This window comes from Delphinapterus leucas, chromosome X (assembly GCF_059928025.1).
Source record: "Delphinapterus leucas isolate spDelLeu-1000000601 "Yukka" chromosome X, BTC_Dleu_Yukka2, whole genome shotgun sequence".
Taxonomy (NCBI): domain Eukaryota; kingdom Metazoa; phylum Chordata; class Mammalia; order Artiodactyla; family Monodontidae; genus Delphinapterus; species Delphinapterus leucas.
In genome coordinates, this window is record NC_143150.1 from 30,409,478 (window position 1) to 30,658,688 (window position 249,211).

General features: G+C 43.4%; 3 protein-coding genes, 1 long non-coding RNA gene and 1 pseudogene across 9 annotated transcripts; 2 read left to right on the forward strand and 3 right to left on the reverse strand.

The window, feature by feature from the left end:
* Nucleotides 1-338: 338 nt before the first annotated feature.
* KIAA1210 (KIAA1210 ortholog) lies at nt 339-34,389 on the forward strand (the record flags this gene model as incomplete). The annotated part of the gene is given in 10 exon segments (XM_089904895.1): nt 339-402; nt 6,277-6,445; nt 13,192-13,318; nt 13,633-13,758; nt 17,102-17,257; nt 24,460-24,739; nt 26,712-29,368; nt 30,315-30,665; nt 32,120-32,222; nt 33,672-34,389. Coding segments are annotated over 10 exon segments (4,215 nt in total), but the record flags the coding sequence as incomplete, so codon positions are not given.
* A 44,216-nt stretch (nt 34,390-78,605) lies between these two features.
* LONRF3 (LON peptidase N-terminal domain and ring finger 3) lies at nt 78,606-116,681 on the reverse strand. Of its 5 annotated transcripts, XM_022562940.2 has the most exons (13): nt 115,594-116,580; nt 112,834-112,952; nt 109,605-109,727; nt 105,588-105,743; nt 103,327-103,588; nt 102,539-102,629; nt 94,480-94,594; nt 92,203-92,324; nt 89,941-90,099; nt 89,171-89,351; nt 88,009-88,158; nt 84,738-84,892; nt 78,606-78,831 (listed from the first exon to the last, which is right to left on the reverse strand). In XM_022562940.2, coding segments are annotated over exons 1-13 (2,451 nt in total). In that variant the 5' UTR covers nt 116,411-116,580; the 3' UTR covers nt 78,606-78,830. The 5 variants fall into 5 exon arrangements, with proteins under 5 accessions (XP_022418648.1, XP_022418650.1, XP_022418652.1 ...); XM_022562942.2 differs by lacking the exon at nt 78,606-78,831 and having other exon boundaries at nt 79,661-84,892; nt 89,171-89,333; nt 115,594-116,578; XM_089904141.1 differs by lacking the exons at nt 78,606-78,831; nt 84,738-84,892 and adding an exon at nt 84,899-86,842 and having other exon boundaries at nt 115,594-116,681.
* A 93-nt stretch (nt 116,682-116,774) lies between these two features.
* On the forward strand, nt 116,775-125,987 carry LOC149744196 (uncharacterized; annotated as a pseudogene). Its single transcript, XR_016391283.1, has 2 exons — nt 116,775-118,799; nt 119,218-125,987. The product of XR_016391283.1 is annotated as an uncharacterized LOC149744196 (transcript).
* Nucleotides 125,988-142,559: 16,572 nt separating this feature from the next.
* Nucleotides 142,560-208,043, reverse strand: LOC111169046 (uncharacterized). Its single transcript, XR_002643139.2, has 7 exons — nt 207,765-208,043; nt 201,776-201,909; nt 198,283-198,358; nt 192,092-192,191; nt 180,881-180,934; nt 172,142-172,215; nt 142,560-150,220 (listed from the first exon to the last, which is right to left on the reverse strand). It is a non-coding gene; the product is annotated as an uncharacterized LOC111169046 (long non-coding RNA).
* An 11,295-nt stretch (nt 208,044-219,338) lies between these two features.
* Nucleotides 219,339-221,164, reverse strand: ZCCHC12 (zinc finger CCHC-type containing 12). Its single transcript, XM_089903845.1, has one exon. The coding sequence runs from the start codon at nt 221,059-221,061 to the stop codon at nt 219,850-219,852; it is 1,212 nt and encodes a 403-aa protein (XP_089759971.1). The 5' UTR covers nt 221,062-221,164; the 3' UTR covers nt 219,339-219,849.
* Between the last annotated feature and the right edge of the window lie 28,047 nt (nt 221,165-249,211).

The following is a 249,211-nucleotide window of genomic DNA, read 5'->3' on the forward strand; positions in this document are numbered from 1 at the left end:
TCTCCCGTTGCGGAGCACAGGCTCCGGACGCGCAGGCCCAGCGGCCATGGCTCACTGGCCCAGCCGCTCTGCGGCGTGTGGGATCTTCCCGGACCGGGGCACGAACCTGCGTCCCCTGCATCGGCAGGCGGACTCCCAACCACTGCGCCACCAGGGAAGCCCCATTATCTTTTTTAAGGAAGAATAATTCTCTCTAATGGCAATTCCCTTTGTATACCTTTTCTTGCATGGTTTAAGAATCTAACTGGAGGATAAGGAGTAGGGTAAAATGATTGTATTATATCCTAGATAGTAAATGATTTTTTGTTTTTTCCTCTATATTTTATTTTAGTGATTGAACTATAGCTGAATCACTAAGTGAAATTTCTGGCAGTATGGAAGTTCTGGAGGCCAGTGATGAGGGTAAGTAACCCAATAAAATCTTGGTAACTAGAACTAGATTTGTTTAATGTGTTTAACCCCTAGAAAAAGAATCAAGTTACAGAAAACAAGTTCATATCAAATTTCTCATGACACTAGACTCAATCCATATTTAGTTTTCCATCTTCTAATCTCTTCTCTTTCATCTCAAACTCTGATAGTCAAAAGAGTTTTGTCTAGGCCCTGCAGTCTTCTCTGGGGATGGTTAGCAGGTTCCATTTACTAAGGCATGAGAAGAATTTCTGCTTAATCAGAAAAAAAAAAATCAGAGCAGGCCAGGATCTGAGAGATTCAACTGAGGTTTTGCTGTAGATAGGAATCCAGACTTAACCAACAGATAAATTTGTGATTTGAGGAGTCAAGGGGGGATAGTAACAAAGAAGCCACCATAGGCTTCTGTTAAATGGGAATCAATTTACAAAAATTTCTTTTGCAAAACCTATCCATTGCATAAATTATGGTGCCACCTGTGAATGATAGGAGACCATGAGTGGGGTAATAGAGAGGCAAAGGTCACTAAACAATGATACGCTTTATTGACACTGGAAAAAGGTGGGGGGAAGGGGAGGAACCATAAGACATAAGATGAGCCATTGCATTTAAAGGCAGAACTGAATTTAACAGTTCACTGGGTTGTTCTTCAATGTTTGCTGAGTTTTCTTAGTGTGGTGCAGAAGACTTGGTCTGGAAGGACAGAGAGAGGGGAACCTTCTTGTGGCTTCCTGGAGGCTCTTCATCTCTGTGTCACCATTGTTCAGTATTGGGTCTCAGAGAGAGTGATTAGACACTCAAAAGTTTGTAGTGAATGAATGAATAAATAAATGAATGATAGGCCTCCTCACCAAGGCAACCCCAACTGCCAAATGAACTGATCTATCTTTCTGGATATGAGCTAGACAGGTGCCTAGAGAAAAAGGTGTCAATGCGCTGCATCTTGATAAAGGGTGGAGGTAAGGAAATGCCCTTTCTCTGTTCCCAAGATGTTTTTCTTACAGAGACCAAGCATTTGGGTACATGTTTAGTATTAGTCATTGCCAGCCAGAGAATAAGCTGCTGTTGGGAGGTTGAAGGGAAGAAAGGCTGGTTAGAAGAGTCTTCTTTCCAAGCAGCAACACAAGAGAACAAGGTCACCATTATGCGCGATGCATTTTGAAAGCTCAAGTGCAACCCAGAAGGGCTGCCTGTGTGCATGGTAAATAAGCAAATATACAACCCAAAGCAATGATCTCTTCATTGGATTTAAGCGTGTTCTTGTCTGGGGGAACGGGAGAGGACTGCTTCCATGGGCTGTTTTCTGGTATGTGATGCACTGCAGGCCCCCGGTGGATGAGGATGTTGAAAGCTACTGCCTGTTTGGGGATATGTAGTCCTTGGGCTTGGACAGGGAAGTCAATGGCTTTGTTACAGAAGTCCAAACAGCTGTCAGCTCACTGACCACCACTGCTGTGCCTTGTGGTGGCATAAGTTACCCAGTGTATAGGTGACCTCCATAGACATTGCTGGATACAAATGTGGGTTTTGACCCAAACCTGCTGTCTAGGTCTATCTACCCTTTACACTTTCAGCAACTTTGGAAACCAGCCCACACAGGGCTCAGCTGCTGGCAATATATTTTTAAAAATAAATTTATTTATTTATTTACCTATCTATTTATTTTTGGCTGTGTTGGGTCTTCGCTGCTGCACGCGGTCTTTCTCTAGTTGCGGCGAGCGGGGGCTACTCTTCGTTGTGGTGCGCAGGCTTCTCATGGCGGTGGCTTCTCTTGTTGCGGAGCACGGGCTCTAGGCGCACGAGCTTCAGTAGTTGTGGCTCGTGGGCTCTAAAGCGCAGGCTCAGTAGTTGTGGCACACGGGCTTAGTTGCACGTGGGATCTTCCCGGACCAGGGATCGAACCCGTGTCCCCTGCATTGGCAGGCGGACTCTCAACCACTGCGCCACCAGGGAAGCCCCAGCTGCTGGCAATTTAAAGGCACCCCTTTGCAAAAGAAAGTTTGAAAGGCCAATTTACACCAGTGAATATATGGCAAGTGTCTCGGATTCCATTAGGGTTTCGAAAGTAACATAGCACGTGGACGGTTCCCAGATTTGTATCTCACTCCCAGGGTCTCCATACACGGGGTCTGATGCTGTCGGGGATGGAGAGCTCTCCTAAGCCAGAGCAGGCTGAAGACTTGGACTCTTGCAGCTGAGCTGGATGTCTGGCAATGGGTTGCTTAGTAAGGCTATGTCCAATTTTCAAGTCACGGCCCCAGATCAATGGGCAGCCCACCCCACCTCTTGGTGTCTCCCCAACTCCCTACCATCGAAGCTATACCACCACTATACCCAGAGCTACCCCCGAGGGAGGAAAGGAAACATTCTTTGCCTCCTAGTGGCCAAGGTTGAAAGAAACATGCATTGCTTAAGGTATTTTAAATCCTCGTGGGAAAATAAGTTGTTTCTGCCGAGCAAAAAACGGAAGACTGGGGAAACATTGGAATATACGCATACTTAATTTTTAACACCTTTTACAGTTCTATAGTCACTAGTCATTTGGTTAATTTAGGAACATAAAAATGTGTTAATGCATAATTTGGTTTGCTCATACAATGACTATGTTTGGTACATTCAGTTTTACAACCTGAAAAGTTTATTAGAAGTGTTTTTATTCAGTTCTTGAGTGTTTGTAGATTGTGTCACCTACTGATTCTGTCCCCTCTGTCTTTGCTGGTTTGTGAGAAGCAGGTTTGCAACTCCAAATCGTCTAGCTTTGCCCTCCTCCCTTCCATTCTGGGATGTTCTCGTTTCAGAAGGCCAGAAGGAGATCCGTCTGTCAAGAATCAATAAACGTCATTCCTTCTGTTTGAAAAATGGCAGTGCCTGCAAAGGCTCCTTCCCGTTTGTGAGGGGACACTGCCCAGTTCATCCTCACTGGGCAGGAGTTATTTAGTGGTGTGTTGGAGCTACCTTACACTGGCTTGGGAGACTGTGCACATCTCTCCCTAAATGTCATGTTAGTAGCTTGAAATTGACCGTGATGGGAGGATTTACACCACAGAAGTAGGCAGATACTACAAATAAGGGCATTTTCCCCAGAGATCCAGTTGGTAAATACATCTCAGCAAAAAAACTGATTATAGTAATTAGTATAGTAATCAGGACTTTACATAAAAATCTCACTATTTCATGGATTTTAGAAACCCTTTGGGGGTGGGAAGATTAAGAAGGAAGGCTGGAGAGCAAAATATAGATTACTTTAGAGCCAGCCTACTCCATCCTGTACACTTTTCAGCACTTTCACGTTGAATCCTCACAGTGGTTCTATGAGGTCGAATATCATTTTAAATAATTTATTATCATAGAAATTAGTTTAATTTTGTCCTTAAAAAGTTGAAGAAGGAAGCTTGGGAAAACATGTTTCCTATTGTACCTTTGCTCTTTATTCTGTCTATCTCAAGATAGAATTGCCAAGTTTATCCTAACCATGACCCTATCTATATAGGTACATCCTAGTAGATGAGAAATTCCTCAAATCATTCAAAACTGAAGTTACTTAAGCAACGATTACCAAGCACACAGGCCTACCATCTTCTTGTATTGCCCCAAGCCGTGCTGGCTTCTGCTTCTAATCATGTATATTTTAGAGTTCACTATTGAGTTCTAGATATGGGGTTCTTCCCCTTATCGCTAGATAGATAGAGTAGATGGATAGAATTGATAGATCAATTCTACAGATAGAATTGAACCTGGTCTTAATAGACAATTATTGATTCCCTAATTTTATCTCACATTTATTAGCATTTACTACATGCCAGATCTTATGCCAGGCTCTTTACCACATTATTTATCATTTATATCAACCCCAATAAGGGCCAGTGTATAAATTATGGGATGCTTAAGGATGGCTCTGCTCAGTGTTCTCGATTTAAGGGAAGTGACAAGCTGTGTTGGTCCTCTGCACCCCTCAATGGACTCAGTTGTCTCTCGAGTGTCACAGCGTGCTTTGCACTGTGCTAGTTGCTAAAGAGGATGCTAAAGAGGCCCCGCCTACAGCCTAGATGTGGGGGACAGTAGCTAAGACGTAGAACCGTATCTTATTCCTTTCTCACTGATACCCAAAACATAGTAAGTGCTTGACCTTAATAAACGTTCATTGAATAGATGAATGAATGAATGAATGCGCAGACTAGAGAACATTCAGATGCAAAACTTGTGGTGCCGACAGTCAAGTTTTAGGTGTACAGAGAGGAGCATGAATTGTAGTGATGGTGGGAAACTGGACTTAAGGCAGGCCTTGAAGTTTAGAAACCTTTCGAATAGGCAGGGCTAGGATTAATCAGCACACAAACTGGCCATAGCATTCAGCGCTAGAAGGAGCGCTACTTCAGCATTTCCCAAAGTGTGTTTTGCCAGACATTCTGCATACATGCGTTGGAGAGACAACACCGTTACCCCGTTTCTTGGCGCTTTACCATACACATAGGCATGCTGAAGTTTCAGAAGAGTCTTGTTGCAAAGCACACCCTTAAACTCTGTTTAATCAGCATTTCCCAGATTGACGAGACTGCAGACCCCCTTTTCATGCAACAGACCTATGAGTATCCCTCTGAACGTACTCTGGGAGATGCTGATCAGCGCGATCCCCTCATTTTCCAGCTGAGCCCCAGAGAGGTTGAGTGACTTACCTGAGGTCACAGAGCTAATCGATAGCAGAGCCAAGCCCGGGATTCCAGAGTTTTCTGACTCTTCGGTGGTGCGTTCCGTCACACCACTAAGTCTTTCTAATGGCAGCCTTGTCGGCAATTCCCTTGGCTGGGCCCTTCACTGCCACTGCAGCATTGCTGTGCTGACAAGAGCCCTTCCAGAGACCAGGCTGTTGGAAATTGGAATGAGACACCTGAGTTGGTAAATTATTGCATGCGAAGCGGTAAGAGTTGGTTCCTTGCCTCTGAAGAATGCAGTGCAAACTCCCCTGCCTTTTCCCCTCTTCTACTGAGCCCTGATAAAGATATATGTGTTTACTAGGAAGCTCAAGAAAGCCCAAACAAAGCCTGAGGAGCATTTAAAGCTCACATTCCTCACTGCTGCAGAGGGTACCAGCACTGTAGATAATCTGAACCAATCAGTAATAATTGAAGAACATACACAATGCACATAATACACACACACACACACACACACACACACACACACACACTCACACACATCCTCCCTTGCAAAACTCTTTGGTAGGTGATTTTGTCATGTCCTTTGCACAGGGAGCTTCTTTGCCCAGCAGCCCTTTCTTCCCCATTCCCAGCCCTCTCCCTTGCTCATAAATCCTTTCCTTGAGGACATCTACCCTGACTGCACCAACCCCACTGCACTCACTCCTTGGGTCTGCATCCTTTCAGCACACAGGTTGGGCAGTACCAACTCCCACAGGGATTTCCAAGGGTCCTGAAGAGTTTGTCACATGTGGAAGCTTCGCCCCCCAACTGGATCACCATGACTCCAGCGACCGGGGTACCAAGTGCTTATGTTGGCTCAAGAATTGCTGCATGTGAATGAACTTCTTAGGGCCAGGAAAGAGGTGTGTGTTAATAGTTGAAATTGAGTGGCAAGTGAACGCATGGTGAGTTGAGCCAGAATAGAGGCTGCCCAGAGGCCACAAGCTGGGATCTGAGCTTCTGCTTTCACCAGAAACTCAGCTACTTTGTTAGTGAGTTACTAAGAAGAGAACAAACCGGATGAATGGTGCTGTGGGCACTGGGGATGAGGACTGAGACCTGGAGGGCCTCTGGGATCATACTCCTCATTCCTGCAATGAAGGCCGTTTCCTCTCCTGTCTTCCCTTCCACCATCAAACTCTGCCTCACTTTCAATTCTAACTTCCAGGAAAGGAGAAATCCAAATTTAAAGGCTTCAAGAGACTTTTTGGGAAGAAGAAGAAAAAAGAGCCTGAAGATGCCCAGGGAAAGAGGATGCTCAAACCAAACTTGTCCAGTGATAGTACTAACATCTCTTCTGTGAAGCCAGTTTGGGAAGGTCGACAAACCAAGCCTAGGTAAGCTCAGGTGGGGCGGGGGGTGGGGGCGGGGCAAGGGGCAGGTAGCTAGATCCAGGTCCCCCTTTGGCAGCCAAGTCTCCAATGGGCCTTTGGTCCCAGGGACTCTTGGCCTCCCTGCCTGTGGGAGCTGGGCCTGGAGGCCTTTCCCTGTACGCGTGTGTATATATATATATATATATATATATATATATATATATATATATATACATATATATATATATATATATATACATGTTTGCCGTCTGGGCTGCACAGCTCAGTGGGTTGCATGGAGTATGACAAATGCATACCCCCTCCCCCAAGAGTGCTGCGTGAGAGGGTGCGGGTAGATCAGGGCAACCTGCGCAGTCACAGCTACAATGAGATGTAGGGGCCTACCATTAGTTAGGAGCCAGAGGACTCTGTTTCATAAGGTAAGGATGGCCTCCGTCGTTTAGGAAGCTTGAGCTGGTTTGCTTGCCCAGCCCTCAGACCCCAGATCTCCTAATGTGTGATTAAAGTCTTAGATAGTGAAGCCATCTAGCTGGGTTGGGGCATAAGGATGAAATCACTGTGTTAATGTAAAAACAAAAAAGCAAGCAAGCAAAGAACCCAAATTCATTTCTCCCTCCATCCCAGGAGACTGGGGTAAATGCTGTAACTGGTCACAGAAGGTATGGGGAAGACTGTTTCTCAGCCAACATTGCCACTCCTATTCAAATTTTCATCTTTGAAGCCTCAACTTCCACATCTTATTGTGGAAAATCTGGACACCCAGTACCTGCAGCTGTTCCTGGGTCAATTGGATTCCTGTCTATGGAGTTCCACTTGGGTCTGTTCCCCTGGCCTTAAATTCCAGGCTTATCTGGACTCCCTACAGAGCTCACGTGTACTGCTACCCATTCCCTCAAGGCTTTACTTGGAGGTAATGGGATAGTTAGCGGACATGTTATACTGCCCACTCACAGCACGTAGGTCTCCTTAAAAAGGACCTTAATGAGTGCATTGAATGTGAGGTATTTCAGATAGCTTTACTAGCAAGGGAGATGGTTTTGCAAAGGGGCTTGCCTCATACCTCACAAATCATACCATTATAGACCATTGCATTAGAGGTCTAAGGAAAACTGAGACTAGCCCTAAAAAAAACCCAGAGGGTGAGGTGGGAGAGGGAAGTTTGGGTTTATTCTGATTTGTCTCTACAAATTGGCAAGGGCTGTCTCTACTGAAGTTCTACCTTGCCCCTTTTTACCTGTGCCTCTCCCTCCAAAATGGTCCACTTAGTCTGATGTATTCTCCAGACTAAGAAGGTGTGTGCATGTGCGCCTCTGGGGCGGGGAAGGGAGGAAGGGAGAGTGAGAGGGAGTGGGTATAAGTGCATGAACTAGTTCATACGTGAGGAAGGGTGTTTTTCTAAGGACCTGAGATTGGTCTTTTTTTTTTTTTTTGCAAGGAGCGTAAATTAATTAAGAATATACCTTAGGAGGCCTGAAGTTCACCCCTGACCCGAACCTCTTGCTTAATTGCTAGGGGAGAAACCCTGGAGAATATCACTCGGGAGTTAGGGAGATCAGCTTGAAGCGATCCGTTGAAGCGATCCATTGAAGCGATCAATCATAACAAAACTTATGGCCAGCCCTCTCCTGTGCTGTACAATAGGTCCAGTATCTATTTCCAAGCATGTTTTAAGCTGTATCTGATAGAACGGACAAATCCCATTCCTCTATTTGATTCTTTCGTGGGTGCTAGTGTACTACACTTTATTGCCTTTAATTAAGACCAAGATTTTATTTAGATTTGGGATGTGTTTTCTTTGCCTCCAGGGAGTGGACAGGAGGTTTGGTTTCCGACAGACCTGACCACAGCTGGTGCTAATGTAATCCTTTGATCAGGGAGGGCTTGACACTAGAGAGCCAGTGCAATGGTTATACTCTGGCTGACGCACGGCATGGAAATGACAGAGTTTCTAAGCCCACTTATGGCCTAAGATTTCCTTGCAGTTTTTCTGCACAAAGCAGGGGAGGTGGAGTAGTCACAGATCCTACACTGGTCTCAAGCCTGATTTGAGCCAGCAGGTCATAGAGAAGCAGTGAATGGAAGTGTGTATGTGTGCATAATGAGCGAACGTGTAGAGATGCTCTCCCAGTGCTGCATCAGAAACAACTCCATTGTGTTCCTCTAGAGTCACGTTAATTTTCTGCTATTTTCATAAAGCAGAGAACCTTGCCTTCACCACCAGGGCCAGCTGGGCAGGAGAGTTTTAGGGAAAATGTGGGTAGGACTTTACTACAAAGTGGCAGACATCTGCCTCCTCTCCTCCCTGCTGGCCCACAAGCCACCTTAGCGTGGGTGCCATTTTAATCCCTAGAACACCACATTGTCCTCGGAGTGTGTCACAATCAAATATCCCATGTGCTCATCCCTCAGCCAGGCAGGCTAACAATGACAAGGTGGGTGCTAGCCCTACACTGCCTGAGCTGCTACTCTAGTTACCATTTACAGATTCTTTTTAAAAATGCCAACCTACATGTATAATTTGGTAAGAAAGGTAATAAATGGAAAAAAAGTATTTGAAGTATTAAAAATTACTTTAACAACATTTTCATCCCTCCCTAAAAGAACCCCTGTACCCATTAGCAGTCAATCTCCATTCCTGCCTAACCCCAGTCCAATCATAGGTGGCCACTTATCTACTTTCTGCCTCTGTAAATTTGCTTATTCTGGATATTTCATATATATGGAATCATACAATATATGGTCTTTTGTGACTGGCTTGATTCCCTCAGCGTGTCTTCAAGAGTCATCCATGTTGTAACATGTATCAGTACTTTATTCCTTTAAAAATTGAATTGTATTCCACTGCCTGGATATATTACACTTTATGCACTCATCAATTGACATATATTGGGTTATTTCCACCTTTTGGCTATTATGAAGCATGCTGCTGTGGAGATTTGTGTCTAAGTTTTTGGATAGATATATTGTTATTTCTCTTGGGTCTATACCTAGGAGTGAGGTTGCTGGGTCACATGGTAAGTTAATGTTTAATTTTTCAAGGAACCACCAGACTGTTTTCCAAAGTGCCTGAATTCTTTTACATTCCCACCAGCAGTGTATGGGGTTTCCAATTTCTCTACAACCTTGCCAATACTTGTTATCTTAGTTTTGTTTCTAGCCATCCTAGTGGGTATGACGTGGCATTTCATTATAGTTGGAATTTGTATTTCCCTGCTGACTAATGATGTTGAGCATCTTTTCATGGGTTTGTTAGCTATTTGTATGCCTTCTTTGGAGGAATGTTTATTGAGATGCTTTGTCCATTTTTAATTAGGTTATCTGTATTTTTATTTTTTGAATGAAAGATTCTTTAAATTCTATTGTGCTTTACAATTTTCAAAAGTTTCACACACATGATTTCATATAATCCCATAGTAATCCTTTTCCCCCCTTACCCCTGTATTGCCCTTCCATCTTCCCTCTTCCCACTGGTAACAACTAGCTTGTTCTCTATATCTGTGAGTCTCCTTCTTTTTTGTTTTATTCACTAGTTTGTTGTAGTTTCTAGATTCCACATATAAGTGCTATCATACAGTACTTGTCTTTTTCTGTCTGACTTATTTCACTTAGCATAATGTCCTCCAAGTCCATTCATGTTGCTGCAAATGACAAAATTTCATTCTTTTTTATTTTTATTATTGAATTGTAAGAGTTTCTTGTATATTATAGATACAAGTCCCTTATCAGGTATACAGTTTTTCTCCCATTATGTGGGTTGTCTTTTGAAGTACAAAAGGTTGTAATTTTGATGAAATCTATTTATCTGTTTTTTTTCCTTTTGTTGCTTAAGTTTTTGGTGTCATGTCTAAGAATCCATTGCCAAATCCAGGTTATGAAGATATACCCCTATGATTTCTTCTAAGAGTTCTGGCTTTTATATTTCAGTCTTTGACCCATTTGGAGTTAATTTTTATATATGGTATGAAATAAGGGTCTAACTTCATTCTCTTGCATGCAGCTATCCAGTTGTCCCAGCACCATTTATTAAAAAAACTATTCTTTCCCAATTGAATGGCCTTGGCAGCCTTCTCGCAAATCAGTTAACCATAGATTAATGGGTTCATTTCTGGAATCTCCCTTCTATTTCATTGATCTGTATGTCTATCATGCCAGTACTACACTGTCTTGATTACTGTTGCTTTGTAGTAAGTTTAAAATTGGCAAGTGTGAGTCCTCCAACTTTATGCATCGTTTTCAAGATTGTTTTGGCTATTTGTGGTCCCTAGCACTTCGCTTTGAATTTTAAGATCAGCTTGTCCATTACTGCAAAAAAAAATTTAAGGCAGCTGAAATTTCTAAAGAGATTGCATTAAATCTGTAGATCAATTTGTGGAGTATTGCCCTCTTGACAAGATTGTCTTCCAATTTGTGAACATAGGTTGTCTTTCCATTTATTTAGGTCTTCTTTAATTTCTTTCATCAGTGTTTTATAGTTTTCAGAGTATAAGTTTTACACAGCTTTTGTTAAATTTATTCCTATTTTATTCTTTTTTATAAAAAATTTTAAATTGAAGTATAGTTGACACACAATATTATGTTAGTTTCAGCTGTGCAACATACTGAGTCGATCAAATACATTATGAAAGGATCACCATGAGAAGTTTAGTAGCCATCTGTCACCACACAAAATTATTACAGTATTATTGACTATATTCCTTATGTTGCATAGTACATCCCCGTGACATTTATTTTATACCTGGGAGTTTGTATCTCTTAATCCCCTTCACCTATTTAGCCCAGCCCCCCACCTCCCCTCCTCTCTGGCAACCACTAGTTTGCTCTCTGTTTCTATAAGTCTGTTTCTGTTTTGTCTTGTTTTGTTTTATAGATTCCACGTATAAGTGAGATCATAGGGTATTTGTCTTTCTCTGTCTGATTTATTTCACTTAGCATAATAATCTCTAGGTCCATCCATATTTTATTCTTTTTGGTGGTATTGTAAGTGGAAGTGTTTTCTAAATTTCACTTTTGGATTGTTCATTGCAAGTATATAGAAATATAATCAATTTTTGTATATTGGTCTTGTATCTTGCAACCTTGCTGAACTCATTGATTAGTTCTAGTAGTTTTTAATGGGTTCCTTAGGAGTTTTATACACAAGATTATGTCATCCGTGATTAGAGATAATTTCACTTCTCCCTGTCCAGTACGGATGCCTTTTATTTCATTTTCTTACCTAATTTCCCTGGCTAGAACCCAGTACAATGCAGACTAGAAGTGGTGAGAGCAGACATCCTTGTCTTGTTCTTGATCTGAGGGAGAAAGCATCCAGTCTTTCATCATTATAATATTAGCTGTATGTTTCTCACAGATGTTCTCTGTCAAGGTTGAGTGTATTTTTCATGAAAAAATGTTGGATTCTACAAATGCTTTTTCTGCATCTATTGAAGTGACCATGTACGTGGTTTCTTCTTTTTATTCTTTTGATATTGTATATTACATTAATTGGTTTTCATATATTAAAGTAACCTTGCATTCCTTGCAAGTCCTACTTGGTCATAGTGTATAATTCTTTTTATATGTTGCTGGATTCAGATGGCTAGTATTTTATTGACGATTTTTGCATCTATATTCATAAGATATATTGGTTTGTAGTTTTCTTTTCTTGTGATGTCTTTGGTTGAAAAACTTAAAAGGTGAAATATATTCCCACATCCCCAAAGGAGTGTCTTGTGCCTTTAGCCTTTCATTTGCTTCTAACTTTCCCCTGATTTGTCCTAACGTAATTCTTATCAACCTGGTTCCATTCCCAATTAGAAGGTGTTTCCATCTGGGTTTAGCAAGCTGGAGGTGGGTAGGGTGGGTGCATAAGATGACTTTGAAAATAGGACAAATATATTGCAGAACCCTTGTGTGAAAGAGGAAAAGACCTGGTGAATGAAAGTATCCAGCATCTGGGCACATATGTGATACATATATATATATATATTTTTTTTTTTTTTTGCGGTACGCGGGCCTCTCACTGTTGAGGCCTCTCCCGTTGCGGAGCACAGGCTCCGGACGCGCAGGCTCAGCGGCCATGGCTCACGGGCCCAGCCACTCCACGGCATGTGGGATCTTCCCGGACCGGGGCACGAACCCGTGTCCCCTGCATCGGCAGGCGGACTCTCAACCACTGCGCCACCAGGGAAGCCCACATATGTGATATTTTTCATCAAAACAAAAACACTAGAGACAAATTGGGTGTGAAAGATCTTTTATAACTCTCATCTTAATAATAGCAAGATTCAGGGTCTTCCCTCCCCTTCCTCAGTGCTGCCACTACTGAACTGTATACTTTCAATGGTGAATTGTATGATAGGTAAACTATATCTCAGTAAAAGTAAAGCTATTATATAAAAAAGATACATGTTGATCATTTAAAAAAATCAAAATTATGCAGAAGTACATAGAGTATAAAATGAAAATACCCCTCCTGTTCCTAGTGCCATTCCTCAGAGGGAACCACCACTAACAATATGGTGGATATCCTTCCAGGCTTTTCTCTATGAACACAAACTACATATGTATGTAATATATGTATATGTATTAAATAGGACCCTACTATTCTTTATTTTGTTCACTCTATATCTCACGGACAACTTTCTGTGTCAGCACATATGCTTCTGAGGTGTCTATGGTAGGCCATATTATAGACATATCGATACATGTGTCTTTGGTTCCTTTGGTTCCCTTGGCTGCTTTCATAAGACTTTTTCCTTCCTGTCCAGGGCCAAGAGCAGCATGGGGAACAAAGCCCTGTCCCACGACAGCATCTTCATGTTGAAGTCTGAGTCTGAAAGATCAGGAAGCAGAATACGCCGCTCTCCAAAGGTCCAGAGAGGCAGACTGCTTCAGGTAACAGTGAACTCGAGCATCAGTGCCTAATTGGACAACTCATCTTCCATTCCCGACTCCCCTCCTGTCAAAAAACAAGGAGGGAGGAATTTGGACCTGCTTCTCAGCTGATTCTACCCCACTGTTGTAAACATTGATGAGAGAACAAATAAATACATGATGTGCTTACCTAGTGCCCAACACACAGTGTTGGCTGGTATCACCATATTCACTTCTCTTTACACACCCCAAGAATGCTTTAAGTATTATGACAGTGACATTCCACTGTTAATGTGCAGACATTCCAACCCCCATGTTTTTTCTTTCTTCCACAGAGATCTCATATTTTTAGAACTCTGCCTAGAGCTTCGACTGGTAGTGTGCATGGAGCTGTGTTTGGAGCTATGCCGCAATCTGTGCCCAGAAGTGGAGTCGGGGTTGCAGGCACCAAGATCACTGAGGTAATAGAAGAGAATTGTTCAAAGTCGGACGATCACTGAGGTAATAGAAGAGAATTGTTCAAAGTCGGACAGATAGACCTACACTTGAATCCTTGCTCTGCTACTTATTGGCTCTGAGACTTTGGGCTGATTGCTTAACCTCTCTAAGCCTTCCTTTCCTCATCTACATTGGGTATAATATTAATATCTACCTCAAAGGGTTGCTCGTGAGGATTGAATAAAGATTCAGAGAGATTAAAGAAATTGCTCAAGCTGACCCATATAGTTAGTGGTAGACCTGGAACTCTGACCCAGATGTGTTGACCTCCAAACCCATAGTCTTTCCCTTACACCAGTCTTTAAGATGTTGAGCTTCTCTGGCCCTGCCTCCACAGGAAGGAGGGTACATCTTTCGTCTCTGTAAAATGCAACACAAACGTAGAACAGTCTCTTACCTTCAGTTACCCCTACCCATTGCTCAGTCAGACTCTTCTCCACTAGAGAGCTGATTATTTTGCATTTGGCAAGAGGTAACTGGGGCTTATTTCCGACATGTCTGCTTAAGACCCCCTATCTCTCGCTCTGGTTTTCATACTGTGTGTGGAAGTTCTGCTGGGTACATTAGCCATGAAGGGTGGAGAAGCAAACACTGAGATGGTCACCAGTAGCGCTGATCTTATGGTTGTAAAGCAGCCCCTAGGTCAGCAGACTGTTGGCCTCTCGCACTACAGCAGGAAAAGTCACTTCCATGAACTTTCCAGTCTTCAGTTTTAAACATCAACACCAGCTTTCACTTGTCTCCACAGCTATACTCCCTTGGCATCCAGTGGCAAAAATCGGCAAAAATCCAGGTACACACGAGCAAATGCCACGGGGTTATTTCTTACATTCAGAAAGGGGAACATTGTTTCCTGGACTCCTCCCTCTCTCCCTCCTCTCAGTCCCGGAAACAAAGAGACTCTTACAGAAGAGATAGTCCATTAAAATAAAAAAAGATAAGAAAAAGATTCTAGGGGCATTTCTTCCCACAATGAAGGGGGCAGGGAAAACCACAGTAGCCCAAAAACAAGTTTTCTTAAATGTCTGGTTTGGGCCCACACCTCATACTTTTGGTTTGCTCCCTTAGTCCCTCCCCTGGGAAACAGAGCTGAAGGTGGAGTAGGGTGTTAACAGAAGCTGAGTCATCAACAACCAGATTGATGCTTGCGTGGGAAACTTCCCTTAAGTGCCAAGGTGACATTCCTAAATGACGGGGTGGTTGATAGCATTAAGTCAAGGGTCCTGACACGCAGTGTTGCATAGAAGCTGGGGTAAATACGGACTTGGCCAATGGTTGGGTCCCTTGAAGGAGCAGGATTCTTAATGGATTAAGTGACATTCAGAGCAAGTGGGAGATTGCGGGAGAGGAAATCCAGGCATACAGTTTTGTTAGAAATACCAAGACCGAGCCAATTTTTTGTTTTGATCTGATAAATGCATGCATCCCCCACCCCCCGAGAGGGGGTGTCAGCGCCCATCGACATGTATTAGCTCTAGAATTACCACAGTTATCTAAGTAGGAGAGGAGTGAACGGCCAAAGGAACCATAAGTGATTTCGTGAGCCATTCGGAGTTTCACCGCCCCAGCTGTGCGTACTTAGACATACATGGATTCATCTCTGACAAGCATATGCTACTGGCAGATTTTCACCTGATGTCCTATCTGAAGTGTTAGGAATGTGGGTGCCTAGATTACTCTTCAAGATGTTTCATGTTCTTTTTATTTGAGGACAAAGTGACAAGAAGAGGTAATAGCAGATTATTAGCATCTTCTTATTGTTGAATCAAACTGAATTCAGTCATTTAAGAAACTGAGAGCACAAAGCAGCTTTTCTTATTGCTCACAGACCCGACTCTCCCTCTGCAGCCCTTCTTAAGGAAGCAGGCACACCGCCTCTTCTGGCTGTTGCCTTTAAACTTCCTGAACTTGAGTATGGGACATCCCCTTCCTGGCCCTCGTAGTTAGGAGACAGGAGTGCGGATTGGTTAAGAACGTAGGCTTAAAGACAAGCAGACCTTTTCAGATGCTTGCTCTGCCACTGTGAGAGTTAGGGGCAGTCATGTAATTTCTCAGACCTGGTTTCCCCCATCGGTAATATGGAGACCACAAGAGCAAACGCTTTCAAAGAATTGTAAGGTTTGAATGAAATACATCTATGGAGAGCACTCCCTGCCTAGCAGGGAGAAAAATCTCAAATCAATAACCTAACTCTCCAGATTAAGGAACTAGAAAGAGTAAAGCAAGCTAAACCCAAATCTAGCAAGGGGAAGGAAATAATAAAGATTAAAGCAGAGTAAAGCCTTCAGTAAAAGTTAGCTGCCATTAGTATAGTGATTATTATCGCAGTTGGGCTTGGGGATGGTTAATCCCCAAGGTCTCTCCTCAAGAGCCCCCAGTGGGACCTGGTAGTAATAAGAGGGCACCTTAGACATTGGCTGGGAGTACCCCACAGGCAGAAACTCATTGTGGCCCCTTTTCTTTGGCTTTGAGAGTTTGACTGCCGTCTGTCCTGAACAGGAGCAGAGCCCATGTTCAAGCATGTCAGCTCCATGACAACAAGGATTTTGTTTTGTTTATTGCTGTAGACTCACTGCCTAGAATGGGTATGGTACACTGCACATGCTTAGCCAGTACTTGTTAAAGATAAAATCAGGTGTTCTGATCCACATCAAGAGGACCGTGGCAGGGACCGGTGCCTCAAATTCAAGTGTACCATGAACTTCAAACTGGAATCAACTAAATCAGTCTGCTGAAGCTCAAGGTAAACCCAAACGATCAACTTTATCCACTTCAGAAAACTAGTAAAAACCAGTTCTAACCAGGACTAGTTCTGTAGATTTTCTAAAAATCCCAGAAAATCAATCTTGACAGGCTTAAGACAAGCAACCAACACGGTCAAGATTTGATCCAGACAATTCCTGGACTGATAGAATGATAGAAAGCCCAGGTCATAACTCAAAGACTCACCTTCACAAGATCTGGACTTCCAAAGACAGGGCCAAGTTCAAAACAAAGATCAGACTCAAACAAGATTTATAGTTGGCATCAGTAGGAGGTAACACCAGGATTCTGGTTTGGATCAAACAAGCAATTTGAAGTTTCAGTCTTTGGGGATTGGCAAAAGGGTGCAGCAACCCAGAGAGTGAACCAAGGCTATCCGTCTTTGGTTTGAGTACGTACTGGAAGGGAAGACAAGGAGGTAGGAGATTCTTTCCTTTGCTTGTTTTCACTTTGGGTTCTTAGCCCTTCAATCATTAAGCAACAAGTAATTTGGAGGAAGGCACACAAGTTTTAACTTTTTCCTTCTATCCTCCTCCTTGACAGATCCCACCATGGCGCCCACGCCAACCCAGCATCAGCTCACCTTTTATTCAATCTGACACAGTCTCTAAGGATTTTGAAGAAATCTCTGTTGATGATGAGTCACTGAAGAGCCCACGGAAGAAGGGTTCATCACACACGATCTTGACATTGAAGAAGGCAAGTGTTAGCCCCATCCTAAGTCACAGGTTGTGGGGGACGCTTTTATTCCTGCTGTAGCTCAATACTAGGGGGATGTCTGGGGAAGGAGCTGCCATTCTTGCTTTTGGTTTGCCTGGTGGTTTACATTTTCCGTCCAATTCTACAAACCAAATAATCAGCACTGTAATTTATAAGCAATGGAAGACAGTATTTCTGAAAAAAAGTTTGTGGATGTTTTCAGTTATTTCACGAAGAAAACAATAGAGATTTTTATGGAAGTAAAGCCTCTACAGATTCCAATGCCCAAATCTCAAAGGTTAGGGCGTGTAGTATTGTTTGACAGACACGTATTCGTATGAAAAGTCATTTGACACGAGAGGGCAGGTATGTGTATTTCATATGTCTAGCTTTGCCAACCAAAAAATACCCATCAACAATTGGAAAATCAGCAGATTTTGCTCATATCAACACTTCCATTCTCGTACTACTGTGTGGTTAATTTGATTGGTTGTTTTTGAGCTTGAGAGGGCTTTTAGAGTGAAGTAGAGTTTAGAACAATTAACCTTGGGGACTAAAAAGTATACAGAAAGGTAATTTATGATGAAGATAACTGTCCAGTCAGCGCAAAACTCCTCTGTTTTGATGTTAAAAGATTCTATGGAGAGAAGCAGCCTTCAGTTAGACGTGGCAACAAAAAAACAATTTGGTTAGGACCAAAGTTAAAGCACAGGCTTTAACATTCCTTGTTGTCATGGAGCTGACATGCTTGCTTCTGTCATAGGCTCTGCTCAGGACAGATGGCCGTCAAACTCTCAAAGCCAAATTAGGATGCTCACTGATTTGTGAATTTAGGCTACGACAATAGCACTAAGTCAGACAAATTGGAACAGTCCGAACTGGTGGAAGGATTGAATTAGATAACATTTTTTATCATGGTAAAATACACATAACATAAGATTCATCATGTTGAAGTGTACAACTCAGTGGCGTTAAGTACATTCACAGTGTCGTGCAACCATCACCGCTCTCCAGTTCCAGAACAGCTTTGGTTCCTGCATAAGGAAGCCCCAGGCCCACTAATCACTCATCACTCCTCCTCCCTCTCAGCCCCTGGTAACTACTAATCTGTTTTCTGTCTCTGGATTTGCCCACTCTGGATACTTCATGTAAATGTAATCACACAATATATGGCCTTCTGTGTCTGGCTTCTTTCACTTAGCATAATGTTTCTGAGGTCCACGTCGTAGCACAGATCAGTACTTCAGTCATTTTTATGGCTGAATAATACTCCATTGTATGGATGTCCCATGTTTAGTTTAGCTGTTCATCCATTGATGAACATTTGGGTCCTATCCACCATTGGCTATTGCTGCTGTGAACATTCATACACAAGTCTTTGTTTGAACACCTGTTTTTAATTCATTTAGGTATATACCTAGAAGTGGAACTGCTGGGTCATATGGTAATTCTATACTTAACTTTTTGAGGACCCACCCAATTGTTTTCCCCAGCAGCTACACCACTTTACATTCCCACCAACTATATATGAGGGTTCCAATATCTCTACATCCTGGCTAACACTTGTTATTTTCCTTTTTTTATATACAATGTTCCTAGTGGGTGTGAAGTATCTCACTGCGGTTTTGATTTGCATTTCCCTAGTGACTAATGACGTGAAGCATCATTTCATATGCTTATTGGCCATTTGTATTATTTTCTTAGGAGAAATGTCTATTCAAGTTCTTTGCCCATTTTTAAATTGGGCTGTTTGTTTTTTTGTTGTTGAGTTGTAAAAGGTTTTTTATATATTCTGGATACTACACCTTTATCAGATATACGATTTGCAAAAAAAATTCTCCCATTCTGTGAGTTGTTTTTTAACTTTATCAAGAGAACAAAATTGGATAAAATTTTTAAATTTTTGTTGAAGTCCAATTTATTGATATTTTTCTTTTGGTACTTGTGCTTTTGGTGTCATATTTAAGAAACCATTGCCAAATCTAAGATCATGAAGATTTACCCCTATGTTTTCTTCTAAGAGTTTTAGCTCTTATATTTAGACCTTTGATCCAGTTTGAGTTTATTTTTACATATTGTGTGAGATAAGGGTCTAACTTCATTCTTTTGCATGTGGCTGTCCAGTTGTCGCAGCACCATTTGTTGAAAAGACTATTCTTTTCTCCATTGAATGGTCTTGTCACCCTTCTGCAAATCACTTAACTGTAGATGAATGGGCTTATTTCTGGACTCTCAATTCTATTCCATTGACCTATATGTCTATGCTTATGCCAGTACTACACTGTCCTGATTACTGTAGCTTTGTAGTAAGGTTTGAAATCAAGAAGTGTGAGTCCTCCAATTCTATTCTTCCTTTTCAAGATCGTTTAGGCTATTCAAGATCCCTTGAAATTCTGTATGAATTTTACAATCAGTTTTTCCATATCTTCAAAAAGACACATTGGGATTTTGATAAGGATGGCACTGAATTTGTAGATCACTTTCGGGAGTATCACCATCTTAACATTAGGTTTTCCAATCCATGAACATGAGATGTCTTTTCAATTTTTTAGTGCTTTAATTTCTTTCAGCAATATTTTGTAGTTTACAGTGTGCAAGTCTTGAACCCCTTGGTTAAATTTATTTCCAATTAGTTCATTCTTTTTGATGCTATTGTAAATGGAAGTGTTTTCTTAATTACCTTTTTTGGGTTGTTCATTCTGAGTGTATAGAGATACAACTAGATTTTGTGTGTTGATTTTGTATCTTTCAACTATGATTGATTCATTTATTAGCTCTAACAGATTAATGGGGATTTTTCAGAATTTTCTTTTTTTTTAATTTGTTAATCTTTTAATTTCTTTTCTTTATAGTATGTCATTTATATTGACTTCTCTATACAAATTTATTTGGTATTTTCTTCTGCTTTCATGAGTATGCAAAATCTATCTGGGAATTTTTTCCCCAGACATTGTAATTTTCATATGTTCTGGGAATTTCTATTTGGCTCCTTTTAAAAATAGTTTCCATTTCTCTTTGAAATTCCACATCTGATCATTCATTATAAGTATAATGACTATATCTATATACAGAATTTTCTGTACATAAGATTATGTCATTTGTAAAGAGGGATAGTTTTACTTCCTTTCCAATTTGTAGGCATTTTCTTTCTTTTCCTTGCCTGATTGCTCTGGTTAGAACTTCCAGTAGACTGCTGAATAAAAGTGGCAAAAGCAGACATCTTTGTCTTGTTCCTCATCTTAGGGGAAAAGCTTTCACCATTAAGTATGGTGTTAGCTATGGGTTTTTCATATATGCTTTTTATCCCTAGTTTGTTAGGTGCTTTTAGCATAAAGGGTATTGGATTTTGTAAAATGCTTTTTTTACATCAATTGTGATGATATTATTTTTTCTTTCTTTCTATTAATATGGTATATTACATTTGATTTTCATAATATATTACATAATTATTTTCATATGTTGAACGTCCTTGCAATTCTGGGATAAATCCCAGTTGCTCATAAAGTATAATTGCCCTTAATATGCTGTTGGATTTGGTTTGCTGGTATTTTGCACATGTATTCATGAGGGATGTAGGTTTATAGCATTCTTTTCTTGTGATGCCTTTATCTGGCTTTGGAATCATGGTAATGTTTGCCTCATAGAATCAGGAAGTGTTCCCTCATATTTTTTTTGAAATATTTGTGAAGGATTGGCATTATCCTTTAAAAGTTTGGTAGAATTCACCAGTAAAGCCATCTGGTCCTGGGTTTCTCTTTGTTGGGAGGTTTTGATTACTGATTCAATCTCTTTACTTGTTATAGGCATATTCAGATTTTCTATTTCTTTTTGATTCAATTCTGGTAATTTGGATGTGTCTAGGAATTTATCCATTTCATCTAGGCTATCTATACAGTTATTCATAGTACTGTCTTATAATCTTTTTTATTTCTATAAGGTCAGTAGTAATTGTTCCCTTTCATTCTTATTTTAGTAATTTGTATCTTGTCTCTTTTTTTCTTAATCAATCTAGCCAAAGATTTGTCAGTTTTGTTTTACTTTTCAAGGAACCAACTTTTGGTTTCATTGATTTTCCGTATTGTTTTTCTGTTCCCTATTTCATTACCTCTGCTTTAATCTTTGTTATTTCCTTCCTTTTGCTAGCTTTGGGTTTAGTTTTATCTTTCTAGTTCCTTAAGGTGGAGAGTTAGGTTATTGATTTGAGAACTTTCTTCTTTTTTAACAAGCATATACAGCTATAAATTTCTAAGGACTGCTTTTGCTGTATCACATAAGTTTTGTTATGTTGTGTTTTAGCATTAATTCATGTCAAAGTATTTTCTAACTTTCCTTTTGATTTCTTCTTTGACCCATTTGTTGCTTAAGGGTGTGTTGTTTAATTTCTACCTATTTGTGAATTTTCCAGTCTTCCTTCTGTTATTGATTTCTAGTTTTGTTCTGTTGTGGTCAGAGAAGAGACTTTGCATGATTTCAATCTTTTAACATTTATTAAGATTTATTTTGTGGCCTAGCATATGGTCTATACAGGAGAATGTTCCCTGTGTATTTCAGAAGAATATGTATTATGCTCTCGTTGAATGGAATGTTCTGTATATATCTGTTAGGCTTACTTGGTTTATAGTATTGTTTCAAGTCCTCTATTTCCTTATTGCTCTTCTGTCTAACTATTTATTCATTATTGAAAGTGGGATACTGAAGTCTCTATTATTGTATAACTGTCCATTTCTCCCTTCAATTCTGTCAATTTCTGCTTCATGTATTTAGGAGTGGGTCAGTTGTTTGGTGTGTATACATTTATGATTGTTCTATCTTCCTGATGGATTGACCCTTTTATCAACGTATAATGTCCATCTTTGTCTCCTATAACAATTTTGACCTGAAGTCTGTTTTGTTTGATGTTAGTGTAGCCACCTGACCTCTCTCTTGGCTACCATTTGCTTGGAAGCCCTTTAATCATCCGTTCACTTTCAACTTATTTGTGTCTTTGGATCTAAAGCGAGTCTCTTGTAGATAGCATGTAAATGGATCATGTTTTTAAAATTCATCTTGCCAATTTCTGCCTTTTAATTGGAGAGTTTAATTCATTTACATTCATAGCAATTACTGATAAGGAAGGACTTCTTCTGTTTTGCTCTTTTTTCCCCTATATATCTTACATCTTTTTTGTACCTCAGTTCTTCCATTACTACCTTATTTTGGATTTAATTAATTTTTTTCAGTGTACTGTTTTCATTCCCTTCTCTATATATTTTTAAATTACTTTCTTAGTGGTTACCTTGGGGATTACAATTAAGAAAATTAACATTTTAAGACATGTAATTTTCTCTTTCTATTAATTTGAGTAAGCTAACTATGTATTTTATAGGTTAATGAATAGAGTTAAATTATTTATAGTCAATATTTCCTAACATCAATCTAAACATTTGTCCTGCTTTAATGTCATAAACTCTCTATTAGTAAATTGAAGAATTGAGTCAGGTTGTTATAGGTTAAATCTTGGGCTTGCAGGCAGAAAGTCTAATCTTTGGTGGTGCAGTTAAACCCTTACCATCCCTAGGCATGAGAGTTTCTCAGCTATTTCTGCCATCCTCCCTCGTTTATTAATTCACTAGGGTGACTACAAGGGGGGCAGGTGGCAGCAACAGTAGCAGGACCACACTGTATCCAGTGTAATAGGTCATGTTCATTATTCATCCAAATCATCAAGAAAAGTTGGACTGTATTCCCTGATCCCTATTTAGGAAGATAGGGAAGGAATGCCTTTGAAAAAGATGTTTACTAAAAGCTAAGAATTAAAAGATGTTGGTATTTTAAAGGATGTGTCAGTTAGCTGGAAGATTCACTTTGGTGAACCTTTAGTCTCAGTAACTCTGGACTATAAGTAAAGGGCTGTAAATCAGAGCTGGAAAAGATGAAAAGATTTCATAGTTAAAAGCATTTTACAGGTAAGGACAGTAAAGTACAAATAGATGCCCAGGGTCAAACACTCTGGTAGTGGCAGAGCTAAGACCAGAACCCAGTCTTTTGACTTCCAGCCCAGTACCCTTTTCACCCCATCATGTTGCCCCTAGCTTAAACATTACAGTTTAGCTTTAAAAGGAAAACAAAGTATAAGTTGAAAGAACAGTTGGTAGGGTGGCCAGCCTAGGAGGGCGTTCTGGTGGCCCTGAGAGAATCTCCTTGGTTTGGTGTCAAGCAGAGGCTGATCAATTACTCTGCACTAAATCCTGTATGTGCATGATCACCTGGAAACCTCACCACAAACCTGGAAGACAGGGAATGTTGGCTAAGGGAAACTTAGTGTGACTCTTCTTTCTGACTTTCTTCCTTCTGCCTAATTGAGGAAAGGCCTGGGTAGCGCTCTCTAACAAGGCCAGGACATCTACTTCTTCCTCGTGACTCTCTCCCTGACACATGGATGAATACAAAAGAGTCCAGGAACATTTATGACACAGAGGCTGCTGCCACTGGCTCCCTGCTTTGGAATCTCTTAGGTCTGCAAGTCCCACAGGAGGTTTCCCCTTATCCTTAATTTATAGATGCGGACAGAGATTTAGAAAATAATTTGCCCAAGTTCACACAGAGAGTAAATGATGGAGCAAAGATCTGAATCCAGGTCTATCTGACCTCATTCACTCAAAAGTAAATAATTTTGAGCTGTGTCTGTTTACATAGGCACTTCGAGTAGGAGCATAAAGAGTTGTATGTTTGCCTTTAGATGTATATCACAAAGGCTTACACAAAGCTAATTTCAGACACTGTTCAGTGCAGTGCAACTCTGACATTTCCAAAGCTACACTGTCATTATCTGAAAACCTTGATTATACTAAACCAGTTTCACCCCCTTCAGTGTGAGGGCTGAGCCCTTCGTCTTTTTCTCTCTTCCTTCCTAACCAAACCCCAATCCTTTTTCTTCTTTTGAGTTAGAAAGATATAATTCATGCTTTCACTAAATCCCCTGAAAAGAAGCCAAACGGGACTTGAATGTGGCTCCCAGGTCTGGTGAAGCAAGTTTAAGAATTCCAGTGTTGCCAAGAGTATGATTGTTGTCAGGCCCAGCAACCCCATTTTAAGATTTATGGCCTTGCAGTGTGGGTCAGTGGTTTCTGGGGTGTTTTCTAGAGTTCCCTGCAGCATATCACTCAGAGATCAGAAACCTCAAATCTAGGTGAACCACTTCTAATAGGTAAAATGATCACCAGGTTATGGACGCCATTGGAAATAATTTCCATTGTGAATTGTATTATTATGCTTCCAACAGAGCCATTTGGATAGTAAGGACTTTTTTCCTGATGCTTTTTTCTTCAGCAACCATTCAGGGGTGGGTTCAGAGCACTTAAGTTTGATTCAAGCTCTTTCTTTCCCTCTTTTAGGCAAAACCAAAGCAGGCGAAGCCACGCCTTCCACTGGCTTCTGAAGGAGAGAAAAGCACAACCGAATGGAAAGAAGCTGACCAAAAGAAGCCGAAAAAAGACAGTACAGGTTGGCACATCTTCACCCTCACCCAGAAACATGTCCTCAAGCTTAATGGCATGGTGCTATGTGACAGGAACCCAGGCCTGCTGTTGTGGTCCTCAGAGAGCTTTCAGTTTAAGATGCATACTAATGTGGTCCAAGTTTATCCATCTAAACTGCCCAATTAATACAGTTGCCACTTGTGTGAGATTTAGGTAAAGGGCCATACCTGGATTCCTATTGTACCTAAATGAATTTCCAACCAGAGAGGTGTTTTATGTTTGTTTGTAAGTGTGTTTAATTCTATGTCTAATGTACATGCTGAGTTCCTCAGTGAGCCCAGATATCTGAGGGCAGCCAGTGATTTCCCCTTCAGCATTCCCCCTCAGCAACAGAACCAGACAGTAATAACAGAACTGGTGAAAAAGACCCTGGTTTTTTAAAGTTGCTTTTCTCTTCCAGTAGAGAGAAAAGGTCTTGTGTTAACGGTGAGACCAGTTCCCATATCCATGGGCAAAGAGGGCTTGGGAAGCTGCAGACAGATGTCCTTGGCAGCCAACACCCATCAAATCCCCAAACAACAAATACCACTGGAATGAAAATCTGTGTGTGTGTCTGTGTGTGTGTGTGTGTGTGTGTGTGTGTGTGTGTGTGTATGTTAGCTCCAGCTGATGGCAATCTAATTTCAAGCAATACTTGATAAACCAAAATTCCTGTTCCACAAATTAAGTCAAACAGCTCTTTCATATTTTTTCCACAAAGGATTTCACATGTGGGTTCATAGGCAGGATATCCCTAAATACGTTTCCCCATGAAAAGTAACAAAACCACAAAACTCTTCTGCATAACAACAACAAAACAAGAAATTAAATGAGTAATTTACTTTCTTTTTATCCTCTTTTCATATTTATTTATTTATTCATTCATTTATTTAATTTATTTATTTTTGCAGTATGCTGGCCTCTCACTGTTGTGGCCTCTCCCGTTGCAGAGCACAGGCTCCGGACGCCCAGGTTCAGCGGCCATGGCTCACAGGCCCAGCAGCTCCGCGGCATGTGGGATCTTCCCGGACCGGGCCACGAACCCGCATCCCCTGCATCGGCAGGCGGACTCTCAACAACTGCGCCACCAGGGAAGCCTTCATATTTATTTTTAATAGCTGTCACTTTTACACACAGAGGATAATACTTATTCAGTGTCCATGGGGGCAGATACTTTGGTTTTCCATGTCATGGGAGTGGTTTGGGGTACAGCACCCCATGCTCAACACTGTATGCTGGATGTGAAACCACTAGATGGAGCTAGGGACCAGTGGGTGATGAGGGAGGTGAGGCCCCCGAGGGCCCTCCCACCTGGGGATTAAAATAAGTTCCTTATAAAGGTACTAGAGAGGAGAGGAGCAGTCTGTAGAACTGCTGCCTTGTGCTCGACCTGAAGCCTGTGGACCGATGCAGTTGTTAAGGCTTTCCAAGAGTGGCTTTGCATGTATATTACATCAGATTATTTTAATAAAGAGAGTTGAAAGAAGAAATGGGGGGCCATAATCCTACCTTCCAGATAACCCCTGTTGACACCTTTCTAAAAAATAAAGCAATACCTGCACATTATATAAAAATTAAGTAGAAAATAGAAATACTAAGTAGGAAGTAGAATTTCCCTTCACCCTGCCCCAGTCAGTTTCCTAAAAGGTAATCGTTGTTACAAGTTCAAAAATTGCCTTTTGCTGTGTCTCACATCTAATGGTGGAACAGAGTATTGATATAATGGTGATGTGCCAACCTTGGAATCAGTTCATAAAACCGGATTTCACTTTGATTTAAAAATTTCCCACCACAGAAGGCTAATAGTGACCAAGTTGTTCTCTGTGTTCTGAATAGCTACTTCTCCATGCTAGGGAATTCAATAGCAAATAGGTACCCATTGGGCCAGGGAGGAGTATTCTTATCTTACAGAATCAAAAGTACACATCTTTCTTTTTCCTTACTTCTATTTGGTACAGGTGCCTCAGGCTGGAAACAGAGAAACAAAACTGGGATTTATGAACAGAAGACAAGAGATCAGGCTGCAAACAGAGATGCCGCTGAGAGCCAGGGCTACCCATTTCCAGCGGCATACAGAAGACAGTGTGGAAGGAGAGGCTCAAGTACTTCAGAAACAAGTGAGCATGAATCCAAAGGAAGAAGCTTTAAAGCATCCAGTCGAGCACTTGGCCTAGGTAATGGAGCTTGGTTCCCACCTGCCAGTAAGACTGCCAGGGATTTCCGTTCCTGGAACCTGCTCTTGGAGAAGCAAGTCATGGGGCAGTCCCCGACGGCACGAACAGAAAGCGCTACTCCTCAGGAGCTGCTTTCAGATAAAGATGACATGAAAAGGAGAAATGCCGGTATAGATTTTGAACGCAGAAAAGCACCAGCATCACAGCCCATACCTGAAGACATGGAAGAGTCCATGGTTAGTGGTCTGTCACCATCCCGTGAAGATGGGGCTTCTGGAGCCGAGAAGACAGAAGCCGGAGCCGCTCTTTTACCCGTGGTGGGAAGCCCTTCTACAACCCGAGATATTTTCTCAGTGGCACTGGAGGGTCAGGTGTTTATGGATCCTTCTGATAGCCAGTCAGAAGAGGAAGAAGCGTCCAGCTTTGATTTGAAAAATGTCCAATTTAAAATGAAGTCAGCTCAAGATACCTACAAAGAAAAGTCTCCTGGAAGCGTTCTCCAGGCCTTTACCGCTTCAGCAAGCACTTCAGATAGCTTGCTGAGAGCTTTGGTAGAGGGAGGTATTTCTGCAGAGAGGCTGCCTCCCAGAAGCCTTTCCCCATCCTCGTGGGAGCTGAAAGCTGAAGCCATTGCCTCAGAGGGTACTTCAGAGTCTGACAGTGGTTCTGAGCAGCAACTGGCTCTTGGATATCTTTTCCAGCCCTCCAAGAAGCACAAAAATGAACAAGAAGTCTTCCCAGAATCAGAAAGTTCAGCTGCGGAAGTGAGCGGTCCTGAGCAGCAGCAGGCTCCTAGGCGGTGGGCTCCTAGATATTCTTCCCGTGCCTTGGGGAAGCCAGAAGTGGAAGCCGTCTTTTCGTGTTACGAGAGTGCTTCCAAAGAGGGGAGTGGCTTTGGGCAGCAGCGGGCTCCCAGGCACTCTCTCCAGCCTTTGAGGAAGTCCAAAGATGGCCAAGAAGTCTTTGCAGAATCCGGTTTTGTTGTGCAAATGACCGGTTCTGACGAGCAGCTGGCTCCCAGATGCGCTTCCCAGACTTCGGGGAGGCCCAAAGACCAAAAAGAAGTCTCCTGGGCTTCAAAGAACGTACCTGGGGTGTGGGGTGCTTCTGTGCAGCAGGTGCCTCCCAGGCACCCTTTCCAGTCCTGGGTGGGCCCTACATCCGAGCAACAAGCCTCTGCAGGTCCAGAGAGCACTGCTGCGGAGTGGGGCATTTCCATGGAGCCGCGGCCTCCCAGAGTGACTTCTCAGGCCCGGAGGAGACCAGTAGTGAAACAACCAATCTCTGCAGGTCCAGAGAGTGTCGACATTGAAGGGGATGCTTCTACCAAGCTGCTGCCTTCCAAACATTCCCGGGCCACTGTGAGACCTAAACTCCAGCAAATGTCGAGTTATGAGGGTGCTGCTGTTGAGGTGGGCATTCCTGGGAGGTCACTGCCTCCCAAATATCCTGCCCAGTGGGTTAACAAGTTTAAAGTTGAGGAAATGTCCTCACGTCTAGAGAGCATGGCAGTTGAAGAAGGCATATCTAAGGAATCGGTGCTTCCCAATCGTCTTTTCCAGTTGTTCATGAAGTTTATGGTACAGCATATCTTTTCAGAGCTCCCTTCTACTGAGGAGGGAATCCACGTGGATCCTCTGTCTTCAAATCAACCTTCCAAATCCTTGTCGAGGCCTAAAGTCGAGCACCAAGTTTTCTCAGGCTACGAGGGGACCGATACTGAGGGAGGCATTTTTTTGAAGCAGCTGCCTGCGAAAAGCCCTTCACCGTGCTTGGGGAGGCCTGAAGGCCTGCAGGAAGTCTTCTCACATTCAGAGAGCACTCCTGTAAAGTGCAGTAGTTCTAAAGAGCAGCTGCCTTGCAGACACCCTGGCCAAGCCGAAGATGAGGCTGAATTTCAGCCACAGACTTTCTCAACAGGCCCAGTGAGTGCAACTGTGGAGTGGAGAGGCTCGGAGGAGCACCTGCCTCCCAGACACCCTTTTCAGTCTCCTGCAGCCCCTGAACACCAGCAACAGGTTTTTTCAAGTCCCATGAGAGCTGCTGCTGAGGGAAGCATGTTGGAGAGCGATCCTAGCTGCTGGTCCCTACCGAGAGACCCAGCTTCTGCAAACAAAACCAAGAAACACAGCCAAGGCTCTGAAGACCTCAGTAAGAACGTCCCGATTCCTGCTACCAAAACTGTGAAGTTCACCGATGCTCCCGTCTGGCAAACATCCACTTCTTGGGGCACCTACTCTAAGGAGGAAGTTCTTGAGAGTGGTGATCAAGGTAACAGACATTCAAATTTATACACCAATCGGGCTGTTGTTGAAAACATTTTTGGAGTCCAACTGAGAAAAACCTCTTCCTCACAGAAGTATAAGGGTGAGAAAAGAGATTTTACCAAGCTTCCTTCTGTTTCCCAAAGGGGTCCCCTCTGGACATTTGTCCACATTCTGTAATGGACACATAACCATCTCCCCAGCCCCCTTTCCCCGTGCACCTTACATGTAGATGGGAGTTTATGCTTTTCTCAAAATACCGTTACGTGGATGGCCTCCTCAGCACCATGTAGATTTTGAAAGCCGGCTCATTAACAGAGCACTATGTTCAGACCCTCAGCTTGAAATCTTAATTTAGTGTAAATGTTTGTGCTTCCACAGCTTCTTAACTCACCTGAAATGTCTAAGAATCCAGAGCTAGGTGATTTTTTGAGCATTTATGGCTCTCAAAGCCCTTGTACCTTCAGACTCATCATCACACAGTCTTGTACGTGCCTATAACCGTATCCATTTAACCACACATTTGCATTAGAGACCACGAAGTAACAAATGCAATAAGATTTTCCTTGGAGTTAGAGAAATGACATCAGTGACCTAAGCGTCTGGCCTCCTAGGAATTTTCCCAGCCCACCTGGCAACCATCGTCCTGCCCTGAAATGGGGATAGGAAGAGGGATGGACAAGGGAGGCAAAGGGACCAGTAAGAGGATGGTTTGCAAACTTTGAAGTACAGCTTCTTATCTACTCAAGGAACTCCTGCCTTGCCAAGTTGTGGGGAGGGCACAAAAGAAGGGGACCCTTCTCTATATGTTATCTTTTTATTTTCATTTGGCAGTTAACAAGGATCCCCATTTGGGACATTATTGTGGGTAGGTCCCAGCCAGTCTCAAGACCCTGCCTGCCTCACTTTATTTATTTATTTTAAAAATAAATTTATTTATTTAATTTATTTATTTTTGGCTGCGTTGGGGGGTCCTCGTTGCGGTGCGCGGGCTTATCACTGCGGTGGCTTCTCTTGTTGCGGAGCACGGGCTCTAGGCGCATGGGCTTCAGTAGTTGTGGTTCGCGGGCTCTAGAGCACAGACTTCAGTAGTTGTGGCACGTGGGCTTCAGTTGTTGTGGCTCACGAGCTCTGGAGCACAGGCTCAGTAGTTGTGGCGCATGGGCTTAGTTGCTCCGCGGCATGTGGGATCTTCCCAGACCAGGGCTCAAACCCGTGTCCCCTGCATTGGCAGGCGGATTCTCAACCACTGCGCCACCAGGGAAGCCCCTGCCTCACTTTAGTTCTAACTTCTTTCATTCCTTTCTCAGGAAAAGCCCCTGGTCGACAGTCAGATCATGCCACCTCAGAGCCAGCTTGGATAACCATGATAAACCAGAGGCAGGGGAGTCTCCAGGCCAACATTCCTGTGAAAGAGCCAGAAACCAAGAATAGAGCTGGAGCCAAGGCTGAGACTAAGGAGCCTAGATATGGGGTAGGACCTGGAACAGCCCACAAAACACTCCAAAAGGGTGCTGGAGCCAACTGATTAAGCTTACATTGGGAACTTTCCCAGACGTGCAGCTCCCCAGCTCTTTGGATGTATTAGGCAAGGGAAGGGAACTCTTTGGGGGAAAAGACTTGCTTTGTACTCATAGAAATGTGCTCCACTTTATGTTCTTAAAGCATTTGTGAAAAGTAATGAATACGATAAGATTCTGTAAATCAAATCCTGTCCTAAATATTCTAGAGCAGGATTCCATGAAATTGGTTGAGAAATAAGTAGTTATTAAAAATCCCCAAAGGTCACCACTGGGGTGAGAGTTGAGTAACTATTCTTACAGATATTTTAGGCCTATAAATATGTATATGTATTTAAGAAAATATAAATGGAATTAAACTATACATATTATTTTTCACTTATTTTATTTCTGGGCACCTTTCCATATCAGTACATAATGATTTAACTTCATGTAAATAAAGGTAGTGTTTGGTGTTTGGGTTTCCATATATTGATTTGGTTTGGTCTGGCATCTCCCTGTAGGTTAAAAGAGGAGTTATGTGATGAACTAGGCTAATGGTACCACACGTGGATCAGGCATGCTGGGATGATGTCTTGCTTCCAATGTCCCATTTTCAATGTCTTTGGAAGTTTTAGAATGAGAACCCCTCTTGTCAAAACTACATAAAACTGACTCAAGAAAACTCAATGAAATTTACATATCGAGATGTCTAAGTTCCTATACTTTTTTAGGTGCTTACTGAATTTGTTGTGGGATCATGTGAAAATCTGTTTAACTCTTTGCTTTAAAGATCTTTTCATTTCATTATTAGTATTTTTAAGGGAGCAGGGTCATACAGGGGGCAAAGTCCACCTTGGTTAAAGCTTTGTCAGAGGGAAATACACTAGGGTATATGAACTAATTAATTTAGACCAGTTGTGGAGAGGTTAATTTGAAAAGCTTAAACTGTACAATTTTGAAAAGACCTATTGTTATATCACTTTGTAATGCAAGGAGCGCACATCAGATGTAAATAGGTTTTGTTCCATAGAAATCTATGGAACTCAAGTCAGTTAACTGATAAGATTTGTTTGTGACCACTGCACTTCTGTTAGCTTTCTGTTAAGTGCTGGTAAAGTCCTAGAGAAAACGTTGTTGTCAAGTTACATAATTCTCTTGTTAACCTGTTTACACTGTTTGTATGATTAGACAGCCTTTTCTCCCAGCTCAGAAAGGTGATAAAGTTGAGCCAGCTTAGATTTTGTGAACCTAAATTCTGAACCAAGGTGCTTTCTGTGCTGTTTCTTTCCTTATCTCTCTCTTTCCTTTTGATTAATGTTGAACTTATAATACCCAGGTCAGGACTTGCACCTTGTGATCTGAATAAGTAATTTGCTGTTTTCATGTCAGGACTTACAAGCTTTCTGTTTTCATTTTTGTATTAAAGAGAACTGGCCTTGCAGATGAAAACCAACAGAGGAGGGTTTTCACTTCTGATGTCAACAGACAGGAGAAGATGGCACCGAAGCCACCGAAGTCTACCAAAGCAGGTAAAAAACACACCCCAGCCCCCCACTCCCAAAATAGCCCTGGCAGAGGTTGTGAAACTTTTGCAATTTCAGACAATACATGTCTCTTCCCCCAAATCAGCTTATGATTCTCTCATGCTTCTTCCATTAGATACAGATATTAGCTTGTTTTAGGAAAATCCAATTATTATGACTACTATAAGTCAGTCCAATGTATAATTTTCAGAGGGTCTTCCAGTCTTTTACCCCATCGAGGAAGCTGTATCGGAACAAAATTGTGATCACTCACTAGAACTTTCCTGTGGCTGGTATTCAAGAGGAAGGAACCAAGCCACTTTCTAGTCCATAGCAAAACGGTATTTTCTCACCTTCTACATTCCCAGGGAAACTGTGGAAAGTAATCCACTATAAATGCCCAATGGTATTGAATTGTTCTTTAACTATTTAAAAGGCTTGTTTCAGCCCCTCTGTATTCTGAGCAGAGGTATGAGAGGCGGGGAAATGTTGAAAGCTGAAACAAACACTGTGCTGTGATAGAATAGAATGGGGTCTCATCAGTAGAGTCATGTGCCGGGGGATTTTTTTTTCAGAAGGAGCAGGGGGAGGGGAGGACAGATTTATATTGAGTCATCTTTGTTCTCTGCCTCAGTCCGCCTCATGAAGAAATTAAACTAGGAGTTAGGAACCCACCATCTGGCCATGATACAGCAGCACTTGACCTGCTTATAGCTGTGAATAGTCTCATGGGCACAGTAATCCAACTCTCACTGTGCATTAGGATCACCTGATGTACTTTTTAAAAATTACAGATGGCCCTGGATCCATTGCTAGAGATTCTAATTCAATTAGTTCAGGAAGTAGCATGTGCATTTGTATTTTTAAAAAGAGCCCTAGGGGGTTCTAATGTGTGGCCAGGGTTGAGAACCACTGGTTGAGTCTAAGCCACTAAGTCAATCAACCGTAAAGCAGGATGAGGGAAGGAGTAGAACTGGGGAATAGTGAAGTAGGCTGCTAGGTAGGAGTAGTTGATATAATGTTATTTAGCATATAGACTTTTACTGGGTGTATCTACTGAGTCATCAACAATCATTTCATACAGCATAGTGGATTGGCAAAACAAAAACAATATCACCTAATATGAAATTTTAAAAACTGAACAGATACCATACAACATGTTTCCTCTCTGATCTCAGTTCAAAGGTGTAAGACGATCCAATAATAACCACCCAGAGATTGGCATTTATAGCTGTAGGCATTTTCTCTCAGGCCTTCCCATGTCAGGCCCCTGTGGCTCTAGCCATATTGATGTTACCCTTTTCACATACCACCCTATGGCATTGCCCATGCACTGACTTTTAGAAGCCAGAGGAAACCTGAAAGGAGGAAAATTTTTACTGCATCCCATAAACATACTTCAGTATCTCTGGGGCTTCTTAACTGCTTGTGTGTTATTTGCTATGGTTCCAGTAGGATTTGAAGATGAGAAGATATTTCAAGTACCTTCTACGGAAAAAGAAACCAGAAGGTCTTCAACTCTCCCAGCCACGCTACAACAGCCGGCTGAGCCGGCTGAGCCAGCTGAGCCAGTCTGGTTCTCCCTGGCCAAGAAGAAAGCCAAAGCATGGAGCCGTGTAGCAAAAACCATGCAATAAATAGCTCCTGGGTGGAGTATCAGCATTTTAAATGATAATTGCCAATAGCTGTATTAATGTCACGTAGTGAATTATTTACTGTAACCATTTTTATTACACATAAGAGCCTTAAAAGGGGAATTAAAGCTAATAATTATTTGAATGAAACAGATGCCATGAATGCCTAACCTTCAGTACAGTCACTGCCAGCATCTGAAAACCCAGCTTTTCCTCTATAAAAACTATGTAAAATGTAAAACAGAAAGATAGATCAATGGAACAGGATAGAAAGCCCAGAGATAAACCCAAGCACATATGGTCACCTCATCTTTGATAAAGGAGCCAGGAATGCACAGTGGAGAAAGGACAGCCTCTTCAATAAGTGGTGCTGGGAAAACTGGACAGGTACATGTAAAAGTATGAGATTAGAACAATCCCTAACACCATACACAAAAATAAGCTCAAAATGGATTAAAGACCTAAATGTAAGGCCAGAAACTATCAAACTCTTAGAGGAAAACATAGGCAGAACACTCTATGACATAAATCACAGCAAGATCCTTTTTGACCCACCTCCTAGGGAAATGGAAATAAAAACAAAAATAAACAAATGGGACCTAATGAAACTTCAAAGCTTTTGCACAGCGAAGGAAACCATAAACAAGACCAAAAGACAACCCTCAGAATGGGAGAAAATATTTGCAAATGAAGCCACTGACAAAGGATTAATCTCCAAAATTTATAAGCAGCTCATGCAGCTCAATAACAACAACAAAAAAACAACCCAATCCAAAAATGGGCAGAAGACCTAAATAGACATTTCTCCAAAGAAGATATACAGATTGCCAACAAACACGTGAAAGAATGCTCAACATCATTAATCATTAGGGAAATGCAAATCAAAACTACAATGAGATATCATCTCACACCAGTCAGAATGGCCATCATCAAAAAATCTAGAAACAATAAATGCTGGAGAGGGTGTGGAGAAAAGGGAACACTCTTGCACTGTTGGTGGGAATGTAAATTGATACAGCCACTATGGAGAACAGTATGGAGGTTCCTAAACAACTACAAATAGAAGTACCATATGACCCAGCAATCCCACTCCTGGGCATATACCCTGAGAAAACCATAATACAAAAAGAGTCATGTACCAAAATGTTCATTGCAGCTGTATTTACAATAGCCCGGAGATGGAAACAACCTAAGTGTCCATCATCGGATGAATGGATAAAGAAGATGTGGCACATATATACAATGGAATATTACTCAGCCATAAAAAGAAACGAAATTGAGCTATTTGTAATGAGGTGGATGGACCTAGAGTCTGTCATACAGAGTGAAGTAAGTCAGAAAGAGAAAGACAAATACCGTATGCTAAGACATATATATGGGATCTAAAAAAAAAAAAAAAGGTTCTGAAGAACTTAGGGGCAGGGCAGGAATAAAGATACAGACGTAGAGAATGGACTTGAGGACACGGGGAGGGGGAAGGGTAAGTTGGGACAAAGTGAGAGAGTGGCATGGACATATATACACTACCAAACGTAAAATAGATAGCTAGTGGGAAGCAGCTGCATAGCACAGGGAGATCAGCTCAGTGCTTTGTGACCACCTAGAGGGGTGGGATAGGGAGGGAGGGTGGGAGGGAGGGAGACGCAAGAGGGAAGAGATATGGGAACATATGTATAACTGATTCACTTTGCTATAAAGCAGAAACTAACACACCATTGTAAAGCAATTATACTCCAATAAAGATGTAAAAAAAAAAAACTATGTAACATGTTTGCACTGCTGTCAAACTGAGAAAACTTTAACTTTGAACAATGTGCTTTAGAAGGGAGAAAGCTAAAACATTTTGTTGTAGCAACTAAGAGGTGGTCATTTCCTTTGATCAAATAAATTCATTCTAATGGAAATGTCCAGATGATTTGGTGCAAGGACTGGCTTTTAGGCTTTATGAGCCTAGTTAAATGCTTCAGTTCTTTGGTTACTGCTCCAAACTTTGCAAAGCCCCCTAAGAAGAGGTGGTAGAAGTGAAAATTCTGGGTCTCCAAGAAAAATGTTGCACAGCCACTCCCCCAATCAGCCCACTGCCCTTTGAAACACCTTCTTTGTATCCCTGAGGGTTCCCAACACCTGCAACTTATACAGAGCTCTCTTTCCACGTGCCCCATGTCAACGTGTCACAAGTCTGGCAGCAGTGAGCACCTTCCTATGGGGCATAACATTCCTTGGGGATTATCATACTTCTCTGGATCGTTAGCCCATCAGTGTTTGACCTTTTGCCCCAGTGCCACTGTGACCCTCTCTAGTTGCTCAGAAGTGTACTGCACTTCATACATATCCTATTTTTAAAGCACTTAAGATCCTGTTGAAATTCAAAATTCTGCAGATTCCAAAAGCTGTGCTTTCAATGGGGCAGATGGGAAGCCTTCCACAAGGAAGTCTGGGGCCACTAGAGAGCTTTCTTATGCCCTGGCTCCAACCTTAAGGTGGAAACCTCCGAGTAGCCCAGTTTCTTGTCCGTTTCCCTCAGCAGTCTCTGTTTCAGAAGATTTTAACCTAAGACAGGACTGCACCCTCAAAGCCACAGAACAACTGACTTTCTGCTAACGGGAAGCCTGAAGTGATTGAAGCAGCCTTTCCCTGCCCTCATTCCTAGAGGCACACACACCTCAACAGTCACTAGGCTGGACAGCCCCCACTTCCCCAGTGAACCACTCCCCCCCAAGTCCTTCCCCTCTGTTCCAGCCCCAAACACACTAAACACTAATGGAGAGCTTCCTTTGGATGCCTGGACAGTACCTAGCTCATTTTCTCAGGAAACCCAGAAGTGTCTTAGTATACCTTTCACTGTGTCTGCCTCTGTCACCTTGGGGCTACTTTGCTTAAACAGAAATGCAGACCTAGACATAACTGTGCCTTTAAATCCCAAGTAGGTTGCTGCCTCATGCAAAAAACAAATTCAGAGAGGCTGTGAGGTGCCAGAGCTAATTTAAACCCTTGGTGCTTGGTTTTCCTGATGATGGTATAATGTGATATTGTACAATCATATGCTGGTTTTGCGTTTTCTCTGTAAAACATCTATTTTTCCTCATACTATATCTTTGCCTTTTTGATAATGCTAGGTTTTTTGGGGTTTGTTTTTTTTTTTGCGGTACACGGGCCTCTCACTGTTGTGGCCTCTCCCGTTGTGGAGCACAGGCTCCGGACGCGCAGGCTCAGCGGCCATGGCTCACGGGCCCAGCCGCTCCGCGGCATGTGGGATCCTCCCAGACCGGGGCACAAACCCGTGTCCCCTGCATCGGCAGGCGGTCTCTCAACCACTGCGCCACCAGGGAAGCCCCACACGTATTTTTTAACACCGTCGGTTGTAACACATCTTAGCAGATTCCACGTCAGGTTATACTAAGTGTTTTTTCAACTTCTTCAAAAATATTTGACCCAGAGTAGTTCCATGCAGACTGTTCATAGCTACTAATTCGTCAGTCATTTTAAACTCAGCAGTCACCCACCTCAGTCCTAGTCTGCTCAATACTGTTACTGCCAAATTCCTAGGATGACAAGTATGAAAATTTTGACATGTTTGTTAGACAGTGCAAGTACTACCAGGAAAATCTCAGGCAGGTCTTGGAACTCAAATCTCTCCCAAAGTAAATAAAAATGCTAATTGACTATCTGACTATACCTCTCATATCTGTTCAAGAAGTCCCATAGCTCTGCCACTTGGCACCCCAAGGACGAGCTCATTAGGAAGCTGCCAATGAAAAACAGCTATGAAATGACCAAGATTACTGTGACTAATCATTTCAGAGCTGAGTCCTAATTCACACATAAAGAACAGTAGTACCGGTATAGGATATGATGCTAAAACAGTGCTTCTGTCCATACGATGAAAGGTGATCTTTCATTTGGAGTTCAAGCTACCTTCAAGCCCCTTATTGCTCACCCCAATTTAACAAAAAGTTGCTACATAGCTTAACACCATCAGAGTCAAGTCTCTGTGACACTCAATATGAAGTAGACACAGCAGCTAAATCAAAAACATTCAAGGAATTCAGACAAACCATTGTCAAAATACTTGGTAATAACTGTCCACTGGTAGAAAAGCATGAGGGGCATGTGGGCCTTTGTATAGTGGTTTCTACAATTTCTCTTTGTGATATTTTACTATCGATAAGTCTAGCTGGCAAAGATAAATATTTCATTCATGAATGAGCACACTGCTTCACCACTTCCAGTTCATCAGAAAGTTTCTCTACCTCTTATGATCAGAGACAAGAAGGCCGGCAATAGTTCTATGGACTCGTTAGGAAAAATCCAGTCCAATGCGGTCTGCCCTTCATAAAACTCATATATGAAGAGAGTCCCAGAAAAACAATGTAAAAACAACAATTCAGCATTGACTCCTTAAATAAGCAGCAACAGCCTAGCAATATTAATACCGTCTGTTGACCCATGAAGTTATAGGACATACACTACAGATCCTAGCCATTCAATCATTCACCAGGCAAGTACTGAGTACCCACCTATATACCCAGGGTTGTGTTAGAGAGGCCTCACTCACAGATGTCTAAGTCTCATGACTTGCTCTAGTTCATGGTCTAGAGGCAGACAGTTGGACAATGATGACACAGGTGTCAAGTGCTAAAACAGGGATGAACACAAAGTGCTATGGGAGTATGGGAGAGAGAACGATTAACTGGGACAGGGGAAGGAAGGGAGTGGGCTGGTGCCTGAGAAGGTACTCAAGGGGAGGCATTTCACCTGGACCTTGAAGGATCACTGGGAGTTTATCTAGCAGTGAAGGATGGCAGGGAAAGGGTAAGGAGGTCTCTGCATGGAGAGAAAACAGCCTGCATAGTAGAAGAGATGTGTGTGTATGTGTACCTGTCCAGGGAATGAAATGGCTCCAGCATGGGCAGCGTGGCAGATGGGCCTGGAAAGCAAATTGAGGCCATAATTATTACTACGAATAATTATTACTACTAAAATTATTACTAAGAAAGTCTTCTACCTCCTATATAAGCACATATTCCTGTTTGTGCCACCAATCCCTTCCTCTCTTGCCTAGCTCAGTGCCCTCCCATCCTTTTCACCTCCTACCCAAACCTATCAGTTTTATTCATTAAATCATGCATTTACACATCTACCAAATTTATTGGGTAACTTTCAATGTACCAATGCCACTCGCCATTGGAACTGTCGTTTGCATCTGTTCTTGTTTGACACATGAAACTCAAAGATGGCAGAACTGTCCACAGTCCCCATCTTACTGTCTCCCCCACCATCATTCCTGGGCCCTTCTTGGAGGGGTTGGCTGAGACCTCTGGAAGCTGGGCCCTCCCAGCTGCACACAGTGTTGGTGTTTCGATACATTTGCCAAGATTCTATTGATATTTATACTCAATCACATCCTCTCCAGTTGTCTCCTCTACTTCTCAGCAGGGCCGAAACACAACATGATGTCTGCTGTCAATCATGAAGTCTCTGGTAACAAAGTGTGCACCTAGAGCCTCTTCTTTGTGAAGGGAGGTGGGACTGGGCACTGGGCTTGCCATGGAGAAAGCTATTGTCATGGAGCAAGGTGTTGCCAATGAAAAACTATAGCTATGAAATGACAGGAGTGAAGAGGACCCTGGAGGAGATGGTGCTTTTGCAGCGGCAGCAAGCTATCTCCCTAGGAGGTTGGAGTTGGGTCCAAGTCCCTGGGAGTGAGAACTAATTGGCACCAGCAAACAAAGAAGACAAGAAAATGCTGAGCGAGTGTGCCTTCGGGAAATACCTAAAGCAAAACGGAGGGAGAGTCTCCTCCCAGCTCTCATATTGGGACTCTCTTCATGGCAAGTACGTAGCCCAGAAGTCCATGGGTCAGTCTCCAGGGCCTCAGTCATCTGCCTGAGCCCGCCCAGGGGTGCAAACCCACCCAGGACGTCCCACTCCCTATCACTGGTGTTCAGTTGCTGCCTGCCGTCCGTCTCCAGCCATCCACCCATAACTTCTGATCTTCTCCAAGTCAGGAAGTTGGCACAATCCAGGATTTCAAATTTCCTTAAGGAAAGGTGCTCTCTTTCCCCACCCTATCCCTTGTTAGTCAACAGAAGTGACCACGTCTTTTCCCTTTGCAGATCCATCATCAGGGTCAGGGGGGACAGGGGAGGGACCCAAGGCCACAACAGCTGGAAGAGGTTTTCACTTCCTGCCGGGCATGGCAGGGCACACTCCCTGAAGACCAGTCCAGAGCTCTCCTTTACAGCCCGGCCCCCAGCTCACCGCCTCCGGGAAGCCTTCTCTTCTGCATCTGCTGCCCCTGCTCCCCCCACAGGCTCTCCTGGTTGCACTGAGATGTGTGGACATTGTTTGGCTCCCCTAGAAAAGCACAGGCCCTTCAGGGGGACGGTCCAGATCTTCTTCAAGTTTGTGACCCCCATGGTGTCTGCACAGGTAGGTGTTTGTTGACTGAATCACGAGGGCTTTGGAATGCCTCTTCTCACCATCAGTGGCGCTTCTCTTCTACCTGCCCAGGGCCTGTCTACAGAGGGCCTCCCCATCCTCTTCCTGTCTCTTTGGCTCCTCTGCAGGGCCTCCCGGGAGGTTTCCACTCCCACGGCCGCCTGTGATGCTGTGGTGCTGTGATGGCGGACACAAGGAGGGACTGCGCCGCCCCACCCCCGGTGAGGCCTCGCCCCCCCCCACACACACACAGGGAGTGACTCATCCTGTCCCTGGCCTCCTAGACCGCCGTGTCACAGCCAGACCGGGCTTTGGGTGCTCACCAAAGAGAAGCACCCACACAGGGGTGCCATCTGCCTACAGGAGCCAAAGCCCTGGGGTGAAGAGCACAGGGTCCTCAGGCCCAGCCCCTCCTGCTGTTCGTGGAAGCCACGGGAGGGGCAGGGGACCGGCAGGAGTGCCGGGGTCTCAGGACTTGACCTTGCTTGCACATCCCAAGGGGGTCACTGCACAGGCCTGTGACCCGGAGCCCAGCCCCTGGGCGTGGCGTGGAGTATCAGGGCTCCATCCCTCCTGTTGGGCAGGAGCTGCAGCCCTGCCGGATCCTGGTCCCGGCTGAGCTGGCACCGACAAAGGCCCCTTTTCACTCACAGGCTCCCCTAGCTTGTGGGGTTTATATTTTTTCCTCAAGGCTCAGCTGTCCTCCCCAATCTGAAGCCCATTCATCATTCTTGGTGACTTTAACATCCACTTGGATCACCCATCCCACACCCTAGACTTTCACTTCCATTACTTCTTTTTTATGAGTGTGGGGTGAAGGCAAGTACAGCATTTATTGCAAGGTACCAAGAAAAGAAGGGTAAGGGTTGGCTAATGCTCAAAAGACCTGAACTCCCTGATGGCTTTCAGGGAAGGGGTTTTAAATGCAAGGTGAGGGAGAGGGTCACTGGGAATGTGATCAGCTCGTGCACAGTTCTCTGATTGGTGGGTGGTGAGGTAACAAGGTGAGGCTACAGGGGTTAACATACCAGTCTTCAGGCCCCAGCCCATCTGGGGACTGTGTGCTCACTGCTCAGCACCCTCCGTCTGGGTGGGGTCTGGTTTCTGCAAAACAACTCCGAAATGCGTCAGCTGCTCCTTGGTCTCTGAGGTGCGTTCTTTAATTTGTAATTCTACAACTCTGCTGATCTTTGAGAGTGTCCTGGAGAGGCAGGAAACAACTGCAGTTCACCCTGGGAACACAGACACTGGTGACAGCCATTCCCGGGAGCTCCATCCACTGTGTGGACACCAGTGCCAGCAAGCACCATCGTGAATCCGCCCTCTAGCTCATCAAGATCCCATGACTGCTTTTTGTTTTTATTATTGGAGTATAGTTACTTTACAATGTTGTGTTAGTTTCTACTGAACGGCGAAGTGAATCAGCCATACGTATACATATATCCCCTCTTTATTGGATTTCCTTCCCGTTTAGGTCACCACAGAGCACTGAGTAGAGTTCCCTGTGCTATACAGTAGGTTCTCATTAGTTACCTATTTTATACATAATAGTGTATGTATCTCAATCCCAATCTCCCAGTTCACCCCACCCCCGTATGGTGTCCATACGTTTGTTCTCTGCATATGTGTCTCTATTTCTGCTTTGCAAATAAGATCATCTGTACCATTTTTCTAGATTCCACACATATGCATGAATATATGACACTTGCTTTTCTCTTTCTGACTTACTTTACACTGTATGACAGTCTCTAGGTCCATCCATGTCTCTGCAAAGGACACAGTTTCATTCCTTTTTATGGCAGAGTAATATTCCACTGTATATATGTGCCACATCTTCTTTATCCATTCATCTGTTGATGGACACTTAGGTTGCTTCCATGTCCTGGCTATTGTAAACAGTGCTGTAATGAATATTACATTGGGATACATGTGTCTCTTTGAATTATGGTTTTCTCTGGGTATATGCCCAGTAGTGGGATTGCTGGGTCATATGGTAGCCATGACTGCTTTAGCTGGTCTTTTCTACAACTTTACATCAGATACTCACCTCTGTGATATGATCCTACACGAGCCTTTTTCATCACCAGAAACTGCTCCATTTTGAAAATTTCTACTCTAGTGCTACAGTTCTTCAATCCCTTCAGATTACTTCTCCAATTCATTGATTCCACCACTTTTTTACTCTTCATCTGCCCATCGTTTTCTCCATTTGCTTCCTTTACCCGGTGTAGAGTCCGTCCATTAACATTGTTATAATCACTCTGTAGTAGGGAGAATGATGATCCACCCCTCCGCCAAGGATGTCCACAACCTAATCCCTGAAATCCTGTGAATACTTTAGGTTATATGGCAAAGGGAAAATAAGGTTAAAATGGAATTAGCATTGCTAATCAGCTGACCTTAGGATAAGGAGATTATCCTGGTTTATGCCGACAAGCCCAGAGCAATCACAAGGTTCCCTAAAAGTGGAAGAGGGCATTAGAAGAGAAAACTGGAGAGATGGCAGCATGAGAAAGACTCAGCCCAACGTTGCTTGCTTTTAAGATGGAGGACGGGGCTATAAGCAAACGAATGCAGGGAGCCTCTAGAAGCTAGAAAAGGTTCTCCCCCAGAGTCTCCTGAAGGAATGCAGATCTGCTGACACCTTGATTTTAGCCCTGTAAAACACATTTTGGACTTCTGACCTTCAAAAGTGTAGGATAATAAACCTGTATTGTTTTAAGCCACTAAGTTTGTGATAATTTATTACAGCAGCAATAGGAAACCAATACACACTCCCTTGTTAAAGTCAGTCCACTTCCTTTCTCCTCTTAGCTGCCTATCATATCCACTAGGCAAAACCCCAAGCCTACTTGAACCACATGGTTCTTTGTCTATACTGAAGCAGCTGAAAATATTAAAAATTGCCTGACTGGTTGGGCCACAAATTTGTGATCACAAGCACACTCAAGACTGCCTGGCAACCTCACTACGCTTCCTCTCCATCTCAAATCCTTGACAACTTCACCATTCAACACCCAAGCCTCTCTGTTCTTAGCTTCCTCATTTCCAGTGATTTGTCATCTACTCCCAGTGCCACGCCCAGGGTCCCAGGCCTTTCTTAATGAAAATCGACATTACTTCCAAAAATCTCAACTTCAAGCATCCCACACTCTTATTTTTCCAGTCTGGTCCTCTTGTTCTTATTATGATCCTCAATGACCACCATATGGTCAAAGTCATGGATCACTTTTCTAATTCTTATCTTTCTTGATCCTTCAGCCACAGCTGTCCACACAATTCTTGAAATAGTCGCCTTTTGGCACAAGTCTCCTGGGGTTTTTTTTTTCCCCACTTTGGTCACTGTCTACCTGATTCCCTCAAACTGGAGTTTCTCTGGGTTCTGTTCTGAGACTTACCTCTTTGCATTTTCTTTCCCTAAGTGACTTGATCCTTTTTCATGGCCTGAAAAATAGCCCAAATGATGATAATTTCCAAATTGATATATCTGACCCAAATTTCTCCTCTGAGCTACAGTGTCATAACAAACTCTACTTGACATCTCCACTTGACTATCTTACACATATATCTTTAACCTGAAATGGCTAAAATGGAATTCTTTTTTAAAAATTGAGGTATAATTGACACATAACATTATATTAGTTTCAGGTGTACAACATAATGATTTGTGTATATTGTGAAATGATCACCACAATAAGTCTAGTTAACATTAATCACCATACATAGTTACAGATTTTTTTTTCTTGTGATGAGAACTTTTAAGATTACCTCTTAGCAACTGTCACATATGCAATACAGTATTATTAACTATAGTCGCCGTACTGTACATTACATCCCCGTGACTTATTTATTTTATAACTGGAAGTTTGCACCTTTTAACCTGTTTCACTCATTTCACCCACCTACCATTCCCCTGCCCCTGGCAACCACCAATCTCTTCTCTGTATCTATGAGCTTGTTTTATTTTAAATTTGGATTCCACATATCAGTGAGATCGTATGGCATTTGTCTTTCTCAGTCTTACTTATTTCACTTAGCAAAGTGCCCTCAGGGTCCATTAATGTTGTTGCAAATGGCAAGATTTCATTTTTTATGGTTGAGTAATATTCCATTACATGTATATACCACTCTTCTTCTTTTTTTTTTTTTTTAATTTGGCTGCACCAGGTCTTAGTTGCGGCAGGCAGGCTCCTTAGTTGTGGCATGAGAACTCTTAGTTGTAGTATGCATGTGGGATCTAGTTCTCTGACCAGGGATTGAACCCAGGCCCTCTGCATTGGGAGCATGGAGTCTTATCCACTGCTCCACCAGGGAAGTCCCGATACCACATCTTCTTTATCCGTTCATCCATCAATGGACATTTAGGTTGTTTCCGTATCTTGGCTATTGTAACAAAATGGAATTCTTGGTTTGCTCCTTCTCCCAATTTGTGCTTCCTCCTGTCTTCTCCATCCTAGGAAACAGCACTTCTTCCCACCCAGTGGCTCTAGTCAAAATCCTGCTATCCTTCATTAATTCCTTTACACAACTTACATCCAAAATATCTCTTAAATCTGTCCATTTCTCACCTCTTCAACTGCTACTGTCCTAATCCAAACCATCACCATCTCTGATCTGACTACTCAATAACCTCCTATCCCTGGAACTCTATGAATATGTTAGGTTGCATGGCAAAGGGGAATTAAGGTGAGAGGTGGAATTTGGGGTGCTAATACTGGAGGGGTCTTGCCCCTCCAGTAGATCCTCTGCACAGCAACCAGATCGATTTTCTTAAAATATAACTCAGATTCTTTCACTCCTTCTACTTAAAAACCTTCACTACTCATGGATTAAATAACATACAAACTCCTTATTCTACCTTATAAGAACCTGTGTGATCTGGCCTCTGCCTGCCACTGGTCTCATAGTTTCTAGAACACATGAAGTTCTTTCCTGCACATGCAGTTCCATCTGCTTGAAGTTAGCCATGGGAAGAGTTGAAGCTGGGTCCTCACTCCCCACTCCCATCTAAGCCTGTGCGTGTTGTTCTCTACACAAGGGTACCCAGCTGAGGTGTAGAGTGAGCTGAAACCTAGCCCACAATCTACTGTCCAAGCTGTACGCCATGGTGTGGGACTGTAACTCCCTAGAGAAAGTGCTTTATCTCTTGACCTCAAAGTGACAGTGAGCACTTAGCACAAGTCAGCAGGGCTATGTGTGTTCAGAGAAGAGTTAATTTTTCTTTTGGAACAAAGGCACTCTATGGGCTGGCAGAAGCCCTGCTTCAACTCTTCCTATAGTTGACTTCTTTTTTGTTAACTAAAGTATAGTTGATTTACAATATTATATTATTTCAGGTGCACAACAAAGTGATTCAATATTTTTATAGATTATACTCCATTTAAATTTATTACACAATAATGGCTATATTTTCTTGTGCTGTACAATATATCCTTGTCTCTTATTTATTTTATACATAGTATTTTGTATCTCTTAATCTCCTACCCCTATCTTGCCCGTCCCCACTTCCCTCACTATTTTGTTTTCTATATCTGAGTCTGTTTTTGTTTTGTTATATACATTTGTTTATTTTCAGATTCTACATATAAGCAATAACAGTATTTATCTTTCTCTGTCTGATTTATTTCACTAAGCATAATACTCTCTAGGTCCACCTATGTTGTTGCAAATGGCAGAATTTCATTCCTTTTCATGGCTGAGTAATATTCCATTGTATATATATACCACATCTTCTTTATCCTTTCATCTGTTATTGGGTACTTAGGTTGCTTCCATATCTTGGCTATTGTAAATAAGGCTGCTATGAACATTGGGGTGCATGTATCTTTTCAAATTAGAGTTTTCGTCTTTTCCGGGTACACACCCAGGAGTGGGATTACTGGATCATATAGTAGCTCTATTTTCAGATTTTGAGAAACCCCCATACTGTTTTCCACAGTGGCTGCACCAATTTACACTCCCACTAACAGTGTACGAGGGTTCCCTTTTCTCCATATGCTTGACAACATTTGTTATTTGTGTTCTTTTGGTGATGGCCATTCTGACAGGTGTGAGGTAAGATCACATTGTGGTTTTGATTGTCATTTCTCTAATAATTAGTGATGTTGAGCATCTTTTCATGTGCCTGCTAGCCATCTGTATGTCTTCTTTGGAAAAATGTCCATTCAGGTCTTCTGCCTATTTTTTGTTGTTTTTTTAATTGAAATATAGTTGATTTACAATATTTTGTTAGTTTCAGGTGTACAGCAAGGTGAATAATTTATATATATATATTTTTCCATTATGGGTTATTACAAGGTATTGAATATAGTTCCCTGTGCTATACATTAAATCCTTGTTCCCTATGTATTTTATGTATAGTAGCTTGTATTTATTATTCCCATATTCCTAATTTATCCCTCCCCTCCTTTCCCCTTTGGTAACCGTAAGTTTGTTTTCTATGTCTGTGAGTCTGTTTCTGTTTTGTATACAGATTAATTTGTATTATGTTTTATATTCCACATGTAAGCGATATAATATTTGCCTATGACTTACTTCACTTGGTATGATATTCTCTAGGTCCATCCATGTCGCTGCAAAAGTTCTGTCCATTTTTTAAATCAGGTTGTTTGCTTTTTTGATAATAAGTTGTATGAGCTGTTTATATATTTTGGATGTTAACCCCTTATCAGTCATATCATTTGCAAATATTTTCTCCTATGCAGTAAGTTGTCTCTTCATTTTGTTGATGGTTTCCTTTGCTTTGCAAAAGCTTTTAAGTTTAATTAGGTCCCATTTGTTTATTTTTGCTTTTGTTTCCTTTGCCTTATGAGACAGATTCAAAAGAATATTGTTATGATTTATGTCAAAGAGAGTTCTGCCTATGTTATCTTTTGGGAGTTTTATGGTTTCAGGTCTTGCATTTAAATCTTTAAGCCATTTTGAGTTTATTTCTGTATGTGGTGTGAAGAAATGTTCTAATTTCATTTTTTTACATGTAGCTGTCCAGTTTTCCCAGAATCACTTGTTGAAGAGACTATTTTTTCTCCACTGTGTATTCTTGTCTCCTTTGTTGTAGATTATTGACCATAAGTGTGTGGGTTTATTTCTGGGCTCTCTATCCTGTTCCATTGATCTATGTGTCTGTTTTTGTGCCAGTACCATGCTGTTTTGATTACTGTAACTTTGTAGTATAGTCTGAAGTCAGGGAGCATGACACCTCTAGCTTTGTTCTTTTTTCTCAAGATTGCTTTGGCTATTCAGGGTATAACTGACTTCTTATTCTCCAAGTCTCAGTTCAATATCACTTCCTCGAAGGAGTCTTCTCTCACCTCAGTCATTTTCCATCTCAACACCATGTCCATTTCCTTCATAGAACTTATCACCATCTGTAAGTACAGATTTGCTTGTCTTCCTCACTGTAAGCTCCATGAGACAGAGGCCTTGTTTGTCTTGTGCAGTGCCGTATTCCCAGCACCTAATACACAATCCCTTACTGAGAAATGGCAATTGATGAGAAAGAGTGAAACTCCTGGGGAGAGAATGTAAAAAACAAAGCGACGACCTAGGTTAGCACCTTGCCCAGGTTAGCACCTTGCTCAGGTGCTGCCTGCCATCCTGATTGGCACCAGAAAAAGTCTCTGTGTCAGGGGAAAATGCACATTTGGCCAGCCATTCTCAAATACAGCAGCACATTAGAATCCCTTGAGGGTTAAAAGATAATAACATGGCCACTCCTCCCTGACATGTCGAGGTACTGATGCAGTCTGGGTAGCTCTGGCAGACATTCTCAGTGCACTACCTCAAGACTGCCACCGGATGGAGCGGTGGGACTGTGTTTCGGAGTAGAGGTTGGGCTTTGCTATAGGTAGAGAGAAGACAAATTAAAAGTTTTTGTGGGTTTTTGTTTTGGGTGTTTGTTTGTTTGTTGGCAACTCTTACCTCAGACCTTATTCCAGGAGGCTTGGCTAGGCAGTGCCTCCAGGAAAATTCTAGTCCTGGATTCTTTTCCTTGTCCTTCCAGGTTCACAATAAAAAAAAAAAAAACTACCTAAACCTTCCCTCACCTCTCCTAACCCACCTCCACAAAGCTCCACCACTATTCTCTCACTATGGCCCTCCACTTTCCTTTTTTTCCTCCAGCTTTATTGAGATACAATTGACACATAACATTGCATAAATTTAAGGTGTTCAACATGATGATTTGACACATGTATATGCTGTGAAATGATTAGTACGATAAAGTTAGTTAACACCTTCATCACATCACATAACTATCACTTTCTCTCAGAACATTTAAGATCTATTCTCTTAGCAACCTTCAAGTATATAATACAATATTGTTAACAACAGTCACCATGGCTTACCTTAGATAGCCAGAATTTACTCGTCTTATAATGGAAAGTTTGTAGGCTTTGACTAACATCTCCCCATTTCCCCCAGTCCCCAGTCCCTGGCAACCACCATTCTACTCTCTGTTTCTATGAGTTTGGCTTTTTTAGATTCTACATATAAGTGAGATCATACAGTATTTGCCTTTCACTATCTGATTTATTTCACTTAGCATAATGCCCTCAAGGTCCATTCATATTGTCATAAATGGAAGGATTTCCTTCTTTTTATGGCTAAATAATATTCGTGTGTGCATGTGTGTGTGTATCACATTTTCTTTGTCCATTCATCTGTCAATGGACACTTAGGTGGTTTTCATGTCTTGGTTATTTTGAATAATGCTGCAATGAACATGGGGGTGCAGAAATCTCTTCCAGATAGTGATTTCACTTTCTTCAAATATATATCCAGAGGTAGGATTGCTGAATCATATAGCAGTTATATTTTTAATTTTTTGAGGAATCTCCATACTGTCTTCCATAGTAGCTGTATCAATTTACAACCCCACCAACAGTGCAAGAGGGTTCCTTACTCCACATCCTCAAATAACACTTGTTATTTGTTGTCTTTTTGGTGATCCCATTCTAACATGTGTGAAGTGATATCTTTGTTTTTGACTTGCATTTCCCTGATTATGAGTGATGTTGAGCATCTTTTCATGTACCTGTTAGCAATTTGGATGAGTTCCCTAGAAAAAAATGTCTACTCAGGTCCATTGCCCATTTTTTAATTGGATTATTTGTGTTTTTGCTATTGAGTTGTATGAGTTCCTTATATATTTTGGATATTAGCTCCTTATCAGATATATGGTTTTCAAATATTTTCTCCCATTATGTAGTCTGAAATGCCTTTTCATTTATTGTTTCTTTTGCTGCTCAGAAGCACTAAAAAGTTTGACATCGTCCTAGTTGTTGATTTTGGCTTTTGTTGCTTGTGCTTTTGGTGTTTTATCCAAAAAATCATTGCGAAGACCAATGTGAAGGAGATTTTGCCTTATGTTTTCTTCTTGGAGTTTTACAGTTTCAGGTCTTACATTTAAGCCTTTAATCCATTTTGAGTTAATTTCTGTGAGTTGTGTAAGATAGGGGTCTACTTTTATTCTTTTGCATGTGGATATCCAGTTTTCCCAACACCTTTTATTGAAGAAAACATCCTTTCCCCATTGAGTATTGTTGGCTCCCTTGTCAAATATTAGTTGACCATATATGGGTTGGTTTATTTCTAGGCTCTATTTCTATTCCATTGACCTATGTGTCTGTTTTATGCCAGTGCCATGTTATTTTGATTACTATAGCTTTGTAATATAGTTTGAGATCAGGATATGTGATGCCTCCTACTTGGTTCTTCTTTCTCAGGGTTGCTTTGGTTATCTGAGGTCTTCTGTGGTTCCATATGATTGAATTGTTTGTTCTATTTCTGTGAAAAATGCCACTGGAATTTTAATAGGGGTTGCATTGAATCTGTAGCTCTACTTTTCTTTCTTTTCTTTTTTACCTTTTTATCTTGTCTTCCTCTTTTCTTTTTAGGAACCGCTCTGTGCTGTGGTTTCCTTACCTGTAAAATGAGGATAAGGGTAGCATTGTTGTGAAAGTCTAAGGAGATACCACATGCCAAATTGCATTGATCTATCTTCATAAACCCTCACAATGCTATCCTAATCCACGTAGTAGTGGTAGCTCTTCTGTTTAAGCCAACAGTTTTATTAATGTCGATTTTCAAGAACATGTATTGATATTATGTAGAGTGAGTTATACCTGAGAAGTATTTGGGGAGAAAATCTCCACACACCACTACCCTGCCTTTTGTTATCCATCATTAACCAGCCTATTAGTGAACTGGATGGAGAAGGGGCAGGGGAGGTAGCAGAAGAGCTAATAAGAGATGTTTTGTTTTCACCTGAAAAATGGAGATAATAATAGTGCTTTATAGATTTGTTGTATTAAATAAGTTAGCACATGTAAAAACTTAGAACAGAGCCTGGGACATAAAAAACATGAAGTCTCTTGGGCTTCCCTGGTGGCGCAGTGGTTGGGAGTCCGCCTGCCGATGCAGGGGACGCAGGTTCATGCTCTGGTCTGGGAGGATACCACATGCCGCGGAGCGGCTGGGCCCGTGAGCCATGGCCGCTGGGCCTGTGCGTCCGGAGCCTGTGCTCCACGGCAGGAGAGGCCACAGTAGTGGGAGGCCTGCGTACCGCAAAAACAATAACAACAAAAAACAAACATGAATTCTCAGCATATGATCCCTGCCCTCAAGTAGCTTAGGGTTCATTTGGAGAGAAAGGACTCATGCAGTAGAAGGCAATTAACAGTGCTTGTTACCTCTTATCACTACATACATAGATTGCATGTAGTGTTAGGCCCTAAAAGTGCCAATAAAATAGAGAAAACTATAAAAGCACCAAGATCAGAGCAGCAAGAAAGTCCTTTGGAGTGGAGTGATCAGAAATGGCTTCATGGAAGATGTAGGACTTGGGGTAGGCCCCAGAAATATGCCAGGGGATGAGTAGGTGGAGCTAGAGCAATGCAGTGGGGGCAAAAGAATGTGGGCTTAGACACAGAAATGCCTGTGGGGTGGAGGGGGAGGTCAGGCCTCTTTGAAATGCATTTAAGGAAGCCCCCTTGCACATGGCCTACTGGTAAAGCACCAAACTAAAAAGAAAAAAGCATTTCCTAACATCCAGGAGCTAGCCTGGTACTATCGGCTAGCCTTGGTGTTGCTAGGTGCTGGCCTGGCACTAGTAACAACACCAAACTAGAGCTTGGTGTTCTGTTGAACCCAAACAATTTCACAGGACATCAATATCGGACAAGGAAGCTCTGTGACTATGATGGATAGTCACAGACAAAATATGAACATTGTCCAAGCCACAGAAATGACCGAATATTTCTCCTTCCTGCCTAATATGAGTGACCACTGCTTCTTTACCAATTACAGTGTCAGCCTCACTCTAGTCTGCCCCCAACTCCAGATAAAATTTATTGAGATACTCATCACTGAACTGCTCTGCTTTCTGACAGCACCCAACCTACAGTGAACCACAGCTTCCTTTGACCCTCCCCCAAGTCACCCAACCAAAGCTCAAATCCTATAAGTTTCTTTAGCACCCTTTTCTTGAGATGCCTCACAGTTCTCCATGGTGTACATTCTCTCTCACTGCAGCAAGTGACAAACCCAGCTTGATCACTACATGTGTGTTCCTGGGAGTCTTTGGCTAGAGGACATTGATATTACCACTAAAATGACTGAGGGCTATGGTTGCAGACCTGCCACTCAGTTTCATTTCAAGAATCCCCACACACAATCCAAGAAATGTCTGAAACATTCACAGTACAACACAGCATGATAAATGAAATGACAGAGGCAATCTTAGGCACTGTGGAGACAGAGGAAGACTTCTTTTAGTAACAAATCACAATCCCACAATCCAGTGTGCATCATACTTCCTTTTGTCCTGATCACGCTCCAGTTAGGGAGATGACTCAGCTCCTCTCTGCTATTGTTCCAACACCTGGACAGTGCCTTTTCACTTCCCAACAAGTCTTGCAGCCATGGCTGGTTTTTCCCTGTAATCTATGTATAAAAGTCCGCGCACCACAATGAAGAGCAGCCCCCCCTCGCCGCAACTAGAGAAAGCCCGCCCGCAGCAACAAAGACCCATCGCAGCCAAAAATAAACAAATTAATTAATTACTTTTAAAAAAGATAAGTATTTGAACTACAGTTCAAAGCAAGTTAACTCTGATTACAGCTACTGAACATATCTTCTTTTAAAAAATGTTCTCTTAACATTTTGATGCATCATCTTTTCAATTAATAATATGCTGACAACATTTTTCTAAAACTGAGTATAGTATTTCCTTAGTTATGAATAAATCACAGACCCAAAATAACAAATTCAAATTAAAATTCATACTTCTGTACCAATTATCTCTGAAACTTTAAATTTAGATCCCTACTTGCACAGGAGCAACCCACTCACTGCAACAATGTGGAGAAGGTCTGTGTGCCATGATTTTGGAAACTTTTGACATATGTGAAGTATCCTTACTAAAATGTTCAATCCTATTATCTTTATCTCATTGTTGAGCCGTTAACAGAAATCCAGTTCTGAAGGACCCCAGTCTCTCGTTATTCAACCTTTTCAGTTGCCTCACATCATTTCCCATATTTTTCCCCCATAGACTTGTCTCTTGATGAGTTTCTCTGGGTGACACAATATAGGTAGGAAAGGTGTCACCTGGCGATGTGCATCTATTCCTATTGCATTAAATCCAAACTTTCTTTCCAAACCGAAGCGTGGAGCAATAGAGATCTGATTGCCCTAGAAGTACTTGAAAGCCTGTTAAGATTACTAACACTGAAACACTCAGCAAGTGTTTCTGAATTTGCCTGGCTAAGTTCGAAATGGTAACATATACAGCATTGTATTGAAGCTAAAACTGGAAGCAAGCAAGGTGTCTTTCAATAGATAAATGGATAAACAAATTGTGCTCTGTCCATACAATGGAATTCAATGATACAAGTAAAAAACTACTAATTCAGGCAACAATATGGATGGATGGATTTTAGATGCATTTTGCTAAGTGAAAGAAGTCAGATCAAAAATGCTACATAATGTATAATTCCATTCGTATTACATTCTGGGAAAGGCAAACTAGAGAGATGGAAAATGGATTAATGGTTGCTAGCGGTTTGGAGAGGAGGAGAGTTTGACTAGTGGAAGCACAGGAGATTTTTTTAGCGTGATAGAAGTAATCAGTATGCTACTCTAGTGGTAGACACATGACACTATGCATTTGTCAAAACTCTTAGAACTCTACAGCACAAAAAATAAACCTTAATATATGAAAAAATAATAATTTCTAACCAACCAGGAGGTTGGAGGACCCCAGTATGAGATGCAGACTAATGAATCTAGCTGTATTACAAACATATGACATAACCTCCCTGAAGGGAGTGTGGAAAATGATGCTTACCTAAGTAACTTTGCAAATGGTATTTTGACTGGCTAATGTAAAGCTAAAGATAAGAGAGTACATAAACATTCTACTTGGTAAAGGTGTTTCTCATGGAGGTACAGGTGCAATTCTAAAATTGATGTACATGCATACATTGGCCAATTAAGTAAATGGATGGCAGATGGTGGGAACCAGATTCCGACCTGTAGTGGGAGGTTGTAGTGGGAGGCTACAGATAAGCAAGGGGACAAAGCCAGAATGACACATGTGATAACCAATTAGAGATATCAGTTTGAACTCATGTCCATCTTAACACAGATACAGATGAAGACATAGAGAAATAATTCTTGATATGCAAGTATACATGGGTTAGTATGTATGCATATATCTCCTAGCTCTGTCACAGAGGGGCCTAGAAGCAACAGCACTCCAGTAGCAATGAGCACACCCAGTCCCCTGATATTGGTTTCTAATGCTATTCTCGGATAAAGAGAAACAGGTCTCCTTGGAGAAAACGCTGATTCCAGGACTGGAGCAGGGAATACATAAGATGAGTCTGGAGCATCTTGTAGTGACAGAGAATAAGAACGTGCTAAAAACAAAATCCCCAAATGATGAGGGTATATCAAAGAGACACAGGAACCGATGTGAAAGAGTTTCCAGTGAACAAAGCTGAAATAAGCTGAGTCAAAAAAATACATAATGAGAATATTGGATTATAACCCAAAGTAAAAAATAAATATCCATGTGTCCATACTGATATTAAATAAATAATTAATAAATAAATAAATGGGGGAGAAGAGACAAAGCTCCTGTGCTGAAGAATTCCAAATAATTTATGTAGATACTCTGCCTTCAAGGAGGTGGAGTGTGACCCCGCACTCTTTAAGTGTGGGCTGGGCATAGTGACCTCCTTCTGAAGAGTGCAGTATGTAAAGGGGGTGGGCTGGGAAGAGTAACGTTACAGTGGAGAAAGCTGACAGACAGTACCTCCAGCCAGGTGACTAAACTCAACATCAATAATGACAAGTTGGGCTTCCCTGGTGGCACAGTGGTTGAGAGTCCGCCTGCCGATGCAGGGGACACGGGTTTGTGCCCTGGTCTGGGAGGATCACACATGCCGCGGAGCGGCTGGGCCCGTGGGCCATGGCCGCTGAGCCTGCGCATCCGGAGCCTGTGCTATGCGGTGGGAGAGGCCACAGCGGTGAGAGTCCCGCGCACCGCAAAAATAATAATAATGACAAGTTACATTGCTAGCATGTACCCTTGATATGATGTGATGAGAAAGGCACTTGACCTCTGTGGTTTTCCTCCCTCAAAACCCATAACCTCGTGTTAAAAGCATCAGGAGACCCCTAACACGGTAAGTCAAGCAAAATGAGAAGACAAAGAAACACACAGCAGATGAAGGACCAAGGTAAAAACCCACCAGACCTAACAAATGAAGAGGAAGTAGGCAGTCTACCTGAAAAAGAATTCAGAAAAATGATAGTAAAGATGATCCAAAATCTTGGAAATAGAATGGAGAAAATACAAGAAACAGTTAACAAGGACCTAGAAGAACTACAGAGAAAAGAAAAAATCACGAACAACACAATAAATGAGCTTAAAAATTCTCTAGAAGGGATCAATAGCAGAATAACTGAGGCAGAAGAACGGATAAGTGACCTTGAAAATAAAATAGTGGAAATAACTACTGCAGAGCAGAATAAAGAAAAAAGAAAGAAAAGAATTGAGGACAGTCTCAGAGACCTCTGGGACAATATTAAACACACCAACATTCAAAGTATAGGGGTCCCAGAAGAAGAAGAGAAAAAGAAAGGCACTGAGAAAATATTTGAAGAGATTATAGTTGAAAACTTCCATAATATGGGTAAGGAAATAGTTAATCAAACGCAGGAAGCACAGAGAGTCCCATACAGGATAAATACAAGAAGAAACCTGCCAAGACACATACTAATCACACTATCAAAAAATAAGTGCAAAGAAAACATATTAAAAGCAGCAAGGGAAAAACAACAAATAACACACAAGGGAATCCCCATATGGTTCACAGCTGATCTTTCAGCAGAAACTCTGCAAGCCAGAAGGGAGTGGCAGGACATATTTAAAGTGATGAAAGGGAAAAAACTAAAACGAAGATTACTCTATCCAGCAAGGATCTCATTCAGATTTCACAGAGAAATTAAAACCTTTACAGATAAGCAAAAGCTAAGAGAATTCAGCACCAACAAACCAGCTCTACAACAAATGCTAAAGGAACTTCTCTAGACAGGAAACACAAGACAAGAAAAGGACCTACAATAACAAACCCAGAACAATTAAGAAAACGGTCATAGGAACATACATATCGATAATTACCTTAACTGTGAATGGATTAAATGCTCCAACGAAAAGACATAGACTGGCTGAATGGATACAAAAACAAGACCTGTATATATGCTGTCTACAAGAGACCCACTTCAGACCTAGGGACACATACACACTGAAAGTGAGGGGATGGAAAAAGATATTCCATGCAAATGGAAACCAAAAGAAAGCTGGAGTAGCAATTCTCATATCACACAAAATGGACTTTAAAACAAAGACTATTACAAGAGACAAAGAAGGACACTACATAATGATCAAGGGATCAATCCAAGAAGAAGATATAACAATTGTAAATATTTAAGCACCCAACATAGGAGCACCTTAATACATAAGGCAAATACTAACGGCCAAAAATGGGGAAATTGACAGTAACACAATCACAGTATGGGACTTTCACAGCCCACTTTCACCAATGGACCGATCATCCAAAATGAAAATAAATAAGGAAACACAAGCTTTAAATGATACATTAAACAAGATGGACTTAATTGATATTTATAGGACATTCCATCCAAAAACAATAGAATAAACTTTCTTCTCAAGTGCTCATGGAACATTCTCCAGGATAGATCATATCTTGGGTCACAAGTCAAGCCTTGGTAAATTTAAGAAAATTGAAATCATATCAAGTATCTTTTCTGACCACGATGCTATGAAACTAGCTATCAATTACAGGAAAAATTCTGTAAAAAAAATACAAACCCATGGAGGCTGAACAATACACTGCTTAATAACCAAAAGATTACTGAAGAAATCAAAGAGGAAATCAAAAAATATCTGGAAACAAATGACAATGAAAACACGATGACCCAAAACCTATGTGATGCAGCAAAAGCAGTTCTAAGAGGGAAGTTTATAGCAATACAATCCTACCTTAAGAAACAAGAAACATCTCAAATAAACAACCTAACTTTACACCTAAAGCAATTAGAGAAAGAAGAACAAAAAAACCCCAAAGTTAGCAGAAGGAAAGAAATCATAAAGATCAGATCAGAAATAAATGAAAAAGAAATGAAGGAAATGATAGCAAAGATGAATAAAACTAAAAGCTGGTTCTTTGAGAAGATAAACAAAATTGATAAACCATTAGCCAGACTCTTCAAGAAAATAAGGGAGAAGACTCAAATCAATAGAATTAGAAATGAAAAAGGGGAAGTAACAACTGACACTGCAGAAATACAAAGGATCATGAGAGATTACTATAAGCAACTCTATGCCAATAAAATGGACAACCTGGAAAAAATGGAAAAATTCTTAGAAATGCACAGCCTTCCGAGACTGAAACAGGAAGAAATAGAAAATATGAACAGACCAATCACAATCACTGAAATTGAAACTGTGATTAAAAACCTTCCAACAAACAAAAGACCAGGACCAGATGGCTTCACAGGGGAATTCTATCAAACATTTACAGAAGAGCTAACACCTATTCTTCTCAAACTCTTCCAAAATATAGCAGGGGGAGGAACACTCCCAAACTCATTCTACGAGGCAACCATCATCCTGATACCAAAACCAGACAAGGATGTCACAAAAAAAAGAAAATTAGAGACCGGTATCACTGATGAACATAGGTGCAAAAATCCTCAACAAAATACTAGCAAACAGAATCCAACAGCACATTAAAAGGATCATAAACCATGATCAAGTGGGGTTTATTCCAGGAAGGCAAGGATTCTTCAATATATGCAAATCAATCAATGTGATACACCATATTAACAAACTGAAGGAGAAAATCCATATGATCATCTCAATAGATGCAGAGAAAGCTTTCGACAAAATTCAACACCCATTTATGAAAAAACCCTCCAGAAAGCAGGCATAGAGGGAACTTTCCTCAACATAATAAAGGCCATATATGACAAACCCACAGCCAACATCATCCTCAATGGTGAAAAACTGAAACCATTTCCACTAAGATCAGGAACAAGACAAGGTTGCCCACTCTCACCACTCTTATTCAACATAGTTTTGGAAGTTTTAGCCACAGCAATCAGAGAAAAAAATAAAGAAATAAAAGGAATCCAAATCAGAAAGAAGAAGTAAAGCTGTCGCTGTTTGCAGATGACATGATACTATACATAGAGAATCCTAAAGATGTTACTTTAGGATTACTAGAAAACTACTAGAGCTAATCAGTGAATTTGGTAAAGTAGCAGGATACAAAATTAATGCACAGAAATCTCTGGCATTCTTATACACTAATGATGAAAAATCTGAAAGTGAAATTAAGAAGACACTCCCATTTACTATTGCAACAAAAAGAATAAAATACCTAGGAATAAACCTACCTAAGGAGAGAAAAGACCTGTATGTAGAAAACTATAAGACACTGATGAAAGAAATTAAAGATGATACAAATAGATGGAGAGATATACCATGTTCTTGGATTGGAAGAATCAACATTGTGAAAATGACTCTACTACCCAAAGCAATCTACAGATTCAATGCAATCCCTATCAAACTACCACTGGCATTTTTCACAGAACTAGAACAAAGAATTTCACAATTTGTATGAAAACACAAAAGACCCCGAATAACCAAAGCAATCTTGAGAAAGAAAAACGGAGCTGGAGGAATCAGGCTCCCAGACTTCAGACGATACTACAAAGCTACAGTAATCCAAACAGTATGGTACTGGCACAAAAACAGAAATATAGATCAATGGAACAGGATAGAAAGCCCAGAGGTAAACCCACACACATATGGTCACCTTATCTTTGATAAAGGAGGCAAGAATATATAATGGAGAAAAGACAGCCTCTTCAATAACTGGTGCTGGGAAAACTGGACAGCTACATGTAAAAGTAGGAAATTAGAACACTCCCTAACACCATACACAAAAATAAACTCAAAATGGATTAAAGACCTAAATGTAAGGCCAGACACTATCAAACTCTTAGAGGCAAACATAGGCAGAACACTCTGTGACACAAATCACAGCAAGATCCTTTTTGACCCGCCTCCTAGAGAAATGGAAATAAAAACAAAACAAAAAAAACCAAATGGTACCTAATGAGCTAAAAGCTTTTGCACAGCAAAGGAAGCCATAAACAAGACAAAAAGACAACCCTCAGAATGGGAGAAAATATTTGCAAATGAAGCAACTGACAAAGGATTAATCTCCAAAATTTACAAGCAGCTCATGCAGCTCAATATCAAAAAAAACAAACAACCCAATCCAAAAATGGGCAGAAGACCTAAATAGACATTTCTCCAAAGAAGATATACAGATTGCCAGCAAACACATGAAAAAATGCTCAACATCATTAATCATTAGAGAAATGCAAATCAAAACTACAATGTGATATCATCTCACAGTGGTCAGAAAGGCCCTCATCAAAAAATCTACAAACAATAAATGCTGGAGAGGGTGTGGAGAAAAGAGAACCCTCTTGCACTGTTGGTGGTAATGTAAATTGATACAGCCACTATGGAGAACAGTATGGAGGTTACTTGAAAAACTAATAATAGAATTACCATATGACCCAGCAATCCCACTACTGGGCATTTACCCTGAGGAAACCATAATTCAAAAAGAGTCATGTACCAAAATGTTCACTGCAGGTCTATTGACAATAGCCAGGACATGGAAGCAACCTAAGTGTCCATCGACAGATGAATGGATAAAGAAGATGTGGCACATATATACAATGGAATATTACTCAGCCATAAAAAGAAATGAAATTGAGTTATTTGTAGTGAGGTGGATGGACCTAGAGTCTGTCATACAGAGTGAAGTAAGTCAGAAAGAGAAAAACAAATACCATATGCCAACACATATATATGGAATCTAAAAAACAAACAAAAAATGGTGATGAAGAACCTAGGGGCACGACGGGAATAAAGATGCAGACCTACTAGAGAATGGACTTGAGGACATGGGGAGGGGGAAGGGTAAGCTGTGACAAAGCGAGAGAGTGGTATGGACATATATACACTACCAAACGTAAAACAGATAGCTGGGGGGGCAGCAGCCGCATAGCACAGGGAGATCAGCTCGGTGCTTTGTGACCAGCTAGGAGGGTGGGATTAGGAGGGTGGGAGGTAGGGAGACACAAGAGGGAAGAGATATGGGGATATATGTATATGTGTAACTGATTCACTTTGTTATAAAGCAGAAACTAACACACCATTGTAAAGCAATTATGCTCCAATAAAAACGTTAAAAAACAAAAAGCATCAGATATATCCCAGTGAGGGACAGTTTATGAAATACCTGACTAGTAGGCCTCAGAACTATCAAGGTCATCAAAAACAAGGAAACTCTGAGAAACTGTCACAGGCAAAAGGAGTCTAAGGAGACGTGACAGCGAAATGTAATGCAGTGTCCTTGATGGGATCCTAGAACAGAAAAAGGACAGTAGGTAAAAACTATGGACATCTGAATAAAGTATGGACTGCAGGTAATATTAATGTATTCAATACCAATATTGATTCTCTAATTGTAACAAATACATCATACTAGTGTAAGATGTTAGCAATAGGAGAAACTGTGTGTGAAGTATACAGGAACTCTGTATTCTCTTTACAACTACTTTCTTAAAGGATTCTAAAATAAAAAGTTTATTTAAATAGTAATTGCATGTTTAGTACATGTTTTGTTTTTAGTGTGGTTTAGGCACTGGGAGGAACATAGTAATGAATAAAATGACAAAAAAATCCCTGGCTCATGGATCTGACATTTTAGTGAGGGTGGAACAGGCAATGAACAAAATTGCGTAATATGTTAGATGATGACTAACAAAAATAAACTCAAAATGGATTAAAGAACAAAATGTAAGGCCAGACACTATAAAACACTTAGAGGAAAAAATAGGCAGAACACTCAATGACATAAATCACAGCAAGACCCTTTTTCACCCATCTCTTAGAGAAATGGAAATAAAACAAAAATAAACAAAAGGGACCTAATGAGACTTAAAAGCTTTGCGCAGCAAAGGAAACCATAAATAAGATGAAAAGACAGCCCTCGGAATGCGAGAAAATATTTGCAAATGAAGCAACTGACAACGGATTAATCTCCAAAATATACAAACAGCTCATGCAGCTCAATATCAAAAAAACAAACAACCCAATCCAAAAATGGGCAGAAGACCTAAATAGACATTTCTCCAAAGAAGATATACAGATTGCCAACAAACACGTGAAAGGATGCTCAACATCACTAATCAGAGAAATGCAAATCAAAATAACAATGAGGTATCACCTCACACAGGTCAGAATGGCCATCATCAAAAAATCTAGAAACAATAAATGCTGGAGAGGGTGTGGAGAAAAGGGAACCCTCCTGCACTGTTGGTGGGAATGTAAATTGATACAGCCACTCGGGAGGACAGTATGGAGGCTCCTTAAAAAACTAAAAATAGAACTACCATACAACCCAGCAATCCCACTACTGGGCATATACCCTGAGAAAACCATAATTCAAAAAGAGTCATGTAGCACAATGTTCATTGCAGCTCTATTTACAATAGCCAGGACATGGAAGCAACCTAGGTGTCCATCGACAGATGAGTGGATAAAGAAGATGTGGCACATATATACAATGGAATATTACTCAGCCATAAAAAGAAACGAAACTGAGTTATTTGTAGTGAGGTGGATGGATCTAGAGACTGTCATACAGAGTGAAGTAAGTCAGAGAGAGAAAAACAAATACCATATGCTAACACATATGTATGGAATCTAAAAAAAAAAAATGGTTCTGAAGAATCTAGGGGCAGGACCGGAATAAAGATGCAGACGTAGAGAATGGACCTGAGGACACAGGAAGGGGGAAGGGTAATCTGGGATGAAGTGAGAGAGTGGCATGTACTTATATATACTACCAAATGTAAAATAGATAGCTAGTGGGAAGCAACTACATAGCACAGGGAGATCAGCTTGGTGCTTTGTGGCCACCTGAGAGGTGGGATAAGGAGGGTGGGAGGGAGACGCAAGAGGGAGGAGATATGGAGATATATGTATATGTATAGCTGATTCACTTTGTTATAAAGCAGAAACTAACACACCATTGTGAAGCAATTATACTCCAATAAAGATGTTATAAAAAATTAAAAAGAAAAGAAAAAAAGAAATTAAAATAAGAAAAATAGAGGAAAGAGGTATAGGAAACGTAGAGGTGAGATTTTTAAACAGGAGGTCCAAGGACAACCTCGCTGAGAAGAGCACCAATATTAGGACAAGGGCAGGAAATTTTGTAAGGGTCAAAACATAGTAAATTATGCATTCTATCTAACCCTCCGTTAATCAGAATACAGATCCCTCAGGCATTTTTGTGGTTGGTTTCCCTGCGCTGTGTTTTTTTACTGATGTTCCTAGAACATCTTTTATCCATTTAGACCCCCTTTCTCAAACATTTTTGTTAGTGCCAAATAAAGCAAAAGAGAATTGCAAGAATATAAGGAAAGTTGTGATTATCAAGCTATTTTAGGATTTTTAAACTTTTATTTATGGTAAATTTAGGAAAGTAAGTAAATATGACTTCAGTAGAAGTAAATAGTGGATAAGTCCTGAATTAGGAAATCCATGTTTTTGTCCCCTTTATTTCTAAGAACATCTGTGGCCTATATTCAAGTATAAATTTCACCCCCTGTTGGTGAAAACATTCTTAAGCCTGATCAGATGAAGCCACTGATGATAAAATGGGCATTTTCTATTTCTGTATATTATTATATTTCTGCATAACTTGATCAGATGGCTAGAGATCATGTCTCCTAAATTAGGAAATCACAGGGTTCAATACTAGTATTCAATTTTTAGAAAAGGGACAACAGAAAGTCTAAAATAAGTCAGTAAACAAAACTAATCTGTATAAGAGCAAGTTAATACATAATAAAGTGCAAACTATTTTAATTGTGGTGATGCCCAATTTATCTATTTTTTCTTTGGCTGCTTGTGCATTTGGTGTCATACCTAGGAAACCATTGTCTAACCAAGGTCACAAAGATTTACATCTATATTTTCTTCTAAGAGTTTTAGCTCTTACATTTAGGTCTTGGACTCTTTGGAGCCAAGTTTTATGTATAGTACGTGGTAAGGATCTAACTTCGTTTTTCTGCATGTGGATATCTAGTTGTCCCAGCACCATTTATTGAAGAGAGTATTCTTTCTACATTGAATTGTCTTGGTACCTTTGTGGAAAATCAATTAACCATTGACGTATGGGCTCCTTTCTGGACTCTCAATTCTATTCCATTGGCCTATATGTCTATCCTTATGCTAGAACCACATTGTCTAGATTACTGTAGCTTTGTAGTAAGCTTTGAAATTGGAAGTGAAAAGTCCTTCAACTTTGTTCTTCTTTTAAAAGATTGCCTTGGCTATTCAGGGTCCCTTGCATTTCCATGTGAATTTTAGAATCAGATTGTCCATTTTGTCTAAAAAATACAGCTGTGATTTTGAGATGGATTGCCTTGAATCTGTAGATCAATTTGGGAAGTATGCCATTGAACAATAGTAAGTCTTCCAATCCATGAATATAGGATGTCTTTCCATTTATTTGAATCTACTTTAATTTCTTTCAACAGTGTTTTGCAGTTTTCAATGTACAAGTCTTACTTCCTTGGTTAAATTTACTCCTAAGTATTTTATGATTTTTATGCTATTGTAATTAGAATTGTTTACTTAATTTCATTTTTGGAATGTTCATTGCTAGTACAGATAAATACAACTGATTTTTGTATATTAATTTTATTTCTGCCATGGAAAGCTTTTGCCCAGGGGAATGACTTCTTAATGCTTAATTCGGGAAGCATCATATCAGAGCTTAGTTTGGATAATCCCTGGGTTTTTCTAAACCCTGTGCTTTTAGGGCTAATGAGGTCTTGAAATAAGAACAGTTGAAATGGAGAGAAAGAAGTGTTTATGAGAGAACTTTGTTTTATTTTTAAGAGATTTTCCTTGTCTATCTCCTCCTCGTCTCCCTCAATACCACTACCTCAATCCAGGCCCTTATGGTCTTTCTCCCGAAATTCCGGTAACAGTGATTTTCTAACTGGAATCTCCCGGTTTCCAGTCTTGCCACCATCTCCCATCCACTCAAATGCCTTCTCCGTGCTGACACTAGAGTGATCTTTTACACCATAAATCTGATATATTGCCAAACCTAGCGGTCATTTCTTCTCCCCTCTTCCATTACCTTTTAGAAACACTTAACACATTTGCTCACACTCTCCTTCGTGAAACACTCTCCTTTCTTCACTTCTGGGAAAGTGCTCTTCTGATTTTCTTCATACCTCACCAACTCCTTATTTTATATTTCCTTTTTTGGATCCTACTGGTCTGCTAAATCTCTAAGTGTTGGGCCCTGTCCTGGGACTCTTTTTTCCCATACACTCTCTCTAGCAATCTCAGCCAGTCCCATGGCTTTAAACACTGTCAATACTGATGACTCTCAAAAGTTTATCTCCAGGACTGACTTTTTCCATGAACCCCAGACATGTGTATCCAGCTTCCCACTTGTATGGCATCTCAAACTTAATATGTCCAAAACTGTACTCTTGATTTCCCCCCACCTCCAGTTACAGTGTTTCCCACTTCAGTACCAAGTTGCTCAAGCCCAACACCTAAAAGTCATCTTTGATTCCTTCCATCCTTTTACCTCTCACCTGAAATCTCTTATCAAGTCCTATTTCCTCTACCTTCAAAACATATTCCAAATCCATCCACTTATCTCCATCTCAACTACCACCACGTTAAGCTAAGCCACTATTATTTCGTTCCCAGATGACTACAATGGCCTCCAACCTGGTCTTTCTGCTTTAATTCTTCACACACACACACACTCCAGTCTCCATACCAGAGTTATCTTTTAAAAACATAAATCAGATCATGGTCTCAGGGCAGCCAATAGTGTAATTGCAGTCTGAAGGCCAAAGGCTTGAGACCCAGGAAGAGCTAACGTTTCAATTGAATCTAAAAGCAGGGAAAAGCTGATGTCTATGCTTGCAGGCAGTCAGGCAGGAGAAATTCTCTCTTACTTAGGGAAGGGTCAGCCTTTTTGGTCTATTCAGGCCTTCAGCTGATTGGATGAGGCCCACCCACACTGGGTGGAGCAATCTGCTTTCCTCAGTCTACCAATTCAAATGTTAATCTCATCCAGAACCACTTTCACAGACACACTCAGAATAATGTTTGTCCAAATATCTGGGCACCATATGGCCTGGTCAAGTTGACACATAAAATTAACCATCACAAGTGATAATTTGCATTTGCATAACCTGTAACTTTTCAAGAACATTCGCATATTTCTTCTCGTTGACTTAATAGCCACTCTGTATGTCGGAAAGGTAGGTATTAAATAGCCTAGGGGAAACTGAGCCTCTGAAAGGATAACTGAGACTAAAGTCCAACTCTCCAGATTACCAACTCCATCTACCAGCTCAAACTCTACTTCCAAGGGACAGTAAAATGTTTAGACAATGTCATGGAAATAATAGGGACCCAAGTGATTTGAATGGAAACTGAAAGAGGTATTCACTAAATAATCAGATAGGTCCTCATAACCTGTACATCCTAGCATGGTTTCTCTTGCGGGTTTTTTGCCCATATGAGGGATTAAATGAGTTGCTTCAAAGTGTTGCTTTATGGTTTATCTGGGTGCTGTAGAGGGTACCTAGTGCTCAGTTGCAGAGGAGAAGGAAGGTGGGAAGTGTGTATGAAGACATTTTGTGGGGGGAAAAAACCAAATAGGTACAAACACAGAGGATAGATCCATTACCTCAAGTGGCTTTTACTCAAGTGGCTTTATTCTACCAAAATTCAGTGGGAGGAGATTTATGAATAATTGGAAAAGACAAATAGAATAAATGGATTTATCCTTTCCAAACATCCCAGGATACCTATTCAATCAATATTTTAATTCTTCAATTTTTGCCTTCCCCCTCTTAATTCCAACCTGTGCACATTTGCAAGGGCTTATCACAGTGGTGAATGTCAATGAGAGCATTCAGAAGGGAAGAGAACCTCCTAGAAATAGCTTTGTAAATGTTAATGCAGGAAATCATCTTCTCAGGATACAAATTAACAAATGTACAAATCAATTCTGACATTCTGCCTTATAGAGTCTGGTCAACATAAATATCCCCTCTAGTCTGAGTACTCGTCTCCTTGGATTGGATTAGTTAGTTTAGTAAATTAAATATTAAGAGAGTTGTATGGTGTGATGTGTAACCTTGGCTCAGTTACTTGACCTTTCTAAGCCTCCATCTCTTTGTCTATAAAAGTGGGGAAAATATAAGTCCCTACTTCTTAGAGTTGTTTTGGGGATTGAAACCGATAATGTGCTTAACACAATTCCTGGCACGTAGAGAGTGGTCAAAGAATATTAGCTGTTATTATCTAAGGTAAAACAAATGCCAATGCAGTGGAAAGTACATGTTGTCCCAGAAAGAGCACCGAACTGGATTCTAGCTCTGATTCTGCTACTAAATTGCCATAATGGCCTTGGGTAAATGACAAAAATCTCTCTGGACTTTATTCACTTGTGAAAAATGAAGACCTTGGACTAGATGGTTTCTAAGGACCTGCCCAATTTTAAGTATCATTCCACAATAATTCCGTAAGTCCCCTATGACAGAAAAGTCCACTCTCTCTGCTCCCTACTAGCCCAAAGGTAAGAAAAACTAAAATGCGTCAATTACTGGATTTAAGAATATATCCATGAGACGATCAGAGGCAAAGTTGCAGAGGCTCCTCAGCGGCACTGCAGACCTTTTCTGCCCATGGCTGTAGTCTGTCGTGAGGGATGGATGACAGCGGGAGCCCTGCAGGAACCTGCAGGAGAAGGTTGGCACAGTCCAGGGGTGCGTCATGAGCACACCGAACGAGGCTGAGGAACCCGCGCCTTATCATCGACATTTATGTGCCTCTACCCTTCGCATGTGGAACACATGGGGGTGCTTCAGAGGCACCCCCATGATAGTTCTTTGATGACTGCGTCTGGAACAATTAAAACATCGCACTGATCTAGCCTTTGGCCTTGTGCGTATGAACCATTACCGAAAATTTGTTCCTGAAAAAAAAAAGCTCTCTCCAGAGCCTGGAAGCCTGTCGATTTCTCATGACTACAATCCGGAATTGAAAGGCTGTGTGGAAAATTGGTCCTTATTGATTTGGGGGGAGGATATTAAAAGCACACCCAGTCCTGAAATTGTCTCTCTGCACCTGTTGTAGAAAAGACTAAGCGACATTTCATAGAAGCTCACTTGCAGACTTCCCTTTCTCTGGAGGAAAAAAATAAAGAAAAAAAAAGGTAAATGTAGAAGTTTAGAGGTAAACATCTCAATTACCGTAATGTGCTGTTTCCAGAGAAAGAAACTAGCAAAATAGCCTTCAGTTCGAGGGTTGGTCAGTTCCATTGGTTGAGTGTGATGTCAGGGCACCCAAGGGATACCTATAAGGGATGTCAAGTGTGCAGGGAACCCAGAGGGGACCCAGGGGGCACCCAGGTGGCCAAAGGACAGGTTCTACCGACAGTGAGGAAAGGCATCATGTTTCTATGTGGCTTGGACAAACCATTCCATTAGCATAAACATGGAGAAACCTGGGACACCACTTGCCCTCACAGAAGTGTAACAAGCGGGAGGTAGTTACTGCATAATCCACTCCTTATCGTGTACAAGAGAGGTACAGGGAGAAGCCCATGTGATGTTTCATGCACAACTTTGTGGGGTATGTGCCCTTTGATGTGGTCAACACATGCTTAGGGTCAGCCCTTCGCTTGAGAAGTTAGATTGGATCACTGCCTCTTCCTCCAGGGTGATGAGGTTTTGAGGAAATGATTCTCAATAACCAAGCTCATAATAGAGAAACTTCCAAAAATATTTCCAAAATGATTTGGGGGAATGACTTAATAATGACTCACACTCATTCAGTACTTATGTGTGACAGGGACTCTGAAAATTTCTTTATATGATTGATCTTGTTTAAACTTCACAGTAATCCTCTGATATACACCATGAGGTACTATTTTCCCCCCATATTGTAGCCAAGGAAATTAAGCCTCAGACAGAGGAAGTCATCTATAGGTAGTAAATGACAGATCTCTGTGACTCTAAAGCCATCATGACTTCTGTCATAATAGTAATAGAAGACACAGCCCCTTCGTCGAAGAAGAACTAGGAAGAATATGGGGCGGGGATAAGGAACAAGGCTTATAAGAAGCACGCACACCCTCTCTCCTTGTGTCTGTGACTCAGCTGCAGCTGTGACTCACAGAAGACTGAAGGTCACTCAGCAACTTGGAAATGACCTGGACTTCAGTATTAGAGCCAACACATGAGTGCTGTGGCACTGGTTGTTATCCCAAACTGACCTCCCTCACCACCACTCCCACGGAATTAAACATTCTTCCGTCTCCCACGCCTGCCTTCTCTCAGACAAATGTGATCAAAGACACAAATAAGGTGCCTGATTGTGCTGTTTGGGGGGGTGGGGAGGGCAGAGGTGGGTTCTGAGACACAAGGGAGGTTGACACAGAAGCAATTTCCAAGGTCCAAGAATTGGGCAGCCCCCCAGACCGGTCTCTCAACATTCACGTAGCTGGTGAGAATGGGGACTTTGGCCCCTCTGGTGGGGCTGGTGTTGATCAGGTGACAGACTTTCCTCCCACAGGATGCTGAGAAAATAGAATGCATCTCCTTCTCTCTCTCCTTCATCGTATTACCCAGACTGGGAACAAATTTCTCTAAGTCAAACACCATTCTCATCCACAGGTGCAAAATAAAGTAGCTGCCTTATATGAGGCTCTGCAATTCCCCACATTTAGCGAAAGTGGGTTGATTCATCTATTTACATCTGGTTTGCAGAGGTGTGGCTGAGATAAAAGAAACTAATGGCGGGTATTCATTTCCAGCAGTCTCTATACTTATCATCAATTTTCTACCTGAGCATAAATGGGAATTTCCGGTTGTTGTCATAGGTTTGGGATGGGGGAGGCTGAGGGCTGCGCGGGACGTGTCTCCTGGGCAATCTAGCCCTTTTAGCCTTGGTAAATCCTCAGGTTCCCAGGCCTAGGTTTTTTGTTGTTTTTTATTTGTTTTTTTGGTACCCGCCAGCATGCAATCCTGGTCTTCCTGTGTTTTCTTGCCCACACATCACTTTACTCTCAAGTACATCTGGCTTGTACTCATCTCCACCCACCCTTCCCCCCCCAAAAGGAGGCCTGCCCATTCTTGCCAGGGAACCAGACCAGCAGGGATTACCTAGTCTGAGTAGCACCAAGCTTTTCAGAATGAAGCCTTAGGCTTTCTGTTTTCTCAGGTTTTGTCCTCCCACTCTTTAGGGCACTCCCCACCCCCGCCCCCATTCCTGAAGACATGTACACAACATATATACTCCCAACCCCCAATCCCCATCCCAGGTTGAAGGCCTTCCTGACAATAGGGCCATATTACACAGCCTCAGGCTCCTCCTTGATAAATGGGCTGAAACCGTCACTCATTCCAGTTATATAACCATTGGTCAGCCAATTCCCACAAGGCCCATCTCAGACTTAGTTGCACCTCGTAATTTAATGATTTCATAGGTTACAAGAGGTGTGGCTGCCAGGTTGCTATAGAAACTTTTGCTCCACTGACCTTTTTTTTTCCCCCCTAATAAAATGTTAAAACAAAGTTAAATCAACTATCCAATAAGGAATTGGGTATATTTTAAGTATAATGTGCTCTTCCACACCGCTGAATGCTTGAAAGCCTTTTACCTCAGACAATTTGTCTCCTGGGTTTTTTGTTTTGTTTTGTGTTTTTACATTTTCAATCAAATAATCCTACTGAGTTCCCCCAAAGGAGAAATAATAACCTGAAAATTACCCTTAATTGTGTATGCTCTTGCCAAAGGACTGTCTTCAATGTCATGCCTAGACTCCATAGGCTGGAATGGAGAAGGAAAGACCAGGGCATTTATAAGATATGGCAAAGAAGAGTTGGAGGTATCGAAGTCTGGCGAGCCTGAGGTCACACCGCAAAACGATCAGCTAAAACTATGTTCTAGGCCCAAGGGATTAGGCCACAAAAGCCCTGAGTCCTGTGCCTGGGAGACCAATGAGCAGAGGTAGGGGCCCAGGCAACCGGAAGTCAGGCCCCAGGCAGGTGGCTGAGGAACAGTGTAAGTCCCTAAGAGCAAAAATGAACTCGGGGCTGGATAACTGCCTTCTGATATAATGTTGGGGACCATAGATGCCTCCTGTCCAGGAGTGGTGGCACCAACTAGTAGCTTGGGACCCCCTCATATCCGTCTCCCAAAGTTAGACCCCCTCATATCCGTCTCCCAAAGTTACCCTCAAATAAAAATATTAAAAGCCTTCTTTGATGAGGACAACCTATATTTTAAAATATTGGGTAAAAGTTCCAAAGGACCATATTTGGAGACTTCTGGTTTTCCTACTCCCCCACCTAAATAGAAGTAGTGTGCTAGTTATATAAACTCAGCTTCAAGCCAGCCCCCGGCCACACGGAGTGCCCCTGCTTCTTGGCCCAACTCCCCACCTCCCACTAGTAACTATTTGTTGCCCTTAATAGATATATAGATATTCTTTCTTTATAGATATTTTAGAGCTACCGCTTGGTCTCAGGATGACCCTTGGTTTCCAAGTAATAGAGAATCAAAGGTTACACAAAAATAATGTCGCATTTTCCTTATTTACCAGCCTTCATGGCTGAGTCCAAGAAGGGCTGGGATAGGGCAGAGGGGGACGCATTCTAAGGCAGCTTTCATTCCCAAGACAGCCCAGACTAAGCAGGGCTCACAGCTTCCTTCTCCCAAGGGCCCCACTTAGGACTGAATGAAAAGGAAGGAACAAAAGGAAGTGGGAAAGAGAAAAGAAAGGAGCACCTCAGGTCAGGTGTTCCTCTTGAGAGCACCTCCGATGGCTGGAGCACTGCTCAAAATTACCTCAATCCTGGGAACTCTGAGGCCATCACCCATCCAACCTTGAATGTGCCTGACACCTAGAAACTTCTGCAGTTGAATTACTCTCAGGTTACAGATGCAGACCTGAATCATAGCGGTCAGTGGTCTTAATCATAAGCCACAGAAGCCGTCTCTAACTGATATAGGGAGAAAATGTGTTTATTTAAAGGTTCTTGGTAGCTCACAGAATCCCTGGGAGAGCTGGGGAGCAAGCTAGCTGTAGAGCTAGCCCACCCAGGACATTCCTACAGTTGCCTTCAATGGGCACTAGACACGGCAGCCTGACCTATTAATGCTCTCAACGTTGAATTCCATCTTGATGCAACCATTGCTGCTGCTAGAGAGGCTCTGCCTCCCCCAATATTCATCAGTGGGGACTTCCTCAAATATTGGAAGGGGGTTTAGAGTCTGGGAAGTTCAAAAGAAAGGGGGTGGAATTCATTCACTAAGGCTGCCATAACAAAATAACACAGATTGGTGGCTTAAACAACAGAAATTTATTCTCTCACAGTTCTGGAGGCTAGAAGTCCAAGATCAAGTGCCGACAGGTCTGGTTCTCCTGAGGCTTCTCTCCTTGGCTTGCAGATGGCCACCTTCTCACTGTATTCTCATGTGCCCCTTCCTTTACTTACAAGGACACTGGTCAGATGGGACTGGGACCCATCCTAGTGGCCTAATTTTAACTTATTTAACTCTTTAAAGGCAGTATTTCCAAATACAGTCACATTCTGAGGTACTGGGCGGGGGTGGGGTTGGGTTATGGCTTCAACATATGAATTTTGCAGGGGACACAGTTCAGCCCACAACAGGGACAAATGTTTATTTCCCCAAGTTTGCCACCCTGCACTATTACTCTGGGAGGACTCACTGCTCCATCCCCTTGACCCTTCTGGGGGCAAACCAGGTTGTCTTCCCCTCCCGCAATCTTATCTAATACCAGCTACTTTTCCTTCTCTACCAGTCCTCTATTGAGGTCCCAGCAAGTTTTGTGGCTGCACTTACCCAAATTAATACATCTGGAGTTCTTAAATCTCCTGATCTGATATTCTTCTAGATGAACCATTGAACTTCAAACTCCTTCCTCTAACAGCAGTTGGTTCCTATATAAGGTATCAACTCATGTCCCAAGGACCAGATGGGTGGGGATATCCAGGAAGATATGACTATCATGTTCCTCAAGATAAGCTCTGAAGAAAATGATTTAGAATGTGGTCCCACTGCCCTTAGAGGGATCACAGTGTATGTGCACCACTGTTAACCTAAAAAAAGTTAGGTACAGGGGCAATGTTTTCATTATCAGAAATACACTATCTTCTTTTTGCAATGCACTTCTAGGTCAACGAGGAGTGTTAACCCAAGAGTTTGTCTATCTAGTGCTCATTTTGAAAAATTCCATAATCCCATTTTGTAAATTGGTAGTCATTCATTTTCCCCAATGGATGGCTATTATTAGAAGTGACCTAGCTAAAATTCTGTTTGAAAAGAGTAAAATGAGCTGGTTTTATTTGTGAGCCCCACATATACATCTCTGGACTCGATGTGATGACCACTTTTCTTTAGCCATACAGACAGAATGTTCTACCATTTAGCTCCACAGCTAAGGGATGGGAGGGGTGGGGAGAGGTGTAAGGCTACTCCTGGAAAAGGAGGGTTTTTGAATGGTGGAAGCCAGTAGAGGATAGAAGGAGAGTCAGAATGAGACTTTTAAAAATTATATAACATGGCTTCCTGAGGTGTGGGTTTTGTTTCTCTTTTGGCAAAGCCAAAATCTATGGGGACCATAATCAAAACGCAAAGGTATATTGGGAAGCCATAAGGAAGCTCTTCAGGAGAATAAGGCAAAGCCTGTTTGTGGGAGATGCTGGGAACCATGAGCTGGGCCAGGCAGAGGATGACGAGGCACGCGGTGTTCGGAGGCTAATGGGGAAAAAGGGACGCTGAGACCAAAAGGCCAGAATGGTGTAATGTGAGCCTCAGAAAATAAGGGCTAAAGGTGTAAAGGAGGGAAACCGGGTGGAAATATAACTATGGATCCAAGATGGGAGAGCTCAGGTGTGGTGGGGCAAGGACAGAGACTACCAGACGAATAAAACAGGGGGGAAACCAGGAGGTGAACGTCCAATTGGCTTTAGCTTAGACCCCAGAGTCAGAGAAAGACTATTTCAAGAAGGGCCCGGGTCAGAAGGCAGAGAGTAAATAGAGCTGCCTATGGTCCTCTAGGCAGGATGGTCCATAAATGCATGTCAGGGGGCTCTAAGAGGCCCCAAATATCTGTACCTATGTATATGGCTTTCAGCAGATTCTCAAAGGCAGAACGACTTATATACATTTTCTATTTACACAGAATGGCCCCAGAGAGATTCAGTGAGTATTTACATTTGCTTGTTTTCTGGGTCAATTCTAGGCTGTAGCCAAATGGTCAGCATGCTGGGGAGACCAAGTCAGAGGGAGGTGTGGGGTGCAGTCCTCAAACTGGTCAAGACTGGGAAAGTTGGTAGTTTGGGTCCTCATACTGGTCAGACTGGGAAAGTTGGGAGTTTGGGTCAAGTTCAAATTTAGCATGTGGTCCTGATATGCTGAACCACCACCAAATCACTGGTATATTATGGGGCTCTTATGTTAACCTTGGTGACCTCAAACAATTATGGCTTAGAACTTCCTATTAAAGAGTGTGGACTTTACATTCACACTCATAGTGAAAGCCAGGCCTATCCCTAAATCTTCAGGGTCCAGAGCAAGCGTACCAACAGAAGTATGTGTATCATGTTTATACATATTGAAAAGTTGCAGATAAAGCTAACAAAACGTTAAATAAAATAATATTCTCCTACCTTGACAACTATTCCTTTATATTGATAAAATCAAAACATTATAACTATGGTTTTCACATGTGGAAAATTAGTAAAATGCCAAAAACTAAAAAAAAAAAAAAAAAAAAAAAAAAAAAGAGCGTGGACTTTAGTGTGTAGAAAGTTCTTAGACAGAGAGCACATGAATGGGCTTCATTGATTCCGAGGAGGTCTGTAAACTGTATATATGCAAAGTGTATTCAAAATAGTGTGTATGCCTTTTTCTAGAGAGCAGATACATAAAGTTCTGCATTTGTGTGTGACACAATAAAGGTGATAACTAGCAAGATACAGCAATATAAAGAATGATGAAACAACAAGGTCCTACTGTATAGCACAGGAAACTATATTCAACGACTTGTCGTAAACTACAATGAAAAAGAAAAAAAATATATATATATAGCTGAATCACTTTGCTGTACACCAGAAACTAACACAATACTGTAAATCAACTATACGTTAATTTTTAAAAGTTACAACAAAAGAATGACGAAATAAGGTTAAACGATCTGCTTGAATGACCAAAAAAGTCGGGACAAGGTTGTTTCAGCCTGGAAGGGTTTTCAAGCTCGTGCAGTCCCTCTGGAAACTACAGTGCGGGTCAGAGCTGTGAAACCGAGGATGAAATTGACAGTACTTGTGAGAGGCCCTCTGCTGCCAGAAGCCTTATGTCAGGTCAGGGCAAAACATGGCCGGGGCAGCTAGGAAAGTCATTTGATCAAGGCCTTACATTCACGACCGACTTCAGGGTTCGAGGTTATCTCACAACGAGGCTATTTTTCATACATTCACAGAGTTTCACTGATAGGTCTGGACAAAGACACCATTCGTCATACGACTTAAAGCTTGTGTCCCATTTTCAGACGACACTACATATAGTGCAACACAAATTAATTTTTATATAAATACTGGATTTATCTTGTGAACAGTAAAGTCATGCTGTATTAAACTGCTCTGTAATTAAATATGTGAATGTGTTACCACAAATTTTGTAACCTTATCTTTGGCATTTCCTCATATTTTTGTTTGTTTTAATACATTGGAAGGATCATAAAATGGAAGTGGTCTGGGACTTTCTCAGCTTCTGTGATTTTCTCACTTAATGGTCAAGTTCAGCCATACATCTAAGCCCCTAGGTGTGCCATCCTGTAGTGGGCAGGGAGAGAGAATAAGCTGGTCAGAGAGAGGAGAGGATGAGTCCCAGCCAAGCCAGGGGAGGAGCCATGAGGACACCTTTGATGGGAGAAATCTCCCTGCCATGGTGAGAAAGCAGCACTCTGGAAGCAGACTGCCTGGATTCCTATCTCCCTCCACAGCTTGATTGCTCTGTGCCTTTGAGCAGGTTCCTTAACCTCTCTGAGCCTCAGTTTCCTCTTCTATAAAATGGGGATGGTAATGGTATTTGCCTTCCAGAACTCTTGTGAGCACTAAAGTGCACTGCCTGGTACATAGTAAGCACTCAATATATATTACCTGCTTCTGCTACTGTTATTATTATTTACCCTTGTGTAGTGGTGGTAAAAGTGAATCTCTCTAGCTGGGATCTCCTGGGCTGAGGACCTGTCAGTCCATTTTGTCATGACCTTAGTGGGATGAATGATGAGGATTCAGCTGCTTAATTCCACAGAAATCCTAGGCCGGGGGAATAGTTTCAGGCTTGTGGTTTGAAGGGGGTGAGTGTGGAGGGATGACCTCAAACAAAAGCATAGAGGGGATTGTTGTCTATTACGTCCATTTCAACAGCCGCTGAAAAGGTTGGTCTGAAAATGTCTTGTCGATCACACCATCTTGGCGTCCCCAGAAGACTCTGTTAAAGCACGAATAAATTATCTAAGAGCCCAAACCAGAAATCTGGACTCCTAGAACTTTGCATGTCCACATGAATTAGTTTTCAGGATTGCATTTTCCTGAAAACAGCTATTGGCATTGGGGGTGAGCTGAGAGTTGGAGAAAGGAAAAAGACCCAGAGCCGGTGCTGTGCTGGTAAAAATGTAGCAAACGGCTCCCTGGGAGAGGGCCCCTAATTTCCAGTGTGCTACCGTCACTGATGAGAATGAAAAGTAGTACAATTAGGAAGTGATAAACTTTGAGTATCCATTACTTTGTTTTTAACGTAATGTATTTAATTGTAAGTTTATACGACTCGTTTTAAAATAATGGCCGTGTTTAACAACCGCCTTGTAAAATTTCTGAAATCTTAACAGTTGGCTTTTGTGAGCCAGCTCCAGCGGCCCACAGCCAGGGCCCTGGCTTATGTTTGGTTGATCAAGGTGAAGAGATTCATCTGGGCCCATTGTCCCAAAGCCTTCAGGTCTTATAAATCACAACCCTCCACTCCAGCCCTGCCAACTCCTTTCTTTCCCCACTCCACCCTGGCCTCCCCACTTCTGAAGGTTCCAATCACTCCGCAAAGCATGTCCAACCCACAAACCCTCACTTCTCTTTCTCTCGTCCAAACCCTAATGGGGCTCCTGGGCTCAGCAGCAGGAGTCAGGCTGTGCCGAGAGGACTCCCGTGGCGGTTACCCCACAAACCCTGACTTGGCTGGCAGGCTGGGCTCTCACACGCTAGCCCTGCAAGAGAGCAGCTCGTGGTTTCAATCAGGATAAAACACAAGTGTGAGGCACTGGGCCCTGCTTCCCTGTCAGGAACCACCGTGCCTTGAACCCTGTGCTCTGCCGGGCTGAACTGCTCACAATATTCCACACGATTGGCTGATGGACCACTAGACTTTTTCATGTGTTTCTTCCGCCTGGAATGTTCTTCAACCCCTCCACCCTTTCATCTGGAAAATTTCTCGTCCTTCAGGATTCAGCTTCTGCACCATCTCCTCCAGGAAGCCTTCCCTGAATACCTCCCCAAGCAAGATTAGGTGACTTTCCTTTGAGGAAAGTAATGCTCTGTATGATGCTCTGTGTTTTCTTCCCTAGGCTGTGAGCCTCTCAAGGAAACAGACATGTTGTGTTCTTCTCTGTAGCCCAGTGCCTAGCATATAATGTGTCCTGTAAATACTTGTTCCATTAACAAGTGAATGAGTTGGAGGTGCTACGCCCTTCAGGGCCTGGACTAGGAATTACCACTGTCGCTGAGCCTCTATTTTGCTGCCAGTTCCTATAGGCAGAAAGGCCTCTGGTGAACACCCTCCCATCTGAACTTTGAAGTAGAGGTGAGCATCAGAAGACCCCCCTTTTCCACTTATTTTTGAACACACGTCAAAGATTTTATTTAATTCATAATTAATGAGGGAACCAGTAAGATGTCACAACCTGTTCTAGGGAGAATTCAAAGTACCTTATTCTACTTTAAAAACCCCTTCATCTGTGGATTTATAGCCCTGTATTGCTGATGGCCAACAAACCCCCCTGCTTCAGGCATCTGGCCCCCAGTGGGAAAGATTAGGTAGACAGCCTTCTTTTCTTTGTGAAGCTGTTTCATTAATAATGAGGCTTTAAAATCATTCAGGAAAGATGGAAGTGGACCAGTCACTCGATGGGATTACTGGACCTACGAACCAACCTTGAAATCTCTTGCTTCTGGTCTTCCTGTTCAGGTAGATAAATGTCTGTTGGTGGGGGTGGGGAGGCAGTGGTGGGAATACAGCAAACCCAAGGCCCGAGAAGTGAGAGTGGTGGGCTTCATGAGACGCAGTCTAACGACTGTGGAGTGAGACAGCCTGGATCCCAAGCCCAGCCTCCCTGCCTCCCAGCTGCGTGGCCTTCAACAAGTTGCTTTATTTTTCCGAACCGCATCCTCCTCCTCTGTAAATGATGGGTGATAACAGCACCTACCTCAGGACCAACAAGATAATGTGAAGCACAGCACCCAGCACATTGCTCACATTTGGTAAGTGGGAACTGCTCTTTTGCTGTCCCCCTTACTGCAGGTTCCCCAACCGAGTATCCACCAGCTGAGTTGTTCTCCTGGGTCCGTAGCACCGCATGGTGGGCAGCTCATAATACTGGTTAAGGGTGTGGGCTCTGGAATCACACTGCCCAGGTTTTAGTCTGTATGACCCTAGGTAAGTAATGTGCTGCAGTTTACTCCCCTATAACATGGAACTAGAGATCTACTTCCTAGGTCATAGGGAGGATCCCACAAGAAGCTAAATATTTAAAAACCTAGAAAAGAGCGTGGCATGCAGGAGACACCCAGTGCATCTTAGCAGGGTCTTTGAAAGCCTAAGGGTTTAAGAACGTGACAGTCATTGCTTCCTGAAGACATGACTGCAGTCTTGGTTTGGACATAAGTGGCATCCCCAATCAGGATGGAAGATCAAATCCAGTCACCATGAGAAGAGGATGCCTGAAGTTCTGTCTAGAAGGCGGTGAAAAGGAAGTCACTTCATTTGTCATGATTAACCATTTCCACACCCTTCTTTCCCTCCCTCCTTCCCTCCCACCAGTTGGAACTCATCCCTGTAGACTGCCGGAACTGAAGAGCTTAACTCCATTTGTGCACTTCATGCTTCCCTAGCCCTCCTCCCTGGTCCTCTTACGAAAGTGCTCACGGGCTTGCAGGAGGAGTACGTGGTCCTGAGAATGTAGTTGCACGCCAGGTGTGGCAATGGGCGTCCTGATGGGTCAAAGGGGGCAGTGATCTCCCCTGTTCCCGAGACCGTGCTGAGTATTTCCGTAACGCACCTCTAATATCCAAGAGAAGCAAGATTTTTATAGCGAAACTGGACTTCTGTTAAGTAAGCTATTTGGGGACTTAATTTCATTGCCCTTGTGGTATCCAGAAATTGTTGATATTGCCTTACTGGGAGGTAGGTGGTGTTCTGCAGGAGGGCTAGAGGGCAACACTTCAATAAGCAGAGGAAAGGGTTTTTCAGGGCTTTCTAATGCAACAATGACACTGGCTAATACATGTGTATAAGTGGACAGTAAACATGGGTGGCCAGTCAATGGGAGGATCAGTTGAAATGGGGAAATCGGCAGAAAACTACGAAGGGTGGGAGAGGTGGGCTCCGAGATCCAGAAGCAGGGCTCCTTGGGGCCTCCGCTCTTCTGCCTTGACCAAGGCATGGCTCTGCACGGGGCTGACCATGGACAAGTCTGGCTGGGAAGCTTCTGCATTGCCTGGAAGAAGCCAATATGGAAAGTATTGACACCATCCCCTTCCCATCATCCCACCTCAGCCCCTCCTGGAGTTAAGAACTCATAAAACATAAGAGGGGAAGGAAATGTTTAAACATCTGAGAGCCTGTGGATTTAGGGCATTTGTCCTTCCCTTCTCTTGCTCCTATCTTATTTTGAGACTGGGAGTTCCTTCTAGGGAGGCATCTTTGGCCCTGGAGAACTCAAAGGGTGGATCCCAGAGGAGAGGAAGCAGCAAGTGTTGGCTTTGGCTTTGCTCAAACAAGACCTTCTTTTTCAATGATCCAATCCAGTTCTCCAGAAAGGATTAGGCAGGCATTCTGGGCAGAAGAACTGCCTCGGAGGGAAGATTGTGCCTTTGGCCAGCGTGTGCTCTATCTCATGAGAACCAGACGGTAGCAGACGAGGCACAGAAGGGCGAAGTCCAACAGAGCCAAGCATCCCCTCTGGGCCCTGGTTGGCAGGAGCTCTGATTTTTCTCAACTACCCGAAAGATCCTGTTACAAAGAACAAGGTCAGGCCCAAGTGGAGTGTTCTATCATTTTGTTTTTTTTAAAAATTGTTTTACTCCTATGTCTTTTTTTCTTCAGTGGTAAAATAGAACCTGTGTAAAGTCCTCAATGGCACGAGACTAACATCTGTACTGTAAAGGAGGTGAGATGTTGCTGAAGCTCTCGTGTCACAGTCAGCTCAGTCGACATTGCTCATTGCCCTAGTCAATTTTACCAATTTTCCTGTCAAAGGGTTCATGCTGTGGGCCTTAGCTTTAGCCTATTGTTGAGAAACCATTTAATTGAAATAAAACGTGTAATTTGCTTTCATGAACATTTTATCATGCCAAAGAAAACAGAGTAGGTAGTGCGCTCTGCTTTAAGCAAACTCAATATATGAATGGATTGACAAATAAAGTAGGGGCAGATTATTAGCAAAAAGGTTCAATATAATTAGTAACAACAAGCTTTTCTGGTGCATTTTTAAACAATTAGTTTAATCAGTTCACACCTGCCTCACTGTCACATACATAAGAGCTTGCTTTCTGAGTGCAGGTCTATTTCCTTGGAAGATCTCCTGGTCAAATGTATTACAACCAATAGGAACAAGAACAAAATAGATGTTCTGATCCCTTTCCTTTCTATTCAGCTTCCATCAAAAAGATACTGGGCTTCCCTGGTGGCACAGTGGTTGAGACTCTGCCTGCCGATGCAGGGGACACGGGTTCGTGTCCCGGTCCGGGAAGATCCCACATGCCGCGGAGCGGCTGGGCCCGTGAGCCATGGCCGCTGAGCCTGCGCGTCCGGAGCCTGTGCTCCGCAACGGGAGAGGCCACAGCAGTGAGAGGCCCACGTAAAAAAAAAAAAAAAAACTGAAGTTATTTGGGCAATTCTTGCCCTAAAGTATGGGTAGAGTTGTGTTAGATACAAAGTGAGACAACAGGAAACATTTTTTAATGAACAACAAGCTTTCACAGAGACTGTCTATATCACATTGTTATTACAACATAGATGAGCTGAAACTTCTTTTGTACAGATTTAGAGTAAAGAAGACCCTAAAGAGACATCAAGCATATAGAGGTAGTTGAATAGCAATATGGGAAGAAAAAAAAAGCATTATCTTAATTCCCCTTTCAGCTCATTACAGTGCAAGAGTAAAATGGCTGCTTAACAAACAACTGGAATTACAAACACAAAGACACATTTGCCACTGTTTAAATGGCTTGCTGGATATTTTAATCCTGGCATTACTGAGAGCTGCATAAAATGACGGAACTAGTTTATCTAATAAGCTTACGATGCCACATTGAACTATTTGCTCTCCTTTGATTTTGTTGTTGTTTATTATTTTTGCTTTGACTATAGATAAATGTCAAGCAAGTTTTAAAATGATGCATAAGCTACAGTGTTGCTTTGTAAACTTTAAATGGCTAACACAGTCACGAAGCAAAAGCTTGAAAATGACACCAGGAACAGAGATTACAGGCACTTCTCTCTCAAGGTTAATTTAGCTCATTTGAAAATACCCATTTGTAAAGGAAAATGTCTTCATTTCACCTCTGGATGTGCATAATCCAGATTATTAAATAGTCGGAACAGCGGGAGCTATCATTCTAAGAGGAACCAAACGTGTACATTTTACTTGGCTCCTTTTCCTTCTTTCTGCACTCAGGAAAGGCCACAAATTGCAGCCCATGCAGCTGGCTGCTTCTCAGAACTGTCTTCTATCAAATCAAAACCTCATTCCTCAAGCCCAAGAATGGGCTGAAAATCTGTCCTTTTCCCTTATTTGGGCTGCCTTCTATTTGCATCTCGATTACATATCTCTGCTATGATTCTGCCTTACGAAACAGAAATGGATGCAAAGTCAACATGTTGGGAACTCAAGGAATGAGTCCCTGAATAAAACTCCCATCTTGGAAATGGAGTTGGTGAGGGGAAACACAGCCCCCAGCGGGTTCCAGTCTATCAACAGTATGCGATCTATTGACAGTAAGAGACTTCTGAGTGCTGTGAACCAGCCTCAGAGCTCCACTGCTCCAACAGCCAGCCACAGGGGACTATCTGAGCCCAGTCCGGCTCCACAGGCAGAACTGGAAGGGCCACATGTGCAGTGATTCCATGAGTCCCAGCATGCTGCAGCAGCAAGGGGCTAGAAGCAGTCGGCCTTCAGAAAAGGCAAACTGTTGACACAGTCAGTTCTCTACCCCACTGAGTAAGGAGCAAGCACTCTTTTCTCCAAGTTGTCTACAGAAAATTAGTTTTATCATTTTTCATTTTCTACATTTTGCTGGTTATTAGCTAGCAGCAATAGTACAGTACGAAGCAGAAAGGCATAATGTCTGCTTGGTACCTAATATATATACACACATGTACATATATACACAAACACTCATATATATATATATATATATATATATACACACACACACACATCTATATACATACACACACACACACCTATATACACACACACACACACACACACACACACACACACAGAAAATAACCTACTAGGAAAAGACTAGGTAAATCACAATAAACAGGAAAATTAGCTGAATAAATGGCACTAACTACCAAGGGGGAAGTCTTGTCCTTCTGGCCTACATTTAACTTTATGTTTTTCCTGTATATACTCTTTATTCCCAAGCTTTGCAGCAAAATAAATTTACAAGCAGTGAAATAGTCATGTCCAATTGATTACCCCATTCAAGTACATATCAAAGAAAGCCAAGGCTTAGCCTTGTACTTTGCCTCCCACCACTACTGAAACAAAAGCTTGCTGTAAAACATGTAAAACAGTCCAAATGTGTATCCAGGCTACTGAGAGAAAAGTGCAATTCTGCCTAGCCAAGCTACATTTGCTGGAGTTAGGTCCTCTCTTATCAACGTGAAATATTCTATGATGTAGAATTTTATACATTTTGGAGAGCAGGAAGTGATGAGATGGTTATTCTAATGGAGCTAGAACTTAAGGCTTTCGTTATATCAGAAATTCTAGACCTCCAAACAACACTAATTTTTAGCCCTCTTGAAAGAGGAAAAATTTGCTGGTATGGGATTCTCCCTTATCTCTGACCCTAATTTGTTTTCCAGTCTTTTCATTTTCCCAAACAGACTTGACCCCCAAAGGCATTACATGTAAATATTTCATCAAGTTATGGTCTGAAAATCAGAGGTGTGGATTCCCCCAACCAAGGTTAAAGGAATTGGAAATGGGTATTGTGTGTAAAGGCAGGGTTTTACGCCAATGTAGTCCCCGATGATATTCTGTAACTATGAATAATCTAATCATAGCTACTATTTGTTGAATGACTCCTATGTGCTAGGCACTATGCTAAGTGATGTATATATATTACCTCATGTAATGTTATAAGAACCCTACATGCAGTATTTATCCCCACCACTTGCTAGTTGACAAACTGGTGCTCAGAAAAAGTGAAATCACAAAAGTAACACATCTAGCAATCCAAGACACTTATGACCCTTTTCTTTCTTGCATTTACACTAGACAGTAGGAAATTACTGTCCTAGGACTGTGTTATGACCACATGGTTGGGCACCAGGTGGGAGAGGGAGCCTTTCATTTCCTCCTACCTGAGCCTTGTAGAGTTTGCTTAGGCAGTAACCACGCCTATGCTTCCATTCTTTACCAGCCCAGTTGGGCTCCAAACATCAAACCTGGTAACATAATGTTCTGACAACACGGTGTTCATTAAGAAAGTGCAGAAAAGGTTATTTGGTTTCTGCTTACATGAATCTCTTTTTTGTTGCCTGGATCATCTCATTCTCCCTTTTCTGTTTCTGGCCACAGGTGGTGATGGAAGAAGTCAGACTGATTACTTGAGGCATTAACCTCTAGCGGGAACAGAGTGGATGGGCTGTGTGTGAGTCTCGCACTGCAGCTGTCCAGAGTCACATGGGGGGAGAATAATTTGCGTGAAGGTAGGAACAACACGATTCACTTCTTCGCTGTCCTAATCTTTTCACTCTGTCATTATAACACTCCTGTTTTCAGGTTGTCCTGGCACTAAAGAAATCAAACTGGCACTAAGCAAGCTAAACAAGACCTCACTCTTACCCCCTTTACCACTATTCTTCCCCTGTATTGAAATCTTTGGCCCATCTCAGTGAGGAGGAAAGACCGTGTTTAGATAAAATCATGGATTAATTGCTTCCTTTGAAAAGATTTAAAAGCCAAAAAGATAGTTTGAGGGTTTCTTAAAGGGTTCTACCCTCTTTCCTGGCTTCTTTACACTTTTAATAATGAACCGTCCTTCATCAAGTGTTTGCACACACGCTAGCCAGGCCCTGATCCTCAGAACCCTGGGAAGAGGTGAGGTATGGAGGCTAGCTGGGCATGGCTGTGACACGCCAGACTGAAAACCATTACCTCTGAAGGGTTAAATATTATCCTGCCTGAAAGTCCCATTACTAACTGCCCTGGGGAGAAATTAAGATGTAATTAGATTGCTGAAATAAATGCCTACAAGAGATTGTAATAGAAGACACTCCTCTAATTCCTCTCTTGATTCCAGGAAAATAATTCCTTCATCCTGGCTCTGTATGACACATAGAAAATGGATTACTTTTATTGTACCCTGGCTTATTCCACAACCTATGCCAAATCCCTTAAGTATTTTATATTGTTGGATTCAAACTGAAAGCAGAATAGAATCTGTAAGGATAGATGATCTTGGCATGATTCTGAACTTCTTTTAAGCATCCAATGGGATAGATACAAAGATGGTTCAAGAACTGGGATCAAATGTAGCAAAAACCGTTAAAGCAGAAATTGCACATTTCTAGTATTGTTACTTCCCCCTAGGTACATGGTAAACCACATCAATAAATAAAGCAGTAGTTTTCAGTGATGCCCACTTGAATCGTTACAAACATACATGTAGCAAAGAAGGACACGGTAGCGCAGAAAATAAATTATTAACACAGAAGAAAGTATGAACGCTATTTTACACACTGCTATATAAAGTATGAACCATTTGGAATGACACCTCAAAAGTCAGTGAAATAATGCAGCAACATGATTAGTAACTGGGCATCACATTTCAACCACACAGTCATTCGTCTATGAAAGACAGAAAATTAACACAAGATCACTTTAAACTTTGAGAAAATTTTTTTTCTTCTGGGCTCGTAGACACAACCTCTGCTGTGCATGTAGCTGTGCAGCATGTCAAGAAGCATCTTAAGAAAGAAAGTTTCAAACAGGTCACATTCTTTTGGTCTTTCCACTTAATTTCCTTCTGATCAATAGCAGGCTAATGCCTCTGTTTGATACTCCCTTCTAAGATGTTATTGCGATTAGGTATATTTACAAGATGACTCCCCCACGGTGGGGAGGGGAGCATGGGAGCTCCTTCTCAGCAATCCACTCACTAGTTTTGGTTTCGGGATATAAAGGCCAGGACTCGCCGAATACCGTTCAGTCTATCCTTTAGGGACCTCATGGCTAGGAACGGGAGCTGAGCTCGGCTTTCCAACGGAAGAACCGCTAATGTCCACCAGCACCAGGCCGGGCCATTGGGGTTGATCTGCAAGAGAAATGCAATGGGTTCGTCTTATTCCTGTGCAAGTGATCCTAGCCTGTAGGCTTCCAAAGTTGCCAGGAAACATCCCAGGTGGAAAACTGCTTCCGTGTGTGGCAGGGACTGCTAATTACCCCCCATCTCTATTTCCCTTTATCTTAGCTGGGCATACAGCCACCCAGGGGGTGGGGGTGGGAAGGCTACGTTTCTCAGCCTCCCTTGCAGCTAGGTGAGGCCATAAGACAAAGTCCTGGCTAAGGAGATGTAAAAGGCAGTGATAAGTGTAACTTCTAGGCCATGCTCTGGGAAGGGGGCATGCGCCCTCACTTTCCTCTTTCTCTCCCCTTCCCCTAGCTAGAACACAGACATGCTGATGATCAGCCTTTTTCAATCAGGAGGATGAGGGCAACACTCAAAGGGCTTTGTCAGGAAGGAGCCTGGGTCCGAATGATCTCACGGAACAGGGATGCCCCAGCCCTCCATCTCTATGACTTACACTCTCTATCTAGTTTAAGCTACAGTTATTTTGGGTAGTGGTTAAAGCAAACACATCAATTTCCTAACAAATACACCACGCCTTCTAGCCAGTGTGATTTTACAAGCTGAACTGTCTACTACAGTCGGCCCTCCATATCCATGGATTCAACCAACTACGGATCAAAACTGGTTGGTTGAATCTGTAGATGTGAAACCTGTAGATGCAGAGGGCTGACCGTACTCATTGCACTACATAATTTTATAGAAGGGGTTTTGGTATCCATGGGGCCTCCTAGAACCAAACCCCCACGGATACTGAGAGACAGCTACTCAGCCTCTTCCACCTCTTAGATTCTGTTTAGGCCCTTTGGCCTGAGGCATAGAGCATATGGGTCTTCAGTTCTCATGACCCCTTAGGCTTTGCATGTCTCTTACCTCCATTTCCCTGTTTCTGGCTGAAGGCAACAGAGTCCACATATGCCAGCTCACTAAACGGGGCCACGGCTAGCTTCTCCCCTAAAACCAGAGCCTATGATTCACAGCCCCAAAGCACAGCAATCCCACTTCGCAAAAATTCCAATTGGAAAACACAGTCACATAGAAATATATTCCATCCCAGGTTTCCTCTAATAAAGAGCTTTCCTATCCTACAGTGATCCTGCACCAAAATTCTGTTTGTCAGCAGCGTCCCAGGTACACATTGCAGACATTGGTGACTTAATTTCCTACTAAGCCCCAAATGAGCTTTCTGCCCACACCCTTCAGAAGGTTGGCTTTAGGACTGCAGAGAACCACATTCTACACGCGGGATTGTTTGCTTCCAAACTGGTCACCTGATTCTCCCACAACCTTCACTGCCTCTTTGCTTCTCTGTGCCTCTAGCTGCATTTGGATTCTTTTTGTCCCTCACCGCAGTCTGTAACGTGTTATCCCTCCTATGATGAGTTCTGAACGTTAGATTGCCATATCCTGAACTGTATTTCCCAGGATCGTTAACAAAGATGTTTAAGCTGATGTGAATACACGTGGTGGTTCCTAAGAAACCTCCTGCGGAGGCTTAGAACATTCTTATTAATGGGACCACTGGGGCTACAGCATTGACTCGATCAAACTGGATGGGTTTTATTTTTTCTGCTGCTGCTGCCGCCAAAGCAACAGTCCTAATAAGAAGTGAAATGAAACCCAAGATTTCGGCTTTCTGTGTCACCGAGCCCTTATGAATCACACGGTGGCACCTGTGTTTTGTCTTGTGGAAGATGCTGTTACCATTGCTGATCGCTATCTTCTGCCTGACTAGGGGAGAATGCTTTCCAGAAGGTGAAGGGGAACATTCAGCTTGACCATGAGGTTTCTCAGAGCTCTGCCGTAGTCCTGAGTCACAGTGGCCCAGAGCCAGGAGCTGGATCATCTGGAAGCAATGGCCTTTCTCCCTCCAACATTCACGATGCCTTTGAATGGGGGTGGGAAAAGGAGCCACCTCTGTGGCCCGGAGAAAACAAGACAGTGCAGTGCATTAGGGAACAGACTGGTGTTTTACAGCCTCGGAACGCAAGAGGAAGAAGGGACTTTAGAGACCTCCTTGTCTACCTCCCTCATTTCAGAAATGGGCGAAAAAGTCAGAAAGGGGAAAGGACTTAGCCGAGGTCACACAGCTAGAGAGGTAAGTAGGACCAGTTTTTTGGCATGGAAGTCAGAATATACATATTCTATTTTACTATTGTGATAAAGTCAGGAATGAGTACAGGGAAAGAATCAAGGAAGTTATGGAGGCGATTATGTAGGAACCAGGTCAGAATGTGGAAAGGTGATGGTGGGAAAATATTTGACTAAGATATCTCCAGCCTTGTCCTAGAGAGAGTATTCCCCGATGTACACCAGGCAAACAAAGCTTGGTGAAACTTAACTACCTCCACTTTCCTGGAGAGCTTCAGATCTGCAGCTTGATCTCTCAAATGGACCTGTCCCTCCGGGAAATAGACTGATCCAGTAGAATCTAATGAACTCTTTTCTAGTATAACTCAGCCAAGGGTAAATTTAAGGATTGGGTCAGTTGTCTCAGGAAAACTTGTTCATCCCTGATGAGGACAATGGCAGGGGTCTGGACCTGCAGGGCTAAGCGTGGAGGGACCTGGGGGTGAAAGGTTTCTGTGATCCTGCAGTTGGAAGCCTGTAAGGCGGCTGGCCCTAGCTCCTCACTCCTTGCTCCTGCAGCAATCAGGGAGAGAGTTATGAAGCCTCCAGGAAGTGGCAGCCTTTGGTCTCAGCTCCCTAGGTACCCTTCTCTTAAGCCTGGCCTTTTGTGAATCCTGTCACCCTAACACATCATCATGGTGGGAATCTGGACTCACAATTAAAGGTTCTTCTGTTGATGGTGCCTGTGTTCCCATCCTCTCACTTAACTAATCTCTTAAAACCTATCTTGGATCCAAGTTCCTACTGCTTTACTTTAGTTCCTCCAGTTCTGATTTGGGGTCCTTTTGTTCTTACCCATGATGCCTACTGCCCGGCCAAACAAGACCGATTCGGATCCATCTTCCTCTCTACGCTAAATTTGCTGGGTGGAAACCACACATGCATCTAATCACAAACCCTAGGCTCTCTCATCTGGTGGGGGTGACTGATTACAAAGAGACATTTTTATATACCTGGGGATCAGCATCTTTCTCTGGCATTGGACCAAAATGATTGAGTATCCGATTCTTCAGAGATGATTTGAGTGAATGAAACCATGATGACGCTTGCTCATAGACACAGTTATGTAATCCCATGAGCTCAGCACAATCCTCTCCTTGAACCTGAAAGTATCAAAGTGGAAGTGAAGCATTCTGTACCTTCTCCCTCATGCCTAGAGCCCCTTTTGACACCTGCCTATTTGAGCATCCATCCTGTCATCCTACGGGAAGACCTGCCCTTCTTGGCTTTCTCCTGTGTAGTACGTGAAAGGCTCCTCAACCAGAGGATGGACTGTGTGTAAATATTGCTGAGGGTGGAGGACACAGAAAGGTTCAGCTGGGCAAATGAGCTGAAACAGCCAGACATATAGAAAACCAGTGATGCTAACTGGCCTGAGTGGAGGCGTGCTGTTAAACTAGGTTGTGTTTGTTCACGCCTCTCTCCTTTTCATTTTTTAAACATCTGCTTTCCCGCTGCTCCCGGGAAGAGGGAGCAGTGTCTGTGTCTCCGTATGTAACTTTATCTTCCAAGTCAAATACATTTATTCGTTGAGCAAATGTTTATTAATCTTGTACTATGCAGTGAATGTAAATATAAACGCTTATGGGATCATTTACCTCTCCTTCTACCCGTTAGTTCAGAAAGCCAAGGATTAACTGGACATGTCATCTTTCTGCCTTATGGGATGATGCATTATTGGGAAGGGCTCTTGGCCAGGCTGCACATTTAAAAACAGACATGTGCATGTGAATCTACAATTATCTCAAAAGAAAAAGGTTTAAAATATAAATAAAGCAAAAAATAAAATACGTATGTATAGATCCAGCTCCAGATCTTGGCATCCCTGGCAGAGACCTAACTCCTATGCTGAATGGGCCCCAGGGTTGGCCTGGCTTGGCATCTCTTATGCATGAATATAAATCAGCAACTAAGCAGGGAAAGCCCAGACAAGGGGCGCAATCACTGCCATTCCACAATCGAACAGCAACCTGGCAGCACTCAATGTGGCAGCAGCAAATCGGTGAGAAATCCCAGGGCCCCCATCCATGCCCAGAAATCCTTTTGCAATCATCTTGGTCTGCCAAGCTACAGGGCTAGCTTGGCTTCAGGATTCGTGGCACTGGCCACCCTCACCTTTTGGTCTTCAATGTATTCGATGTCAGCTGTGTTGTAACCATCCCGCTGGCCCTGATGGAGGACCTTGAAGCGCCTCTTGCCTATGCTGTCGACCACTGAGCGGCCATCAGCAAAGAATTGAACATTTCTGATCTCTAGGATGCAGCCATATTCCGCAAACCTGTTTATGGGGAATGGACTCAAGAAAGTAAATTCTTGATGAGCTGTTTCCCTGGCCTGCGCACCTCCCCCCATTTTTATAACCCCATGCTGGGCCTTGAGGGACTTCCGCCTTCTTGCCTGTCCCAGGGTCTATAGCTGCAATAACACCACAGGCAGTGCCTGTATGAGAAAAAATTTTAATGTGTAACTGCTACCATTTATTGTACTGTGCTCAGTACTTTATGTGCATTATTAACTCACCAATCCTCCCAACAAACCCAACGAGGTAGGCACTATTATTGTACCCACTTTACAGATAAGGAAACTGAGTCACCCGAGGTTCAGTAACTTGCCCGAAGTCAAACTTGCTCCAAGGATGGAGCCAGAATATGAACCCAGGCAGTTTGACTCCAGGGACCACACTCCTATAAAACACGTTTTAGACTATATACCACCTGTTTAACAAAAGGTTGATCCTGGGGTTCCTTTAAACAGGCAGCCTCTCACACGGTAAACTAGGGGCCAGAGGGACCCTGATCCTTACAAATGCTCCTGGGAGGGCCCCAAAGTAAAACAAAAAACCCTTTCCACCCAACCTCCCTTTACTTGCATAGCTCCTCACTTACCTTTTGACAGGATCTCCAAGGCACATGCCAAACTGTCGTGTGCCTGTCTCAATGCATCTACGAATCATCAGACGGTAACAAGGCTCAAAGATGTGCAGGGGACAAGGAACCGTGGGATATGCCATGGTACACACGAAAATAGGCACGTTCTTATTTAAGCTGTCAGGAAGAGCAAAGGACATGCATCTCACAGCATTGAAGCAGAACACAGAAAGGTTGGTCAAATTTCACCATGTGGTTCCCCCGCAGGAAGGCAAGGAGACATCAAGTTGAGGCTGATAAAAAATACTAAAATGCATCTGGTGCTGTGGGCTGAATCCCATTATCTGGTGCACAGGTTAGCCTAAGGGCTACGATTAAAATTGACCTTCTACACATTCTAATTTGGGTAATGAAGTTCTCTAGTACCTTAACATTGTCAGTGATAGTTATACCTCACACTTTTCTTTCTTTCTTTCATGCTCTCCACTCCAAACAATCTCTCCAGGTGTCTTGCTGGCAGTATGGGGAAGGGTGGTAAAAGTGGACCCAGCTCTCCAAAGGAATGGTAGGAAAATCTCTGCAAGACCCCCGTGAACATCTCACATATTTGCAAAGCCCCCAGAGGATCTGCATGGCAGGCCCAGCTGGGAGGAGGAGGGAGCAGTGGAGAGGCAAGAGTAATCTAGCCCAGTGATGTTCAAACACTCCTGTGTGTGCATCAGAATCACCGGAGGCCCTTAAACACAGACAACAGGCCACTGCACCCCCCCCAGAGACACTGGTGCAGTAGCTCTGAAATCGACACCTACGAGTCTGCCTCTCAACATGTGCCCACGAAGACTCAGACACATGGCCTGATGGGGAACCACCAACCGGGCCAGCTCCTGCTGGATCACTGTTATTTTATTTGTCTAGTAAATCCAATACAGGGACATCTGAACATAAACTTACCAATAGATATACAGGATCATTTGCCCAAATCTCAAAAGGATTAAATTTAGGATTCCTTTTAAGAGAAATCCACCTAGTATATTCCAGTGTTTGTCAATCAGACATTAAATGGTATTTGAGAAGAGGGCCCAGAGAGACTCAAGGTGAACTTAAGAATCAGAAATAAAGATAAAGATGCCTTGAGTAGATCTAATATGTTAATGAGCAAAGAACGATTTCATTTCTGGCTCCCCAGCACAGCGTGTTATTCAAAGTGAGAGGCACAAACAAGCCGGTGGCAGTTTAGAAATGTTCTCTACAGGGTGAGCACAAAACCAGAACAGCTTTTGCCATCGGGAACTCTGCCCCCAGAATGCTGTGAGAATTCCACCAGGGATGGGGAGATGGGGGGTCAGCAGTATGAGAGACAGAAATTAGTGATTTCCTTCCTGCTTTTTCTGCTAGGTGAGTTGTTCTTCCAGCCAGGCAGAGAGCCTGGAGCCTTGCTTCTTTCTCCACCCCCACTCTCTACCTCTCACAATACCTGTGATGGAAGAGGAAGCATAATAACAAGCAGCATTCCTACTATTGCTTTTATTAAGTGCTTACTACACACTAGCTCATCTGACCTTCGTAACAAGTCTATTATTATCCCCAAGTTACAGATGAGGAGACTGAGGCCCAGAGACGTTAAGTGACCTGCCTAGGGTCATGAAGTGTACACACTTTGTGGCAAAACTGCATCATAAGCCCAGGTCTGGCTGATATCAAAGTTCTTAACCTCATAGAACCTCCTTATGTACCTGAAAACCGTCTTCTGGATACAGCTGACCCTTGAACAACACGGGGGTTAGGGGTGCCAACCCTCTGCCCAGTTGAAAATCAGCATATAACTTAAGAGTCGCCCTCGGTATCCGAAGTTCCTCTGTATCCGCGGTTCTGCATTCGTGGATTCAACCAACCACGGATCGGATAGTGTAGGACTATAATATTTACTACTGAAAAAGATCCACGTATACGTGGAACCGCGCAGTTCAAATCCATGTTGTTTAAGGGTCAACTGCACCTCATTAAGCCCCCCTGATTAAATTGTTCCAGTAATTTGGTATCCGTGATACCCAGTTACTAGTGCCAATATGTGACCTGGTCAGTGGTTCGGCTTAGGCTTCTTCAGTGGGTGCTGGTAAATGAACAACTGGCTTTCTGGGGATGGAGCGGGTAAGCCCTTGTTACAGCATTTGCCAATTTCTGCGGTGTAAATACTCTCACTGTGGCCAATTTCAAGCTACCAACATGGTATCACTAAATGAGGAGTTAGGAGGGAATGTACAGCAATGTGCATATGCATACTTAGAAAGTTCTTCCATTTCCTCTTCATAAAGCCTTCTTCGTTCCTTGAGTTCTTCTGGAAGGAATTTAGCTATTAGCTCTTCCATTATGACATTTTTACTGTATTTTCTTGATGCCAAGCACTATACGGGGAACAAGGCAATTAGATATTATGCAGTCATCAGAAAAACACAAAGCACACTGGAGTAATTTAGACCCACACATTGGCAGCTGACACCATCATAATGTATGTATTCTCTGCAGGTTAGAGTTTAGCTTAAAAAACCCCACATGCAATGAATTACTTTTATAATTAGAAAAGTTATTTTAAAAAGGGGAAAAGACCTGCAATGGAGTTTTAAAAATGTCATAGCTTTCCCACAACGCTGAAATTGATTGAGATCATATTCTTGTCAAAAAAGGGAGAAAATCCTTTCCTTTCCTTTTCCTGATTATTGCGTTTATAAGCTCCCAGAAATGGTCTCCATCTGGGATATGATAAAAGTCCGTGGTCAAAAGGTTCAGGGAACTAAAAAGCAATTTTCAATTATTGATCCTTTCCTGCTGTGCCCCACTCCCAACCCCACCCCAATGCTTGGGCTTCGGGATATTTCAAGTCTATATATTATATAGTTTTTTCTCCTCTAACTTTAGTTTTAAAAAGAAAAGCTATACTGGTGATTTCATTTGCCTATTTTTTTTTATTATACCGTCTAGGTATCACTGGATTTATGTTATAAACCCTGATTTCATAACCTAACTCGGGCTCAGTTGTCAATTGTCACTATTACTCTCCTCCCAAACACCCCTAGTCTGTGCATATCCAGGGATCTGTAAGGAGTGGGTGTTTGTGTGAACCAGGCAATGGGAACGAAAACATCTGCAGAGAACTGCTGGCTATGGAAACCAGCCACACAGACCCAGCAGGGGGAGCTCCTGAGTATAAAACGGCAGGCTTCAGACATTTTTTCCTTTCCCAGTACGGGCTACGTCTGCCTATTGCGCAGTGAACATGATCGGAATAAGATATTTCTCTCTCCGGAAAATGGTGCAAGTGTGACCCTGTGCGAAGACACAGGGATAGATGGGAATATCTTCTAGCCCCTAAGACCAGGACCTCACAGCCTCTGCCTCCACGATGCCTTCTCAGCCACTGCCATTGCCTGGCTGCAGAAAAACCGGCTGCTTTGACCAGTCCCAGTCTTTGGGGAAAAGCAATGACTCAGGAGGTAGCCTCTCCAAGAAGGAGGTGACTCCTCCGCTGATGCTGAAACAAAAACCCAGTAAACGTACATACTAAAATTTTAACGGTAGATTTTCCTTCTTTCTGTTAATCTGAATGTTGTAGTGTTGCCACAACACCAATGTATTATTGAAGTATAAGGACCATGGGCTTCTCACCTACAATCAGGACAGCAAATACCACCTCTTCACCTAGGCCAGATATGACATTGACCCTGCCCCGCAGCCCAATACACAGCCTCAGGGCTATCCTGGATGATTATTTCACTCCCTTCCCTTAATTTAAATGTTGGGGTGTTGGGAAAGATTGACACATGACTCCTCTGGATCTACATTCACCTAGAGATAGTCTTGCATCATCTCCAACCTCTCCTCAGGGATGACAGGGGTCAAGGAACATTTATACTGATTGTAAAATATGGCACACAAGTCCCTGGGGTGGCGGGACAAGATGGATGCCCAGATCTGCTTGTGCTATAGAAAATTACAGCAAGTCCATTTGAAAGACAAAGGTGGCAGTTTGGGTGATTCATTTTAGAGAATCTGGAAGCCCCAGAGATTTTCCAGCAGACAAATGTCTGCTAATAAGTACAGTGGCAGCTGAGGAGTGGGGCAAGGACCACAATGAAGGTCTGTGAGGTTTTCCTGGGGACCTGGGAGTGATCTCTTCAAACCACAGAATAAACATTGATGATAAGGAGACATCGGAGCTCATCTAGTCCAAGCCCAGGGAGGACAAAAGATTCACCCAACATGACAGTGAATCAGGTGCCATGATGGGATTAGAACAAGAATCCATGTTTATCATCATTTTGATACTTTTGTTTCCAACACAAATTAATTTCACTACTGACAGTTCATAAAAAGCTAGATGTTGCCTCATTTCCCTGGAGGAATTTGTGGAGAGGGGAGGGGTGGCTCTAAGACAGGAGAAATAAATGGTCTGAGGGGGTGTTTTGCTCTAGCACAGTGCAGTGGCTTGGGATCCAATAGGATGCTGTCTTCGTACCCAATTCCCAATAAGCTAACCCAATCAAGAAAGAAAGAACGTTTTACCTGTGAAAGACCATCTTTGCACAGTGGGCACTTCGCATTGTGATCTAGGCATCTTTCAAGGCATTTTAAGCAAAAGGTGTGTCCACAAGGTGTTGTGACTGGCTCATAGAATAATCTGAAATTTAGGAATCAGAAGGCAAGAAAACTGCAATCAGACCAAACATGAAAGACAGAGCTATTCAATGTTCAGGTGTTATAGTATTATTTGGGAAATTCTATGTGCCGGGGTGGGAGGGGGTTCTTTTTCCTTTTTTTTTAAAAAAAAAAAACCCTGCTGTTGTTGCAGTTCAGAAAAGCATTTGCTTTTTATTTCTGAGCTGGATTTAAATGCATTAAATTATGCATTTATTAAAATTTAGGACATAGCTAGATCATTTTGTAACATTAGTTCTAGTCAGTCTCTTCCAGGGCATCCACACTTTTTTCCCTGTCAGGTCCTAGAGAAATGAAGATGAATGCCCAGAGTGTCTTGAATAGATTCCATTCTAAAATACTTAGCCAACCTGTTCACCTGAATATATGTAAACACATAGATAAACAAACACACACTCCCATATTTAAGTACTTTATATCATATTACACTGGAAAAAGACTAGGCTTATTTGCTAACCGTGATTCCATTTTTCACCTAAGCAATGTTTACAGCCTGAAGGATCTCAAAATTGCACCTGTAACAAACATAACTGCCTTTTACATGGATGGATCATTTTCCTAGGGACAACAGAGTAATATTATTAATGTGCTTACTGATGGATAGACAGACAGACACATACATATATACATGCGTATGTATACACATACTTTAATTAGATCCTATTTTAATTGTTTTGCAGGAGCTATTTTTTCAAAGCAATCTGAGGATCTCTTAAAAAGCGGTTCTGTACATTCAGAGATTCATGGATTTATTTTGCTTAAAGAAAGGCTCACCTGCAGCAGGACCACTGGATGGGGGCAGCTGAAGATGATGCTTCAGAAGCGGAGCTCGCACTCACCAAGAGGACAGAAAGAAGGGAAAGACGCCTGACCAGCCTATTTTGACCTCACAAGAGTGTTCAGTCGAGAGGAAGAGGCTGCAGGCTGCGCAGCCCCCTCGTGTGGCCAGGAGGTGCACCAGCAGCCTGGCCCGCACAGCCAGGCTGAACAGAGGAATCAGAGCTTCAGAGCTGAAAAGTACTTGAGAAAAAAATCGAACCCGCCCATCAGAATGAAACTGAGATCCAGAGGGGATGAAGTGGTTGATCTAAGAGTACACAGCCAACTGTTGGCAGATGACATGGAAAAAGAAAAGGTACACGACTTCCCCTTCCAGTAGTGTGCCTTTTCTGTTAGAACAGTGATTCTCAACCCCTGCTGTGTGTGAGAACCACGTGTGTTGCTTTTTCTTTAAATAGCTTTATAGATGTATTATTGACATAGAGGTATCGACTGCACATGCATTAAGCGTACAGCTTGAGAAGTTCTGACACACGTACACACCCACGGGGCCACCTCCCCAACCAAGATAATGAACATGCTTGTCACCCCCAAGTGTCTCCTTGTGCCCCTGAGTAAACCCTCCCTCTTGCTCCTCCCCAGACCACCGCCCTCCCACCATCACCTGGGGAACTTTAAAAAACTACAGAGGCCCAGGATCTCACCTACAGAGATGCAGATCAGTTGGTCCAGGGTAAGGGCCAGGCATCAGGATTTGTCGAGCTCCTGGGGTGGTTTTAACGTGTAGCCAGGGTTGGGAATCACTGTATTACACAATCCTACTAACCTCTGCGTAGGCGAATCTAGTCTATTGGTCTCCAAACCTAATTATCAGAGTCCCAGGTGGAACTTTAAAAACGCAGACGTGGCAAAGTCTCACTGGATAAAGTTTACAATTCAGGAGGTCAAGGGGAGGAGCAGAGATTTGATATTTTTAACAAGCCAATGAAGGTCTGGGCTAGGAGAGAGATTTTTCATATATTTACTGTTTTCTACTTTTTAAATGTTATCAACCTGTTTAAAAAGCAGTTAATTTGTTTAACCGAGTTAATAAATTTTAGTTACTAAATTGGTCAAAAAGTAAAATTAATTTTCAGAAAACCTCTTTGATGAAGGTCCTAACCAGTGTACTAAGGCAAGGAGAAAAAAAGTTTGAGGACTTAAAAGGGGAAAAAACAAATCTGTTGTTATTCACAAATGGTATGATGATGAACTTAGAAAATCTAAAAGAATCTATAGAATGATTATTAGAATTAATAAGAATTGATAGAATTAGCAAAGAAGCTAGAGAAATACACATACACACACACACACACACACACACACACACACACACACACCATTCAATTGTAGCTCTATATACCAGCAACAAGCATGAGAGAATACATTTTTGAAAAGATGACATTTACAATTGCTTTTGAAAATTGAGTGCCCAGGAATAAATCTAACAAAAGTTTATGAGACGTCTATTGAAAGAAACTGTAAACATTTCATTGAAAGAAAGTAAAGAAGACCTAACTGAGTCCCAATAAAAACCCCAATGGGTTATTTTACTTGTTTGTTTGTTTTTGTGGAACTTGGCAAGTTGATTTCTAAACTTTATAAGGCAAGGCAAAGGGCCAAGAAGAGCTGAGACACTTTTGAATAGCAGCAATGTAGGAGGACATGCTCTACCAGACATCAGAACTTACTATATAGTGATTAAAACAGAGTAAGACTAGCACAAGGACAAATAGATCCGTGGAATAGAAAAGAAAACCCAGAAATAGACCGAGACCCAGATTCTTGATTTATGACAAGTGTGGCACTTCAAAGCAGAGGGAGGATTTTCAATACATAAATAGCATTCTCAATAATGCTATCTGGGATAGCTGGCTATCCAGAGGGGGCAAAGAAGTTGGACTGCCTCTCACACCATACACAAAAAGCAATTCCATGTGGGCTGTAAAAATAAATGTGAAAGGCAAACAGTACAGCTTTTAGAAGACAAGATAGAACATCTTTCTGACCTCGGGGGGGGGGGAAGATTTCTTAAACAGGACACACACACGAGAAAGCTAACTGTAAATGAAAAGATTGATCATTGTTACTGCATTAAACTTAAGAACTTGTTAGCGCTTCGAAAGGTGCCATTAAGAGAGCAAAAAGGCAAGCCAGAGCGGGAGAAGATATCTGCAGCACACGTGACTAACAAAGGACTTATATGTAGAACATACATAGAGCTCCTACAAGTCAGTAAGAAAAAGAGAGATAACCCAATCAAAACTGGGCAAAGAGTTATATACGCACCAGCAGACATAAAAACTGTTCATAGTAACGTTGTCCATAATAGCCCTAAACTAGAAACAACCCAAATATCCATCCAGAATATAACTGATTTTGGTTGATTCATACAATGGGACACTATACACTAATGAAAATGAACGAACTTCACCTACATGGAATAACATGGATAAATCTTCATCCTGAGGAAAAGAAGCCACAAAAAAAGAATCCGTTCTGGATAATTCAACTTCTATGAAGCTTTTTTAAAAATAGGAAAAACGAAATTACACAGTTTAGAGATACATACAAGGGTGTCAAGATAGTGGTTTCAGTGTTGGGGGGGTGCCATGATTTGGAAGGGGCACACGGGCAGCTTCTGGAGTCCTGGCAATGTTTTATTTCTTGGGCTGAGAGGGGTTCCATGAGTATCCTCTTTACAATATTTTGTTAAGAGAATATATTCATATTTTTACATACTTTCCCACTGTGTCTATTTCACAATTTAAAGTGTTTTTCAAAATTGAGATTTGCAGGCTGATTTTGGGAACTACTGCTGTGATCTAACTCCTAGAAGCAGCCAAAGCAGATGATCTCATTTCCTCAGTAATTTGAGACCTATGAATCTGAATGCTTTTTATACATTACTTGACGACGCTAATGATGAAGACTGACTGATGAATCTGTATCTGCAAAACTATTTTTCTTGAGAATTTCAAGCCTTTTGTTCATTGAAGAATGTAATCCACATACAAATAATAATGGTATAGCTGGCCAATTAATTGCAATAAATACTGACAATTAATGAGCAGATGAATGAAACAGACACAGAAGGATACAGCAACTCTTAGCAAGAGCTATGATTAAAATGCTCCTGATCTCAGTGGTCACAAACAAGAATGCTGCCACAGATGCTGCATAATTATTGCTTTGAAATAATTCAAGGTTCAGATGCTTAGAATATATCATCTTTCAATACTCAACCCACTTCTATATTCAGGCTGACTGAGTAAAGTGACTGGGGACAGATGGAATATATTTCTCTCGCTATCCTGGATGTGTACAATACTGTTTTTCATATAAATTAACTTTATACAGTCACAGGCAATAATTGGACTAGCTCCATTTTACTATTGAGGAAATTAGGACTCAGACAAGTTAAAGAACTTGCGCAAGGTCACACAGCTAGCTAATAAGTAGCAGGGCTTGGGATTCTAAGTCACATGTGAGTCACAAGCCCATCTTCCTTCTCCACTACATGACACAGCCACGACTGTTGTGTTCATCTATATCTAGAACACATACCATCCATGTACATGTAGATGCACACACTCACACACACACCCTTTCCTCTCTCCCTCTGTCTCTCTCCCTTCCTTCTCCCCACTGCCAGAGAGAGAGAAACTCTCTCTATGTAGATAGAGCTAGAAATAGATATATACTCAAATCCCTCTCCCTTTTATTTACCAGTTTAGGTAATGATTTCGGAAAACACTTCAGGGGGGCATTTATAAATCAGAGTAGGGCCAGATTTTCTCACAAGAAAGCATTTTACATTGTCACAGTGATGGAGTAAACAACAGTAATAATAAATGCTTTCAGTTAGATGTCAGCCCGGATAAGATGTTTGGCTTGTCTGGAAATAGCTATCTTTTCCCACCAGTTACATCCTTGTATTGTGCTCTTTTGCTGCTATCAAATGAGAGCAAAGAGGGAATGAGGAGGAGGGAGGGGGCAGGGGGAGAGAGAGAGAGAGAGAGAGAGAGAGAGAGAGAGAGAGAGAGAGAGAGAGAGAGAGAAAGTGAACTGAGCAGCTAAAACTAGGTTAAATATAAAGCTTTTCATTTCAATTGACAAAGAGGTCACTGGGCCATTAGGTAACTGGTTCAAATATCAAACATTCTTGCTCCACATCTCAAAATATCCTTGTCACCCCAAAAGTCCTGCTCCACAGCAGCCCCAGAGGTGGCCCCCAGGGCTAGGATATCTGGAGCAGGTAAATCCCAAGGGAGGATCTGCACTCACTAAAGACTGAGGGGCAGAGAGTGACTTCCCTCAGCACAGCTCTCCCCGTCCAGCAAGGGATCCAGCAAGGGAAGCTTGGAATGGAGACTGGAAAGTTTCTCACTAGCTCACCCTCCAACAGCTGTCCCATTCACTCTCTCCGCCATTCTCCCTGAGGAATTTATAAGCCCCTCTGGACTTTCCCTCTAGAATCAGAACAAATAAATTCACACTCTAACTTGTCTTCTACCAGTGCAGCACCACGGCCACTGGATTTCATTCTAGAAACCTGCACAGGAGGTACAAATGTCTATAGTTTCATGACCCGGCAGATTGTTTGAAAATATCTACCCTTAAACCCTCTCCACCAAAGACACATGAGGGTCATAACGGAACGTAATAATAATCCTAATAACAATTTAAAAAAGAAAAACACTGAAGAGAGGTAGAAACAGGAGCTTTTCCAAGACTGCAATAATTCAAGCTAAAGCATATATTTGAAATGGCCTCTGTCAATATGTGATTTCTGACTTGGAGACAAGCCCTGTTGGAAGGGGATCTACATGCTTTTGAACTAGGGCTACAGTTGTAAGAGCCTTGCGATCAGAAACGTTCTCTAGACCTGGCAGGCTTCTTTTCACCATAAAGCAGCTAGAGTCCCTCCCACCCACCCCACCCCCGGCCCCGGTAACTTACCAGCCCATACAATAACTTCTCCAGGCAAAGATGGGTTTTTGCTTTGAAGTCTCATTTAGAACAGAGGGGCAGGATAAGGGAAATAATGGCTTTTAAACTCAGAGCGAGCCAACTAGAAGGGGGTCTTATCCTCTTGGTGTTTATTTCTTGGACCAAATTTCTAACCCTTCTCTGAAGCTCCCTGTTGAGATCAGGGACAAACAAGATGAAAGGGAGAAAAGCAGAGGAAAGGGAACAAAAGAACTTCAACCTCAGGATTCTTAGCCCTCAGGGAAAACACAAACAGGATGAGTCTGCGTGTTTGATTCTGCGTCCCCGGGATGCCGGGAGGAGTGTTAAGAAGGATAAGTACACCAAAGACCCAGGCTTTCTGAGTGAGCTGAATCAAGTCTATCAAAGTCTGACATCTGAAGGACCACGGCTCACATCGCGGGCTGAGAGCCACAAAGGCGTTATTACCTGTGGAGGCCCATTTGTCTGCTTGGAAGACAAGCAGACAAACGGCACGACCCACCTGCTATGTTGTTGTGAGGGGGAGGGGGAACTGGTTATACAGCCCATCCTACCCTCGCCCACTCCACCTAAACTCAGACAGTGTATGGAAGGCTTGCTGCTACCTTCTTTATCGAGTCTGTCTGAGCTTATGAGCAAATCTGGCAACTCTAATTTTTTTAAGAGAGAGAAAAAGTATGTGTTCGGGTAATGGCTACCTTACTCATTTTTATTCAGAGGACAAGAAAAGTCATTCCGAGTATGCCTGGGATTGACATGGAAGGCATATGTGCTTGTAAAGGGCAAGAAAACCTCTGAGGAGCCTCCGCTGGCTGGATCCATCTGTGTGGTGGACCGAAAGATTTTTCTTGACCTCTCTTCCTTTGGTTCAACCATCTTAACAACTTTTGTGCAAATATCTCAGCCTCCTTTTAAAGCTCTTTTGGGGGGAATAAGGCACACTTGAGAATCTACTGAAAGCTGTGGACCTCGTCCTGGAAAACTCACACACACGCACACAGACACACACACACACACACTTTTACATATAACTGCAGGGAATTCTTAGATCTATTAGAATCCACAGATAGAACCCCCTCAGGGGTCCATGGACCTAAAGTTAAAGAACCTCTGGTCTAGGAAAAAAAGTTAACATTTATTGAGTACTTACTATATGTCAAGCACTATTCTAAGTGTCTTAAATAGATTTTCTCAATCATAACAAGCCCATAGAGCAGGTACTACTGTTCTCTATTTTACTCATGAGAAAACAGTGGCAGAGAAAGTCACCTGCTCCAGGTCAAACAGCCAGTAAGTGGCAGAGCCTCGGTTGAAACCCAGGCACCCTGGCTTTGGAGCAGCTCCTCTTAGCCACGAAGCCACAGCTGTGAAATGAAACAAGTGAAAGTCATTTCTTTGCACAGATCACTACTGTTGCAGTTTCCTTTTTGTGTATGTTGGAGGGTGGGCAGGCATGTGGATAATTTGTGTATCCAGAGGTCTGAGAAAGTAGAGATGACGTGGCAGTGGGTGGAGGAGAGACGCTTGGCCAAGTGGTACATGCCCACTACTGACTACTGTGCAGGGCACAGAACAAAAACTAGCCAGGCCCTCTCTTGGCTTCCAAACAATAGGCCTGTGGTGCTGACACTGGCCCTTGAGCTTTGAGACCTTGATCAAGTAGCCAGTTGAGATTAGTTCCAGGGTCACAAACTTAAACGCCTACAAGGCGCCCGGAAAGCAAAGCAAATGTGAGAGGAAGGCAGGTGTAAGGCAGTGGCCATGGGAGGGGGGCCGTGACCAACTGGAGTGCGTGTCCTGTCTCAAAACATTCACAAGCCCCCAAATCCCGTGAAGGCCGAACAAAAGACATCCAGCCTGTGTGCCATCAGTCTGTGACGTCTGAGTAGACCGTTTCCTTCCCACTCTCTAGGTATTTCCAAGTCAGGAGTGTGGGGAATGCATTCTGTAAGCAAGGGACACAAGCTAGCCCGTGTGACAGTTAACGGCGTGATTTCCATTTTGTTAGAACCACGCTTTTCCGTGCTAACCAACCAAGCAGTAGTTCACTAGCAGACAAGTCCCGACACCAGAGGGGAAGAACACTCAGGCAGTGACAGTACACATCACATACCTCATACAGAGGGAGCATTCAAGGTCAGAGGCGTCAAAAGATGCGAGTGGAACACTGAGAGCAGGTTTGGCCCCCGGAGCAGTGGGAGGATCTGTGGTTTAGAGAGCAGAAGTCAGAGCTGAACCAACCTTGGTTTCACAAACAGCACTTCTGAGGCAAAAGAACCCAATTATTTTTTCAGCCTGCCACTCTCACCACCTCCCAGAGAATTGATTTAGTGGCCACGTGAGCCACTGAGAATGGGGTACCCTGAAACAGGCGCTCACGGGCTTCCAACAGTCCCATAAAGAGACGCGCAAGTCAGGGACCGTCCGGAGCCCTGGGGGCTTCCTTCAAATGCAACAGGTGCCTCACTCAACAAGCGGCGGCGGCAGCAACTCCGCGGACTGAGCCAGGCCTTCAGAGCTGACACTGAATCTTGGCACTGCCAGCCGCTCTGGGAAAGGTATCAAGCTGCGGCTGCCGCTTCTCAGATGCCTGCCTACGGGAACACGACTGGGAAGGAGCGGAGTGAGGCCTGATCGCGCTGCCCTCGTCCTACGTTCCCGGAATGGGGATGGGAGTAGCCAGAGGCTGGCCTGGAAGGAGGTGACACCATCGAGGGCATGAGATGTCACTACTGGACGCAGTGCTCTCACAGAAGCCCCACAGGCACCCCGGAGGCGGCAGAGCTGAGAGCTGGGCCCCGTGCAGAGCCGCGGAGCCCTCCCGTGGAGGGTGAGGGACCTCCACATACTGGTGAGCCGGGCCCTCCTCCGAGCCGCTTGCCCCCCGGGGAGAGTCCGCACCTGCCTTAGACGCTTTCCTAGGCACCTCGGGGTCTTGGGGTTCGATTTGGCAGCGCTTCCTTTTCTTCCCCTGGCATTTGCCGGTCTTGCTGGAGGCAGCTTGGGGAGAGGCAGCGGCCCCCGCCTCCTCCGCTCCGTCCTGGTCTTCGGGGCCGTCTTGCTGCCTGTCCCCTTGCACCGGCACGAGGTTCACCGGGCTGCCTCTGTGCCCCCCGGCTGCTGCCGTCTCCTGACCAGAACAATGTGGGCGCTCCAGCGTTTCCTGGAAAGGAAGAGCCGAACATCAGGATCTACTCACGACCAACGTCGTCCTCTGATACTTCTCCCCAGGGGCACAATGAGAAGATACCGCACAGTGTTGATCATCTAGAGGACGTGTAGCTTAACTGATGGGCGGTCACAGGGCACAGGCAGGCCCAGCTGGGGCGGAGCGGAGGAACCTCTGTCCGAGGCAAGGACAGAAAGGCGTGTGGGGAGAGAGTCTTTGGGCCGCGCTGAAGGGGGGAATGGCAAGTGCGGTGCCAGGCCCCGCTCCCCTCCAAATCAGTCCCCCAGTCACTACCTGGGGGAAACCAAGGCATGCAGTACAGCCAGGGTACATCCAGCCACTCAGTACTTCCTCTCACCCTCACTGCCATTCCGGGCCCTCCTCGAGCCCCACACCCAGCTCCCAAAGAACTTTCGGGAAGGCTCTGGCACAGGTGTGTTCACAGGCCTGCCGAGTGCCCTCACGCTCCAGAGCTATGTGTTATCCTGGTCAAACAAACTAGGGACAAATTAGTCTTTTCACTAGATTTTGGGTGAGAAGTCTGAAAAAGAGACAAGATCATTTGGCAAAACGATCCATAATGTCTCTAGACTTTTAAAGAATTTTTGTCCGGGAGAAGGATCTAGAAAAAAACAAATCCAATGACAAGGTGTTTATGCAGGTTTACCTAGAGACCCCCTCTCTACTCCACATCCACAGCACATGGGTCAAAACGCTCATGCTGTTTTCTCCCCTCCAACTCCAACCAAAAAAATTGGTAGATAGATGAAAAATGGGCAGTGCACAGCTGGGAGAAAATGATGAGGTACGGAGAAAAAGGATGTGGGTTTTCTGAGTCCCTAACCTGGGGAGTTCAGGGGTTTTTTTCAGCACTATGGCACTGCCGCATCCTTTCCACGAGCCCCAGGCATAGTCTACACGGTACACCGCTTTGCAAGGCAAAGTTTGGGTGGAAACCCAATCCCTGCTCCCCAGCGGGCTCACATGGGAAAGCCAGGGGTGCTACTTTTCTTCATTTCAGGTTGAGCTGCCATTAGAAGTCACTCCAGGGACTTTGGTTCAGTGTTAGGGCTCTCAATCCTGTAATAATGATCTCAAACACGTATTGAGATGCACTAGGGGTGCTTTGATTTCAGGAGATACTCTAAGTTCTGCCCCCCCACCCTTTTTTGAGTCAGGTACACCTGCATTTTATTCATTCTCCAGAGCGGGGAAAGAAGTCAGGGAGATGTAAGATTCTCACCTGTCAGAGAATCCAAGAAGCCACAGAGACCCCAGGGCTCACATACAGGGGAGGAACACGGATCACAGATGGTGGGCAGGCAGAGGTCCCGAGGTGCCTAGACCTTCAGAGCTCAACTCTGCCTTCACGTCTGCCCTTCTGAGTCCCAGCCTCTGCCCACTTGCCCTCTGCTGGGAAAGCTAGGGCCTGGAGACCATCGTTTTCAAAGACTCAAATACCTGCGACTTCCTAGGTCGCTTCCCTCTCCCCCGCTCCAAATATGTATTGGAAGCCTACTTACGTGTAAGACACGGTGCAGGAATATGAAATTACCTCCCCTTGGGGATCAAATGGAGTTGTCTTTGCACAAGGAACTTAGCTGGGAGCAGCGTGCACAAACAAAAAGCAGGAAAGGAGGGGCTGTCAGGCCCTCTTCCCAGGCTCCGCCCCTAAGCTGATAAAGCCACCCCGACTGAAGGGCTCCAGGGGAAGTGGGCCAGATCCTTTCTAGTTCTGTCAACTCTCTCTTTCAGCTGGATCCGACCAAGAACTGAAAACTGAACGTAATAAATCATCAACCCCGGGCCCCCGCCTAAAATCCAATTTCATCTTTAGGAAATAGCCTTCTAGCAAAGAACGCAGCCATGAGCGACTCCATTTCTTCTTTCTCGGGAACCGAATGAGGTAGGAGAGTGAGGCCTCACTCCCCATGTTTGCCCACAAAACAGCCAAACGAAGAGTCACGAGCGAGCTGGGTGAGTGGAGTTTTACCTGTGACAACTTTGGTAGATTATGGCTGGTGCCTTCAGTAGCCAATGACTCTACGTGTTCCTTTAATCTAGGGTGAGGTGCCAACAGCTTCAGGATATCGGGAGAATGTTCCTGAGAAGCCCCCGGGAATGATGGTGAAAAGAAACTAAGGAGAAGCTGTGACATAAAACAGAAGACTTCACTACTTAAGTTTCTACAGGTGCTTGGGTGAAGGGTGGGGGGAGGAAGGGGCAAAGGGCACAGCTTGCGGGGCCAAACTCTAGGGAGGAAGCCTTGGACCAGAGACCCCGACACAGTGGGGTAGGGGTCCTCACTTCAGCGCATCGGAATTGCCTGGGGAGCTTAGGGAAAGTCCAGGTTCTAAGTTCCCATGCCCGGCTCCCCCAGGTCTGAAGTGTGGCCCGAGAATCTGGATGTTGAAAAGGCACTACAGATGCCTTTGTCACCCTAGCCAGAGGTACAAACCACCACTCCGCTGCTGCCATTCCATAGAAATATCTGCAGGGGGATTTCAAAACCTACCTAGGAGGAAAGAGGCAGAGGTGAAGACGGGAGAGAAACATCAGCTGGGGGACCTGGAGTCGTGTCGGCGACACCCCCATGGGTAGAAGGTGACAAATGTCATCGAGGTTCCTCGCTACTTCTTCCCACCCTGCCCGTTTTGCTCCCTCCTCCATCAGCCCCGGATCATGAATTCCCTTCAGCAGTGAAATGTCCGGAAAAGCAGAACCCAACCTTCCTTCCTCTTCTCCTAGTCTCTCCTCCCCGTTTCTGGCCTTCACTTTCCAGAGAATGTCAGGTATCTTCAAGGACCGGGGGCAGGCCGGTTCCAGTCTATGGCTGGCTTCCTTTGCAATTGATAAGCTGGGGGCAGTGGTGCGGGGGCAGGTAGAAGACCCAGAAGGGACCGCGAGACAAAGATGTGCGGTCGCGCGGACGCTGCGCCATCAGCTGCCCACATCCTTGTTTCAGTTCTCCCCTGTGAAAGCGCCAATTATCAGCGTACGTATGTATCTATCATGCGTAACACAACACAGGAAGGCAGGTCACTCACTTCTAAAACATATTCACAAGTTTGCCACGGGGACCCACTAAAGGGCGCTCCACCCTTTGTTCTGGGTAATAGGGTATTAACTCATCAGGAGAATCTGACCGAAACTCTGACCAAACTCTCTCTGGTTTGATTTGCTCTTTTGCTGGGCCCCAGCAGTTCCTTCATGATGTTCCTTCTGATGCCAGCACTTTCCACATAGCCAAGCCCTGCTCATCCCTCAAGGCTCAGCTCCAGCACTACCTTCCCCTACTCCCCCAGCCTCCCTGATCTCTCCTGTCCTTCCGTGTTCTCGACTTCACCATAAGACAGCACCTTACACTACACAGTCTTGTGTTAGCCTCAAATTGCGTTGCAGATGTAAGTCTTTCTCTCTAACCAGATGGTCACCTTCTGGAGGGCACGTGACAGATGTCCAATAAATACTCATCACACTGGATGGAACTGAATTAAGACACTAGCCATCCCAGGGCCCAGGGAGAGGCCTAGGGTTCAGACCCAAAGTCTTCAGACAGATGCCTCTATCTCCTCCCAGCTAGGAGTTGGTAAAGGAGTGAGGTGGGGAGGTACTCACAGCGACCAGGGCCATAAATGCCACCTTTCAGAGGCTCCTCCCGAGTGGCCCACCAGGACCAACCCACTTCTGAAGCAATCTCCCTGGAATTCTCCCAAAAAGAACAGTATCAGCCATAGGGCATCCCAAGGTACAGGGATAAAAGGGTAGAGTGCGGTGAGAGGGAAAGAGAGGCAGAGGGGGAACTCGAAGGAAACAAAGCAGAAGTAACAGCAGCTCTGACCTTCTTCCTTTAATACCTAAGATAGACTAGGCCTTCTCAGTGGCTTTGGAAAACAAAATTTGGGGTCACTCTCAGTGGGAATGAGCATTCCACATACGAATGGAAGTCAATTCCACTTCAGTGTCTGCCTTTGAAAGGCCCAAATGGCTCAAGAGGGCAAAAAAGAATCTGAGGTAAATACAAACATTAAAAAGAAACCCAGGCCTGTGAGTGGCTAAGGCAGCTAATTAATCCCAAGTGAGCCTGGACCATCTCTGTCATACCTTTATCCCTGGAATGGGAACAATCCAGTAAATAAGCACAGCGGAGGTCCTCAGTGTTCTTAAGTAACTGCCATGCCCTCGCCACACTCAGTGGAAATTCGCCTCTAAATACTCACCCCAGCTTCAGAACTCTGGAACACTCGTCACAGGCAAATGCTCGCTTGTATTGTCTGAAATTTATATTACACTATATAACAAGTGCAAGATTGTAAGGTAGGTCCTTGAGGACTGACACTGTGGCTTATGCCTCTCTGGGTCTCAGAGCTTAGCACAGTGTGTTCCCCTGCCCCGCTAAGGCAGCTGTGGAAATGACACTAGGTGGTCTGTAAAATCGGGCTGTAAAGAGAGATCAACCCAACTGATGATACCAGAGCCTCTCAGGCCAACTGGGAAATGGACAAATGAGAATAAAGGAACCACTCACTCCTGAGCCCAACACCTGCCTCTTTTGGCCTTTGCACACTCTGTCCCCAAAAGTCAAGGCTCTTCTAATCGCCTTTGTCCATCCATCCCAGACCCGGATAATTCCATTGCTGCTCTCCCCCCAGCCCCAGCAGTGGGTGCTGAGACTCCTGACAAGGCCTCCTGGGACAGCAGGATGGTGGAGCAGCTCACAAGGCAGACTCCGGAAGCAGGTGGAGTTGGGTTTGATTGCTCTTTCACCAATCACTAGGTGTGTGACCTCAGGAAAGTCACCAAGCCTCAGCTTCCTCATCTGTCTCATCTGTAACATGGGCATAAATAATAGTACCTACCCTCATAGGGCCACTGGGGAAATGAAATTATATCTTCCCCATAAAGCCCATAGCACAGTGTGGGGTGCACAGGAAACGCTCAATAAATGTTAGCTATTATTATTATTACTCACACTATGGAGTGCAGTTAAGATTTGGGAAAGGGTCCACGGCTTGGAGCAATTCTCTGCCACCAGCGCTCTGACTAACCAGGCCAAAGCAACTTCCCGGAAAAGAAACCTTCTGTGAGAGGCATAGCGTCCAGAGCTCAGCTTCCCCTAGTTCATTGATTTTGCTTAAGATTCCTTTCTGGGGCCTTCAGAAACCACTCCTGTCTCTTGCGCCCTTTCTTCATCCACAGCTCTGCCAAACTGTACTGGGACAGAGGCACTTGGGGAGTGGCGGTGAATAGGGAGTGGGAGAGCAGAGGCCGCCACTGATTGTTAACATCCAACTTCCAGGCCAGTTAGCCAGACCGTGAGAATACATTGCAGAACAGTAAGCAACGAAGTCCACGAATTGAGGATGCTTGAGCCTTCACTAATGCGCCCAGTATTTAAACAGTAACATCCACATTCTCCCAGGACTCAAGGGTTGGAATGACTGTTTGCATGTATTGTAATAGTCCTTGACTTATATTCTGTATGTGTTTTATTTCTAGCAAAGGAGCTGAAGGTTGGAGTTCTGCATATGGCAGGGCAGATGGGACCCAACATCCCTTCTGAGGAGCTGGCTGCCCTGTGTGACTGGTGAAGCTGTGACTTAGCTAAAGAAAAGTTCTACAACTGCGGGCAGCCTCACACACAGGACCTCTTGCCAACGGCCAGAATCTCCTCAGGGGGCCTCCATCCCCATGTTAACTTATTTGGTTTTATTTTGTTTTGTTTGTTTCCCACTGACAACCCAAACCCCGAGTCAAAGAAGCAAGAACATCCCTCACCAGCTCCTACAGAAATGCAGGAACTGCTCGATCTGATTGTACACGCCAAAAGGATGGTGCTTCCGGGCCATCAGTTGGCACTTGTGTCTCGCTCCTGTCCCCTCAACCCAGGGAGCCACCCACTCAGGACCCCCAATCCCAGGAAGGGCAGTTCCCTCACTCCCCCCACCCCGGAGAAGACAGAGGGGTGGGGGCCCACTGAGCAGCTGGACCTGATGTCATCTCAACTCACCCTTTGGGCTTCAGCTCTTGCTCTTTTGTTCTTTCCATCGAGGGACACACAATATAGAAACTCCCTTAGTGCTTCCTCCACCTTGCCTAGGGTGGCTAAGGCTTGCGCTTTTCTGAAGTGTGCCTGGAAGAAAACATGAGCATTCAATCCCATTCTTATCCACCTCTTGATGCTGCTATCGTTCACAACACCAGCTAACTGCTTCGTGGGTTTTCATTGTCATGTGAAGGGTTTTAAAAGGACTATCTCATCTATAGCCCTACTAGGTAGGCAACTGTTCTGAAGCCCATTTTCAAGGAGATAAAACTGAGATCCAGAGAAATGACTCGCCCAAAATAATAAGAGATTGTGGAATCAAGTTTTGAGCCTGGGACTGACTGATACCGAAGCCCCAATTCTCAACCACTGTGCCTCTGCCTCCCTCTCTCCCAGCCCCACCACTGTATTGGAGGAGGTACCAAATGTAGCAAGAACCCCCATTTGAGCACATACTAACCAGGTTTCAGGACCTGCCTGGATGGACCTTCCTGGTAACTGGTCTGTCAAGCAGAGACCTAGTCCATCTTACCGGCTGAGCGACCACCTACACTCACTGATCATTTATCAGAAGAGGCCCAAGTGAGCCAAGGCATGTGATCTCTCCAAGACCTCAAAGGTAGCTAGTAGCAAAGCTGGAACTAGAACTGTGCCCCTCCCCGCGAAGCAGACCGCCCTTTGGAGGGCTAACCAGGGCCTGCGCAAACGCTTTGGCTCCGGTGGGCTCAGCCCCTTCGCCACGTCTTGAAATAGCATAAGAAGTTTTAGGGCTCCTCAGGGTCCAAGCCCAACTGCCCTGGGAGAGAAACCCTAAGGGGTAGGAGAGGTGCATCCTGGGGAAGAGGGAGGAAAAAGAAAAGAGGTGGGAGGAGGGCTGCCTCCTCTCCGTGCCTTAGGACAGGTGCTCCTGGCAGCTTGGCTTGGAGGCTGCCCCTCAGGGGCCTGCTCCCCACTCCCTCAGCTCCACGGCTGAGCCCGAGTGTAACTTAGTGAAGGAAATAATGCGGGGTGCAGCTGCTGGGCACTCTAATATGCGGGGCCTCCCCTTCCGACACGCCTCTGCAGGCCGCAGTGCCCTCCGGCTCGGGCCTGGCTACAGGGGCCAGCCGGGATCTGCCTTCCTGAACAGTGGCCCCTGCTCCAAGCCTCTTGGGGGCCTCCCCAAGAACTCCCCCTCCTTCTGGAGCCGGATGCATGGCTTGTTGCATCTTCCCAGCAGTGCTCCGGGGGCCCTCAGGAGAAAGGCTTGTGTGACATTTCAGGGCGGCTAGAGGGGATAAGTGCTGGCAGCCTCGAGAGGCTTTGGGATCTGACCAATCATACCAAGCAGCCACCCGTATATACTCCAGCTGCTCAGGGCCGCCAGCTCACCCTCCTGGAGCTGCACCGCCTGCAGGAGAATTTGAGAAGCACGAGCCCTGGCTGGGTGGCTGGAATAGGGCTGCACGCGGTGAACTCCTCCCACAAGGGCGTTTCATATAGAAACGGTGGGAAATATGCAAATCGGGGTGTGAGGCGGCGCTGAATCAGAAGCAACGTTCAAGTCTTCTCTCGACCCCCAAGTCAGCAGAGTTCTCTCGTCACTGCCTCTCTGCTTACGCCAGCACTTTGGGGAAATGAACTCCTGTTTAATATTTCCACCAACTCTTCCTTCACTGGGGAAGTCACTTTTCCTGTTTCATCCAAGATGGTCCACTGCTTACTCAGCCTTGTTTCCCACTGCACTGTCGAGGCCCCAACCCTTAGGGGGCCTAAGCAGAAAGAGTTGCAAGAGAAGTCCTCTTACGCCCAGGCAGCTCACTGGCCTGCACCACTACAAGGCCTGAAATAGCTCCCACTGAAGCTCCTGTGGGTTAAGACTTTGGTGACTTTGAATAAACTGTAATTGTGCTCCTTGGGAAAGAGAATATACTAATCCATCATCATTCATGAAAACCTTCTCATGAAAGAACATACGAGATTCACTCTGACATTAATGGCCCAGTATGCAGCTCCACAATGTTTTATCTGAAGTTCCCAGATCCTGAAAACAGTCTGATAATCCAGTATGTTCATAAGCTTGACATCAGAATCATTAGGTGGCAAAACCTGACCTAAAACGATGTGTGTTACAGTCTTTGTCCCACTTCGTGTGTATTTTCATGTAATATCCTACAGAAATAGTGTGTGTGACTATGGGGCGCTGTCCAGAGCTTAAACCTGGGCTTTGTGAGGTTGGGAACATTCTGGATTCTGAACATATCTGGCCCCACGGGATTCAGATAAGGGATCCCAGCCTTGGATGAGTTGGGGTTGTGCAGAGACAGCACCACACCAAGAGCCAGCGTTACAGCTCACAGAATGGTCTCTTGGCCATGCTCACCTGTAACCCTCACTGCATCCCTGTGAGGCGATCAGGGCAGACAGCAAGATCTTCCTTTTGCAAACTAGGACACTTAGGGTTCAGAGAGTAAAGCGACTTCCGCATGGTCACTTAGCTTGCAGGTAGTAGAGCCCAGGCTCAAATCTAATCTTCTAAACAAAATATTGAAATGTGGCTGAGGGCCAGTCCTGAGGCCTGACAGAGATGCAGAAAGTGACACTTTGCACCCTGGCATCTTGAGAGATGCTGAACCTGTCTTTCTCTCCACCCCTCCACGTGACCTACATGTTTAGGGGAACCGGCAGGCTGACTGACTACATTAAGGACTTGAGAGGGCAGAACGAGCCAGCAATACTTCTCTCTCCCTCCTGTTTCTACTGTCCTGGGAAAAGAATGATGCTGTTGACGGCAGACACATACAACGCCATGTGCCAGGCATTGTTCTAAGTATCTGCATGCATTAGCTCATGTAATCCTCACAACAAACCCTCATTTTATAGATGAGGAGATGAGGTACAGGGAGGTTAGGTAATTTGCCAAGGCCGCACAGCTAGTAAAAGTAGCAGAGCTGGGACATAAAACTCAGGCAGTCTGGCTCCCAAGTCCATGCTCTAGAGAGTCACAAGGCCCAGGCTGCTCTGCGGGTCATCAGCGGAAGATCAGGTCGGGGAGGAATCCAGCTCCCTTGCAGATCCCTAAGTCACCCTTTGTCAAGGGACCCCCCAGCTCCTCTGAAGAGCCTTCTCCCTGCTCTGAGTGAGGGAGGCAGTCCTTCCTGCCAGTTTCTGTCTGCAGTGCAATTCCTTCCCATCCCTCCCATCCCACACTCACCTTAAACCCCATGGGGCGGAGCTTACATGCTATTTCCGCATCATGCAGTGCATCCTCATGAGACTCCAAGGTGAAATAAATTTGAGACCGGTTGCTGTAAAGCAAGTGGTCATTTGGAGCTGCCAAAATGAGAAAAAACAAACAAACAACAAAAAAACCTTGAGCAGAATGGCAAGTTATCTAGGACTTTTCTGCTAGGGACCCAAAGGGGTAAGCTCGATCTCCAGCCCTAATATTGCCCTGCCTACCACACCCCCCAGCCACTCTGGGTCTGAGCTTCCCCAACTGTAAAGAAGTCATTTTTCCCCTTCTCTCAAGCAGTTCCTTAGAGGGCCTGTGGTGTCAGTGGTGCATTAGCAACTTTGACTCTCGCACCCTGGAACTCTCGCACCCTGCTTCATGGCCGTGGCTAGCAACTGGCAGCCTGGCTTCTGGGTGAGGTATTGCCCACAAGGAAACAGGCCAGGGAGGAAGGAGAAGGGGATGGCCAGATGTGACCCCCATCCTTGCCACCAGGAAGACAAGTCCAAGTTAGTCTCCCGGTGATATCAGCGATATCTCTGTCTACAAACCCCAGCATACATGAAGTTCTTCTGAAGAAAATAGAAATGCATCTGCAAGCCTCCATCCTCTCATTACAGATAGGCAGATGTGAATGGACAAGACTTCTGGGAATAAAGTGAGGTTGTCTCTCATCAATACTCTGAACCACTAGATGCCAGGGATGGAAAGGCCTTTAGAGATCATCTGGCTCAATCAACCCATTCTTCAAGGAAAATCAAGCCCAGAGAGGGGAAGGCACCTGCTCAAGTCTAGCTAGCTGGCCAGACTCATTACTAACTTGACAGACTTTGAATCTGGGGTGGGAGACAGGTTCCTTTTTTTCCGAAGGAGAGTGTAGTACTTCGAATAGTAAGGAAGAGAGACTGGCCATCTTCCGGCACCAAGATACTCTTTGTTGGGGAGGTCCCTTTCCTCTTAGAAGGGTGAAGAGGTCTTGACATTTTTCACCTTGACTCCTCTAGTGGTGCAAGGAAGAACCCCCAGGGGAAAGTGGTGACAGCAACAAAGGGGGAGGAGGAGGAGGGCAGGAAGGGGCTTTCGTGGCCCTTGGGGGTCGGCTGAAAGGAATGGAACCTCCCTTGGAGACCTGGGCTTAAGCGGCTGCCACCTGTCTACGTCATACTGCCCTGCTCTTCCCCAGGGACTGGGCTCCACCTTCTGCTGCGGGAACAGGCTTTGTTGGGGTTTTTCCCCCAGGGGTGTGCAGAGGGTTCGCCTGGGTGCCCATTACTTGCTCTTAAGACATCAGTCAAGAGTTTGCAGTCTCCTCTGTCCCTTTCCTTGCAGCACACACTGTGCTTTGCTTGGGCACACGGGGTCTCGTTCCTCCCCCTCCCCCACTACCTGTTGCAAGCTCGGGTGGAGGTGCAACACGTGGAGGCGCCAGCCCACCCCCTCCTCCACCCATCCGAGTGGGGCTCAGGGCACCCTGGGATCCCAGAGCCCTGTCTGCCCAGCCCTGTCGCCTCCTCCCCGGCACGCTTCGCCAGACACCGCGCCCCGCCGCCGAGCTCCTGGCAGCCGGCCTGAGCTGGGCAATACCCGCGGCTCGGCGGCCACTTCCTGGGTCCAGACGCGGGGGGTCGGGGAGGGGGGAGTCGTTCCCTGAGGGAACTCGGGCGCCCTAGTGCGGCCCGAGGCGCGGGACTGCCCACATCGCCCTTGAGGCCGCAAAGACCACCCATCCCTCCTCAGGCGGCACGGGAAAGCGGGACAGAGGCGGCCCCCTTGGCAGCCAGCCCACGGTCCCCGAGGATCCCCGAGCCGTCGCCTGGCCGGTCGCCCTCTGGTCTGTCGGGCTGGTGTTCGAGGCGAGAGCGCAGGCTGCGGGCGGTCGGGCGCGGGGTGGGGGGGCATCTATTTCAGCCGAGGATCGTGTGATAGGAAGCGGTGACAATGAGTCACAGGGCGACGGGGCGCGAGCGCTCCCCCCACCCCGCCCGCACACGCTCCCGGGATGGTTTCCGAGGCGAGCGTGGCCCACTTCAGCTACCTCAGCCGTTACACAATCCCGCCCGCCCGCGCGGAGGAGGGGCCGCCCGGCCCCGGCCGCTCGCGGCCCTTATGCAACCAGTGCTCTCCTGACCTAATTCCACGCCGGACCCACCCCACCGGGAGCCGCGGCCCCGGAAGGGACAACTCCCGGCAGCCACGGCGGCCCCAGGCCGGGAGGGAGCGGCAGACGCAGGCGCCGACCGAACATCCCAGGCTGGCGGGAGCCCAGAGGCCCCGGCGCGCGAGTGGGAAGGGTGCGAAGTTCCCCTGCTGGCCCGAAAGCTACGGACAGGTGTTAAGAGGGGCCCATGCGCGCAGCGACAGAAGGAGAAGGCGAGCCCGAGAAACAGACGGTGACACCGAGCAAGAGCCAGAGTGACAAAGATACGGAAAGAAAGAAAAAGACGGAGAAACAGAGCGACACAAACAGAAGCAGGGACTGAGACACGCAGAAACACACAAGCTAACAGGAGACACAGAAGAAGACAAAGAGCAAGGAGATAGACAGAGACCCAGAGAAAGAGCCATGAACCAGTAGAGACAGAGAAAAAGTCGGAGACGGAACTCCAGAGCCCCCCTCCCCCACTCCGGTCGCGGTCCATCCCAAGGTCCGCGCGCCCTCCTCCGCCCGGGTCCACCCCGCAGCTCCCCGCCGGGCTCGTGCCCCCACCCGCCCCGGCCCCGGCGGCACGGTGGCCTCACCCAGCCTAACTGCCTCGTTGTACTTGAGCAGCGCCGCCTCCACCTGGCGCTCGCGGTACAGCCGGTTGCCCTCGTGCCGGAGTTGCGACGCCCTTGCCGGGCCCGGGAACAACTTCCCGAGGAGGCCGCTGAGCACCACGTTGACCCGCAGCGGCGGCGGCGCCTGCTGCCCAGCTCGCCGGGCCCCGCGCGCCCGCCCGGTGGCCACCATCAAAGCGGAGAGTTTGACCCCGCACAGCGCACAGCGCCGGTCGGCTGCCCGCCCGCGTTCCAGGCACAGTTTACAAAAGGTGTGTCCGCAGGACAAGGACACGGGGTCTGAGAGAAATCCATGGCACTTCCGGCACTTGAAGCCGTCCCACACCTCGGTGGCCTCGGCGGCCGTCGCCGCCCCTGCCTCTTCCGCCGCCAGCGCGCAGCTCGCCCCGCGGCTCCCGTCCGGGGGCTCCGGCGCCGGCTCCTCGCCTTGAGGGACTTTCTCGGCCAGGCAGCGCACCAGCTGCTCCAGCTGCTCGGCCACCAGCTGCTGCCGCTCCGAGAGCTGTCGGTACACCTCGAGGGCTTCACGGAGGCGCCCCCCAGACGCCAGGGCGTCGGCCTGCGTGAGCAGGACTTTGCACTCCGGCGTCGAAGCCCTCGGAGGACGCTCCTGCGGCGGCGGCCGAGTCGGTAGAGGTGCGGGGCCTTCTGTAGCCGCCTCTGGGTGGGGGCCCGTGTCTCCGCGGGCCGGTGATGCCGCCGGCTCCGCCAGCTCTAAGTTGTTGCTGCAGAGCTCGGCGGGCAAGCTCAGCATCTGTTCAGTCTGAAATGAATCCATAGGGAGAGGGACATGCGTGGGGAAGAGGCGTCTAGGGGCCGGGGACGCGGAGCAGGGAGCGGCGGCTGGAGGGAATCGGGGCTGCCACGGCCGCCGCTCTGCCGCTCGCCGGTCCCTGCAATGCCTCCGCGAGCTCCATGCCGGCCGCCCCGCGCCGCCTAATAACTGTCTTGTCTCAGCAAAGTGTTATATAAAACGACACCACGTGACGCGCCGCCAAGCCGCTCATTGGCCGGCGGCGGGGCGATTGTTACAAAACCAGACAGTTTTGTAACAGTGTTGTGCTTGCTTCTGTGGGCTTAGCTTTTCTTGGCTTCTTTTTGCGGTTGTTTGTGTTTACACTCTGCCTTAGTTCCCCCTCGCAATGTGGTTCCTTTTCGGAAGACGGGGAGAGAAAGAAAAAACCCAGCGTCTTCTCCTGGGCTTCTCCGTCTCCAAACCCTACCCCATCCCTCCTCCAAACCCGTCAGCAAACAGGTCCTCTCTGCCAGCCGCCTGCTAGCGGTCCCCTTTCCCCTCAAGAGGCCGGTACCTCGAGGCACGCAGTCCGCCAGGTCTTTAGGGACGCCGGAGGCTTGCCCTCCCAGGGGCGACGGCGGCTGTCTGCAAAGGGAAGCGGGTTGGGAGGGTCCCCGGGCAGCCCCCACTCGGGTACCGGCCCCGGCTCCTCACACCCGGGGTCCCTGGCCACCTTCCCCAAGGAGTCCCCCAAAGGTAGTGAGTGCGGTTATCTGAGGGCGCTTGATCTCCTGTGCCGGGAGACTCGGAGCAGCGGGCCCGGCGGGCTCAGCAGTTTGGCGGCGCTCGCTGAGCGGAGAGGGACATGCGGAGAAGATGCGCTCGCCGGCTAGCGCCCGGAGGAGGCCCCCCGCGCGCCCCGCTTCCTCACCTCTCTCTCCTCCAACGCTGGAGCCTGCGCTGGGGCGGGAGGCCGGCGCCCCGGCCCTGGGGGCCACCGGCAGGATGGGCGCGGCCGCGAGCACAAGGCCTGCTGGGGTCAGTGGGCACTCCGGGGGCGTGGGAGAACGGCGGGCGGAAGGCGGGAACCCAGAGCGCTGCTCGGGAGAAAGTCTGCGAGTCCTGGCGCACTCCAGCGGCCGGCCCCGCTGCCTGCCGGTCCGCCGCTCCAGAGCGGAGACTTCCGACGCCGGCGTGTCACCGTGGGGGGCTGCGCCCAAGCCGCGATGCTTGGCTCACAACGGCTAGGGGTCTCAAGGGTGCCCCGCTTCCTTCCAGAAGGCCAGAGTGAACCGCCCACCCCACGTCTCCCTCCCACCCCCACACTTCGGACGGGAGCCACTCGCTCAAATAAGGGTCCTGCTGCTCCAAGCAGGGAGGTGGGGTCTGGACTTGTCTCCGGGTCAGTGGGCCTGCGGAGTCGGCAGGCTCTCGGTACTGCCTGGAGCCACGGCCGAGGTGGAATGCCGCCGCAGAGGCCTGAGGACCTACAATGGGCGCCTGCTCTGGCCATTTCTTAGCTGAGTGACCTTGGGCAAGTGATCTAAAACTCTGGGAGCCATCGTTTTGGCTTCTGAACCAGTGTCAAGGATGACTAGCTATGTTTCAGAGCTGGGAACCACAGGCTCCATCCGGGCTGTGTCTCTTTAGGTCATTAATCCCCCTTGAGTCAACACCAAGGTCCCAGAGAACAGGTACTGTGCAGCTATCCTTAGAGCCTCCCTCTGAGACAGGATGGGGGGAGAGGGTCAGAAGGGAGAAGGGACACGGGCACATAGGGGAAAGGGACCAAGAAAAGAAACCAGAGGAACTCAGGATGTAGGGAAGAAGGCGCACATCGGAAAACCTGGCTTGCAGCCCCGGCTTTGTCATAACTTGCTGTGAGACTTTGGGCGAGTCCTCCCACAAGGTCTTAGTTTGACAAGGTCTTGTCCTAATGTCCAAGGTTCCCTCCAGCTTGAACCTTGACAGCCTTCTATCCTAAGACTAGATGTCATGATACCCAACTCAACTACTTAAGTACAAAAGTCTAGTCCAGATGCTGTGGGAGACGGTGGCTTGGACAAGGGGGTGAGGTCAGCAGTAGTAGTGGAAGGGCAGGGGTGGCTAGATGGCTGTCCTCTTCTTCAAGGTCAGGCTTGAGCTAGAGTTTGAAGCTGGGGGAGTCAGGAGGCCAAGAGGTGGAGGAGAAGACTATGCTGGGCAGTTGGGGAGAAGCTGGAGCTCCTGCTGACTTGCTGTCTAAGGGGAGCTCCTTTCACCTTCAGTTTCCCCTGTTAATTGAATGGGGTCTATCAGTCCGTTCAGGCTGCTATAACAAAACATCATAGACTGGGTGGCTTATAAACAACAAACATTTATTTCTTACAGAGAAATTTATTTCTGGAGACTGGGAAGTCCAAGATCAAAGTGCTGGCAGATCCAGTGTCTGGTAAGAACCCTCTTCCTGGCTCAAGACAGCTGTCTCTTTTCTGTAGCCTCACATGGTGGAAAGGGGCAAGGGATCTCTGTGAGGTCTTTTATAAAGGCATGAATCCCATTCATGAGGGAACCCTCATGACTTAATCACCTCCCAAAGGCCCCACCTCCAAATACCATCACATTGGGGTTAGGTTTCAACATATGAATTTTGGCGGGGGGGGGGGGGGACACAGTCTGTAGCAGGGTTCCAGGCATTAATTATCTGCCTGTCCCTTCTGGCGCCTGTGAGGAGGGATAATCTGTGGGGCAGGTAAAGAGATTTATATGGAAGGGCCATGAGATGGAAAATGATGACCTCTTAGTTCAAAAATTTTATCCCTTTGACAAGTTGTAAAAATAGATATTGGTTATCCAAAATTGTCTTCCAGATGCAGATTTGGGCTGTGCCTTTGCTCCCTGGACCACCTTGACAAGTAAGCATTCCCTGGGTTGGCTTCCCTCCCTTACCCGCCATGGCAAGGAGGCAAGGAGAAGGCCAAGTCAGGCAGCGGGTTTCATTCAGTCCTGCAGACTTCGAGTAGAGTTGCTCTCATCAGGGAGCCCCTCCGGACAGCTGTGTGTGCCATGGCTAACCAGGAACTTAGGAAGGTTGAAAGCTGCCAGGGTGTTGCAGGGTGCAACGGTGCAAAAGGCAGCACCATCCACTCACTGACCAGGCCACGTGAGAGTTTTACATTGCATTTTCAAATCAGGACTGCCTGTAGGATAACACCCAGTGGGTTTCTATTGAATACTGGAGAACATTACCACAATGCTTGTCTTTCCTTCTTTCTTTAAACAAACATTCCATTGGTATTCATTTGTGGACCAACTCACAAATCTCCTACTCAAAACTTCTTCTCCTCTGCCCTTAATGATTGAAGTTCCCTAGAACTTGACGCTGAGGGGAGAGGAGAAATTGAGAACGCTTCTTCAGATGCAAATATTCCCCTTAAAGGGCTGGGTCCTTCAAACCTCCACTAATTTTGCCAGCATCCCCTCCTGGCTGAGGTTAACCAAGAAAAAGAGCAAGAGTTGATCCGCTCCTCCTTTTCAACTGACTTACAGCAAGTTTTCCAACTGGGCCCTGAGGATTCTCTCTGGGGCCCAGAGGAGACAGCAGGCAGGGTTCGACTCTAGCTCCCCTCAACCAGGGCAACCTTGCGTCCACCTGTTTCATGTAGTGAGCTTTGGGGATGATTTCATTGAAGAAAGGCTTTCCCTTCCTTAAAATTAAAAAGTTTGAAAACTGTGGCAGTTTTCACCTCTTTTAACATATTTGCTGAGCATCTTCTATGTACCAGGCACCGTTCTAGGTATTGGAGATATATCAAAGCAGCGCTTCGCTCCCAGGTCCTCCCTTATATATGGTGGCAGCTTTTCCCCACACATTCTTGTCCCGGCCTCCCAGGCCAACTAGAGGGCAAGGACTAGTGTCTTATGTCTTTCATTTCCTCCTCAGGGGACAGTATTTGAACAGACCGTACTGAACACTGCAGTGGACATTCTGGCCCTACATGGGAGTGTGCAGAGGGACAAGAGGAAACCCAGCTAGAATATGTCATACCTTTGCCCTGGGTTGTTCACAGAGAGAGAGGGCATGCAGATAATTAAGGGTTAACAGTCCTACACTTGGGAAGGACTGGTAACAGCTCTGGGATGGAAGAATCCAGTCAAAGCCAGGGAGCTGCAGTGAGGAATGAGCGACACCGCCACACACACTCTCTCTCTCTCTCTCTCTCTCACACACACACACACACACACACACACACACACACACACACTCACACTAAGCATGGAAGCTTGGCCAAAGCATTTACTTGTTCTTTACTTGAGTTTCTCATTTTATAAACTGGAGGTGATCCATCGATTATGTAGTCCTTACAGGAAAGAAAATTAGGCATGGTGGGCATTAAAGACATTGACATGAAAAAGGCTGCCCTTGCTATCTAGAGTAGCCAAAAAATCCAAAGCTAAAAGAAACTTTACAGATCAGCCCCGGTTTCACAAGTGAGGGAACCGAGGGCTAGAGAAGGCAAGCGACTTGCTGCAGGTCACAATGGGAGTTTGTGACAGAGCCAAGATTGGAAGCTAGGGCTCTTGCCTCTTTGTTTAAAGTTCTTTCCATGTGACCAGAAAGCTTCCAAAGGACACAGAGCGTCTCCCAAATAAATAAGAAATTATTTCAGATTTCCGAATTACAAGATTTGCCATTCAACAAATATTTACTGAAGAGATACTAGGTGCTAATGGAGCTGGCATTTGCGGGGCAATAAGAGAAGGGTAGGTCATGGTTTTTACCCTCCAGTAGCTAACTGAGGAAACAAGAGGCAAAGATTTGAAACAGTTAAGTAAAAATAACAAGCAGTATGTGAGAAGTGCCAAAATTGGGGGAACAGTGAGTCCAAGGGAGAGCTCAAAGGAGACAGAACGCAATGCTTCCCATCTCGTAGCAAAGGTTCCTTTAAGCTGAGTTGGAGAGGATTTACATAGAAAAGTTAAAGACCACCCCGATGCTCAAATCAAGGGGGTTCCCTTCACCCTGGGGGCCACTTGGCCGGGAGAAAGGAGAAGAAATCCAAGTAAGCCAGGCTGGGCAAGGCCCAGGAATTTGTATTTTTAAAGGCCACCATGTGATTGTCATGCTCAGCCAGGTCTGAAGTTCATCCGTGTAAAGGGTAATGCAGAATAGATTGGATAAGGGCACCCCACTCCTCTCCCTAGCTCACCCAGCTTCTCTGGGGGTAGGCACCAATAAATCTTGTCTACATTTTTCTGAAGGGAAAACTGAGGGTCCAGAAACTTTCGATGATGTGTTCCAGGTCATTCAGTAAGTAGTGGGGACTCGGTTTCTTGCCAACCAGTAGAAACAGAAAGATCATAATACACCATCCTGAAGAAGATTTTGCTTCATTTCTCTGTAAGACAAGTCAGACCCGCTTGGTTAGCTAGAGAGTTCGTTGCCCAGAGTACAAAAAGGAGCAAGTCTCTGGAGCTGCCAGGTGTGTGGGACAGAGCCCAGGGCGACGTTAGTTGCTGGGAGATCAGAGTTCTAACTTTGCTGTGTGACTCAGCCCAAGCCACTTCCCCTCTCTCTTTGCCTTTCACCTATTAATAACGATGTCCCACGTCACGTTGGGATAGCTACCAGTGATGGAAAATGCACAGCGCGGTTAGTTCCGATGTGATCCCTGGGAACAGAAGGGATCCACAGCCATCTGCCGACTGTTGTGAGTAAAATATGTGCTGGCTGCCTTCGGAGCAGAGGCATTTTCTTCCCAGGAAGAGGGTGGGCTAGAGGCCTGAGGCTGGACTCTGCCCTCTTCAGGGGCATTGACCAATGCGAGGCTCTAGAGATCCTGGCAGAGAGCAGTCTGGTCTTAGGAGGAAAAAGAAAGAAAAGGCAGGTTATCTGGAGGGAAAGCAGCAAACATTCATCAGAAGGAAATTATCTGAAGACTTTGGCAGGACTGGGAAATGGGTAAAATCAAGGCTTGGATCTTCTTTTATAAATTGTGGTAAAATATACGAAATGTAAAATTTACCATTTTAGCTATTTTTAGGCGTACAGTTTACTCTTAAGGTCATTCACATTATTATGCAACCATTACCACCACCCATCTCCAGAACTTCTTTTCATTTTGCAAAACCGAAACTCTGAACCCATTAAGTAACAACTCCCCGTTCCTCACCCCCTCCAGCCCTGGCCAGTCACCCTTCTATTTTCTGTCTCTGTGAATCTGACATCTCTTGGTATCTCAAATAAGTGGAATCATATGGTATTTGTCCTTTGGTGACTGGCGTATTTCACTTAGTATAATGACCTCAAATGTTCATTCATGTTGTAGCATGTGCCAAAACTTTTTCCTTTTGAAGGCGGAATAATATTCTCTTGTAGGCATATCCATTTATCCATCAGTGGACACTTGGATTGCTTCCACGTTTTGGCTATTGGAAATAATACTGCTATAAACATGAGCATACAAATATCTCTCCTAGACCCTGCTTTTACTTCCTTTGGATATATACCCAGAAGTGGAATTGCTAGATATATGGTAATTCTATTAATTAATTAATTAATTAGGTTGCACTGAGTCTTAGTTGCAGTAGGCGGGCTCCTTAGTTGCGGCTCACGGGCTCCTTAGTTGCGGCATGCATGTGGGATCTAGTTCTCTGACCAGGGATCAAACCCGGGCCCTGGGCATTGGGAGCATGGAGTCTTAACCACTGAACCACCAGGGAAGTCCTGGTAATTCTATTTTTGTTTTTGTTTGTTTGTTTGTTTTTGCGGTATGCGGGCCTCTCACTGTTGTGGCCTCTCCCGTTGCGGAGCACAGGCTCCGGAGGCGCAGGCTCAGCAGCCATGGCTCACGGGCCCAGCCGCTCCGCGGCACGTGGGATCTTCCCGGACTGGGGCGCGAACCCGTGTCCCCTGCATCGGCAGGCGGACTCTCAACCACTGCGCCACCAGGGAAGCCCTGGTAATTCTATTTTTAGTGTTGAGGAACCACCATACTGTTTTCCACAGTGGCTGCACCAATTTACATTCCTACCAGCAATGCATAAGGGTTCCAATTGCTCCACAGCCTTGCCAACACTTGTTATTTTCTGTTGTTTCTTTTTATAATAGCCATCCTAATGGGTGTGAGGTGGCATACCATTGTGGTTTTGATTTGCATTTACCTAGTGACTAGTGATTTGAGCATCTTTTCATGTGTTTATTGGCCATTTGTACATCTTCTTCTTTTTTTTTTTGTGGCCCTCACTGCTGTGGCCTCTCCCGCTGTGGAGCACAGGGTCCGGACGCGCAGGCTCAGCGGCCATGGCTCACGGGGCCAGCCGCTCTGCGGCATGTGCCATTTTCCTGGACTGGGGCACGAACCCGTGTCCCCTGCACCTGCAGGCGGACTCTCAACCACTGCGCCACCAGGGAAGCCCTGTACATCTTCTTAGGAGAAAGTCTTTTGCCCATTTTAAAAAAGGATTGTTTGTGGCTGAATGAAATTTTTCCATCTGCAACAACATGGTTGGACTTGGAGGAGATTATGCTAAGTGAAATAAGTCAGACAGAGAAAGACAAGTACTGTATGATCTCACTTCTATGTGGAATCTAAAAAATACAACAAACTAGTGAATTTAACAAAAAAAAGCAGACTCACAGATATAGAGAACAAACTAGTTCCCTTTCCAGTGGGGAAAGGGAAGGGAGGAGGGGCAACATACGGGTAGGGGACTAAGAGGCACAAACTATTAGGTATAAAATAAGCTACAAGAACATATATAGTACAACACAGGAAATATAGCCAATATTTTATAATAACTATAAATGGAGAATAACCTTTAAAACTTGTGAATCACTATATTGTACATCTGTAACATATAATATTGTACGTCAGTTATACTTCAATAAACAAATACAAATTTTAAAAATCGGGTTGTTTGTTGTTTTTTTGTTGAGTTTTAAGAGTTTTCTATATATTCTGGATATTAATACCCTATCAAATATGTGATTTGCAAATATTTTCTTCCATTCTGTGTGTTGCTTTTCACTCTGTTGATAGTGTCCTTATCTGAAGACTTTGGCAGAAGTGGGAGATGATTAGAATCAGGGTTTGGATCATAAACTCGAAGTTTCTGGATTCAAAATCTGGCTATTTGCTATTGGGAAAGCTAATTAACCTCTTTGAGCTTGCCTTACTTTTTTCATCTGAAAAATGGGGATAATGCTTATAATAATACCTAGCTTGCTATAATGAGGAATAAATGAGATCACACATGTAAAATCTCACCGCAGAATCTAGCCCAGGTTAAATGCTCAATAAGTGGTAGCCTTTATTAGTATCGGGCATAATAAGGAACCAGAATGATGTAATTGAAATGTGATATTAGTTACGATCAAATGGGTGAGTAGGCCAACAATATTAAATAACCGACCTGAGCACAGTAATATTACATAATACTTATTAACGCTGGTGTAACAAGTTGCAGTTTACAAAGCATTTATTTTTTTTCCCTTTTGCTTTTTTTAAAAATAGATCTTTATTGGAGTGTAACTGCTTCACAATACTGTGTTAGTTTCTGTTGTACCACAAAGTGAATCAGCCATATGCATACACATGTCCCCATATCCCCTCCCTCTTGAGCCTCCCTCCCACCCTCTCTATCCCACCTCTCTAGGTGGTCACAAAGCACCGAGCTGATCTCCCTGTGCTATGCAGCAGCTTCCCACTAGCTATCCATTTTACATTTGGTGGTGTATATACATCAATGCTACTCTCTCACTTCATCCCAGCTTCCCCTTCTCCTCCGTGTACTCAAGTCCATTCTCTACGTCTGCATCTTTATTCCTGCCCTGCAACTAGGTTCATCAGTACCATTGTTTTTTTAGATTCCATATATATGCATTAGCATACGGTATTTGTTTTTGTCTTTCTGACTTACTTCACTCTGTATGACAGACTCTAGGTCCATCCACCTCACTACAAATAACTCAATTTCGTTTCTTTTTATGGTTGAGTAATAGCCCATTGTATATATGTGTCACGTCTTCTTTATCCATTCGTCTGTCGATGAACACTTAGGCTGCTTCCATGTCCTGGCTATTGTAAATAGAGCTGCAATGAACATTGTGGTCCATGACTCTTTTTGAATTATGGTTTTCTCAGGGTATATGCCCAGTAGTGGGATTGCTGGGTCATATGGTAGTTCTACTTTTAGTTTTTTAAGGAAACTCCATACTGTTTTCAATAGTGGCTGTATCAATTTACATTCCCACCAACAGTGCAGGAGGGTTCCCTTTTCACCACACCCTTTCCAGCATTTATTGTTTCTAGATTTTTTGATAATGGCCATTCTGACCAGTGTGAGGTGATACCTCACTGTAGTTTTGATTTGCATTTCTCTAATACTTAGTGATGTTGAGCATCTTTTCATGTGCCTCTTGGCCATCTGTATGTCTTCTTTGGTGAAATGTCTATTTAGGTCTTCTGCCCATTTTTTGACTGGATTGTTTGTTTTTCTGATATTGAGCTCCATGTGCTGTCTGTATATTTTGGAGATTAATCCTTTGCCTGAGTGTTGTCTTTTTGCCTTGTTTATGGTTTCCTTTGCTGTGCAAAAGCTTTTAAGTTTAATTAAGTCCCATTTGTTTATTTTTGTTTTTATTTCCATTACTCTAGGAGGTGGGTCAGAAAAGATCTTGCTGTGCTTTATGTCAAAGAGTGTTTTTCCTGTGTTTTCCTCTAAGAGTTTATTTTTGTGTATGGTGTTAGGTAGTGTTCTAATTTCATTCTTTTACATGTAGCTGTCCAGTTTTCCCAGCACCACTTATTGAAGAGGCTGTTTTTTCTCCACTGTACATTCCTGCCTCCTTTATCAAAGATAAGGTGACCATATGTGCGTGGGTTTATCTCTGGGCTTTCTATCCTGTTCCATTGATCTATATTTCTGTTTTTGTGCCAGTACCATACTGTCTTGATTACTGTAGCTTTGTGGTATAGTTTGAAGTCAGGGAGCCTGATTCCTCCAACTCCGTTTTTCTTTCTCAAGATTGCTTTGGCTATTCAGGGTCTTTTGTGTTTCCATATGAATTGTGAAATTTTTTGTTCTAATTCTGTGAAGAATGCCATTGGTAGTTTGATAGGGATTGCATTGAATCTGTAGATTGCTTTGGGTAGTAGAGTCATTTTCACAGTATTGATTCTTCCAATCCAAGAACATGGTATATTTCTCCATCTGTTTGTCATCTTTGATTTCTTTCATTAGTGTTTTATAGTTTTCGGAATACAAGTCTTTCTCCTCCTTAGGCAGGTTTATTCCTAGGTATTTTATTCTTTTTGTTGCAATGGTAAATGGGAGTGCTTCCTTAATTTCTCTTTCTGATTTTTCATTGTTGGTGTATAGGAATGCCAGAGATTTCTGTGCATTAATTTTGTATCCTGCAAACTTACCAAATTCTTTGATTAGTTCTAATAGTTTTCTGGTGGCATCTTTAGGATTTTCTATGCATAGCATCATGCCATCTGCAAAGAGTGACAGTTTTACTTCTTCTTTTCCAATTTGTATTCCTTTTATTTCTTTTTCTTCTCTGATTGCCGTGGCTAGGACGTCCAAAACTATGTTGAATAAGAGTGGTGAAAGTGGACATCCTTGTCTTGTTCCTGATCTTAGTGGAAATGCTTTCAGTTTTTCACCGTTGAGTATGATGCTTGCTGTGGTTTGTCGTATATGGCCTTTATTATGTTGAGGTAGGTTCCCTCTATGCCCATTTTCTGGAGAGTTTTTATCATAAATGGGTGTTGAATTTTGTCAAAAGCTTTTTCTGCATCTGTTGAGATGATCATATGGTTTTTCTTCTTCAATTTGTTAATATGGTGTATCACATTGATTGATTTGCGTATACTGAAGAATCCTTGCATCCCTGAGATAAATCCCACTTAATCATAGTGTATGATCCTTTAAATGTGCTGTTGGATTCTGTTTGCCAGTATTTTGTTCAGGATTTTTGCATGTATGTTCATCAGTCATATTGGTCTATAATTTTCTTTTTTTGTGATATCTTTTTCTGGTTTTGGTATCAGGGTGATGGTGGCTTCGTAGAATGAATTTGGGAGTGTCTCTCCCTCTGCAATTTTTTGGCAGAGTTTGAGAAGGACTGGTGTTAGCTCTACTCTAAATGTTTGGTGGAATTTGCCTGTGAAGCCATCTGGACATTGTTTGGCTCCCTTAGAAAAGCACAGGTCCTTTAGGGGGACGGTCTGTTTATATTTTCTAAACAGATAGGTCTATTTATATTTTCTATATTTTCTAATTCTTCCTGGTTTAGTCTTGGAAAATTGTACCTTTCCAAGAATTTGTCCATTTCTTCGTGGTTGTCCATTTTATTGGCATATAGTTGTTTGTAGTAGTCTCTTATAATCCTTTGTATTTCTGCAGTGTCAGTTGTGATGTCTCCTTTTTCATTTCTAACTTTAATGATTTGCATCCTCTCCCTTTTTTTCTTGATGATTTAAACATTCACCATTCATTCAACAGGCTCCGCTGGAAACATAATGATGAGTAAGACAGTTCTGCAGAACTGAGTGGGAGAAACCAACAAGGCAAAAGGCCATTTCAATCAGGGTGATGAGTGCTAAGATGTCAGAAGCATGGGATGCTGGGGTGCACTGAGGAGGAGGAGGTCAGACTCCAGGACCACTTCACCTACAGGATTACAGGGTTAGGGGGAGGATGGGGTGTGGGGAGGGGCTGAGTGTTCTAGCTAGAGGAAAAAGCTACTGCAAAGGCTGGAGGTGAGAGAGGCTGGCTCATTGGGGAACAGCTACTAGTTTATTATGGCTGGAACCTGAGAGAGGAGCAGAGTGAGATAAGCCTGGAGAGGCAGACAGGTGCCAGACCATGAAGGGCCTTGTACACCAGGGCAAGGGTTTGGATCTTATCCTGAGAGTAATGAGAAGCTATTGAAGGGTTTTAAGCAGATTCGCCATGTAACCGGCTTTGCCTTCTAGAAAGATCTCTTTGGATCAATGTGTAGAGTGGAATGAGAAGGACACAGCCTGGGGCAGATGAGGTAGAAAGATGAACTAAAGAAGGAACCATGAGGACAGAGAGAAGTGGAGGGTTCAAGAGACATTTAGGATAAAATGGAGCAGATATGGGGACTGATCGGATGACCTCAGTTGACTATTTGGGAATAACTCAGGTATTAGCATCATTCCTTCATTTGAGATGAGCCACAGAGGCTGAAGAAGGTTAAATGATTTGTACGAGGTCCCAGAGCCAGAAAGAATCTGATCAGGACTCTGTCTTTCCACCCTGACATCTCCTGTTCACTCCTCCCGAGTATGCTGTTAGCCGAGTTCCTTGATCTTTATGTGTAAATCCCCTTTCAGGAATTCAAATCCTGTTTCTCCATTGACTGCTTTGCAGCATGTAAAGGTGTGAAGCCTTAGTTTATCTGAGTTTTAATTGGTTGTCAACGTCCTAAGGCTTTACACCTTTGAGCTTCAAGATATTCTTTTCCCAAAAAAAGGAAAAAAAAGATATTCTTTTCCTTCCATTCCACTTAGTGTTTTTTTTTTCTGCACAAATCTTTTATTTATTTATTTTTTAAACATCTTTGTTGGAGTATAATTGCTTTACAATGGTGTGTTAGTTTCTGCTGTATAACAAAGTGAATCAGCTATACATATACATATGTCCCCATACCTCCTCCCTCTGTGTCTCCCTCCCTCCCACCCTCCCTATCCCACCCCTCTAGGTGGTCACAAAGCACCGAGCTGATCTCCCTGTGCTATGCGGCTGCTTCCCACTAGCTATCTATTTTACGTTTGGTAGTGTATATATGACCATGCCACTCTCTCACTTCGTCCCAGTTTACCCTTCCCCTTCCACTTAGTGTTTAAACAGCAATCTGGAAGCAAACCTTTCCATCCCAGGGAGGCTCAAATGAAGAGTCCGGGGCTCAGAAAGAGTGAGCCCAAGTCCTAGGCTTGGCCACTAATTAGCTGTGCGATAGAACGAGTCACTTTCTACAAACTCATATCTGAAAACTCAGGGGAAGAGAACGAACAAATGCATAGTCACTCGGATCCAACAACTTTAGAATCTCTTAAAGTAAGTATACCTTCAAATTGTGAAAAGCCACTCTCTCGTGAATCTGTTTGGTAAAGTGAGTTTCTGACCCCATATGATGCTCATAGGTATTAGGGATTTTCCCTAAAACTCAACTGTTTGCTCACCAGGGAGTATGCCCCTGCTCTGTAGTTGCTGAGCACGGTGTGCTCAACGGTGTGCCGTTGCTGAGCACGGCAGACTTAAACTGCCGACTAAAATGCACGGGTATGTTTGGTTTTCTCTCAGACACTTGTACTGCTAAGACTTTTTTTTTGGTGGGGGGAGGCGCGATTTTCTGTTATAAAATCAGCAGGAAGAGGGAAAATGAATGAAGAAGGTGAATTTACAGTTTATGGAAAAAGCCCACCATGCACTATGCCTATCCTGAGGCATGGAGGACACGGTAAAGGAGCAGTGTCTGTGAGTGGCAGGGCCCTGCACCCCAACCGTGAGATGACAAAATTATACTTGCTTCAAACCCCACAAGCTAGGGGAGCCTGTGAGTGAAAGGGGGCCTTTGTCAGTGCCAGCTCAGCCGGGACCAGGATCCGGCAGGGCTGCAGCTCCTGCTCAACAGGAGGGATGGAGCCCTGATACTCCACGCCACGCCCAGGGGCTCCGGGTCACAGGCCTGTGCAGTGACCCCCTTGGGATGTGCAAGCAAGGTCAAGTCCTGAGACCCCGGCACTCCTGCCGGTCCCCTGCCCCTCCCGTGGCTTCCACGAACAGCAGGAGGTGCTGGGCCTGAGGACCCTGTGCTCTTCACCCCAGGGCTTTGGCTCCTGTAGGCAGATGGCACCCCTGTGTGGGTGCTTCTCTTTGGTGAGCACCCAAAGCCCGGTCTGGCTGTGACACGGCGGTCTAGGAGGCCAGGGACAGGACGAGTCACTCCCTGTGTGGGTGGGGGGGGCGAGGCCTCACCGGGGGGGTGGGGGGGGCGGCGCAGTCCCTCCTTGTATCCGCCATCACAGCACCACAAGCATCACAGGCGGCCGTGGGAGCGGAAACCTCCCGGGAGGCCCTGCAGAGGAGCCAAAGAGACAGGAAGAGGATGGGAAGGCCCTCTGTAGACAGGCCCTGGGCAGGTAGAAGAGAAGCGCCACTGATGGTGAGAAGAGGCATTCCAAAGCCCTCGTGATTCAGTCAACAAACACCTACCTGTGCAGACACCATGGGGGTCACAAACTTGAAGAAGATCTGGACCGTCCCCCTGAAGGGCCTGTGCTTCTCTAGGGAAGCCAAACAATGTCCACACATCTCAGTGCAACCAGGAGAGCCTGTGGGGGGAGCAGGGGCAGCAGATGCAGAAGAGAAGGCTTCCCGGAGGCGGTGAGCTGGGGGCCGGGCTGTAAAGGAGAGCTCTGGACTGGTCTTCAGGGAGTGTGCCCTGCCATGCCCAGCAGGAAGTGAAAACCTCTTCCAGCTGTTGTGGCCTTGGGTCCCTCCCCCGTTCCCCCGACCCTGATGATGGATCTGCAAAGGGAAAAGACGTGGTCACTTCTGTTGACTAACAGCGTGTAGGGTGGGGAAAGAGAACACCTTTCCTTAAGGAAATCTGTTATCATTGCCCAAGTGTCTTCCCCTCTAGACCATGAGCTAGGGCAAGCCACGAGTCTTGGGCACCTGTCAATCCCCAGCCCCTAACACAACTCCCAGTATATAGTAGGTGCTCAGTACATGCTCAGTGAATGACTGAATAGCTAGGGTCTGGAACATTTGTCCTGTAATTTCAAGTGGACAACCCAGCTTTTTCATGACCTGAGAAGACACTTGTTTTCCTATAAAAAAAAACTGTCTGGGGCTTCCCTGGTGGCGCAGTGGTTGAGAATCTGCCTGCCAATGCAGGGGACACGGGTTCGAGCCCTGGTCTGGGAAGATCCCGCATGCCGTGGAGCAACTAGGCCCGTGAGCCACAATTACTGAGCCTGCGCGTCTGGAGCCTGTGCTCCGCAACAAGAGAGGCTGCGATAGTGAGAGGTCCGTGCACCGCGATGAAGAGTGGCCCCCGCTTGCCACAACTAGAGAAAGCCCTCGCACAGAAACGAAGACCCAACACAGCCTTAAAAAAAACAAAACAAAACAAAAAAACCTCGAAGTGACTATGCTGGTGGGAAGCCCTTACTCTGTAAAAAAGTACTATTTCTAGTGTCCTCCATAATTCAAGGTGTTTAAAAAAAAACAACAACAAAACCTGTCTGCCTGGGAGCATTTGATTTTGCTGTAGGCAAAGGAGCTGACCTGTTAGTCACCCTTTTCACCACAGGACTTCCATCAAATCCCCCAGGTCTGCCCTCAGGCTAGGACAACTTCCTCTTTCTTCCCCAACCCCAAGACGGGCTTTTCTTATAGCCAAGGACCCTCTGAGGCCTCAGGTGCACTTTAACACACACCCTGTGAAGACGACATCCTGCCTTTACTGCCCTCACTCAGTCAGGGGATGCTGCCATCTTTTGAAATTCAAGTTGGAAGCCTTTCATGAGAAAAGCCTGCACACTGTGACCCCTCCTGCCTCTCTTGGCTGCACAGTTGAGTGAGTCATTCATTATATTATAGGTAAATATGCTTGAGTCATAGAGATGTTTCATGTGCAGCCTTTTCTCCCAAATAGATGGTGAGCTTCTTGTTGCCAGAGATGGTAGCACCTGCTTTTCTGTCCCCAGGAATGTCTCCCAAAAGGTAATGCGCACAGGTGTGCAGTAAACACCTGCGAATTGAGGAGAAGGCAGAGAACTGATCTGGACCTTTCAGGGATCCTCAAGCCCTGGACATTCACTTCGTCTATGACTGGTTAACTAACCTTCAGCTCTCAAGTTGCCCCAGAACCTGGATAGGCAAGAAGCAATCCTGTTTCAACTTCGGACTACAGATCAGGAAATCCTGGTTATAGGCCTGACTCTGCCACTAACTAGCGTGAACTCTGGTGAGCCAGTTAGCTGCTTTTGGCCTCAGTTTGTGCAATTAAAAAAATAGGGAGACTGCTACTTCTGGCTAAGATGATGTGGTAGAAATTGTATGTACCCTCCTGCATGAAACAACCAAAAAAAAAAAAAAAGCCAGACAATATGAAGCAACAATTTTCAAGACACTATATATTAGGCAACAAAGGACAGTGATCCCAGAGAGATGGAAAGCAAACAAGAAGAGCCCTATGAATGACCAGCTTATTTGTAAAACAACTTTATTGAGATATAATTCATATACCATACACATTATAATAATTATAATTCACACTCATCCATTTCAAGTGTACGATTCAATGGTTTTTAGTATACTCGCAGACATGTGCGACCATCGTCAATTTCAGAACGCTTTCCTCACCTCAGAAAGAAATCCTATACCCTTTAGTTTTCTATTCCCTATTCCGTCCAGCCCTAAGCCACTATTAATCTACTTTCTGTCTATAGATTTCTTTATTCTGGACATTTCAATTAAATGGAATCTTATAATATGTGGTCTTTTGTAACTGGCTTCTTTGACTCAGTATAATGTTTTCCAAGATGAATCCATGTTGTATCATGTATCAGTAAGCACTTTGCTCCTTTTACGGCCAAATAATATTCCATTGTATGGATATAGCACATTGTATTTATACATTCATCAGTTGATGGACATTTGGGTTGTTTTCACCTTTTGGTTATTATGAATAATGCCGCTATAACAAGTTTTTGTTTGTTTGTTTGTTTTTGTTTTGTTTTGTTTTGTTTGCAGTACGCGGGCCCCTCACTGTTGTGGCCTCTCCTGTTGCGGAGCACAGGCTCCGGACGCGCAGGCCCAGTGGCCATGGCTCACGGGCCCAGCTGCTCCGCGGCATGTGGGATCTTCCCAGACCGGGGCACGAACCCGTGTCCCCTGCATCGGCAGGCGGACTCAACCACTGCGCCACCAGGGAAGCCCACAAGTTTGGGGTTTTTTTGTGGACATATATTTTCCTTTCTCTTGGAAGGAAGATATTCTTCAATTCTTAGAAGAGAATTGTTGGATTATATAGCAGCTCTATGTTTAAACTTTTCAGGAACTACCAGACTGTTTTCCAAAGTGGCATTTTACATACCCACCAACAATGTACAAGGGTTCTGATTTCTCCACATCCTCGTCAATACTTGCTAGTATCTGGCTTTTTTATTATGGCCATCCGAGTGGGTATGAAGTGGTATGAAGTTCATTGTGGTTTTGATTTGCATTTCCCTGATGATGTTGAGAAACTTTTCATATGCTTATTGGCCATTTTGTATATCTTCCTTGGGGAAATAATCATTTCATATCCTTTGCCCATTTTTTAATTGGGTTATTTATGTTTTTATTATCAAGTTGTAAAAATTCTTTATATAGTCTAGATACAATCCCCTCATCAGATTAATGATTTGCAAATATTTTCTCCCATCCTGTGGGCTGTCTTTGCACTTTCATGAATGTCCTTTGAAGCACAAAAGTGTTTTATTTTGATGAGGTCCAATTTATCTATTTTTCTGTTTTGTTTTTCATCCTTTTGGTGCAATAAATAAGAATCCTTTGCCAAATCTAAGGTCATGAAGATTTACCCCTGTGTTTTCTTATAAGAGTTTTATAGTTTTAGCTCTTATATTTAAGTTTTTGATCAATTTAAAGTTGATTTTTGTATATGGTGTGGGGCATGGTCCAACTTTATTCTTTTACATGTGGTTATCCAGTCGTCTCAGCATTATTTTTTGAAATAACTATTCTTTCACCATTGAATGAACTTGGCACTCTTGTCAAAAATCAGTTGACCATAGACACGTGGGTTTATTTCTGGAGTCTCAATTTTATTCCATTGATTTATATGTCTATCTCTATGCCATTTCCACACTATCTTGACTATCATTGCTTTGTAGTAAATTTTGAAATTGGGAAGTGAGAATCCTCCTACTTTGTTCTTCTTTTTCAAGATTGCTTTGGCTATTCTGGGTCACTTACAATTCCATATGAATTTTACAATCAGCTTGCCATTTTCTAAAGAGAAGCCAGCTGAGATTCTTATAGGGATTGCATCAAATCATAGATCAATTTGGGAAGTATTACCACCTTAACAATATTAAGTCTTCCAATCCATGAGCATGGAATGTGTTCCATTTAGAGCATTAATTTCTTTCAACAGTGTCTTATAATTTTCAGAGTATAAGTTTTACACTCCTTCACTTAGCTTTATTCCTAAGTATTTTATTCTTTTTGATGCTACTGTAAATGGAATTGCTTTTGTAATCTTCTTGGATTGTTCATTGTAAGTATACAGATACACAGTTGATTATTGTATATTGATTGATCCTGTATTCTGCAACCTTGCTGAACTTTTTAATTAGTTATAATAGGTGTTTTGTTTTCTTTGTGGATTCCTTGAGATTTTCTACATACAAGATCATGTCATCAGCAAATAGAGATAATTTTACTTTTCCCTTTCCAGTGTGGATGTCTTTTATTTCTTTCTGTGGCCTAATTGCCCTGGATAGAACTCCAATAAAATGTTGAGCTGAAGACATTGTTTTGTTCCTAATTTTAAGGGTATAAAGCACCTATGCTTTCACCATTAAGTATGATGTTAGCTGTGGGTTTTTCATAGAAGTCCTTTGTTAAGTTGAGGAAGTTCTCTTCCATCCCTAGTTTGTTGAGTGTTTCTGTCATGAAAGGTTGTTGGATTTTGTCAAATGCTTTTTTGCATCTATTGAGATGATCATGTGATTTTGTTTTTTATTCAATTATTATGATGTATTACATTAACTTACTTTCAGATGTTGAACAGACTGCGTATTCCTAGGATAAATCCCATTTCTCATAGTGCATAATTCTTTTTATATGTTGTTGGATTCACTTTGCTAAGGATTTTTGCACCTATGTTCATAAGAGATAATAATCTGTAGTTTTCTTTCCTTGTGATGTCTTTGGTTTTGGTATGAGGGTAATATTAGCCCCATAGAATGAACTGGGAAGTGTTCCAGCCTTTTCTATTTTTGGAAGAGTTGGTGAAGAGAAAAGTTAGTTCTTTAAATGTTTGTTAGAATTCAGTGGTGAACCGTCTGGGCCTGGGGTTTTCTTTGTGGGCAGTTTTGTTTAAAATTACTAATTCAGGCTTGTCACTTGTTATAGGTCTATTCATACTGTTTTTTTCCTTCTTGGGTCAATTTCAGTAGTTTGTGTCTCTCTAGGAATTTGTCCATTTCATCTAATTTATTGGTATATAATTGTTCATAGAATTCCCACATAATCCTTTTTTATTCCTGTAAAGTCAGTAGTAATATCCCCTCTTTCATTTCTGATTCTAGAAATTTGAGTCTTCTTTTTTTCTTAGTCAATCTAGCTAAAGCTTTGTCAATTTTGTTGATCTTTTCCAAGAACCAGCTTTTGGTTTCACTGATTTTCTTGATTGTTTTTTCTATTGTCTAGTCCAATAATTTCCACTCTGATCTTTATCATTTCCTCCTGGCTTGCTTTAGGTTTAGTTTGCCCTTCTTTTCCCAGCGTCTTAAGGTGGAAGATTTGACCCAACTTAGTGCCTTCAGAAAGTTTCCAGGATAGGACACGGGGAAGGGGAGCTGAGGCAGAGCTTGGAAGACTCCCTGGGTTGCGGACACCAATCTGAGAGTTCAGGGAGCCAAGTCAGGTAGAGCTTATACATTTTGTCCTGTTTTTTGGTTCTTTAAAGTAAGAGGGTAAATCCAGTCTCTGTTACTTGGTCGAACGAAAATTGTGCAAAGTCTTCTTAAGTATCAATAGAAAGCTTTATTTAAATCTCAGAATGGCCTCTCCAAAAAGAAAGAAAGAGAGAATGAGAGGGTCAAAGGAGGGGTGGAGCAAGAATTTGTGGTGTTGGGCAACAGAGACAAGGCTGGTGCGGTCATCAGGTGGTCGAAGCCATCAGATACACAAGGTTCCAAGTTACAAAAAGAAAATGTATTGTTCTTCTCTCCTTGTTGAGATATAGTATATACACACATAAGACTATTTTCTTAGATTTAGAAAGTCACTGGTGCAGGTTAATGTTGTATAATTGTTCATTTTCTCTTATTTTATTCTGTAGTTGGGAGGAGGAGAAAGAAAAGGATGGAGGAAAAAAGAAAGAATCTGTTCTTCATTCTTTAGGTTTTTTGTTTTTTAGAAGCCCAGGGGAATTTTATCAACACTGATATCACTCCAGAGTTCATCCCCCAAAAAGTGATATCCACTGATATCCAACTTTTATCCTACCTTCTACATATATATTTGTCAGCATTTGTTCAAGTTAAAAATAAAAGTTTACTTTCAGTAAATAAGCTTAACTATGAACAGATTTCTCATTGGTAAATAACACCAAGTAAAGTCTTTCCTTATATTATTTGGGTAAGCCTATTGTGAATTCCTTTATTGGTATCTAATATAATAAAGCAGAAACTAACACACTTTGTAAGACAATTATACTCCAATAAAGATGTTAATAAATAAATAAATAAATATTCAAAAAAAATTAAAATGTCAAGTTAAAACAATTTTCGTAAAGAGAGAGACAGACATCTAGCCTCTGGAATCTTGTTACTAAATATGGGGTCTATGTATCAACAGCATGAGCAACACCTGAAAGCTTTGTGGATATGCAGAATCTCAGGCCCTCCCCGGACCTTCACAGTCACATTTTAACAAGGTTCCCAGGAAATTCCTATGCACGTTAAACTTTTAGATGCACACTGCTCTAAAAAGCGCCATTATCAAAGAAAACCCCAGTGATGATCCAGGTTGGCCTAGAGGCCCATGTAATGTTGAAGAGCAACATTTTGGTTTAGAGAGCCATATGGGAAGAAGCTGGGCTTCACCTAAGGTGGGACCAGGCTTAAGTCACCAATTTGGGACTACTGCAGGTAAACGGAACAGGACAGAAAGGGTTGGGCTGGGGTGCAGCCTAGAACTCACAGAGGCTGAGACACAGAGAAAGACCTAGAGAGGCAAAGATGGAATGGTGGCGGTGGAAAAACGAATCAGGGAAACTCTAATTCCAGAAGGATACAAATACTATAATATCATTTATATGGATTTTAAGAACATGTAATACAATTAATATATATATATAGTAATTGTACGTGTGTGTGTGTGTGTGTGTAGGCATACATGGGAATGATACATCTAAATGTAGCATACATATAAAGATATGTATGGGAATGATAGCACATCTAGGGTAGTGGTTACCTCTTGGAAGGTGTATTAGTTATTGTGTAGTATAATAAATTACCCCCAAAACTTAGCTGCTTAAAACATACTTTCAGGAATCCAGGCGTGGCTTAGCTGGGTCTTCTGCTTCAGGGCCTCTCGCAAGCCCGCAATCAAGGCGCTGGCCAGGGATGTCACCTCATCCGAAGGCTCTACTGGGAAGGGTCTGCTTCCAAGTTCAGTCACATGGTTGTTGGCAGGATTCCATTTTTCACAGACTGTTGGACAAAGGATTCAGTTCCTCATAAGCTGTTGGCTGCAGGCCTCCTTGAGTCTCTGGCATGTGGGTCTCCCTACAGAGCATCTCGCAACATGGCATCAAGCTTCATCAGAGTAAGTAAGAGGGCAAGAGAGAGTGCCAGCAGTATGGAAGTCACAATCTTTTGTAGCTTAATCACAGAAGTCCCATCCCAACATCCCAACACCTTTGTCATGTTCTACGCATGAGAATCAAGTCACTAAGTCCAACCTAAATAGAGATTTCTCCAAAGAAGACATACAGATGGCCAAGGGGCACATGAAGAGATGCTCAACATCATTAACTATTAGAGAAACGCAAATCAAAACTACAATGAGGTAACACCTCACACCAGTCAGAATGGCCATCATCAAAAAGTCTATAAATAATAAATGCTGGAGAGGGTGTGGAGAAAAGGGAACCCTCCTACACTATGGTGGGAATGTAAACTGGTACAGCCACTATGGAAAACAGTCTGGAGGTTCCTTAAAAAACTAAAAATAGAGTTACCATATGATCCAGCAATCCCACTCCTGGGCATATATCCGGAAAAGAGCAAAACCTAATTTGAAAAGATACATGCACGCCTATGTTTATAGCAGCACTACTCACAATAGCCAAGACATGGACACCTAAGTGTTCATCGACAGATGAATGGATAAAGAAGATGTGGCATATATGCGTGTATACACACACACACACACGCACACAGATGCACACACACATATACAATGGAATATTTCTCAGCTGTAAGAAAGAATGAAATATCGCCATTTGCAGCAACATGGATGGACCTAGAGATTATCATACTAAGTGAAAGAAGTCAGGCAGAGAAAGACAAATATTATGTAATATCACTTATATGTGGAATCTAAAAAATTAATACAAATCAACTTATTTACAAACAGAAATGGACTCAAAGATATAGAAAACAAACCTATGGTTACCAAAGGGGAAAGGGGAGGGGGAGGGATAAATTAGGAGTATGGGATTAGCAGATACACATCATTGTATATAAAATAGATAAACAAGGATTTACTGTATAGCACAGGGAACTATATTAAATATCTTGTAATAGCCTATAATGGAAAAGAATCTGAAGCTGTACACCTAAAACTAACACAATACTGTAGATCAACTATAGTTAAATAAATGAAATGTTTTTAAAAAAAGAAGTGCACCAGGGATTATAGTAGCTGTAGTGGTGAAAAGTTCATTTTCACAACCCTTAGGAAGTTCCAGGTGAGGTTGGAAACTCTCAGCATTATTAGTGTCCAATAAGGGTGTTAATCGTACACATGCTCAGAATGCAGATCTTCTTCCCAACATCAGTACACTTTATGATTGCTCTACTCATGATCCATGTAGCAGAATAAATTCCTTCACTTTAGGACCAACCGTTAATAGCCTTTGGGGCAAGATGAAGATGACAGCTGTGTGCTCGTTCTGTACAACTCGGAATGGTATCTCGTCCATAAGCAGGAAATTCAGTTCAACTAAGCAAACCTGGAACAAATGCCAAGTATAGCACTCGGCTCCAGTTACCACTGCCGTATTCTCTCTCCCTTTCTTAAGAAAACACGTCTGTGGCTCCATCACAGGTCTCTTAAGAATTGGCACCTCTTGCTTGCCCCTTGGGCCCAGAAGCACAGAACATGCCATGGTGGAAAGGTTACAGGCCCATGCTGTTGCTGTTTGCAATTACTTTAATTCCCCAAAATAATCCCTTGACTTTCAACTTCTCAGAAGGGAAACTGAAAAGATGAGGAGAGGGCAGGAACACATATAACCACATTGTCTCACATTATGCTTATTACCTCAAGCCCATTTTCTTCGCAAAGTGAAGCTTTTGCAGAATTCATAAAGGAGGGCCTTAAACAGACTCTGAAAGAGTTTTAAAGTACTTCTTAAAAATTACCCAAAATAGGATTTACCAAATGTTCAAAAGTAATTATGATGAATCACCATTGTAAAGAAACAGTTTTCTGTCTTTATTACAAAGTTATTTTTAAAGTGCTTCTTCATGAATCATACAAAATAACTGATTGCAACATAAACTGTCATTTTTATAACTATTTCTGAAAGAGGGAAACTCTGGTTTAAAAAAAGGCAACCAATATTTTAATTGAAAAAACGAATTTCTGCACAGTAAAAGAAATGACACAATAATGAGACAATGCATCCCCAAGTGTAAATTATATCATTATTTAAAGTTACTATTCTTAAATTTTGGTGCAATTCTAATCCATAGCAAACCTCTAAACCCTCTTGGTAAAATGGCAAATCCTTCAGGATTATTCCATTCTTTCAGGATCAGAGCAACACTGTATCTTAATTTTTGAAACTGGAACCAATTTTTTTTTTAAACAGAGAGACATATTGATGATAGAGTCTATGAATTCTCTGTCCAGACAGGCTCCTATTCGGAGTGAAGTAAGGAGCACTGAATACTTTCACAGGAACTGACACCGCATACCATTCCTTTGTTTTTTTAAAAAATGGAGGTATTTTAAGTAAAAAAGTGTGATCCCTACTCTCAGGTCCTTCTGTTCTCACCCCTACCATGAACATCAATGTCTGGTCCTACTGACACTTCTATTCTCAGGACACGATGTTCTGAATGGAGTGGAGGGCATTTGGTGCTTACAGAACTGTACTGAGATGCTCTCGATACTAGACCCTTCCCCATGTCAGCTGTTCCTGCCATCGTGACAGTTGGCATTTCTGAAAGCACCCATCAAGTTGTATGATAACATAAATTACATGTCTGTATTTCCCATTAGACTGTGAACTTCCTGAGGGAAGGGATAGGCCTTTTTTAAAAAAGTATTATCTTTAATATTTTCTAATACAGTGCCTCAATATGATCATAAAGATAACAATGATAATAACAACTCTTAGTGAGCACTTACTATGTACCGGGCCCTATATTCTAAGCACTTGATGTGATTAACTCAACTAATCCGCACAATGACTCTATGTGGGAGGTACTATCCCCATTTTACAAATGAGGAAACAACAGGTTGAGTAACTTGTCCAAGACGATACAGCTAACTTAGCTGCAGAGGCAGGACCGGAACCCGCGCAGTCCAGCTCCAGAGTAGCCTTTCAAAGATATTGCCCTGGGAAGCTTCTATTGCTCAAAACCTTTTGCAATTCCTTCTTCGGAATTGTTTTCAGAGCCAGTTTATGAATCGCAGAAGAAAAGTAGTCAATACATTGTGATCACAGCTCATTTTTAAATAGACAGTGTTATTGAGTTTGATGAATACCTGATTTGCCCAACATGTTTCCGAATAACATCTGTTTGCCAAAAATCACATTCTCCAGCAAAAGAAGAAAGATTTGCTATCGTTGAAGATGGTCCAAAAATATGATGCAGAGACTTTTTTCAGTTAACAAACATTTACTGAGCAACTGCTTGGCCCCCAGGGATACAAAGTCAAACAAGACATCTTCCCTACCTTCAGATAAGGGAGACATACAATCCAGTGTGATAAGTGCTTTGATAGATGTAAGCACAGGATGCTCAGGGAGCCCAGAAGAAGAGCATCAAACCCAGACTTGAGGGTGAGGGCCGGCTCCCTGGAGGAGGAGGTGAGGTCTAATTTTAGTCCCAAAAGACAAGTAGTTGTGGCCACACCAATAGAACAAGGGCTCGGACTCTCGAGATGGCTACACTAACTGGGAGATTATGTCTTCGGATGGGTACACCCTCTCAGGTTTAGTTTTAGAAGATAACAATCCTATTACTTTTAAGTTCACACCTGGTACTCAAGTTGGTTTTGCTTTTAAATGAAACCTGGAAACATGCGTGGATGGCGGTTTGAACGTTGCCTAATTTTAAATGTTTGAGTGTTGTTTGCTTTTGTTAGTGAGCCATTTACAGTTCTCCAAGTTTCCCCGAAGAATTTTGCTGATGGAGTAAACAGAAAACAAACCAATATCTAAGGAAGTCCCTGTTATCATAGTCTATTTGTATGGAGTGGGCACATGGTGATGATTTGTTTAACAAAGTAAGGAGTAAACCCTTAATACTGATTCTCCCTAATTGAAACAAAATAGTTCGTTTCCTTTGTTTCCTATGAGCCAAGGTAGGACAGGATAACCCACACATGGGGAGAAATGGATGCTCTGGCAGAAGCTTATACTTTTCTCAATATGTCAACTTGGAAAACAGTAACTTTGAACACTGAGCAGTGGGACACATGGTGAGCCAAGAAGGGCTTTCTCTCATTTTGTGGCTTACCTGCCCTTAAAAACCAAACTACCCCAGGATCACACAAAATTGTCCTCAGAGAGGGGAAAGGGGGCTTGGGAGGTGGGTTAAGTACTGTCCACCATGGGTGGGCTCGGTGCTTGGAGATGACGAGAGAGGGAGGAAAGTGCTATGGATACCCTAGTTGTATGCTGAGGCAAGAGTTTGAAGGCTCCCTTCTCTGTAATCCTCATCCACTAGGTGGCCTGACCCTGACTCTGTGGAATCGCTAAAGAAAGCAAGACAGGACACATAATGAGGAAGCTCAGATGAGGCATGGGATGCTGCCTGTGAAGAACAGGCCTTTCTGGGATTTGAGAGTGAAACAATCATGAGTAGGAGGACACACTGGGCACTCAGGAGACAGGAACGCGTGGTGGGCAAAGGGCACCGAAGACAAACTTGATCTGCTTCACAAGTCTGTCTAGAGCTGGGCCAAGTGAGCTCAAAAAGTAAGGGGCAAGAGATGGTAGGAAGGAAAAGATATCTGCCCACCTATAATTTATTTACTCATTTAGCACATGAGATGTTTAAAGAACTGTGAGAGACAGCTGAAGGAGCTACAGAAAAGAAAGTAATACAGTTCCTGCCCTCAAGCAGTCTGTAATCCCAAGGGAATCCAAGGCTGTGCAGAACTTATGCCTTGTTGCTAAGATATAGAACAGTGAGAGAAATGGGAAAATGTCCTTCTCTAGACTCGCCACACCTTCTCCCCAGCACTACTACTATCCCTGGGGGCAGAAGGTTAGATCAGTCTTCTCTGGAAAGTTCCCTCTCAGTCTTACAACTCTACTTCTTCTAAGAGGCTGCAGAATCAGCATTTGTTTCGTTTTGTTTTGGTTTTTTTGGCCACACCGCACGTACTGCAGGATCTTAGTTCCCCGACCAGGGACTGAACCTGCGCCCTTGGCAGTTAAAGTGTGGAGGCCTAACCACTGGACTGCCAGGGAATTCCCAGAATCAGCGTTTTCAAGCACGGCCTAGGAATCCTCTAGATTTTACAAAGAATGCAGGAATATTCTTTCAAAAGATTTCCCTATGTGTTTCTAGTTCACTGGAAAATAAAAAGTTAAATTTATATTCAATTTTTCAATAACTTACTGTGGTGGTTTAACTTATGTGTCAACTTGACTGGGCTAAGGGGTGCCCAGATTAAACGTCACTTCTGGGTGTGTCTCTGAGGGTGTTTCCGGGTGAGATGAGCATCTGAATTGGTGGGCTCAGTGAAGTAGACTGCCCTCCCCAACGCAGGCGTCACCCAATCCACTGAGGGCCTGGATAGAACACACGGTGGAATGAAGAATTCGCCCGTTTTGCTTCTTGTCTGCCTGAATGAGCTGGGACATTGATCTTCTTTCCTTGTACTGAGATTTTACACCATTGGCTTACCTGGTTGTCAGGCCTCCGGAATTGAACTGGAATTCATCCATTCTCTAAGAATTATACCACTGGCTTTCCTGGGTCTCCAGTTTGCAGATGGCAGATCTTGGGACTTCTCACTTCCGTAATATTGTGAACCAATTCCTCATTATATTATATTATACACACACACACATCTATCATCTATCTATCTATCTATCTATCTATCATCTATCTATCCTACTGGCTCTGTTTCTCTGGAGTACCCTGACTAATACGTTTACTCATTGTATAAAGTAGTGTTATTCAAACTTTTTTTTTCTTATTAGAAGTTGAATTCATTTTGCAAACAAAGTTCACAGAGAATATCCACGCATAAAACATAAAACAGAACAATTCTGACTAAGGTAGGGTGAGGTCCAAAGCTTCCACTTCACAGCTCTTTCATCCATTACTGATAATAACTCTCAGCAAACTAGGAATAGAAGGGAGCTTCATCAACCTGATAGAAAGCATCTATGAAGAACCTATACCTAACATCATACTTAACGGTGAAAGACTGAGTGCTTTTCCTATAAGAAGATCAGTAACAAATCAAGACGTCCATTCTCACTCTCTATATTCAGCACTGTACTAGAGGTTCTGGCCAAAGCATTTGGTCAAGAAAAGATGTGCAAAACCTGTATGCTGAAAACTATAAAGCTCTGCTGGGAGAAATTAAATAGAATCTAAATAGTGATATTTATACCTTATTCATGGGTCAGAAGACGCCATATTGTTGAGATAACAATTCTTCCCAAATTGATTTACAAATTCAGTATAATCCCTTTCAAATTCCCAGCAGGAATTTTTATAGAAAATCACAAGCTGATTCTAAAATTCGTATGTAAATGCAAATGACCTAGAATTGTCAAAGCAACTTTGAGAAAAGAACACATTTGGGAGGTTAACACTACCTGATTTTAAGATGTATTATAGGGAATAGATGTATTATAGGAAATTCCCTGGCAGTCCAGTGGTTAGGACTTGGCACTTTCACTGGCGGGGCTCGGGTTCAATCCCTGATCAGGGAACCAAGATCCTGCAAGCCATGTGCGTGGTGCAGCAAAAAAAAAAAAAAAAAAAGTATTATAAAGCTACACTATAATCAAGACAGTGTGGGATTGATGTCCAAACAGAAAAATATATTAATGGAAGAGGACAGAGAGCCCAGAAATATACTCACACAAATATAGACAACTGATTTTTTTTTTTTACAAAGGTGTAAAGGCAGTTCATTAGAAAAAGAATAACCTTTTCAGAAAATGGCCCTGGAAATACTAGATATTCATATGCAAAAAATAACTTGGATTAATACCTTGCACCATACACAAAATGGATCACAGTATTAAATATAAAAACTAAAACTGCAAAATTTCTTGAAGAAAATTTAGGAGAAAAATCTCATGACCTTGGGTTTGGCAATGATCTCTTACATATGACACCAAAAGCATAAGCCATTAAAAACAAATTGATAAGTTAGACTTCACAAAAATTAAAAACTTTTGTTCTTTGAGAAATGCTGTTAAGATAATGAGAATGACAATTCATAGACTGGAAGAACATGTTTGCAAAGCATATATCTGATAAAGGATTTGTATCCAGAATATATAAAATACTCTAAAAGCTCAAAAATAAGAAAATAGACAACCCAATCAATATTAAATGGGCAAAAGATTTGAATAGACACTTCACCAAAGAAGATATTCAGATGGCAAATAAGCACATGAAAAGAGTTTCAACATCACTGATCGTTAGGTAAATGCAAGGTAAAACCAAAATAAAAAGCACTACGCATCAGTTTGAATGGGTAAAATTAAAAAGAATTGTCATAGCAAGTGTTGCTGAGGATGCCAATAAACTGGAACTCTATCACATGGCTGGCGGTAATATAAATGGTACCACTTTGTAAAACAGTTTGGTAGTTTTTTAAAAAGTTTAACATACACCTATGAAATGATTCAGCCACTCCTCTCATAGATATTTACCCAAGAGAAAAGAAAACATTATCCATAGAAAGTCTTGTACACAAATGTTCATAAAAGCTTTATCTTGCAATAGCTAAAAACTGGAAATCCAAACATCCATCAACAGGTGTATGGGTAAACAATTAGTTGTATATATACCCACACAGTGAAATATTACTCAGCAAAAAAAAAAAAAAAGGGATGAACTATTGATATATGCAACAACATGGGTGAATCTCAAAATAATTATGCTCAACAAAGGAAGCTGGAAAAAAGATGTATGATTCAATGTATGATTCAAATATAAACTCTAAAAAATGCAAACTAACCTAAAATGACAGAAAACAGATCAGTGATTGCCTGGAGACAGAGGGGAAGGAGGGATTACAGAGGGCACTTGGGAACTTTGCGGTATGTTCACCATCTTGACTGGGCTGATGGTTTCATAGGTGTATACATATGTCAAAACTTAACTGTATGCTTTGAACATGTGCAGTTTACTGTATGTCAGTTATACCCCAACAAAGCTGTTGAAAAGAATTGACTCACATAAATATACCCACTGATTTTTTATAAAGATGACAAAGCAATTCAGTGGGGCGTGAGGAAAGACTAAGGTCTGACGCCTATGGCCAATAAAAACACAATGAGCCCTTTTTGGATTCAGATTATTACTTACACGGAGAACGAAAGGAAGAGTAGCCAAATGTACTAGCAACCCATGCTCCCTGTCCTACATACCGGAAAGGCGTGACCACAAAACAAAAAGTGCCTCCCATCCTCTTGTGTTCCAAGTGGATCACAAGGAGTTCTGCTAAGACTCAGATAAATACAGGTCAAGCCTTTGCCTATGTGATCAATTTCACCAGACTGCCATGACAGAGCTGTTCCCCTACACAGAAAAGCCGCAGATCCTGAGTCTTGAACGGGCTTCCCTGGGCAAAGTTTATTCCACACCTGTAGTTCACTGATAGAGAGAAAGCACATCCTTGTGTGGCTTCAGACGGTTCAGATGACCTCTCTGAACTCTACTGAATGCATATATTTTTCCTATCACTTTTGGTCTGTATCCTTTGATGTAATAAACCTTAGCTGCGAGTAAAGCCTGCTATTGAGTCTTGTGAGTCCATCCAGTGAACCACTGAACCTCGATGGTTATGGGACCCCAGAAACATGGTTATTTTTTTCAATAAATGGTGCTGGTGAAATTGGACATCCATAGGCAGAAGTATAATATAATAAACCTAGACCAAAACCTCATAACTTACATAAAAATTGACCCAGGGGCTTCCCTGGTGGCGCAGTGGTTGAGAGTCCGCCTGCCGATGCAGGGGACACTGGTTCGTGCCCCAGTCCGGGAACATCCCGCATGCCGCGGAGCGGCTGGGCCTGTGAGCCACGGCCGCTGAGCCTGCGCGTCTGGAGCCTGTGCTCCGCAACGGGAGAGGCCACAACAGTGAGAGGCCCGTGTACCGCAAAAAAAAAAAAAAAAAAAAAAAAAAAACAAAAAAGACTCAAATTGGATCACAGATTTAAATGTAAAATTATAAAATTTTAGAATGAAACATAGCAGAAAATATTCATGACCTAGGGTTAGGTGAAGAATTCTTACACGTGACACTAAAAGCACAATACATAAAAGAAAAAAATCAATAAATTGAACTTCCTCAGGATGAAAAAGTTTTGCTCTGTGAAAAACCCTGTTAAGAAGATAAAAAGACAAGCTACAGACTGGGAGAATATATTTGCAGATCACATCTCTAACAAAGGATTTGTCTACAGAATATGTCAAGAACTCTTAAAACTCAACTGTAAGAAACCAACCACCCAAAGTTTTAATGGGAAAAGACTTGAACAGATACTTCACCAAAGATGATATACAGATGGCAAATAAATGCATGAAAAGATGTCCAACATCACTAGTCGTTGGGCAAACACAAATAAGAACACACTGAGATGAGACTACATACCTATTCAAATGGTTAAAATTAAACACTGATAACACCAAACGTTGATAGGGATGCCGATAAACCGGATCTTGCTATCACTGTTGGTCAGAATGAAACACGGTACAGCCACTCTGGAAATCATTCTGACAATTAAACATAGAGTTACCTATGACCCAGCAATCACACTCCTGGGCATTTATCCCAGAGAAATGAAAACTCAGGCCCACACAAAAACCTATACTCGAATGCTCACACAACTTGAAACCTGAAAACAAACCAAATGTCCTTCAACAGGTGAGTGGTTAAACACATTGTGGTACATCCATACTATGGAATATTATTCAGCACTAAGAAGGAACAAACCACTGATACACCCAACAACTTGGATGGCTCTTAAGGGCATTATGCTGAGTGAAAAAAGAAAAGCCAATTTCCAAACATTACATACTATAGGATGACATTTATATAACATTCTTTTTCTTAAGGAATCATTTATTTTTTTAAATTTTATCTTAGAGTATAGTTAATTAACAATGTTGTGATAGTTTCAGGTGTACAGCAAAGTGATTCAGTTATACATATACATGTCTCTATTCTTTTTCAAATTCTTATCCCACTTAGGTTGTTACATAATATTGAGCGGAGTTCCCTGTGCTATACAGTAGGTCCTTGCTGGTTATCCACTTTAGATACAGCAGTGTGTACATGTCAATCCCAGACTCCCTAACTATCTCTTCTCCCCACCCTTCCCCCCGGTGACCCTAAGTTCCTTCTCTAAATCTGTGAGTCTGTTTCTGTTTTATAAGTTCATTTCTCTTTAGATTCCATTTATAAGTGATATCATATATTTCTCTTTCTCTGTCTGACTTACTTCACGCAGTATGACAATCTCTAGGTCCATCCATGTTGCTGCAAATGGCATTATTTCATTCTTTTTAATGGCTGAGTAATATTCCATTGTATACATGTGCCACATCTTCTTTATCCATTCCTCTGTCAATGGACATCTAGGTTGCTTCCATGTCTTGGCTACTGTACATAGTGCTGCAATGAACATTGGGGTGCACGTATCTTTTTGAATTATGGTTTTCTCTGGATATATGCCCAGGAGTGGGTTGCAGGATCATATGGTAGCTCTATTTTTAGTTTTTTAAGGAACCTCCATACTGTTCTCCATAGTGGCAGCACCAATTTACATTCCCCCCAACAGTGTAGGAGGGTTCCCTTCTCTCCACACCCTCTCCAGCATTTATTGTTCGTGGATTTTTTGATGATAGCCATTTTGACTGGTGTGAGGTGATATCTCACTGTAATTTTAATTTGCAATTCTCTAATAATTAGCGATGCTGAATGTCTTTTCATGTGCCTCTTGGCCACCTGTATGTCTTTTTTGGAGAAATGTCTATTTAGCTCTTCTGCCCATTTTTTGATTGGGTTGTTTGCTTTGATGATATTGAGCTGCATGAGCTGTTTGTAAATTCTGGAGACTAATCCCTTGTCGGTCACATCATTTGCAAATATTTTCTCCCAATCTGTGGCTTGCCTTTTTGTTTTGGTTATGGTTTCCTTTGCAGTGCAAAAGCTTTTGAGTTTAACTAGGTCCCATTTGTTTGTTTTTGTTTTTATTTCCATTACTCTGGGACAAAATTGTAGAGATGGAGAACATATAAGTGGTTGCCAGGGGCTCAGTGTAGGGGAGGGGAGAAGTAACAATAAAGGGGCAGCATGAGGAATATCCTTTGTAGTGATGGAAGAGTTCTGTCTCTTGATTGTGGTGCTGAGGTGGTTATACAAATCTGTACAAGCAATAAAATGCCATATAATCACAAAGACATACCAAGAAATAAGTGCATATAAAAACTGGGGAAATCTGATTAGGGTCTGTAATCTACTTAATTGTGTTGTGCCAATTAATTTTCTGGTTTTGACAATGACTAAAATCATGGAAGATGTCACTAATGGGGGAAGCCGGGTGGTAGGTACATAGAACCTCTCTGTAGTATTTTTTGCAACTTCTTGTGAGTGCACAATTTTTTCCAAATAAAAAGTTACAAATTTATACTCAATTCAGTTATTAGAAAACTTTTATGTATGTTTGGAACAACGTGAGCTGGTGAATCTATATTTTCAACTGTAAATTTTATGAAATCTAAGGCAGATCAAGTATTTCTGGTGAAATTTACCCTCCAAATTGAAATGTGCTGTAAGTGTAAAATACACACCAGACTTCAAAGACTTCATATAAAAATATCTCAATTATTTTTATAGTGATCATATGCTAAAATGAAAGCAGATCAGATTGGGTTATACACAATATATCATTAAAATTAATTTCACCATTTCTTTTTACTTTTTTTAAATGTGGCTACTAGAGAATTAAAGACTAGTATTCACATTATATTTTTATTGGATAGGGCTTCTCTAAGGTTTCACAAAGGTAAAAACCGCAGGAAGCAGCTATTACCCTTAGGCAGCAGGGCAGGCGGCAGGGGGCAGGGGGAGAGAAGTGGTTGAATTACTAAAACTTGGGAGACGGGGTCCCTGGAGCTAAACCTCAGACTTCTGAAAAGGGGGTACTTGCCAACTGGTACTGAGACCTCTGAGCTTGGAGGAAGGTCCCTGTGGTGCTGGACCCAGATTTCTGAAGAGGGAGGCACAAGGTGGTTGGTGGTGTCTCTCAGCAGACACAATGAAGCTGATTCGTCCAAATGGTGGAAAAACTGCAACCAGATTCAGCTGATGCTATAGGAAGGCACTGCTGTTTCCAGGGTGACGACGCAAAGGCTGTGGTGATACAGGAACCACAAACAGACAGGAAAACCCACGGTAAGCAAACAGGTAGGAGTAAGTCTCTTCCTTCTCCAGCTTTGCTGTCTCCCTCTACTGCCCCCTATTAGCAGAACCTAACATAGAGTCAGCCAACAAAGCAGAAACGTGGTTTGTAGTGCCCTACTGCCAGCATCACAAAGCAGGGGCTGGAGGTTTGGAGCTGAGACAAGAAATTAGTAACTGCCACAGTACAACTGCGACAAAGTCACCTAGCTAGCCTCCAAATACCTGTATTGCCCTTCCATCATGCTTGAGTTGTGGTTGGGAAGTGGCTCTGTAGACAGGAACTACCATTTCTCAGTTCCCTGTGCATCTAGGTGGGGCCTTTCTGACAAATCTTCTCCCACGGAATGTTGGTGGAAGGGGTGTGGGTGACATTGAGGCCAGTCTAAGAAGCTCACATGCCTTCTCTACTCTTTCTCTTTTCCCATCTACTGGCTGGTTGCCAGCATCCAGGGTGACCCTGGATGCCAAATGTTGAAAATGACAGAGCTAATGTTACCTTAATGGATACATAATTCTGCAAACACCATGCCTTGGCCCCTAGGTAGAAGGGGACATAGTATTCTTAGTTGCCATGCGATTGCCAAGGAGGTTTTTAAATCTACCAGCAGGGAGTTCACAAATGCTTATCAAAACTCTACTTCCACATATAGCCATATTTCATATAAGAAGAAATATTCATTTTACCTTTTGAACTTAAAGATTATTTAGCTGGGAAAATGGATACTCTTCTCAAGAGTTTTAGAGAATTTATTCATGCATTCTAAACTGGAGAGTACTTAGCATTGATAATGCTTCTGGTATAATATTGCAATTATGTTATAGCACACTGTTAAACTTGTTCAGAAAATCTGTGTGATTTTGGGTAAAATACACATTCAGGAGGAGGGGATGAGGATGAATTCTAGCACCTCTCTTCACCAGAAGTGTTTTGTTTTTCAAATGATTCATATGCCAAATTATTAACAAGCGGTCATCTTCAGTCTCCAATTAAAGTCATATGTTAACACACAGATTTGAACTTCCACCAACCCCTTCATTCAACACAGGTGTAAAGGGAATGGCTAAGGGAATGGCCCTTAGGCACCAATGTTATACTGTATAAACTATAATCAGAATTCTCTCAGATATGCACGCTAGATTCAAGGAGATGAAGGAAGGAGGATTTTTCTGGGCTAGTCAAAGAGAACAGTTGCTTGAAAACCTTCCATGCATTATAAGAGGAAGCCTGGAACCTCCGCAACAGTGTCATAAGATTGCCTTAAATTCCTTTTTAGATTGTTACAAAGTTTAGAATTTCGACCTTCAAATTTTGAAGAAGCTGGTTAAATATGTTTTTAGAAAGGCAACCAGCAACCTCTCGTGAAATTCATGTTGAGTGTTGGCTAAAGAGGCCAAAGAGAATGGAAGGAAGACCTGTACTAGTGTCTCCACTAGTACATTTTAATAATAGTATCTCAGTAACTTACATTTGATGGATATTTGTAAGCTTTCACTGAATCCTCCCACCAGCTCCGTGTGGTAGTCTGATCATATATCTATCTCTGTCTAACTGGCAAGAAAATGGTCTAAAAAAGGTTTACACGAACTGCCCACCATTATGGGACAAATCGGTGGTAGAACCAGGATCAGAGATCGTAGCTCTTCACTTCTGGCCCAGTGCACTTTCCTAGAGTGAACATTTCCGATCTCTGTGTTTCTCGAACCTCTGTGGTTTATTTCTGACCATCTGGACAGAAAAAGAGAGGGGAATTCCAGGCTTTGCTCTAAGCATGAAACCTCTAGCCTCACCTCTAGCTTATTACAGGCGCTGTGTGCTCTGGCTCGTGCCCAACCCCTCTTCCTCAACTCGGGGGAAGCCCTTGCCATCGAAACTCTACCAGCCCTTCACCATCCGGCTGGAGACCTTCTCCAGGCGGCCTCTCCTGACCAACCCACACTCCAGTCATTATTCCCTTAGCACTTGAGAATCCAGAACCTTCAGCTAGTTGGACGTTTCTGTGTGTTAGGTGGTGGGGTTCTTCTAAAAAAGAGAAAAATGACAACATAACAATCAGAGGTTTAATCAAACTGCCAGATTATAGGCTATGACCAGGATTAATACTGATGAAATAAAAATTCACACTGTAAGTCAAGAAAAACGTAAACATAAAATTTTTCTCGACCCTCTGGCCTCCTCCCTCCCCTCTAGTGTGCACCGTGTATCTGCATTATCCACCAACCAGACCTCCCCAATGGCAGAAATACCTGCTCAACCATAAAGAGCAATGTTCTCCTGGTACCAGCAAGATCCCTTCTTAGGAGACAACACTCCTCCTTAATCTTGTAAGAGGCCACAATGACACACTACTCGGTAACTCCTTAGGGGATAACATTCCTTCTTAACCCTGTAAGGGGTCACAATGACCCACTACTTTGTACATGCAGATCTGAATTGTGTAAACTATCAATACGTCTGATGTATAACCCTTTGTCTCAAAAATGGATATAACTGTGCTTTGACCTCTAATGGGCAGAACAGTTCTCAGAGCTCTCTGAGAGACTGTCTCCCAGGTTATAATCCTCAGGTTGGCTTGAATAAAATTTTCCATTCCGTTCATAGACTGACTATTGATTTTTTTCATCAACAATACGAATTCAGTTTAATTTCTTCCACTTTGTCTCTCTACTTAAAATTCTGAAAAGTGACTGGCCTAGAGATCTTGCAAGATCCGCATGGAAGAAAGAATCGGTGGTCGTTAGACTGTCCTCCTTTATGGAGGAAAGTGGGTTCAGATATTGTAGAAAGATTGGCCACCTGAACCCAAATGAGGTTTCTCCTTAGCCCTAAGTTAACCAAAAGATTCTGCCTTAGGAGCTTCCATTCCCTTAGTATTCTGGGGATGGGGGGGTGTATTATTACCTGGATGTGATATATATGTTTATTTTAGCTTTTCAAGTAGCATCTTCTACTGTCCTTGGGTGCAAAAAGATGGGTACTTAATTGATACCTGAGACATTTTCTGTCACAACATTATCCAAAGGTGACTTGAGTATGTCTGATAACTGTATTTTTCATTCATTTGACAAGTGAAATTTATAACAGAAGGGATCAAAGCTCTGGGATACTGGGAAGGAAATCTGCATCTCTGACTGAAAAGGTCAGAGGTCCTATGAGAATGGATAGCCCTGGGGAGTTCTGAAGCCCTTGTTCTAAGAAAAGGAAACTAAATGGAGTTCTCTTTCATTTTGAAGGATGATGAGATGCCTTGGGATAACAAGACTCACTTCAAAGTGATGAGCTATCCTATTTGAGCTTTAGCTATAGTAAAACTAATGGCTGCAAGGACCAGAATGATATGCTTATTAGTTATATGACTGGAGAGCTCCAGGGCTATCTACCCTTCGGAGGTAAAACTCTTATGGGTGCCCCAGCAAAGTGAGGTGGCACATCCTGCTTAACTACAGGGGACCATTTCTGAAGTCGTACACACTAAGATATACTTTAGATATCTATGTCAGTCTAAAGGTTTCCACAATAGTTCAGTTCAACAAGTATTTCTCAAATGTCTATTTTCCAAGCACTGTGGCAGTTGCTAGAGATGCAGAGATAATAATAACTAGTTGTGATAATCAAGCATTACCAAGGCTTTTTTTTTTTGCTTGGTTTTTTACTGTCAGACCCACTGCTAAGTGCTTTAGATACATCATCTCATTTCATTCTTTCCATTGCGCTGTGAGGTATTCGTATTCCCACTTTACACATAAGGAAAAGGAAGCATAGAAAGGTTAAATAATTTGCCTAAGGTTACACAGTTAGTACAGAGCAGAGGTGGGACTTAACCCCAGGTATGTCTAATTCCAAACTTCATGATCTAACCACTATACCATACTTCAGAGACTACTGAGCTTTAATACCCTGGTGGCGAAGCAGCAGACACATACCCAAAGAAAGAATTTCAAACTGTTATGCTAAATGATGAGATAGAGGTATGCGTACCGTGCTATGGAAATACAGAGCATAGCATACGGATTTCTGTAAGCACAGACTCTGGAGCCAGACAGCCTGGGTTTGAAGTGTGACTTTGCCACTTATCAGTTATGTGAATTTGGACAAGTTAAACCTCTGTGTGCCTCAGTTTCCTCATTTGAAAAGAGGGATAATAATAGAACCTAATTCATAAGAGTTGTCATTAGGATGAAAAGGACTTAGAATAGTTCCTGGCACATAATAAGTGCTATTCATATGTTAACTAAAATAAACAAGCTTAACTCTGAATCAGGTTCCAGGGAAGGCTTCTTGAAAGGGCTGATGCCTGAATTGAGTCATAGAGGATAAGTAAGAGTTAGCCAGGTGAAGGAAAGTGGGAAAGGTGGGCTAGGCAGGTGGGGAGAGCATCATTGGTGGGGCTTCACTAAAAGCAGCTTGGTAATTCTAGACTACAGTGTAAAGTGCAGAAGAGGAAGTGGTAAGGGGCAGGTCTGACAAGGCCTTGTATGTCACTTGAAGGAGTGTGGACTTGATTTTATAGGCAACAGGGAACCATGAAAGAGAAGGGTTTTATGCAGGGGAACAATATGGACAGATGTACATGGGAGGGGAGATTTGTTATATAGCCTGAAATTTACTTTAAAGACACTCAGCACAGGGACTTCCCTGGCGGTCCAGTGGTTAATACTCCGCGCCTCCACTGCAGGGGGTGAGGGTTCGATCCCTGGTCGGGGAACTAAGATGCTGCATGCGTCCCGGCCAAAAAACAAACAAACAAACACAAACAAAAACTCATCACAGACAGTGTGAGACACACACACACCTATATGTGTACATGAACATACATACATATACTCTAGGGACAGTTAATATCTGAAGCATCTCAAAGAGGAACACACTCTAGCAGTGCGTAGCGTGCATCTGGAAGACTCTAATTATGAGTCCACACTCCAGATGCAGCTACTGGAAAGCTTCAACCAGTCTACCTAAATCTACAGTAGAGGGTTTGCTCATTTCTGTAGTGGATATTACTGTGAGAAAACCATAGTTCAAAAAGAGTCATGGACCACGATGTTCATTGCAGCTCTATTTACAATAGCCAGGAGATGGAAACAACCTAAGTGTCCATCGAGAGATGAATGAATAAAGAAGATGTGGCACATATATACAATGGAATATTACTCAGCCATAAAAAGAAACGAAATTGAGTTATTTGTAGTGAGGTGGATGGACCTAGAGTCTGTCATACAGAGTGAAGTAAGTCTGAAAGAGAAAGACAAATACCATATGCTAACACATATATATGGAATCTAAAAAAAAAATTGCTTCTGAAGAACCTAGGGGCAGGACAGGAATAAAGACGCAGATGTAGAGAATGGACTTGAGGACACGGGGAGGGGGAAGGGTAAGCTGGGACAAAGTGACAGAGTGGCATGGACATATATACACTACCAAACGTAAAATATATAGCTAGTGGGAAGCAGCCGCATAGCACAGGGAGATTAGCTCCGTGCTTTGTGACCACCTAGAGGGGTGGGATAGGGAGGGAGGGTGGGAGGGAGACACAAGAGGGAAGAGATATGGGGATATCTGTATAAGTATAGCTGATTCACTTTGTTATAAAGCAGAAACTAGCACACCACTGTAAAGCAATTATACTCCAATAAAGATGTTAAAAAATATATATATATAGAAACAAACTTTCACTGGTTAAATGAAAGGTGTTCCAGATTTATGGACTGACACTTTTGTCTGCCCGTGCATGAATGGGGCCTAAAACACTGGTGACCCCAGAGTGGCATTCTAGGTCTAGGAATCCATTGGGTCCTGCCTCCTGACACTTAATGGATGAGTCTGTTGCCTGATCTGACCAGAAGTTTAGGTAAAATGCTACTGCTGGAGAATTGTTAAATGTGCTTCAGGTGAACCTTTCCTGCGTGGGGCTTCATGGATCTTATGAGGACAGGTGGCAGGACTATGTCTAACTGCTAATAAATGTGTGCTTGGCAGAATTGGGTCAAAGTCCTGTTTTCAGTGGAACATACCACCTGGTATGGAGATTGTGAGGGATGAGAACTACAACCCACGGCTATCTCTAGTCATTGGAATCTACTGATGTTCACTGAAAAGTACCTGACGGTGTGAGAGACTAAACTGACTTAGATCAGTTTGCAATAGAATTAAACGGGGGCAAGTATGGAGGCAGGGAGATGAGTTAGGAGGAGACTGCGGCAAGTGGTTCCATCAATAGAGGATGAACATCTAAACTAGGGCAGTGACAGTGAGGAAGAAGAAAAGAGAATGGAGACAAGAAATATTTCAGAGGTAAAATCAGCAGGCCTTGGTGATCCATTGGATGGTAAGGTCCAACAGCAGTTTGTGATAACCTGCAGGTTTCTTGTTTGAGTAACTGGGTAGACATTGGTGACATTCACTGATGTAGGGGCAGTATAATAACCAGACGAAAAGAAAGTTTGGGGTAGGGGCAGGAGGAAGCATTTTAATTATGCTTTGGATACTCTGGGCTTAACACCCACACGGAGATGTCCAGCAAGCATTTGGGTAATGTAAGCCTGAAGCTCAGGGGAAAGCCAGGGCTGGAAATGTAGATGGGAAGTCATCAGCACACAAGGGCTGCAGAATACTTCAAAAGTGGATGAATCCTCAGCTACCATAATACAAAGTCAGTAGATGATGTTTAAAAAGTGTTTGACAAGAAATAGTAGAATGTGGAAAACGGCATGGAGGTTCCTCAAAAAAAGCAAACACAGAATTACCATATGATCCAGCAATTCCATTTCTGGGCATATACGCAAAAGAAATGACAGCAGAGACTCAAACAGATATTATACACTTGTGTTCATAGCAGCATGTTTGTAATAGCCAAAGATGGAAATAGCTCAAACGTCCATCAGTGAATGAATGGATAAACAAAATATGATGTTGTGTGTGTGTGTGTAAAATACAATATCATTCATCCTTAAAAAGGAATGAAATTGTGATATATATATATAACAACTCAGACAACCCTTGAAGACGTTTGCTAAGTGAAATAAGCCAGACACCAGAGGACAAATATTGTTCGATTCCATTTATATGATGTACCTCGAATAGTCAAGCTCATAGTGACAAGACCTAGAACAGTGGTTACCAGGGGCTGGCGAGGAAGGGAATGAGAAGTTATTGTTTAATGGATACAGAATTTCAGTCTGAGATGATGAAAAACTTCTGTAGATGGATAATGCTGATGATCGTACAACCATGTGAATGCACTTAATGCCACTGTACACTTAAAATTACTTAAAATGGTAAATCTTGTGCAACGTATATTTTACCAAAAGAAAAAGAAATAGCAGGGGCTTCCCTGGTGGCGCAGTGGTTGGGAGTCCGCCTGACGATGCAGGGGACACGGGTTTGTGCCCCGGTCCGGGAAGATCCCACATGCCGCGGAGCGGCTGGGCCCGTGAGCCATGGCCGCTGAGCCTGCGCGTCCGGAGCCTGTGCTCCGCGATGGGAGAGGTCACAACAGTGAGAGGCCCGCGTACCGCAAAAGAAAAAAAAAGAAAAAAGAAAGAAATAGCAGGATAATCCTATTCTTTTAAATGACTGATGTAAACACCTTAAGAAACACTTCAAAGAGTGACTGCTGGAAAGGGGTGGGCATAGGGTCTTCTACTTATCACTATAAGCCTTTGGTACGCTTTTATTTCTTAACTGCATGCATGTATTACGTTGAATAAAAACATTTTAAACTAAAAAGAAGAAGTGGATGAGATCACTGAGGGTGAGGTTGGGGAGTTCGTGGAAGAAGAGGTACCTTAGGGTAAAGGTTGCAAGAAGCAATAACCCATTAAAATAAGGTAAGGAAAAGAGAGGGTTATTACAGGGATACGGGGAATCACGCAGAAACGTAGTCCAGTAAGCACAGCAGCACCTCACAGAAACCCCGAAGTCGTCTGGGTGCCGCCTCCTGTGCTCGCTCTCATCACTCCCCTGTCTCCCTCCTATTCCTCTCACGACTCTTCCCCTCTCTCTCCTCCTCTGTTGCTACCCCGCATCTCTCTCCAGCTCATGATCTCTTCCTTGGTTCTCAGGGAGTGTTGCTTTTATCTCCCACACCTGCTCCTCTGCCTGGCAGTATCTTCTAGTCACTCATCCACTCCCACAGCCACAACTGTAGCATCAGCCCCTGAGCCTGTGCGACCTCTCAGCCTGGTTCCCTGCGGTCCGCTTCCTCCATCTCACCGCATTCCTGGGGGAGAGAATGGACTCCCGCAGATACGGTGTCCACTTCCCATTAGATAGCCATCCCTAGGCCCGTTGGCTGTGTCCCCGGCTTTACCATCCCTTCCTGAGAGATGACAGGTTGGGAAGTATTGCAGTAAAGGAGATTTAAGCTGGGTGTGAACCCAAGATATAACTACTATCAACTAAGATCCTTGAGGAACAGAGGAGTAGGAGAATCTGGAGAAGAAAGCCAGGGAAAAGAGAGTTTCAAGCAGGTGGATGGTTGAGCTGTGTTAAATGCTGCGGAGCCCGAGCCCTTAAAGACCAAAAGGTGCCCGCTGAGTTTGGCACTGGGGTGAACGAAAAGGAAGGATTGAGAACATCAAGTACGGGCCATTCTTTCAAGAGGCTTGGCTGACAAGGGAATAGCTGAGGGGGGGACACAGGTTGAAAAGATTTTTCTTTTTATCAAAACGAAACAGAGGTTTTGTTGTGGTTACAAATGCAGCCGGGTAGAAGGGAAGAGCAAAGAATTGTGAAGAGAGGAACAGGTGAAAAGGTGGGTGTTGAACTGAAGAAGGGATACATTATCTGCTGAGATAGGTAGAACATCCTGAGAACTGCAGTTGTAGCTTTTCAATTCTGAGTCAGTCCTCTATTTGCCATACAGACCAACCCTAACCGTGGAGCTACCCTGAAGAGAAGAAAAGAGGGCCAAGGGCAGAACCCAGAATGCCAACACTTAATGCAAGCGAGGGTCGACTCCAGATCTGATCATCCAGGGTGAATACTTAGTTTGGGTCTAGCTTTTCCTACTACTGTACGGCTCTGGATCCCTTCTTAACACCTAATTGGCTTCATGCCCCAGGAATGCAACTAATAACTTTTACAAATCATAATTCGAAAGGAAAGTATATAGCAATAAAGTCACATATCACACTCTGGAAAGAGGACAGGAATGGGAATCATGAGAGCTGCTACCTTCCCTCTCTGGGTCTCTGTCTCCCTGTGTGTAAAAGTGAAGGGCCTCAGTTGTTTCTATGGCTCCTCCGGTTGGAACACTCTGATTCTTTGACTTCCGGCTTATCTCTACTTCTCTTGTAGCTGTATTAATGCTCTCCTACATTAATACAAATGGGTGGAAGCTGACCACATTCTTTTTCAAGCTCGTGATAACAGGAAAAAAATCTGAAGAACGTGGACAATCACAAAATATGATAAGTAAAAGAAAAGGAGAGTCAAAAGGAAAAAATATGATTGGCCTCTTGCTACTAATGCCAGTGCCCAGGGACTTCCCTGGTGGCGCAGTGGTTAAGAATCTGCCTGCCAGTGCAGGGGACACGGGCTCAAGCCCTGGTCCGGGAAGATCCCATATGCCGTGGACCAACTAAGCCTGTGCGCCACAGCTACTGAGCCTACACTCTAGAGCCCGCGAGCCACAACTACTGAGCCCGTGCACCACAACTACTGAAGCCCGCATGCCCTAGAGCCTGCACACCGCAACTACTGAGCCCACGTGCTCTAGGGCCCTCGTGCTGCAACTACTGAGGCCGCGTGCTGCAACTACTGAGGCCGCATGCTGCAACTACTGAAGCCCACGCGCCTAGAGCCTGTGCTCCGCAACAAGAGAAGCCACCGCAATGAGAAGCCCGCACGCCGCAACGAAGAGTAGCCCCCGCTTGCTGCGACTAGAGAAAGCCCGCTCACAGCAATGAAGACCCAACGCAGCCAAAAATAAATTAAAAAAAAAAAGAATTCACAGTCACTTAAAAATAGATAATAAAAAATAATGTCAGCACCCAGCTGTGCAACAGTAAGTCTGTGTTCCCTTGAGATCAAATCAATGGCTCAGAAGTGGAAAACTCAAACCACTTTTTTTCTCTGGTCAAATCAAGATTTCCTACTCCATATAAAATAAAAATTTAAAAATAAAGAAGAAAAAATCAAAATCTACTCCCTATCCCTGTTAACTTTTCAGGAGATAGTGAATATTTTCCTCTCTTCATAACACCCCTCACAGTTGTCATAAGCATTAAGAATATTTTAATACACGTAAAAGAAAGGGTGTTTACTGTTCTCAATTCACCAACTATTCCTACCAAACTTTCAGAACTTCATGGGGGGGAAATTAGACTAGGGACAGTGTGCCCTGCCCACCTTCTCCCACACTGCCAGCTAGAAACAATTTACCAGTGTCAACGCCTAGGTTCCTCACTCCTATTCTGAAGTTTAAAAATACTTTAAGAGTGGGATTGTGAGGAAAGAGCATGCTGTCGTTTCTACAAAAAGATGGTAGAACTGATTTGTGTGTAAATCATATCCTTTCAGTTCTTTTTCCAGGGTCGAGGATGGGGTTATTCATTCTCGTCTACACCCTCTCACCCTCTTGTGACCAAATGGCTTTCATTTGTGCCCAAGTGGCCAGGGATAGAGGTAAAAGCAATGGCGAAGAAATTAACCTGTTCATTTATATCAGGCCCAGGACCATGAATCAATCACACACGCCCGGAACCTCACCACCATGAGATAATTAGCGTGCAGCCCCACAGGCGGGCAGGGTATAGAGAATGAACAACTGAAGTGGAAAATCAGACGAACGAAAACGTAGGGGAGGTTGAAAATGTTCATGCCTCAACATGAAAGTCTCCGATTGCACCAGCTCTAAAGATGCATTTCTTTCCCATTCGCATTCGAGTCTCAAACATTTAACTAGCTTCCTAGGTGCACTTTATTCCTGTTATTTCTCAGAAAGCACTTCCTCTGTGACTATTACTTTGCCAAGGTTTGGACTATCTTACTGCTCAGTTCTCCCACTCCCTGGGCCACACCTCAGCACACCTGCTTGGAGCACGGGGGGCCGTGGCCAGAAGCCCTCAGGAAGGCCATTGCGCCTGCCCCAGTGCCTCTGCGGTCCATCTGTTGCTCCCCTTACTTAACCCACGGGCTGCTGTCATTATATGGTTTGAATCTGTTACAAACCACGATGATAAACTGCACTTTAGATTATTCCTTTGCTGTTTTAAACATCCTTTTGATGCACTAAGAGCCACTTACATATACATAAAATAAGCTGCTGTCTCTTTTAGGAACCATCAGATTGAAAATGCGTCAACTCAAGCACAGTCTACCAATTTACTAATTGTTGGCCTATGGCTAATTAACAGAGATGAGCTATGTTACTGGCAGACACACCGGCCGTTACTTCATTAATTGTACATGTCTGTGTGTGGCGGGAAGTTGTAAAATAACACTGGTGAAGAAGACCAGGGCCCTGGTTCACCCCGGGGCAGAAGGGGCGTTCGCTTCCTAAATGCAGTGTGCAAGGGTTGTCCTACTGCCCTCAGTGCCAGGGTAAGCCCAGCCACTGAGACTGACTCCCCTCCCTCACAGGAACCGGACTTGATTCACCCACCATCTGAAGTCTCCGATACTTGGCAGTCAAGTTCCCTTTACAGGTAGGACTTCAAGAGTGGCCTGCCTTTGGGGAGAAGGATAAAAGGCTATAAACACAAAAGAAGGGGAAACTGAATAAAAAAGAAAGCTCTCCTTCGATCAGAAGGTGCATTTCTCCTTAGTTAAGTACACTGGATTCATAAACACTTTTATTGAATTGGGTTTCAGAGCTTTTACTTAGTGTTGACTTACTAGGTAGATAAGACAGCAACAAACAAGGCATCCTTAAAACGTTACCTTCTAGGCAATTGTACTCATTCTTGTGCATGGGACTGGTTCTAGAATCACACGGAAGCTCCTGGGCAAGAAGCATATGTCTCGAAGTCCACTGGCCACTGCTGTCCTGGTAGTTTCTCAAGTGGTGAGAGAAGTGATTTGGGAACAGTTCAGGCAGTCAGGGGTGCTGCTTTCTGGTCTCAGACCTCTCTAATGCTTGTTTAGAAATTATTACTTACTTCTTGCCTCTCTACTTTTTTTTTTTCACCAGAAGAAACAGATTAAGAACTGGATAAGAGAAACATTAATAACTGTCAGTCATTTGACCAAAGGTGATTTCATTGCACACAGATTACACTGTTGCTACACTATTACAAAGCCTGCTTAGAGAACTAATCAACAAAATTGGAGAGCAATTCTTAAGTAAAAAGGGATCTTAAAATGAACTACCGAGAGATACAACAATGTGATGAATCGCAAAGACATGATGCTGAGTGAGAGAAGCCAGTTTCAAAGTTACCTACCGTATGATTCCATTTCTATGACTTTCTCAAAAAGACCAAACTACAGTGATGGAGAACACATCAGTGGTTGCCAGGGTTTGGGGGCGGGGGTTGTGTGTGTACCTACAAAGGGGCAGCATGAGGGAGTTTGGGGGGATGAATCCAGATACAGTCTGTATCCTGACTGTGGTGGTGATTACATGAAACTATACATGTGTTAAAATTCATAGAACTGTATACCAATAAAATCAGTTTTTCTATTAAGGGAAAATGCACTTTTCCCATTGTTTGCTTAGTCCTCTGTGAAATCAAGTTTCGCCTCTCTAAAATCAAGTGATAAGTTCAAGATGCTCCAGGTCTGAAGAACAGGCATGAAAAGGGCTCTTCGGAAAAGATCATAAAAACCCTCTGAGCTCCTCCTAAGGAAGGTGTTGAACCTAAGAAGGCGGCGGAGCATATGTTTGGAGGTGTTGGCCGAGCAATGGAATGGGGTTTGCAGCCCATCACCCACAGCTTCTCATTCCCCCTCAGAGTTCCTCTTGGGGTTTGAGCCCACTGGCTGACTGACCAGGGTTAGGGGTGGCGACTGTTCACCATACTGAGTTAACAGGCCCATTCAGCCCTCACATATTGGCTCCATGAACAATCATCAGGCCAGTGATTCCTACTTTAGAAGGGCTAGGGTGGGGACAGGTTGGAGATACCCTATTTTGATTTCCTGGTGTGGCCCTCTGATGTGAAGACATATAGCAAATGCTTGCTTTTTCATGGAAGTGATTTGCAATTAAATTTGGTTACTGAGAATTTCCAGAAGGTGAACAATACCTGTTTGGATTATCAGAGGCTCCCGAAGGGGCTGCATCCCCAGGTTGGGGGAGTCACTGTTCTTTATAACTATCTAGTCTGTAGCCAGATGGCCAACTAGTTCCATGCCCGCGCAACGAGCCACATTCCTTAGCCCAGCTTCTGGCAAAATGTTCAAGGGCTCAATTTTTTGTCTTCATCTTTTTTTTAATTGAACTTTTTATTTTGAGATCATTGTAGAGTCACATGCAATTGTAGGAAATAATGCAGCGAGATACCACATACTCCTTAATCCAGTTTCCCGAAGGGGTAACATCTTGTCAAACTGTAGTATAATATCACAATCAAGGTACTGACACTGCTGTGAACTGTTGATCTTGCCCAGAGTTCCCCAGCTTTACTTTGTAAACATTTGTTTGTATGTGTCTGTGTATTTAGTCGTATGCAATTTTATCGCATGTGTAGGTTCATGTATCCACCGACTCGATCAGAACTGTACTATCACCAAAAGGATTCTTCCTCTGCAGCCACACTCACCTTCCATCTGCCCCATTCCCTAACCACCGGCACCCCCTAACCTGTTCCCCATCGCTGTGTTTTTTGTCATTTCAATAGTATTATATAAATAATCATATAGTATTGTAACCTTTTAAGACTGGCTTTTTCTCACTCAGGAGGATTCCTGGGAGATTTATTCAAGTTATTACATGAACCGATACCCCAGTTCTTTTTCTTGCTGAGTAGCATTCCATGGCACGGATGTCCTACAGTTTATTTAACCATTAATCTGTTGAAGAATACATGTGTGAGTGATTCAGTTTCTCTGCATCCTCACCAGCATTTGGTGTCACTAGTTTTTATTTTAGCTATTCTGAGAGGTGTGTAGTAATACCTCACTGTGGTTTTGATTTGCACTTTCCTGATGACTTACGGTGTTGAGCATCCTTTCATGCGTTATTTGCCATCTGTATATCCTCTTTAGTGAAATGTCTGTTCATATCTTTTGCCCATTTTCTAACAGGATTGTTTGAGTTTCCAGAGTTCTTTATGTATTCTAGATAAAAATCTTTTCTCAGATATGTAGTTTGCAAATATTTTCTCCATTCTGTAGCTCATATTAATAGGATCTTTCATAGAACAAAACTTTGTAATTTTGATGAAATCCAAAATAATAGTTTTTCCTTTTATGGATCATGCTCATGGTGTCAAGCCTAAGAACACTTTGCTGAGCCCTAGACCATGAAGATTTTCTCCTGTGGGCTTTTTTTCTACAAGTTTTATAGTTTTACACTTTAAGTCTGTGATCCATTTTGAGTTAATCTTTGTTTACGGTGTGATGTTTAGGTCAACGTTCACTTATTTTGCCTATGGATGTCAATTGCTCCTGCACTACCTGTTGAAAAGGCTACCCTTCCTCCACTGAACTGCTTTTACACCTTTGTCAAAAATCAATTGAACAAATTTGTGTGAGTTTAATTCCGGGTTCTCTATTCTGTTCCATTTATCAGTGTGTCTCCCTTCCACTACTACCATACTAGCTTGATTACTGTCGCTATATAGTAAGCCTTTACACTGGTTTATTCTTTTAAAAAGTTTATTCTTTATAAAAATCATTTTAACTAGGTCCTTTGCCTTTCCATATAAAAAAAATTGGGGGGTGGGGGGAGCTACACCACGTGGCTTGCGGGATCTCAGTTCCCCAACCAGGGATGAACCCAGGCCATAGCAGGGTCTTAACCACTAGGCCACCAGGGAACTCCCTCCATAGAAATTTTATAATAAGCCTATCTATATCTACAAAAATCCTTGCTTGGGTTTTGATAGAGATTTCATTAACCTATAAATCAACTTGGGGAGAACTGACATCTTAGTATGTTGATTGAGTTTTCCAATCTATGAACACGGTCAGTCTCTCAAATTACTAATGTCTTAAGTTCTTTCATCGGTGTTTTGTAATTTCCAGCATACCAATCCTGTACCTGTTTCGTTAAGTTTATACCTCAATATTTCATTTTCTTTGGAGCACTTATAAAAGGTGTTATTGTTTTTTGTAGATTTCCAGTTACTGTATAGAAATGTAATGGATTTTTGTGTGTTGCTCTTGTATCACACGGCCTTGCTGAATTCCATGATTAGTTCTAGAAGGGTTTTTTTTTTAAAGATTTCTTGTGATTTTTGTATGCAGATGATTGAGTTTTCTGCAAACAGAGACAGTTTTACTTTGTTCTTTCTAATCTGTATATTTTAAAGTTTCTTTTTCTTGCCTTGTTTCACTGTCTAGAACTTCCAGTAAAATGTTGAATAGAAGTGATAAGAGCAGACATGCTTGCCTTGTTCCAATCTTAAGAGCGAAAGCATTCAGTCTTTCACCATTAAGTATAATGTTAGCTGTATGTTTTTTGGAGATGTTCTTTACATAGTTAAGGAAGTTCCCCTCTAATTCCTAGTGTACTGAGAGTTTTTATCACGAATAAATGTTGAATTTTATCAAATGTGTTCTTCTGTGCCAATTGATACGGGCATATGATTTTTGTTTAGTCTTTGGATATGGCAGACTATCCTGACTGATTTTTAAAATATTGAACCAGGCTTGTATACCTTGAATAAATCCCACTTGGTCATGGTGTATAATTCTTTCATACATTGTTGGTTTCATTTTGCTAATGTTTTGTTGAAGATTTTTCTAAGTTCATGAGATACTTGTCTATAGTTTTCTCCCTTTTCTGCACTGCCTTTGTCTGGTTTTGCTATCTTTCTGGGACTCTGGTATGAATGCTGGATCTTTTGTTATTTCCCACAGGTTTCTGAGGCTCTATTTTTTTCCAGGCTATTTTCTCTCTGCTGCTCAGATTGAGTAAGTTCTATTGGTTTATCCTCAAGCTCACTGATTCTATCATCTGTCATCTCCACTATACTACTGAGCCTATATAGCAAGTTTTGAATTTCTATTATTGTATTCTTCAGTTCTATAATTTCTGTTTGGTTCTTCTGTATAACTTGTTTTTCCTTTGCTCAGATTTTCTTTTTCATTTGTTTCAAGAGATGTTGCAATTGCTTACTGAAGCATTTTTGTGATGCTGCATTAAAATCCTTGTCAGATAATTCTAACAACGGATTCATCTCATTACTAATGTCAGTTGATTGTCTCTTCTCATTCAAGTTGTGATTTTCCGGTTCTTGGTACGATGGGTGATTTTTCATTGTATTCTGGACTTTTCGGCTACTATGTTAGGAGACTATTGAAATCTTTTATTTTAGCAGGCAGTCAATGTTTAGGTTTAACACACAAGTCCTAGCCTACTTTTGTGGGCTGTGATTTCAGTGACGATTTAGTTTTCAGAGCCTCTGTGGTGCAGTTTTGGTCTGACTGGTTAACGTGGTGCTGATGGGGCCCTCACTGGTCCCTGCTGGTGTTGCCTGAGGGAGCAGAAGGTGCTTTACCAGGCTGCGTTGCCTGGATTTCTCTAGGTGGAGGAAGTGAGTCTCTAGTCTGTGGAAACAACAAATCTTCCCTGGCTTTGCTTACTCTGGTGGAACCTCACACACACACTTGCCAGTGCTGTATGCCCTCCTGGTATCTCTTTTGGGGAGAGGGGATCCTTAAGACCATGGGGATAAAGGCTTCCTGAGCCAGACTACTTGTTGTAGTGGGATTTCCTCTTGATGGTGCCCTGGTTGCACAGTATCTTTTGGTGGGGTGGGGGAGTCTCTGGCCTGGTGGGAAAGGAAAGCACATTCCCTGGCTGCTTCTTGTCAGTGGGGCTCCCTGTTAGACTCCCTTTGCTGGAGTTGCCATGCTCACTTGGTGTTGTCAGCAGGACTCCCATTCAAACCAGAGGGAGAAGGAGCCTATCTGAGCCACTGTTGCTAGGTTGGCAGCTGGGAAATGCTGGGCCTGGGTCGCCTTCTTCTGTTGGGTAGTAAGTCATAAGGCTACCATAGCGTTCCTCCAGTCCTGGAATTCCTAACCATTCTGCCGTCCTCTTTACATCTTCTAGAATTCTCCTTTGGTTGCCTCTTGAATTATTTCTAGGATTCACAATTATACTTAGCTGCGAGGAGCAAGGAGAAATGAGTCTATGCCATCTTGTCCAGACTGGAAGTAGGAGACCAATTTTGCACTGGCTTCTGCTGCTGCTTCTCCTGGGAATGACTCAGGCTTTCATCTGCCACCCTTTCCTTGGCAAAGAGAAGCTCAGGAGGCTTTGCTTTGGTTAATATAACAGGCTCCCAGTTTGGGGGGGTTTGTTTGTGTGTATGTGTGTGTGTTGTTTGTTTTTAAGGAAGGCTGGCAGAGATCAGCCCTGAAGGAGCAATTGTGTTACAGTGGGGAAAACACTCTTGATAGGACACTGAGTCAGCTGTGGATCTGCCTTGCCTACAAGATACTCCTTTGCCACTGTACTCACAGGGTCATATTTTGAGGAGTCAGAACAACCAAAGTTTGGTATTTCCAGACAGGATGGAGGCAGAAAATAAGATTTTAAAATATTCTCCTTCCTTTGCATAAAACCTTGGCGTATCAGTGTGTGGCATACTCTGTGCAGCACTGGTCCTCAAGGAAAACAAGATGCCACTGGAGAACACTGCCTGTTATGGTAGGCTGAATCATGATTCCCCAAAGACGTCCACATCCTAACCCCTGGGATCTGTGGAAATGTTACCTTACATGGTAAAAGGGACTTTGCAGGTGTGATTAAGTTAAGGATTTAAGAGGGGGACATTATCCAGGTGGGCCTATTCTAATTACAGAGTCCATATAAGAGACAGACAGGAGGGTCAGAGTTAGAGAAGGCAATGTGAAGCAGAGGTCAGACAGTGAGAGAGAGGTTTGAAGATGCTACGTGCTGGCTTTGAAGATGGAGGAAGGGGCCAGGAGCCAAGGAATGCAGGTGGCTTCTGGAAGCTAAAATACGGCTGATTTTTTTAAGATAAATTTATTTATTTATTTATGGCTGCCTTGGGTTTTTGTTGCTGTGCGCGGGCTTTCTCCAATTGCCTTGAGCAGGGCCTACTCTTTGCTGCGGTGCGCGGGCTTCTCACTGCGGTGGCTTCTCTTGTTGCGGAACGCGGGCTCCATGTGTGCGGGCTTCAGTAGTTGTGGCTCGTGGGCTCTAGAGCGCAAGCTCAGTAGTTGTGGTGCGCGGCCTTAGTTGCTCCGCGGCATGTGGGATCTTCCTGGACCAGGGCTCGAACCTGTGTCCCCTGCACTGGCAGGCGGATTCTTAACCACTGCGCCACCAGGGAAGTCCCAAAATGGCTTATTTTAAACTTCTGATCTCCACAACTGTAAGATACTAAATTTGTGTTGTATTAAGCCATGAAGTTTGTGGTAATTTGTTACGGCAGCAACAGGAACTAATACACTGACAGAGGGCAAGCGACATGATCAGGGTAGGAGGCCAGGGGGTATCGCAGAGTAGTAGGAACATGGCTACTGCACAAGGACATGCTGAAAACATGCGACTTCAATCTGGAAAGGGGAAACCTGAGAGGAGGCTGATTTGAAGTCTAGACCACTGCTGAAAAATAGAACTTTCTGTGATGATGGGAATGTTGTGCACCTGCATTCTCCAGTACGGTGGCCACTAGCCACACGTGACTACTGAGAACTTGAAATGTGGCTAGTACTACTGATTTACTCAATTAATTTCTATTTAAATTGTAAAAGCTTCATGTACCTAGTGGCTACTTGTATTGGACAGGGCAGGTCTCTACCATTAAAAAGAGTGTGGATAAGGTAAATACAAACTTATTCATTAAATCCTTCAATGCTAGAAAACTAGCCCCAAATAGCTATATTATATTAAAGAAGCACCGACACTTCTCTGGAGATCAGATTTCTCATAACCTCTGCCATAATATAACCACAAACCTAGAAAAGAAAAAAACACCTAAACAGCATGTCAAATTGCCAACATAAAATCCATGAACTTCACAGGAGGTGTATGGGGTTAGTCCTTGGTCAGACACCTGTACATTAGAAGAACCTAGAATACGCTGATCTCAGCCTCTGACACCAAAAAGAGTAAAGCTGGAAACTAAACGAGATATAATTTCAAAAGCACAGAAATCTGGGACCCATTTAATAGGGAAAGACATATTCCTACATGCCTCAAAGGTCCAGGGCAAAAGCAGATGGTCATAATGGCCATTCTGAGTCACAAAGGAAGGTTATATTACGTTCTGAATTATCTGTTAAAGAAGACAAACAGTGAATGATGTAATCTTTTTTTTCAACATCTATATGGGAGTATAATTGCTTCACAATGGTGTGTTAGTTGCTGCTGTATAACAAAGTGAATCAGCTATACATATACATATATCCCCATATCCCCTCCCTCTTGCGTCTCCCTCCCACCCTCCCTATCCCACCCCTCTAGGTGGTCACAAAGCACCGAGCTGATCTCCCTGTGCTAGGCAGCTGCTTCCCACTAGCTAGCTATTTTACATTTGGTAGTGTATATATGTCCATGCCACTCTCTCACTTTGTCCCAGCTGACCCTTCCCCCTCTCCGTATCCTCAAGTCCATTCTCTAGTAGGTCTGTGTCTTTATTCCCGTCTTGTCCCTAGGTTCTTCATGACCATTTTCTTTTTAGATTCTATATATATGTGTTAGCATACGATATTTGTCTTTCTCTTTCTGACTCACTTCACTCTGTATGACAGACTCTAGGTCCATCCACCTCACTACAAATAACTCAGTTTCGTTTCTTCTTATGGCTGAGTAATATTCCACTGTATATATGTGCCACATCTTCTTTATCCATTCATCTGTCTATGGACACTTTGGTTGCTTCCATGTCCTGGCTATTGTAAATAGAGCTGCAATGAACATAGTGGTACATGACTCTTTTTTTTTTTATGTTGGGGGTAGGAGTTTATTAATTTATTTTTGCTGTGTTGCGTCTTCGTTTCTGTGCAAGGGCTTTCTCTAGCTGTGGCAAGCGGGGGCCACTGTTCATTGTGGTGCGCGGGCCTCTCACTGTCGCGGCCTCTCTTGTTGCGGAGCACAGGCTCCAGACACGCAGGCTCAGCGGCTGTGGCTCACGGGCCTAGTTCCTCCGTGGCATGTGGGATCCTCCCAGACCAGGGCTCGAGCCCGTGTCCCCTGCATTAGCAGGCAGATTCTCAACCACCGCGCCACCAGGGAAGCCCTACATGACTCTTTTTGAATTATGGTTTTCTCAGGGTATATGCCCAGTAGTGGGATTGCTGGGTCATATGGTAGCTCTATTTTTAGTTTTTTAAGGAAACTCTATACTGTTATTCATAGTGGCTGTATCAATTTACATTCCCACCAACAGTGCAAGAGGGTTCCCTTTTCTCCACACCTTCTCCAGCATTTATTGTTTGTAGATTTTTTTAACATCTTTATTGGAGTATAATTGCTTTACAATGGTGTGTTAGTTTCTGCTTTATAACAAAGTGCATCAGTTATACATATACATATATCTCCATATCTCCTCCCTCTCGCGTCTCCCTCCCTCCCACCCTCCCTATCCCACCCCTCTAGGTGGTCACAAAGCACCGAGCTGATCTCCCTGTGCTAGGCAGCTGCTTCCCACTAGCTATCTATTTTACATTTGGTAGTGTATATATGACCATGCCACTCTCTCACTTCGTCCCAGCTTACCCTTCCCTCTCCGTGTGTCCTCAAGTCCATTCTCTACATTTGCATCTTTATTCCTGTCCTGCCCCTAGGTTCTTCAGAACCGTTTTCTTTTTAGATTCCAAATGTATGCATTAGCATATGGCATTTGTTTTTCTCTTTCTGACTTACTTCACTCTGTATGACAGACTCTAGGCCCATCCACCTCACTACAAATAGCTCAACTTCGTTTCCTTTTATGGCTGAGTAATATTCCATTGTATATATGTGTCACATCTTCTTTATCCATTCATCTGTCGATGGACACTTAGGTTGCTTCCGTGTCCTGGCTATTGTAAATAGAGCTGCAATGAACATTGTGGTCCATGACTCTTTTTGAATTATGCTTTTCTCAGGGTATATGCCCAGTAGTGGGATTGCTGGGTCGTATGGTAGTTCTATTTGTAGTTTTTTAAGGAACCTCCATACTGTTCTCCATAGTGGCTGTATCAATTTACATTCCCACCAACAGTGCAACAGGGTTCCCTTTTCTCCACACCTTCTCCAGCGTTTATTGTTTGTAGATTTTTTAACATCTTTATTGGAGTATAATTGCTTAACAATGGTGTTAGTTTCTGCTTTATAACAAAGTGAATCAGTTATACATATACATATATCTCCATATCTCCTCCCTCTCGCGTCTCCCTCCCTCCCACCCTCCCTATCCCACCCCTCTAGGTGGTCACAAAGCACCGAGCTGATCTCCCCATGCTATGTGGCTGCTTCCCACTAGCTATCTATTTTACATTTGGTAGTGAATATATGTCCATGCCACTCTCTCACTTCGTCCCAGCTTATCTTAGAAAAAAGAAAGAAAAACTCAACAAAGGAAATGGGTAAATGCAAAACAAAACAAAACAAAACTATCTTTCCAGTGTCATGCAAAACCCCTACTTTTAAGGTTCCAGCCACTATGCAATATCATCCACTCCAGCTCCTCTTCACTGTCACTTACACAGGAATGATATGCACCAGCGTTGATAACTCACTTCAAGAACTCTCTCGCCATTACCATCAACACCATTCTCACCTCATCCTCCTGCCTTACCTGCCACACAACTTCCAAATTTGGATCAATGCAGTCATCGACCACTGCTGTTTCTATGTCCATTGTGCTGAGCCCTGGGGGAGGAAATAACACAACAGTACAGACAGGATCATCTTGAAAAACACAGTCTCTGTGGAATATTACATAGCGCTTATATACACAAGAAATCTATATGTGCTGATATGGAACAATATTCAAGGCACCCTAAATTCAAAAGCAAGCGATATCACAACCCTGAGTATGGCAATCACCGAAAAGATAGATTGTAACAAGTGTTGGTGAAGATGTGGAGAAACTGGAACCCTTATAGGCTGCTTGTGGGAATGTAAAATGGTGCAGCCACCTTGGAAAACAGTGTGGCAGTTCCTCAAAATGTCAAACATAGAGCTACCATATGACCCAGCAATTCCACTCCTTGGTACATACTCAAGAGACATGAAAATATACGTCTACACCAAAACTTGTATTTGAATGTTCAGAACAGTATTATTCATAATAGCCAAAAAGTGGAAACCACCCGGTGTCCACTAACTGACGAATAGATCAACCAAATGTGGTCTATATGCACAACGGAATATTATTCAGCAATAAAAAGAATGAAGTTCTGATTCATGCTATAACATAGAGGAACCTCAAAAACATGTGCTAAGTGAAACACGCCAGTCACAAAAGACCACCTATTATATACTTCCATTTATATGAAAGTCCAGAATAGGCAAATCTGTAGAGCCTGAAAGGAGATTAGTGGTTGCTTAGGGTTATGGGTGGGGATTGTGGATAAGGGAGTGATAGCTAAAGGGTACAGAGTTTCTTTTTGAGGTGATGAAAATGTTCCAAAAACTGACGATGGTGGTGGTTGCACATATCTGTGAATGTAACTAAAAACCACTGAATTGTACACTTTTAATGTGTGAAGTGTATGGTATGTGAATTATAGCCCAACAAAGCTGTTTCTTTTTTTAAAAAAAAAAGCAAGTGCTAGAATAATGCATGTACTATGAGTTCATTTACATAAAACCCCAAACTACATATGCATGTAATATAAACATTTGTGAATGTATGTAAATATACAGAAGATGATTTGGAAGGCTACCCACCCATCTGTTAGCATTGGTTACTTCTGGAGAGGGAAACAGGATTGCCTTCTGTACTATCACACTTTCCTGTTTCTCCTCCTACCACCCTAGTTGTTCCTTCAAGTTGCTTTTGTAAGCGTTCCTTCCCCTGCCCATCTCTTTTGAATCTCATTCTACTCTTTAGGCTCTTCTTGAAGTAATCCTAAGATCATACATTTCCTATGGCTTCAACAACCTCCATCCATATCCTGACTCATTCATTCAGCAAATATTCATTGAGCACCTACTAGGTACTGTGCTGGTACCTTTGATTCCTTCCTCTCCCTCATCTCCCGTCCCTCATCCAGCAAACTCCACCAGTCCTCTCTCCAATAAACATACTCTGTCTCTCTACTTCTCTCCATGTCCGTGGCCTCCACTGTAATGCAAGCTACTGTCATCTCTCCCAGATCACTGCAACAGTCTCCTCCCCGGTCTCCCTGCTTGCATAGGCCATTCTCCACACAACAGCCAGAGCCCACTTTTAAATATATAAATCAGCTCATATCAGTCTCCCTGCTTTGAAGCCCTCCAAGGACTTCCGAATACACTTTGCATAACATCTAAGCTCTCTACTTTGACCTAGTAAGATAGAGCCCTTGCCTAAATCTCTGATCTCATCCCATCCTTGTTTGCTATGCTCCCAGCTATAATTTGCTCCCTCTTGAGGGTCTTTGAACTTGCCTAAAATGTTCTCTCATCATCCACGTCTCAGCTCCAGTGTCAGCTCCTCAGGGAGGCCTTCCCTGATCATCCCAACTAAGTAGGCCCCGAGCCTGGTCGGTGTCGCATCGCATCTCCTGTTTTACTTTCTCCCAGCACTTACTGTCATCTGCGGTTGTTTCATTTGTTGGTTTGCTTGTTCATTGTATTTCTTCCCTGCCACTTGCATGTAAGCTCCATGAGAGTGGCAACTCTATTTGCCTTGTTCCTGATGAACCTCTAGCACCTAGAAGGTACTCAATGAATATCTGCTGAATGAGTGAGTCGGGAGATGGATGGAGGTTCTTGAAGCCATGGGAAATGTACGATCTTAGGATTACTTCAAGAAGAGCCTGAAGAGTAGAATGAGATTCAGAAGAGACGGGCAGGGGAAAGAATTCTTACAAAGGCAACTTGAAGGAACAACCAGAGTGTCTGACCCTCAGGTTTTTGGCTGAAGCAACTAGACACATGGTGGGTGCCATTCACTGAGGCTGGAAGACAAGGGGAGGAGCAAGCGGGGTTGGGGATTGCTTCAAGAACTGAGTTCTGGACATGTTAAATTTGAGATGTGTATGAGTCACCCAGCTGGAGATCCTAAGTAGATGGCTAGTTAAAGAAGTCTAGATAGACTTCAGTGAGGTGGTCAGGGCTAGAGATGGAAGTTTAGAAATTGAATTCATCAATATAGATACAGTATTTAAAGCCCTGGGAATAAATAACCTAGGAAGAAAGCAGAGAATGAGAAAAAGGGGGCCTGATGCAGAGTTCTAATGTCTCCCATATTTGTATCTCCAGTCCTCACCTCCTTCTTCCAGGAGTTCCAGAACTACTATCAAATGCCTTACATAAACCCAGTGTGTCCCAAAATGACTCCATCGACTTCCTCTTCAAAACTGGTCCTCCTTCTGTATTCACCAGTCAGTTGGACCTCTTCGTAACATCTCCAGTACTGTTCCCCACCTTTCCATCCCCGTGACAGTTACCTTAGGTCATCAATCTCATCATCTCATGCCTGGATGACTACAATAGTTTCTTAGCTGATATCTCTGCCTCCAGTATTGACCCCCGACTGCTGCCAGTAGGGTCCTTCTAAAATCCCTTGATCGTGGTACTTCCTTTCTTAAAACCTTTCAACGGTTTCCCATTGTTCAAGGTAAAGTACAGGACTTCCCTGGTGGCGCAGTGGTTAAGAATCCGCCTGCCAATGCAGGGGACACGGGTTCGAGCCCTGGTCCGGGAAGATCCCACATGCCGCGGAGCAACTAAGCCCGTGCACCACAACTATTGAGCCCGTGTGCCACAACTACTGAAGCCCACGTGCCTAGAGCCCATGTTCCGCAACAACAGAAGCCACCGCAATGAGAAGCCCGCACACCGCAATGAAGAGCAGCCCCCGTTCACCGCAACTAGAGAAAGCCCACGTGCAGCAACGAAGACCCAATGCAGCCAAAATTAAATAAATAAATTTATTTTTTAAAAAAAGATAAAGTACAAATTCTTATACCTAATGTATAAAGTCTTTCAGGACCTGCTTCCTGCTGACCTTTTCAATCCTGTCTTCCGCTTACTCCCTCTCCCTTACATCCTAGGCATACCAATTTATCAATTGCCTTTAGTTCTCTGGATGCATCATCCTTGTTTATTTCTACAAACATGTACCTGCGATGCACCCCACCACTACCTGTTCTCCAGCTCTATGAAAAGTTTTGCCCTCCAACCAAGCCAACTTGCTCTCTTCTCTCTTGATGTCCCCTCAGCATCCTGAGCATCTTCCATCTTTATTTTCTGTAGTATCTTATTGTATTTCTATGTTCAGGTAGCTCTCTCCCTCTACTAGCCTATAAGCTTAATGAGGGCAGGGATGGTACTTCCTTAGCTTTGTTTTACCAGCACCTAATATAGTGCCTAGCATATAGTAATCACATCAGCCAATATTTATCAAGTGCTTATCAGTGCCAAGTAATTCTATAAGTGCTTTACATGTATTGATTCATTTACAACAACCCTATGAGGCAGGTAGTATTATGCCCAATTGACAAATAGGAAATAAAGACGAATAGGAAATTAAGTAACTTTGCTCAAGTTACACAGCTAGTAATGGATACAAGCCCAGTCAGTCTAGCTCCAGAGTCTGTGCTTGTAATCACTAGTCTCTCAGCAAATGCCTGTTCAATGAATGTGGAATTGGAAATGTGGGACATGTGACTTTTTTTCATGTTATTATTCTGACCTTGACTATTTCATCTTTTCTTTCATTAAAAACTCTCATTTCATTCAGAGCTCAGACACAATAAAGTTACAAAATCAAATAACAGATCCTGTGCTATGGAGCTCAAGGGAGTCAATAAGGGCAAATGTCATTATCCTCACACCTCCAGGCACTTAGCAAGTCAGGTTGATTTACTGATGTTCGGCGACGAGGGCCAAGGCACAGAAAAGTAAGATAGGACGAAACATCATAACATCTTAACATCAAAACATCCTGACAGCAACCATTTACTGAGAGCCTCATAGATGCCAGGCACTTTGTTGAGAGTTTTACATGGATTACCTCATTCAATCTTTCCAACAGCCCTCTGTGATGTCCGTACTGTTAGGCTCCCCATCTTACAGATGAGAAAATAGGCTCAAAGACGTTGGATAACTTGTGCAAGGTTGCAGAGTTAGTAAATGGCAAACCAGGATTCACGCCAGGGCTGCCGGCTGCAGTCCGTGCTTTATTTTTTTTTAACATCTTTATTGGAGTATAATTGCTTTACAAAGGTGTGTTAGTTTCTGCTTTATAACAAAGTGAATCAGCTATACATATACATATATCCCCATATCACCTCCCTCTTGCGTCTCCCTCCCACCCTCCCTATCCCACCCCTCTAGGTGGTCACAAAGCACCGAGCTGAGCTGATCTCCCTGTGCTATGTGGACCGCCCCACTCACCCTTGTCAACCATGACTCTAGGGCTGCACTGCCCCCATTGGACAAACTAGCCATACACGGCTAGGTCAATTTATTTATTTACTTTTTAAATTTTATTGAAGTATAGCTGATTTACAATGTTGTGCTAATTTCTGCTGTATAGCGAAAGTGACCCAGTTATAGATATATATATACACACTCTTTTTCATACTCTCTTCCATTATGGTTTATCACAGGATACTGAATATAGTTCCCTGTGCTCTACAGGACCTTGTTTATCCATCCGATATATACTAGTTTGCATCTGCTAATCCCAAACTCCCCATCCATCCCTCCCCCACCCCCTCTCCCCTTTGGTAACCATAAGTTTGCTTTCTATGTCTGTGAGTCCGTTTCTGTTTTGTAAATAAGCTCATTCATGTCATATTTTAGGTTCCACATATAAGTGATATCATACATATGGTATTTGTCTTTCTCGTTCTGACTTAGTTCACTTAGGATGATAATCTCTAGGTCCATCCATGTTGCTGTAAATGCCATTATTTCATTCTTTTTTATGGCTGAGTAATATTCCATTGTATACATGTACCATACCTTCTTTATTGACTCCTCTGTTGATGGACACCTAGGTTGTTTCCATGTCTTGGCTATTGTAAATAGTGCTGCTATGAACATTGGGGTGCGTGTATCTTTTCGAATTATGGCTTTCTACAGATAGATGCCCAGGAGTGGGACTGCTGGATCGTATGGTAGCTCTATTTTTAGTTTTTTGAGGAACCGCCATACTGTTTTCCATAATGGCTACAACAATTTACATTCCCACCAACAGTGTAGGAGGGTTCCCTTTTCTCCAGACCCTCTCCAGCATTTATTGTTTGTAGATTTTTTGATGATGGCCATTCTGACCGGTGTGAGGTGATATCTCATTGTAGTATTGATTTGCATTTCTCTAATAATTAGCAATGATGAGCATCTTTTCATGTAGGTCAATTTAAATTAATTAAAATTAACTACAACTAAAAATTCAGTTCCTCAGTCACACCAGCCACATTTTAAGTGCTCAAAAGCCACACGTGGCTAATGACTGCCATATTGGGGAGCGCACACAAAGCACATTGCCCTCGCCACACAAGGCTGCATAGGTCAGCGTGGTACCAGAGTGTGCTGGCTATGACCGGGTAGGTTCGGTGAGCTGCTTCCAACTGCTGCCCCCCTTCTCTCCACCCTGCCAGTCTGGCTCTTCTCACTTCAGCGTCTTGGGGAAACTTTGAGGCGTGTGTTAAGGTAATAACTTTCATTATCGCCCCCTCCATCATTCACCTCCTCAGTAATATCACCCTTTCTATCCACTGCCTGCAGTTCACCCTCGTGCCCCATCCCAGTCGCACCCTCCCCTCTCCAGTTCTGGGGAGAAAGAGGTCCCGTTGTTATTCATTCTCATTGTGCCTCCAACCAACCCAGATGACCCAGTGCAGGACAGGCACTTTACAGCCACAAGAAGCAGAGATCCCTGACTGTCGTCCGCAGCCACACCCTGTCTCCCCACCTGCTGCTGGCTCAGCTCTCCAGAGGGAGGGCTCACCCTAACCCTGGCCCAGCCGGCTGCTGAGGTGCAGCCTCCTGGGGCCACCACGACTCCAATACGATTTTGGAGCTGGTGAAAAGGACCTGGAACCTTTCTAAGATCACATGTTACCCAACGTCAATGAAATCTAATAGGATGCTAGAAGGCAGGCTGGTTATATATGATCTGCTCTGCACGCAGGGACGAGTTGGGAAGAAAGGAGACAAAGCAGCCAGGGATAGAGGAGCTAAATAAGATACACTCAATTACCCACGGTCATGGAGAACAGACATGGCAGCTCATTAAAGCCAGTCAATAATCCCAAAGGCACTCTGGAATCCATCATACGACGCAGCCGTAACCTACCTCTGAACCCCAGCGGATTTATCCATCTAATTAATTTTTCTCAGACTGATATTAAAATAAGTATATATTTTCCAAGCTGATTCTAACTGATGTCTAGAGAAGTGGGCAATGGCATGCATACGGGGAAGGGTAAAGACAGCCTAAAATGATTAATTTGCCACCAAAAATCTCAACGTATGTATTTGAGAGTCACCTGCACGCACTGTCCAAAGAAGAATTCTGCCTGTCAAAGCAACTAAAGAGTTGAGCCACCTAAGACTCTTCTCGGAGGCCCACATCGAAGATGTAGGAAATGGTCAAGTCAAGCTGGATGTCTCTCAGTCCATAATGCCCCCAGTCACAAAGTCAGAGACACCCTGCTGATTCCCAGAAGGTTCTCATGCAGAAGCAACTTCACTCCAGCGCATGCCACTTAACAGCAGGGGCTATAGTAGGGAAAGGAGGGGTGGGCAGGCTCTGTCCCCATCCCCTTGACGTGTGGGCCACACCACCTCTGAAAACACAGCTGTAAAACAGGGACAGTAAGCGCCACTCAGGGTTCTGCTCCAGTCATTCTTGAAGTGGGTAGAGCAGAGTGATAATGGAGCGTGGAAAGGACAAGGGGGCAGAAGAATCAACATTCCTGAAAGCAAGAGCACTCACGAGACATGTATTGGTTTCTGTTTTCCCTCCGAAGGGGAGAAAGTAGGTCAACACACTCAAAGAACTGTGACCAGGAACAGTGGGTCTGAGAGGGAGCCACTGGCTGAGCCCTGCCAAGGTGAAGCAGTGAGACACATGCCTTTCACTTTCAGGCATTTGTCTGAGGTCACTTGGCCTCGGGAAAAGCTCGGGCTGTGAATCCCTTGGTGTGTATTCTCTGCAGGCCCTCGGAGTTGGGTGCAAGGGGAGCCTCGCGTTTTCAGACAGACATCTAAATGATTGGCTGGCGTGAGCTGGCAGGCACAGAAATGTTCATGAGCAGACTGCCTGCTTTGGCTCTCAGACGAGGTGGACAAGGCTCGGGGCAGTGTGGCTAAATATAGACAGCACAGGGGGCCCAGAAAGCAGGAGGGCTCAGTTTCATCCCCAGGTCTCTCGGTTAACCTGAGGCAAACTCCCTGAGTGTCTTTCTTTCATGGACTGACTTGTTCTTGGTAAGGCAGGAGCACTGAGGAAGCTTTCCCAGGCCTAGAGCAGGGGGTCACACTGAGTCTGCTGCATTTTCTTGCCTCATCTTCCCTCAACGACCCAAGTCTGGGGAAAAGACCGTCTGTGATCAGGTGGGAGGTGGAGTCGCCGATTCACGTATGGAAACAGGACAAGCTGTGATGACCCGCTGGCGGCCACACGAGGCCCCCTCAACAAGGTTGCTGCCCAGTCAGAGCCAGAAGGAGGCTGACTGACCCCTGGTCTAAAGGTAGAGGTGGCAGAGAAGCGCACCAGAGGCGCCAAATCAGAACTCTTGCTGCATGGCACACAGCTATGAGGCAAGCAGTGTGAAACCCAGGAAGTTAGGTAGGCAATTTTAGGAGGCAGTCCAAAACCCAGGCAGTTCCCGCCCTCTGCCACTGCTCATATGCCATTCCTTTCCTCAGCAAGACTCTACTTGGACAGGAGCAAGAACCCAGACCAAGGCGGCTGCTTGTCCAGTCCAGTTAGGGGGCAGTGTTCTTAGGAAAAACCATGGAGCAGGGGAGGCCGAGCCCAAGGAAACTCTTCAGTATTTCCCGCCCCAAGGCCCTCGGCCCTACCCTCATTCCTGGACACTTCCGCCAGAAGTCACTATATCCCTGGGTGGCAGGAATACCTGGGAGGAGCTGCTATTTATTTTTCCCATTATAAAACTGATAAGTGATTATTGTATAAAATTGAGAGCATAAAGGAAAACAGAAACTAGAAAATTTTAAAAATCACTATAATCCCATCACCTAAAGATTACTACCGTTAACGGCCTTTATGTAAATTTGGAGTAGTCAGGCCTGGATTCAAGCCCTGGCTCTATTGCTTACTTACAGTGTGACTTTGGGCAAGTTCCATAAGCTCTCTGAACCTCAGTTTTCTTATCTGCAAAATGAGAATAATCATAGCACTCACCTTAAAGTGTTGTTTCAAGGATCCGAGAATTCCCGTGAAGAGGCGTAGTCGTCCCTGGCAAATAGTAAGTGATCAATAAGTGCTGGCCATCATCACCACCACCACCATCATCATTCTACGTGCCTGTATTCAAAACCCTCCATAACGACGGCTGCATAATATTTCACCTTGTGATGGTACTATTTCCTGAGTGTTAAACATCTATCTTGCTTCCAAGATTTCGGTATTACAAAACTGCTGCAAGGAACATTCTTGCACATAATCTCTGATCGTTTCCTTAACATGAATCTCCTAGAATTGAGTTTACTAGGAAAAAGAATATGAACATTTTTTAGGCCCTTGTTCCAGACTGTAAAATGGCTTTCTAGAAAGGTTGTACTCACTTACATGTCTACCAGCAGGGCATATAAGTACCTATCTCTTCATACTTTCACCAACACTGAGTAATAACATTTTTAAAAAGTCTTTGCCAATTTGATAAGGGAAATGGTGTTTTGTTTTCACCTGTAGGACTTTGACCATAAGGGAGGATACACATTTTAAGCTAACTCTCTGTTAAACTCTCTGGGAACATGAGTTCCTGTATGGGAGGAGTCCCTATACTTTAGTTTTGCTTTCTTAAAATATTTTAAGTCTCTTTCCCTTAGTAACTGACATACTTGTAATGAAAGCTATGCTGGTTTATAATAGCATATAACTGAAAGAAGAAAATGCTTGTCTTTTTTTAATGGATCTGTACATACACATAAAAACATACACAGGGCTTCCCTGGTGGCGCAGTGGTTGAGAGTCTGCCTGCCAATGCAGGGGACACGGGTTCGAGCCCTGGTCTGGGAGGATCCCACATGCCGCGGAGCAGCTAGGCCCGTGAGCCACAACTACTGAGCCTGCGCGTCTGGAGCCTGTGCTCCGCAACAAGAGAGGCCGCGACAGTGAGAGGCCCGCGCACCACGATGAACAGCGGCCCCCGCTTGCCACAACTAGAGAAAGCCCTCGCACAGAAACTAAGACCCAACACAGCAAAAATAAATAAATAAATTAATTAATAAACTCCTGCCCCCAACATCTAAAAAAAAAAAACACATACACAATTTTCCCCAGGCATGTGAGTAAATAAATTACTCTGCCTCAAACTTAGCATATCACTTGGATATAGTTACATGTGTTAGTTCAATTTCAAAGTCATGCCCCCAACGTCAGTATAATTTTAACATTTTCCATTCAAGCTTAAGTGTCAGTTATAAGTCAGGATTCTGATTTTCCATCTTTTTTCCCCCCCTCAACCTGTTAGATAGGTCAGAGTTCTTAGTTGCAAACTACAGAATCCACTCTGACTAGTTTAAGTAGAAAGGAAATTTACTGAAGACTATTAGACAGTTCCAGGATCTCTTGAGACCCATAAAGCCAGGCTCTGAAGAAGCCAGAAGCATGGTGCAAGTACACTGGTAGCACTGCTCTGGCAAAAACACCACTGCCCCTACCCTGCAGAAGACAGCAGTGCCCCATGATCCTTGCCTTCCATTTGGCATTTCCAGGCTGCTGGTATCTCCCTTCCAACAGCCCCTAGAAGCCCATCAAAGAGAGCAATGGGCTGGAGAGATTCGAGCTGCTCGATGGGGCCCCTCTGCAGTCTGCTGGTTTCTGCTGTCCAGGACAGCAGGACTGACATGCCCTATGTTGGATACCGGAAAGCACAGAGAAGTTTTCTGCATGTTTTGCTGGTTCTCACCCAACTTTCCAGTAGAATGTAAACTTTTAAGGGCAGAGACCTGCTCGTCACTTTTAAGTAGTCACATACTGATTTTTTATTATCTGCTACATGCACCAACAAATATTTCTGAATGCCTACTCTGAATTTGCCATGGTGCTGGGTGCTGGGGATATAAACTGTGGACTAGATAGAAAAGCGTCTTCTCTCACAAGCTTACGTTCCAGCCAGCGCTGAGTGACAGCAAATATATAAACAATCATGATTTCAGGTGAGGCAAGAGGCAAGGCTACCTTCAAGAGGGTGGTCAGAGAAGGTCTCCATGAGGGGCTGATGGTGGGAATAAAATGCTAAGGATGAGAAGGATCCAAGCATTTGAAGAGTTAGGGGAAGAACAGTCCTGGAAGAAGGAATATCACACAAGGAGGAAACAGACTGACTCACTGGCTCTGGGGCTGGAGCATGATGAGCGAGCAGGGGAGTGAAATGTTTGCATTTTAATCCGAGCACATTGAGAAGCCACTGGAGGCTGTGAATGGCAGGGAGTGACAACATCTGGTACACACTTTGAAGGATCACTCTGGGTGGTGAGGGGAGAACACACCATAAGGGAGATAAACAGAAACATTAAGAAGGTGAGTAACGCAGATGGAAGATGATGGTGGATTGGAGCAGGGCGGTCGAAAGAATGGGAGGTGGGCACATTTGGGATACGCCTCAGAGTTAGACTCGACAGGAATTACAGATTGGCGGTGGGAGGTGGGAGGTGAGAGCAAGAGGAGAATCAAGGATGATGCCCAGATTCGCGGGCTTGAGCAATAGAGCAACTGATGCTGACAGTTACTGAGATGGGGAAGAGTGGTCGGGGGCGGGGCGGTTTGAGTTCACATTTTGACAGGCTCACGTGCCAGTGTCTACGGGACTGGATGGGGTGAGTAGATAGTGCCGTGTATCTGAGTGGAGCTCGGAGGAGACGCCAGGTCTTGTGTTGCCCCACACTGAGCACTCTGAGAGGGGACATGAACTGTACCAGACACAGCTTGGAAGAAGGAGTTAAAACAGAAGGTCTTGTCAATCAGTCCTTGTGTGTCTCCAGGGGAGCCTGGCATCATAATTGACCCTTGACCTACCCCGGGGACTATAGCCCTCAGAAGGCTTTTTTATGTCTCTGATTGACCTTGTTGTTTTACGTATCTGTCCAGAGAAATGGGGCGTGTTTGTACCAGTTCAGGAGGACCTCTCAGGAGTGTTTTGAGAAGAGCCATGATGTACCTGCTTTCGATGCTGGAGTCCTGAGTTTTGTTTCATAAACACCTCAGACCCTGAGACTTGGTGGACTCTCCTGGGCACAGACATGTCACAGGTGTCCCTGTAGTTTGCTGTGAGCTGCTCCTGTGTGGCCCTGGGTAGGGAAGAACTTGGAAGCCTGTGCCTGAGCAATGCGTATATTTTTCCCACTGCCTTTCTCTGTATCCTTTGCTGTAAGAAACCTTAGCTGTGACTAAAACCCACTGTTGAATCTTATGAGTCCTTCTAGTGAATCACCCAACTTGAAGTGGCTGTGAGCCCCCCGAAACACAGCCTTTGCCCTCAAGGGGCTTAAGCTTTGGCTGAAGAGGAGAAAGGAAGAAACATGAAGCAACAGTGACCCAAGCAGGACAATATATTTATATAGCATAGTCCGCCCGAGGACAGGGAGTAAGTCTTTATTCATCTTTATATCCCCCAAAGAGGGCTGGGGAACTGCAAGGGCCTCGGTAAAAGTTGGCTGAACTTCACGCAAGAGGTGGAACTTCCTGGATGGTGAGGATTTTCAATAAGCTAAGAAGAGAGGGAAGGCCTGCCAATTGGAGAAAACAACTTGATGGAGGCCCAAAAGCAAGAACAGGCAGGGTTTGTTTGTAGAAAGCTGTCCTCTCAGTCTCCCTGCTCCACAATGCCTGGCTCAGTCACCAAACAGTGGGCATTTAATAAAGTCGGCCACTTGTCAGGTATCCGGGCCCAAGTTTGCTGCCACACCCTCTCCAGCCTCCACCCCTGCTTTTCTGGGCAGCGCTAAGGATGAGAGGTGAGGGCACAGCTTATTCCTCCTGCACCCGCTCAAGTCACTTGCAAGAGAGTAAACTGCGGCTGAGATGTCTAGTTCCAAATCTTACTGCAGCACAGTTAGCTGGGCTGATCTCCCTGTGATTCTGAGATAAAATTCCAGATGGGACTACAATACCTCTATTAATCCTGAATTCCATGTCAGTTCCAAAATCAAAACTCCCAGAACTTAGGCATCTCTAATACAATCTTGCCCAATTCCCTGGGCAGCTTTCAAAAGAAATAGATTCATAACTTCTTCACCACAAGAGAGGCTCAGGTGAAGGGAGATATGGAGACCAAGGAAAAGAGAAGGCACTCTCAAGAATGGACCAAAACATTTCTGTCTGCATGAACAGGAAAGAGAATGGAAGGACGAGCACTTGGACATTACAGAGATCATCGAATGCAACCGTTGCCCCTCCCCCTCCAACAGATGAAGAAGAGATTTGTCTAGCATGGAAGCAACCTAAGTGTCCACCGACAGATGAATGGATAAAGAAGATGTGGCACATATATACAATGGAATATTACTCAGCCATAAAAAGAAACGAAATTGAGTGATTTGTAGTGAGGTGGATGGACCTAGAGCCTGTCATACAGAATGAAGTAAGTTAGAAAGGGAAAAACAAATACCATATGCTAACACATATATATGGAATCTAAAAAAAAATGGTTCTGATGAACCTAGGGGCAGGACAGGAATAAAGACGCAGACATGGAGAATGGACTTGAGGACACGGGGAGGGGGAAGAGTAATCTGGGACGAAGTGAGAGAGTGGCATGGACTTATATACACTACCAAATGTAAAATAGCTAGTGGGAAGCAGCCGTATAGCACAGGGAGATCAGCTCCGTGCTTTGTGACCACCTAGAGGGGTGGGATAGGGAGGGTGGGAGGGAGGGAGACGCAAGAGGGAGGGGATATGGGGATATATGTATATGTATAGCTGATTCACTTTGTTATAAAGCAGAAACTAACACACGATTGTAAAGCAATTATACTCCAATAAAGACGTTAAAAAAAAAAGAGAGAGAGAGAGAGAGAGAGAGAGAGATTTGTCTAGGACCACACAACTGATCCAGGACCAGAACCCAGTTTTCCTGATTTCCAGTCCAGTGCTTTACCACATTTTAGTGGTATTCAGTCCTATTCAGTAGTTCTACTGCCATAAGAATCATCCCCAAAGAAGGTGGATGCGTTAAATTTCCAAATTAGCAACCATCCCTTGGTGAAGCACGTTAAGGGCCAGCACAGGGGAGGGAGGCAAGAGGCTCAGCCAAGGCAGCACAATTGCAAGGGCTAAGTGAGACATGTTTCTGACTGCTTTACAGGCTCTGCAGCCTCACTGCTTCTTTGCTTTGAGCCAAGTCAATCACGCTCTGTGTCATGGGGTGGGGGGCCAGGCAGGGAGAGGAGTGAACAAAACAGACTTTCCTGCCGGCAGAGGTGCGTGGCCAGACTATTAATCGACCAGCGAAAGGAAGGAGGTAATTGCAGATGCATATGACGGCAGCAGAAAGCCCTGGCCCGACCAGCATCCCTCCCACCCAAGGCCTGCCAGTTCACAGCAGCCGGTCAGAAAGCTCATGGCCATGAGAACGGGATAGGTTGCCAGAGTGGAATATGCACATCAGCCTCTGTGCCCTGCCCAGACTTCTGACTCAGAGGTGGTGACGAAGAGGCTGGGCTGGTCCAGCAGCACAGTGAACCCAGACAACAGGCTGGCAGTGACTTCTTTGAGGACCGAAATCACTTCCTGTTTGGGAACCCCAAACCCTGAGCTGCACTCCCACACAGCTCGGGCCTCCACAGAGGATCACAGGTGGCTTCTAGGCCAATCGCAAAAATGTCAGAAAAAGCCTAGAGGTAGCTAAGGGAGCCTTAGATAAAGTCTGAAATGCGACGCCTCTACTGAGTACCAAATCCGAGAATGAATGAATTCAGGATTCAAATCACATTCTTACTCAATGCCTGAATCACTCTCACAAAACAAGACTGAGATTCAGCTCCTCTCAGCGCTTCAAATCCTCACTATAAAAAAGCATTATATTGTCATCACAGGAAATACCCCATAATTCTAGCTTAGGTGAGGTATGGCAGAGTTAGAAATAACTGGATTTGTACAGATAAGGGAATCGTATCCTTTAAACACCAAAACATTTAAACAGTATCTTTGATGACATGAAATATACGTGTATATATTACACGCTTCCCAGATTTCTTAATTCACTCGATGTTCTTCCGGCTAACTCAGAGTAATCAGAATCAACATGCTTTATTATGTTGTGCCATTTTGTTTTTCTGTCTCTTTTCAGGATATCAGGCCTTCAGCCAGCACTTCCTCTGTCAGTATCTCTGAGCTTCTTCCCCCCCATCCCCCACTCCAACATCTCTTCCTGTTGCTTCTAATCTGTACAGCTAGGAACCAGATTACAAAACTCTTTATAGCTACGTTATAAGCAAGGCACTAGAAAATAAAGTGCCTTGGGGAATAAAGTTTGTGGCTTTAGTGCTATCTCTGTGTGTTTGAGGGAGTTTGTGGCTATTTCTTCTTTCCAGGTTTGGGGAAAATTTCCAGAGAACAGAAGTTGCCAGAAACCTGTCCTGGGGTTAAGTGCTGTGCTACTGAATATTTGCCTGGGATCAGGCCAGGCCTCAAAATCCCCTGTGCCCACACCAACTCCCTGGCTCAGACAGCTCTGAGTGACAGAAAATTGGGAAGAATAACCAAGAATAAACAGGAGGCTGTGCCAGATTCTTCTTTCAGAAAGTGAAGTGCTGACAAAGTAAGGGCTTGGGGAATCTGCTCTAACCTCCAACAGAGGAGCATCTCTGCACTATCCCCAAAACTGTGAAGCACTGAGGAAATTAAAAAGGTGAATTCTCAGAACTAGAACAAAAAAATCTTAAAATTTGTATGGAGACAAAAAAGACCCCGAATAGCCAAAGCAATCTTGAGAAAGAAAAACGGAGCTGGAGGAATCAGGCTCCCTGACTTCAGACTATACTACAAAGCTACAGTAATCAAGACAGTATGGCACTGGCACAAAAACAGAAATATAGATCAATGGAACAGGATAGAAAGCCCAGAGGTAAACCCAGGCACCTATGGTCAAGTAATCTATGACAAAGGAAGCAAGGATATACAATGGAGAAAAGACATGTCTCTTCAATACGTGGTGCTGGGAAAACTGGACAGCTACATGTAAAAGAATGAAATTACAACACTCCCTAACACTATACACAAAAATAAACTCAAAATGGATTAAAGACCTAAATGTAAGACTGGACACTGTAAAACTCTTAGAGGAAAACGTAGGAAGAACACTCTTTGACATAAATCACAGCAACATCTTTTTTTACCCACCTCCTAGAGTAACGAAAATAAAAACAAAAATAAACAAATGGGACCTAATGAAACTTAAAAGCTTTTGCAGAGCAAAGGAAACCATAAACAAGACCAAAAGACAACCCTCAGAATGGGAGAAACTATTTGCAAATGAAGCAATGGACAAGGGATTAATCTCCAAAATATACAGACAGCTCATGCAGCTCAATATCAAAAAAACAAACAACCCAATCCAAAAATGGGCAGAAGACCTAAATACACATTTCTCCAAAGAAGATATACAGATTGTCAACAAACACATGAAAGAATGCTCAACATCACTAATCATTAGAGAAATGCATATCAAAACCACAATGAAGTATCACCTCACACCGGTCAGAATGGCCATCATCAAAAAGTCTACAAACAATAAATGCTGGAGAACATGTGGAGAAAAGGGAACCCTCTTGCACTGTTGGTGGGAATGTAAATTGATACAGCCACTATGGAGAACAGTATGCAGTATGGAGGCTCCTTAATAAACTAAAAATAGAACTACCATACGACCCAGCAATCCCACTACTGGGCATATACCCTGAGAAAACCATAATTCAAAAAGACACATGCACCCCAATGTTCATTGCAGCACTCTTTACCATAGCCAGGTCACAGAAGCAACCTAAATGTCCATCGACAGATGAATGGATAAAGAAGACATGGCACATATATACAATGAACTATTACTCAACCATAAAAAGGAATAAAATTGGGTCATTTGTAGAGACGTGGAGGGATCTAGAGCCTGTCATACAGAGTGAAGGAAGTCAGAAAGAGTAAAATAAATATCGTATATACATGGAATCTAGAAAAATGGTACAGATGAACCTGTTTGCAAGGCAGAAATAGAGACACAGACGTGAAGAACAAACGTACGGACACCAAGCAGGGAGGGTGGGGTGGGATGAATTGGGACATTGGGATTGACATATATACACTATTATGTATAAAACAGATAACTAATGAGAACCTGCTGTATAGCACAGGTAACTCCACTTAACGCTCTGTGGTGACCTAAATGGAAAGGAAATCCAAAAAAGAGGGGATATATGTGTACATACAGCTGATTCACTTCTCTGTACAGCAGAAACTTACACAGCATCGTAAAGCAACTATACTCCAATAAATAAATAAGTAAATAAAACACGTGCGTACACAGATTTTACCAGAAAAATAAAAATAAAAATAAATAAACATAAAAAGGTGAATTCTCATGCTTAGGCAGATCCAGAGAGAAACCCAATGACATAAAAAAATGCACTAATCAATTTTTAAGCACATGATACCTTATTGTTAACTACAGGCACTACATTGTACTGCAGACCTCTGGAGCTTTCTCATCTTGTACTATATATCTGTAACTTTATACCTATTGAACACCAACCCCCTCCCCATATCCCCATCCCCCCATCCCCTGGCAACCACCATCCTTACTTTTGACTATTTTAGATGCCTCATATAAGAGGAATCATGCAGTACTTGTCCTTCTGTGACTGACTTAGTTCACTTAGCATAATGTCTTCTAGGTCCATTCACATGTCCAAACTCACCAAATTATACATATATTATTTGCAGTTTTTTACATACCAATTACACCTCAGTGAAGCTGGAGAAAAAATAACTAAGCCATGGGCTCTACCTTCCAGCAAAGCAAAAATGCACTAAACAGAAGTAAGGTAAATAAAGTGAATTTTGAAGTTTCTTAACTATGGTAATACTTGAGACCCTTGAGGTCTTTCTTTAAAATCCTGGGAGAAAAACAACACATGCAATTTATAATGTAGTACCAATAGCCATCATGTGTTCCATGTTTTTACAATTTAGAAACCATTTTCATAGTCAATACTTCATTTGATAAACTGCAGAGAAGGCCATTCTCTCTCGCATCCTCAGCCATCACTTGTTACTTTAAGAAGCAACATTTGAAATTTTCTACTGTCTATATTATTGACAGCTAAATCCCCACTGTGTCCACATCCTCTGTAGACGAGGATTACCACAGGGTCCTGCTGGGAGAGCTGGGTCAGGCCCCAAAGGCCCAGCTACGCATAAGATATAAAAGGAGGATTGCCTAGATGCTGGGGTCCCTGCCTTCTGGGGACCTATAACCTCAGAGTCCTGCCTCTGCCAGACCATTAACACCCACACGATGCAGAGCAGTCTCCTTCAGCCTGTCCCAGTGTCCTTTTTAGCCCAGGATGGAGGTCATAATGCAGAATCCACAGGTCAGCATTTGATTACTTTGGCCTGGACATCAAACAACCAGCAGGATGATGACAAGGTTCATCTCTGAAACTTGATTTGACCATTCTTAAGGTAGAAGGGATAAAACTTGCCTCTACCTAGTTCCCAGATATTTGGAGATGATAAATGAAGTACTACAGTGACATATTTTAGTTTTCAAGGTGAATTACTTTGAAGTCCTTGGAAAGATCACAGAAGGCTGAGAGAGTCTAACTGGCTCAAAGTTAAGTATCTTCGATCACTTACCAGTTTTACTAGAAATCATACACAACATCTCAAACTAAAGATATGGAAAAGAGAAAAAAGCTTAGGTTTTGATATTGGGAAGTAGGAGGAAACTTAGTGAGGAAAGTGTCAATCAACAGCAGGAGTATGAAACAGGAAGAGGAGGACATGAAAAAGTCAAAGTGAAGAATTAAAATTTTGTTTCTGGGAAAGAAAGGGGGGAATGTAAACAGCAACCATCGAACGATGTTCTCCCATAAAGAAAACACAAAGAAATTTTTTAAAGTGGTTCAATCTGGAATAACTGATAAGCAATTAAAAACACATCATAAAGGACATAATGCTTATATGTGTGAAATAAATTTAAATGGAAAACTCCAACCAAAGTGAATGCTGTACCTGAGTCTTAGAAATCTTTTAACCATAATGAGTTTGGCAGTGATTCTAGAAGGTAAGGGGATGTGATTTGTATCTCAGAACTGTCTATTTGGGTGAGTCTCATCCAGATTCAAGCTAACAAGACCCACACAGAGTATCGCAATGAAGCCAAAGGAGAGAAAGGAAAAACTAACCATCCTGCCCCTCTTTCAGATACAGCCCTGCCTAACCCCTACCTCCTTATGTTGCTGCCCCTTCACACCCTTCTAAGCCAACCAGTTAACCAGCCAAGCAGTCACCCTGTGGCTAACTTACTTACATCTGGTCTAGGGCCTACCCTGCAGAAAGACACACATGCCGGAGGCAAGGAAGCTGAGCTGCAATTCTGGCAGATGTGCACTCCCTGGATTGGTCTACACTGATTCCAGCCACCCCCTTCCTCTGGAAGACACTAAAGGCAGTAAGAGTAAACTATTATTTCCTTAGTTTCCTCACGCCTGTGATTCCAAGGGAAAATAACAACAACAGAAGAAAACTGTTGCAAGGGCTGGGCAGCCGAAGTCACCAAGTACCACAGGATCCGTTTTTATACACACACACACACACACACACACACACACACACACTCTAGTATACTCTAGTGGTTATGGTTCAGCTAAACACGCTAAGTCAAGACAGGAGAAGGCAACCACTTTTTTACTCTCAGGTCCCTTCTGGGAATTTGGTCCTCACTTCTAGTGAGAAATCTGGAAATGGCTCTACTGGTCATCCTCCTCCTGGGAGAAGGACCATCTTAACTGTGGAAAACTTGGCTTTGGGAGGGGAGTGAGTTCCCTATCTCAGTGATACTCCTGGACACTGGGGGAATTCTGCTCCCTCAATCTTGTCAGAGGGTTTGCCGTAAATTAATTTATGGTGACTCAACCCTGGGGCAGTAGGACCACTAGAGACATGGACAGCCTGCCCCAACCTTGTGAGAACTTCGTAAACACAACTCTTGCACTTTCTCATCAAACACTCCCTCAGTTCCAGTCAGACCTGGAACCTGGGACTAGAGTGACAAAGGTGTCTGACCTGGGGGCAATTCTTCTGTTCATATGAGTGTGACTCTCAGGACAGAGCAGAAGTGAGAATGTGTGCTTCATGGTGAGCGACGAGGGAGGACAAGGAAAAGGACTGTACCTGTCAAACAGGTGAGCGCTGCCCGTCCTGTCCCCTTTCCTTAGATAAAACAAGTGCTGTCTGTCCGGTTGGAGAGCTGGTTTGGTCTTCACAGTCCAGGCTGTTACAGAATTAGAAAAGCAGCATCACTCATACATTCCCTGAGAGTGGGGTGGGAAGTTAAGGGTCAGTTGGTACCCAGGGGATGTAGCAGAGACTGTTAACAGCCACCAAATACACCAAGTATGCTTCTACGTACCCCTTGCAGTTAGATTGGGGCGAAGTGATTGGTTCCTGCCACTGAAATATGTGAAGTGATGTGTGTCAGGGCTGGGATGAGGCAACTAAGGCATACGGGTTTCCAGCTGTCTCTTCCTCTGCCATGATGCCCCTGGAGGTCACGTGTGCCAGATGGCATTGCAACAAGATTAAAGAGAGCCAACCAGTCTGCATCAAACCTTATTTACGTGAGCAACAAATAATCCTGTGTTGTTTATTTGTTACTGCGTCAGAGTCTACCCTATCCTGACTAATACAGGAGCCAAAGTAGCGGCCCATCCCCGATGCCAGAGACTTTAGTGCACTAAGTTTAACCTAGTCACACTTACTCACAAACTCTAAGAGGATGATTGGATCTCACATGTTTTCCAAGACTTTCTTCAACAAAACATTGTCTCTGAGGGAGGATGGTTCAGCCTAAAACAGTAACTTCAAGTGTAAAGGCCACCTTTCCCAAGACATGTGTCTTCAAAATATCATAAAGCATCCAAAACTCATTCAATGGCTCATGAAATCTCTTCCCAGGCACCTATAACCTCCTGCTGTTTCCCATTTTACTAACACCCCTGGACACAAATGCTGGCTTATAGCCTCTATAAACAGAAGTTCCTCATAAGTTCAGGTTCCCATAAAAATCAAACAAGAGAAAAGTGAAAAAAGAGCCACCAGTAAGTTTCTCTCTGTCGAGACCATCTCAGTTTCGTGAGGGCCCTGGTTCAATTCACTTTTCAAGTTTGGAATAGGAAAAAAGAGGAGCTTCCCTCACTCATTGTCTCTAAAGTGTCTGGATCCCTCTTGGAGAGCCAGCAAGGCCAGCATGAGGTAGGAGGCACATCGCTTTAGAGCTTGAACTCAAAGGGCTGGGGATGCTTCTGGCTGGGCACTATTCACAAGCTGCTGAAAGCCCTACCTTTCAGAGCACCTACCAACTCAGATGACAAGGACCCTGTATATGACTACTTGTTGTACGTGACCAAAACGTGTCTTTAAAAACACGTCTTTCAAAGGCAGGTCACATTATCAGTGTAAGTTTGAGAAATTACACACATATATTTTTCTCGGGCTGGGACTGGATGGAAATGTTCATGTATTCATCTCCTAAGAGAAGGCCTGTCTGGTGGTTAGGGGCTGCACGAAAGCCACGGCCTGGGCCCGTGCTCCGCACCCAGAATCTTCTGGCGGGAGGGGATGGTCAGAGAAGTACTTACTCTCTGACCCAGAAGGCCTCTTCTGAGCATTGCCCAATGCTCCTGTTATACAACATGCAAAATAAATAACCAACCTTAAAAGTCAGGCAGCCAAAACTCTACTCAATAATAAGCCCTTTTACAAGCTGCTTATCACTTGCCAAAATCAGCTCCAGAGGAACACCAGGAACTCTGAATTCTATTGTTCTTATGAACTACTTGGGGAATATAGACAAGCTTCACTGGCTTTATTGGTTTTCTAAGAGACAAAAGACAAAGGTTTTCATCTACCCATACTCTGACCTTGATCTCAAGAATGCAAATACAGCCCCATCCCACCATCTCAGAGAGGTCCCTATTACTAGTGTGAGTTAGAAAGGGGTCCTGATCTTTTCCTAGAAAACACACCGCTCTCTGCTTTCCCTCTCACCTGATTGTTGGGGTGAGGAAGGGAAGATAAATGCCAACCTTTTCAGAAAATTCACTGGGAGGGAGGGAGAGGGCAGGACAGAGACACCTGGAATGCGGTCTTCTGCCTGCGAGGGCTCTCTGGCTTAACTACAAAAGGAAAGAGGAGTTTTGCTCAAGGAAAACTGTTCAAAACCATTTTTGGTACACTTAGGTTGGCCTGATGATACGTTGTTGTTGGCCCAGAATGGTTTCTCTGGGTTTCCAAATACACGGTGGAGCCTCTCGTTAAGGGGTCTTGTTAAAGAAATTGATGGCAGAAATCTGTTATAAAACTCATTTCTGATGAACCACAAAAGGGATTTTGATACCCATGTGGCATTCTTATTCCAGGATCCTCAACCCACAGATGCAAAGCTCAGGATGTACCTGCTCTAGAAAACCTTACTGCCCTCCCATTTCCCCTCATTGCTCCCTTCCTCTGCCAGGCTCTACACATACTGACTTGTTGCCTTCACTAGCTGAGAGGTTTTCTTAGAGCAGGAACCAAGCCGTGCTCCCCTCTGCATCTCTATTGTCTAGCACAGTCCACGGAACATGGTACGTGTTTATTAAATCATTTAATTAATGATAAGATTAACAATAAATATAGTTAATATCGTGTTTAACTTCCTATATTTTTTCTCATTTTCCAGATGAAGAAGCTGAGGCAATGAGGGGTTAAGAAGCTAATAAGTGGCTAAGCAATGACACAAACTAGGCCATCAGGCCCTAGAACCTTCATTCTTAACCGCTACATGGAGCAGTACACAGCAATAAATAAGTGAGCTGATGAAAGGGCTATACACATATGAAACCGTTAAACGTGAACCTGGTTTAGTCACACAAAAATGTGTTAGGCACCTAGCACTCTGTGCCAAGCCCAGTGCTAACATAAGGGCATCATCTTATTCCTCAAGGAGAAGAGAGACAAATAACGAAAGCTTATTGAGCACTTACTACATGCTGGGCACTGTTCTAAGTACTTCACACATATTCTTTCCTCTTTACAAAATCCCCATGAGGGCACTACTACTACTATTATTTTATATTGAGATAAGACAGGTGAGAAACTGAGGCACAAGGAGAGTAAGCAATTTGCAAGAAGCACTATTTAAACCCAAGCAGCCTAGCTCCAGAGCCTGTGCTCTTATCCACTACACTGCTGCGTTTTCTGTTTGCAACCACACACAACTCAGCGTAACATGTGCGAGAAGAGAGAAAGAGAAAAAGTGGTATCGAAACTCAGGGAAGGAAATGGTTCATTTTGCCTGAGACGGGGCTCACAGAAGGCTCTGCAGAACAAGTGACACTTGAGCTGGGCCTTGAAGACATGAGAATCGGAAACAAGTTCAAATAAAAACAGGACATGGAGACCAGTAAAACTTGTATGTGTTTTCCAAGCCATCAGCACCAAAACACAGAGCTAAGAAGCAAGCCTGGCCCGACAATGGCTTCTGCTGCTGAGGTTACTTCTTGCCAAGGAACAGGGATGTCATTCGTGGAACTGTGACCTGAATTTTTATGTCACTTTTCCCACTTGGTTCAAACTCTACCTAGGGTTTTGTCATGCTCACAGTATCTACAGAAATTTCTTTTCCTCTCCCTTCTCTAGATAATAAGAGATAATAATGTTTCTGGAAGCGGATCTACAGGCTGTCTTCAGTGTAACTGAGGCCAGGTCCTTCAAGGTTGGCAAAGGAGGCTGGAATCACCCAGTGGACAAGGGGGATGGCTAGAGCTCATGGCCCCAACCATTTCCACACGTGGAGATACTCTCCCTTTCCCTAACTGCAGAGGGTCTGAGTCCAGTTTTAGTAAAGGCTGCCCACGGGTTTCCTTAGAGTTTGTTCCACTCAAACCCACTGGCAACTTCCCCTCCCTCAACATCTAGCTTCTCTGACGGTTACTGGCTACTATGCCCAGAAACGCATGTGACTACGGACTAGTGAACTCCAACGACCAGTGAGTACTCCTGGGGCAAACGTTCCATTATTTCTCCCATTCTGAGTTTATTTTTGTGGATGGTGTGAGGGAGTGTTCTAACTTGATTGGTTTACACGTGGCTGCCCAGCTTTCCCAGCACCACTTGCTGAAGAGACTGTCTTTTCCCCATCGTATATTCTTGCCCCCCTTTGTCGTAGATTAATTGACCACAGGTGCGTGGGTTTACCTCTGGGCTCTATTTCTCCCATTCTGATACCTTCTTTTGACCCCCTCTCCCACACACCATTCCAGTTACTGCCTCATCTCCCTCCTCTTCTTGACAGCAAACCTCTTCAAAAGATTTGTCTATATTCCCCGTGTACAATTTTTCTCTTCCCCTTCTCCCTTGAACCCACTCCAATCAAGCTTTTGTCCACTGAAAAGGCTTTTATCCGGGCCACTACTGGCCTCTATGTTGCTAGAGTCCACTGAATATTCTTGGTCCTCATCTTGCTTGGCCAACCAGAAGCACTTCTCACAGCTGATCATCCCCCCTTCCCAGAAGCACGTGGCTTCTTCACGTGGCTTCTGGGGCGCACCATTCTCTTCCGGTTTTCCTTCCATCTTCCTGGCCACTCCTTGTCAGCCTCCTTTGCAGGTTCCTCATTGTCTTCCAAACCTCTGGCTGTGGGAGTGCCCCAGGGCGGGGTCCATGGTCCCCTTCTCTTAAGTATCCTCACTCGCAGTGATTTCATCCATCTCACAGCTTTAAATACTATCTAGATGCCTATGACTCAAGAATGTTTATCTCCAGCCCTAACCACGCCTGTGAGTGCCAGGCTCATACATCCCACAGTTCACTCCTCATCTAAGTTAGACTTAGATGTCTAACTGGCATCTGAAATTCAACATATCCCAAAGTCAACTTCCAATATACTCCCAACCTTGTCTACCCACAGTCTTTATCGCTGCAGTTAGTGGCAACTCCATCGTTCCAGCTGCTCAGGATGAAAACCTTGGCATCGTCTCGAACAGAAACACTGTGTTATACAACTCCAGAGGGCACGAGCCACATTTTATGCAATGCTATTGGTGTTATGTAACATGGTGACCCTGTTTTCCTTGATTCCTCATTCACATCCCACATCTGATCTGTTAGCAAATCCAATTGGCTCTACCTTCAAGATATACCCCCAAATCCAACAACTTCTCCCAAATTCCGCTGTTACCAGCCTGGCCCAAGCTTATCCCCTTAAACATAACGTATTATCCAAAAAACAAAAGTGATCCTTTTAAAACATGTCAGATCACACCATTCTAACTCAAAATCCCCCACTGCTTCCCATCTCACTCATAGTAAAAATCAAAGTTCTTACAATGGCCTTCAAGACCTTGCATTATTTGTTCTTTTTAGCACTTATCCCTATCTAATATACTACATATTATTATCTATCTAACTTACTTCTTATTATCTGTTGCCCACATATGAAATAAGCTCCATGAGGTCAGAGACTTGGTCGGTCTTGTTCACAGATGAAGCCTCAGCATCTATAACAATATCTGACACAAAGCATATGCTCAGTATATATCTGTAGAAGAAATAAAGGATTGGGAAGAGGGAAATCTTTACACATGGGCCAGAATCATACCAGAACCCAATATAACAAGTGAAATGGCATTTGGGTCAACTGGTGCTGAGACCAAGTCAAGTCCCAAGAGATGTATGTGCAGTTCTTACTTCCTATTATTTGTTTTCCCGTTGCTTTGATATTTTGCCTGATGAGGTCTCCTTTCTTTTGCCTCTAAAGAAAAAAAAATTGACCTAGCTATAGTAAGGAGCTCCCCCTGGTGGAAGCAGCTCCATCAAAGGAATGGCAAAGAAAATCATAGAAAACAGGCTTTAAGTTACAAAGGAGATCGCTGGAGACAAAGGAGTGACTCCAGCATTTCACAGGAAAAGTCCTTACTAGAAACAAGAGAAACTAAAGGTTAGATTCAAGGTACATGGGGAAACTTATCAACTTATTCTACTGTGGAACCTCTTTTGCATCTGGTGATGAGAAAGAAAATAATTCATTTAAAGTTGAACAACCTAAGTACCTTCCCTCAAGGAATTTAAAATCTGGTAGAGGAGGTAAGTCATGAATACAAATAAGTACAGGGGCTTCCCTGGTGGTCCAGTGGTTAAGACTCCACGATTCCACTACAGGAGGCACAGGTTCAATCCCTGGTCAGGGAACTAAGACCCCACATGCCACTCAGCCAAAGCAAACAAACAAACAAAATAAACAAATAAGTACAAAGCAATGAGTATAACAGTGAAAGAGTGAATGGGGGCTAAATAAAAGGAATAAACTAAGAGCTATGACTTACCTAGGAAAAAGAAGGATTACTTTAGGCTGAGTAAATCCTGGAAGACAACTTGGAGGAGGTGGTTCTTGAGCTGAGCCTTGAAAAACAGACAAATTTTTATTGAGCGTAAATGTAGGGAAGGGCACATCATGTGGAAACCCAAGTTGACCAACGGAACCCTGTAAAGGTCACAATTTGAGTGACAACACAGAATTCAAACTCGTAAAAAGAGCAGAGAGGGATTCTCAAGAGAAAACTCCTTGGCAGAGGTAGACACGGGAGGGAACCAAAGAAAGCTCCTTTCCTTGTTTTCCCTTGGGTGAGAGGAACACTATTAAAAACTATAGAGGAGGGGCTTCCCTGGTGGCGCAGTGGTTGAGAGTCCGCCTGCCGATGCAGGGGACACGGGTTCGTGCCCCGGTCCGGGAAGATCCCACATGCCGCGGAGCGGCTGGGCCCGTGAGCCATGGCCGCTGAGCCTGCGCGTCAGGAGCCTGTGCTCCGCAATGGGAGAGGCCACAACAGTGAGAGGCCCGCGTACCGCACCAAAAAAAAAAAAAAAAAAAAAAAACTATAGAGAAAAAAAAGATAAAATACAATCTCCATGATAAATGGTCCAGCTTCCATACTAGAGGATTTAGAATCCACAAAACTAATGAAAAAGCCCATATAGACATGCAGGGTCTATTCTGTTCTATATTTTATCTGAAGGTAATGTGCAGAGAACATCCTTTTCAAATGAGGCTGGTCTCCCTTCTATTCCCTCCTGTGCAATGTCCTTCCTGTGGAGATGCCAAAATGCATGCTGAATCCATCCACCCCTCTCAATTTCCACTGCCATCCCCCTAGTCTGAGCCACCATCATCTCTCCCCTGGTCTAGTGCCACAGTCTCCTGACTGGTCCCCCCACTTATAGTCTGGCCCCTCTGTAAGCCACGCTGCACACGGCAGTCAGATCAACCTAGGGATATTTGGAGGTGAGGTAAATAACTCATGTTTCATTTTCTTTTTTTTTAAATTTATTTTTATTTATTTATTTATTTTGCTGTGCCAGGTCTTAGTTGTGGCACGTGGCATCTTCATTGCTGCGTGTGGGATCTGTAGTTGAGGCAAGCGAACTCTTAGTTGTGGCCTGGGGGATCTAGTTCCCTGACCAGGGATCAAACCCGGGCCCCCTGCATTGGAAGCGTGGAGTCTTAGCCACTGGACCACCAGGGAAGTCCCTCATGCTTCATTTTCAACTTTTCATTTTGGAAGTACAGACAATGAAAAAAGTAGCAAAATAGCACAAAGAATTCTCATATACCTTTCACTCAGATTCTCCAAATGTTAACATCTTCCATAACCACAGTACAATATTATAAATCAGGAAATGAACATCCATACAACACTATAACCTAATCAACAGACTATTTGATTTTCTCCAATTGCCCCAACAATGTCCTTTTTCTAGTCTAGGATCACACCTGTCTCCTTCAGCTCCTTTAATCTGGCATAGTTCACTAGTCTTTTTTTTTTTTTTTTTTTTTTGGTTTTTCATTACCATGACACTTTTGAAAAATACTGACTGGTTTCAATTTTGGGTTTGTCTGATGGTTCCTCGTGACTCAATTTAGATTATTTGTTTTGGCAAGAATACTACAGATGTGATGTTGTGTCCTTCTCAGTGCATCCTACCAAGAGGCACATGGTATCAGTTTGTTCCACGACTATTGATCTTAACTCTGATCATTTGGTTAATGTGGTGTCTGCCAGGTTTCTCCCCAGTGAAGTTACTATTTTGCCCTTTGTAACAAATAAGCATTTTGTGGGGAGATACTTTGAGACTATAAACATGTATACTGTTTTTCATCATACTTTTGTCCATTTTGTGGAGAAAAGGGAACCCTCTTGTGCTGTTGAGTGGGATTGTAAACTGGTGCAGCCACTATGGAAACAGTATGGAGGTGCCTAAAAACTTAAAAATAGAACTGCCACATGATCCAGCAATTTCACTTCTGGGTGTTTATGTGAAGAAAACAAAAACTCTAATTTGAAAAGATATATGCACGCCCATGTTCATTGCAGCATTTACAATAGCCAAGATATGGAAGCAGGGCTTCCCTGGTGGCGCGGTGGTTGAGAGTCCACCTGCCGATGCAGGGGACATGGGTTCGCGCCCCGGTCCAGGAAGATCCCACATGCCGCGGAGCGGCTAGGCCCGTGAGCCATGGCCGCTGAGCCTGTGCGTCCGGATCCTGTGCGTCCGGATCCTGTGCTCCGCAATGGGAGAGGCCACAACAGTGAGAGGCCCGCGTACCGTGAAAAAAAAAAAAAAAAGATATGGAAGCAATCTAAGTGTCCATCGACAGATGAATGGATAAAGAAGATGGGGTGTATACAAAAACAGACACACACACACACACACACACACACACACACACACACTGGAGTATTACTCAGCCATAAAAAAGAATGAAGTTCTGCCATTTGCAGCAACGTGGATGGACCTAGAGAATATTATGTTAAGTGAAATAAATCTGACAGAGAAAGACAAATACTGTATGATCTCACTTACATGTAGAATGTAACAAACAAAACAAAAACAGACTCACAGATACAGAAAACAAACAGGTAGTTACCAAAGGGGAGGAGGGTGGTGGGAGCAAAATAGGAGACGGGAATAAAGAGGAACAAGCCTCCGGTTATAAAGTAAATAAGTCACAGGGATGTAATATACAGCATAAGGAATATGGCCCATAATATGTAATAACTTTGTACGGGGACAGATAGTTACCAGACTTATCACGGTGATCATTTCATAATGTATGCAAATGTCAAGTCACTCTACGGTACAACTGAAACTAACATAATATTGCATGTCAACTATATTTCAATTTAAAAAAAGAATTCCAATCTTGTAAGTAACTTAGAGTCATCTGAAATTGGGAACACTGGCACATGCTCATAAATCTCAGAAGAGAATGAAGTTTATAAATTACAACATCAATTTATTAATTTAACTGTTAAGTGGGCACTCTTTCCCCACAGGCTTGCCTACTAAGACAGTTTTCTGGTGAGCCTAGAACAGGGATCCACAAACTTTTCCTTTTAAAGGGCCAGCTAGTAAATTTTTTTGATTTTGTGGGTCATATACTCACATCTGTCACAATTACTCAACTCTGCCACTGCGGGGCAAAAGCAATGATAGACAATAAGTAAACAAAGAAGTATGGCTGTGTTGCAATAAGACTTTATTTACAACAATAGACGTCAGGGTTTCTAGAGCCCTGGCCTAAAATAAGAATAAGAGGAGTAGTAGTTACATGATTCAAATGCTTGATCACATCAGGCTTTTGTAGCCTGATGTGTCCATCAATGGAGGAGATAAACCTGTCTCCGCTATCAGATTAGACACACTGCTTAGCTGGACACTGCCAATGTTTGCCTCTCTAGTCCTCCTTTTTAAATGCCAGCCACACTTCAAAAATCCCACCCCATCCTAAAGCCTTGAGTATAAGAAAGCTCTACTTACCAGTAAAACTCTCAGGGAAATGCCAGCAGCCTCAGTTTACATTCTGCAGCTATTTCACGGAGAAAACCTTGATCCTTTGTTACCTTCGGGGTGGGGCGGGGGGAAGAGCACCCTCCATTCTTACTTGTGTTCCCCTGGAAAAAAAGTGACAGATTTGGCAATATTAATACTTATAAGAGGCACTAGTGTGTAAGCTCCATGAAGAGAGAGATTACTTTTTAAATTAGAAAGAATCGCTTATTTTTACAAAAGCAGTGTATGTTTGTTCATTGTGGAAAATTAGAAAACAAAAATTAATAGAAACATTACATTTCTACCACCCAGAAATTACCACTGTTAACAGCTTAGTATATATCCTTCCAGATCTTTTTCTAAGTATATATAATATGTATATGTACTTCCTACCAAAATGAGGTAATGCATGTGCATAATGCTTTTTCTCAACTAACGACCTCCACCATTCCACGTTAAGAAGTTTTCATCTCATCTAAGACCCATCCATATTCATATCCGCTTACTTTTCCCCAAAATGTCCTATAAAGCTAGTCTGTTCAAATTAAGATCCAACCTCAGACCACACATTGCAAGCTAAGTCTCTTTTCATTTAGAACAGTATCCTTTTTTCAGGACAGGAATTTTGTTTCCCAATGTATCCTCAATGCCTTTAACAGTTCTCGGTACACAGGAGTAGATCAAATATTTGCGTAATTAAGTAATTAATAAAAGGCTTAGGAGATGGGGGGCTTTCGCCCTCGAGCTTATCTCAACCACCCATACCCTTTATCTTCACTTTATAGATAATAAAAATCAAGGCCAGAGAAGTAAAGGGACTTCCCAAGGTCACCCAGCAAGTACATGGCAATTTCTCGGTTTCTTCTGTTAAACCAGGAGTTGGCAAACTTTTTCTGTGAAGGTCAGATAGTAAATATTTTAGGCTATATGGGCCAAGAAGCAAAATCGAGGATATTATGTAGGTACTTATATAGTGACAGAAAAAAAATTCCATAAATTCTTTACTGATGAAACTCAAAATATAATAATAATTGATTATACGGTTTTGTAATACAGGTCTACTAATGAAAAAATGGAATTGAAGAATAATATTTTGTTTTATTGCGGTTGAAACTTAGTGTTCCCTATCATCAAACTGATTGTAAATGTTCATCTGAAAAAACATTCTTAGCTGCCAGGTCATAGTGTGCCAACCTCTGTCCTATACTATGCTGCTTGTCTGTGATTTGGCTTTTTCTTTGAAAGTTTGAATGAAAATAACATTCTTCCTGATTGACGGTTGTAACTGGGTTCTGGCTTATTGAAGTTATATGGTATGAAAATACCAATGAGGAAAACAACTCCTTGGCTGCTCCTTTAAAATGTATATCTTGTCTTACTTCCGTTACTCTGGTACCTAACTGTTGGTAATGACTGTCTTCTTTCATTTAAATGGTAAGGTAGGTTGCACTGACTGTGGCTTTCACGATTAACCATGTGATAATATTAAATGGGGCTGGGACTTCCCTGGTGGCGCAGTGGTTAAGAAACCGCTTGCTGGGCTTCCCTGGTGGCGCAGTGGTTGAGAGTCCGCCTGCCGATGCAGGGGACACGGGTTCGTGCCCCAGTCCGGGAAGATCCCACATGCTGCGGAGCGGCTGGGCCCGTGAGCCATGGCTGCTGAGCCTGCACGTCCAGAGCCTGTGCTCCGCAACGGGAGAGGCCACAACAGTGAGAGGCCCGCGTACTGCAAAAAAAAAAAAAAAAAAAAAAGAATCCGCCTGCCAATGCAGGGGACACGGGTTCGAGCCCTGGTCCGGGAGGATCCCACATGCCACGGAGCAGCTAAGCCCCTGCGCCACAACTACTGAGCCTGCACTCTAGAGCCAGTGAGCCACAACTGCTGAGCCCGCGTGCCACAACTACTGAAGCCTGCGCGCCTAGAGCCCATGCTCCGCAACAAGAGAAGCCACTGCAGTGAGAAGCCCGTGCACTGCAACGAAGAGCAGCCCCCGCTCGCTGCAACCGGAGAAAGCCTGCGCGCAGCAACGAAGACCCAGTGCAGCCAAAAATCGATAAATACATAAATAAATAAATAAAAATATTAAATGGGTCTGACTGAGAAATCGCTGCAAGTGAGGATGGTGATTGTTTGGCCTATGTCAAGGCTGATAATTTTTCTTCTAAAATAAAAATATGCTATGCTATTTAAAGATATAGAGGTAAATATCCAAAGAGTTAAAAGAACAGAAACTATTGGTTTGGGGGAAGCAGGGAATGGGGAGGAAAGCTGGGGACTCCTCTTTTTAAAAATAGCCAACCTTGTAGAAGTATTTGACTTTTTAAAACTATGTACATGTGTAATTTTGATAAAAATACACAAAAGAAAACCAAGGCACATTAAAGCACCTTCTAGAAAAGGCTTTTTTAATACCTTCCTGTACACAAAAACAAACTCAAAATGGCTTAAAGGCTTAAATATAAGATATGACACCACAAACTCCTAGAAGAGAACATAGGCAAAACATTTTCTGACATAAATCATAGCAATATTTTCATAATTCAGTCTCCCAAGGCAAAAGACATAAAAGCAAAAATAAACAAATGGGATCTAATCAAACTTACAAGCTTCTGCACAGCAAAGGAAACCATAACAAAACAAAAAAGACAATCTACGGACTGGGAGAAAATATTTGCAAACAAAGGATTAATTTCCAAAATACACAAACAGCTCATACAACTCAGTATCAAAAAAACAAACAACCCAATCAAAAAAATGGGCAGAAGACCTAAATGGACATTTCTCCAAAGAAGACATACAGATGGCCAACAGGCACATGAAAAGATGCTCCACATCGCTAATTGTCAGAGAAACACAAATCAAAACTACAAAGAGCTATCACCTCACACCGGTCAGAATGGCCATCATCAAAAAATCTACAAATAATAAATGCTGGAGAGGGTGTGGAGAAAAGGGAAGCCTCTTGCACTGTTGGTGGGAATGTAAATTGGTGCAGCCACTATGGAAAACAGTCTGGAGGTTCCTTTAAAAACTAAAACTAGATTTACCATATGATCCAGCAATCCCACTCCCGGGCATATATCTGGAAAAAAACATAATTCGAAAAGATACATGCACGTCAATGTTTATAGTAGCACTATTTACAATAGACAATAGCCAAGAAATGGAAGCAACCTAAATGTCCACCGACAGATGAATGGATAAAGAAGATGTGGTACATATATACAATGGAATATTACTCAGCCATAAGAAAGAATGAAACATTGCCATTTGCAGCAACGTGAATGGACCTAGAGAATACCATACTAAGTGAAGTAAGTCAAACAGAGAAAGACAAATATTACATGATATCAAATATATGAAATCTAAAAACAATGATACAAATGATACAAAACAGAAACAGACTCACAGACATAGAAAACAAGCTTATGGTTACCAAAGGGGAAAGTGGGGGGAGGGGTAAATTAGGAATATGGCATTAACAGATACCTACTACTACCTATAAAATAAATAAACAATAAGGACTTACTGTATAGAGCAGGGAACTATATTCAGTATCTTGTAATAACCTATATTGGAAAAGAATTTGAAAAATATATAACTGAATCACCTTGCTGTACACCTGAAACTAACATAATATTGTAAATCAACTATACTTCAATTTAGAAAAGAATACTTTCCTCCATCCTCCCCCCTCCAGACTAGGTTAGGTGTCCCTCTTCTCTGCTCCCCATAGCATCCCTTGCTCAGCGCCATCAGAACACTTAACACACTGTACTGTAATTATCTGTTTCTCTACCTGTCTCCCTGAAGGGACTATATATGAGCTCCTTGCAAGGAGGGACCATGTATTATTCATTTGAGCTCCTAGATTAAAATATTAAAATAGGTATCCATTAAAGTGAAGTGAAACTAGCTAAATACCACTCAGTCTGGGCAAATTAACATCACAATGAGATACCAAACAAAAAGACAAAACAAGTGTTGGTGAGTATGTGGAGAAATTGGAACCTTCATACATTTACCGACGGGAATGTTAAATGATACAGCCACTTTAGAAAACAGTCTGGATATTCCTAAAGAAGTTAAACATGCAGTCACCTTATGACCCAGAAATCCCACTCCTAGACCAGGGAACAAGTGAACATGGTCCTTGCCCTTTCCAGTGTAGAGACAGAGAATGAACCCAAGCTTATAGGGCAGTGTGTTAAGTGTTATGACAGAGGTCTGCTAAGGGCACTATGGCAGCACCTGAGCAGGGCAGTGAAATCAAGAGAATTGAAAACATATGTCCTCACAAATGTTCACAATAGGATTACCCATGATAACCAAAAAGTGGAAATAAATGTCCATCAACTGATAGATGGATAAATAAATGCGGTATACCCATTCCATGGAATGTTATTCCGCCATGCACACATATATACAATGGAATATTACTCAGCCATAAAAAGAAACGAAATTGAGCTATTTGTAATGAGGTGGATAGACCTAGAGTCTGTCATACAGAGTGAAGTAAGTCAGAAAGAGAAAGACATATACCGTATACTAACACATATATATGGAATTTAAGAAAAAAAAATGTCATGAAGAACCTAGGGGTAAGACAGGAATAAAGACACAGACCTACTAGAGAATGGACTTGAGGATATGGGGAGGGGGAAGGGTAAGCTGTGATGAGGCGAGAGAGTGTGGCATGGACATATATACACTACCAAGCATAAGACAGATAGCTAGGGGGAGGCAGCCGCATAGCACAGGGAGATCAGCTCGGTGCTTTGTGACCGCCTGGAGGGGTGGGATAGGGAGGGTGGGAGGGAGGGAGATGCAGGAGGTAGGAGATATGGGAACATATGTATATGTATAACTGATTCACTTTGTTATAAAGCAGAAACTAACACACCATTGTAAAGCAATTATACTCCAATAAAGATGTAAAAAAAAAAAGCAATGAGGTACTGATACATGCTACAGCATGGATGAACCTGGAAAACATCATGCTAAGTGAAAGAAGCCATTCACAAAAGACCACATTTTGTAAAATTCCATTCACATGAACTGTTCAGAAAAAGCAACTATAGAGACACAGGGCAGTTACATGGTTGCTTAGGACTAGAGGTAGGAGGAGAGATTAACTACAAAGAGTCTTTTGGGAATTTGGGGAGGGGTGATAAAAATGCTCTACAACTGGATTCTGGTGATGGTTACACAACTCCATAAGTTTAGTAAAAACAAGTGTACATGTAAAATGATTGAATTTAGTGGTATGCAAAGCATAAAGGCTCTTTTTTTAAAAATATCCCTCAATCTATTATTTAGTTTCTCTCTAAATTAACTTTTTTCCTCCATGACACGACCTGGTAAGAACTGTGGTAAATGAAGTTTCTGAGGCATTTTTGTCAGTTGGGGTTTGGGGCTGTGCTGACAGAAACATCAAAGTCAGCCTCTCTGAATATTGCGTGATGAGGTGTACAATGCGTTTCCGGTTGGGTGATCCCAGTGTGTAATCTGGACAATCCGTGGTCTGCCAGTTTAAGTGTGAGTGCGCCAGGCCCCTACTCCAAGCAATAAACTGTAGTCAGGTAACAAATTCACTTCTTACAGCTCTCAAGCCTTGTTCACAACCAGGTGAATTGTTCTATTACAGCATATCTGTGAAAATGTTAGTGGTTTTTGTGTGTTTGGGGTTTTTTTTGGCAATTTGGTCAGTGCTTACTAGGCAAGGATGTCCTGCCAGAACAGCTGATAGATACTAACTCCACCCCTCCAGACCCGCCCCCTGGGATACTCCAGAGGAAAGCACACCTATCTAAGGGCGATGGGGGAGGTGCCAGGGGATGGAACAGCACCTCTCCGAGCTAGGGGAAAGGCTGGGACCGAGTCCCTCCTTCTTTGCGTTGCGGAATGGGCAAAAACTGCCACAAAGTAAGGGTGAGGTGTCTCCTCCCAGGGCCTCCTGGTGCCCGGGGAACTCACGCGTCTTCTTGCAGGGTCGCCAGGAGGTTACAGTTAACTGCGCCCAGACCTCAGTCGCTTTCGCCGCTACGGTCCCACCGTGTGGTCCGCGCACAGCGAAAGAAGGCGATGGAGGAAGACAAGCAGCCTGAGCAGGCTTGCAGCCGTCCGGAATTCCAAGCCGCGGTCCCCTACGCCCCAGCGCTCGGCTCCCTGACCACGTGACCGCCACCCCTCCCCGCACGCGCGATTATGTCTTGGCGCCCCCTGGTAGCCGGAAGCGGGCAAAACCGGCGCTGTTATCACCAGCTGGTCGGAGCATGCGTGGACTGGCGAGTGGCTTCCGGTCCGCGGGGCAGCCCAAGCAGAGGCGGAGGCATCTGCGGCGGAAGTGGCCGTGCCGCTGGCCCAGGGCGAAGCCGCGATTCCGAGGGGAGCTGACCCAGATCCAAAGTGGAGTAGGTGGAGGCGGCCTCCACCCCCTCCTCCTTTCTCCCCAAAGGGAGAAGAGCCGCAAAGAGGACAGAATGGTCAAATAATTATCTCGAACCTGGATGCCAGCTCCCTTCTGCAAAAACGGAACAGAATAAGGCAGCTTTGTTGATGATGGTTTTTGTTGACGTTCCGAAAAAATGCATTTGTAGCCGCATCGATATGAGCTAATTATTACCTCCCTGAGCCTCAGTTTCCTCCTCTTATAAAATAGGGATAATAATAGTACCAACTTCACAAGGTGTTTGTGAGGATTAAATAAAATAATCCACCCAAAGGGTTTACCAGACTGTTAAAGCTAGCTATTTAGTTGTTTCTCAGGATAAGAGTAGGTATTATCTTTCCTCGAGATTCAGAGAAACGAAAGGATTTTGACACTACCAAATAAACGTATACCTAAGGTGAATTATTCATAAAAATGTTTTGTATATGAGGAAACAGTCCATCCGTACACTCAGCCTGGACACAGAAACAAAAGCATGCCATACTATGTACATAAATGTGTCTTGCTAGTCCACTGTCTTCGTTGGCATTACTTTTCCAGGACTCCTCTGTCCAGGCAAATAGTTTCTTCACTACATCAACGTCCCCAAAGATCCATCAACTCTTCAATGGAAAGCAGCAACAGTTTGCTCTCTGAAATTCTTTAAGTCCCTCTCCTCAAAATCCTCCCCTTGCAGCTTCCACCAGTCCCAGACTGTTGGTCATGAGCCTTACCCAATCCTAATCAAGCCCCAGAGTTGAAAGACCTTCTGCCTTAAACCATGCTTTCATTTCTCAATAAATTCTGCCCTTTCTTTCCTCCCTGAAACACTGGCAAAGCTTTGTGAGGTGAGGGTTCTCCCTTACAGAGGTAAGTGATAAATTCAGCATTGTCATATCAACAGGTGCATTGGTGATATTTGGGGAGCCAGCACTTGACGGTTTTGAAGTCCCCACTGACATCCAGTGCCCCTGAGACCTCAGCACCACAGCTCAAGACCTTCAGCTTGGAAACAGCATGCTCCTCCCGCCTCTTGGACCTCCAGCTTGGGGCTCTCTGACCACAATGGTAAGGTACGTAGGTTTCACATTGGTTAGAGCTCTGATCCCTTGGAGCTCCCAGTTGCTGAGGATACTAGTCCTGCAGCCTGCACATGACCCCCTGTGAGAAGCCTGACCCCGCGGATTATAGGGCCCTCCTCTGTGTTCTGACTGTCCCCTGGCTCACCCCTGCCGTGGCTCTCACCACTCTTGTTTTATTCTGATGAGCTACTGCACTTAATAGTAAGCCAAGTGGGGCAGAGGATCCCTGCATTGTAATTGTGAGGTCAGCCTGTGATGTGGCTGGGGCCTGGGTGATTTTATGATAATGTCTTCCTCTACATCCACCACGCTCACCCACCATCCTCTAGCTGAGCTTCAGTTCTCTCCTTTCATTCGTATCTTCTAATGGTAAAAAGAGTTTTATCATTTTCTTTTCCTAAGCCTTTCAGATTTTACATTAACGTCCCTCATTTTATTTTCAGAAACGTTTCCACCAATTCTTTTGCTTTGTCTATGAAAATAATCATACTTACTACAATTAATGATCATTATTTGTCAGCCAGTAACAGCACAGTGTTTATTTCTTGTATTTGGCGGGGGGGTGTTTTTATATTTGCTCAGGCTTTACCACCCCCTTACTTCTCTTTTTGCCAATCTTTATTTTCTACTTTTGAAATTATTGCACTTATTAACAGAAAAAGAACAAAATTTACTCAATAAATTGCACATATATCTACACTCACAAAGTTAGAAAAAGGATTTAAAAGAAATATGCCACAATGTTCAGTATTCACCTATGGTTTATTTTTTCTTCCTGTATACTTTTATGGCTATTTAAATATTAACCATGTAAAATATTTTGTATAGTTTTGTGACATTCTAAATACTTTTATAACAACTCTAAAATTATTTGGCGAATAAAATAGTTTTACCAAGCATTCTGGCAGACAGAAAAGGAAAAAGTTTATGTGTCATTTCTTGAGTTTCAGAGATCAGTGATACTGAAGACATTCTATTTTCAATTATGTTTCCCTGAGCTAAATTAGATCTTGGTCCATTCAGGATATTTAAAATCAACCTCCATCATGTTCCCTCTAGTAAAATTTAAGTTCTTTTACTTACAGATTTTCAAACAGCTTTAACCTGTGCTTGATGAACAGGAAATTGATCAGATGTTCATATCTGCCTGGTACCCCTGCCCCAATAACTGATCTTCCACTGTGATACAGTTTTTCTCATTAATGTCAACACTTCTACTTCAGATATATGATGGAAAGTTCATAGGCTTTGGTGCCAGACTTACCATCTGTTTACTGGCATATAACACCTTAATCCTGTTGCTGTCTCTTGCTGAGACCCATTTATCGCCTCTAAAATGGGGTTAATAATTCTTACTATATTATTGACATGTTCAACACATAGCGAATGAAAATAATATTCATTATTTTACTCTTTTTTTACATCTTAGGTTATTTATTTATTATGCATGCAAGTCTTACATATTTTTATTGAAGTATAGTTGATTTACAATATTGTGTTAGTTTCAAGTGTACAGCAAAGTGACTCAGTTATATATATATTTTTTCCGATTATTTTCCATTATAGGTTATCACAAGATATTGACTATAGTTCCCTGTGTTACACAGTAAATCCTTGTTGCTTATCTATTTTATGTATAGTAGTTTGTATCTGTTGATCCCATACTCCTAATTTATTCCTCCCCCCTCCCTTTCCCCTTTGGTAACCATAAGTTTGTTTTTATGTCGGTGAGTCTGTTTCCATTTTGTAAATAAGTACTATTTGTACTATTTTTTAGATTCCACATATAAGTGATATCGTGTAGTATTTGTCTTTGTCTGACCTCACTTCGTATGATATTCTCTAGGTCCATCCATGTTGCTGCAAATGGCAATATTTCATCTGTTTTTATGGCTGAGTAATATCCCATTGTATGTGTATATATATATACCACATCTTCTTAAATCAGTCATCTGTTGATGGGCACTTGGGTTGTTTCCATGTCTTGACTATTGTAAACAGCGCTACTATAAACACTGGGGTGCATGTATCTTTTTGAATTCGAGTTTTCCTCTTTTCTGGATACATGCCCAGGAGTGGGATTGCTGGATCATATGGTAGCTCTATTTTTAGTTTCTTAAGGAACCTCCATACTGTTTTCCATAGTGGCTGTACCACATAATTATTATTCTTAATTATCCTTTAATAAAAGGGAAAGAGCAAACACTACCCAAAACATTCATATTTTACAGGGCAGTTATCTTTAATATTTACAAATGCACATGGAGTGATTGGGACTTTGAAACACCTAAACCTAAGGTCTGATGATGTGACATGTATGTAGCCACAAAGAAACCCATCTCTCATTTTCTGCCATGCTAGGAGTGAATGGTCCAACTAATAAGTGACAACCTGGGAGAGTGAGAAACAAGCAATTGATCTAGAAAGTCTCCCAGGTTTCTGATCTCAACTAGATGGATGGTGGTTCAGCAGTGTACACTGTTCTCTCCTTGACTGACTCCCCTCCAGTAAAATTTGTTCCAGGAAAGGAGCAATAACAAAGGTTGCCATTCGCTGAGTACCTACTGTGTGACAGGCACTTCATTCATTCTAGCCACAAACATTTATTGAGATCCAGCTTATGTTCCAGGCAGTGTTCTAGGGGCTGAGGATACACCAGTGAACTAAGCAGACTAAAATGTTTATAGTCTAGTGGGGAGAGGCGGGAATAAACAATTAACATAATAAATCAGTAAATTATGCAGTATGCTAGAAGAGAGGCATGTGATGGACAAACAGCAGGGAAAGGGAAATGAGAATGCTGGTCCAGGTGCGCAGTTCTATTTATTTTTTTTAATTGAAGTATAGTTGATTTACAGTGTTGTGTTAATTTCTGCTGTACAGCAAAGTGATTCAGTTATACATATTTATATATACATTCTTTTTTATATTCTTTTTCATATGGTTTATCACAGGATACTAAATATAGTTCCCTGGGCTATACATTAGGACCTTGTTTTTGATCCATTCCTTATATAATAGCTTACATCTTCTAACCCCAACCTCCCACTCCATCCCTCCCCAAACACCTCCCTCTTGGCAACCATCAGTCTGTTCTCTATGTCCATGCATCTCTTTCTGTTTCATAGATCGGTTCATTTGTGTCATATTCAGATTCCACATATAAGTGATATCATATGGTATTTGTCTTTCTCTGTCTGACTTACTTCACTTAGTATGATAATCTCTAGTTGCATCCATGTTGCTTCAAATGGCAATATTTAATTCTTTTTTATGACTGAGTAATATTTCACTGTATATATATACCACATCTTCTTTATCCGTTCATCATCATGTCGATGAACATTTAGGTTGTTTCCATGTCTTGGCTATTGGATTAGAGTTTTGTCTGGATATATGCCCAGGAGTGGGATTGCTGGATCATATGGTAATTCTATTTTTAGTTTTCTGAGGAAGCTTCATACTGTTTTCCATAGTGGCTGTACCAGCTTACATTCCCACCAACAATGTAGGAGGGTTCCCTTTTTGCCACACTCTCCCCAGCATTTGTTATTTGTAGCGTTTTTAATGATGACCATTCTGAGTGGTGTGAGGTGGTACCTCACTGTAGTTTTGACTTGCATTTCTCTAATGATTAGTGATGTTGAGCAGCTTTTCATGTGCCTATTGGCCATTTGTATTTTTTCTTTGGAGAAATGTCTATTTAGGTCTTCTGCCCATTTTTTTGTTTGTTTTTTTGTTTTTGTTGAGTTGTATGAGCTGTTTGTATACTTTGGAAATTAAGCCCTCATCGGTTGCATCATTTGCAAATATTTTTTCCCATTCTGTAGGTTGTCTTTTTGTTTTGCTTATGGTTTCCTTTGCTGTGCAGAGCTTGTAAGTTTGATTAGGTCCCATTTGTTTATTTTTGTTTTTATTTCTATTGCCTTGGGAGACTGACCTAAGGAAACATTGGTACGATTTATGTCAGAGAATGTTTTGCCTATGATCTCTTTTAGGAGTTTTATTTTTTAATTTTTTTAACATCTTTATTGGAGTATAATTGCTTTACAATGGTGTGTTAGTTTCTGCTTTATAACAAAGTGAATCAGTTATACATATACATATGTTCCCATATCTCTTCCCTCTTGCGTCTCCCTCCCTCCCACCCTCCCTATCCCACCCCTCTAGGTGGACACAAAGCACGGAGCTGATTTCCCTGTGCTATGCGGCTGCTTCCCCCTAGCTATCTATTTTACGTTTGGTAGTGTATATATATCCATGCCACTCTCTCACTTTGTCACAGCTTACCCTTCCCCCTCCCCATATCCTCAAGTCCGCTCTCTAGTAGGTCTGTGTCTTTATTCCCGTCTTACCCCTAGGTTCTTCATGACCTTTTTCTTTTTCTTAGATTCCATATATATGCATTAGCATACGATATTTGTTTTTCCCTTTCTGACTTACTTCACTCTGTATGACAGACTCTAGGTCCATCCACCTCACTACAAATCACTCAATTTCGTTTCTTTTTTTGGCTGAGTAATATTCCATTGTATATATGTGCCACATCTTCTTTATCCATTCATCTGTTGATGGACACTTAGGTCATGTCTTATGTAGTCTTTAAGCCATTTTGAGTGTATTTTTGTGTATGATGAGAGGGTGTGTTCTAACTTCATTGATTTACATGTGGCTGTCCAACTTTCCCAACACCACTTGCTGAAGAGACTGTCTTTTTCCCATTGTATATTCTTGCCTTCTTTGTCAAAAGGTTAATTGACTGTAGGTGTGTGGGTTTATTTCTGAGCTCTCTATTCTGTTCCATTGATCCATATGTCTGTTTTTGTGCCAGTACCACAGTGTTTTGATTACTGTAGCTTTGTAGTATTGTCTGAAGTCTGGGAGGGTTATGCCTCCTGCTTTATTCTTTTCCTTCAGGATTGCTTTGGCAATTCTGGGTCTTTTGTGGTTCCATATAAATTTTAGGATTACTTGTCTTACTTCTGTGAAGAATGTCATGGGTAATTTTATAGGGATTGCATTAAATCTGTAGATTGCTTTGGGTAGTATGGCCTTTTTAACAATATTCATTCTTCCAGTCCAAGAGCATGGGATATCTTTCCATTTCTTTGAATCATCTTCAGTTTCCTTTATTAATGTTTTATAGTTCTCAACGTATGTCTTTCACCTCCTTGGTCAGGTTTATTCCTAAGTATTTTATTTTGGGGGGGTGCAGGTGCGCAGTTTTAAATGGGCTGTTCAGGAGGAGGTGCCATTTGAGCAAATACTTGAACATGGTGGGGAGTCAAGGCACAGGGATATCTAGAGGAAGAGTTACAATAGCCAGGGCAAACACGTGTGGTGAGAGTGTGCCTGGATTCTGTACCAAGGTATTGAAAACTTCCTGTGCTCTGCACAGGGGTTATAAGCCTCCTGGGGAGGACAGATAATTAGACAAGCAGTTACAATGCAAAGTACTGCCTAAGCTGTAAGGAATGACCTTTAGTGGAGTCAGAGAAAGCTGTCCCGAAGGAGTGCCAGGGGAGATGATACTAGAAATTTGACAAGAGTTTTGCCAGATGAAGGGGAGGACCAGGCTGATAGACACGGCACATTGGGAGTCACAGATAACACATAAGCCCTGGTGGACTGGTGGTCTTCTAAGCCCCTTTCTAGAGGGACCACTCTTCATTTGTCTGGTTGGGCCCAATGACCTGAAAGCACTCCCAGAGTTTTAAAAGCGTAGCATTCCATTCCAAGTGCGGAGCCTAATTTATTCAGCCAAACTTTACTCGTGGTCTTTCAAGTTGTTTCCAGTTTTCCACTATTACAAAAAAATTAAAAAGCTAGAATAAACATCTTTGTTCATAAGAATTTTTACACTTGTTCAGTTACTTTCTTAGCCTCAATTTCAGGAAGTTAAACTGCTGGATTCAGGGTTTTCACATTCAACCTTTGATACATTTTCCCCTTGGCCTTGTAGAAAGAATGTGTCAATTCTCAGTCCTGCCAGCAGTGTGGGAGAGAGACTCTTGCCCTCGTCCTTACCAACAATTTGTTATTTTTAGTATCTTATCCCAGAAATTGGATATAAAAATAAATATGAGGAGAAGATGGTTTCAGGCTCTGAGATGGAAGTTTCCTAAAATGATAACTTTTTCTGCCTTGTTCAATAAAAGAAATGAGACCAAGGCCATCCTACTATGCTTAGGGTGTGAGTGTGACAATTCAGAAATCCATACCCAGGATGCAGCCAATAGAATGATCAGATGTCTTGTACCTGTTACCTTAGGAATGACTTTACAAAACAGTGGTAAAGACTACAGTCTCTGGGGAGGGGCAAATCTGATGTTCAGTTCCAGCTCCAACTTTTACTAGCTGTCTGATCTTAGGCAAGGTCCTATAACCGTGTGTGCGTCAACATCCTGGTCTGTAAAGTGGGGATGGTGAGTGTGGTACATATCTGAAAGAGCAGTTGTGAGAGGCCATGATAAACTGTGACCTCTGATCTGAGATGAGATGCTGCAGCTGGAGATCCATACACCCTGTCAGGATGCAGTGGGAAACCCAGCCCCACTCCCTGTGCCCCCTTTTATCCTGTCCCTGAGATCCCTGGTAGTGACAGGATTGGCGGGTTACCTGGATCGTAAAGAACTCCTCAGACCTCAGTCATGTCTCCTTCCAGCCACGCACTGGGGAGCCTGTGTGACCCTCTGGGATCAGCTCCCCTGACCCCTAGCTCCCATCTGCTGCTCAGGGGAGTTGTTTGAGTGGGGGAAGACTTGGCTGGTCTTGACCTGTCTGAAAGGATAGGAGTGCCTCTGACATGTGGGGGAAGGAGACCTCCTCTGGGGACACCAAAAGTAGGAGAAATCCACCTCGGCGTTCAGTAAGTGTTCCCTTATCACCCCATCATCAATCATCATTACCACCATCATCACCATCACTAAAACACTCAGGCATTTCTGAATCCACTCTTGTACCTGTCAGGGGCCAGGTTCGGCGTAGCTCCTGGAGCCCAACTGTCATGGTGTCAGATTAACACTGAATCAGCACTGCCTGCGTAGCATGGACTGCATTTAATTTTCCCCGTCCTTCCTTCTGTAGCAGAATAATGCATTCTAGCCGAGTAATAATAGCTACCATTTCTTGAGAGCCTACAATGGACCAGCCCTATGCCAATCACTCATACACTGGGCACCTGGGGAAGACAGGTCTTATTATCCTGAATTTACAAACCTCAGTTTCCTCATACTTCATATGCAGATAATAACACCTACATCGTAGGGTGCTGTGAACGCAGGAGAGCTAAGACGTGTAAGAAGCATAGCCTTCTCACCTGGGAGAGTGACCTCTGGCTCCACCACTAACTAGCTGTGTGCCCCTAGGCAAGTTTCTTAACTTTGCAGAGTGTTTCCTCATCTGAAACATGTGCTAATAGTAATACCTATTTTATGGAGTTGATATGAGGCTTAAAGGAGCTAATGTGTTGAAAGGACTTGGTACAGGGTGCCTGGTACTCAATAAGCTCTTAATAAATCACAGTTGTAATGATTTTGATTACTATTATGGAAGGATCAGGAAGAAGAAGAAGATTCAGCAAAGGAGACTCAGAACTGGGCACCAAGAAGGTCAGGGAGGGGGGAACCGTGAGAGAGGGGTCTCATGGAAACCAAGGGAAAAGAGTGCCAGGAAGGAGAGAGACATAATGCAGAAGGGTACTCGGAGGCCAGTTTCTTCTGACAAGACAAAAGGGTGATTTTCATCTCCTAGCGACCAATGAGAAATGAAGGCAGAAAGGAAGAAAAGAAGCCTATAGTTTGAAGTGAAGTCTTTTTAAGGCTAACCCCATTAGTCCGATCTGAATGCCCAGGTCTTGGTTCCATGTCTCCTAATTAGTGAGAATACATATTTCTTGAGTAAAGGAAAAGCCAGTGTCACACAAAGTGAAAAAAGAAATGTCAGATTACATCAGGTTGGTGAAATAAAAATTTAGACAATCTCAAGTTCATACAATAGAGAGGAGGATGGAGGAGGGAAGAAAAGGGGGGTGAATCACAGAACAAATTTTCAAGGCAGTGGTCTATACTGAACTCGCAAGCTAACTCCAGTGAAAAAGAGGGTAGTGATACGGGCAGAATTTATTTATCTATCATTTCAGGTTTCTCTTCTACCTGGTGCCAGAAAGAAATTATGGCAACATAAAGTGGGTCTTTGGGCAAATATTCAACACGTATTTATAAAGTAAAATTAAGACGAGCAGAAAGGGAGAGGTATGAGGAATTAAGGGTTAAAAATCTATGTGAGCTGGGAAATGGTGGTGGTCCCTGTGGCTTTGGGGGCCTGAGTGGAGCTGCCTCTTGCCTGAAGGTGATGGGGGGGGGTCCTCTTTGGCTCTGGAGAGATGGAGGTGGCTACCAAGGTCCCAGAGGTGCCATGGATGGATGCAAGGAGAGGGCCTCTAGAGTCTGCACTCCTGGCCGGTTCTCAGCTAAAGGGTCCGAGGCAGAGAGGCCCTTCCAGTCTCCCTCTGGCCAGGAGGGTTAAGGAGGCTGAGGCTTAAGGCAAACCTGGGATGCTAGGGGTGGGGGAGGAGTAATGGCAGAGCTAGGGAGGCTGAGCCCCCAAACACCTGCACCGAGAGAGAGAGTGTGTGGCGGTGGGGGGGGCGGCTGGGGGTGTCTTTCAAGGCAGGTTCAAGGCGTGGCAGCCCAGGGAAGGCTGCACTGGCTTCTTACAGCACCTGGCATCTCCCCCTCCCTCCCCCCTCAACTGCTAACATAATTAGAAGCCCACTGTCTCTCCCTGGGCGCCTCAAGCTGTGCCATTCCTGGTACACACAGCCCAGAGTTCTGTATGAAACCCTGGAGTCTGTGATTCCCACCGGGCTTCCTGTCCCTGTCAGGTTCCATGTGAGTGTCCCTGGTCATCGGGCCCTCAGCCGCTCTCCTCTTGCTCTGTGCTTAGCCCCTGACACACCATCTCCCGCTGCTGCGAGCGCTGTCCTCTCGGCTCTGTGGAGCACCGATTTCCTGCAGGACAGCTGCTTCAGGTCCCCAAGTGTGCGCGTTCGTTTCGCTCCGCCCCCTGGCTTAAATGCAGTCATCCCCCTCCACCACCCACCCCCAGCCCTGTCCTGCTCACAGAGGTAGGAACTTATACACCTACAAGAAACATAGGGATCCTCAGGGTCTGAGGTCAGATACGTCCTCTTTTACCACCCTCCGATATGAGATCAGGAGAGGGGACAGGGCAGGTTCCTGGGAAGGTTCTCCGCCCCCCCCAACCCCATCCCGCCTCTCCAGGCCATGAATGCCCACCACTCCACTAAAATAACATGGAGGGCTCCCAGGATTTCTGATCCCCATGTTCCTTCATGCGTCCTGGCAACTATATTGCTTTTCGCTCCTCCCCAGCTATTCTCAGTTCCTGGGGTGAGTGGGGTTGGGCTTGGAGTCCTCGGGCTGCACGTGTCCTCTAACATGTAGCTTCAGGGCTTCCAGGCTGAGGCTCAGGGCGCTGTGAGGAGCTGAGCCTCCTGGTGCTGGGCTCCCTTTCCTTAACTGGGGAGTGGGAAGAGGGCCATGTCAGCCCCCAGGAGAGATTCCCGGTTGTGACCAGGATGCGGTGAAGCAGCGGCAGCAGCGATCTCAGAAGTCCACCCAGAGGAGGGAGGGATGCCCCTCCCCAAAGTGGTCAGGAACGGAGCCGCTGGGATCCTCATTTTGGGCTATTCAGCACCAGACTCCCCCGCTGTCAGAATCCTCTGGATACATTAGAGAAGAAAGCATTAGCGTGTCGTCAGCTAGTGGGTGCCATAGTTTGGCTCTGTGACCTAAGGGACAGGTCAGTTGTGATAAAGGGGCTCTGTCCATTTACCTCTGGGGAATATGTCAGCCCATTTCTTCTTCCTTTTGCCCCATCTGCAAAGGGAAGTTAATAAAAACCCCACCTCAGGGTATAACCCCACCGTTTATAGCTTTTTACTATATTTTTCTTATTCCTTTTTCCTTTACTTCTTCCTAAAATAATATCAGAGACATTAAGATAGATGCTGATATATATTTATTGACATAGAAAGACGCCCACAACATATATTATTTGGTGAAAAAATACACTTTAGAACGGCACTTATATTTGATCACTTTTTTCTATACATATATCTGTCTGGGTACATAGGTATGGGGAACTATCTAGAAGGACATTCATCACAGGGTTGACAATGGTTATATGAGGGTTGGAGGGTTTGGGGTTACTTGTACTTTTTGTACTTTCCTTTATTGTTTTAATATTTAACAATGAATTTTACCAGTTTCACAAAGAGAATAAAGCCATCAAGGAAAGGGGCACACACAGAAGGTAGACCCTTGGGCAGCAGGGGATTGGAAGCAAGGACGGAGGTCAGGCCATCTCCCTCCACTGTGCTAATATTCAAGACCCTTTGTCTTCCACCCCAAAAGAAAGCCACCTTGTGGATTAATTCATGCAATCAGAACCACCACCCGCCATTTTTCCCATTGCTGGACTCTGTATATAGGTTAGGGTTCATTTAAAGCTGGGGGCTAGCACCTCACTGTGGCTCAGAAGGGTCACTGGGTTGGCCAGGGGCCTCTCTTGACCCCTCCTCCTCGGTATGTGTCAGCTCCTGCAGGGTGATAATCAGGTTCTCAAACATCTGGGCCTTGTTGCTCTCATTGTCACAGGTTTCCTTTGAGTGGCCCTCCTGTCCACAGTACGAACAGTGGATTGTGTTTTTTCGCTTCCTGGTTCTACGCATATCCCCAGGACCATCATTCTTATACCCAGAACCCCCGCTGGTACAAGGAGATTGAGCCCTGGAATTGCTGGGGGAATCAATGACTAGCACTTGATTCCGAGGTCTGGCCCTGCGTCTGGGGAGAGGAGAACTCGAGAATGAAAGTGGAGGGTCCTGAGTCTCCACCAGGATCACATCCTCATCTGAGTCATCATCGGGGGTATCATCTATCTCTATCACGTTGCAGTCGGCATTACCGATCACTATGGGTCGGGAGCCCCCAAATGCCACTGGGCTAGTTGCCCTCTCCACCGTTGACTCAGATCTCTTGGCCCGCTTCCGTTTAATAAAAGTGTCATCCCAATCCTCTTCCTCCCTTATCATTCTGATTAACTCCAGGAAACTGGGGAGACGTTCCTGGTCATTTGCATACATCCTGAGAAGATTCTTCAGCCTGAAGCGCAGGTCCCCATTCAGCTCAGCCCCTAAAAGGAGCTGGTGCAGGCGACTCTGGTTTGCATCTTTCTGAGCTATGATCCCTGCCTGAATAGCATTCTGGAGCTGCACCTCTAAACGGATCACGTAAAGGGAGGCTTTCTCCCCTTGTGCCTGCAGGGTGTTAAAAAATCTACCATGAGCGGTCACACTGCTTTCAGACTCCCCAAACACCAATTTCATGGCGTGCAAGAAATCTGCCACACTTAGATTGGGGTTGGCCGCCTGCAGCAAACGCATGACCTCCCGCGCGGGGCCCCTCAGGGTTTTCATCAAGCGCTTCAGTTTTTCCTCCTCAGACATATTCCAATCTGGTAGGACCCCATTGACTTGGGTCAGCCAGTTTTCAAAGGTTTCTTCCCCCTGGGCTGGCACCACCCTCCCCGAGAACAACTTCATGTTTCTCTCTGCCATGTTGGCCATTAAAGGACCAAGACTTCTCTCCAGGGACCTTAGCATAGAATGGGCCCAAGGCGGCAAGGGTGCGTTCTGCCGCCGGCTGTTACCCACGCGCGCAATGATGCTAGCCATGACGGACGATGACCGGGTTTCTGAATGTAACAAGATGCTCAGGCTTTTTAGAAGAGCCTAATCTGCAGGTGTGCTGGGGGGCTCTGCCTTCCTCTTATCTCGGTAGGAACTGTAAAAAAAAAGAAAACAAAACAAAAAGCGGGAGGAGGAGTTAATAAGGGACGGGCTGCAGCTGTATTATCTCCCTTCCTGAATATCCTGCAGTACATTTTATATCTGCCCACTGCCCTAAAAATATCCTCCAGAAGACTGGCAATTACAACCTCACGGAGCCAGCCGGTGTCTCCGTGTTAGCAGGGTGCTTTTTACAGCCTCATCCATCCCCTCCCGCCAGTCCTTCAAGAGGGACGGCAACTGTTGCTTCTAATTCTAAGCGTAACAGTGTATGGAGCTGATATTGGGCTCTCAAAATAGAGCACAGCGGTCACAGATTTGTGGGAATAAATAAGATCTCATTAACCTCTTGGTCTCCGGTCTCAACCACACCCCTTTCTTAAAGTCCCCTCTCCCCCGCCCCATTATTTTTCAGATTCTTACAGGAGCTCAGGAGCAAGCGCGCGCCTTTATTTCACTTCCAGCTTCTGCAACCGGTGGCCTCCGTGAGAAAGCTCGCCTCTGGGGTACGGTCGATCGCTGTCCCCCGGGGGTCGCCGATCCGGGACCTTAGGGCGTCAAGACTGCGCCGCCGCAGAGGGCAGGGCAGGGAGGGAAGGGTCAGAAGCAGCCTCATCCCTCATCCCGCTCCCACCCCGCGCCCGCCCCCGCCCTCTCCCCTCCCCTCCCCCCTCCTCCAGCGGCCTCCGTAGTACCCAGAAGGAAAATTCCTTCTCCCACGTCTGAATACAAGCCAAAGCAAGCCCCCCTCCCATTACATTTCCCCCGGGAAATCGTCGCCCTACCAGCTCTGCAATCAGCCGCACAGAATTCAAGTTCGGATTCGGCTTTGGTCGCCTGCCAAGGAGAAAGGGAATAGGAGTTGGACGCTCACACCCACGTATTCCTCCCCCAGGAAGGGATGAGGAGATGCAAAGGGGTTCAAGGCAGACACTTGGCGATTCTCCCCCCAATACCAACGCGCCCCTTGCCACCTCCCCCCGAAAACGCCCGCCCTCTCAATCCAGGCAAATCCTACCCGTTCGGCAGCAGCCAGTGGAACCCCACCTCCTCCCTCAGCGCAGCCGGGCCGCGGGAGTGCTCCTCCCCCTGCCGCACAGTCCTCGATTTCCCAAACGGGGAGCCGCCCAGGCCTGGTAGGGCTTCCCCCTCCTCTCTCCTCGCGGGGCAATCGCGCCCCCTTGCTTTACCTGTGTTCAGCTGGTGGGCAGCGGACGCTCCGGCGTTGACAGCTGTGATTCCGCCTCCAGTCTCCGCGGCCCTGCAGGGCGAAAGGACGGACGCCTCCTCGGCCGCTGAGCGACCCGGGACCGCCCGACGGAGCTGCTTCGCACGGCCACCCAGCAAGTGGTAGCCGAGTCGAGGCAGCACGGTTCCCACGGCAGCCGTGGCTGCTTTTATCTTCTGCCACCCCCCCACCCCCCCCCCCCGAGACAAAAGAGCGCGACGAGCTGGCAGGCGGGGCCAATCAACGGAGCGCGGGGGAGGACTCCCCGCGGCGCCTCGGGCAGGATGCAAATGTGCGCCGGCGGCCGAGGGGCTGGGGCGGTGACCCGCAGGTCCCCGGGACGTCAAGTGCAGCTTGGCTGCGGGGACCGGAGGAGTTTTCGAGCCTTCCCCTCTCCCTCTCTTCCTCGCCTCAACCCTGGGCCTTGAAGCCAGGTGCATTAAACATGAGGCGGAATGGATTTCAAATAAGCAATAAAAGTTCTTCACCTTCGTAGAGGCGGAGTGGAGAAAAGAAAAGAGCGTTAGCGCTTTCTTTGTGCAAACAGCTCGCACAGACTTTTTTTTTTTTTTTTTTACTGTGAAGGAGGTGGCAGTACCACGTCCATTTAACAGTGAGGGGACTTGGGCACTCAGGCTCTTAACCAGTACTCACTAAAGTATGCGTGCAAGGCTGGCTGCCTCAATCATTTGGGGGAGCTTGTTGGAAATGCAGATTCCTGGGCCCGGCCTCCGGGAGATTCTGACTGACGAGGGCTAGAGCTGGGGGTGGGATTTTGTACTTTTAACCAGCACTGTGGTTGATTCTGAGGTGTCAGGAGGATGGTGGATAATAGACCTGCCTCCAGCGTATCTGTTCACAGCGTACCTATGGTGAAATGCAACACCAGGGCAGATGTTCCTCTTGGAGTCCATAATCTTCCTGAAATTGTATGCAAAGATTTTGGACTCTGTAGGAGGCTGAATAATGTCCACCCCAACATATCAAGTCCTAATCCCTGGAACCTGTAAATGTTACCTTATCAAGTAAAAGAGTTTTTGCAGGTGCGGTTAAAGTAAGAATCTTGATGTGGCGGAGATCATCCGGGATCATCTGAGCGGGCCCCACAACTGACCACAAGCTTTCTTATAAGAGAGAGAGGAAGAGAGAGGGCTGATGCACACAGAGTAGGAGAATGTGACGTGAAGACTGCGGCGGACATTGGGGTGGCGTGGTCACAGCAAAGGAATGCTGGTAGCCACCAGAAACTGGAAGAGGCAACAAGGAAGAGAGTACAGCTCTGCGCAGAGACACTGATGTAGAACTTCTGGCCTCCAGAACTAGGAAAGAATAAACTCTTTTTTTAAACCACCAAGTTTGTGGTGATTAACTACAGCAGCCATAGGCAACTAATACAGACTCCTGTATTTTGCCGAGTCCATAGCTTTGTAGATGTTTTTGAAAATATCTATTTATTTATTTTGGTTGCGCCAGGTCTCAGTTGCAGCAGGCGGACTCTTAGTTGCGGCATGCGGGCTCCAGTTCCCCGACCAGGGATCGAACCCAGGTCCCCTGCACTGGGAGCACAGAGTCTTACCCACTGGACCACCAGGGAAGTCCTGGAGCTATTTAACTAGTGGTTAAAAACCATTCCCCTACAGTCTTTCTTCATTCATATCTTCCTCCTCCCATTTGTACTTGAGGATGAAGTGCAAGAAACGAAACACAATTTGCTTACACACAGCTCTCTGCTACTGATACAACTCTTCCATTTCTCAACTTGAAGACAGGTTGCTAGGTTGCTCTTCTGTGAGCTAAGGACAGGTTGAGGGGACCTGTCCTTCGCTGGATTTGGCATCACTGGCCTCAGAGGAGTAACTCCATGGAAATGGCATCCAGGGCAGCCCGGAGTGAATCAGCGGTGAAGCCAGTGGCTCCATGTATTAGGGTGCTAGGCCTGCCATAACAAAGTATCACAGACTTGGTGGCTTAAACATAAGAAATTTATTTATTTTCTCACAGTTCTGGAGGCTGGAAGACCAAGATCAAGGTGCCCACAGGGATTGGTTTCTCCTGCTGCCTCTCTCCTTGGCTTGCAGATGGCTGCTTTCTTGTTGCCTCTTCACAGGGTCATCCCTCTGTGTGCTCTAGTCCCTGATGTTCAAATTTCCTCTTCTTATAAGGACCCCAGTCAGTTTGGATTAAGACCCACCCTATCAGCCTCATTTTAACTTAATCACCTTTTTAAAGTCCCTGCCTCCAAATACAGGAGAAGTATTGGGGGCTAGGGCTTCTACATATGAATTTTGGGGGGATGCATTTCAGCTCACAGCACTCTATTTTCCCTTACTTCTGGTTCTGGGAAACATGTCTCCTTTCCTTCATGTAGAGTGTGACTAGGAGGTCCCTGTGGGGCTTTGGGGGTCAGGGTGGTGGCAGCGTATGCACCGCACAAGTGCAAAGTTGTTGCTGCTGCTTGTTTTTGACTGCTGACATTTGGTGCTTTTTTTCTTTATTATTATTTTATTTTTGGCTGCGGAGGGTCTTAGTTGCCGCATGCGGGATCTTTCACCGTGGCCCGTGGGCTTCTCTCTAGTTGTGGCATGCGGGCTCCAGGGCACGTGGGCTCTGTAGTTGCGCGTGGGCTTTGCTGCCCCGCGGCATGTGGGATCTTAGTTCCCCGACCAGGGATCGAACCCGAGAGCCCTGCATTGGAAGGCGGATTCTTTACCACTGGACCACCGGGGAAGTCCCTCGACTGCTGACATTTGGAAGCAAGTGAACAATCTGATGTCCTTCGGCTGCTGTTGGGTTCCTCTTCAGCCTGCTAACGTACGTCACCTGCTCCTTTCTGCTTTCTTATTTCCAACCCCAATACTTAGAATGCCTTGGAGTAGACAATCCCAATTTGGAGATGAAGCCCCCTGCATCTCAGGAGTGTGGCCTTTCTCTCATGGACGGAACAGTGGGGGTGGTGGTGGCAGAGGGTAGAGGGTGGTGGAGGTAGAGAGAAGGCAGGTTGGTCACCCGGAAGAGTCAAGGGTGATGCTGGCGGTAGCTAGCTCATGGGTTACCCTCAGACTCCTCCTTCTGCTCACCAGTGCTGTGAAATCTGACCCTAGCCTCTCAGCACACTCTTGTTCTGAATTTAAATAGCTTCATCACCAAATCAGGTGATCTGCAGTTGGACATGGTGGCATCATAAAAGACAAAGACTAGATCTCAGAGCTCTGACAAAATGTTGGAAGGAAATGGATTGTGTATCAGGTGCCTGGGTGGGGTCATTAGAACAAAGACAGGGTCGCTCCATGTAGGGCTAGAGGAAGAATGTTGGATAGTGAGCATCCCTTATCTCTGGTCTCATGTTTCCGGGTGTCGGGGGACACTTCCAGTTGCAAAGATTCAGCTCTGGTCGCTCTAAGGAGGTCACATTTTATTTTCCAATTGCAAAAACATAAAGCTTAAAAACCTGTAGGTTAGGAGCTAAGGCTTTCAGTTGAAACAGTATTAGCTACCTTCGGCTGCCTCCTCTGTGCCAGGAATTTTCCCTCTGTTATCTCATTTAAGCATCTCCGGCAACTTTGTTGAGATAGACATCGTTCTTTCATCAGAGGAGCTGAGGGCATGCAGGCACTTCACACTAGGGCTTTGGCTAATCAGAAGTCAAAGCTGGGATGGGGATGCTTACAGGAGACCCTGACCATAATAAACTGGGACCCTGAGGGCAGCATCTTTCATGAAAATCTTCAACAAGAGGGTGAAATAAGGATATCTTTAAACAAACAAAAAGTAGGAGAGTTTGTCGCCAGCAGATTGCACTAACGGAAATTCTACAGGATGTACTTCAGGAAGAAAATGATTTTAGAAGAGCTAAATGCAGGAAAGAATGAAAAGCCAGAAAAGTGATAGTATGTGGACAATGTTAAGTGAACATTGACGACAGAAGGAATCATAAAAACGTCTATTCTGCTTTTAAAAAATAAACTTAAAGTACCGTACAATAAGAAAAGACGGGGCTTCCCTGGTGGCGCAGTGGTTGAGAGTCTGCCTGCCAATGCAGGGGACACGCGTTCGTGCCCCGGTCCGGGAAAATCCCACACGCCGTGGAGCGGCTGGGCCCGTGAGCCATGGCCACTGAGCCTGCGCGTCTGGAGCCTGTGCTCCACAACAGGAGAGGCCACAACAGTGAGAGGCCCGCGTACGGTTAAAAAAAAAGAAAAAGAAAAAGAAAAGACATCAGAGGGGCATAAATGGAGTTCAACTTTCCTAAGGGCCTTGTATCATATCGAAAGTGATTTAGGTATTTATTAAATTTATACTTTGATAAGGTAATTACATGTGTAGGAATTAATAGGATGTAACTATTAAAATAATAGCAACAGAATATAAAATTCCAAACTAGTAGAGAGGGAAAATAATTGAATAAAAAAAATTCTGAGTCAATTTTTTAAGTCAAGAAAGAAGAGGTTAAAAACACATAGGTGGAGGTTAGAGGGGAAGATGGCGGAAGAGTAAGATGCGGAGATCACCTTCCTCCCCACAGATACACCAGAAATACATCTACATGTGGAACAACATCTACAGAACACCTACTGAACGCTGGCAGAAGATCTCAGACCTTCCAAAAGGCAAGAAACTCCCCACGTACCTGGGAGAGGGGGTTAAGGGCGCTGCTTAAAGGAGCTCCAGAGACGGGCGCGAGCCACGGCGAACAGCGCGGACCCCAGAGACGGGCGGGAGACGCTAAGGCTCCTGCTGCCCCCACCAATGGTCCTCTGTGCGAGCACAGGTCACTATCCACAGCCCCCTTCTGGGGAGCCTGTGCAGCCCGCCACGGCCAGGGTCCCGGGATCCAGGGACAACTTCCCCGGGAGAACGCACGGCGCACCTCAGGCTGGTGCAACGTCCCGGCGGCCTCTGGCGCCGCAGGCTCACCCCGCACTCCGTGCCCCTCCCTCCCCTCGGCCTGAGTGAGCCAGAGCCCCCGAATCAGCGGCTCCTTTAACCCAGTCCTGAGCGAAGAACAGACGCCCTCCAGCGACCTACACGCAGAGGCGGGACCAAATCCAAAGCTGTGCCCCTGGGAGCTGTGCGAACAAAGAAGAGAAAGGGAAATCTCTCCCAGCAACCTCAGAAGCAGCGGATTAAAGCTCCACAATCAACTTGATGTACCTGCATCTGTGGAATACATGAATAGACAACACATCATCCCAAATAGAGGAGGTGGACTTTGGGAGCAAGATTTATGATTTTTTCACCTTTTCCTCTTTTTCTGAGTGTGTATGTGTATGCTTCTGTGTGAGATTTTCTCTGTATAACTTTGCTTTCACCATTTGTCCTAGTGTTCTATCCGTCCGGTTTTTTTTTCTTTCTTTCTTTTAAAAAATTTTTTTTCTTAATAATTATTTTTTATTTTAATAATTTTATTTTATTTTACTTCATTTTATTTTATCCTTCCTTCCTTCCTTCCTTCCTTCCTTCCTTCCTTCCTTTCTTTCTTTCTTTCTTTCTTTCTTTCTTTCCTTCCTTCCTTCCTTCCTTCCTTCCTCGCTCCCTGCCTCCCTCCCTCCCTCCTTTCTATCTTTCTATCTATCTTTCTTTCTTTCTTTCTTTCTACTTTTTCTCCCTTTTATTCTGAGCCGTGTGGATGAAACGCTCTTGGTGCTGCAGCCAGGAGTCAGTGCTGTGCCTCTGAGGTGGGAGACCCACCTTCAGGACACTGGTCCACAAGAGACCTCCCAGCTCCACATAATATCAAATGCCGAAAATCTCCCAGAGATCTCCATCTCAACACCAGCACCCAGCTTCGCTCAACAACGAGCAAGCTACAGTGCTGGACACCCTATGCCAAACAACTAGCAAGGCAGGAACACAACCCCACCCATTAGCAGAGAGGCTGCCTAAAATCATAATAAGGCCACAGACACCCCAAAACACACCACCAGACATGGACCTGCCCACCAGAAAGACAAGATCCAGCCTCATCCACCAGAACACAGGCACTAGTCCCCTCCACCAGGAAACCTACACAACCCACTGAACCAACTTTAGCCACTGGGGACAGACACCAAAAACAACGGGAACTACGAACCTGCAGCCTGCAAAAAGGAGACCCCAAACACAATAAGATAAGCAACATGAGAAGACAGAAAAACACACAGCAGATGAAGGAGCAAGATAAAAACCCACCAGACCTAACAAATGAAGAGGAAATAGGCAGTCCACCTGAAGAAGAATTCAGAATAATGACAGTAAAGATGATCCAAAATCTTGGAAATAGAATAGAGAAAATGCAAGAAACATTTAACAAGGACCTAGAAGAACTAAAGATGAAACAAGGAACGATGAACAACACAATAAATGAAATTAGAAATACTCTAGATGGGGGCTTCCCTGGTAGCGCAGTTGTTGAGAGTCCGCCTGCTAATGCAGGCAACGTGGGTTCGTGCCCCGGTCCGGGAGGATCCCATGTGCCACAAAGCAGCTGGGCCCGTGAGCCATGGCCACTGGGCCTGCATGTCCGGAGCCTGTGCTCCGCAACGGGAGACGCCACAACAGTGAGAGGGCCATGTACCGAAAAAAAAAAAAAAAAAAAAAAAACTCTAGATGGGATCAATAGCAGAATAACTGAGACAGAAGAACGGATAAGTGACCTGGAAGATAAAATAGTGGAAATAACCACTGCAGAGCAGAATAAAGAAAAAAGAATGAAAGAACTGAGGACAGTCTCAGAGAACTCTGGGACAACATTAGACACACCAACATTTGAATTATAGGGGTTCCAGAAGAAGAAGAGAAAAAGAAAGGGACTGAGAAAATATTTGAAGAGATTATAGTTGAAAACTTCCCTAATATGGGAAAGGAAACAGTTACTCAAGTCCAGGAAGCACAGAGAGTCCCATACAGGGTAAATCCAAGGAGAAACATGCCAAGACACATATTAATCAAACTGTCAAAAATTAAATACAAAGAAAACATATTAAAAGCAGCAAGAGAAAAACAACAAATAACACACAAGAGCATCCCCATAAGGTTAACAGCTGATCTTTCAGCAGAGACTCTGCAAGCCAGAAGGGACTGGCAGGAAATATTTAAAGTGATGAAGGAGAAAAACCTACAACCAAGAATACTCTACCCAGCAAGGGTCTCATTCAGATTTGATGGAGAAATTAAAATCTTTACAGACAAATCTTTACAGCAAAAGCTGAGAGAGTTCAGCACCACCAAACCAGCTTTACAACAAATGCTAAAGGGATTTCTCTAGGCAAGAAACACAAGAGAAGGAAAAGACCTACAATAACAAACCCCAAACAATTAAGAAAATGGGAATAGGAACATACATATCGATAATTACCTTAAATATAAATGGATTAATGCTCTCACCAAAAGACACAGATTGGCTGAATGGATACAAAAACAAGACCCACATATATGCTGTCTACAAGAGACCCACTTCAGAACTAGAGACACATACAGACTGAAAGCGAGGGGATGAAAAAAGATATTCCATGCAAATGGAAACCAAAAGAAAGCTGGAGTAGCAATGCTCATGTCAGACAAAATAGACTTTAAAATAAGGACTATTAGAAGATACAGAGAAGGACACTACATAATGATCAAGGGATCGATCCAAGAAGAAGATATAACAATTGTAAATATTTATGCACCCAACATAGGAGCACCTCAATACATAAGGCAAATACTAACAGCCATAAAAGGGGAAATCGACAGCAACACATTCATAGTAGGGGACTTTAACACCCCACTTTCACCAATGGACAGATCATCCAAAATGAAAATAAATAAGGAAACACAAGCTTTAAATGATACATTAAACAAGATGGACTTAATTGATATTTATAGGACATTCCATCCAAATACAACAGAATACACATTTTTCTCAAGTGCTCATGGAACATTCTCCAGGATAGATCATATCTTGGGTCACAAATCAAGCCTTGGTAAATTTAAGAAAATTGAAATTGTATCAAGTATCTTTTCCGACCACACTGCTATGAGACTACGTATCAATTACAGGAAAAGATCTGTAAAAAATACAAACACATGGAGGCTAAACAATACACTACTTAATAACGAAGTGATCACTGAAGAAATCAAAGAGGAAATAAAAAAAATACCTAGAAACAAATGACAATGGAGACACGACAACCCAAAACCTATGGGATGCAGCAGAAGCAGTTCTAAGAGGGAAGTTTATAGCAATACAATCCTAGCTTAAGAAACAGGAAACATCTCGAATAAACAACCTAACCTTGCACCTAAAGCAATTAGAGAAAGAAGAAGAACAACAAAAAAAACCCGAAGTTAGCAGAAGGAAAGAAATCATAAAGATCAGATCAGAAATAAATGAAAAAGAGATGAAGGAAATGATATCAAAGATCAAAAAAACTAAAATCTGGTTCTTTGAGAAGATAAACAAAATTGATAAACCATTAGCCAGACTCATCAAGAAAAAAAGGGAGAAGACTCAAATCAATAGAATTAGAAATGAAAAAGAAGTAACAACTAACACTGCAGAAATACAAATCATGAGAAATTACTACAAGCAACTCTATGCCAATAAAATGGACAACCTGGAAGAAATGGACAAATTCTTAGAAATGCACAACCTGCCAAGACTGAATCAGAAAGAAATAGAAAATATGAACAGCCCAATCACAAGCACTAAAATTGAACCTGTGATTAAAAATCTTCCAACAAACAAAAGCCCAGGACCAGATGGCTTCACAGGCGAATTCTATCAAACATTTAGAGAAGAGCTAACACCTATGCTTCTCAAACTCTTCCAAAATATAGCAGAGGGAGGAACACTCCCAAACTCATTCTACGAGGCCACCATCACCCTGATACCAAAACCAGACAAGGACGTCACAAAGAAAGAAAACTACAGGCCAATATCACTGATGAACATAGATGCAAAAATCCTAAACAAAATACTAGCAAACAGAATCCAACAGCACATTAAAAGGATCATACACCATGATCAAGTGGGGTTTATCCCAGGAATGCAAGGATTCTTCAGTATACGCATATCAATCAACGTGATACACCATATTAACAAATTGAAGGAGAAAAACCATATGATCATCTCAATAGATGCAGAGAAAGCTTTCGACAAAATTCAACACCCATTTATGATAAAAACCCTGCAGAAGGTAGGCATAGAGGGAACTTTCCTCAACATAATAAAGGCCATATATGACAAACCCACAGCCAACATCGTCCTCAAAGGTGAAAAACTGAAAGCATTTCCACTAAGATCAGGAACAAGACAAGGTTGCCCACTCTCACCACTCTTATTCAACATTGTTTTGGAAGTTTTAGCCACAGCAATCAGAAAAGCAAAGGAAATAAAAGGAATCCAAATCGGAAAAGAAGAAGTAAAGCTTTCACTGTTTGCAGATGACATGATACTATACATAGAGAATCCTAAAGATGCTACCAGAAAACTACTAGAGCTAATCAATGAATTGGGTAAAGTAGCAGGATACAAAATTAATGCACAGAAATCTCTGGCATTCCTATACACTAATGATGAAAAATCTGAAAGTGAAATCAAGAAAACACTCCCATTTACCATTGCAACAAAAAGAATAAAATATCTAGGAATAAACTTACCTAAGGAGACAAAAGACCTGTATGCAGAAAACTATTAAGACACTGATGAAAGAAATAAAAGATGATACAAATAGATGGAGAGATTTACCATGTTCTTGGATTGGAAGAATCAACACTGTGGAAATGACTCTACTACCCAAAGCAATCTACAGATTCAATGCAATCCCTATCAAACTACCACTGGCATTTTTCACAGAACTAGAACAAAAAATTTCACAAATTGTATGGAAACACAAAAGACCCCGAATAGCCAAAGCAATCTTGAGAAAGAAAAACGGAGCTGGAGGAATCAGGCTCCCTGACTTCAGACTATACTACAAAGCTACAGTAATCAAGACAATATGGTACTGGCACAAAAACAGAAAGATCAATGGAACAAGGTAGAAATCCCAGAGATAAACTCATGCACATATGGTCACCTTATCTTTGATAAAGGAGCCAAGAATGTACAGTGGAGAAAGGACACCCTCTTCAATAAGTGGTGCTGGGAAAACTGGACAGGTACATGTAAAAGTATGAGATTAGATCACTCTCTAACACCATACACAAAAATAAGCTCAAAATGGATTAAAGACCTAAATGTAAGGCCAGAAACTATCAAACTCTTAGAAGAAAACATAGGCAGAACACTCTATGACATAAATCACAGCAAGATCTTTTTTGACCCACCTCCTAGAGAAATGGAAATTAAAACAAAAGTAAACACATGGGACCTAATGAATCTTCAAAGCTTTTGCACAGCAAAGGAAACCATAAACAAGACCAAAAGACAACCCTCAGAATGGGAGAAAATATTTGCAAATGAAGCAACTGACAAAGGATTAATCTCCAAAATTTACAAGCAGCTCATGCAGCTCAATAACAAAATAACAAACAACCCAATCCAAAAATGGGTAGAAGACCTAAATAGACATTTCTCCAAAGAAGATATACAGACTGCCAACAAACACATGAAAGAATGCTCACCATCATTAATCATTAGAGAAATGCAAATCAAAACTACAGTGAGATATCATCTCACACCAGGCAGAATGGCCATCATCAAAAGATCTAGAAATAATAAATGCTGGATAGGGTGTGAAGAAAAGGGAACACTCTTGCATTGCTGGTGGGAATGTGAATTGGTACAGCCACTATGGAGAACGGTATGGAGGTTCCTGAAAAAACTACAAATAGAAGTACCATATGACCCAGCAATCCCACTACTGGGCATATACCCTGAGAAAACCATAATTCAAAAAGAGTCATGTACCAAAATGTTCATTGCAGCTCTATTTACAATAGCCCGGAGATGGAAACAACCTAAGAAGTGTCCATCATCGGATGAATGGATAAAGAAGATGTGGCACATATATACAATGGAATATTACTCAGCCATAAAAAGAAACGAAATTGAGCTATTTGTAATGAGGTGGATGGACCTAGAGTCTGTCATACAGAGTGAAGTAAGTCAGAAAGAGAAAGACAAATACCGTATGCTAACACATATATATGGAATTTAAGAAAAAAAATGTCATGAACAACCTAGGGCTAAGGCAGGAATAAAGACACAGACCTACTAGAGAATGGACTTGAGGATATGGGGAGGGGGAAGGGTAAGCTGTGACAAAGCGAGAGGGTGGCATGGACATATATACACTGCCAAACGTAAAATAGATAGCTCGTGGGAAGCAGCCGCATAACACAGGGAGATCAGCTCGGTGCTTTGTGACCACCTAGGGGGGTGGGATAGGGAGGGTGGGAGGGAGCGAGATGCAAGAGGGAAGAGATATGGGAACATATGTATATGTATAACTGATTCACTTTGTTATAAAGCAGAAACTAACACACCATTGTAAAGCAATTATACTCCAATAAAGATGTAAAAAAAAAAACATAGGTGGAAGCAATACAAGCCCAAAACAAAACGATAGCTTGAAACCTAAATATACTAATAATTTTATTAAATGTTTGTGGGCTAAATGCTCACGTTAAAAAATAGTGTCAAATGGGATTAATTAATACACCCATACGCTGTTTAAGAGAGACTAATCCAAAATATAAGGATACTGATAGGTTGACAATAAAAAGATTGAGAGAGATAAATCATGCAAATAACATTTAAGGGATAGAAAACTTGTATACCTGTGTTTGTATCAGACCAAATACACTTAAAAGCAAAAAGCATTATTAGAGATATAGAGGGTTATTTTATAATGATAAAAAGTTCAATTCACCAGGGATGATTATGCACTTATAACAAAACCTCAAACTACATAAAGGCAAAGTTAACTTACTAAAAAGACAAATAGACAAATATACAGAATGGGAGGTCTCACACCTCTCTCAGTAGTTGATCAAGGAGAGAAAAAAATGTCTCTGAGAATATAGAATATTTGAACAATACAATTAATAATTTGAGCTAATAGCCAATGTATAGAACACTGCCCACCAACAACTATGGAATACACACACAGAACATTTATAAAATTTGACCATGTACCAGGCCAGAAAGCAAGTCTCAATAATTTCAAAAAATTGAAATGTGATGATAATGCAAATAAGTTATAAATCGATAAATATAAAAGATAACTGGAAAATCTCTGTGTGTTTGGAAATTAAGGTACACACTCTGAAATAACTGATGGGTCAAAGAAGAATGATAGTAGAATTTAAAACATTTGTAGTTGAACAATAATGAAAATATATCAAAACTTGTGGGATGTAGCTAAAGCAGTGCTTAGAAGGAAAACTATCTTTCAGCAATGATGAAAGGCCAAGAAAGGTCATGAGTTAAGTATCCATTTCAAGATTTAAGAAAGCAAAAATGATATGCCCAGCAAAATTAGGAAAACATGAAATGATAAAGATAAGAATATAAATTAATGACATAGCAATAAAGACAAGTCAAGAATGTCCTCTCTTGACGCTTCTATTCAGCATTGTATTGGAGTTCTAGCCAGGGAAATTAGGCAAGAAAAAAGAAATAAACAGCATTGGATTGGGAAAAAAAGAAGTAAAACAGTCTCTATTTGTAGAGGACATGATTTTGCATATAGAAAATCCTACAGAAACCACGAAAAAACTTCTAGGATGAATAAATTAGTTCAGCATGATTGTAAGATACAAGATCAAGATACAAAAATCAATTGTATTTCTATACACTAGCAATGAACAATCCAAAAATGAAATTAAGAATGCAATTTGATTTACGATAGCATCAAAAAATAAAATATTTATGAATAAATTTTAGAAGTGCAAGACTCCTACAAGGAAAACCACAAAACATTGTTGAAAGAAATTAAAGATCGCAAGAAATGGAAAGCTATTTCATCTTCATGAACTGGAAGACATAATATTGCTAAAGTGGCGATATACAGATTGATCCTTGAATTCAGTGTAATTCCTATCATAGTCCCAGTTGGCGTCTTGGTAGAAGTTGACAAACTGATCGTAAAATTCATGTGGAAATGCAGGGGACCCAGAATAGCCAAAACAATCTTGAAAAAGAAGAATAAAGTTTGAAGATTCACACTTCCCAATTTCAAAAGTTATAAAAAGCTACAGAGTCAAGACTGCCTGGTATTGGCATGAGAATGGATATACAGATCAGAATAGAACAGAATTGAGAGGCCAGAAGTAAACCCATACATTTGTGGTCAATTGATTTTTGACAAGGATAGCAAGACCATTCAGTGGGGGAGAAGAATAGTTTATGCAACAAATGACACAGGGACAACTGTATATCCACATACAAAATAATGAAGGTGGACCTCCTATCTCATACCATGCACAAGAATTAACACAAAATAGACCATAGACCTAAATATAAGAGCTAAAATGATAAAACTCTTAGAAGAAGTCACAGAAGTAAATATTTGTGACCTCGAGTTAGGCAAAGACTTCTGTGACACCAAAGCACAAGCAACACAGGTAAATTAGAAAACATAGATAAGTTAGACTTCATCGAAGTTTAAATATTTTGTGCATCAAAGCACACTGTCAGGAAAGGGAAAAGACAATCCATAGGATGAGAGAAAATATGTGCAAATCATATATCTGTATCTAGAATATATAAAGTACTTTTATAACTCAATAATAAAAAGACAAATAACCCTATTAAAAATTGGGCAAAAGATCCGAATAGACCTTTCTCCAGGGAAGATATAGAAATGGCCAATAAACACATGAAAAGATGCCCAACATCATTAACCATCAGGAAAATGCAAATCAAAACCACAATGAGATACCACTTTATACCTACTAAGATGCCTGTAATAAAAAAGACGGACAATAGCCAGTGTTGGGAAGGATATGGAGAAATTCGAATTCTCAAATATTGCTGGTGGGAATATAAAATAATACAGCCACTTTGGAAAACAGTCTGGAATTTCCTCAAAACGTTAAATGCAGAATTACCATAGCATGCAAAAATTCCGCTCCTAGGTGAATACCCGAGAGAAATGAAACCATATATCAACATACAAACTTGTACACGAATGTTCGTAACAGCATTATTAGTAATAGCCAAAAAATGGAAACAACCCAAATGTCCATCAACTGATGGATAGTTAAAAGGAATGAAGTTCTGATACACGCTATAACATGGATGAAACTTGGGAACATTATGCCACATGAAAGAAGCCAGTCACAAAAGGTCACATATTGTATGATTTCATTTATAGGAAATGTTCAGAATAGGCAAATCCAGAGAGACCGAAAGTAGAGTAATGGTTGCTGGGAGTTGGGGAAGGAGGAAAAAGAGGGTGACTGCTAATGGGTACAGGGTTTCTTTCGTTTTTTTTTTTTTTTTTTTTTTTTGGCTGCACGACACGGCATCCAGGATCTTAGTTCCCAGACCAGGAATCGAACTCGTGCCCCCTGCAGTGGAAGCACGGAATTTTAACCACTGGACCGCCAGAGAAGTCCCCAGGGTTTCTTTTTGAGGAGATGAAAATGTTCTAAAATGATTGTGATGATGATTGTACAACTCTGAATGTATTTTTTTTACATCTTTATTGGAGTATAATTGCTTTACAATGGTGTGTTAGTTTCTGCTTTATAACAAAGTGAATCAGTTACACATATACATATGTTCCCATATCCTGAATGTATTTTTTTTTAAAAAAACACGGAATTGTACACCTTAAAAGGATGAATTTTATGGATGCGCGCTGTATCACAATAAAGCTGTTTTAAAAAAAGAATACTTATGGTATGGATCCATTTATGTAAAGCTCAAACACAGGTGAGACTATATTGTTCAGACATGCATTCAGAGATGATAAAACTAAAAGAAAGCAAGGAACTAGTAAATATATAAATATTAAATAAAGTCAAGATAGTGGTTACCCTGCGGGTGAGGGAGAAGTATTGATTAAAAAGAGACCTCCAGAGGGCTTCCGCAATGTTCTACTCCTGACCTTGATTTGTGGTTACATGGGTGGGTTTTTTTTCTATTTTTAAAAATGTATATACGTGCTTTATGCACATTTCTGTATAAATGCCCTATTTTGAATAACACAGTAAAATTAAACTCATTTGTATGAGCTTATGTGGACTACACTAAATTGTTAAAATGTTGGACTGAGCCAGGTTATTTATTCCAGATATTTAAAGAAAAGAGTTGCTGTATTAAGTGTCCGTGAGATTAAGAGAGGGAGTAGAGGTGGAGAGGGAGTAGGGTAGAGGAAGCAAGAAGAGGATTTGACTTTCCTAAGAAGTACTACCCCTTGGGATCCTGAGCAAAGCACTAAAGATGGGGTAATAGTGGTGAAGTATCCAGGCTCTGCAGCCAAAGCAACTAGGTTCAAATTCTGCATCTGCCACTTAGTTCTTAGTTTCTGACTCCTGTGCCTCAGTTTCCACATCTGTAAAGGCAGTTTATAATTGCATCTAGCTTAAATGTTATTGTGAGGGTTAAAGAGCTAACCCTTGTAAGGTCTTGAGAATGGTTTTTGACGCACAAGTGCTCAGCAACTATCATTTGTTATTATTTCTTCCTAAAGCTCTTAATAAGGTGAAGAAATTAATTCTGAATCCCTGTTGTACGTCTGCTATTGTCCTACTTTCCATTTTTCGTAGATACATGAAAATATTAAAATTTCATTTAAAAAATCTACATTTCTGACGTTTCACTCTTTCAGACTGGTTCTGCTTCCTCAGCCCAAAGGAGTAGTCAGGTGTTAGACATATGCCAACTCCCTTAATCCTCAAACCTATCCTGTGAATTGCTACATTCAATAGAAACTGACACTCAGAGAGGTTAAGTAAGGAGCCTAAAGTTGTACAGCTTGGAAGAGATAAGGTCATGTTTTGAAAACAGGTCCCTCTAAGTCCAAAGTCCTTGCACTTCCCACTGCATCATGTTGCCATGGGGTTGAACATAACCATTAATCCATAGGATTAATATACTGGGCTTGATTGTTTTTTTTCCCTTACCATTGCTAGTGTCAGAGTTGGCCCTTTGTGTAGCTGGAGTAGCCAGCCTCTTCCATGGCCTGGTGTTGAAGCAGCTTCAGTGTTCCGTTAGCCTGAAACTATTTCCCCTGACACGCTCTATAAACAGGTCAGCGCTGAAATAATAATACTAACATGTATTATGTGTTTACTGGGCCAGGTACTGGTTTAAGTGCTTTGCATGTATTAACTCATTATGTCTCCAATCTCCCCCCACCCCCGCAGGATGCTGCTCTTATTATTCTTATTTTAACAATGAGGCATCTGAAGTTCAGATAGATTTTGATATCTTAATTTGGTTCAGGTCCAATATGTTAGAACGTTTAAGACATTATGTTCTAGTTCAACTGAGTGCATATGGAGATTTTTTAAATTGGTTTAATTCTTAAAAAACTAAAAATGAAAGAAATCAAAATCTAGTATTTCAAGAGTTCAGGAAAATTAATATTTCTTTATCTACTTATATCTATTCTTTTCCGAAAGGGGCAGTCTAATTTGGAGTTATTTTTTTAAATTAATTAATTAATTAATTTAGTTTATTTTTGGCTGCATTGTGTCTTCATTGCTGTGCGCGGGCTTTCTCTCTAGTTGCGGCGAGTGGGGGCTACTCTTCATTGCGGTGCGCGGGCTTCTCATTGCAGTGGCTTCTCTTGTTGCGGAGCACGGGCTCTAGGCGCATGGGCTTCAGTAGTTGTGGCAGGAGGGCTCAGTAGTTGTGGCTCGCGGGCTCTAGAGCGCAGTCTCGGTAGTTGTGGCGCAGGGGCTTAGCTGCTCCACGGCATGTGGGATCTTCCCGGACCAGGGCTCGAACCTGTGTCCCCTGCATTGGCAGGTGGATTCTTAGCCACTGCACCACCAGGGAAATCCTTGTAGTTATTTTTTTATCTCTATTTCTATGTTTCCTGATTTTCTGATTGTTGTTGTTGTAATTATTATTTTGATTTTAGACACACACTTTTCACTTTAACTGATATGCCAATTCAGGATTAAAGATTCTCCTAGGGATTGTCTGTGTAAAGCTTGGAGTCTCCCTACTGCACTATCATTCTAGAAGACAGAGGAACCAAGAGGATTGCTCCTTCTTTGCCCAGCCTTGTGGGTTTCATATTTTTTAGAACAGTTAACTCCTAGCTAATTCTGACTAATCCTTCAAATTTCAGCTTAAATGTCACATCCTTAGAAAAGTTTTTACTCCCCTTCAAGACTAGATCGGGTTCCCTTGTTACCTGCTCTCACTGCATCATGAACCTTTCCTTCATAGCAATGATCACATTTAGTATGATTATTTTTCTGTCTTTACAGTTAGACTGTAATACAACTTTTTGAGGGGTCCCATCTGCTTTTGCTCCTCAATGTATCCTCAGTACCTAGCACACTATAGCCACTCAATAAATGTTTGTTGAACGAATGAATGAAAAGATGAAGGTCCAGTTCCATTACAGAAAAGGAGGTTAGCAAAAGAAAACACCAACGAGAAGTGGTGCGCCTGCAGGCAAAAAGTAAGATGTTCTACAGCAGTATCAGAAGTCAGAGCCAGCCAGTGACTCAATCAAAGCCAGGGATTTGGTGGGTCCAGCAAGGAGTTGCGGTCCAGGCCGGAACTTTGGTCAGTAGCTACAGGATAGCAGGAGCAGCAGGAAAGATCTCAATTCAGTGCTGGGATGCCAGACTGGAAGCAGTCTGTGGTCAAGGTCAAACCCTTCTGGAAAGAAAGGATGCTACAGAACACGTGCCCCCATGGTTTCTTCATTGGGGACCGAGAAATCAAGCTAGCTAAAAAGAATTCGAGGGTGAATTCCCTGGTAGTCCAGTGGTTAGGACTCGGTGCTTTCACTGCCATGGCCCCGGGTTAAATCCCTGGTCGGGGAGCTAAGATCCTGCAAGTCTCAGGGCGTGGCCAAAAAAAAAAAAAAATTCCAGGAAGAACTGTAAAAGACTTTTTTTTTAAACATCTTTATTGGGGTATAATTGCTTTACAATGGTGTGTTAGTTTCTGCTTTATAACAAAGTGAATCAGTTATACATATACATATGTTCCCATATCTCTTCCCTCTTGCATCTCCCTCCCTCCCACCCTCCCTGTCCCACCCCTCCAGGCGTTCACAAAGCACCGAGCTGATATCCCTGTGCCATGTAAAAGACTTCTGAGGGGCGAGGTCTTTCTTGCTGGCTCCGAAATATGTCCCCTGTCACTAAGCGGCTTTCGCAAAGCTGCCATTATAGATTCTACATGCTGCCCCCAGATGGCAGCAGTGCGTTAGTCTTGAGCTGGAAGGTACTGGTGAGCGCTCTGTCTCGCTGGCAGTCCCGTGACTGCCCCATAGTAAGCTTAGATTTCGGGTTTCCTCACCCTGTGCCGTGAAGCCTTGCAATGCGTCTCCTTCTGCGAGTGCTCGCCCCTCCTCCATTGGTCTTTCCCCGGCGCCTGGCTCCCGCGACCCCAACTCTTGAAGTCGTTCTCCTCTCACTGCCATCCCTGAGTGCCCTCCACCCTGATGGAAATCATGACCCGATGGTTCCCTCCAACAATCCAAGTCAACATGTCCAGAACAGAATTCTTCTCATCCCCCCATCCCCGACCCCCCACCCAAGTCTCCACTTCTCTCTGTCATCTTAAACATCTTCCATCCATTCCTGGTGAGCCCACCTCTAAAATACTTCGGATCTGCACCCTCCTCTCCAATTTGCCTGGCACAGGAGATCCTCAGCACCTCTCGACTGAGCTCCTAACACATCGGCTTGTCTCCATTATCTTCCCCCACAACCCAGCCTGGCACCATGATCCGTGCCTTCGCTCAAACTCCTCCAAGGATAAGAATGTCCCCTTTTGTTAATCTCATCAGATTCTACTCACACTTCAAGACGCAGATCAATTAGCACCTTCTTTAAGAAATTCTTCTATCACTATTTCCCCTGCCTCTCTACAGCACTTTATTTGGACCTCTTTTTATGGCTCTAATTTTTAGCATTCTGCCTTGCAGATTATTCATTATTTATATAGATGAAGATCTCCCTCCATCCCTTAGCCCAGGGTGGCAACTGTGTGGCACAAATGCTTCAACTCACCTCCCACCGGCACACAGTAAGAGACATCACTATTTGATCCTAGCTGCCTTGCTACTGGGCCCAAATTCAATCTCAAAATCCTTCTCGAAACAGTACTCTAGGCAGAACTGGCCCACAAGATTAAACAAATTTTCCATCCCTGCCCCAGACTATAAGAAACATTAAGACAGAAAGCATGTGCTATTCTTTGAATCCACCACTGCATCTTGCACATAATCTATACTCATTTCAAGGTTTCTTGAATGAATGAATTTAAAAAGTGGAATGGAGGGCTTCCCTGGTGGCGCAGTGGTTGAGAGTCCGCCTGCCGATGCAGGGGACGCGGGTTCGTGCCCCGGTCCGGGAAGATCCCACATGCCGCGGAGCGGCTGGGCCCGTGAGCCATGGCCGCTGAGCCTGTGTGTCCGGAGCCTGTGCTCCGCAAGGGGAGAGGCCACAACGGTGAGAGGCCCTCATACCGGAAAAAAAAAAAAAAAAAAGTGGAATGGAGCAGACCCTGGCAGCAGGAATGCTGTTCCCAGATTCCACAGTTCAATTTAATCAGCTTTTTTTTTCACTCCAATATATCTACTATATCCTGCTGGTGATAGACATGGTGTATATCAATATTTCCCAATGGTATTCAAAGCAGCAACTTGCTGAAAGCTGAATGACTAAGTGTACACTCAGCAGGTTTAGGAAGCACATACTTAACCATGCATAACTTTTCTCGGCCTAATATTCAGACCCATAAGCCTGTTTTTCTACCCTGCTTTCAGATTTTCAGTGCACTTAAAAATATCATGAGGGGGTTGCATCATTTTGGTCTTAATCCATGCTGAAATGCTCTTTCAATATCACATTTCCAATGTGCTTAAATTGGTCCTTATCCTGAGGGAAAAAATGATACAACACACATATGCTTTGTACTGCCATATGCAAAACCATTCCCTAGACATATTACAAGTTGGCATTTGGTTGCGTGTGTGTGTGTGTGCGCGCGCTCATGCAAGCGTGCAGGGTTTTATTTTCCAAGGAAACCTAAGTGCTGGTTGTGTAAGAGCTTTCTAATTTCAAGGCCAAACTTGAGTTTTCACTTCTTTCACAGATGTCATACTGTTCTTATAAAGAATTTCCGGAGTCCAATTGGACACTAAACTTATGTTTAGTCACAGCAATCTGGAAAGGAAAAAAAAAGCTACTTTGTGGTGACAGGGCCATATTCATTACCAGATGCCAACATGGTATGGTTTTGAGGGCCAACAATTGTTTGTTGCCAAATCCTTGCCCCTACATATCACGAAGCATCAATATTCAAAAATCCACCGCGAGCCTGGTTGGATCCTGATTTGAACAAATTATAGAAAAAAAATGATGGGACAATTGGGAAAATGTGAACACTGACTGGATATTTGGTAATATTAAGCAATTATTGTTAACTTTTAAGTGTAATAATGGTATTGCAGTTATTTTTTAAATAAAAAGCATCCTTAGTTTTTAGAGATGTATACTGATATGCTTACAGATGAAATGATATGATGTTTGGGTTTTACTTTAAAATAATTCATTTTGTTGGGGATAGAGAATGGGTGGAGGTATAGATGAAACAAGATTTTCCATGTTGATAATTGTTGAAGCCGGATGATGGGTACATGGTAGGTCATTTATTGTAACAATCTCTCTACTTTCATGTTTGAACTTTTCTATAATAAAAGATTTTCAAAAATCTACCATGGAAGTGGTAGCATGGTTTTGGGGAGGCTCCTTGTAATATGAATCTCATCCAGGAATAATTATCCACAAACATCTTGGACTTCCTTGACCACATTAGCAAAGATGAACTGATCAAATGTCTTAATGTCTTAAAATGAGGCAGAGGCCAAAAGGAAGAGGAAATGAGGCAGGGCGAGTCTGGAAAGAGAGGAAGCTGGGAAAGGCCTGCAACATGGACTCTTGCCAGAGTGGACAAGCCACTGCCAGCCACTGAAAGAGAGCATTTGGGGGCGGTAGTAGCTGGAAGAAAGTAGTAGACTCAAAAGAGGGAAGGTATCTTGCATAGGCATGCTGGTGAGGGCTAGTGGGATGCAGCTGGAATGTCAAAGCTGTAAAACAAACTCACCTTTTGGGTAGAGCTAGCTTTGTCTCCCCTCTAGTGCCTTTGGAAGCATCATGGAGATAAGACATTTAGAATTCATTCTTAGTCCAATTCTCAAGTCAAACAATAACTCATAGAATCATTTCCTGTTTTTGTCTACATTTTCAAATCTACAAGTCTCGGGTCAGCTGCTGTTTTTCTTATCTGCTTCCACTGTTGTTCTAAAAACAATCAAACATTATCACTTTATTGATTAGATAGGTTAGACCTGAAGGGGCTCCTGTAGATCACTTACTCCTTTTCACAGGAGAGAAAAACCGAAACTAAGAGAAAGGAACTGACCTGCCCAGCATCGTGCAGTGCGGGGGCGTGGTAGGTTCTCAAAAAATATCTGTTGAAGGTGGAATTGTTAAACTTGAGTCTTGGAGAGTAAGCTGACTGTTCACTGGGTGGAGGGGGGAGGGGGCAGGGAAGGAAGTGCAGAGAGAAGGGTTCTGTGCCCATGAGTCTTTAGACAAGTTCAGATTGTCTAACCATTGTTCTATTTGTCCATTTTAGTTAATGTTGCTGTGTATTAAAGAATAAGCAAGTCCTAATGCCCAAAGTATATTAAAAGTAGAGGTAGTAAAATAATCCCTTAATAAATGCCCTTTTGTTGGTTTTTAGGAGTGTCTTCTGGGAGTGTCTATGTTAATCCACCTCTTAGAGCTAGATGTAGTCCTGTACTTAGCTGAAATGCTGGAGGAGGGGTAAGAGGAAGGGTGAAGGGGAGGGCTCTTGGCTAGTATCTCCATATCTAAAAGACAGTTTTAGGTTATAACCACAGGTCTATACGTGCATTTTTTGGTAAAGTACCTATGTTCATTATGGACAAGGTTCATTCATTATTTTGCAACATCTAGGCTTTTTCGATGTCCTGAGGTGACAATGTATGATAAAAAGTAGAGCTAGTGAATTAACCAATTTGTAAATATCTTTGTTATAGTTGATAAAAAAGCAGCATCTTGGACATGGAATTGTTAAACCATCTCTGAGAAATGTACGTCAGGACTTGTTCATTAGGTTGGCAGCAGAGGGGCAGAAGGAAGTATAAATGGAGGAATGTATGTGGATGTGTTCATATTTATATTTTGATGATAACCATTAATGTGTATGCATCTCTTGGCTGTACTATAGGAATACATTGTTAAGTAATTCAATGGAAACATGCCTCCTTGCTAATACTTTAATAGTTTAGATCGGATAATGAATCCTCTTAGAAGCATTACACTTTGCGTACTCTGTTGTTTCATGTCTCACTTTTAATGGAATATTAAGGGAATGTAGTATCTTAATCATAACTCTGACAATAATTTTATCTAGAAGCCTGTTGCCATTTTTGTCTTCTGTGAAATCTTTGTCACCAAGAAAGACAGGATTACATTTTTTTCTTCCAGATTGAGTTGGTGTAGTGTATTCTTGGTTATCAAAATACTCATAGCTTTGGGACTTTGAAATGGTAAATATTCATGATGTGCGAAAAAGCATGATACATAACTGGATGATCTTAATTACATAAAAATGGATGCTTAGTTGTATAAATACACAAACGAGACCTAGAAGCACACATCAAATGGCAAACTGCTTGTGATGATGGATGACTTTGTTTTTTGCTTCTTGTGTTTTTTGGTTTCCTATTATGCACATGTTAACTTTTAAGAAATAAATGTTATTTTAAAAACCTTAAAAAAAATCTGTTGAATCCAGGATTGGTACATACTAGTATGACCCTACCAAGAAATTACAGGTGGCATCAGGTCTGATTGGTTGGTGCCCATGTCACATAGTTTTAATATCACTCCTGGTTGAAAAAAATGAACAAATAAATAGAGAAAGCAAAGTTAGATTGTTCCTGACTTACAGGCTTTCTTCCTCTGTAATTCTAGTTCTGGTCTCCTCGGGGTCCCTACGTGCAGGCAGAGCAGCTCTTGGCTGTGAAGGTCACAGTTAATCCAAATCCCCTCTTGGGGCTGGGTTTTGTCGATTATCTGTTAGCCTCCTTAGTGCACTGCACTCCCATCCTGAGAAAATGGTTAGTTGGCCTCCAGACTACCTATTTTACTGTCAAGGAGCAGCTATCCAGCGTTATTTTTCCGGTTTTTAATCTAACCCAGAGGTGAGGGGAGAAAGTGGATCTGTGCAGTTTTTTTTCTGACAACTTGAAAAGTAAAAAAAGAAAAACAGAAAAGGAAAGAAAGAAAAAAACTACTTTTGATTTTAAACATTTTTAGAAACAAATAAAAGAGTTAAGATTTGAATTCTAACATTCTAAGATTCTAATATTGCTAACTAGATTTATACCATATTTTTTTTCTAAAACAGTGCAATTAGAAAATGTCATACCATTACAAACTCAGTACAATGAAGGTTAATAGTATAATAAGATACTGTAAAAGCAAGATATATTGCTGCCACTAGGATTGTCATTTTCACGTAAGAAGGAGAAAGGAACTGGTGCCAGAATAACATTACATACAATCACAGCCATCATTTACTGAAGTTCACTTCAAATGGTTTATTTCATCAACGTCTCAAAATAATCCTATGAGGTAGGTCCTTTTATCACCATTTTACAGATGAGAACTGAGGCTCAGACAGATCAAGTTAAGGAAACCTCCAAAAAAGCAGAACCAAAAGACAATTAATTGGGCTTCCCTGGTGGCGCAGTGGTTGAGAGTCCGCCTGCCGATGCAGGGGACGCGGTTTCGTGCCCCGGTCCGGGAAGATCCCACATGCCGCGGAGTGGCTGGGCCCGTGAGCCATGGCCACTGAGCCTGCGCATCCGGAGCCTGTGCTCCGCAACGGGAGAGGCCACAACAGTGAGAGGCCCGTGTACCGCAAAAAAAAAAAAAAGACAATTAATTGAAACATGAGAGAAAGACATGAAAGTTAAAGAATCAGTCCAGGGCATCCAATATACAACTAATAGGAGTTCTAGAAATAGAGAAAACAAAAAAGAGATAGTATGTGAGAAATATCTCAAAAATGAAAGATGAGTTTTTTGATTGAAAGGGCTCACAAAAGCCCAGCCCAGTAAATGGAAGAAGATGCAGAAGAAGGCATATCACTGTTAAATTTTAAAACACTAGAGATCAAAAGAGAACTTTTAAAGCTTGCAGAAATAAAAGTTACATACAAAAAAAAATAAGAAATCAATACAGGATTAGAGTTTTCAAAAGCAACATTAGCAGCAAGAACATATTGGAATAATGTTTTCAAAATTCTAAAAGGAAATTGTTTCTAATTAGGAATTCTTCACCTGGTGAGAATGTTAATGATGTATGAAGATGTATTCAGACACAGAAGGGTTTTATTAAAATTACCTCCCATGCAATCTTTCTAAGGAAGTTAGTGCAGGATGTGGTCCAGCAAAACAAGGGCGTAAAGCAAGAAAGTGGACGAGCTGAGAGCTAGGAAACAGAATCTAACACAGAAGAGAAGCAAAGGGAATTCCCAGGATGACAGCTGGGTAGCGGGCCTAGAGGGCAACCATTCCAGAATGGATCAGGGGGGCAGCAAACTCCACTAGGGCTGTCTCCAAGAAAAAGAAATGGAACTAGTAGAATTGAGTATGACTAGATTACCTAATATGCTTGACCATACTGAGTGGAGTTTAATGGTTCTGATAGAAAGTTTGAGACTGAAGTCATGGCAGGTGCATAGCAAAACAAATCGAACCAAATGTACAGTGTGGGGAATATAGTCACTAGCTATGTGATATCTTTGTATGGTCACATATTGTAACTAGACTTATCGTGGTGATCAGTTTGAAATGTATAGAAATACCGAAGCACTATGTTGTGTAACAGGAACTAACATAGGTCAATTATACTTCAAAACCAAATAAACTCATGGAAAAAGAGATCAGATTTGTGGTTACCAGAGGCAGGGGGTGTGGGGAGTGGGAATTGGATGAAGGCAGTCAAAAAGTACAAACTGGCAGTTATAAGATAAAACAAGTACTAGGGATGTAATGTACAACATGATAAATATAATTAACATGGCTGTATGTTATATGTGAAAATTGTTAAGAGAGTAGATCCTAAGAGTTCTTACCCCAAGAAAAAAATCGTGTTTTTTTCGTATTTCTTTAATTTTGTATCCATGTGAGATGATGGATGTTCGCTAAACTTATTGTGGTAATCATTTCATGATGTACGGACATCAAATCATTACGTTGTACACCTTAAACTTATACGTGCTGTCTGTCAATTAATGTCAATAAAACTGGAAGAAAAAATCCAAATCAAACCAAAATAGACTATTTGGGAAAAACAAAATAAAGGAAGTACAGTTAATGGCACTCTACATGGATCAACTGTGAGCAATAATTATATGGTCTAATGCAAATATTGAATATTTAAACCAAAATTTGTTGTATTTGTGGAAGAGAATTATGAGTGCACGTGGTGTGTGTGTATGTGTTGGGACGCATATATGAAAGCTAGTTTCTCATCTTCCATAGCAGAAATTTAGAAATAGATAATTTCTAAACCTAAATAAAAATAAGGAATAGCATTAAGTATTAGGGTATAATTCCAAAGTAAAGAGTTATATGTCAAAAGAAACAGCTAAAAATGTTAAAAGCAGTTTTAAACAACACAAATTTATTAGCTCATACTTCTGCAGGTCAGAAGTGCAGCCCAGCATGACTGAATTCTCTGCTCAGGGTCCCACAAGGCTGGAGTCACGACAGGTCGGCCAGCCTGGGTTCCTATCTGGAGGCGCTGGGAGAGAGTCTGTTTTCCGGCTCATTCAGGCTGCAGGCAGGACGCGGTTCCCTCTGACACTTTCTACATGGCCTCCTCCATCCTCAAGCCGGCAGCAGCACTTTGGGTCCTTTCTGTGTTTTGAATCTCTCTTCCTCTTCTGTTTCCAGCCAGAGAAATTTCTCTGCTTTTAGGGGCTCAAATGATTAGATCCGACCCACCCACATAATCCAGGATAATCTCCCCATTTTAAATTCTGTCATCTTAACCACATTTGCAAAGTCCTTTTTGCCATGTAAAGTAACATTTTCACAGGTTCCAGGGATTAGGGTGTGAGGATCTCTTCCCGGAGGAGGAATCCGGGGTAAGGAGGGGCGGGGCAGGGGATTGTTTTTTATAAGCCCTGTGGTACTCTTTGACTTTTAAAATTATGTACATGTTTAATTTTGATCAAATGAAACCCAAAAAGTTAAATTCAATGACCAAATTTGCAAGTATTGAATTCAAATGGATTTTAGAGAATGCATCAGATGTAGTCATCATACAAGCAATCTGTATTATACAAAGTCCATTTTTGCATTTCTAGGCAAAATGACCTAAGATCTGCAAAGCACGTTAAGAAACATTTGTTAGGCACAGCCATGGCTGGGCCCTTGTGAAAATTCTGATTTGGGCGAACCACAAGCCTCTTCCAATGTATCAATTCCTTTGTTCTTACTGTCGTACTAAAGGGGCGGCTTTGGTTATTTTTGGCAGCTACTGCTAATAGCTAACTACCTCCTATAGCAAGAATAAGAAGTGACCATAAACATTTTCTTGATATGTAAAACAAAAGTCATCATCTTAATTTTTGCAGGATGTCAG

Coding starts and splice junctions, on each gene's coding strand:
- LONRF3 (XM_022562940.2), bottom strand. CDS start 116,410: ATGGATTCATTTCAGACTGAACAGATGCTGAGCTTGCCCGCCGAGCTC. Junction 109,728..112,833: donor TCCGCCCCATGGGGTTTAAG/GTGAGTGTGGGA, acceptor GTTTTCTTCCAG/GCACACTTCAGAAAAGCGCA. Junction 84,893..88,008: donor AGAAAGATGCTGATCCCCAG/GTATATAAAAAT, acceptor TTTCTCTTGCAG/ATCAACCCCAATGGCCCGGC.
- ZCCHC12 (XM_089903845.1), bottom strand. CDS start 221,061: ATGGCTAGCATCATTGCGCGCGTGGGTAACAGCCGGCGGCAGAACGCA.